This window comes from Manis javanica, chromosome 12 (assembly GCF_040802235.1).
Source record: "Manis javanica isolate MJ-LG chromosome 12, MJ_LKY, whole genome shotgun sequence".
Lineage (NCBI taxonomy): Eukaryota > Metazoa > Chordata > Mammalia > Pholidota > Manidae > Manis > Manis javanica.
The window spans coordinates 65505752-65739605 of record NC_133167.1 but is presented as its reverse complement, the minus strand read 5'-3'; the positions used below and the strand labels follow the sequence as shown (position 1 = coordinate 65739605).

Below are 233854 nucleotides of genomic sequence, written 5' to 3'. Positions count from 1 at the left end.
TAACATTTTGCCATGTGATTTCTGAAAAGAATAGGTCTTCATCTCAAAGCTGTGGTATTTCCTCAAAGAACACTGTGTTCTAAAGAAGCTGCCAGGGCAGGGAAAGTGGCAGGGCAGGGGGTAAGGGCAGCATCTGGGGGCCTGCCCTTTGGGGTCGGCGGCATGGACCCGGGCTGCCCAGATGAGGCTTTGCTCTGGCAGCCCTTGGACCTATCTCCGGTGCTGGTCAGAGTGAGAGCAGAAGCTACTTCCCAGGATAATGTGCATGATCCACAGGAGCAGCAGGCCATATGTGTGCCTGGAAAAGAAGCCCAGGACTAATTAAAATGAAGGGCCCCTGTCCTCCTCTAGCTCACCTACTCTGGCACATCCATTGAGCCAATCACATTCTAACTTCTGTTCCAAGAATTGACTTTATCCTGGATTCTGTGCCTTATGAACAGTATTGGGCAGATTGTCATCCTTACTCACACATCCTGCTATTAATAGGAAGGGATTTTTAAAGGTGGACATTGCATTCACCCATCGCTGCCTTCCATAGATACCACCCTTGCCCTCAAGCTCAATAATTCTTCATTAAAAGCATCTGATCCTCTTTTTCTATAGAATCATCCCAAACTCTACCTTTTCACAACTTTTTAAATGAAAAAAATGGTGGAGGGCCTGCTATCTTTCTATAAGAAAACTTCATTGACTAAACAAAGGAAAAGTAAATGCTCCTGTCTGGGTTTGCAAGATTATATTGTGCATCTTATTCTTTCACCGTTGAAATGTTGATACCGTTCTCCTGCTGGCCAGTCAAGAGGCAGTGCCACATGACTGTATCAGAACACCAGAGGGTAGGTGCTAGCAAATTCAAAGACAGACAGACATATAAAAGAGTTTGGCTGCAAGCACCCTGGACTGGACGCATCAGACCTGCTTTCTAGTCTCTCTACAAAACAGTGACACTGAGAGACCATTTAACATTGGTGTCCTCAGTTGAGTAATTTCTCAAATGAAGGACTTTAATGGGCTTAGAAGGGAAGCGTCATTACACTTCTGACATTCTGCAACTCTGAGGGTCTCATCCAATCAAATTGGAAGAAAAGCCAAAGCATTTTAAGTTTTACTTATATACAATGAACAAAGCTGTAAATTTTAAAGTGCACTCCATTTTGTAACTTGCTACTTTAATAAACAATTTCATATTTTGGCCTTTAAAATATTCTATGCTAATTAGAATCTGATTCTTACAGCTCCAGAAAGAGATGTGTGGAGACATGAAGTAATTTAACTGATGTTATGGGGCAAAATCATTCACATGAGAATATTCATAAACTTCCCGCTCACCTATCTTACTAAGGATATCCCATAATTAAATTGTCAGCTCCATTTCCCCTTCCACAACATCCTAAAGAGGAAATTCTTCTTTCTGGAAGAGATACTAAGTAAATATACATAATAACAGGCTGATGGAGAAGAAAGGAAAGAGGAGGGAGGCTTGCTTTGTGGCAGGGGTGGAGGTGCTTAACCATCTGTGTTGTGTGGAGAAAGTGACTAGACGTTTGAAATAGCATTGTAATAGGTTACTTGTAGACTAATTATGGTGCTTTCAAAGACATAAAGATGAAATTTACCTTTTAATTCCTTAAACTGTTGAAACATGCTTCTTGAATGCAACACAACTCTTAACACCAAATTATATGATTAAAGATTTTTGAGGACCACCATGCTAAATGAAAATTAGAGACCAATTCCAAATAACTTCTAAAATCTCACGCTCAAACAGGACCCCTTTTGTCCATGCCTTTCTTTCCTCTTTAACTCCCCTACCCACTCACCTGACAAACACTAAATGTCTCTCTGTGCTAGAGGTGCAAGGGTGAGCTCAATTATAGGTCTTTCCCTGGAGGAGATCCTCATGGGTCCTTGGCTCACCTGCCACCCTTCTGGGTGGATTCCAGAGATATTTCTGGCCTGCAGGCTTGGAAAGATTGGATTGAGACTGTATACAGCTACAAATTAGCTGGTAACATTATTCCCCATCCCTTTCAGTCTACCCTGTTTCAAATTTATCCTCTTCTTGAATCACTTTCTCTTCTTTTAAATTAAAAAATTTTTTATTTTGGTATCATTAATATACAGTCACATGAGCAACATTGTGGTTACTAGGTTCACCCCATTATCCCTACCATGTACCCCATTACAGTCATTGTCCATCAGTGTAGTAAGATGCTATAGAGTCACTACTTGTCTTCTCTGTGCTATACTGCCTTCCCCGTGACCCACACCACTCGTTATATTTGAATCACTTTCTCTTAATGTCTGGCTATATCTTTCCAACGGAATCTAGATCTTTCCCAGTCTAACACCTATTTTATCAAGTGAGAGGATGAGAAAGCATAATCAAAACATCAAGTCCCTAAATAAAAGCCTCCTTCACTTAAAGCATAATAAATCAGGGTACACGGAATGTTCCTGGAAAACCACTAGAATGAGCTGCAAGGACTTCTATCTAGTGATACCTCTTTTCCGTAGCAGTAATCTTTGGGAAAAAAAAAACTGATTAATTCCCTCTTTCAATTAATGTTTTTTCAATACCTCTAGACATAAAGATCATATTTTAAGGTCATTTAAGCACTCAGTGATACTTCAACATTGCATTATTTTCTTTATACATATGCCTCTATTTTTATTAATAAAATCCTAGCTGTGTCTATTAAGATTGTGTTAACAACAAATACTACAACTGAAAAAGAACTACTTCAATAGCTTAAATAAGTGAGAGGTGTTTTTTTCTCATGTAACAGGAAAGCTGGAGGTCAGCAGCCCAGGTTGGAGCAGCTGCTCAAGGACATCTAGGAATTGGGATCTGTCTGTCTTCCTGCTCTACCATCCATGGTGTGTGGCTTCTGTCCAGATGACCTGAGAATGGCAGTTGCACACCCAGGAAAGAAGGAAGGAGGGAAAACCCAGGCTTTATTCTGGAAGGGACTTTCTCCATACAGACTTTTGCCTATATTTCATTGACCGCAGCAGTGTCACAAGGCCTCCCCTAGATGCAATGGAGTCTGGGAAGAAAAATAATTTCCAACCTCTATAACAGAGACAGGCAAGGGAAACAGGTGTAGGTTTTGATGTCAACTGAGCTTGCCCTAGTGACTTCTCGAGTATATATCAATGAATGCAACTTACAGCTGCATTCCTCCCTTGCAGCCTGAGGGGCAAAATGCTTTCTAAATTATGAAATGCACTGTGAATGTTATCACAAAGCATATTTCAATGATTAATTCAATTTGGCACTTCCAAGAAAATTTTTTAAAGCATTGCTCCTCTTTTACTTTGATTCCATTCTTGATAAAATAGAGATATATATATATATATTCTCAACCAGTAAGTTGAGAGTATTTTTTTTCTTTTCTGTAATTATTCATAAAAACTGTAGGCACTTGTCAGCTTGGGTGAACATTTCCCTATCTCTAGATGTTCTGTTTTTCTCAAATGTTCTTCTTTGTATGTGAGAGTAGGAGCTGTAACTGAATTATAGGAAGAAGGGAATTCCCAGTTTACAAGCTGGCTATGTACCCTGATTACTCATTATGAGTCTTAGGGTACCATACAACTCACTAATGAGAACATAATGCTGGTCAGTGCTAATTAGGTGATAATCATGTTCACTGCTTTATTTATAGTCTATCCATTTCAATACATTAAACATATAATAGAAAACAGTGTGAAAGAAATTGGAATTGGGTTTCTTACTTTATAATGGTACACATACAAATGTAAATTTATCTCAAAATGTGTCTGAAAACAGCAATTAAATCTGAAAATTTTTCACCTCCACTAACATCTTTATGTGACCTGACTACAGAGAGATTTTACATGCATAGGAGATATTAATAAATCCAACCTGTAGTTGGAACTATGAAGTGGGATCCTAAACCAATCTGATGAGAATGTTCTGACATTTTCTTAGGATCAGAAACATAATTTAATACATGAATAAATATGTGGCAAACTATACTCAATTACGATCTTATTTCCTCTTTTAGGACATAGTATCAAAATATTTCAGGATCTGTATTTTTTAAATGAGAGTGTAATTGTCCAAAATTTCACCACTAAATTCAAAGTGACTTTTCGGTGAAATAATTTCTTAAGAGCACATGTAGAGTGGCACTACAGTAAGTGCATGAAAAAGAATTTGTAGACAAAAGAATCTAGAGGCCAACTCTCTTTTTTCTCAAATAGTAGCCTTTCTAGTTTGTGGGCATCTGCTCTCCTACAATTTTGAGATAGACCAAATGACTGAGGGTCTCTTCTCAAAATAAGTTGAAAAATGTGCTGCTCAAAGTATTCATAAGAATTGGTCATAGAAAAAAATAATAAACAGTTCTTCTAAATTAATTGGAACAAAACTGGTTTTGAGAATCCCACCCCAGTGAGATTACATAAAATGGCAGTTTTTAAAGTTACATTGTGTTGCACTAAACAATTTTAGGTCTTTCCCTTTTGATTGTCAACTCAAACAGATGAATCAAATAAAAGAATGATGTAAGGAATTTAACCACTGTGATAAGGGCCAATATGATTCTATTTGCAACTTCTGACATCAACATGTTTGAGTCTCCCTAGACCTCTAGTTAGTCCAGACTGGCTGGCATCATGCTCTTTCACCTGAATGAGATTTGCAAAGTTTCAAAGAACATGCTCCAAGGGAGAAGCTGGCTGGGCTTATGTTTTTATGAGACTCAAATCATGGGGGGACAAATGAGGCTCAGACCAGGAAATCCACAAGCCTGGGTGCTCTAATCCTGTCTGTCCCATAAAGTAGCCACTAGTCACATGTTGCTGCTGAGAACTTGACACATGGCTAGTCTGAACTGAGCTGTGCTGTATGTAAGTATAAATGCACATTGGGTTTTGAATATTTAATATGATAAAGTAAGGTAAAATATCTTAATAATTTAATATTTTATTACATGTGATGATAGTATTTTGGATATATTAGGTTAAATGTATTTTAACATTAATTCACCTGTTTCTTTTTCTTTCCTTTAATGTAATTAGAAAATTTTAAATTACATATATGATTTGCATTAGTGACTCATATTTTGATTGGAAAGCACTGCTCTAACCTAATGGGTTAGTCATCTTGGAGCTGACAAATTATAGACTACTCATGTGAATTTAAAATTATTATTAAACAAAGATGTATTGGGCTATCACTGCAAACCAAGTACTGGGTAATGTACTGGGGATATTAAGATGAATTGGACATAGACCCTTGCCCTCAAGGGTCATAGGCATTTAGCATGTGCAGGGAGCTCTGGTCACATTAAGGATGAATGACTGGAAAAGTCATAATTTTGCCTTTTCTTATTTATGGATTTTGAGATTGTTTCTAAGTTACTGTGAACAATGCAAGAAAAAAACAACAGTGCCCCATTTTGTGATTAAAAACTTGGAATAACCTATGAGGAATGGGGTTCCCAGTGAATCTATTTCTGGACTCTTTTCTGCTCTAATGATGTTTCAGTATTTACTTATTTTTCTTTTTCACCAGAGTTAATAGCTAATAACCTGCTTTCTTCCTCTCTGCCCCCTCCCTTTCCTCTATCTCTGTGTGTGTGTATGTTTTGCATGCCCATCAATAATTCACACCCGGGCCCCACTGGTGGGTGTGCAGCTAGTTCAGCAGCGTTGCTCCTTTCCTGGGGACGTGTCCCTGGAACCTCACGTCCTTGTTTCGGTGGGGGCTGGTGGCTCGCAATGGTGGCAGCGCCTGTGGGCCTGGGACTTCCCTTTCTGATTATCCTGAAGATTCCCATCACCTCATTCTTGAGTTAGATCACTAGTTTTCTGGGCTCCATGGCTGCCTTTTTCTTTGTTTACTCTTATTTTAGAGAAACCCTCCTTGTGTAACTTCCTGAGAAAAGATGTAGAAGAGTAAAATTTTGAGAATTTATATGACCAAGAATTTCTTTAGACTTCTCTCATTCTTAAACTAGTTTGCTGGATATAGAATTCCAGGATGGAAATAATTTTCCTGCAGAACTTTGAAGGCAAATCTTTATGTCTCCTCACTTTTAGATGTCAGGAGGTCTTATGTCATTATGATGCTTTATTATATGTAACACGTTCCCCTCTCTCCTGGAAAATTTGGTATCTTTTCCTTTTCTCCAATTTTCTAAAATTGCATAATAGTGTGCCCAGGTAAGATCTTTACTTATTTATTATATTTGACACTTGGTGAATGCTTTCAGGTTGGAAATTTATATCCTTCAATTATAGGAAATATTTTTGGACTATTTAATAATTTCTCCCCTTCAATTTTCTCTAAACTCTCTTTCTGAAGCTGCAAGTAGCTAATCATTATACCTCCTGGATTGTTCCTCTAATTCTTTTCTCTTTTTTTCTACTTTTCATCTCTTTTTTGTCCTATCTTCAGGGAAATGTGCCCAGCTTTGTCTTCCAATCCTCCTATTTTTTTCTTCTGTAAACTTTTATCAACTGGGATGATAGGGGTATTTGATCACAGCAGGATTCAGTCCTGAAAAGATCGGAAATCACAGCAACACTTGAGGAAGTGTCAGATCAAGCAAGTCTCTTGGTTATATGGCAAACATTAATAGTGTAAGATTGTAGAGACCAAATCTTTGTTAGAGACACAGGATATGGGATTAAAATGGGGATGCTGGCGTTCCCTGGTGTGGTGAACCCGAGACCTTATTTCTGTGTTTTTGAAGTCGTGATCCTTTCCCTTGTCACTGCCCCTCAAAATGCAATCATTTTTCCAAATAATTTCAAGCCCTCTCCAGACATTTTCCCTCTCATCAGTAATTTTTAAGTAGGTTATTTGAAAAATAACTCTTATTCATTAATTTTTCCCACCCCACACACTCCATTCTAAGAAACTGGCAGACTCCCAGCACAGAGCTTATGTTCTTTCTCTTTGAAATGCAAACTTAAACAAGTGGATGTTTGTCTTCCTTCTCCACTATTACAGAATGAGCACGTGCTTACTGCAAAGTTTATTGCTTCTCACAGGCATCTTTATTCTGCAACTTACTTGTCACAGCCACTTGTCACAGTTCTTAATGAGAATGCTATTCTCTGCCCTGACAGAGCAACCATCAATTCTTCTGACCCAACTAGTCAACCTGCTAAACCATTTTCATGATTATTTACAAGGAAACACTAGACCAGAGACCTAAATAATATACCCCAATATACAAGAGCTCAGATTTAATTTGTAGGCAGTATTTCATTTGTTGGCCATGAGAAGAGAAATGTGTATGTTGAGTAGGCTTGGGAAGGAGATGGCATAGGGAGAAGACATCTTGATGAGAAGACAACTTGATGGGAACTGTCAATCCTGCTACTGAACGTTCCATTTCTGTTGTCAAGACCTCTTTTTGGTAGGGTTTTGTTTTTGTTCTATTTTTTCACAGGGGAAAGTGTGAGTGCAGTCCTTCACTACCACAAATTATTCAGTTGAGTTTCCTACCTTTGGGGAAATCGCAAGAGTCAGCATCCGGAAAGCAGGTGGATGAGCCTCGCCCCGGGAAAACCACCTCGTGATCATGGCATCTCCCCTGCCAGGTAAGTATAAGTAGGGTGTGGATTTTTACTTTTTTTTTGTATGTTCATTTTTACAAACTCTTCTTTTTATTTAAATAGATGAGAATACCTTCTCATGTCATTGGATAAATTGGTTAGCATTCTTTGAATATTTTCCTGATATTTGCATTGGCTCTGTTACCTCTACTATCCTTTTTCTGGACATTCTGTTGTCATTTTGCTTTTTGTGCAAAAATATTTCTTCACAGTCTGGTGACTGTTAGCAGTCTATTCCTGTGTATGAGGAAGCACTGAAAAGCCAGTGGCAGCTCCAAGTGAATGGGTACATGTTGCTGGCAGGTGGGCTTCACAGTAGGGTCGTCTGGCTGGGGATCTTTGGAGGGTTGCCAGTATTAGGCTAATAAGTCTCTTTACTTGGATTGGCCAGTTTCTCCAGAGAATAATCCTTTAATTTCCTATGGAGGAGGAAAGGCTGAACATTTTTCTGTTCATATTATGGCTTTACATTTAATCCTTCTGTGTCCTGTGCCTCAGCTGTCCTTTCAACTTTGATTTGTATCCCTAAATACAAACCTTGGTGTGAGTTTCCCCAGAGAAGGCATATGTAATCATCTGCAGGATCTGAGGCAGGGGGCCAGCCTGCAGGTGGAGGCACTTCTGTTTCTATATAAGCTCTCAGCATGTTTTTCATCTTCAGCTCCAGCTAGTCTCCCCATTTCTCACTGGAGGACCCAGTGTCTTTACATTCTGAGCCTTTTTGGGGGTCTGTGATAGAAAACATATTGTTCCTAGGCTTCCCCCACTAACATACTACATTTTTGTCTTCCCTCCTCCTCTAAATCCATTATCAATTGTCCATTTGCTTTTTAGCTTCCAAAATTATGTTGTTGTCATCATTCTTATAGTTTATGCCTTCTATACTTCATTTAATGTCATTTAATGATGCCTTAAGGCAACAAGGAAAAACATCAGTGTTTTCCTGCCATATTTAACTGGCTTTTTTGTATAACATCATATAAAGCTACAATGTCAAGGCCCTGTACTCCTCATTACTCCCTTCCACATTGGCTGCTCTCTTTTGCTTCTGCAAATACCATGCATGAAATAAAAATCGTTCATTTGACCTTATTGTAGCTTCATATGATATTATACAAAAAAGCCACCCTAGCCATCCAGTAAATGGTGACTTCACCACCCACATGTTATACTCTGTTCCTATATATCAATGCCCCTAACTAAAAAGCAAGCTCTGGCTAATACTTGCCCCTTTCTGCCTCTATTACCCAGAGAACACCCCATTAGCCATCCTTTCCCTATCCTTAGCCTCAGATATGAATGAATCTGGTTTCACATGCAAGAAAATTTTAATCAAGAAACACAGTTGATCTTCAGTCTTTCTGTTCTTTTCACATACGACCTTGGTATAGCTAAATAAACATTTGTTGAGTACTTATTAAACACCAGTCTTTGTGTACACCAAGGGCTCAAAAAAATGCAAAGTACAGTCCTCTGCCGTTGAGGAATTCAAAGTCTCTTTACTCCATGACTCCTTGCTAACTCCCACGTAGTAACTGGGACTGACTCCTGAGTGGAGAGAGCACTGGGTGATGGCTAAACAGATGCTTGACATTGGATTTTCACTCACACTGAACCTAGTTTCTTTCATTTTCTATATAAATTACCATTGAAGATCATTAGAAATTAGCTTCGATCCCAATGTATAACACTGTAAAAGTAAAATGTCATTATTTCTCATTAAAAGAAGAAAAAAAACCCCATGACACTCCTGTAATTGGTAGATAATCTATGCATAAAGTTCTTGAATCAGGTCAACTGATGGGGGCTCCCGTAGTGACTAGTTTGTAGTAGGCTCCTTTCTGGGCCATCAGGCCTTCATGGGTGCCCTTTTCAATAACTACCCCCTGTGACATGACAGCAATGATGTCCGCTTTCTGAATGGTGGACAAACAATGGGCAATGACAATGCATGTCCGACCCTCTCTGGCTTTGTCCAGGGCCACCTGCACCGTCTGCAAAGAGAAGATGGAAAAGACACATGCTTGTTCCCTGGCCACCATAGTAAGAGTTGTGTTTGATATCACTATACCTAGGGGTTAAACCCAAAGGATTGACATGAGAGATGACTGAATGAGCATTTGCTGGACACAATGTAGCAATGATTTAAATTGCAATCCATAGGCTGAGAATTTCGGTGAAACAAGAATGAACCAAACTATGAGGTCATTATGTAATTTTACAATAGTTGATGGCACAGTTTGTAAAAATGAAACCAAATAAACCATGTAAGGTAGTAGTTAAATGGTCATTCCTGATACTGTTCTTCATTGAGGACATTTTAGATCCTTCCAAAAGAGAATCCTCATTTTTAAGGAGTTAATTATAAATGGTATATTTCATAATTGAGTTCTGCTCCATTGCATTTTCTTTCCTTTCATTCATTTCCAACTGCATATCAGATGCCACCTCTATGTGTCATATGCTCTTACCTGCTCTGCCACATAAGTTCATGACTATAAGACATGGAATGCTTAACAGATGACCTGGATTATTTTATTTTACTTAAGAAAGTTAATTATTTGCTCTTAAAAAATAATCAACTAGCCTGAAGAATCTCGAAAACAATTCTTATTTTAAAGTCAACATATTTTTTTATTTGAAGCAATCTCATGTTTAATCACTTTCTCTAGATGATTATCTTTTGAGTCCACAAAATATTGGCGATTGCTACTGTTAATGAATTAGAAAATTGAAAGTACTACCATTTTATAAGGACAAATGTTACAGAAAAAGACTCATTTATAATGATCTAAGGCTTTAGAAAATTGATACATACCTTCTCACTTTCTGTGTCTAAGGCAGAAGTAGCTTCATCTAGTAGCAGGATTTTAGGATCTCTTATGATGGCCCGAGCGATAGCAATGCGTTGTTTCTCCCCTCGGGAGAGCTGAGACCCCTGGGACCCCACATTAGTGTTATATTTCTGCAAGAAGTAGGCAAGTTTAAGAACCAGGAATAGCCATTGCTCCCATGCTGTATGGAGGCCACATCAATGACCCCTTTGTGGGTTTAAACTATTTGTTGTTTTTTTAAATTGGGAATAATTAATTAGCCTTTCTATAAAATGATGTCAAATCCAGTTAGGAATTTTTTTTAAATATGGAGTTTGTGACCTTTTGTGATGGGAAACAGGGACCTTATATCCCTTTCTCTGCATTTCTTTTAAGTTTATTTTTTTATCTTGTTCTCCTTGTGCATGAGATCCTCCCTGATTCAAGGTCCCCTGATTTCCAAACCTCTGTTTGGATGATCTTTTCAAGACAGAATGATTCTAGAAACACAAGGGCTTTTTGAGAGATCTTCTGGTCTATCCCCTTAGTAAGCAGGCATCATTCTGGAATACAAGCTGAGGTATGAATCTCCATACTGCTGCTTCCTATCTCTGTGTTCATGAACAAATTATTTAAATTTTCGGCGCTGCAAACTCATCTGAAAAATGGAGATATTAATAACTAGTTCACATACTTGCTGTTTTAGGTGTAATTATCAAGGAAAATGCCTAACAAGATGCCTGGCAGAGAGGCGGAGCCAACATGGCGGCGTGAGTAGGAGGACAGTGGAATCTCCTCCCCAAAACATATATATTTTTGAAAATACAACAAATACAACTAATCCTAAAAGAGAGACCAGAAGACACAGGACAACAGCCAGACTACATCCACTCATGCGAGAGACCAGTGCTTGGTGAGAGGGGTAAGATACAAGCCCCGGCCCAGTGGGACCTGAGCACACCTCCCCCCAGCTCCTGGTGGGAGGAAGAGGGATCCCAGGACTGCTAAGCACCCAGCCCCAGCCACCCACACAAGAGCGCAGACACAGTGCATGCGTGGAGGGCTGGAAACTAGGGAAACAGGGCAACAAGACCTCTGAGCGGGTTCCGAAGCTGATGCCCCTGTGAAAAAGAAAACTGAGTGCTTTTTGAAAGTCTTAAAGGGACAGGGACATTAACAGCTGGACAGAAACAACAAAGGTCACAGTCCAGTGGCTGGAAATTACAGGGAAAACCGGGCACACTAATCCCCTGGGCAACAGCTCTGAGAACCCTCAAGGAGGTAAAAAGCTAAACAACCCCCGTCCCCCCATCCATTACCCTCCCGGCGCTGTGAAAGCAGAGAAACAGCCTAAGGCAGGCCACGCCCCCTCAGAAAGGGAGTTTTGTCCATATCAGCGGGTAAGACACAAAGAACCAGTCTACACGCAATTACCCAACACAAGCCACTAGGGGTCGCAGTTGTCCCAGTAAAGAAAGGCCAGTAGCAAGTGAAAAGTTTGGCTCTCCCAGCTGACAGTCAATAGCACCTGTCAACATGAAAAGGCAAAAAAATATGATCCAGACAAGACTAACCCAGACAGCTTCAGCATCTGCTACATCTTTCCCTGAGAAGGAAACTGGGGAGATAGATTTAACCAGTCTTCCTGAAAAAAATTCAAAACAAAAGTCATAACCATCCTGATGGACTTGCACAGAAATATGCAAGAACTAAGGAAGGAGAATACAGAAATAAAACATGCTCTGGAAGGACTTCAAAACAGAATGGACGAGATGCAAGAGACCATTAATGGACTAGAAAACAGAGCACAGGAACACAGAGAAGCTAATGAGAGAGAGACAAAAGGATCTCCAGGAATGAAAGAATTCTAAGAGAGCTGAGTCACCAATTGTAAAGGAACAATATATGCATTAAAGGGGTACCAGAAGAAGAAGAGAGAGAAAAAGGGATAGAAAGTGTCTTTGAAGAAATAATTGCTGAAAATTTCCCCAAACTAGGGGAAGAAATGGCCTCTCAGACCACAGAGGTACACAGAACTCCCATGACAAGGGATCCAAGGAGGGCAACACCAAGACACATAATAATTAATATGGCAAACATCAAAGACAAGGACAAAGTATTAAAGGCAGCCAGAGAGAAAAAAAGGTTACCTACAAAGAAAAACCCATCAGGCTATCATAAGACTTCTCAACAGAAACCCTACAGGCCAGAAGAGAATGGCATGATATACTTAATGCAATGAAACAGAAGGGCCTTGAACCAAGACTACTGTATCCAGCACGATTATCATTTAAATATGAAGGAGGGATTAAACAATTCCCAGACAAGCAAAAGTTGAGGGAATTTGCCTCCCACAAACTACCTCTACAGGGTATCCTACAGGGACTGCTCTAGATGGGAGCAGTCCTAAAAAGAGCATAGAACAGAACACCCAACACATTAAGAAGGGAGGAGGAGGAATAAGAAGGGAGAGAAATAAAGAATCATCAGACCGCGTTTATAATAGCACAATAAGCGAGTTAAGTTAGACAGTAAGATAGTAAAGAAGCTAACCCTGAACCTTTGGTAACCACAAACTTAAAGCCTGCAATGGCAATAAGTTCATACCTCTCAATAATCACCCTAAATGTAAATGGACTGAATGCACCAATCAAAAGACACAGAGTAATTGAATGGATAAAAAAGCAAGATCCATCCATATGCTGCTTACAAGAGACTCGCCTCAAACCCACAGACATGCACAGACTTAAGGTCAAGGGATGGAAAAAGATATTTCATGCAAACAACAGAGAGAAGAAAGCAGGTGTTGCAATTCTGGTATCAGACAAAACAGACTTCAAAATAAAGAAAGTAAAAAAAGACAAAGAAGGATATTACATAATAATAATATTAATAAAGGGCTCAGTCCAACAAGAGGATATAACCATTAAAAATATATATGCACCCAATACAGGATCAACAACATACCTGAAACAAATACTAACAGAACAAAGGAGGAAATAGAATGCAATGCATTCTTTCTAGGAGACTTCAGCACACCACTCACTCCAAAGGACAGATCCACCAGAAAGAAAATAAGTAAGGACACAGAGGCACTGAACAGCACACTAGAACAGATGGACCTAATAGACATCTACAGAACTCTACATCAAAAAGCAACAGGATACACATTCTACTCAAGTGCACATGGAACATTCTCCAGAATAGACCACATACTAGGCCACAAAAGAGCCTCAGTAAATTCCATAAGATTGAAATACTACCAACCAACTTTTAAGACCACAAAGGCATAAAACTAGAAATAAACTGTACAAAGAAAGCAAAAAGGCTCACAAACACATGGAGGCTTAACAACACGCTCCTAAATAATCAGTGGATCAATGATCAAATCAAAATGGAGATCCAGCAATATATGGAAACAAACGACAACAACAACACTAAGCCACAACTACTGTGGGACACAGCAAAAGCAGTCTTAAGAGGAAAGTATATAGCAATCCAGGCATATTTAAAGAAGGAAGAACAATCTGAAATAAATGGTCCAATGTCACAATTATCAAAATTGGAAAAAGAATAACAAATGAGGCCTAAGGTCAGCAGATGGAAGGACATAATAAAGATCAGAGAAGAAATAAATAAAATTGAGAAGAATAAAACAATAGCAAAAATCAATGAAACCAAGAGCTGGTTTTTTGAGAACATAAACAAAATAGATAAGCCTCTAGCCAGACTTATTAAGAGGAAAAGAGAGTCAACACAAATCAACAGTATCAGAAATGAGAAAGGAAAAATCACGATGGACCCTACAGAAATACAAAGAATTATTAGTGAGTACTATGAAAAACTATATGCTAACAAGCTTGGAAACCTAGGAAAAATGGACAACTTCCTAGAAAAATACAACCTTCCAAGACTGACCCAGAAAGACACAGAAAATCTAAACAGACCAATTACCAGCAACGAAATTGAAGCAGTAATAAAAAAACTACCAAAGAACAAAACCTCCGGGCCAGATGGACTCACCTCAGAATTTTATCAGACATACAGGGAAGACATAATACGCATTCTCCTTAAAGTTTTCCAAAAAATAGAAGAGGAGGGGATACTCCCAAACTCATTCTATGAAGCTAACATCACCCTAATACCAAAACCAGGCAAAGACCACACCAAAAAAGAAAACTACAGACCAATATCCCTGATGAACATAGATGCAAAAATACTCAACAAAATATTAGCAAATCGAATTCAAAAATACATCAAAAGGATCGCACACCATGACCAAGTGGGATTCATCCCAAGGATGCAAGGATGGTACAACATTCAAAAGTCCATCAACATCATCCACCACATCAACAAAAAGAAAGACAAAAACCACATGATCATCTCCATAGAGGCTGAAAAAGCATTTGCAAAGTTCAACATACATTCATGATAAAAACTCTAAGCAAAATGGGAATAGAGGGCAAGTACCTCAACATAATAAAGGCCATATATGATAAACCCACAGCCAACATTATATTGAACGGTGAGAAGCTGAAAGTTTTTCCTCTGAGATCAGGAACTAGACAGGGATGCCCACTCTCCCCACTGTTATTTAACATAGTACTGGAGGTCCTAGCGATGGCAATTAGACAAAACAAAGAAATACAAGGAATCCAGATTGGTAAAGAAGAAGTTAAACTGTCACTATTTGCAGATGACATGATACTATACATAAAAAAACCCTAAAGACTCCACCCCAAAACTACTAGAACTCATATCAGAATACAGCAAAGTTGCAGGATACAAAATCAACACACAGAAATCTGTGGCTTTCCTATACACTAACAATGAGCCAACAGAAAGAGAAATCAGGAAAACAACTCTATTCATAATTGCATCAAAAAAAATAAAATACCTAGGAATAAACTTAACCAAAGAAGTGAAAGACTTATACTCTGAAAACTACAAGTCACTCTTAAGAGAAATTAAAGGGGACACTAACAAATGGAAACTCATCCCATGCTCGTGGCTAGGAAGAATTAATATCGTCAAAATGGCCATCCTGCCCAAAGCAATATACAGATTTAATGCAATCCCTATGAAACTACCAGGAACATTCTTCAATGAACTGGAACAAATAATTCAAAAATTCATATGGAAACACCAAAGACCCCGAATAGCCAAAGCAATCCTGAAAAAGAAGAATAAAGTAGGGGGGATCTCGCTCCCCAACTTCAACTTCTACTATAAAGCCATAGTAATCAAGACAATTTGGTACTGGCACAAGAACAGAGCCACAGACCAATGGAACAGATTAGAGACTCCAGAAATTAACACAAACATATATGGTCAATTAATATTTGATAAAGGAGCCATGGACATACAATGGCGAAATGGCAGTCTCTTCAAAAGATGGTGTTGGCAAAACTGGACAGCTACATGTAGGAGAATGAAACTGGACCATTGCCTAACCCCATATACAAAAGTAAACTCAAAATGGATCAAAGACCTGAATGTAAGTCATGAAACCATTAAACTCTTGGAAAAAAACAAAGGCAAAAACCTCTTAGACATAAACATGAGTGACCTCTTCTTGAACATATCTCACCGGGCAAGGAAAATAACAGCAAAAATGAACAAGTGGGATTATATTAAGCTGAAAAGTTTCTGTACAGCAAAAGACACCATCAATAGAAAAGGAACCCTACAGTATGGGAGAATATATTTGAAAATGACAGATCCAATAAAGGCTTGACGTCCAGAATATATAAAGAGCTCACATGCCTCAACAAGCAAAAAATGAATAACCCAATTAAAAAATGGGCAGAGGAACTGAACAGACAGTTCTCTAAAAAAGAAATACAGATGGCCAACAGACACATGAAAAGATGCTCCACATCGCTAATTATCAGAGAAATGCAAATTAAAACTACAATGAGGTATCACCTCACACCAGTAAGGATGGCTGCCATCCAAAAGACAAACAACAACAAATGTTGGCGAGGCTGTGGAGAAATGGGAACCCTCCTACACAGCTGGTGGGAATGCAAATTAGTTCAACCATTGTGGAAAGCAGTATGGAGGTACATCAAAATGCTCAAAACAAACTTACCATTTGACCCAGGAATTCCACTCCTAGGAATTTACCCTAAGGACGCAGCAATCAAGTTTGAGAAAGACAGATGCACCCCTATGTTTATTGCAGCACTATTTACAATAGCCAAGAATTGGAAGCAACCTAAATGTCCATCGATAGATGAATGGGTCAAGAAGATGTGGTACATATACACAATGGAATACTACTCAGCCATAAGAAAAGGGCAAATCCTACCATTTGCAGCAACATGGATGGAGCTGGAGGGTATTATACTCAGCAAAATATGCCAAGCAGAGAAAGAGAAATACCAAATGATTTCACTCATCTATGGAGTATAAGAACAAAGGAAAAACTGAAGGAACAAAGCAGCAGCAGAATCACAGAACTCAAGAATGGACTAACAGGTACCAAAGGGAAAGGGACTTGGGAGGATGGGTGGGTAGGGAGGGACGGGGGGGGAGAAGAAGGGGGGTATTAAGATTAGCATGCATGGGGGGGTGGGAGAAAGGGGATGGCTGTACAACACAGAGAAGACAAGTAGTGACTCTACAACATTTTGCTATGCTGATGGACAGTGACTCTAAAGGGGTTTATAGGGGGAACCTGGTATAGGGGAGAGCCTAGTAAACATAATATTCATCATGTAAGTGTAGATTAATGATTAAAAAAAAAGCACTTCCTGTGTGGTGACCTCCAATGAGTTCTACACAATTGTATAAAGGGCATAATAAAAGGGTAGGCAAAGGATTTGTTTGTGCTTATACAGAGGATCAAAGCCTAATTTGGCTACCCTGAAAATGAACTTAGATACGATATGTAAAAGAACTTCCAACATCAGCACTCTCTGGAAGACTTATGCCAGAAGATGATCATCAAAAACCCCACCAAAGATCCATGCGCTGCTACAGGTGTAGATGCACTCATCCTACCGGTTCCTGGACTTGCCATGGGAATGAAGAAGGAGATATCTAAGCTGGCCTGTGCATACAGTAAAACAACAAATTTGACTGGATCTACACTGTTGGAACTCAACCAAGAATTAGGAGAAGTGCAAATTGTAGTGCTCCAAAATCTTACAACTACAGACTATTTACTGTAAAAAGAACATATGGGATGTGAATAGTCCCCAGGAATGGGTTGTTTTAATTTGTCTAATTTCTCTCAGGCTGTTCAAGTTCAGTTGGACAATATCCACCATATCATAGATAAGTTTTCACAAATGCCTAAGGAGGCTGACTGGTTTTTTTGGTTTCACTGGAGATGGCTGGTAATTATAGGTATGCTTTGGTTATGTAACTGTATTCCTATTATGTTAATGTGTGTGTGCAACTTAATTAGTAGTTTAAAACCTATACATGCTGAATTTACTCTACAAGAAGATATGTCAAAGAAATAATCAATCTTGCCATGTTTCCTTCCACCTGCAACTTCTATAGCTTTTCTTCTTCCTTCCTAATTACAACCCCTAAATAGAATTCGTGCGTCATATCGAATTTACCGTGTATCACAATTCTTCCAAGTGGTAAAGATACCTCAAGACAAATGCTGGACATAGAAGCCACAGGGCATAAATATGCAAAGAAGTAAAAAACTAACCCTTTCAAACAATAAGGCTTCTCTCTCACTTACCAACTTTACATTACCCTGTATGGCCCTGGAAGATGACTGGTTAGCCAGAGACGGGTAAGATTCCTCAAGGGAGAAGCAATCTAATACAGGCACAGTAGCAGGGGGGCCATCACGTGAGAAATTGGGGATCAACAGAGGTGAGGCTTAGAACCTCGGCTCCCCCCCCCACCCCCCCGTCCTGAGAGAAATCTTCTGCATCCGTGGATGTTTTATTGCCCTTGTCTAGCTTGGATTAACATATAGTCTACAGGCACACACCTGATCATCTACATTTGCTCTCTTACAACACTAAACTATGTTTTCTACCTTTATCTTGCATCTACCTACCACTTCAGCATTTTATTAAAAATAATAATAATTGAGAGAAATGTTGTATCCACATATAAATCAAGTATAAAAATCAAATGAATAATCATATTTGAACTGACTGTTTATAGTTCATAATGCATGATCAAAACCAAAAGTTTCTGTGATGACTGCCCTTGTACTATTCACCATGTAACTTATTCACTATGTAAGAATTTGTTCTCCATGTAAGAACTTGTTCGTTGTGCTTCAGAAGATTGGAGACTGAAGAAAATTAGGCCTGGGGTGGATTAATGATTATACATTGAACATTGAGTCTACTATACAGAATTTTATTGTTTTTAGCAACCATTTGATCAATAAATAGGAGAGATGCCCCCATAAAAAACAAAAACAAAAACAAAGTACACACTTTCAATTGTAAAATAAATAAGTAACCAGGATGTAATGTATAGCATAAGGAATATAGCCAAAATATTGTAACAACTTGGTGTGGTGATAACTGGTACCTAGAATTATCATGTATATAAATGTTCAATCACTGTCTTGTACACCTGAAACTAATGTAATACTGTGTGTCAACTACCCTTCAATAAAAAATAATTATCTAAAAAAAAAAAGATGCCTGGCATGGTGATTTTTAAAAAATTAACATTTAAGGAGTATTTCGCATCACATATTGTGCTAACTATTCTAGCCAAAATATTATTTAATAGTCACAGAGGTCATTTTCTCCCTGTTTTACAGATTACAGACCTTAGGGACCAACAGGTAAGAAAATTGTGCTAAGACAAGCAAGTAAATAACAGTGGAAGGTGAAATCCTACTCCAGGTTGTGTCCAGCATCTGAGCCCTCATCCTTGACCACTACTCTGCTCTGTCTTCCACAACAGTATCTGTTTCCTCCCCCTGCCTCCCTTGCCTCCTGATAAATGCTAATGGAGCCAAGCAAGACTCACGACAACCTACTTTGTCCTTGTGGAGAAAAAGTGATCAGTGAAGGGTATTATGGGTGAGTCTGTGTGAGAGAGAGGCGACAAACCAGCTCTAAACCAGTGTTTCCCACAGCAGGTGCCCCAAAGATTTAGGGGATATATAAGTCTTCCAGCAAACACACAGCTTTGCTTTTCATTCAGGGTACAGCAAACTTAAGTTTCCACATGCTTGTGGCTACCCAGGTTAGAACCAGGCCAAGAGCTTAAGACGTAGGTATTTTTGTGAAAAGAACAGAGAAAAAAACCCCACCACAAATGCCACAAAATTTATAAACATAATCCCTTACAAAGAAAAGTAATTTCCCAGTGGTATGTAAACGAAAGTAGTAGAAAAGGTTAAAGGTAACATTTGGCTCCTAAAAGTAAGTTTCTGTGTCTTAATTTTCTTTGTGACCACCTACCAAGAGAGATTCTTTCTTTGTGGATGAAAAAAATGCAAAGTTAGTGTTACTCTAACTGCAAATTTGACTCTGAAAAATTGAGATACACCAAGGCAGGAACAACTTACCCCACCATGTGTAGTGTATGCTGCCAGGTAATAATATCATGATGACACAAATAATGACAACAGTAGCTATCTTTTGTGGCTATTATGTGTATTCTTTCATTTTAATATTAATTTTTTGCATTTTCCAGATTACTGACTCTCAGAAAAGATAAGTAATTGTCCCAAGGTTACAAAGCTAATATGGCAGAGCATGGACTCAAACCAATGTCTGCTCCAAAACCCAGGACTTTTTTCCACAATGCTAGGCTGAGGTTCAATGTAATACTGCTTTATGTACAAGTTCTATGGCATCCTTTCCATTGGATGATATAATACTTCCCCAAACTAAATAGTGTATTGATGAAGGACATTTATTTTGATTAAAAGGCTGAGACAATCCAGGGGCACTGGGAAATAAACTGCATTGGCTTAGACCTTCTACTTGAGCCACAGTCACATGTTTTGGTCATTTGCCTCCCTCCCATCCCCATCTCCCATGGAGAACAACTCAGACGGACTTGGACTCACCTCTGGGAGTGACATGACAAAGTCATGCAGCTGAGCCCGCTTTGCGGCTTCTATGACTTTTTCCTTGGGAATTTCTTTGGTGTTGTCCCCATACTTGATATTGTCCATTATGCTACAGGCAAACAACACAGGTTCCTGGGAAACAATTCCAATGTTCGAGCGGAGAAACTGAACATTTACTTTTTTGCTGTCATGCCCATCTATCATCTGCCAATAGAGGTGACAACCAGGGCAATAAGTTGCAGAGTTCCAGTCATAAGGGAAGTTCCTATTCCAGAGTCAGTGTTACACACAACATTTGCTTTGCTTTGAGACAACAATCCCAGGACTCTCGGAAATAAATTATGTTGCCTTTGACCTCGGGGGGTGTGGGGGATGTCTGTCAGGAATGGTGTCAAAGTAATGGTCACACTACGGTTTTGTTTGTTTCCCAAACTCCAACTCCATAGGTGGTCCAAACTGAGAAAGGCACTCAGGACAGTACTTAGTTTAAAAAAATGTCCCCTGCCACTTTGGTGCAGCAAGCACATCCTCTATAAGTAGGCAGAATTGCTCAATTTTGAGATTCCATGGGTTATGAAACACGTCTTTCTATATAAAGCTATTGGATAACATAAGAGTCAAATCTTTTTCCTTGATTTTGGTGATAGTAACCTCTGAATAACTGGGATAATAGAGCCAGGTAAGATATGAGTACATTTATTCATTTAGTCAATCAACAAATATATATTGAAATACTTGCCTCAAAGGCACCATGCAGGCAGTCTTTTGTCTGCTATATAAAGAAAAACATAATCTCTGTTTTCTAGAAACCCATGGTCTACTTAGGCAGTTAGCTACAAGAACTCAAATATTTACCATTTGAGCTGTTTTATTCAAAAGCCCTAGAATAGTAAAGGCACAGTTTGTTTAACATACTACTATGAAGTATTTGGCCCTATGATTTCAGAAAAAGATTATGTTAAATGGTGCAAACATATTTTATTTTCAGTAATTTCTTGGCAATAGAAAAAGCAAACTTAAAGAAAATATAAGGCATTCCTCAACAACAATTAGCCCTCAATCATCTTCCTCTACCCATTTCCATAGTACTTACAGACTGCAAACACAATTTAATGCTTAATTAAATACTGGAGCTGTTTTCTAACTGCTGAATGTGAGCTAGTGTTGGAAGTTCCTAGAAGACAAAAGACATGCTCCATGGTCTTTAGACTCTCCCACAGGGCCTAATGCAGTATTGGACATCATAGGTATCCAATTAAATGTTGAAAATGCTGAATGCTTGCATTTGGGAGCTACCTAAAGAGTAAAGAGGAATTTTTAATTGCATAGAATTTGGTATTTTTCCTACTTAAAAATGTAGAAGTGTTTTACAGTGATATAAAAAACACATTGTATCTATGAAATGCAAGGAATCATACTGATTTCTTTATGGGCATTGCTTTCTACATATGACCAGAACACTCACTGAACACACTCTGAGAAATATACTTAATATATATGTTAGTGCATGAAGGACTTGGGGCCTTGTATGTCATGGAGTCCACAGTCTACCTGGAAAATAGATATGACAGATCTGACATTTTGGGAAAATGGAACTCTTCTTTGCAGAAATCAGACCTGCAATGAGCTTTCTAGGCTCATTAATCACCAAATACTTTCAAACAAGTTAAAAATATTTATGCCTAAAATTAATAACAGAAGTAATTATAAATTACAAGTAATCAACTCTTAGTCCTTGTTTTCCCAATTTCCTGTTTTCTGCTGGTATCTGTTTGCTTGTTTCCTTGCTTTGCTTTATGCAAGGGAATCTTTAATCGCCTCTTTCAAGTTTCTCTCAGCATTACTCTTAATGTTATCTAACTTCATTGCAATGAAGACTATACTAGTCAGGGAAATCAGAAAGGCCTTTCAAAAAAATATTGGAATTAAATAATCATCAAGTTGGAACAGAATAAAACATTTTCAGACCTGTACCTCTGAATCATTTCTTAGAAAACTACTTCCTTATTATGCACTCCAACAAAATGGAAACAAAACCCAAGAGAAGAAAATATGGAAACTAGGAAATAATGGACCTAAATCCAAGAAAACATTGCCGGAAACTCACAGGATGACAACTTGTTCAGCAGGTGAAGGATGTAATTTTTCCAGGTAGTGGCAGAAATGAGGGAAAAAAGCAAGTCTCTCAGAATAGGTAGCAAGATAGAGACACTGGAGGAACATAAAGATTTTATAAAGTAAGTGAATACAAGAAAAAAAAGCCTTTCAGAAAAACAATCAAGAAAGAAAATGTAATGTTAATGTACCTCACTATTTCACCTCAGGATAAACAATACTTACATAATATAATAGAAGTTGCTAATTGATTTTCAACTTTTAGAATCAGCCTAGAGTGAAAGCATGAAAGACAATAAATGTTATAAACAGAATTTGAGCGTTTTTTATTCTTGATACTATAAAAATATAGCTATTAGGACTTGAGATGTAAAAGGAGGGAATAAGAGGTAAAAATAAAGGTAGAATTGTTAATACTCTCATCTTAAAAAGTAAGAATTCAGAGATGTTATCTAAGGTGCTGGAAAAGAAAAGAGAGGTGTGTTAGTTAAATTTACAAATGGAGAAATTTTCTGAAGTGGTGTATCTATATTGGAAGGAGATGGGCAAAAGGAAGGGGAGGGTAAGCTCAATTTCCATTTCTTGAGAGTAAGTCAACAGGAAGTCTAAATTTGTTTAATTGTGAAACAGCAGCATAAACATATGTTTAGAGACATTAAAATAATCATTGCAAGATCTAAAAACATTAGGTGGTTAAAAATAGTGGACTTTGATGCAAAACACAAGCAACAACAAATGCTGGCATGGATGCAGAGAATGGTAACCCTCCTACACTGCTGGTGGGAATGTTAACTAGTTCAACCATTGTGGAAAACAATATGGAGGTTCCTCAAAAAACTAAAAATAGAAATACCATTTGACCCAGGAATTCCACTCCTAGGAATTTACCCTAAAAAAACAGGATCACAGATTTAAAAAGACATATACATCCCTATGTTTATCACAGTACTACTTACAGTAGCCAAGATAGGGATGCAACCTAAGTGTCCATCAGTAGATGAATTGATAAAGAAGATGTGGTACATATACACAATGGAATATTATTCAGCCATAAGAAGAAAACAAATCCTACCATTTGCAACAACATGGATGGAGCTAGAGGGTATTATGCTCAGTGAAATAAGCCAGGCAGAGAAAGACAAGTACCAAATGATTTCACTCATTTGTGGAGTATAACAACAAAGCAAAAACAGAAGGAACAAAACAGCAGCAGACTCACAGAAGCCAAGAATGGACTAGTGGTTACCAAAGGGGAAGAATGGATGGAGGGTGGGTGTGGAGGGAGGGAGAATAGGATTAAGGGGCATTATGATTAACACACATAATATGGGGGGGAGGGCACAGTGCAGGAAGTATAGCACAGAGAAGACAAGTAGTGACTCTATAGCATCTTATTACAATGATGAACAGTGCCTATAATGGGGTACATGGTGGGACTTAATAATGGGGGGAATGCAGTAACCACAATGTTGCTCATGTGAAACCTTCATAAGATTGTGTATCAATGATACCTTAATTTAAAAAATAGTGGCCTTTGAGCCACTGGGGATCATAGAAAGGGTGCAATGGGGGTTGCTTTTTGTTACAAATCCTTCATATTTTATTTTGTACTCCTGTGCATATATTATTTAGAAAGAAAGACAAGAAGAAGGAAAGAAAAGAGAAAGAAAATAAGCAATAAAGTAACCCACCAAATTTTCAAATATTCTTGCCAAAGCTTTATGGCTCATGACTACCAGCCTGGGTTCCTTATATTATTTAAACTTAAGCTTCTTGAACCAGGACTGTCTCAGGTTTTTCATAGTAAATCCCCTTCCTTGCTCATTTATCATTGTATTCCTTACCACCTCCAATTTTTCCATTGGCAGTCATTAGTTGTCTGATTAGGCTGCACTTTCTGCTTCATTTACGGGTAAGTGAATGCTTCTGTTAAATACTCATCTCCAGCTTTGCAGTGTGCCTGGTTCTCTTTGCCTAACTGGCCAGCAGGCCATCTGGAGCAGGGAAGAATATGATCAGGTGAAACTATGAGGTAGAATCAGGTCAACCAGCAAAAAACAGGAACTGTTAAATATCCATAGGGGCAAGAAAGGCAAGCACCTTAGAGTGAGTCTGGTAAGATAGAATCTTGAAGACCACTTTTAGGGGTTGGAGGTATTCTGTAGAAGGCAAAATTCTCAAAAACATTTGCATTGCTTACCACCTTCCCTTGGTCAGGATCATAGAAACGTTCCAACAGCTGAATACTGGTGCTTTTGCCACATCCACTGCTTCCAACAAATGCCAGTGTTTGTCCTGGACTAACTGACACTGAGAAACCATTCAGAACTTGCATATCAGGTCGAGAAGGATATGTAAATTTACAGTCAACAAAATCAATCTGCCCCTGGAAGTTGTCCTGTGGAAGATTGGACATATTGGAATATTGAAAATGCACCTAGATGTGAGTTTTAAATCCCTGCTTAAGATACCTTCAACACCATGCTGTCAAAATGCAAAGTATAAAGACATGCAATTCTTCTCTATTTTAGCAGTGTAGAATAAAGGGAGGCTTGAGCAGTGACATGAAAGATTCCCATTTTGACCTAAGGGGATTTCCTTGTAATTCATTCTTTGACATTCTGAATGGAAGAGAATAGATAGAAGATATGATTATATCACAGAAGCCTGGAACAGTTAAACCCTTACAGCTCTGCTCCCCCAAAGACTTAAAATAGCATTATACTTGAAATGACTTAGGAAGTTACTTATGAACTTCCTACTTATGAAGGAGAAACAAGTCATTTGACCAATTTAAAATGATTTCTGAGTTTAGTTTAGCTTTACTGTAATGTAGTTTTGTTCAGCTCTCTTGCACATACTGGAATATTAAAAAATAGGCAGGGAAGGCATGGGTAAAATTGTAGTATTTCCAGAATATCTCGCCTGGCTTTGGTATATCTGCATATTAACAGGCTTCAGAGGTGGAAAGAAGTATGGCTTTAGTGCATTTGCATCTTTCCTCAGGGGTAGAGAAGTTCATCTCCATATCAATGGGTGATTACCTGGGCAACAGAGGGTTTATCTGTATCTGAGAGATTGAGAGATGACGGGGAGGGCCGGTGTTGTGGCTGCTTGAGCAGGAAAAGAAAGATGGTCTCGGACTGCAGTTTGTAAGCAATAAGCGGGTTTTAAACTTTATTTCTCCCTTTGACTGATTTTGTTTTTTAGAGATATTTTGCCCCGGGATTTCCTTTCCCTGGACTTGCAATTGGCGCAGTCAGCAGGATTCCTGTGAACCTGAAACCTGGCATAATGGGTGCGACCTTTGGGAGGGCTGTCCCTAGAAATGATGGGGAGAAGTAACGCTCGCGCCAAGGGACATGTGTCTACACTCATGTGGTCACGGAGGCGCCACCACCGCTGCTGGCCACGCCGACCCCAGCCCATGGCCCAAGCCTAAGGCTGCTACTGCTTCTGCCACTGCTGCTGCTCTTGCTGCTGGCCTGAGCCTGGCCACAACCATGGAAAGGGGCAGAGGTCCGGGTCACCTTGAAGCAACTGGCTGCTGTGTACCGCCCCTTGATGGCTACAGAGCCCATCGCCGGAACAGCCCTGACCAAGGTAATAACCTCCTATACCATTGCGGGGTGGGTGTGAGACTGGACCCAAAGGCCAAGGAGTGGCGTGGCCTTTTGAGGCCTCAAAAGACAATGTGGGCCCATCTGTGTGGCTTGCCTTTCACCTTTGCAGAAGTCAGCCGAGCCTGGAAGGAGTGCCCTGCACGTTGTGCAGATTAGCAAACCACCAAGAGGCGCCTAGAGAGTCTCTCTGCAGCCTATGGTTGGTCGTCGGTTACTGAGAGCGATTGAGGTACCCACTTTATTGGACGTGTGTTGCAAGGATGGGTGCAGCAATTAGGAGTAAAATGGATATGGCCCTGGACATTTCAACACAGGATCAGCGATGGCTGGCTCTTCTGGCACCTTGGGGAAAAGGCCTGGAAGCTGGCCTTCTGTGTATTCCTGTAATAACAGCAAATTGGCCCCCAACAATCATGGTTATTTGCTTCTACAGTCTTTGTGTCCTGGATGTGCCCCCTGGCTGCAGCTGCCGCGTGATGGCTGGAATGGATTAGCTTTGGACTTAATCTGCATGGGACTTTAAACCTAGCTGAATCCTCTGGCTTGAGAATTATGATTGTGTTGCTGTTGTCAAGAAAATAATGTTTAAAGAGAGACTTGACTTTGTCTAATTTTTGGTAAAAGTTTTGTGAGCAATCTAGCATGATTGTTAGGAATGAGTAAACAAGTATAGAAATGTATTTTTGTGCTTAGAGATTGTGCTGTAAAGTAACCTAGCTGAATCTTCTGGCTTAATAATTATGATTGTGTTGCTGTTGTCAAGAAAATAATGTTTAAAGAGGCTTGACTTTGTCTAATTTTGGTAAAAGTTTTGTGAGCAATCTAGCATGATTGTTAGGAATAAGAAAACAAGTGTAGAAACGTATTTTGTGCTTGTGAGAGATTGCACTGTGAAGTACTTTTACTTAATCTGCATAGGCTGAATCCTCTGGCTTGAGGATTTTCAAGATTTTATTGCTGTTGCTATTGCATGTTACTAGATTGATCGGAAGAGGGGGATTGAGTAAATTGTAAGGTGAGTTCTGTAGGGGTGGATTGTGGGTAAAATTGTAGTATTTCCAGAATATCTCACCTGGCTTTGGTACATCTGCAAATCAATAGGTGTTCAGAGGTGGAAAGAAGTATGGCTTTAGTGCGTTTGCATCTTTCCTCAGGGATGGAGAAGTTCATCTCTGTATCAGTGGATAATTACCTGGGCAACAGAGGACTTATCTGTACCTGAGAGGTGAGGGGGAGGGCCGGGTTGTGGATGCTTGAGCAGGAGAAGAAAGACGGCCTGGGACTGCAGTTTGTGAGCAATAAATGGGTTTTAAACTTTATTTCTCCCTTTGATGGATTTTGGTTTTTAGAGGTATTTTGCCCCAGGATTTCCTTTCCCCAGACTTACAGAAGGTTAAAAAACACCTGTGGAGACTAACAATTAGAAGAAAAGATATTTTGTTGGAATCAAATTAATTTTCTGGGAGTCCACATGAGCTAAAAATTGAACCTAGCTAGGTAAACATGAATTAACTCAAAGTTACTGGACAGGAAGAACCAGTTTTTCTACATTCTACAGCAGAACTTGTTGGTTGGGTAGGTCTCAGAAGACATCTAATTTAATTCATTCAGGAACTGGGTGTGTTTTCATATTACAGGAATTTAGCATTCTTTGGATACTGTTGCCTTACTCAAATACCAGGTTTATGAACAATTTTTAATGAATAATTTTATAGCTAATTTTTAATTTACTTCATTCCTTTATACTTACAAATCTGTCTGTCCAGTCTGAGTGCATATGAATGGACCCTGCAGGAATTTAGAAGGTACGTAATCGTGTATGACCAGCCCCAGTGGCTGTTCTGCAAACACACACTCACACACACAAGCACAACCCTCCCCTGCTGCCCTCCTCACTGCACTTCAGTACTTACCCATTTTTCTCCTGCACTACCATATACATTGATTGGCGGTTGTCGGTCCAGCAGTTGAAAAAAGCGTGCAGCTGATATTTTGGCTTTGGCATAACTTGGAGTGTAAGAGGAGGCTCTTCCAAGAGCTGTTGCACTCAGCACAACTGAAGAGATCACCCTGCAATCGACAGACACCAGGGTAGAGAGGTGTGTGGTATGGTTGGTATGATGGCCCAGAGGCTGAAGTTTGTGGGTCTAGCTCTGGTTCTGCTAAGGGAAGAACTGAGTGCCTTTGTGCAGGTCACATTAGACTTGTCTAGGAATATGGGTTGGAGAGATAAGCAGTTTACAAATTGTGTTCTATGCAAAAAGGGTGAGGGAAGAACTGAACAAAGGGGCTCAGACCTCCAATCCCTACTTCAACTATAACAGCCTGTTTTTAAAATTTTGAGAAAAAAGGCTTCTTGGAAAAAAAAAAGAAGGAGGGCTTGAAAGATCACTAGACTGGGTTGAATTTTTATGGGTTAACATTCTCTGAACCTATGATATGTGCGTAAAAGATAATGACTGGTGATATAAGCATTAATTCTGTACCAAGCATGCTTGTAATTCATGCTGCAGACAGCATGAGAAGATACAATTGCCTGCATCCTTCTATTTGTCCCAGCTTCTATATCCAACATGTGCATAATTAATGAGCAATGAGTGAATGAATGAATGAATGATAAACATGGTGAGAGATGGCTCTGTTGCTCTATAGACTATGACGTGAGGGACACCCTCCCGAACTGTCCATTTACACCACCATGACCCAGAGGGTCTGCTTCAAAGGTGGTGGGAGACCTGTCTTTGTGTGTTTCATTGCTCAGCTTATAAGCAGGAATTGTTTTAGGCCAGACTTGCAAACCCAAACACCTCCTGGAACCCAGTGAAGGCAGGGATGAGCAAGGGGGACACCATTTTGGAATGAGCCTCCATCTCAGGATGTGTGCCCAACTGAAAAATGTAATCTTAGCATAGCAACTGGTCAAGCACAAGTTTTAGGTTAACCTGACCTAATGTTCTTTTTTTCTTAGATCCTCTATTCTAGGACATCAAAAAAAATCTTTTGATTAACAAACTATGAGTTTATAAACTGATGTCTGTTAAACATCATAGTGCCTTACCAGGAGACAGTGGCATGAAACCATCAACAAAGACCAATCATTGTCATACCTCCAAACCCCTGGGCCCTCAAAGAGTGCCTTTATAAATGCCACAGCATCCCCTTTCCAGTGGGCCTGATTTCTCTTTCTGTAGGTCCCTCTTATACAAGGTATCTGTAATCAACTCTGCTTGCTTGCTTTTGAATTCAGTGTTCTTCTTCCTCACTTTGAAATTCAAGAATATGGTCTTTGGGGGTCCAGTAATACCAAGCTTAAAGCAAGGAAACCTCCTGGAATAAAATGGAAAATAGTGGAAGGTGATCTTTCCATGTTTAAAAAGAAGCCCGAAGTTGGGAGTTTTCTAGAATCTTGACAGACAATTCTTCAAAAATCTTGCATAAACTAAACAAGTCAATAGTTTGTGATTTCTGGTTTGTATTAGTAACATTAAACATGCAAATTTAGAGCAAATAAATTTCTGACTGGGGTGGGTGTAGTAGGGCAGGAGAAAAAATTTCTTTATTTCTAAAGGGAAGAGATAAGGAAAGAAGAGAGGACTCATGACTTGAGAACAAATACAGAACAGGTTTCTCTTGGGGCCATTTTTCCTAAGGCCTTTCAAGGTTTCTCAGACTGGCTTTCCCTCAGCCGTCTAACGTCCACCACCTCCCACCAAACCTGTATACATGTGGACCCAGTCCCTTGGTCCCCTGACACCCTTAAGCTCTCACCTCCGAAAATGTGACAGATTAAACTCAAAGCTGGTCTTATTAGAAGAGCAGGCTCTAGCTATGAGAAAGGAACATGACTCCCTTGTGCTAGCCTTTGCTTTACATAGGAGGGATCAGCTGGGAACATTTCCTCTTGGCAAAAGTAGAGTTTAAATAAGGTAGTTGTCTGAACCATCTTATGCAAGGCCTGAGATTGCAGACTGTGCAAATAGTTAATTCATCCTGTTACTCTGTATGCAGCCCTCGACAGTGTGACTTTTTACTCCTCTGAGATATCATGATTTGTGGTAAGAAGCATATATTTGGTCTTTGGTCCCCATTCCTGGCATAGAGCTCTTAACCCTTGAAATTTCCTAAATATTTAATGCAATCAAGGTGTCTTTTGTTATGTTAATTAAGTGACTTTCGGAAAGCTCTTAGGTCTCCTAAGGATGGGGGCCTCCCTGGCAGCCACAGGATTAGAGGAGTGGAACTTTCAGGCCTGTTCCCCCACACCTCTAGTGTAGGGCATTCTAGGGGTTTCAGGGGGTAGGATGGACAATCATGAATTACTGGGCTCTTAACCAGTGGGCTCCAATGCTGTCTCTAGGTAGATGGGGTCAGATTAAGTTGAATTGTAGGACATCCATCAGGTGTCAGAAGTGTTGTGAGTGTGAGAGTAAACGAGAAACATTTCAGACAGAATCTTATCATAAGATGGATTCCATTTCTCTGTTCTTTAAATTTGGGCTTGGTTATATCACTTTATTTGGCCAAAGAGATATTAGAAAATGTGATGTACTCACAGAGACTTGAAAAGTGCTTGCATAGTGGCACTCACTCTCTTTTGTTGTGCTTGGAACCCTAATGTGATGAAAGCAACCTGCTGGAGAGGCCACCTGGAGACAAAGCCCATTCAGAAGCCTGACAGAATCAGCCCAGTCCAGAAGAACTTCCACCCCAGCAACCCACAGCATCTTGAGAAGTAATAAGGCCCAGTTTTTTAAAACACCAAATTTGACATGGTTGTTAAGCAGCAAAAGCTATCTTACAGAACCAAGCTGTTCCTCCCTAAAATGTGCAGATCTTTTATTGAGGCAGGGCAGGGACACGGGACAGTGTGATGATTAACTTTCTTGCCTGGAATGGAAAAGGCTAAGATAGAAACAGTCTAGTAAGAACAGGAGGGACCCCATCTTAAGGCTAATATTCCATTTTAAAAACCAGTAAGTTAGGAAGTAAGATTCCTAACATATTCTATGGTAAACAGCGAACAAATGACCCTGTCCTAAGGCAGAACAAGCAGTCCTAAATGACACATCCCTACTGCTTGAGGGTCACCATTATCTTGGAGAGGAACAGGATAAACAAATTCTTTGTGTTACGTTTGTCTTACAGAACATCTAGAGGACTGACTGTGGATGGTGACATGTCTCTCACTGGAGATAGACATCATGAGACTGCAGATCAAGCCTACACTCCCATTACTCCATTCTTGAAATCTTTAAAAGACATGAATCCTAAGCTTTTAAGTCCACCTCCTCTCTGAAGCTGCCTGCACTGCCCTTTCTCCAAGTGTGTACTTTGCCTTAAATAAAGCCTTCTTGCTGCTCAGCTTACTGCATTTTGTTTCTGCACTCATCCAAGCTTCTTGGGAAGTTAATAAGAAACCACTATTCCCAGTGTAAGTGTCTTTGTTACTTTGCAATTTCATTCAGCCTTCTAGATTTAAGTACTAGTCTTCACTCTGTTCTTCTTCAGACAAGTAGGGAAGGGTTACTGAGATCTCTGATCTGGGCTTGCAGGTTCCCATCACCTGGGAGACCTGGACAGAACTGGAGCTGTACAAACTTGCTCTTTAGTGGTCTGCCTGAAAATCTCCTTTCTTTGCTTTGGAAAGTTCTCACAACATAATCTCACTCCATCCAGTACTCTATGGCTTTCCCATCCTGGGTGGTAGGGGCTTAGTTCCCATGCTGTGCAAATTCAAGCAGATGCTGGATGCCAGGCAATGCTGACTTCAGGTGTTGGCAAGGGGTCTGCCCCATGTTGAGCAGCTGTTCAATGAACTTTGCTTTCCTCCCTCTGGTCTTTGCTCTCTGCAGCCTGCATGGCTGCTGCCATTCTTTTCTCTCTCGCTTTAATGAGTTCCTTCCTCACCTACACTTGTCCGACTTCTTCATGAATTTTTTCTCAGTCAGAATCAAGAACTCTCTCCCAGGCTAAGGTCTCACCAAGCATGCAGGGAGATCTCTCCAGTTTGGATTACCTGACAACATTATGACCTTGGCCAGATGATCCTCACCTGAACACATAGCTGAAGTGGAGTCCCTCACTGGGGATCAAGTGACCTCCATATCTGTAGGAAGCAGAATTAGCAACGAACACTATGCATTGGGAAAAACCAAAGCAGAATCCATAAACATTCGCTTTTTGAATGGCTGTCTTGAATGGCTTCTCCAGTTCAGTCTCAAATGCTTCAATAAATTGCCTCTCCTTTCCAATTCCAGCAAGAGTGCGGATATTACTGAGCGCTTCATTTGTGATCTGAAGAATGAAAAAGAGTCTTTAAGAAAAAAGAGCAGAAATAACTACTCTCGTGACATTTCAGCTGCTTCATGGATTAAATGGGGTGAAAATGGCAGAATGTGGTGCAGAGATGGAGGCATCATCTGAGAACACAAAGAACTTGCTGGAGATCAACTCAGCTGGACTATGAGTCAGTTAAACTCAAGCTCTGCTTCATACTAACATGTTTTTGGTTTTTTTTTTTGCCTCCACTTGTTGCAGAAGAAAGAAGGGGAAGAAATGTACATGTGATTATCACTGAACTCTTGAGTTTCTTTGTTAATTCATTTGAAATGTCTAAACTACTATCTCTAGATGTCCTCTGAGACAAGAGATATTTAATAATATCAAGTTAAAAGATTAGATTCCATTTTCTTAAAAAATTAATCTGACCAAATATTGTATAAGATAAATTAAAACTAAGTATAAAGTTTATCTTTTAGTCTATACTATGAACATGTATTTGTTTTAATCCATACTCTAAGGTAAATAATCACTGAATTTGGAATTAGTCCTATCCTGAAATAGGCACAAAGGGGGCCTTTCTACCATTGGCCCCCAAAATTCTTTTGGCTTCTGCCTCCTTGGGCAATGCGTACACTCCCTTTCTTATAGGAGACAAAACCTAGATTATAGTAAATTTGTTAAAAGAATAGGGTGTGTATATGTATGCATTCATTATTTCTTATAATAATGCACCATCTGATCAATGTCTATGTCACCATTTCTTGATAACCAGGTATTAATCAGAACACACTTTTCAAAGTATATAGCCAGAATCATATATTTCAGATCTAATCTGTCTCTTATGGCTCACATATTTGGGAGGGTATTTGCTACAAGTCCAGCAGACACTGAAGTGTGAAAATTAAAAGTATGTGCCATTAAAAGGATGACAGCTCTTCTCTGTGAGGCACGACCTGGGGAAATCACTGGCTGAAAACCAGACAGAGAGTAAACAGAACTACCCACTCTTGCAAATGAGAATACACCAAATTGGGATGAGGAAAAAACAACCACTGGAGAGAAAGTGGAACGTACAGCCCCCGTGCTTGCCCAAACTCACGTTAGAGCTTCGCGCCAGCTCTTGGGCAGAGGCACATGTGAAAAAGGCGAGTGGGAGGTCTCCTTCCTGACCACCAATGCATTAAGCTAACAGCTTCCCTAAGCTCCTGGTGCTACTCATTCCTTAACAGTCTGTCTAACAGCCACCCCGCTGCAAGCAGTCTGGAAATCAGGGTTATAGGATCACCTGTCCCGCCATCTCCAGAGCCTGCCTGTCCTGAGTGGCGAAGCCTGTCAGCATTTTGGTCTGTGCGACTCCTGATAAAGCCAAGAAGGGGAAGAAGCACACGATGACGAGGCTTAGCTTCCAGCTAAAGAAGAAGGCGATGATCATGGCCACACTGATGTTAGTGAAGGAATTAACCATCATCCCAATTTGAGAGCCAGCTGCCTGCAAACCAAAAGTGATCAATCAAAAGCAGTCAACTGATCCCAGACACACTGACTCTTTTATTAAATATCATTATGTGAAAGAGCTATTTTATACCAAGAAGATAGTTTTTTTAAGTTATGATGATGAATATACAGAATGTAACATTTGCTATTTTAGTCATTTGTAAGTGTACAATTCAGTGGCATTCAATGTATTCACAATGTTGTGTAAGCATCATCACCATCTATACCCAAAACCATTACCACCATTTATTATCAACAAAGCCTCTGTATCAGTTAAATAATAACCCCTCTTCCAGAGAGCCTCTATTCTGCTGTCTCTATAAATTTGCCTGTTTTAGGGACCTCATACAAATGGGATCATACAATACTCTTCTGTGTGTAGCTTATTTCATTAAGCATGTTCTCAAGGTCATGTTGTAGTGTGTATCAAAATTTCATTCCTTTTAAAGCTGAATAACATCCCATTGCGTGTGTGTACCACATTTCGATCATCCACTCATTTGTTGGACACTGGGATTGTTTTCCACTTCTGACAATATGCTGCTGTGAACATGGGTGCACAAATATCTGTTTGTGTCCCTGCTTTCAGTTCTTTTGGACATATATACTTAAGAGAGGAATTACCAGGTCACATGCTAGTTCTGTATTTCAAAATTCTCTTAAATCATGAGCTCCCCGACACATCTGAAGGCTGGATTAAGAAAAGTCCATTTTATTCACAGCTTCTTGGGAGCTCATCTGCTGAACAGGTCTCATTTCCTGGGTGTCAGAACCAGAGCAGTCAGCGAGAGGAGGGCTCAGCCCTAAGCATGGGCTGTATGCATCATGTTCATATGCATCTGGCTTGCTTGAAAACACCCAGGCTTTGGGCATTGGGACATTGGGTAGTTTTTCTGATTATACAGTGAAGATTGATGCTTGCTCTCTAATTGTATTTTTGAAATTCATACAAGATTGTTAATAGGACACCACCTTGATTCTGTTTGAAGTTAGACTACACATTGGTACAAAGCCATGTGCTGACTTAATACATAGCTGTTCAGTCAACCCAAAATGGACAAAATGGATTCAGTCCCAGTATAGGTGGAGATTGGACCACTGTGGTAATTACCATGTATACTAATCAAAAGTATTTGATGCAATATCATTTAGTTGCAGCTATGCAGATGTGACCAAACACTGGTGCCTTCTGTATAGGAAGCACTTGGGTGGATACAATTACAGGACTTTTTGTCAAAATTGTAGAGTGTTTAGCATTATTTAAGAGAGAATTTGAAAAAACCAAAGGTAAACTATTAGATAAACCATAGGTAATAAGGAAGTGCTATTCAACAATGATCTGCATCTTCACTCTGGATTGAATACTCAAATGGAATATAAGCTCTGTGGTCCAAAGAATTCCCATGTGTTGGTACTAACTCCCTGGAAGACAAGAGTAAAAAGCTAAATTAAAAATATCCCATTTTCACACCTATATTCATAGCAGCATTATCCACAATAGCTGAAAGGTGTAAGCAACCCAAGAGTCCATTGATGGATGAATGGATAAACAAAATATGGTCTGTACATACAGTTGTATATTATTCAGCCTTTAAAAAGACGTGAAATTCTAGCACATGCTACAATATGGGTGAACCATTAGGACATCGAGCCAAGTGAAATACACCAGTCACAAAAGGACAAGTATTGTATGACTCTGCTTATATGATTTTCCTAGAATAGTCAGATTTATAGAGATAGAGGAGAATGGTGGTTATCAGGATTTCAGAGAGGAAGGAATAGGAATTATTGTTTGATTAGCACAGTGTTTCTTTTTGGGATGATGAAAAAATTCTGGATATGGATAGTGGTGATCACTGAATAATGATGCAAATACACTTACTGCCACTGAATTATATACTTAAATATACTGTGTATATTTTACCAGAGTTTAAAAAAAGAAATTTCTGTTTGGCAAAGACTGTTAGGAAATTAATGATATCCCAAAGAAAACCTATACCGTTGTTTTTCAAATACTCTATAATGCCTTTTACATTTTATTCAATTGGTGTTTTTAAAATTAAAAAGAGTAACTCAGCCTAAAGCACATGAAATATACATAACAATATACTATATATTTGTTTTCACAAAAAAGATCATACTCTACATATTTCTTTGTACTTTGATTTTTTTTCACTTAATGTAACATAATCTTCCCTGCAGATCATTACATGTAATACCATTAATGATAGCTGCCTAATATTCTTTAGTATGGATATATCATATTTCACTTAACTATTTTTCTATTGGTGTGTATTCAGGTAGTTTCCAGGGAATTTCATTAATTTTTTGGTCAATATAAAAAGTATCTTCAAATGCACATTGTTACAAAATAGGAAAGAATTTGCTCATGAATTTTGGTCAAAGGACTTACATGCCTGATTACTTTCTAAGAAAATTTTGAAAGAATTCATATTGTGACCAGTATCATATGAGAGTGCCAGTTTATCCTCCTCCTCTCAAATACAGGAAGTTGTCACTCATGACAGTTTTTATTGGGTTAATAAGTGAGAAATGGTATCTCATTGTTTTATTAGTATTTCTCTAATAATTCTGAAGTTGAAAAAGTCTTCATTTGCTAATTGTGCGTTTCTTTTTTCAAGAATTGTCTGTCCATATACCTTTTTAAAAAACCTTTCTTATTCATTTTCATTCTCATTTCCTGGAGTACTACACATATTAGAATTATTAAATATATTATTAATCCTTGTTATAAATATTTTCCTAGTTTATCATTTGTTTATACAAAAGTTAAGTATATATGTAGTCTGACAAGCCTACTTTATGGTTCTTTGTCTTGCTTAAGAGAATCTCATCTACTCCATTACCACTCTATTTTACCAAATACTTTTTGAAATTGCTGCAGTGTTTGAAAGTTCAAGTAATGAAATAAAGTGACCAAATAAAATAATTGGTATAAATGTTAAAAATAAAGAGATAGAATTATATTTATTTGCATGTAACTTCATTATATACCTAGAACACCTGTGACTATATTAATCTTTTTAAATGACAATTAATAAGAAAATTTGAAAAAGTGGAGGGCTGTAAGATAAATATACAAAAACTGAAATCTTTAATCTCAATCTACAACATTCATTTGAAAATAGACTGAAGCAAAATATCCCATTCAAAATAGTGAAAAATAATACATAAGGAAAAACAAAGATAGAGGAATAAACTAATATATCTATATTGTACCTATAGATATACTTAATATACATTGTTATACAGCTATAAATCTTGCTAAAAACTAGAGTCTTATTTGAATGTCTCTTTTGAGAACTTTTAGTATCCCTATAATCACAAACCTTGTGTGTCATGTGTGTGTTCAATTAGAAACAAAATGAATTTTTAAAGAAGTCAAGATGATTTTAAAGTACATTTAGAATAATTAATGTCCAGGAATAAATAAGAGAATTTTGAAAAATATTACTGTGCAGGGATCTCCCTTACCAGATAATAAAAACTTAACATAAAGTCATAATAAACAGTAAGTCTTGGCACAGAATACATCAAATTGATCAACTAAAGACACTATAGTATCCCAAAATATATATGTATTCCCAAGTATATATGGGAAGTTGATATTCATAATGGGAGAGAGGACTTTAAATCAGTGGAAAATGGAACCTATATCAAAAAAATTCAGAATATTCTCTATCCAGCTTGAAGAAAGAAAGCCAAATTTTTACCTTATGAGAACATTAAAATAAATCTGACCTGGATTAGCAAGCTCCTCTAAAAAAAAAAACAAAAATATTAGAAAAACTCTTGGAAACCTCTTCTTTTTTGAAGGATAAATAAAATGTTTGTAAGATGATTAGATGCTACACTCTAAATTCTAGTGATAAGCAAGTGACCTTTAAAAATCCCTTGCAGATTGAAGGATGAAAAAATAGAAATGATAAAATTATGGCTTATTTATTTAACCTAAATTCAAGAGTTAGGTGAACTGGATATTAGAATACTCAGATGATGAAAGTGAAATTGCTACAAGTGTTCTTTAAGTAGTAAGGCATTGCATATTAAAATGATTATACATTTTGATCCAGTGGTTACATTTTGAGAACTAAGAAAATAATCAAAGTTGTGCCATGTTTAGTGTAAAATGATATATGTTGCTTATAAGAGATGAAAAACCTAAATAGGAAATTCTTTAAGAAATGATGATACATTGAAATGGTCTATTACATAGTCATTAAAAATCTATTGTAGAAGAATGTATAATGACCAAAATATGCTCACATCAGATTTTGTTAGGAGAAAAAATAAAGATTGCAAAACAATACATAGAGTGACACAAAGTCTGTGACAAACACATGTATACATAGAAGCCTAGATGGATCAAAAGTGAAATATTGCAGGGATTTTCCTCTGAGTCAGAGGATTCCATGTTCTTCTGAAATTTTCCCATATTGTCCATATTTTTGCTTGCACTACATAACCTGGACATACCATCCAACACTGTCAATCCAGGGAGTCTTCTTCCAAGAACCTCACGGACAAACTATAATTTTTCTTATGGCTGCAGGCTCTAGGGTTCACCTGCCTGTTTCCCAGGGAGTAGAAACTCATGTGATTGAGATGCCCCACAGCCTCATTTTCCACCATTTTCAAACTGGCCAACAGCAGCATCTTCTGGGCAGTACCCAGAATCTGTTATGGCATGAGCTAAAATCTGTCAGGGTTTTGGATTTCCTCTGAGTCTAGCAACTGAGAACTTTCCTGAGACTCATTTCTAATATCACATTTAGGTGCAAGGGCTCAGATTCCACAAAACTTAACAGTGCCCCTGTGGAAATCTCCCCACACAAGAGACCAGAGCACAGTTAGTCTTAGGAAAAGAGAAGGTATCCTGAGCTGTCTCTGTAAGATACCAGTCAGGACACTGAGGAAAAGAAAGAAATGCTTGCTACCTAGAGCATTCAAATTGCCATCTTTCTGACCAAGGAAGACAAAGCAGTGGTTTCTGAACCCCAGAAACTTCAGGCTTCTTCAGGGGACTTATATGTGTGTATAAGGTGAGGGTCCACCTTTGTAAAACCAGGGGTTTAGAGTAAACTGACGAGTCAAATTTGCCTCCTACTGCATTTAAATCAATTTTTATGAGCATTTTTTAAAAAAGAAACAAAGAGAGATTTCTCAAGATGGTGTCATGAGTAGGGCGGTCGAAATCTTCACCCAAAACCATATATACTTTGAAAATACAGCAAACACAACCATTCCTAGAAGAGAGACCAGAAGATACAGTACAACAGCCAGGCTACATCTACAAATGTGAGAACTCAGCATCTCATGAAGAGGGTAATATACAAAGCTGTGACTCAGTAGGACTCAAGCACTCCTGCCACCCAGTTCACCAGTGGGAGGAAAAGAATCAGAATGGGGAGGGAATGGAAGCACAGTACTGCTAAATAACCATCCCTAGTAATTTGCACTGGGAATACAGACACACATCGCATGGGGTACTGTATATTATAGGAATGGTAAAGCAAAATCTGAGAGTAAAACTGCAAACAGGTTCCCACAGCCAGCTCCTCTGGGACAAAGGAAAAATGGGAGCTTAAAAAGTCTTAAAGGGGGGGGAGGGAGCCAAGATGGCGGCATGAGTAGAGCAGCAGAAATCTCCTCCCAAAACCACATTTATCTATGAAAATATAACAAAGACAACTCTTCCTATAATAGAGACCAGAGGACACAGGACAACATCCAGACCACATCCACACCTGCAAGAACCCAGCGCCTCGTGAAGGGGGTAAGATACAAACCCCAGCCCGGCGGGTCTGGAGCGCTACCAGCAGGTTGAGAGGAGTCAGCAAGGAGGGCTAGGGAGCCCAGGACTGCTGAACACCCAGCCCAAGGATTCCAGACCAGAGCACAGACACAGTGCATGCGTGGGGTCCTGGACACTAGGGAAACAGGGCGGCAGGACTGGTGAGCGGGTGCCTGAGTCCGACGCCTGAGAACAAACGGGAGTGGCTTTTTTTTTTTTTTTTTGGCAAGTGCTTTTTGGAAGCCTTAAAGGGACGGGGACCCCAATACTAAGGAAACAGGGCAGTAAGACTGGTGAGCGGGTGCCTGAGACCGGTGCCTGAGGACAAAGAAAATCGTGCGTTTTCCCCTTTTTTTTTTTGGTGAGTGTTTTTTGGAAGCCTTAAAGGGAAATGGACCCCAATACTAGGGAAACAGGGCAGCAAGATCGGTGAGCGGGTGCCTGAGACCAGTGCCTGAGGACAAAGAAAATTGCATGTTTTCCCTTTTTTTTTTTTCTTTCATTGTTGCTGTTGTTGTTTTGGTTTGGAGAGTGCTTTTTGGAAGTCTTAAAGGGGCAGGACAGGACACTTAGCCCAGAGGCAGGGAATCTGGGGATCTCTGGGCACTCTAACCCCCTGGGCAGCAGGGAGCACAGAGGCCCCTTATGGAGATAAATAGCCTCCCGGCCACTCCCCCTCCAACAGGGCTCCACCATATTGGAGGAGCAGCCCGAGCAAGGCCACACCCACAGCAATAGTGGAGATAAACTCCATGGGCACCGGGCAGGAAGCAGAAGCCCTGTCTGTGCACAGTTGCCAAACACAAGCCACTAGAGGTTGCTATTCTCCCAGGAGAGGAAGGCCACAAACCAACAAGAAGGAAAGCTCTTCCAGCTGTCACTCGTACCAGGTCTGGAAACTATCTCTATCACCATGAAAAGACAAAACTACAGGCAGACAAAGATCACAGAGACAACACCTGAGAAGGAGACTGACCTAACCAGTCGTCCTGAAAAAGAATTCAAAATAAAAATTATGAACATGCTGACGGAGATGCAGAGAAAACTGCAAGAGCAGTGGGATGAGATGCAGAGAAAAATGCAAGAGCAATGGGATGAAGTCTGGAGGGAGATCACAGATGTCAGGAAGGAGATCACAGAAGTGAAACAAACCCTGGAAGGATTTGTAAACAAAATGGATAAGATGCAAGAGGCCATTGAAGGAACAGAAAACAGAGAACAGGAATGTATAGAAGCTGGCATAGAGAGAGAGAAAAGGATCTCCAGGAATGAAACAACACTAAGAGAACTATGTGACCAATCCAAAAGGAATAATATTTGTATTATAGGGGTACCAGAAAAAGAAGAAAGAGGAAAAGGGATAGAAAGTCTCTTTGAAGAAATAATTGCTGAAAACTTCCCCAAACTGGGGGAGGAAATAATCGAACAGACCACGGAAATACACAGAACCCCCAACAGAAAGGATCCAAGGAGGATAACACCAAGACACATAATAATTTAAATGGCAAGGATCAAGGACAAGGAAAGAGTTTTAAAGGCAGCTAGAGAGAAAAAGGTCAACTATAAAGGAAAACCCATCAGGCTAACATCAGACTCCTCGAAAGAAACCCTACAGGCCAGAAGAGAATGACATGATATATTTAATGCAATGAAACAGAAGGGCCTTGAACCAAGGATACTGTATCCAGCACGACTATCATTTAAATATGATGGTGGGATTAAACAATTCCCAGATAAGCAAAAGCTGAGGGAATTTGCTTCCCACAAACCACCTCTACAGGGCATCTTACAGAGACTGCTCTAGATGGGAGCAATCCTAAAAGGAGCACAGAAGAAAACACACAACACATGAAGAATGGAGGAGGAGGAATGAGAAGGGAGAGAAGAAAAGAATCTCCAGACAGTGTATATAACAGCTCAATAAGCAAGCTAAGTTAGGCAGTAAGATACTAAAGAGGCTAACTTTGAACCTCTGGTAACCACAAATCTAAAGCCTGCAATGGCAATAAGTACATATCTCTTAATAGTCACCCTAAATGTAAATGGACTTAATGCACCAATCAAAAGACACAGAGTAATAGAATGGATAAAAAAACAAGACCCATATATATGCTGCTTACAAGAGACTCACCTCAAACCCAAAGACATGCACAGACTTAAGGTCAAGGGATGGAAAAAGATATTTCATGCAAACAACAGAGAGAAGAAAGCAGGTGTTGCAGTACTAATATGAAACAAAATAGACTTCAAAAGAAAGAAAGTAACAAGAGATAAAGAAGGACACTCCATAATGATAAAGAGCTCAGTCCAACAAGAGGATATAACCATTCTAAATATATATGCACCCAACACAGGAGCACCAGCATATGTGAAACAAATACTAACAGAACTAAAGAGGGAAATAGACTGCAATGCATTCATTTTAGGAGAATTCAACAAACCACTCACCCCAAAGGATAGATACACAGGGCAGAATATAAGAAAGGACACACAGGCACTGAACAACACACTAGAACAGATGGACCTAATAGACATCTATAGAACTCTACATCCAAAAGCAACAGGATATACATTCTTCTCAAGTGCACATGGAACATTCTCCAGAATAGACCACATACTAGCTCACAAAAAGAGCCTCAGTAAATTCCAAAATATTGAAATTCTACCAACCAATTTCTCAGACCACAAAGGTATAAAACTAGAAATAAATTCTACAAAGAAAATAAAAAGGCTCACAAATACATGGAGGCTTAATAACATGCATCTAAATAATCAATGGATCAATGAACAAATCAAAATAGAGATCAAGGAATGTATAGAAACAAATGACAACAACAACACAGAGCCCCAACTTCTGTGGGACGCAGCAAAAGCAGTCCTAAGAGGAAAGTATATAGCGATCCAGGCACACTTGAAGAAGGAAGAACAATCCCAAATGAATAGTCTAACATCACAATTATCAAGACTGGAAAAAGAAGAACAAATGAGGACTAACGTCAGCAGAAGGAGGGACATAATAAAGATCAGAGAAGAAATAAACAAAATTGAGAAGAATAAAACAATAGCAAAAATGAACAAAACCTAGAGCTGGTTCTTTGAGAAAATAAACAAAATAGATAAGCCTCTAGCCAAACTGATTAAGAGAAAAAGAGAAACAACACAAATCAACAGAATGAGAAATGAGAACAGAATAATCATGACAGACTCCACAGAAATACAAAGAATTATTAAAGACTACTATGAAAACCTATATGCCAACAAGCAGAAAACCTAGAAGAAATGGACAACTTCCTAGAAAAATACAACCTCCGAAGACTGACCAAGGAAGAAACCAAAAGTTAAACAAACAAATTACGAACAAAGAACTTGAAAAGGGTAATCAAAAAACTATCCAAGAACAAAACCCAGAGGCAGGACGGATTTACCTCAGAATTTTATCAGACACACAGAGAAGACATAATACCCATTCTCCTTAAAGTTGTCCAAAAAATAGAAGAGGAGGGAATACTCCCAAACTCATTCTATGAAGCTAAAATCACCCTAATACCAAAACCAGGCAAAGACCCCACCAAAAAAGAAAACTACAAACCAATATTCCTGATGAACTTAGATGCAAAAATACTCAACAAAATATTAGCAAACCAAATTCAAAAATACATCAAAAGGATTGTACACCATGACCAAGTGGGATTCATCCCAGGGATGAACGGATTGTACAACATCCGAAAATCCATCATCCACCACATCAACAAAAAGGACAAAACCCACACGATCATCTCCATAGATTCTGAAAAAGCATTTGACAAAATTCAACATCCGTTCATGATAAAAACTCTTAGCAAAATAGGTATAGAGGGCAAGTACCTCAACATAATAAAGGCCATATATGATAAACCCACAGCCGACATCATACTGAACAGTGAAAAACTGAATGCTTTTCCACTGAGATCGGGAACAAGACAGGGATGCCCACTCTCCCCACTGTTATTTAACATAGTACTGCAGGTCCTAGCCACGGCAATCAGACAAAACAAAGAAATACAAGGAATCCCGATTGGTAAAGTAGAAGTTAAACTGTCATTATTTGCAGATGATATGATATTGTACATAAAAAACCCTAAAGACTCCACTCCAAAACTACTAGAACTGATATTGGAATACAGCAAAGTTGCAGGATTCAAAATTAACACACAGAAATCTGTAGCTTTCCGATACACTAACAATGAACCAATAGAAAGAGAAGTCAGGAAAACAATTCCATTCACAATTGCATCAAAAAAAATAAAATCCCTAGGAATAAACTTAACCAAAGAAGTGAAAGACCTATTCCCTGAAAACTACAAGTCACTCTTAAGAGAAATTAAAGGGGACACTAACAAATGGAAACTCATCCCATGCTCATGGCTAGGAAGAATTAATATCGTCAAAATGGCCATCCTGCCCAAAGCAATATACAGATTTGATGCAATCCCTATCAAATTACCAGCAACATTCTTCAATGAACTGGAACAAATAATTTAAAAATTCATATGGAAACACCAAAGACCCCGAATAGCCAAAGCAATCCTGAAAAAGAAGAATAAAGTAGGGGGGATCTCGCTCCCCAACTTCAACCTCTACTATAAAGCCATAGTAATCAAGACAATTTGGTACTGGCACAAGAACAGAGCCACAGACCAGTGGAACAGATTAGAGACTCCAGAAATTAACCCAAACATATATGGTCAATTAATATTTGATAAAGGAGCCATGGACATACAATGGTGAAATGACAGTCTCTTCAACAGATGGTGCTGGCAAAACTGGACTGCTACATGTAGGATAATGAAACTGGACCATTGTCTAACCCCATATACAAAAGTAAACTCAAAATGAATCAAAGACCTAAGTGTAAGTCATGAAACCATTAAACTCTTGGGAAAAAAAAAGGCAAAAACCTCTTAGACATAAACATGAGTGACCTCTTCTTGAACATATCTCCCTAGGCTAGGAAAACAACAGCAAAAATGAGCAAGTGGGACTATATTAAGCTGAAAAGCTTCTGTACAGCAAAAGACACCATCAATAGAACAAAAAGAAACCCTACAGTATGGGAGAATATATTTGAAAATGACAGATCCGATAAAGGCTTGACGTCCAGAATATATAAAGAGCTTACATGCCTCAACAAACAAAAAATGAATAACCCAATTAAAAAATGGGCAGAGGCACTGAACAGACAGTTCTCTAAAAAAGAAATACAGATGGCCAACAGACACATGAAAAGATGCTCCACATCGCTAATTATCAGAGAAATGCAAATTAAAACTACAATGAGGTATCACCCCACACCAGTAAGGATGGCTGCCATCCAAAAGACAAACAACAACAAATGTTGGCGAGGGTGTGGAGAAGGGGAACCCTCTGACACTGCTGGTGGGAATGTAAGTTAGTTCAACCACTGTGGAAAGCAGTATGGAGGTTCATCAAAATGCTCAAAACAGACCTACCATTTGACCCAGGAATTCCACTCCTAGGAATTTACCCTAAGAACGCAGCAATCAAGTTTGAGAAAGACAGATGCACCCCTATGTTTATCGCAGCAGTATTTACAATAGCCACGAATTGGAAACAACCTAAGTGTCCATCAGTAGATGAATGGATAAAGATGTGGCACATATACACAATGGAATACTACTCAGCCATAAGAAGAGGGCAAATCCTACCATTTGCAGCAATATGGATGGAGCTGGAGGGTATTATGCTCAGTGAAATAAGCTAAGTGGAGAAAGACAAATACCAAATGATTTCACTCATCTGAGGAGTATAAGAACAAAGGAAAATCTGAAAGAACAAAACAGCAGCAGAATTACAGAACCCAAAAATGGACTAACAGGTACCAAAGGGAAAGGGACTGGGGAGGACGTGTGGGTAGGGAGTGATAAGGGGGGGAGGAAGAAAGGGGATATTAAGATTAGCATGCATGGGGGAGAGGGAGAAAGGGGATGGCTGTACAACACAGAGAAGACAAGTAGTGATTCTACAACATTTTGCTTTGCTGATGTACAGTGACTGTAATGTGGTTTATAGGGGGGACCTGGTATAGGAGAGAGCCTAGTAAACATAATATTCTTCATGTAAGTTGAGGATAAAGATTAAAAAAAAAAAAAGAAGGAAACAAAAGGGGGATTACTCCTTGATAGGATAAAACTAATGGTAAATCAAAGATCAACGCATGCTTTAAATATCCTTAATTTTGATCACTTAAAGGGTGTTAGATGATTGGCTATCAGGGTACACTTTTCTGATAATATTCCTTTCTCTTAAAAAAAAAACGCAGTTCCTGTGTGGTGATCTCCAATGAGTTCTGCATAATGGTATAAAGGGCATATCAAAGTGTGGGCAAAGGGTCTGTTTTTGTTTATACAGAGAATCAAAGCCTAATTTGGCAACCCAGAAAATGAACTAAGATAAGATATGAGGAAGAACTTCCAACATCAGCACTCTCTGGAAGACTCATACCAGAAGATGATCATCAAAACACCTCCACAAAGATCCAGGCGATGCTGCAGTTGTAGCTGCACCCATCCCACCATTTCCTGGACTTGCCATTGGAATGAAGAAGGAGATATCTAAGCTGGCCTTTGCATACAGTAAAACAACAAATTTGACTGGATCTATACTGTTGGAAGTCAGCCAAGAATTAGGAGAAGTGCAAGTTGTAGCGCTCCAAAATCTTACGACTATAGACTATCTACTGTTAAAAGAACATATGGGATGTGAACAGTTCCCAGGAATGGGTTGTTTTAATTTGTCTGATTTCTCTCAGACTGTTCAAGTACAGTTGGACAATATCCATCATACATAGACAAATTTTCACAAATGCTTAGGGTGCCTAACTGGTTTTCTTGGCTTCACTGGAGATGGCTGGTAACTATAGATCTGCTTTGTTTATGTAACTGTATTCCTATTATGTTAATGTGGGTGCACAATTTAGTTAGTAGTTTAAAACCTATACATGCTTAAGTTACTCTATGAGAAGATATGTCAAAGAAATAATCAATCCTCCCATGTTTTCTTCCATCTGCTACCTCTATAGCTTTTCTTCTTCCTTCCTAATTACAACCCTTAAATAGAATTCGTGCCTCATATCAAATTTACTGAGTATCATAATTCCTCCAAGTGGTAAAGATACCTCAAAACAAATGCTGGGCATAGAAGCCACAGGGCATAAATATGCAAAGAAGTAAAAAGCTAACCTTTTCAAACAATATGGCTTCTCTCTCTCACTTACCAACTTTACATCTCCCTGTATGGCCCTGGAAGATGACTGGTTAGCCAGAGATGGGTAAGATTCCTCAAGGGAGGAGCAACCTAAGATAGGCATAGTCACAGGGGGGCTATCAGGTGAGAAATTGGGGATTTACAGAGGTGAAGCTTAGAACCTCACCCCCCTGTTTTGAGAGAAATCTTCTGCATCCGTGGATGTTTTGTTACCCTTGTCTAGCTTGGATTAATACGTAGTCTACAGGCACACACCTGATCATCTACATTTGCTCTCTTACAACACTAAACTATGTTTTCTACCTTTATCTTGTATCTACCTACCACTTCAGCATTTTATTAAAAATAAAAATAATAATAATATTAAAGGGAGAAATATGGTATCCACATATAAATCAAGTAAATAAATCAAACGAATATTCATATTTGACCTGATTGTTTATAGTTCATAAGGCGTGATCAAAACCAAAAGTTTCTGTGATGACTGCCCTTGTACTGTTCACCATGTAAGAAATTTTTCACTATGTAAGAATTTGTCCACTGTGTAAGAACTTGTTCATTATGCTTCAGAAGATTGGAGACTGACGAGAATTAGGCTTGAGATGGATTAATGATTGTGCATTGAGCATTGACTCCCCTATACAGTATTTTATTGTTCTTAACAACCATTTCATCAATAAATATAAGAGATGCCCTCTCAAAAAAAAAAAGTTCTCCCCATGCCAAAGAAAAATATTCTCAAAATATTTTGGTAAAATATTTGTTTTTCCACATATAATTTTTATTAATCTCAAATTAACTTTTGCATATAATGTAAAGTAGGGATCTAAATTTGATTTCATCCTCATCGTCAAATTTTTGAGAGCCACTTGCTAAATAAACTATTGCTTTCCCACCAAAAAAAAAAAAGTCTTAAAGGGACAAGGGCTTAACAGATGGACAAAATCATCCTGGCACACTCAACCTAGCAGGCTGGGAATTTTAAGGAACTTTAGGTGCCCTAATCCCCTGTGTAGCAATGCAGCTCTGAAGTCCCTCACGGCACTAAACAGCCTGCTGTTCATTGCCCCCCACTGGTACTACAAGCAAACTGGCTGACCCGCCATTGTTGCAGACCACCTGGGAGCAGCCCCACCCACAGCAACCACACAGAGTCTTCTTCCAGCGTGCAGCTAACCAGGCCAGACCCAGAGGCTGCCCTGGCCCACAGCTGCCTAGCACAGGCAGAGGAAGCTGGGGCAAAGTCCAGAAGGCATGAAGGGGTGCTGTTCTCACAGGAGAACACATACAGCTTGTGTGTGATCCCTGCCAGTGCCCTAAGCTATTCTGAGGGACGCCCTGCCCATGGAAGCTCAGTGGATTAACCCAGAGATGTCTCCCTGTGTACAGTTAACTGGCACAGGCAATGGAGAAGGGCAAGGTGACCAAAAAGCAGGAAGGGACTTTGTTCCCCCAGCTGACACACACGCCACTCACTGGTGATCACTTCTATCGCCATGAAAAGGCAGAACCTGGTCCAGTCCAAAATCACTCAAACACCAGAGAGAGGGCTTGGGGAGATAGATATAACTAATCTTCCTGAAAAAGAACTCAAAATAAAAGTCATAACCATGCTGATGGAGATGTAGAGAAATATGCAAGAGCTAAGGGATGAAGTCTGGAGGGAGATAAAAGAAATTAAGCAATGGAAGGACTTAAGAGCAGACTGGATGAGGTGCAAGAGACTGTTAATGGAATAGACATCAATGAAGAGGAATACAGAGAAGCTGAGGCAGAGAGAGATAAAAGGATTTCTAGGAATGAGAGAATATTAAGAGAACTGTGTGACCAATCCAAGTGGAACAATATCCACATAATAGGGGTACAGAAAAAGAGGAGAGAGAAAAGGGGATAGAAAGTGTCTTTGAAGAAATAGTTGCTGAAAAATTCTCCAAGTTGGGGAAGGAAATAGTCTCTCAGACCATGGAAGCCCACAGAACTCCCTCCCAACACAAGTGATGCAAGGAGGACAACACCAAGACATATAATAATTAAAATGGCAAAGATCAAAGACAAGGACAGGGTATTAAAAGCAGCCAGTGGATAATGGTAAAGAGGGTGGCATGAGAGGAGAGACAGAGGCTTCCTCCCAAAACTATTCAATTAGAAAATATAATTGGCACAACTAATCCTGAGATCAACAGGAAAGAGGACAGCACCAAACTGCATACACCTGGAGAAAAGAGCAGACCTCATGGAACAGGGTAATGTACCAAAGCTGTGGCTCGGCGGGACCCAAGCCCTTCCCCCACCCCAGCTCACCGGCAGGAGAAAGAGAAACAGAGCAGGGAGGGAGTGGAAGGCCTGGGACTGCTGAGTGCCTATTTCTGGAGATCTGCTCTGGGAGCACAAACCTACATTTTGTGGTCCTTTCATGATACTTGTGTGACTGCTGAATTGGAGAGTTAATACAGGCAGAATTCCTGGAGAGACTGAGATTCCAGCCACTTAAAGCAGGGATATGTATCTGGCTGCTCTGGGACAAAAACTTATACCTGTGTGCTCAGCTCACTGGTTAAGGCAGTGGAGACAGGCATAGCAGCCAGGAAGCAGGACTCTTTCCTACCCCCAGGCATGAATACCACTCCCCTGTGACCCCCAACATTGCTTCAGGGGCTGAGCAGCTCCAGAGTAGAGCTTCTGGACACTAGTGGACCCCATATAAAATATGAAATGCCAAAGGAACCTGGTCCAGAGTAAAATTAAGATAACTCTGGAGAAAGATTTAAATGACATGGACCTTACGATTCTTCCTGAAAGGGAGTTCAAAATAAAAATCACCAACATGCTAATGGAGGTATGGAAAGATATCCAAGAACTCAGGAATGAATTTAGGTCAGAGATCCAATCACTGAAGAGCATGATGGAGGATATTAAAACAGGTTGCATACAGTGGAGGAGATAATAAATGAAATAAAAACTAGAGAAGAGGAATACAAAGAAGCTGAGGCACAGAGACAAAAAAGGATCTCTAAGAATGAAAGAAGATTGAGAGAACTATGTGACCAATCCAAGCAGAACAATATTAGCATTATAGGGATACCAGAAGAAGAAGAGAGGGAGAATGGGATAGAAAGTGTCTTTGAGAAGGTAGTTGCTGAAAACCTCCCCAGTCTGGGGAAGGAGATAGTCTCTCAGGCCATGGAGATACACAGATCTCCCAACACAAGGGACCCAAGGAAGACAACACCAAGACATATAGTAATAAAATTGGCAAAGATCAAGGATAAGGACAGACTATTAAAAGCAGCCAGAGAAAAAAATAAGATCACATACAAAGGAAAGCCCCCAGGCTAACATCAGACTTCTCAGCAGAAACCTTACAGGTCAGAATGGACTGGCATGATGTATTTAATGCCATGAAGCAGAAGGGCTTGGAATCAAGATATTTCATGCAACTAACAGAGAGAAAAAAGCAGGAGTTGCAATACTTGTATCAGACAAAATAGACTTCAAAACACAGAAAGTAACAGACAAAGAAGGACATTACATAATGATAAAGGGGTCAATCCAACAAGAAGATATAACCATTATAAATATCTATGCTCCCAACACAAGAGCACCCACATATGTGAAACAAATACAAACAGAATTAAAAGGGGAAATAGAATGCAATGCATTCATTCTAGGAGACTTCAACACTCCACTCACTCTGAAGGACAGATCAACCAGACAGAAGATAAGTAAGGAGACAGAGGCACTGCACAACACAATAGAACAGATGGACATAACAGACATCTACAGAACTCTACACCCAAAAGCACCAGGATACAGATTCTTCTCAAGTGCAAATGGAACATTTTCCACAACAGACCACATACTAGGCCACAAAAAGAGCTTCCATAAATTCAAAAATATTGAAATTTTACCAGCCAGTTTCACAGATCACAGAAGTCTGAAACTAGAAATAAATTACACAAGGAAAATGAAAAATCCCACAAACGCATAAGGCTTAACAACATGCTCTTAAATAACCAATGGATCAATGAACAAATAAAAACAGAGGTCAAACAATATATGGAGACAAATGACAACAATAATTCAACAATGCAAAATCTGTGGGATGCAGCCAAGACTGTGCCAAGAGGAAAGTATATTGCAATACAGGCCTACCTCAAGAAAGAACAATCCCATATAAGCAGTCTAAACTCACTATTAATGGAACTAGAAAAAGAACAAATTAGGCCCAAAGTCAGTAGAAGGAGGGACATAATAAAGATTAGAGCAGAAATAAATAAAATTGAGGAGAATAAAACAATAGAAAGAATCAATGAAAGCAAGAGCTGCTTATTTGAGAAAATAAACAAAATAGATAAACCCCTAGTCAGACTTACCAAGAAAAAAAGAGAGTCTACACACATAAACAAAATCAGAAATGAGAATGGAAAAATCACTATGGACACCACAGAAATACAAAGAATTATTAGAGAATATTATGAAAAATTATATGCTAACAAACTGGATAACCTAGAAGAAATGGACAACTTTCTAGAAAAATACAACCTTCCAAGGCTGACCAAGGAAGAAACAGAAAATCTGAACAGAAAAATTACCAGAAATCAAATTGAACTGGTAATCAAAAATCTCCCTAAGAACAAACCCCCCGGGGCAGATGGATTCACTGCTGAATTTTATCAAACATTTAGTGAAGAACTAATACCCAATTTCTTTAAAGTTTTCCAAAAAATAGAAGAGGAAGGAATACTTCCAAACTCTTTCTACACGGCCAGCATGACTCTGATACCAAAACCAGGAAAAGACACCACAAAAAAAGAACACTACAGACCAATATCCCTGATGAACATAGATGCAAAAATACTCAACAAAATACTAGCAAACTGAATTCAAAAATACATTAAGAGGATCATAAACTGTGATCAAGTGGGATTCATCACAGGGATGCAACGATGGTACAACATTCAAAAATCCATCAACATCATCCACCACATCAACAAAAAGAGGGACAAAAACCACATAATCATCTCCATAGATGCTGAAAAAGCATTTGACAAAATTCAACATCCATTCATGATAAAAACTCTCAGCAAAATGGGTATAGAGGGCAAGTACCTCAACATAATACAGGCCATATATGATAAACCCACAGCCAACATTATACTGAACAGTGAGAAGCTGAAAGCATTTCCTCTGAGATCAGGAACTAGACAGGGATGCCCACTCTCCCCACTGTTATTTAACATAGTACTGGAGGTCCTAGCCACGGCAATCAGACAAAACAAAGAAATACAAGGAATCCAGATTGGTAAAGTAGAAGTTAAACTGTCACTATTTGCAGATATGATATTGTACATAAAAAACCCTAAAGACTCCACTCCAAAACTACTAGAACTGATATCTGAATTCAGCAAAGTTGCAGGATACAAAATTAATACACAGAAATCTGTGGCATTCCTATACACTAACAATGAACTAGCAGAGAGAGAAATCAAGAAAACAATTCCATTCACAATTGAATCAAAAAGAATAAAATACCTAGGAATAAACCTAACCAAGGAAGAGAGAGACTTATATTTGAAAACTACAAGACTCTCATGAAGGAAATTAAAGAAGATGCCAATAAATGGAAACACATACAGTGCTCCTGGCTAGGAAGAATTAATATTGTCAAAATGGCCATCCTGCCTAAAGCAATCTATGGAGTCAATGCAATTCCTATCAAAATACCAACAGCATTTTTCAATGAACTAGAGAAAATCATCCTAAAATTCATATGGAACCACAAAAGACCTCGGATAGCCATAGCAATCCTGACAAGGATGAATAAATCAGGGGGAATTATGCTCCCCAACTTTAAACTCTACTACAAAGCGACAGTAATTAAGACAATTTGGGAGTGGCACGAGAACAGACCCACAGACCAGGGGAACAGACTAGAGAGCCCTAATATAAACCCAACCATATATGCTCATTTAATATATGATAATGGAGCCATGGACATACAATGGGGAAATGACAGCCTCTTCAACAGCTGATGTTGGCAAAACTGGACAGCAGCATGCAAGAGAATGAAACTGGATTATTGTTTAACCCCACACACAAAAATAAACTCAAAATGGATTAAAGACTTGAATGTAAGTCATGAAACCATAAAACTCTTAGAAGACAACATAAGCAAACATCTCCTGAATATAAGCATGAGCAACTTCTTCCTGAACCCATCTCCTCGAGAAAGGGAAACAAAAGCAAAAATGAACTCATGTGACTACATTAACTAAAAAGTTTTTGTACAGCAAAGGACATCATCAACTAAACAAAAAGGCGTCCTACAGTATAGGAGAATAAATTTGTAAATGACATATCCAACAAGGGGTTAACATCCAAAATATATAAAGAACTTAGACACCTCAACACCCAAAAATCAAATAACCCAATTAACAAATGGGCAGAGGATATGAAGAGACAGTTCTCCAAAGAAGAAATTCAGATGGCCAAGAGACACATGAAAAGATGCTCCACATTGCTAGTCATCAGAGAAATGCAAATTAAAACCACAATGAGATATCACCTCACACCAGTAAGGATGGCCAGCATTGAAAAGACTAAGAACAACAAATGTTGGTGAGGATGTGGAGAAAGGAGAACCCTCCTACACTGCTGGTGGGAACGTAAGCTAGTTCAACCATTGTGGACAGCCATATGGTGGTTCCTCAAAAAACTAAAAATAGAAATTCCTTTTGACCCCGGAATCCCACTTCTTGGGATATACCCAAAGAATACAACTTCTCAGATTCAAAAAGATATATGCACCCCTGTGTTCATCGCAGCACTTTTTACAATAGCCAAAATATGGAAGTAACCTAAGTGTCCATCTGTAGATGAATGGATAAAGAAGATGTGGTACATATATACAATGGAATACTATTCAGCCATAAGAAAGAAACAAATCCTGCCATTTGCAACAACATGGAAGGAGCTGGAGGACATTATGCTCAGTGAAATAAGGCAGGCAGAGAATGCCAAATGCCAAATGATTTCCCTCATTTGTGGAGGATAACAATGAGGCAAAACTGAAGGAACAAAATGGCAACAGACTCAGAGACTCCATGAATGAACTAGTTGTTACCAAAGGGGAGGGGTGTGGGAGGATGGGTGGGGAGGGAGGGAGAAGGGGACTGAGGGGTATTATGTTTAGTACATGTGGTGTGAGGGATCACGGGGAGAACAGTGTATCACAGAGAAGGGACATAGTGGATCTGTGGCATCTTGCTGCACTGGTGGACAGTGATTGCATTGGGGTATGGCTGGGGACTTGATAATATGGGTAAATGTAGTGACCACATTGTTTTTTCATGTGAAACCTTCAAAAGAGTATATATCAATCATACCTTAATAAAAAATTTTAAAAAAAGATAATAATAAAATGAAAAAGTAAATCATATTCTGGGGGAATATATTTGCACATGATATATATGCTAAAGGACTTGAATTAAAATTATATCAAGAACTCTTATAACTCAATTATTGAGTCAAATTACCCAACTAAAAAGAAAAAATATTGTTATACAGCTATTAAAACATAAATAATAAGTACAAAAATAATAACAACAAAAGCAGCCAGAGAGAGAAAAAAGATTACCTACAAAGGAAAACCCATCACGCTATCACAATACTTCTCAACAGAAACCTTACAGGCCAGAAGAGAATGGCATGATATATTCAATGCAATGAAACAGAAGGGCCTTGAACCAAGAATACTGTATCCAGCAAGATTATCATTTAAATTTGAAGGAGGGATTAGACAATTTGCAGATAAGCAAAAGCTGAGGGAATTTACCTCCCACAAACCACCTCTATGGGGTATTTTAAAGGGACTGCTCTAGACGAAAGGACTCCCAAGGCTAAGTAGATGTCACCAGAGAAAATAAAATCATAGCAAAGAAAGCAGACCAACCAAATACTAACTAAAGGCAAAAAATAAAATCTGCTATCCACAAAAGTATCCAAGGGAACACAAAAGAGTACAGAATAAAATACCTAATGTACAAAGGGTGGAGGAGGAAGAATAAGAAGGGAGAGAAATCAAGAATAATCAGATTGTATTTATAATAGCTAAATAAGTAGTTAAAATTAGATGGTTAGAATGTAAGAATTTATTCACTATGTAAGAATTTGTTCACCATGTAAGAACTTGTTCGTTATGCTTCAGAAGATTGGAGACTGACGAGAATTAGGCTTGAGATGGATTAATGATTGTACATTGAGCGTTGACCCCCCTATACTGAATTTTATTGTTGTTAACAACCATTTGATCAACAAATATGAGAGATGCCCTCTAAAAAAAAAAAAAAAAACTCATCAAATGTAAAAAAAAAAAAAAATCAAATGAATATTCATATTTGACCTGATTGTTTATAGTTCATAATGCGTGATCAAAACCGAAAGCTTCTGTGATGACTGCCCTTGTACTGTTCACCATGTAAGAACTTATTCACTATGTAAGAATTCGTTCACCATGTAAGAACTTGTTCATTATGCTTCAGAAGATTGGAGACTGTTGAGAACTAGGCTTGGGGTTGATTAATGATTGTACATTGAGTCCCCTATACAGAATTTTATTGTTGTTAACAACCATTTGATCAATAAATATGAGAGATACCCTCTCAAAAAAAATAAAAAATAAAAAAATAAAAAAATAAAATAAAAATTAGATGGTTAGATAGTAAAGAAGCTACCCTTGAACCTTTGGTAATCACAAATCCAAAGCCTGCAATAGCAATAAGTAATATCTATCAATAACCACCCTAAATGTAAATGGACTGAATGCACCAATCAAAGGACACACAGTAATAGAATGGATAAAAAAGCAATACCCATCTATATGCTGCTTACAAGAGACTCAGTTCAAACCCAAAGACATACACAGACTAAAAGTGAAGGGATGGAAAAATATATTTCATGCAAACAATGGGATAAAAAAGCAGGTGTTGCAGTACTTGTATCAGACAAAATAGACTTCAAAACAAAGAAAGTAACAAGCGATAAAGAAGGACATTACATAATGATAAAGGGCTCAGTCCAAAAAAGAGGATATAACCATTATAAATATCTATCCACCCGACACAGGAGCACTGACATATGTGAAACAAATACTAACAGAATTAAAGGAGGAAAGAGAATGCAATGCATTCATTTTAGGAGACTTCAACCCACCACTCACTCCAAAGGACAAATCAACCAGACAGAAAATAAGTAGGGACACAGAGGCACTGAACAACACACTAGAACAGATGGGCCTAACAGACATCTACAGAACTCTACACTCTAAAGCAGCAAGATACACATTCTTCTCAACTGCACATGGAACATATTCCAGAATAGACCACATATAGGCCACAAAAAGAGCCTCAGTAAATTCAGAAATATTGAAATTCTACCAACCAAATTCTCAGATCACAAATGTATAAAACTAGAAATAAATTCTACCAAGAAAGCAACAAGGCTGACAAACACATGGAGGATTAACAACATGCTCCTAAATAATCAATGGATCAATGACCAAAGTAAAACAGAGATCAAGCAACCTATGGAGATAAATGAAAACAACAGCACAATGCCCCAAGTTCTGTGGGACACTGCAGAGGCAGTTCTAAGAGGAAAGTATATAGCAATCCAGGCCTATTTAAAGAAGGAAGAACAATTCCAAATGAATAGTCCAAGTCAACAATTATTGAAAAAAGAAAAAGAAGAACAAATGAGGCCCAAAGTCAGCAGGAGGGAAATAACAAAAATCAGAGAAGAAATAAATAAAATTGATAAGAATAAAACAATAGAAAAATTCAATGAAACCAAGAACTGGGTCTTTAGAAAATAAACAAAATAGATAAACCCCTAGCAAGACTTATTAAGAGAATAAGAGAATTTACACACATAAACAGAATCATAAATGAGAAAGGAAAAATCACAGCAGACCCCACAGAGATAAAAAATTATTAGAGAATACTATGGAAATCCATGTGGTAGCAAGCTGGATAACCTATAAGAAATGGACAACTTTCTGGAAAAATACAACCATCCAAGACTGACCAAGGAAGAAACAAAATCTAAACAGATCAACTACCAGCAATGAAATTGAATTGGTATTCAAAAACTACCCAAGAACAAAATTTCCAGGCCAGATGGATTCACTGCTGAATTTTATCAGACATTTAGAGAAGACATAATACCCATTCTTCTTAAAATTTTCCAAAAAATAGAAGAGGAGGGAATACTTCCAAAGTCATACTATGATGCCAGCATCACTCTAATACCAAAACCAGGCAAAGACATCACAAAAAAAGAAAACCACAGACCAATATCCCTGATGAACATAGATGCAAAAATACTCAACAAAATACTAGCAAACTGAATTCAAAAATACATCAAGAAGATCATAAACCATGATCAAGTGAGATTCATCTCAGGGATGCAAAAATGGTACAACATTCGAAAGTACAAGATCATCCACCACATCAACAAAAAGAAAGACAAAAACCACATGATCATCTCCATAGATGCTGAAAAAGCATTCGACAAAATTCAATATCCATTCATGATAAAAACTCTGGGCAAGTACCTCAACATAACAAAGGCCATATGTGACAAACCCACAACCAAAATCATACTTAACAGTGAGAAGCTGAAAGCTTTTCACCTAAGATTTGGAACAAGACAAGGATGCCCACTCTCTCCACTTTTATTCAACATACTGTCAGATCTTCTAGCCACAGCAATCAGACAAAACAAAGAAATAAAAGGCATCCAGATTCATAAGGAAGAAGTCAAACAGTGACTATTTGCAGATGACATGATATTGTACATAAAAAACCCTAAAGACTCCACTTCAAAACTACTAGAACTAATATCTGAATTCAGCAAAGTTGCAGGATACAAAATTAATACACAGAAATCTGTGGCTTTCCTATGCACTAACGATGTACTAGCAGAGAGAGAAATCAAGAAAACAATTCCATTCACAATTGCATCAAAAAGAATAAAATACCTAGGAATAAACCTAACCGAAGAAGTGAAAGACGTATACCCTGAAAACTACAAGGCACTCATGAGAGAAATTAAAGAAGAAACCAATAAATGGAAACACATCCTGTGCTCACGGAATTAATATTGTCAAAATGGCATCCTGTCTAAAGCAATCTACAGATTCAGTGCAATCCCTATCAAAATACCAACAGAATTCTTTGATGAACTGGAACAAATAGTTCTAAAATTTATATGGAACCACAAAAGACCCTGAATAGCCAAAGCAATCCTGAGAAGGAAGAATAAAGCAGTGGGTTCTCACTTCCCTACTTCAAGCTCTATTACAAAGCCACAGTAATCAAGATAATTTGGTACTGGCACAAGAACAGACCCACAGTCCAGGGGAACATAATAGAGAGTCCGGATATTAACCCAAAAATATATGGTCAATTAATATACGATAACAGAGCCATGGATATACAATGGGGGAAATGACAGCCCCTTCAACAGCTGGTGTTGGCAAAACTGGACTGTTACATGTAAGAGAATGAAACTGGGTTATTGTCTAACCCTATACACAAAAGTAAACTCAAAATGGATCAAAGACCTGAATGTAAGTCATGAAACCATAAAACTTAGAAAAAAACATAGACAGAAATCTCATGGATATAAATATGAGCAACTTCTTCATGAACATATCTCCCAGGCAAGAGAAACAGAAGCAAAAATGAACAAGTGGGACTATATCAAACTAAGAACCTTCTGTACAGCAAAGGACACCATCAGTAGAACAAAAAGACATCTGACAGTATGGGAGAATATATTCATAAATGACATATCCAATAAGGGGTTGACACCCACATTCTAAAAGAGCTCACACACCTCAACAAACAGAAAGCAAATAATCCAATTTAAAAATGGGCAGAGGATATGAGCAGACAATTCTCCAAAGAAGCAATTCAGGTGGCCAACTGGCACATGAAAAGATGTTCCACATCCCTAATCATCAGATAAATGCAAATGAAAACCACAATGAGATATCACCTCACACCAGTTAGGATGGCCAACATCCAAAAGACAAACAACAACAAATGTTGGTGAGGATGTGGAGAAAGGGGAACGCTCCTACACTGCTGGTGGAAATGCAAACCAATTCAAGTATTGTGGAAAGCGGTATGAAGGTTACTCAAAAAACTCAAAATAGAAATGCCATTTGACAGAGGAATTCCACTCCTAGGAATTTACCCTAAGAATGCAGGAGCCCAGTTTGAAAAAGATATATGCACCCGTATCGCAGCACTATTTACGATAGCCAAGAAATGGAAGCAACCTAAGTGTCCATGAGTAGATGAATGGATAAAGAAGATGTGGTACATATACACAATGGAATATCATTCAGCCATAAGAAGAAAACAAATCCTACCATTTGCAACAACATGGATTGAGCTAGAGGGTATTATGCTCATTGAAATAAACCAGACAGAGAAAGAAAAGTATCACATGATTTCACTCATTTGTGGAGTATAACAATGAAGCAAAACTGAAGGAACAAAACAGCAGCATGCTCAGAGACTCCAAGAAGGGAATAGCAGTCACCAAAGTGGAGGGGTGTGGGAGGGCGGGTGGGGAGGGAGGGAGATGGGGATTGAGGGGCATTATGTTTAGTACACATGGTGTGGGGGATCACAGGGAGAACAGTGTAGCACAGTGAAGGCAAATAGTGACTCTGTGGCATTTTACTATACTGATGGACAGTGACTGCAATGGGTATGGGTGGGGACTTGATAATATGGGTAAATGTAGTAACCACATTGCTTTTTCATGTGAAACCTTCATAAGACTGTTTATCAATCACACCTTAATAAAGAAAAAAGAAACAAAGAAAAAAGAAAAACTATAGCTTGTTTGAGAGGGTCTTGAAAGAAGAAGTCTTCCCCATATGGACAGTGCTGGATGGTATGTCCAAGATCCACAGTTCAGCCAAAAATATGGACAGTATGGTAGAACTTCAGAGGAATATGGGATCATCTTACTCAGAGGAAAATCCCTACAACATTTCGCTTTTGATTCATCTAGGCTTCTATGTATACATGTATTTCCCACAGACTTTGTGTCACATTCTACGTATTGTTTTGCAGTCTTTCTTTTTTCTCTTAACACAATCTGATGTGAGCATATTTTGGTCATTATATATTCTTCTACAATATATTTTTAATGACATAATAGATCATATAATGTATCATTATTTATTTAGACTCCGTATTTAGATTCCATCAAAATGATCAAATGAAAGAATGTCTATTCCGGTTAATACAGCCCTGGCTTCCCCCGCACCACATAACTTACCCCTTGAACTTGTGAGGCATCTGTAGCAAGCCTTGTGGTCAGTGCTCCAGGGCTATTTCTGAGATCATCAAACCAGCCAATGTTTTGCCCTAGTATTGCTTGGAAACCAAATTTGCGTAACCTTTTTGTAAGGAGTTCTCCAGATTTAGCAAAAGCGTATCCCTAAAACATAATGGAGTCTTTAGTGATATTTTTACATGAATGCAGAGGAAATAGCTAAATCAGTTATAGAAACATAAAATTCCTTACCTGCAGAAACTGAGTGCAGAAGGATACACAGCCCAGTGCTACAAAGAGCAGGCATACACCATTGATTTGTGACCTTTGTTCTTCTTTATCCAGAAGTGAAAAAGTCTTTGCAAGATAGTAAGCAAGGAAGTAACTTTATTTTTATAAACAATAGCAAAAGAAAAACATTCAAATGTGTCTAAAGAAACTTCTCTTAAGCATTGGGTTAAAAACAGTTTCACTTTAAACATTTTAGTAATGAAACCAAAGTTAACCATAAATATTTGTGCTTGAATTTCCTGTGGGGAACAAAACTGGTGAATGAAACCCAATGATCAGGATTTCCAGGATTTTTGTCTTATTTGATGTAGGCAATTGTGTTGGCTTTTCATTGATACAGATGAAAAATATCATGAAATGCCTTAAATCTTTTATGTAATAAGGTCAAGAAAAAAGGGAAGGGAGTGGGGGAAGGATGGAAGAAGGAAGATGCTTGAGAATCTGAGCACGTGATCTGCAACGAAACTCAAAAAGTTAATATGACTTCTATCTTTCTCAAATAATAGATGTAATAAAGATGATTTTCCTACTAAGGCACCTTGCCTATTATTAGTTTATAAATTATATAAACAAATAATAACATCATTAAAAAAGCAACTAACTATCAAGGAATTAACTGGCATGGGCTTAGGAGAGAAAGAACTATATGAAGCTATGGTTGTTAACCTCTGAATCATGAGGTGTTGTAAACATCCACCCCACCAAACTATGGAAGTTGTGAATGGGTTTGTTTAGTCTATAGTAGGCAGTAAAATATAAGTATATTCTAAACTTACAGTAACTGACCAGGGACTAAGCTGCTGCAGTAAGAAATTGGAAATACAAGCTGCATATTCTGATGACATTGCCCTATCATGACATGGATTTCAGGCCAAACAAACCCTTCCTAACGCAGACCGACTGAGGGAACTGTGAGAGTTCATGCATTAGAGAGCTGTACAACAAATCCTCATTCATTGTTCTGAGTTAATTTGAGTAACTAGAACAATGCCAACAAGCAGTTACTCAAACAAAACCATTTATTCAATAAACATTTATTGAGTGCCTGCTATATGCCAAGTAAAGCTCCTGAAAACAATATGCTACTCAATTAACAAATCCTTTTTTATAAAGTAAAAGTAAACCAGATAAAATTATCACAAATTTCCAAGTGACAGGACAGATTTTAGATTAATGAGATTTCCTGTTTCCAGGACAAAGAGTTTTTAGGACCTTCATGGTCCTTAATACAGATGGAAGTGGGTTCAGAAGACTCCACAGTCATTCTTCTCAAGCACAGAATAACTAATATGCATACTTACAGAGTTATAAAGTCAGAGATTTAAAGATCTATTTCAATTTGCTTTAAAAAATCACTACACAAATCCCTCGAAACCCCAAACTGTGACACCACAATCCCCATTCCTCCCTAACAACACCTATTATATTCATGGACTATAGAATTGTGGTTTAGCCAGTTTAACTCTTATTTTATAGAGCCCAAAAAGCTTTTTATCCAAATTCATTTAGCTAGTGGACATGGAAGTGGCTATTTTTTCAGATTCCAGCACACTGGTTTTTTCCTGGGCAAGCCACTGGTCTTGGCTCTTGGGATCACACATTGTCTCAACGTTAAAAAAGAATATTTGGCTACTGTTAAATCCACACAACTGTCTAGTTCAAGATAGGGCATCTATCTACCCATAATCTTTTTTCACAATTTTCCTCCATGAGTTTTTTGTACATTTTTGTTGAAATGCAACCCAAAGGACCATGCTTCCACCAGTTCCTCTGCTCTTAGATTTGACGTAGTTTGAGCATACGACTGTGCCATTTTGTAATGGTAAGTTCGTTTATGAAGAAACTAAACATTCATTAAACTCTTGCTATTAACCAGATGCCAAATGTGTTACTTAACCTCCTTTAAATTTAAAAAGTATTTCCTTAAATTAAGATTCTTAAAATAACCCAGTGAGGTAGATTTTCTTGCCCCATATTACAGATGAGGAAACTATGACTCATTAAGGAGAAGCCACTTGTCCAAACATACACGTAGGACACAGAGCAGAGACCCAGCACAGATCCAGGGCCGGCCAATTCCGTGCTTTCCCTCAGTGCACTCCATTCAGATTCCTGTGCTTACAACACGTGGCACACTTTCCACGTCAAATAGACCCAGAGTGAGTGGGTCAGGTGACTTATGTATGTATTGAGGCTCTGCTAGATTAGTAGCCAGGCTCCTAATAGTGCCCAATCATTTGCTGGGTCCATGTTCCAAACTGTTGTTTCAACACACCAAATGTGAATATTGTGCCCTTTAGGTATGTCAGAATGGAAATAGCACAATCAAACACAGTCTATTATGTGACTCATGATTATATCCTATGAGATGAAAGTATCATGAATCTACTGGTGAATATATGATAATTATGCTGAGACAAACAAACAATCTCCTTTGTTTAGCATCATTCTCTTAGCAAATATAACTCTCTGAGAACATTAACCATGAGCAGACTTCGGGTTTTATTAACTAGATCCTGGTACACTGGTCCTGCAGCCATTAAGTTAAGAGCTCAATTACTCAGGCTAAGTCCTTCCTAGGATTTCAAGTTGGGATGAGAAGAATCCCAGAAAATATTCTCACTGCCAATAACTGGTGAGTGCCCTTGGAGGGCAGGGGCTATAGCTGGATCATCAAGTTTTTTTCTCACTTGGCCATTTCATAGACAACTAGAGCTCAAAGCAATCTTAGAAATCATGTTTGTCAATTCTTCATCTTACAGCTGAGGAAACAAGGCACAGAGCGGTGACCCCATAGCACATAGTACTTGGTAAATAACAAGCAGCCAGTTTCAGAAAGAAGGTCTCCTGTGCATTTCCAGAGCCTTTCCCTGCTAGAATGCCAGCTTCAGGAGGGCAGGAGGCGGCTTGGGGTCTTTGGCGTTGCTGACTCTATCCTCAACACCAGCAACAGCGTCTGGCAAGCAATACGTATCAATGAATAGCTGTTGAACGCTAAGTGGATATTTTTGTTTAATGCCTATATTCCTCATAGACTGGAAAGACCACTAGAGAAGACACATGACTGATCCTGCATTCCCAGGCTTGTAGCATGGAGTCTTGGGAGATAATCAACACATATCTGTTGAGTAAATAGAATATTTATGCTGGATTTAGGATATTGTACTTAATAGACATTAAGGAGCATAAATTAATTATTTAAAGGATTTTCATCATGAAGGGTTTCACATACTAGAAATTCAGTTTGCCCGAGTTGAAGGTCTGTTTCCAATTTTCCACGTCTCTGAAATTAACACACTCTTACCACAAGGGGGCAGAATGAAAATTCAATGGATGGCTTGGGGCCCTCCCTACAAAACTGACAATTTTGTTTGTGGGTTCTCCAGCTCTTTCCTACAGTTCATGCCTGTGCGGATATACTCCTGATCAGGACCTCTACCAGAGATGCCACGAAAGAGAGAGAAGTAGACAGGAAAACTAAACCTAGGACTCTTACTAAGCTTTAACAGTGTGGTTTGCTGGCAAATCCTTTAGGCTAGAATTCAGAAAAGCTGTTTCTAGCCCCTGCCCATCATATAATGCCTTGTGTCACCTTGAACAAATTAAAGTTCTCTAGATTCTAGGTTTGCCTCCTTTCTGACCTCACAGGATCTGTGTGTGTGTGTGTGTGTGTGTGTGTGTGTGTGTGTGTGTGTGTAAATTTCAACTAAAAAAAAATTGATAACATTTTGAAAACTAATTTTGTAATGATAAGGTTTTATTAGAACCTGTCTGGATTTGAATCCCAGCTCCACCAGTTGGAATCCTAAATTCTCTATGCCTTGGTTTGCTCCTTGGTAAAATGGGAATAATAAACGTACCTATCTCAGATAGTTACTAAGAAAGATTAGAGAACTATTATATATAAAGTGCTTAGATAGTGTCTGATTAATGTTTGTAGTTATTTTTTTTAATTGTAGCAATAAAGTCAGATGGAGAATACTGAAACCCTTAAGAAGTGAAAAATTGAAATAAGCATACCTTTCATTTATGTTTGATTTTACTTCTCTTTTCTTCCCTCTTTTCTCCCACCTCCAGATTTCAATGGTGCAATCAGCAGCAGAACAGGAGAGAATCATACAACACACACTAACACTTGCTACTATAAATCTAACTTCATACCTTAGCTGCTGAGTAAGTTCAAAATGGCCCTAAAATCCTTTTGTATTATTTAAGGAACCTGCTTAGCTTTGCCTGCTATCTTCTGCATGATGGAGACTCAAGAGGTTCTTAATACTTCAGAGATGATTACAATAAATGCATTACAGTAAAGAGTCAACCTATCAAAAATGACAGTATCCATTGATAGAAACAAAAAAGGTATGAGGAAAATAGAGCTAGTCCAGCTGTTTGCTTACCCCAAGAATCTCGCTGAATAAAAATGCATAGAGGGGTGTGATGGTCCCATTGACAGCTGCACCCACAGCCCCTACCAGCATGTAGGGCCATTCTGGAGCATTGAATTTCAGAATCCTCCTAACAGGGGCAGGTTCAATCTTTTCTTCCACAGAAATGTCCTTGTCCTTGAGGGGAGAGAGGGTTATGTTAATCATCTTGAGTGTGTGCATAGACATTTTTGCACATAGATTTTTACTATACTACAGACTCCTTGGCATTCATAGATGTAAGAGTCATGGCTTTACTGGTTATGAGTGACCTCAAAGATCTATGAGATGCAGTGATTTTTATTTTCTGAGGAATGGTTTTGGATTGCTTGAGACTATGCTGTGTCTTGGGAGGAATTAGATAGAAGGACAACTCATCTAAAGGTGAGCTTGTGCTTTTCTTTTCACAACTTCATATATGATTCTAGGGGAGTAATAGATATGATGGGTCTTTGGAAAAATAACCCCCCAATTAAAAAAATGTTTTGTGTGATAGTGATATTTACGTATTTGAAGAACTTGTGAAATTTTCAAGTATGTCCTTCATAAATAGAAAATCTCTATAGTAACTGGCTAAAGCTCTAAGGTAGGCCACTGTATCTGAAACAAGGAAAAATAAGTTTTAAAATTTATTAAGCAGTTATCATTTACATGTTATTAAAAGTTATCATTTACATGTTTTCTGTACAGTTTTTCTTAATTAGTGCCCGGAAGTAAATGGTAACCCATTTGGATTTCTAAATTCCACATTTTCTTTACAAGAAGTGAAAGTTATTTCAGTATTTCTCTGTTCTGATCTCTTTAGATACCATTCAAATGTCAGAGCTAGCAAATTTTCACCCTCTTGAGGGAAAATAGTTTCTTCAGAACTTGATCATTTTCACCGTTATTTTCCTTACTATTGATATTACTTAGTGCTTGGTCTTTAGGAACATTTATTCAATAATTTGTTAAATTTATTAACTTCATTTGAGAAAGGATTTTATGTGTCATATAGATTTGCACTGAAGCTTTTCTTTTTATATTAAAATATACCAAAAATATCTATAGTAAATGACTACAAAACTGTTAATTAGCACTCTCTTTCATTAACACATAGTAATTTACCTTTTAGGTAGTTGACTGTCATAAACAGTTAGTAGCAAGAAACTTCAAATACTTTCTTTTTGCTTGCAAAGACAAGTACCACATTACCAATTCAATTTAAATAAAAGCCTTGTGTCACATCCATCCCATTACAGCTGCGAGCCCACTAAAGTGGATCTTGGCTGGTGATGGATTTCTTACTGCCTCCATTTCAAGTTCTCTCTTGGTCCACACTTGTCATCACTACTCACTCATTCAGAAAATCTTTCTGTTCAATAGTTTCATCTCTGACAGATCACTACCTCTAAGAAACAATGTCAAAGAAGAAGGGCACAGGAAAGCATGAATGGACCAGCATGCAAAGAATAGGGTTCTTAGATGAGCCCCACAAGGTCATCTGTGGAATAGGTCACCAAGCACTTTAGCTCTCTGGGACTCAGTTACCTCATCCTCAAAATCGGATAGTTGTACTAAACCATTTTGGAGAGAGAATTCTCTGGAGGTCTATTGTGTTTCTGCACATCTTGTGAACACAGGCATAGCCTACATTTGTTCAGGCTATTTTTTCAAGGATGTTTGTACAGCCAGTAGACTTGGAGAACAGTGTCTCCATCCCAACAAAAGGGCAGATGTGTCTCCTGGCCATTATAAAAAAATCAGGCTTCTTAAGCCTGGATTCCTCTCCTGCAATATATCTCCTTCATTTGTTGGTGTCCTCTGACCCTCTCTGGTTCTACCTATGGGAACTGGGGTTTGGGTTGGGGAACCAGTGCAAAAGCTATGCTCTGGCTGCTGCTCTTCCTGTGAATAATAACATTTTTGGTCTCTGGCTCAGGGCTCTCCTGTATTCTGCCAGCATCCATGAAGTTGTGTCAGGCTAATAGCTTGTAATGGAGCAAAATATTAGACCCTTCATAGGTCTAGACAGTGGCTGGTGTCCAGATCTGGATTGCCAGACTCATGTGGATTGATCATTAGAAATACAGATTCCTGGGTCCCATCACCAGAAATTCTAATTTAGTAAGCCTAAATGTGAATCTGTGTTTTAAAAAATATTCCCCAGGTAATTCAGATTGTGAAAGTCTCAGCAGTATACTATCTCTAAGACTCCTTCTAGAGCTAAAAATTTAGGAGTCCATGATTATAGCCTTTGAAAGTGTCAGCTGTGCTGTACCATCTAGGCACATTAAACTCCAACATTTCCTGGAAGTGTTGCCCTACAGCATGGCCAACACACAGGATGCCCCCCTCCCTGCCCCCACTGCCTAACAACAGAAATTTCCCTGGTCTTCTGACACCCAAAGCACCTATAACCTGAGGATGCTTGGTATACAGATGGCTCCAGTCATGGGCAGCCCCCCAAGTGGACGGCCGAGACACTATGGATGGAGGATGGAGAGGGGAAGAGCATCCAATGGTCTGAGTTGCAGGCTGTATGGCTTATAATCACCCAGGTGCCCTCCCCTATAGTTGTCTGCACTAAGAGTGGGGCTGTCTTGGGCTTGACCCTGTGGCTACTGACATGGTACCATGCCAACTGGATGGTTGGTCACAGGCCCCTTTGGGGGAAAGAGTTGTGGCAAGACCTATGGGCCCCTGGTCAGACTAACACTGTTACCATGTATCATGTGCCTGACCATGCCTTTGGCATTCCCAGGGAATGATGAAGCAGACACATTGGCCAGGGTGCACTTGCTAGAAGGAAAGTCTGCCTCTGATGTGACTCAGTGGTTATATCAGTGTTTGTTGCATGTGGGGCAAAAGACAATGTGGGCTCTAGCCAGTTGGTGGGGTTTGCTATTGACCTTTGAGGAAGTCAGCAGAGTCTGGAAGGAGTGCCTTGTGTGCTCTAAGAGGGACTTATGCTGAGTCCTGCAGCAACATGGGACAATAGTAAAGGGGCTGAGACCCATTGTTGGGTGGCAGATTGACTATATTGGGCCTCTGCCCATATCAGAGGATATCGGTATGCCATGACTTGTGTGGACACGGCTATTGGACTGTTGGTTGTTTTTCTTGCATGCCATGCAGATCATCAGACCACCAAGAGGGGCCTAGAGTGTCTCTTTGCAGCCTATGGCTGGCCGCAGGTGATTGAGAGCGATCAAGGCACCCACTTTACTGGACATGCATTATAAGGGTGGGTGCAGCAATTCGGAATAAAGTGGAAGTTTCATGTACCATATAACCCTACTTGGGCAGGCATGATATAGAGGTACAATGGTTTGTGGGAGTCTGGCCTGAAGTAGGACACCAACAGTCTACGGGGCTGGTCAGTGTGTTTATGGATGATCCTCTGGCATTTGAGTGAGAAGCCCCAAAAAGGAGCTTTGAACCCTGTGGTCATACTAACACACACTGCTGTCTCTCCTATACAACTGTATGTACAAACCAAAGAGGAGTTATTGAAGTCAGGATATGGCCAACAGAGCCAAAGGTCATGGTAGTGTACCCAAAACACCTAGGAGGTAAGAGCATCTTGTGGGGAAGTTTTATTTTATCTTTGTGGCCAGTCCATGTACCTCCTATAGCCCTATATATTGACCCATCTGTAACTCCCACAGGGAGGGGAGTGAAAGTCGGTATACTAGGCCAGGATGAGATCCCATTCCTGCCACTGTCCTATCACAGGACCCCTCTCTTGCATGTATCCTACCTGAGGGACAAGATTTGCCTATCCTGGTATCATAAAAACATGTATCTTACCACCCTTAAGGTTATTTTCTCCTACAGACCCTGAGGCCTGGATCCTCCCCCTGGCTGCAGGTGCCCTGTGATGATTGCTCTGAACTCCCTGCCTGTTCAGCTGCCAACTGCCGGCAGAATAGGCAAGCTGTGGACTTAATCTGCATAGGACTTTGAACCTAGCTGAAGCCTCTGGTTTGAGGATTTTCAGGATTTTATTGCTGTTCTATTGTATGCTATTAGTCTGGTTACAATGCTCCAGTTTTCTCGTACAGGGGCCACTGCAGAAGATGGGGAAGAAGTAGATTGTGAGGTGAGATTTCTGGAGGGGTGAGCTGTGGGTAAAATTGCAATATTTCCAGAATCTCTTACCTGGCCTTAGTGCATCTCCACATCAATAGGTAATTAGAAGGGCTAGTGAGAGCATATCTGGACCAGAGAGGTTGTATGGGGTTCCCTTCTTTTGCAGCTGGGTTGCAAGAGACATGGGTGAGCAGAAGTGAATGACTGCTTGTAAGCAATAAATGGCTTTCTCCCACTTTATTTCTCCCTTTGACTGATTGCAGTTTCAAAGGTATTTTGCCCCAGGATTTTCCCCCCTGAGTTACACCAACTTTGTTAGATACTGAGACCTCTATATATTCATTATTAAAACATTAAGCCAAAAGAGAGCTTTAATAATCCTTCTATCATAGTCCTAAGATTATAGGTAGTGATGTCCTTTATTCCAAATTTGTCATTGGGAACCAAAGTTTATAAATACTTCCAAAATGGATTCTCATGTTGAAATTTTAAAGATAGTTTGAAATTACATCATGCATGATGGACATGCAATTAACTAAATTAAATTAATTAATTAAAATATTCTCCGATTTACTTACACTGATAAATCTTGTGGTTTGGGCTTTATTTTATTGTACAAATACAATTTTTCTCCTAGTTTTAAAATCTTCTAATGTCCTACTTGGGGTAGGGCATTGTCCTAGGTACCCAAGGTGATATAAGCACAAATAATATATAGTCAGTCACTGTAAGAAGCTCATAACTTAATAATGGGATAAGATAATATGACCTCAAATAATGCTCAATAAGAAAATTTCCATAGAAAGGTTCAAATAAAGAGTGATAGGGGACCAGAAGTGAGACATCAGGGCTGAAGGGTGATGTGCAGTGATTGAGGAGGGCTTTGAGGAGGGCTGGATGGCCACCTTGTGTGAAAGCGAGACTGTGCCCACAATGGTTCTCAATACCTGCTTCCCTAAGAAGAAAGTTTTATGTTGCTACATGTGCTCAGTCGTCTCCTCTTTCATTTTTGTGTTATTTTGAATTATATTAAAATTAATAGTGCCAATTTTAAATGCATCCTAAGAAAAATATTTTAAAACTGTATGAAGTCAATAAATGTCCACAAAACCTAATCAACCTGTTATTTCAGAAATTGTGATAACTTGTATAAGAGCTAACATTATCAAACCTTTGGTGATTAAACACTTTTGTCAAGAAGGAGCTTTAAAATTTTGAGAAAAAATGTTTTCAGGCACTTTTTAAAACTTTTAAAGAATATGTACATAATAAAATAGTCTGCAAAAAGTAGATGTAATTTGCCTTATTACAATGGTTCTTCTAAAATCTATTAATCAACCCTTATAGTCCAGTTTTAGTTACCATGTATTCTTTTTTTTTCAGGTTTTATTTATTTATTTATTTATTTATTTATTTATTTTTATTTTGGTATCATTAATGTAAAATTACATGAACAACATTATGGTTACTAGACTCCCTCCATTATCAAATCCCCACCACATACCCCATTACAGTCACTGTCCATCAGTGTAGTAAGGTGCTATAGAATCACTACTTGTCTTCTAGTTACCATGTATTCTTAAAAGTAATGTACCTGTGTTCCCTTAAAATAGTGCGAGACATTGAGAGTTTTCATCAAGTCCTAATGGGTTGTCCTGTTTAGCTAGAGTTAGTGAATTACTAGATGTACACTTTGACAACTCATACAAGAGTGCCAGGGAGAGACTTCTTCCATTCCCCCATCAACTACCTTTCCACCTTCTTCATAAGTAGACTTATGATCTACAACAGCTAATGGAGCTTCGTGTACCAGGTAGGAGAGTTGAGACTTGGATTGTTGCCGGATGGAAGCTCTGTAAATAAATGGAAAAATGAAAATGTATGTAGATTATAGGCAGGTTGGAACAGGTTTCAAGCCTCTATCATATGTGTCAAATAAACAGAAATGTGTGGTGAGTCACATGGCAACCCAGAAAGGGAGCTTCCTGGTTAGGTTTGACAGAACTAGTCTAAGGGCAGAACTAATCAGGACAGCTGCTCTGGGCTCCAAGCTAGACTCTGATTCAGAGTGTGCCCGAGGAGGGAGAAATGGGAGAGCATAGCTCTCCCACTAGTCCAACAAAAAATACCCAAGAATCAAATCCATTCTAAATCTACATGTTTCTGCTAATTGCTAACATGGCAATGACCCATTGCCTTTACCTCCCTTTGGTTGTAGGCTTAGTTTTGATCTCTCTCTCTCTCTTCCTCTCCCCAGGCTATCCCTGATGTTTGCTTTAGTGCAAGGCCACCTGGATTTCAGGTACTGCATACAAATGTGCTAGTAGGAGAGAGTTGGGCCCCTAGTGACATTTTCTCCAGCTATGTACCACCCCTAGCAATACATTTAGTTAGCAAATATCTTATTTAAATGTAATTTATCTTTATGTGTTCATTTATTCATTCATAAGAAGCTTATGGGCACTATATCATGCAGAACAATGCCAGTACTGTGGGGTTACAAAGACTGGTCAGTCACAGACTTCTCCCTCAAAGGGCTCAAAATCTTGTAGAAAAGCAACATGTACCCAGCTCTAATGTAAGGAAAAATGTGGTAAGTGCTCTAAGGCTAGGAAAAGAGTATGAAGATTTTAAGGAAAAGGAAATGCATGGCAGGTGTTACCAAGAACGGCTTCATGGAAGAGGTAGCCAAGGGAGGATTTGAATATTTGTAGGTGAAAAGGAAAAGCATTTCTGATTAAGAGTTTGCAGCATGGATACAAGAGAGACCAGGGTTGCTAATCACATATACTCAGTATAGGATAGACAGAGCAAGCAATTGCTTCAGGTTTTGTTTTTTTCCTGAGATTTCTTGGAAAGAGACTCCTACTTTCCTGTAGGTTAAACTTGAAAGTATGTAGTGCCAATAGCTGCTGGTAATTATGTTAAGACCATTAAGGAAAGAAACTTCTTGAATCATGAAGCAAACAGTGAAAAAAAGTAGAGCCATAAGGAAAGAAAGAAACACTGTATGCATCTTGGACACATCACTGAAGCTCCAGTCTTGCCTGGAGCCAAAGCATCCTTGGACTTTTATGGAAACTGATTAGACCAGGGTGAGTTAGGTTTTAAGTAATATTGCATAAAGAGAGATATTGGAAATGTGGAGACCTACATCAATTGTTTTAGTGCAATCCAGACAGAACCATTCACAAGTCTCATTCATATCCAAGTTAAATTAGACTAAAACCAGTATGAGGGGGATGCCCACCTATTATACCTGCTCATTTACCGATCTTGAGAAGGCAGTAGTGACATTAATTTAATTACTCTAATTTGTTCCCATATTTTGTTGATAGCACCACCATCCTCTTTGTCACCAGGTTCAACAAGGTACATGCATCTTAAGTCCTTCCTCTTCCTTGCTCTTGCACATTCAAACTCTTGCCAAGTCTCATTAGGATCAACCATGAAACCACTCCTCACCCCAATTTCCTGCTACCACACTGCCCTCTGGGACACCTCGATTCCCTCCCACCTGATCTGAAACTACAGCAATAGAGTTCTTTCTTTGGGTTAGATAACTAAGATCAAGACATCTTTTCCAGAAGGTGTGAAGAATAGGCATGTGTTAACAGGAGAGAGCAGAATCCATGACAGGGTTGAGGTTTAAGGTCACGGGCCTCAAAAGAAACCCACAGCATTAGAAGTCATAGCACGAGTCTGCAGAGGAGAAGGTATCAAAATACATTTGACTGCCTCCTGGTTCTGAGGCAGGAAGACCTATATTCTTGTTCCCTTGGATTTCTACTTTCATATTTCTTGAGTCTTTCCTTCTCTCCCTATTCCCCAAACCATTCCACCTGTCGTGCACAAGCAGTTCCATAAACACTAGAGTTAGAATTCTATCACATCCCTTTTCAGAAGCGTACATCTTCCACTCCCTTTTTCAGAAACCGTGTACCACTTCTCACTGCAATTAAAAACAGCTAATTTGGGGAATAAATGCTGTCTCTCTCAGCATTAGCATTTAGGAAATTAGTTATTGTTATACATTAAATTGTTCTTGAACTAAAATATATTACTAAAGAGGGACTTAGCCATCAGAAAAACCAAAGCCAAGGAAATAAGATACAAATTAACATTTCACTTGAGTATATTTAAAAAAAAATTCTGTCAGCATACACAATGAGATTTTTTTAACTGACTTTCTTATTCAAACTTACAAATTTTTCTCTGCAGGAAGTATTAGCTACTCCCTGTGTATAGACTGTACATATGGATTTCTCATCTTAGTCACTAAAATTTGTGAGAACGAATAGCCAGATCGGAACTATTTGTATTAGAAATGATTATCTGGTCCTCATAATAAACTGTAAATAAACTACTTAGATAGAGGAGGTAGAATTTGTACACCTGAAGAATTAAGAAAACACTTATTATTATCTTGGCATGACCATGAGATACACTTCCTCTTTGCAACCTTTAACCTAGTGATCAGAAGAGATGCCCAGTCATTCTCTGTGTTTAAGAAGTTTATTGGTGTCTTCAGGTTGTAATTCTAATGACCCTTATAATTTATTTTTTTTCTTCCAATCAGAAAAATATGGTTAAATGTAATGCTAGATGTATATAAAGATTGCCTAATCATCGTGGCAACATTTGTAGCTTTTATATTATAGAGTAACTTCAAGCTATTGCTTTATCATTTTTCCAAATTCAACAAATTCAATAAAACTAGCATTTCTTAAAATGTTTCTAAATAGACTTCTTCTAAAAAAGAAAAATAAATTTGTGTTTGAACTACTTGGAGTTGTTACCTAAATATTTTATTTCCCTCATTAACCAGTTTTCAATAAACAATTAGCAAATGAATGAGCAAATCCTTTAAATGAAACTTTTCTTAGAGCATAGCCTTGAATTAAATTTCCTAGAAATGGAAAGAGCAATGGTAAGGAAATATGCTGCCAGCCCATTGCCTAAAAGTCTTCTGACTTGAAAAAAAAAAAGAGTCTTGAATAAGATTTTAATGAATATAATCAAATAATCCTGGGCAGAATTATTTTTAATACACAGACTTTTAACATTAAAGGAACTACTTTATTGGAACTCTGAGACCAGGACAAAATATTAAAATTTATAGTCTTGCTAGAAGCATACTCCAAAAATATGTTTGAAAATAATTATCCATATAGTCATAGAAAAATAAATAGTTGGTGTTTAAGAAAATTATCTTTAAATGCTCCAAATACATTTCTTATTTCATCTGGTTAAGGAATTATTTGACTTTGGATGGTTTACTTTGGGAGCAGAAAGGTTTTTAATGCAGTTGCAGCTCAGTGGGTTGAAGAGTGGAGAGGCTAAAGGCATTATCCATTTGAGATAATGTTTTATACCACAGTTAGCTTTGGTTGACAAGACTAAACACAGATTTGTTTGAAAATCCCCTTTCTCAGCTTAATTAACAACATTTCAAATATAGAGCATCTCTATAATGATCCAGTAAGATGAGAAGCCAAAGTTAAAACACCTCCATAAATTGGAAACAGAAATGACAATACAGCAGGAGAGGATTCATTTGCATGTTCATATTACACAAGACCTGAGGTTATGCTTAGGGCCTTCCTAGTTGTATCTGAAATACTGCCTGAGGATCATAGCTGCAGAGAGCTCCTTAAGAATATCTGAAAACCTTAAAATCTGCCCCATGGCTTGAGCTTACCTTAAACTAGACTGGTAACTCCCTCTGCTAAAGGTCTGTCTGCTGTCCAGTAAGGCACCTTCAGTTTCACCTTTTCCTATTCAATACAACATGAATGATTCCTTAATGTATACATAAGCAGAACAATATCAAAATAAAATTATTTATGTTTGCCTAACATCATTAATATGTCTGATGATAAAATATTCTATTAACTTTATTGCAATAAATAAACTTAGCACTTGTCCCACAATTCAACAAAAAATTGCAGAATACTCAGCAGAATGGAGCCTTTATACTGTATGGAATTTATACTATGTGTTATAACCACAGAAATAGATATCCTATAGCATGAATCATAAAAAACTTACAGGAAGCCCACTAGAAGTGGCTTCTATGATTGATATGTCAAATTTTAAAAAAATCTTTTATAAGTCAGTGGAGTTCACAAATTGAGATGTGATATGGTAGAGAAAGTTTGGAGTCATGGTTAATGCAGGTTGAGATAAATCATCAAATCTGAAAGTTCAGACTGAAAAAGAGAAAATTTACTAGGGCCTAAAGAATCTATCTACACTAGTGAAAATAAGCATAACACTTTTTAGCCATCAACTAATTCACTTAACCAACAGGAATAGAGCTCCTACTATGTGCAGCACACTTCGGAAGTTTCTACTATTTGCAAAGTGTGGGGTATGAAGGGGCTGGTGATGAAAGTCCTTCCACAGAAAACCTGGGTTATATCAAGTAACTGAACCTCTGAGCTTTTGTTCTTTCCTTTGTCGTCTATATTATGCTTCCAAGGGCTTTGGGGAGAACAGATAAGGCAGTGCACATTAAAATGCATGGAAATCCATATAACATTATATATGTGAACTATTTAATATAATGTACAAGCACAATGGAAAAGGCACTTGCCTTTTATGTCCTCTTCACCAAGGGCTCGATCTCCTTGACTTTGCAAAGTCACCAGAGTGAAGTAAACTCCTTTCCTTTCTAACAGTTCTTCATGGGTGCCTCTTTCCACTGCTGTTCCATGTTCAAAACCAATAATGACATCTGCAGCTCTGACTGTGGATAGGCGGTGAGCGACTGAAATGATTGTGTGTCCATGCTGAATCTGCAAGAATGTACAGTGCACCATTAAACAAGACTGGAAAACAGAGCTGACATTGACATTTGAATCCACAAACAAGTCAGAGCCTTGGTCATTGGGAAAATCCTTAAATAAACTGTGCAGACATTAGAAAAGGCCAACACATTTTCTCACAGCCATAAATATCACCAGTTGCTGCTGTTAATCAACAGCTAAAAATAAAAAGAAAATTTAAAAATCAAATATAAGTTAGACTTAACTAGTTTATCTATTAAATTTTACATGCACAGTGTTTAGAATACTTCTATTCAACTGTGAGGGACTTTGTAGTCAGTCACTATGTCCTGAACAGTCAGACTGGATACACTGACCCATGTAATCTCTCTCTCCCCCCCCCCCAACATTCATTCCATCTCTGTCTCTCTCTCTCCCTCTCCCTCTTTCTCTCCTTCCTCAATGAGCTGCCTTTCTCCTACAGCAGCATGAGCATTTCCATGCAGACCTATAAAATGAAGTCAGACTTCCAACAAACCTCACTCAGTGCCTCTTGTACCATGGCTTCGCTCTCATTGTCCAGTGCCGAGGTGGCCATGTCCAGAAGCAGGATCTTGGGGTTTCGGACAAGGGCTCTAGCAATGGCTACTCTTTGTTTCTGGCCACCACTCATCTGGCTTCCTCCTTCTCCAACAAGAGTGTCAAATTTCTGGGAAAAAGTGACATCAGTAATGGAGAGGAAGAATTTGATGGCTCCCAACAGTGACCCATTATGAGGTATTTTCTAGCTTCCTCCTCAAGCAAGACTTTTTACAGGTCCAACTTCACTAAAAGAAAATCATCTTTTCCCCAAACAGATTACTGTCTAGTCAATATTTGTGTGGAAGATTTATTCTTTCTTTCATTCCCAGGGTCATGGGGCTGTATAAATTGTTCCTCTTTTGCTCAACTTCAGATAAAATATTCACACCAAAATAAAAGTTGTTCAGGGTCTTGAAAATCCATCTTAGAGGATTAAAGCATTTACCAAATCCTGGTTTCTTTTCTCTTACTAGACAGCATAGAAAAACACAGTGCTAAAGCTATCTTTATATTGTTAATGAAAGATCAAACTAGCTTTATAATCATTACCATCAACCAAATAGTTGAGTACCTTGCATGCCTAGCATTATATTGGAATCTCACAATGAGGTGGTTTTCCTCAGTTGCTGGAAAAGGAAATGGTGGGGTTAAGGGTTGCCCAAGTTCATAAAGTTTGCTTGTGGAGAAACTGGAATCTCTATGGAGGCTTTCTGTTTCTAAGTTTCATACTCTTTAAACCACCAGACTACATCATGTTCTCAGCTGCAATCCTATTCATGTAGTTAACTTAGAAGACCAACTAGGAAGTATTCTAGAGTGCAGACATTGGAGCTAGACCAGCTGAATGGGGACCATTTCTCTCTTGTCTTGAGCAAGTTATTTGACCAAAATCCCAGTTCTCCATCTACACATGGGGATAATAGTAGCAGCTGATTGACAAGGAGGGCTGTGAGGGTAGATGAGTTAATAGATATAAAGTCATTAGAACAGTGCATGGTAAAAGACTATATGGATTTTACCTAGTAATATTTTATCTAGTAAGTCATCTAGTAATGACTTAGCAGACCATTGGCCACAAAATCCATATAAGTATATTAATATGGAGTTGGTTTTTGTTGTCATTGTTTTCAAAATGAAGATAAATGAGGGGATAAATGAGAATATGTCAGATATAGTATTGAGGATGCTGTATTAACTGCCTAAGCACAAACAAATTAAAGAACACTGACAATAGTAAACATCAAAAGAGCATTGTACAAGTTATTGCCATATGACAAATTTATCATCTGCTTGGACAAATGTTTAATAGATGAAATAAGGAGATTATATCTATGCCAAAAGGAGCTTTTAAAAGAAAGTTCCCCAGTTGGTAGATTTTTAATGTGTAAGCAACATGTTTTCAGACAAAGGGGAATACTTGTGGTGTATTTCAAGGTGCACATGAAACTAAACAGAACATTAAGAATTTAATTATTTAGGATTCATGTGAAAGGAAATGATAGTACTGTGTGACTTTTTTTTCCTTTTATGACTTCTGGGTTTCATTCTGAAATGAAAGTCTTGGGTACCTGGGGAAGGCTCATGATGAAGCTGTAGGCATTGGCTGTCTTGGCAGCTTGAACTATATCTTCCATTGTTGCATCTTCTTTGCCATACCGAATATTCTCTGCGATGGTGGTGGAGAACAAAACGGGCTCTTGCTCCACTATCCCAATCTGAGCTCTAAGCCACTGAATATTAAGAGATCGAATGTCATGGCCATCCAAAGTCACCTAGAGAACATGAGCACAACATCACATCTCTTGGAATCCTTCAGTGTTCTGAATCATAATACTAAGATGTACTTGATCTACAGGGAATAAAATTAGAGACGGACAAGAATGTAACAGAAACAATTCCTCTTAGAATGTGGATGTTTATATAAGGATGACAGTATGTAATCGGTGTATACAATTCAGTGTAGAAACATAAATGATGGAAAGGTCACTTAATTTAACAGTTTGTCCAATAATGGAAAGGTTTTTAATTTCTCATTAAAGAGTAGACTCAGTTATTGACCATACTTTGAGTATTTTTATCTTTTGACTCATGACTTCAAAATTTTCAATGAACTTTAAAATATACAATGAAAATAAGCACTGCTCTCTATCTTGTATATATGTTTTATATTAAACTTTATTTTCTAGCCAGATTTATCAATTAGCACTTTGCTGTTCAAAACCCATTGAAACTCTAAGGGGGAATATCAAATAAAAATCACTATTAGCAAAAACATAAAAATCTTGCATCAAGAAAACATGATTTCCATATATTCAGAGTATGGTTATGCTGATATGTAGAAGAGAATATCAGGTAATGAAATATCTGTGACAAAGGAAAATTCATTATATTTGCCATGTCAGTGTAACAGTAGATGCATTACAGAGAACTCATTGCACTAAAGAAGCTATTTAAAATATTATCAAAGGAGGTGAAGCTAAGACGGCAGCGTGAGTAGAGCAGCAGAAATCTCCTCCCAAAACCATATATATATTTTAAAATACAACTATTCTGAAAAGAGAGACCAGAAGACACCGGACAACAGCCAGGCTACATCCACACCTGCGAGAACAGAGCACCTCATGAAAGGGGTAAAAAAGCCGCAGCTCAGCGGGACCTGAGCACCCCTCAACCCAGCTCCCAGTGGGAGGAGAGAAGTCAGAGCGGGGAGGGAGAGGGAGCCCAGGATTGCTAAACACCCAGCCCTAGCCATCCGCACCAGAGTGCAGACACAGTGCATGGGGTGCTGGATACTAGCGAAGCAGGACAGTAAGACCTGCGAACGGGTCCCCGCAGCCAGTGCCCCTTGGACAAAGAAAAGCAAGTGCTTTTTGAAAGTCTTAAAGGGACAGAGACCCCACAGCTGGACAGAAGCGCCCCAGCGTAATCAGCCCAGTAACTGGGAATCCTGGGGAACTCTGGGCACCCCAACCCCCTGGGCAGCAGTGCAGCTTGGAGGCCCTTCATGGTGATAAACAGCCTCCCACCCATTCCCCCTCCACAGCGATTCCACCATAGTGGCAGAGGCCACACCCACAGGAAGCACAGAGCTTAACTCCACAGTGGCCGGGCAAGAATCAGAAGCCCCATCTGCACACAGCTACCCAACACAAGCTACTAGGGGTCGCCATTCTCCCAGGAGAGGAAGGCCACAACTAGCAAGAAGGGATATTCTCCCAGTCGACACACATGCCAGCTCCACACAACTACCTCTATCACCATAAAACAGGCAGAAGAATTTGCTAAAGACCAGATTAACCCAGACAGTCTCCCCTGAAAAGGAATCTGGAGAGATACATCTAACCAATCTCCCTGAAAAAGAATTCAAAATAAAGGTCATAACCATGCTGATGGATCTTCAGAGAAATATACAAGAGCTAAGGGATGATGTCTGGAGGGAGATTACAGAAATAAAACAATATCTGGAAGGACTTAAGAGCAGACTGGATGAGGTGCAAGAGGCTGTTAATGGAATAGAAATCAGAGAACAGGAATGCAGAGAAGCTGACACACAGAGAGATGAAAGGATCTCCAGGAATGAAACAATATTAAAAGAACTGTGTGACCAATCCAAATGGAACAATATCAGCATTATAGGGGTACCAGAAGAAGAAGAGAGAGAAAAAGGGATAGAAAGTGTCTTTGAAGAAATAATTACTGAAAACTTCCCCAAACTAGGAAAGGAAATAATTGATCAGATAACAGAAGTACACAGAACCCCCAACAGAAGGGAATCAAGGAGGACAACACCAAGACACATAATAATTAAAATGGTAAAGATCAAGGACAAGGACAGAGTTTTAAAGGCAGCTAGAGAGAGCAAAAAGGTCACCTACAAAGGAAAACCCATCAGGCTATCATCTGACTTCTCAACAGAAAGCTTATAGGACAGAAGAAAATGGCATGATGTATTTAATGCAATGGAACAGAAGGGCCTTGAACCAAGAATACTGTATCCACATGATTATTATTTAAATATGAAGGAGGGATTAAGCAATTCCCAGACAAGCAAAAGCTGATTTGCATCCCACAAACCACCTCTCTACAGGGTATTTTAGAGGGACTGCTCTAGATGGGAGCACTCCTAAGACTAAACAGATGTCACCAGAGAAAATAAAATCACAGCAAAGAAAGCAGACCAACCAAATACTAACTAAAGGCAAAAAATAAAATCAGCTACCCACTAAAACCAGTTAAAGGAAACAAGAAACAGCACAGAATAAAACAACCAACATACAAAGAACAGAGGAGGAAGAATAAGAAGTGAGAGAAGAAAAGAATCTCTAGACAGTGTATATAATAGCTCAATAAGCAAGCTAAGTTAGGCAGTAAGATACTAAAGAAGCTAACCTTGAACCTTTGGTAACCACGAATCTAAAGACTGCAATGGCAGTAAGTACATATTTTTCAATAATCACCCTAAACGTAAATGGACTGAATGCACCAAACAAAAGAAACAGAGTAATAGAATAGATAAAAAAGCAAGAACCATCCATATGCTGCTTACAAGAGACTCACCTCAAACCCAAAGACATGCACAGATTAAAAGTCAAGGGATGGAAAAAGATATTTCATGCAAACAGCAAAGAGAAAAAAGCAGGTGTTGCAATACTAGTATCAGACAAAATACACTTCAAAACAAAGTAACAAGAGATAAAGAAGGACAGTACATAATGATAAAGGGCCCAGTCCAACAAGAGGATATAACCATTATAAATATAAAGGCACCCAACACAGGAGCACCAGCATACATGAAACAAATACTAACAGAATTAAAGGAGAAAGTAGAATTCAATGCATTCATTTTGGTAAACTTCAACACACCACTCAGTAAATTCAAAAAGATTCAAATTCTACCAACCAACTTCTGAGACCACAAAGGTATAAAACTAGAAATAAATTATACAAAGAAAACAAAACGGCTCACAAACACATGAACGCTTAACAACATGCTCCTAAATAATCAATGGAGCAATGAACAAACTAAAATGGATATCAAGGACTATATGGAAACAAATGACAACAACAACGCAAAGCCCAACTTCTGTGGGACGCAGCGAAAGCTGTCTTAAGAGGAAAGTATATAGCAATCCAGGCATACTTAAAGAAGGAAGAACAATCCCAAATGAATAGTCTAACATCACAATTATTGAAATTGGAAAAAGAAGAACAAATGAGGCCTAAAGTCAGCAGAAGGATGGACATAATAAAGATTAGAGAAGAAATAAATAAAATTGAGAAGAATAAAAAAATAGAAAAAAATCAATGAAACCAAGAGCTGGTTGTTTGAGAAAATAAACAAAATAGATAAGCCTCTGGCCAAACTTATTAAAAGACAAAGAGAATCAACACACATCAACAAAATCAGAAACGGGAAAGGAAAAATCACAGCAGACCCCACAGAAATACAAATAATTATTAGAGAATACAATGAAAACCTGTATGCTAACAAGCTGGAAACCTAGAAGAAATGGACAACGTCCCAGAAAAATACAACCTTCAAAGATTGACCAAGGAAGAAACACAAAATTTAAACAAACCAATTATGAGCACATAAATTGAAGCAGTAATCAAAAAACTACCCAAGAACAAAACTCCCAGACAAGATGGATTTACCTTGGAATTTTATCAGACATACAGAGAAGACATAATACCCATTGCCCTTAAAGTTTTCCAAAAAATAGAAGAGGAGGGAATACTGCCAAACTCATTCTATGAAGCCAACATCACCCTAATATCAAACCAGGCAAAGACCCCACCAAAAAAGAAAATTACAGACTAATATCCCTGATGAATGTAGATGCAAAAATACTCAAAAAAAATTAGCAAACTGAATTCAAAAATACATCAAAATGATCATACACCATGACCAAGTGGGATTCATCCTAGGGATGCAAGGATGGTACAATATTCGAAAATCCATCCACGTCTTCCACCACATAAACAAAAAGAAGGATGAAAACCACATGATCATCTCCATAGACGCTGAAAAAGCATTTGACAAAATTCAACATCCATTCATGATAAAAACTCTCAACAATATGGGTATAGAGGGCAAGTACCTCAACATAAAAAAGGCCATATATGAAAAAACCCATAGCCAACATCATACTGAACAGCGAGAAGCTGAAAGCTTTTCCTCTGAGATCAGGAACAAGACAGGGATGCCCACTATCCCCACTGTTATTCAACATAGTACTGGAGGTCCTAGCCATGGCAATTAGACAAAAACAAATACAAGGAAATCAGATTGGTAAAGAAGAAGTTAAACTGTCACTATTTGCAGATGACATGATATTGTACATAAAAAAACCCTAAAGACTCCTCCACTCTAAAACTACTAGAACTGATATCAGAAAACAGCAAAGTTGCAGGATACAAAATTAACACACAGAAATCTGTGGCTTTGTTATACACTAACAATGAGCCAATAGAAAGAGAAATCAGGAAAACAATTCCATTCACAATTGCATCAAAAAGAATAAAATACCTAGGAATAAACCTAACCAAAGAAGTGAAAGACCTATGCACTGAAAACTATAAGACACTCAAGAGAAATCAAAGACGTCACTAACAAATAGAAGCTCATCCCATGCTCCTGGCTAGGAAGAATTAATATCGTCAAAATGGCCATTCTGCCCAAAGCAATATACAGATTCGATGCAATCCCTAACTAACTACCAACAGCATTCTTCAATGAACTGGAACAAATAGTTCAAAAATTCATATGGAAACACCAAAGACCCCAAATAGCCAAAGAAATCCTGAGAAGGGAGAATAAAGTGGGAGGGGGACCTCACTCCCCATCTTCAAGCTCTACTACAAAGCCATAGTAATCAAGAAAATTTGGTACTGGCACAAGAACAGAGTCACAGACCAGTGGAAGAGAATAGAGAATCCAGACATTAACCCAAACATATATGGTCAATTAATACATGATAAAGGAGCCATGGACATACAATGGGGAAATGACAGTCTCTTCAACAGATGGTGATGGTAAAACTGGACAGCTACATGTAAGAGAAAGAAACTGGATCACTGTTTAACCCCATACACAAAAGTAAATTTGAAATGGTTCCAAGAACTGAATGTAAGTCATGAAACCATAAAACTCTTAGAAAAAAATATAGGCAAAAATCTCTTAGACATAAACATGAGTGACCTCTTCTTGAACATATCTCCCCGGCAAGGGGAACAAAAGCAAAAATGAACAAATGGGACTGTATCAAGCTGAAAAGCTTCTTTCTGTACAGCAAAGGACACCATCAATAGAACAAAAGGGTACCCTACAGTATGGGAGAATATATTCATAAATGACAGATCCGATAAAGGCTTGACATCCAAAATATATAAAGAGCTCACACACCTCAACAAACAAAAAGCAAATAATCCAATTAAAAAATGGGCAGAGGAGCTGAATAGACCGTTCTTCAAAGAAGAAATTCAGATGGCCAACAGACACATGAAAAGATGCTCCACATCGCTTTTCATCAGAGAAATTCAAATTAAAACCACAATAAGATATCACCTCACACCAGTAAGAGTGGTTTCCATCCAAAAGACAAACAATAACAAATTTTGAGAGGTTGTGGAGAAAGGGGAACCCTCCTACACTGCTGGTGGGAATATAAATAAGTTCAACCATTGTGGAAAGCAGTATGGAGGTTCCTCAAAATGCTCAAAATAGACATACCATTTGACCCAGGAATTCCACTTCTAGGAACTTACCCTAAGAATGCAGCACTCCAGTTTGAAAAAGCCAGATGCACCCCCTATGTTTATCACAGCACTACCTACAATAGTCAAGAAATGGAAGCAACCTAAGTGTCCATCAGTACACGAATGGATAAAGAAGATGTGGATCCAGAGCCAAGATTGTGACATGAGTAGGATAGTGGGAATCTCCTCCCAAAAACATATATATTTTTGAAAATACAACAAATACAACTAATCCTAAAAGAGAGACCAGAAGACACAGGTCAACAGCCAGACTACATCCACACCTGTGAGAACCCAGCACCTGGTGAAAGGGGTAAGATACAAGCTGCAGCCCGGCGGGAAGCAAACACCCCTCACCCCAGTTCCCAGCAGGAGGAGAGGAGAGGGGAGGGAGAGGGAGCCCAGGACTGCTGAACACCCAGCCCTAGCCATCCACACCAGAGCACAGACAGTGCATGCGTGGGGTTCTGGAATCTAGGGAAACAGGATAGTAAGACCTATGAGCGGGTCCCGAAGCCAGTGCCCCTGGGACAAAGAAAAGCGAGTGCTTTTTGAAAGTCTTAAAGGGACAGGGACTGCACAGCTGGATGGAAGCATCCCAGGTCACAGTCCAACAGCTGGAAATTCCAGGGAACTCCAGGTGCACTAACCCCCTGGGCAACAGCTCTGAGACCCCTCATGGAGGTAAACAGCCAAAGAGCCCCTCAGTCCATTATCCCTCCGGGGCCCCACCAGAGCAGAGCTGCAGTCTGAGGCTGGCCACACCCACAGCAAGGGAGCTTCCTCCATACTGGCCGGGCAAGATACAGAGACCCAGTCTACATGCAATTGCCCAACACAAGCCACTAGGGGTCACAGTTGTCCCAGTAAAGAAAGGCCAGGAGCCAAGTGGAAAGAGGCTTGACTCTCCCAGCTGGTAGATGCATCAATAGCATACCACTGCACCTATTAACATGAAAAGGCAAAAAAATTTGATCCAGACAAGACTAACTCACACAGCTTCGACATATTCTACATCTTCCCCCGAGAAGGAACCTGGGGAGATAGATTTAACCAGTCTTCCTGAAAAAAATTTAAAACAAAAGTCATAACCATGCTGATGGACTTGCAGAGAAATATGCAGGAACTAAGGAGGGAGAAAACAGAAATAAAACAAGTTCTGGAAGGACTTCAAAACAGAATGGACGAGATGCAAAAGACCATTAATGCACTAGAAAACAGAGAACAGGAACACAGAGAAGCTGATGCTGAGAGAGATAAAAGGATCTCCAGGAATGAATTTTAAGAAAACTATGACCAATCAAAACGGAACAATATCCGCATTATAGGAGTACCAGAAGAAGAAGAGAGAGAAAAAGGGATAGAAAGCGTCTTTGCAGAAATAATTGCTGAAAACTTTCCAAAACTAGGGGAGAAAATGGCCTCTCAGACCACAGAGGTACACAGAACTCCTATGACAAGGGATCCAAGGAGGGCAACACCAAGACACATAATAATTAAAATGGCAAACATCAAAGACAAGGAAAGTATTAAAGGCAGCCAGAGAAAAAAAAAATGGTTACCTACAAAGGAAAACCCATCAGGCTATCATCAGACTTCTCAACAGAAACCCTACAGGCCAGAAGAGAATGGCATGATATACTTAATGCAATGAAACAGAAGGGCCTTGAACCAAGAATACTGTATCCAGCATGATTATCATTTAAATATGAAGGAGGGATTAAACAATCTCCAGACAAGCAAAAGTTGAGGGAATTTGCCTCCCACAAACCACCTCTACAGGGTATCCTACAGGGACTGCTCTAGATGGGAGCAGTCCTAAAAAGAGAACAGAACACCTGGGAGGAGAAGGAATAAGAAGGGAGAGACATAAAGAATCATCAGACCGTATTTATAATAGCTCAACAAGTGAGTTAAGTTAGACAGTGAGATAGTAAAGAAGCTAACCTTGAACCTTTGGTAACCACAAACTTAAAGCCTGCAATGGCAATAAGCACATACCTTTCAATAATCACCCTAAATGTAAATGGACTGAATGTACCAATCAAAAGACACAGAGTAATAGAATGCATAAAAAAGCAAGACCCATCCATATGCTGCTTACAAGAGACTCACCTCAAACCCAAAGACATGCACAGACTAAAAGTCATGGGATGGAAAAACATATTTCATGCAAACAACACAGAGAAAAAAGCAGGTGTTGCAATACTAGTATCAGACAAAATAGACTTCAAAATAAAGAAAGTAACAAAAGATAAAGAAGGACATTACATAATGATAAAGGGCTCAGTCTAACAAGAGGATATAACCATTATAAATATATAGGCACCTAATACAGGAGCACCAACATATGTGAAACAAATACTAACAGAATTAAAGGAGGAAATAGAATGCAATGCATTCATTCTGGGAGATTTCAACACAACACTCACTCCAAAGGACAGAAGATAAATTAGGACACAGAGGCACTGAACAACACACTAGACCAGATGGACCTAATAGACATCTACAGAACTCTACATCCAAAAGTAACAGGATACACATTCTTCTCAACTGCACATGGAACATTCTCCAGAAGAGACCACATACTGGGCCACAAAAAGAGCCTCAGTAAATTCCAAAAGATTGAAATCCTACCAACCAACTTTTCAGACCATAAAAGCATAAAACTAGAAATGAATTGTACAAAGAAAGCAAAAAGACTCACAAACACATGGAGGCATAACAACACGCTCCTAAATAATCAATGGATCAATGACCAAATCAAAATGGAGATCCAGCAATATATGGAAACAAATGACAACAACAACACAAAGCCCCAACTACTGTGGGATACAGCAAAAGCAGTCTTAAGAGGAAAGTATATAGCAATCCAAACATATTTAAAGAAGGAAGAACAATCCCAAATGAATGGTACAATGTCACAATTATCAAAATTGAAAAAGAACAAATGAGGCCTAAGGTCAGCAGATGGTGGGACATAATAAAGATCAGATAAGAAATAAATAAAATTGAGAAGAATAAAACAATATAAAAAATCAATGGAACCAAGAGCTGGTTTTTCGAGAACATAAACAAAATAGATAAGCCTCTAGCCAGACTTATTAAGAGGAAAAGAGAGTCAACACAAATCAACAGAATCAGAAACGAGAAAGGAAAAATCATGACAGACCCCACAGAAATACAAAGAATTATTAGAGACTACTATGAAAACCTATATGCCAACAAGCTGGAAAACCTAGGAGAAATGGACAACTTCCTAGAAAAATACAACCTTTCAAGACTGACCCAGAAAGAAGCAGAAAATCTAAACAGATCAATTACCAGCAACGAAATTGAAGCTGTAATAAAAAAACTACCAAAGAACAAAACCCTCAGGAAAGATGGATTTACCTTGGAATTTTATCAGACATAGAGAGAAGACATAATACCCATTGCCCTTAAAGTTTTCCAAAAAATAGAAGAGGAGGGAATACTGCCAAACTCATTCTATGAAGCCAACATCACCCTAATACCAAAACCAGGCAAAGACCCCACCAAAAAAGAAAACTACAGACCAATATCCCTGATGAACGTAGATGCAAAAATACTCAACAAATATTAGCAAACCGAATTCAAAAATACATCAAAAGGATCGTACACCATAACCAAGTGGGATTAATCCTAGGGATGCAAGGATGGTACAACATTCGAAAATCCATCAACATCATCCACCACATCAACAAAAAGAAAGACAAAAACCACATGATCATCTCCATAGATGCTGAAAAAACATTCGACAAAATTCAACATCCATTCATGATAAAAACTCTCAACAAAATGGGTATAGAGGGCAAGTACCTCAACATAATAAAGGCCATACATGGTAAACCCACAGCCAACATCATACTGAACAGTGAGAAGCTGAAAGCTTTTCCTCTACGATCGGGAACAAGACAGGGATGCCCACTATCCCCACTGTTATTCAACATAGTACTGGAGGTCCTAGCCATGGCAATTAGACAAAACAAAGAAATACATGGAATCCAGATTGGTAAAGAAGAAGTTAAACTGTCACTGTTTGAAGATGACATGATATTGTACATAAAAAACCCTAAAGACTCCACTCCAAAACTACTAGAGCTAATATTGGAATTCAGCAAAGTTGCAGGATACAAAATTAACACACAGAAATCTGTGGCTTTCCTATACACTAACAACAACCCAATAGAAAGAGAAATCAGGAAGACAATTCCATTCACAATAGCATCAAAAAGAATAAAATACCTAAGAATAAACCTAACCAAGGAAGTGAAAGACCTATACCCTGAAAACTACAAGTCACTCTTAAGAGAAATCAAAGAGGTCACTAACAAAATGGAAACTCATCCCATGCTCCTGGCTAGGAAGAATTAATATCGTCAAAATGGCCATTCTGCCCAAAGCAATATACAGATTCGATGCAATCCCTAACAAACTACCAACAGCATTCTTCAATGAACTGGAACAAATAGTTCAAAAATTCATATGGAAACACCAAAGACCCCAAATAGCCAAAGCAATCCTGAGAAGGGAGAATAAAGTGGGAGGGGGACCTCACTCCCCATCTTCAAGCTCTACTACAAAGCCATAGTAATCAAGAAAATTTGGTACTGGCACAAGAACAGGGCCACAGATCAATGGAACAGAATAGAGACTCCAAACATTAACCCAAACATATATGGTCGACTAATATTTGACAAAGGGGCCATGGACATACAATGGGGAAATGACAGTCTCTTCAACAGATGGTGCTGGAAAAACTGGACAGCTACATGTAAGAGAATGAAACTGGATCACTGTCTAACCCCATACACAAAAGTAAATTCGAAATGGATCAAAGACTTGAATGTAAGTCATGAAACCATAAAACTCTTAGAAAAAAACATAGGCAAAAATCTCTTAGACATAAACATGAGTGACCTCTTCTTGAACATATCTCCCCAGACAAGGGAAACAAATGCAAAAATGAACAAATGGAACCATATCAACAAATGCAAAAATGAACAAATGGAACCATATCAAGCTGAAAAGCTTCTGTACAGCAAAGGACACCATGAATAGAACAAAAAGGTATCCAACAGTATGGTAGAATATATTCGTAAATGACAGATCTGATAAAGGGTTGACATCCAAAATATATAAAGAGCTCACACACCTCAACAAACAAAAAGCAAATAATCCAATTAAAAAATGGGCAGAGGAGCTGAATAGACCGTTCTCCAAAGAAGAAATTTAGATGGCCAACAGACACATGAAAAGATGCTCCACATCGCTTTTCATCAGAGAAATGCAAATTAAAACCACAATGAGATATCATCTCACACCAGTAAGAATGGCTTCCATCCAAAAGACAAACAACAACAAATGTTGGCGAGGTTGTGGAGAAAGGGGAACCCTCCTACACTGCTGGTGGGAATGTAAATTAGTTCAACCATTGTGGAAAGCAGTATGGAGTTTCCTCAAAATGCTCAAAATAGAAATACCATTTGACCCAGGAATTCCACTTCTAGGAATTTACCCCAAGAATGCAGCACTCCAGTGTGAAAAAGACAAATGCACCCCTATGTTTATCACTGCACTACTTACAATAGCCAAGATATGAAAGCAACCTAAATGTCCATCAGTAGATGAATGGATAAAGAAGATGTGGTACATATACACAATGGAATATTACTCAGCCATAAGAAAAAAACAGATCCTACCATTCACAGCAACATGGATGGAGCTAGAGGGTATTATGCTCAGTGAAATAAGCCAGGTGGAGAAGGACAAGTACCAAATGATTTCACTCATATGTGGAGTATAAGAACAAAAGAAAACTGAAGGAACAAAACAGCAGCAGAAGCACAGAACCCAAGAATGGACTAATAGTTACCAAAGGTAAAAGGACTGGGGAGGACGGTTGAGTAGGGAGGGATAGGGGTGGGGAAAAAAAGGGGGGCATTACGATTAGCATGTGTAGTGTGTGTGGGGCACGGGGAGGGCTCTGCAACACAGAGAAGACAAGTAGTGATTTTACAGCATCTTACTATATTGATGGACAGTGACTGTGAACAGGGATGTGGGGGGGACTTGGTGAAGGGGGGAGCCTAGTAAACATAATGTCCTTCATGTAATTGTAGATTAATGATACCAAAATAAAATTTTTTAGGAAAAGAAGATGTGGTACATATACACAATGGAATATTATTCAACCATAAGAAGAAAACAAGTCCTACCATTTGAATAACATGGATGGAGGTAGAGGGTATTATGCTCAGTGAAATAAGCCAGGTGGAGAAAGACAAGTATAAAATGATTTCCCTCATATGAGTATGAGAACAAGGAAAAACTGAAGGAACAAAACAGCAGCAGAATCCCAGAACCCAAGAATGGACTAACAGTTATCAAAGGGAAAGGGACTGGGGATGATGGGTGGGAAGGGAGGGATAAGGGCGGGGAAGAAGAAAGGGGGTATGATTAGCATGTATAATGTGGGGGGAGGCATGCAGAGGGCTGTGCAACACAGAGAAGACAAGTAGTGATACTACAGTATCTTACTACACTGACGGACAGTGACTGTAATGGGGTTTATGGGGAGGACTTGGTGAAGGGGGGAGTCTAGTAAACATAATGTTCTTCATGTAATTGTAGATTAATGATAACAAAAAATATATATCATCAAAGGAATTTAAATCAAGGCATGAAGGAAATGTTGAAGAGAATGATTAATGGAGTGTGAAAAGAACATAGACTTTGGCATCCAATAAACCTGAGTTCAAACTGGGGAAAAGTCTCAATCTCTCTGACCCTGCTTCCTTATTTGAAAAATGGTCATATTTACCTTTGGGTGTCGCTATGAAAATAAGTAATCATTTTTATAAAGTAATTGACATGTGATTTTAAAAATGACAGTTTTTATATTTATTTTCTTAGTTTCAATCTATGTTCATAGTCAAATAAACACAGGAAAAGAAGATCAAGTACTTTTGAAATTATGTAAAATTTCTTGAGGCAGTCATCAAAAGCTGTTCCCTCTTCATTCTAGCTAGGTAAGCTTTCCTATACTTAGCATTTGGAAAACATTAGAACAGTATCAATTTTGTTACAAAACAAAGAAATAAACAGAAATGTTAGTTCACTGCTAAGGCACTGATACTATTTTGAATGTATCTGCAAGTTCAGTTACATCACTGAGCTGGTGTGCTAGTTATTCATCACACATTGCCACCATGCAGGGAATTAGTCCAGTCAATTCAGTCAGAAATCATCAAGTCAGCTATGTGTGCGTCAGGATCGTCTCAGTGTATGTAGTGTTTGACCAATATACCGCCTTTTGCATGTCACCATTTGCACTCTCCCATTCACATATATTGAGAGGTTCCTGAAAGACACACACCATGCCTTCACTGGGGTCGTAGAATCGCTGAATGAGCTGCAGGGTTGTGCTTTTCCCAGCTCCACTGGGTCCTACCAAAGCTGTCATTTCCCCTGATTTAATGACCATGCTGAGGTTATTTAAAATCTGTAGAGAAGAGTAAAAAACAGTGATCAGATTGTCAGCAATTAGGCAACAAGTTAGGATGCTTTGTGAGGACACTGTGTGTTTACTTACGCCCACAAAGCAATATTCATCAATAACCAGCACATTAGAAAACAATGCCTAGGATGAGGTCTTAGCATTTAGGAAGTTATTTATTAATAAACCAATAGCTGCAACCAGCAAATAAAATGGTGTGTGCTAACACTGTTGAAGTAAATAAACCATGCCAACTTTAATAGTATGTTCCAAAATCTAATTTAAAACACCTCTGATGTACTGGGACACATCAAGGAGACTATTCCAATTTAGTTAAGGGAAGACAGTTATTAAGGTAGAAATAAAATACTAATTTACTAACCAAAGATTAACAATAAACCAATTTGCAAATTTTAACTTGTCATATATTTGTATTGTGTGCAAACATATTTGAATAACTTTACCTAACAAACGTTTGTGGTGTGTTTGCCAAGTACAAAGCACTATTAAAAGTAGAGACTGAATGCTGGTAAGTCCAGAAAAGGAAGAGCAAGAAGCTAATTTGTAACCAGCTGTTGGATATTTTCACCAACTCAGTGGTGATTTTGTGCTTATTATGTAAAGGTGATTTGGGATCCTCTGTTTGACAAAAAAAACCCTCACACGTCTTTCATTTCACACTAGAGAGTTAGGCTTGCAAATACATTTTCACTTACTGGACTACATTGGCCTGTAATCTCTCCCATGGAAGGCAGGCTTAGAGTGTGTCTTTTAACATTACAGCCCTTCACAGTGAGGTGCCCAGCAAGGCTAAACACATCCTCATGGTATGAATGAAAGACATATATGAGTCTAAGTGAGAAGATTTTGTTAAAGCAAACACTTGGTATTGGGAATAGAAAATAAAACAGAAATGAAGTAAATCTGCTTAAATTCAACCAATATTTGTTGAACAACTATTACAAGCTGGTACTGAACAGATATTATAAAGAAGGTTTGGCCATCCATTCAAAAATCTTTACTAAGTGAGTATTACCTTGTGATTTATATTTAACAAAGTACTTTTATATATAATACTTCATGTTTACATACACATGTGGTATACAACATTAATACAAAAATACTTCAGAAATATAATCAGAATATATATTTACTTATGTTCTATTATATATGTATGATATATGTGTGTATGCATGCATGTGTGTATATACTTTACAGTACATTACATTATAGGTATGTAGTGTCAGAATTAAGTTGCATGGGATTTAGTTGTGTGGAGGGTAACATATATTAAGAAAGGGCAGATCTGTTAAATATGAAGAATAAGTCTCATTTCAAAGAAAATTCATTCAGGGAGAGTAGATCTTAATTTTCCTATGGAGTAAACTGCCTTTAAAGATACTTGCTCAGCAGGAGAAGTTAATTTTATTCACCATGTGTCCTGGACAATCACCTAGTACAAGGCACACGAGCATGATATCCTATGACTACCTTTCTTCCAAGGACTGATATAGGGACCATTGTGAACCTACAGATGGGGAGTACAAAAAAGCTCCAGACCACAGCCCGCCTTTGCAGCTTCATGCCCACTCAGTGTTCTGCCTTCTGAAGTCTCTGAGCAGCTGGTTGACACAGTTGTGCTTCTTAATTGTTCTGAGTGCCTTGCAGTTTCCTCAGCTTGTGGTCACAGTGAAAGGGCTCTCATTTCAAAAGAGCACCACACAGTTACTTAATCTGAAGGTGCTGACAGACTGTTCCTACGAGAGGGACTTGGGGATTATTGTTGTCACAGAGGATGTGGTTTGCTGCCTGAGAATAACATACTAGGATACTTCTAGAGAAATGTGCTGCTGGTCCTTTTTCCTGGAAACTGAGTCATCCTTCAGAACAGGTAATTTGTGGCACTGAAAATCAACCATTAAAGAAGAAAATTCTGCTGTTCCTGGGGATAAGATTGGCACTTACCTTTGCCTCTGGTCTAGAAGGATAGTGGAAGGTCACATTATGGAATTCAATTTCACCATTAACTCGATCCAATTTGTAACCATCTTCTGACATGCAGTCAATGACAGGTCTCTGGAGTAGAATATAAAAGGGATATAACAAACAAAATATTAGCAAGCAAATTCAAAAATACATCAAAAAGATCATTCATCTGGAAAACTTAGAAGAAATGGACAACTTCCTAGAAAAATACTTTCCAAGACTGACCAAGGAGAAACAGAAAATCTAAACAGACCAATTAGCAGCAAAGAAATTGAATGGGTAATCAAAAAACTACCCAAGAACAAAACCCCTGGACTGGATGGATTCACCACTGAATTTTATCAGACATATAGAGAAGGATGCAAGGATGGTACAACATTAGAAAACCCATGAACGTCATTCACCACATCAACAAAAAGAAGGACAGAACCCACATGATCACTTCCGTAGATGCAGAAAAAGCTTTTCACAAAATTCAACATCCATTCATGATAAAAACTCTCAACAAAATGGGTATACAGGCCATGTACCTCAACATAATGAAGGCCATATATGACAAACCCACAGCCAACATCATACTGAACAGTGAGAAGCTGAAAGCTTTTCCTCTAAGATTGGGAACAAGACAGGGATGCCCACTCTCCCCACTGTTATTCAACATAGTACTGGAGGTCCTAGCCATAGCAATCAGGCAAAACAAAGAAATAAAAGGCATTCAGATTGGTCAAGAAGAAGTCAAACTGACACTATTTGCGGATGACATGATATTGTACATAAAAAAACCCTAAAGACTCCATTCCAAAACTACTATAACTAATATCTGAATTCAGCAAAGTTGCAGCATACAAAATTAATACACAGATATCTGTGGCATTCCTATACACTAATGATGAACTAACAGTAAGAGAAATCAGGAAAACAATTCTATTCACAATTGCATCAAAAAGAATAAAATACCTAGGAATAAACCAAACCAAGGACATGAAAGACCTATACACTGAAAACTATAAGACACTCTTAAGAGAAATCAAAGAGGACACTAACAAATGGAAACTCATTCCATGATCTTGGCTAGGAAGAATTAATATTGTCAAAATGGCCATCCTGCCTAAGGTAATCTACAGATTTAATACAAACCCTATCCAAATATCAACAACATTCTTCAACGAACTGGAACAAGTAGTTTTAAAATTCATAGGGAATGGAAAAATACCCCAAATTGCCAGAGTAATCCTAAGAAGGAATAATAAAGCGGGGAGAATTATGCTCCCTGGCTTTAAGCTCTGCTACAAAGCCACAGTAATCAAGACAATTTGGTACTGGCACAAGAGCAGACCCATAGACCAATGGAACATACTAGAGAGCCCAGATATAAACCCAAGCATATATGGTCAATTAATGTACCATAACAGAGCCATGGATATACAATGGGGAAATGACAGCCCCTTCAACAGCAGGTGTTGGCAAAACTGTACAGCTACAAGTAAGAGAATGAAACTGGATTATTGTCTAACCCCATATACAAAAGTAAACTCAAAATGGATCAAAGACCTAAATGTAAGTCATGAAACCATAAAACTCCTAGAAAAAATCATAGGCATAAATCTCTTGGACATAAACATGAGGAACTTCTTCATGAACATATCTCCCCTAGCAAGGGAAACAAAAGCAAAAATGAACAAGTGGGACTATATCAAACTAAAAATCTTCTGTACAGCAAAGGACACCATCAGTAGAACAAAAAGACATCCTACAGTATGGGAGAATACTTTCATAAATGACATATCTGATAAGGGGTTGACACCCAAGTTATATAAAGAGCTCACACAACTCAACAAAGAAAAAGCAAATAAGCCAATTAAAAAATGGGCAGAGGATCTGAACAGACACCTCTTCAAAGAAGAAATTCAGATGGCCAACAGGCACATGAAAAGATGCCCCACATCGCTAATCATAGAGAAATGCAAATTAAAACCACAATGAGATATCACCTCACACCAGTTAGGATGGCCACCATCCAAAAGACAAACAACAGCAAATGTTGGTGAGGATGTGGAGAAAGGGGACCCCTCCTACACTGCTGGTGTAAATGTAAATTAGTTCAACCATTGTGGAAAGCAGTTTGGAGGTTCCTCAAAAAACTCAAAATAGAAATCCATTTGACGAAGGAATTCCAGTCCTAGGAATTTACCCTAGGAATGCAGGAGCCCAGTTTCAAAAAGACAGATGCACCCCTATGTTTTTTGCAACACTATTTACAATAAGCAAGAAATGGAAGCAACCTAAGTGTCCATCAGTAGATGAATGGATCAAGAAGATGTGGTACATCTACACAAAGGAATATTATTCAGCCATAAGAACAAAACAAATCCTACCACTTGCAACAACATGGATGGAGCTAGAGGGTATTATGCTCAGTGAAATAAGCCAGGCAGAGAAACACAAGTATCAAATGATTTCCCTCATCTGTGGAATGTAGGAACAAAGCAAAAACTGAAGGAACAAAACAGCAGCAGACTCACAGAACCTAAGAATGGACTAACAGTTACCAATGGGAAAGGGCCTGGGGAGGATGGGTGGGAAGGGAGGGAGAAGGGGTAAAAGGGGTATTACAATCAGCACACATAATGTAGCAGAGGGAGTACACAGGGAAGGCAGTATAACACAGAGAAGACAAGTAGTGATTCTATAGCATCTTACTATGCTGATGGACAGTGACTGTAATGGAGTATGTGGGGGGACTTGATAATAGGGGGAGTCTAGTAACCATAATGTTGTGCATATAATTGTAAATAAATAATACCAAAAGAAAAACAAAGAAAACAAAAACAAAAATTTTAAATAAAAAAAGGGATATAACAGCAACACATATTTTAAACACTTACTGTCTATCTTGGTTTGAATTTACTCATAAGACAGAACCCTAGGAAAAACATTGCAGAGATTTGCTAATGATAAGTTGCTTCCACAGTAAATATTTATTAATAATAGCAGTAATACTACCATTTATTGAGATAGTGATATGAGATATTATATTACTATAACTTACTGTTATTAATATAGTACATATAAAATATACTAACATGTAACCAAACATAATGAAGTAATTAGTATAAGATTAAATATAATTAGTAGAAAATACATGGTCAATATATGATATATATCACTTTAATTAATTAAATTAATATCATTATTTATTGATATATTACAATGATATATTACAATATAATAATATATAATAATACAATAATATGGTATGTAGTATTGATTTATAATATATTAGCATATAATGTATTGCTATTATTATGTACTATTATATTATCAAGATACCATGGAAGCAACGTACAAAGTGCTTCAGTACGTTTTTCTCATTTATGTAATTGTTCCTGTGACCTAGCTAGACAGGGGAGAGGCCCATTTGTTCACTTGGGGAAGTAGCGTAGTCTCAAAGAGGTTAAATATCTTACCTAAGGTAACACAATTAGTCAGCCAAGTTGGGACCCAATGATACTCTACATTTGAGTATCTATTGCAGATGACGATTAAAACTAACTGAAAGCCCTCAAGTGCTGTCTACAAATACTTTCAGCTTTTAGTTGGTATGTTGGATTTCATCTCTCTTGTTGACAGCAGTGAGTCTAATCTAGAGCTTAACCATTCTAATGAACAGGCAGGAGTGAGGGCCCTCTGCTATGAGAAACTTGTGGTCAGCTTCTTCCCTCTGCTACAGAAATCATCATCATCTCTCTGTCCAGGGCTGTAGTATAATCTGTTTTTTAGTTCTTGGGTTTCTAGTAAAAATTAATGAAATAATTTTTAAATGCCTGAAGTTTTTGTAATAGTTTGAAGGGCTTCTTTGGCTCACCATTGTATTTGTGCATATAACAACCCTCAGAATGAGGTGCGCTTGGGACAGCTCAACATGTCTATGTGGTTTTCAATTATCTCTCTGTACTCCAATATATGAAACCCCAAAATATAAAACAGATTAGATGATGAGCAGTTTCCTCAGGCCGGTTATAAACCTCATTAATACTTACGATTTAGGGGACCCGCGAAGTGCCCCTAAATTTCCAGGGCTTCTGACTCTTAGCCCCAGGCATTTTTACAGAGGAAAAGGGGAAGAACAACATATGGCCATCTTCCCTGTTCTGTTCTTGGGTTTTGACTTTCTAGCTTGACCTCCAGTGCACTTCAGTAGCTTACCCAGGAAAATCCCAGCCTGGGTACCACAGGCTTTTATAAGCTCGTAGAAACTTTCTGTCTCTGTTTAGAAGATAATCCAGTATTACAAACTTGGCCTTAAAGTCTTGCATGATCTGCCTCTGCTCCTTGTTCACTCTGCTCAGTCACGCAGACCTTGTTTTAGCTCCTTGCATTCACCAAGCCCTTTTCCAGCCTTGAGGTCTCTCCTCCATGAATACCCTCCCTTCTCTCACCTCCATGCCCCACTCCTCTCCCTATCTCCCTTGAAGCCTGACTCTCTCCTTTGGTTCTCAGCTCAAACACTACCTCCTTCGAGATGATGTCACCATCACTCAGTGTAAAAACTCCTTCCCCCACCTCAATCACTATTGCATTGATTTATTTTTACTACCTTCATTGTACTTCTCACTGTCTAATATTATCTTATCTTTGAATGTGCTTACTTCTTTATTGCCTGTTTCCCAGTATGATATGAGAGCAGGGGCCTTATTTATTCTATTTCATTCTTGCACTCCCAATTTAGAATGGGGTCTGGCTCATGACAGCATTTATTAAGTACTGCTGAATTACGGGCATTGTGATAGTTTCTCATATTTTTAACACTGAGAATAATTCCTCAGATGATCATTCCTCTCCCTACTCCCAATCTGCCATGACAATAACTTTGGCTTTTACATACCCGGTCTATTGTCTCAAAAATGCTGGTGGCTGCTGCACGCCCAGTTGCAAAGGCTTCCAAACAAGATGATGCATTGCCAAGATTTAAAGCTCCTACTATAACGCTGAGGAAAATCTGAAATTAAAAGTGATAAGCATAGTTTTCATGTTTTTGTCAATTTATAAAATGTGCTCCCTATCATTTAGGCTCTCTGTGTGAACTCAGAGATTTCTTGGAAATATTCTTCCATGGGAATTTGAAGGATAAATAGCTTTTGGAAACATCTTGAATAATTTTGTTCTGTAAAGCATTTCCAATTTTTCTACTGTTACATTTTAAAATACTACATTATTTTTGACTGAATGTCATTATTCTACAAAGAAGAACATGTTTTGAAATGAGTAAGAGGTCTAAGCAAGGCAACATATAGTCACAAAGTGGGTTAGAATAGTGACATGATTATTTGATTTGTTATATAAATAACCTTATAATGATTTTCTAATTGAAGGGTTACTGAAACAATAAAGACACTATTATTGGCATGATTGTCCTGGAGATTGGTATATGCCATATAGATCTGCTACAATTGCTACTGCTATTTACTGCTACTAGTATACCAGTTATCAGGATAACTACTACCACTAACAGTAATAACAGCATAATGATAAGGTTTGTCTCTAAATGCTTTACCTGTATTATTTCATTTAATCCTTACAACAGAAGAGAAAAAAGAAGTATATGGAGGTTACCTAACTTAGCCCTGTATCACAACATGTACTAAGTAGTAGAGTAGTATTTGAATCCACTTTCTTAACTGACATTCTGGCTCCCAGCCTCATGTGCTGCTGGCTGCGTGGAGGTGGTGGCCAGGTTCCTGCACAGGGCAGGGAAGCCGCCCTTTGATTTAACAACCTAGCCATCTCATTAATTTATGGCACGTCTACCTGATCATGACCAGCTGTTCCTACCAAATAGCACTCTGTTTTTATCAGTGTTATTTATAAAGGAAGAGCCAATGAGGCAATTCCTCACATTAGTGCAGGTGGAGCACAAGCCTCTTTCTTTCTACCCTTTCAACCAAAGAATAGGTGCTAGTCTCGTGACTCACATGGAAGGTGCTTCACTGGCGGCCATCTGTTAGGCTCTGGAGTTATTTGCTGAGCTAAAGTTTGGATCTTGCATGAATGTAGTCTTTTTGAGGTCATCAAATGATCCTAGTCTGTCATGGTTTCCATGGGCCAGATTCTTCCCACTGGTTATGTCACATCAGGGTAAAATACTACAGAGTTCCTCCCCCTTCTCTTTCTTCCCTGTGGCTCAACGATGGGGCTTCTCAGAGCCTCCCAGCCTTGTCCCTCTCTCCCCAGGAACTTCTCCATTCCACACATCACGATGATATGTGCCAGCCCCCTCTTTCCTTCTTCTTGAATTCCCCACTCTATGCTTGGAGACAAACACTCTCTCTTCATCTTTCTTGCTCCTTTTCCTTAATTATGGCAGGTAGTTCTTCTCTTGGGCAGATTACTAATCTTTCAAGACCTAATGTTTTTATCTGGGACACAGGGATAATGCAAATCTCATGGGGTTGTTATGAGGATTAACTGAGATAATGTGTCTAGAGGTGATGGATTAATCTGGTGTCAGACACATAAATAATAGGGATGATGATGATGAAAGAAGTTAGATTCCACACATAGGAAGTGATAAGGTAACAGACAGAACAGTACTTGTGGTCTAATTTGGGTTAAGACCACCTTGATCAGAGGTTTTTCTATCTGAGCAAAGAAATACTTCCATGTGTCCTAGATCAGCGGTCAACAAATATTTTCTGTTAAGGACCAAATAATAAGTATTTTAGGCTTTTCAGGCCATATGGGCTCTGAAGGAATTACTCAACTCTGCTATGTAGCATAAAAGCAGCCACAGACAATAGTAACAAATGACTGTGCTCATGTTCCAATAAAACTTTATTTACAAAAAGTCAGCAGGCTAGACCGGCTTGTGGGCACTGGTCTAGTTTGGAAACGAACTCAGTAGGGGCCTAAGCTGAGTCTTGAAGTCAAACCCTTCCTCAGCTTGGCAAGCAAATGTCTCACTCAGGATTCTCAGGAGAAGAGTGAATGAGATAGGACAGAGGCAGGCACCTAATACCACCCCAGTAGATAGCACACATTAGACCATCATGTCCCACCCCAAACCACACTCTTTAACCCTGTGGACAGTAGTGTAGGAAGAAGGAGGGCAAGGAAGACCACTGGGGAACAATTCATCTGTGCTCTGTGCTGGAGAAAAGAGGACCTGTAGCACAACACATGCAGAGGTAGGAGAACAGTAGTCAGTGTGCCGGGCCCTGGAGCACAGAAACCTGAGCCCAAGCCCCACTCTATGCCACTCGGCACATACTCTTCAACCTCAGGGTTCAATCTCAGTTTTAAAATAGTAGCATAATGACATCAACTACAAAATGAAGTTGTGAGTATTACAAACAACAATTATATTAAAATACCTCACTTGGTGCTTGACACCTTGTATACACTGAATAATGTTACTCTCTATTATTTTTTATTATCAAGTCCTGAAACTTGGGGGGGCATGACAGACAGCCTCCCACACCATTCAGTTCCCTTTCATCTTTTTTCCTAATAGATCACAGAGAATAGTTTTTGTCTGTGTGCAAGTGATACTAATTAGTCACTTATGTGAACTACTTACCATTTATGCCCAATTACCATGCAGCCAATAATAATTTTGTGTATCAAAAATGTGTAAGATTAACCGAATTTCTAATTAGTTTAGTGGATTAAAAACACTCAACTCAGATGACACATATGCAGCCTTCATAGTTTCTTACTCAGAACTACAGCCATAAATGTGCCTGCATGCCCAAGAAAGAGAGGCAGGAGAGAAAGAGAGGCAGATAAAACTTTTAAAGAATGTCTCTCACCATCCCAAAGGAAAATTTCTTGAGGTGTCAGCTAAAGCTTGCAGGAAGAGGTTAGGAGTAAGAGGGGAGGTTAGTAACCAATAATTAAAAGAGACACATAGTGTGCCATCTGCACACAGTAAGTGTTCTCACTTGAATTAATTCCAGAAGGTAAGGGTAGCTCTCTCACTTGAAATATTTACAGAAGGTATCCTCCTAGTAGGAAATTTGAAGGTGTGAACTGTTAAATTAGTTAAACAGGAGGCCATTAGACTGAGGTAGCTCTAAAGCCTTAGTAGCCACCTACACAGGCAGAGCAAAATCCAAGCCTGAATCCCTCAGGGTTATGAAATCAAAACTTAAGGACAAGCAATCACAAACAGCCAATTAAGCTTTCCCAAATAAGGCAACTACATAAGGTACAACCAATCAAATAATTTCCTTGCTTTGCTTCCACCTCTTCTCCATGAAATCTTTCCCCTTGCACCTATCCATGGAACCCTTCTAACCACTTCTGGTTTGGCACTTCCTGATTAGAATTATTTTTGCTCAAATAAACTTCTAAATATTTGAATATGCTTCAGTTTATTTTTTAACAAAGCCATAAAATTGGATTCTTGCTAGAAAGAGCTACCAAAGGGTTTTTAATCCAGTGTTTCCAAATAGAATTGTGTATTTCTGGAAATCATCACATCCCTGGTCTCAATTCAAACACTCAGCATCCCTTTATTATAAAGTGCATAAGTATTGCTTGTTTCTGCAGATGGACTCCAAATCATCGATGCTTTCCTCCTTCAGACACTAAGGAATAAACAAAATGTCTTAACTACAAACTTTTCTGAGACACCAGCAGAAATATTATATCTAGGTCATCAAGATCAAAGTACCTGCACAAGGGTTCCTGCTGTATATTCTCCATCATCCAGGACAAGTTTGGAGCCATACCAGAAAGCCAGCGAGTAACACAAGAAGATGAGACACCACATGAATCCAGTAAAGAATCCCATCACTATCCCCTTTCTAATTCCCCAACGCTGGGCAAACACAAGATTTTTCTCATACCTGTGAAGAGAAAACATCTGAGTCTATTTCAGAGCAGCAGAAGTTCAATTTACAGTGTTTAAAACAGGCCACAGTCTGGTGGTTTTACTCAATGATGACAAAGTCACCCGAAATGCTGTTCAGGTAAAGAAAGGACAGTAATTTCTGCGTAATTATTTAAAGTTTGTTTCAACCTTGCAGTGGAACATGTTGAGGGGATAATGCCTAATAAAGCTTCAATGGGAGAGGATTAAAGATGGTGGTGTGAGAGGTGAGACAGAGGCTTCCTCCTAAAACCGCATATAATATGAAACTATAATTAATACAACTAAACCTGAAAGAGCAACGGGAAAGAGGACTGCATACACATGGAGAAAAGAGCAGATCTCATGGAACAGGGTAACGTATCAAAGCTGTGGTCTGGCAGGACCCAAGCCCTTTCCCCACACCAACTCACAGGCTGGAGGAAGAGAAATGGAGCAGGGAGGGAGTGGAGGCCTGAGACTACTGAATACCTAGCTCCAAAGATCTGCGCTCAGAGCACAAACCTACATTTCAAGGTGCTTTCATGATTAGGGGATTGGAAAGCTAAGACAGGCAGAATTCCTGGAGAGACTGAGATTCCAGCCACTTGTGGAAAGCAGGGATCCATATCTGGCTGCTCCAGGACAAAGGAAAGTCCGGCAGTCTGAGAGACTTCCTAACAAGGAAGCCCTTAGCAAGAGGGCTGCTAAAGTGGCAAGGATTGCACAGAACTTACTGCTCAGGAGAAAGGACAGGTAGACAAAATTGTCTGGGTGCACTCTGCCCAACAGGTTGGGAGCTTTCACGATTTCCAGGTTCCCCAGCTCCCTGACTGACTACATAGCTCCAAGGACCCCTGCTGTGATAGGCAGCCTACTGCGCTTTCTCTGACCAGCCCCACCTGGCTCGCAAAGCAGCAAACCATACCTTGGCATTAGGCCAGCCAGAGGGAAGATCTGTCTACAGCAACTACAAACGCAAAGCACAGAGGCTTATATCTGTGTGCTTGGCCCACTGGTTCAGGCAGTGGAGACAGGCATAGCAGCCGGGAAGCAGGAAACAGCTCTTTCCTTCCCTCAGTCACCATACCACTCCCCTGCAACCCCCGACATTGCTTCAGGGGCTAAGCAGCTCCAGAGAGTAGAGCTTCTGGACACTAGAGAGTGCCATATACAAATATGAAATGCCAAAGGAACCTGGTTCAGAATAAAATTAATATAACTCCAGAGAAAGATGACATGGACATCATGACTCTTCCTGAAAGGGAGTGCAAAATAAAAATCATTAACATGCTAATGAAAGTACAGAAAGACATTCAAGAACTCAGGAATGAATTCCAGTTGGAGATCCAATTGTTGAAGAGCACAATGGAGGGTAGTAAAAGCAGGTTGGATATGGTGGAGGAGACGATAAATGAAATAGAAACTAGAGAAGAGGAATACAAAGAAGCTGAGGCACAGAGGGAAAAAAGGATCTCTAAGAATGAAAGAATATTGAGAGAACTGTGTGACCAATCCAAATGGAACAATATTCTCATTATAGGGGTACCAAAAAAAGAAGAGAGAGAGAAAGGGATAGAAAGTGTCTTTGAGGAGGTAATTGCTGAAAACTTCCCAAATCTGCGGAAGGAGATAGTCTCTCTGGCCATGGAGATGCACAGATCTCCCAACACAAGGGACCCAAGGAAGACAACACCAAGACATGTAGTAATTAAAATGGCAAAGATCAAGCATAAGGACAGACTATGAAAAGCAGCCAGAGAGAGAAATAAGATCACATATAAAGGAGAGCCCATCAGGATAACATCAGACTTCTCGCCAGAAATCTTACAGTCCAGAAGGGAGTGGCATGATGTATTTAATGCAATGAAGCAGAAGGGCCTGGAACCAAGATTACTTTATCTGGCAAGATTGTCATTTAAATTTGAAGGAGAGATTAAACAATTTCCAGATAAGCAAAAGCTGAGAGAATTTACCTCCCACAAACCATCTCTACAGTTTATTTTTGAGGGACTGCTATAGATGGAAGTGTTCCTAAGGTTTAATAGCTGTAACCAGAGGAAATAAAACCACAGTAAAGAAAGTAGAACAGCTAATTACTAAGCAAATGCAAAATTAAATCAACTATCCCCAAAGTCAATCAAGGGATAGACAAAGAATACAGAATATGATACCTAATATTTAAAGACTGGAGGAGGAAGAAAAATGAGGAGAAAAAGAAAAGAACCTTTAGAATGTGTTTGTAACAGCATATTAAGTGAGTTAAGTTAGACTCTTAGATAATAAGGAAATTAACCTTGAATCTTTGGTAACCATGAATCTAAAGCCTGCAATGGCAATAAGTACATACCTATTAATAATCACCCTAAATGGAAATGGACTGAATGCACCAATCAAAAAACATAGCATCACTGAATGGATAAAAAAACAAGAACCATCTATATGCGGCCTACAAGAGACTCACTTTAAACCCAAAGACATAAACAGACTAAAAGTGAAGGGATGGAAAAAGTTATTTCAGTCAACTAATAGAGAGAAAAAAGTGGGGGTTGCAGTACTTGTATCAGACAAAATAGACTTCAAAACAAAGAAAGTCACAAAAGACAAAAAAGGACATTACATAATGATAAAGGGGTCAATCCAACAAGAAGATATAACCATTATAAATATCTATGTTCCCAACACAGGAGCATCCACATATGTGAAACAAATACTAACAGAATTAAAAGGGGAAATAGAATGCAATGAATTCATTCTAGGAGACTTCAACACTCCACTCACTCTGAAGGACAGATCAACCCAACAGAAAATAAGTAATGACACAGAAGCACTGAACAACACATTGGACCTAACAGACATCTACAAAACTCTTCACACAAAAGCAGCAGAATACAAATTCTTCTCAAGTGCACATGGAACATTTACAAGAATAGATCATATACTAGTACAGAAAAATTGCCTCAGTAAATTCAAAAAGACTGAAATCTTCCCAACCAGTTTCTGAGACCAAAAAGGTATGAAACTAGATATAAATTATGCAAAGAAAATGAAAAATCCCACAAACACATAGAGGCTTCACAAAATGCTCTTAAATAACCAATGGATCAATGACCAAAAAAAACCCAGAGATCAAGCAATATACAGAGACAAATGACAACAATAATTCAACACTGTAAAAATCTGTGGGATGCTGCCAAGGCCATGCTAAGAGGAAAGTATACTGCAATAAAGGCCTATCTCAGGAAAGAAGGACAATCCCACACAAGCTGTCTAAACTCACAATTAATGAAACTAGAAAAAGAACAACAAATAAGGCCCAAAGTCAGTAGAAGGAGAGACATACTAAAGATTAGAGCAGAAATAAATAAAATTGAGAAGAATAAAACAATAGAAAGAATCAATGAAAGCAAGAGCTGGTTCTTTGAGAAAATAAACAAAACAGATAAACCCCTAGTCAGACTTATCAAGGAAAAAAGAGAGTCTACACACATAAACAGAATCAGAAATGAGAAAGGAAAAATCACTATGGACACCAGAGAAATACAAAGAATTATTAGAGAATACTATTAAAATCTATATGCTAACAAACTGGATAACCTAGAAGAAATGGACAACTTCCTAGAAAAATACAACCTTCCAAGGCTGACCAAGGAAGAAACAGAAAATCTGAACAGACCAAGTGCCAGAAACAAAATTGAACTGGTAATCAAAAAACTACCTAAGAACAAACCCCTGGACCAGATGACTTCATGGCTTCATAGCTGAATTTTATCACACATTTACTGAAGACCTAATACCCACCCTCCTTAAGTTTTCCAAAAAATAGAAGAGGATGTAATACTTCCAAACTAATTCTATGAGCCCAGCATCACTCTAATACCAAAACCAGGCAAAGAGACCACAAAAAAAGAAAATTACAAACCAATGTCCCTGATGAACATAGATGCAAAAATACTCAACAAAATATTAGCAGACTGAATTCAAAAATACATCAAAAAGATCATCCATCATGATCAAGTAGGAATTATTCCAGGGATACAAGGATGGTACAACATTCAAAAATCCATCAACATCTTCCACCACATTAACAAAAAGAAGGACAAAAACCATGTGATCATTTCCATAGAAGCTGAAAAGGCATTTCACAAAATTCAGCACCCATTCACGATAAAAAGTCTCAACAAAATGGGTATAGAGGGTAAGTACCTCAACATAATAAAGGCCGTATATGACAAACCAAAGCCAACATTATACTTAACAGCAAGAAGCTGAGAGCTTTTCCTTTAAGATTGGGAACAAGACAAAGATGCCCACTCTCCCCACTGTTACTGAACATAATACTGGAGGACCTAGCCATAGCAATCAGATAACACAAAGAAATAAAAGGCATCTAGATTGGCAAGAAAGAAGTTAAACTGTCCCTGTTTGCAGATGACCTGATATTGTATATAATAAAACCCTAAAGAATCCACTCCAAAACTACTAGATCTAATATCTGAATTCAGCAAAGTTGCAGAATACAAAATTAATACACAGAAATCTGTGGTATTCCTATACACTAATGATGAACTAGCAGAAAAAGAAATCAGGAAAACAATTCCATTCGCAATTGCGTCCAAAAGAATAAAATACCTAGAAATAAACCTAACCAATGAAGTGAAAGACCTATACTCTGAAAACTACAAGACTCTCATGACAGAAATTAAAGAAGATACCAATAAATGCAAACACATCCCATGTTCATGGGTAGTAAGAATTAATATTGTCAAAATGGCCATCTGGCCTAAAGCAATCTATAGAGTCAATGCAATTCCTCTCAAAAAAACAAAAGCCTTCTTCAACTGTAGGATCTGAAGAATCAAAAGTTAGCATAAGTACAGCCATCTTAAAGGCTTAAATATCACCCCCTAACCTAGAAGGAGGAAAATTATTAGAATCTTGAAAAACAAGTTAGTCAGCCAGTGTTAAATGTAGTGACCTTTAATTAGCTGACCTCAAATCAGTTAATCATACACACCAAGCTTATCTTGCTAGAACCACCCTAAACATTCCGAAGGTAATCTTATCTAACCAGACCCCAGGATATGGCCCCAGCCAAAGATTTATGTGTCTATGAAAAAACACTGTATTGTGATTGTAGAAAATGTTGCCCCCTTTGAAAATGCTATAAAACCTTCTGGCTTTATGTGCCCAGGGTCCTTGTTGAGACCTGCTGCGTCGGGCTAACTTGGACCCCAGCTAGCTGGTTCCTGAATAAATTCCTCTTGCTTATTGCATCAAGAGACGCCTTTCGTGAGTGATTTGGGGCGGCGTCCTCCTCTGGGAGAATCCAACATTTGGGGGCTCGTCCAGGATCGTGCGCTCACCCCCGCTTCACTCCCGAAGTCGCTCTTGGAGGAAGAGGTAAGATTAGTGGCACCTTGAGTTGTCTGTGTTCTGTCTTCTGTTTTTCAGTGAGACCGGTCAGAATTCTGAAAGGGGTACCCACTGTCTGGCAGTCGTCCCGATCCCGTAAAGGGGTCGAGACCGCTGTCGGTAGACGTACTTGGAGCACCGCAGGCTGCAACCCTGGGGGATGCCTCGGGGAGAGTGGAGGGCCAGGGACGCCTGGTGGCCTCTCATCTGTTTTTCGGGCAAGGTGAATCTGATGAGATAGGGTTGATTTTCGGGCGCCAAGAGTATCAACCCTCCGATTCCTTTCGGTTTCTGATTGAAAATCTGAGGAAAACAAGGAGCAGCCGCCGTGTGTCTAATCTGTGTGTGTCTCTGTTTTTTGTGTCTTTCACGTGCCTAATAATTGTTATACTGACAATGAGACAGACTCAGACAACCCCCTAAGTGTGTAAATGAATATATCTTTCTACCTCCGGATGGTATTAATGAAATTGATTTAAAGACAAGCGCTTGTGAAAATTGAGTATTCTAAAACTTCCAGAAAACCTAATAAAAAAGTGTTAAGCATTAATGCTAATTTGAGTTTGCCTAAGGCGGGCATGTCTTGGTAGTTGTCGGCTGCCTGAGTTTACCTAGAGTCATTTGAGTCATGTTATCTGCTAAATCTTTTAAGAATAGAATGCTTAGAAGCTTGGCTTTGTCTAGTGTTCAGTGGGGATCTTGTGAGTAGGCTAGCATAGTTGTTGCAGGTAGGTGAGCTGGATAAGTGTGGCAAGTGAACACCTTTTTAATTGTGTGTTGCAGTGTGTATGCCTACCTGCAGCCTGAGAATCTTTGTAGTAACTTAAAGCCTTAGAGTTTTGTTAAGTTGAGAAGATGTGCTCTGTGTTTGCTGGGAGATTGTGCTGTGAAGTTCATGGTTGCAGAAATTGTAGAATGTGTTCATAAGTTTGTCAGTCTAGGGAATGTTGGTTTGACAGTTTGCAGTGTCCTGCTTCTCAGTGTTCACTGGAGGTTGAAGTTTCTAATAGTTTTGAGTTCTGGTTAGAACTGATGGAGAGGGCATTTCTCTATGCTGGAGGATGTATGTTTTAATGAGAGAAAGTGTAAAGAACGGAAATTCGTTTTGTTGAAAGTAAAAGAGAGTGATTGTTCTGAAGTGCAGCTATTTGTTTAAAGAGAGAGAACACTGAATGTAAAAAGAAAGTTGTAGAAGGCTTGTGGAAGAGTTAGTATAGTCATGCTATGTGAAATTGAAGCGAGTAAGTCTTGGTATCGAGTGCACAGCACTCGTTCCCAGTTAAACAGTTTTCTTTAACTGTTAGTCTGCTCTTAATGTTGAAAGATCAAAGCAGTTTCTCAATCTTAAAGTCTCAGTGAGTTGCAATGAAATCGTAATGTTAAAGGGACTAAAAGCTAAAGTTTGTTAACAACTGTATAACATTTATTTGCCTTTGAAATATTTTGTCATTGAAAATGATTGCATGGCCTGAGAAATTGAATTATTTATTCCATATATTTTTATAAGTGGAAAAATCTCTAACCAACAAATGATTAAAGTTGTTAGTGATTGTTTTCTTAATTTATCCTAAGCAGAATGGTAACAAAGCTTTTTTCAGCTGATTAAATGCACTTAGTTAACAAACCAAAATTTATTCTTAAAAATTAAACTGTGTAGAATCTAGACAAGATTATGTTTCTCCCAGAAAAACAGGTTTCACTGTAAAGGTTTACATGGACGAACATGTGACCACTTTTGAGAAAAGTTGTAATAGATTTTTTTAGAACCACCAGGTCTTCTTGTTTAATTTATATGCTGTGGATATGTTTGTATGTTTTAAAAAACATGGGGGACTCTCTATATTTTTTAATGCAAATGATCTTAGAGCTTTTAATAGAATTTGCATAGCAGCTTATATCTACTATTAAAGAGTAAAACATTCTTGAAGCTTTCAGGGAAGACCTGTAGACTTAAGCATGTTCTCTGCTTTTTTGTATCTGGTCTTAGACACTTATGGTGAGTTATGTTATTATTTTCACTGTTTGTAAGCTATTGATTGTATATAATCTTTAAATTATCCAAATATCCAGCATACATTTCCATGTCACCATAACCCACTATTGACGCCATGAATAAAATGGCTGGTTAGAAAGCCAAAAGTCATCATTTCTCAATCCCTAAATGAAGAGGTAAAATGCCTGATCTCTTTCATCTCAAAGCATATTTCTGGTCAGATCTGAATATCTGTGTGAAAGAAAGAGACATTTAAATTTGAGACTCTGCTTAAACTTTTAAGTTGAATTTGACTATAGCCATATTCATTCTTTGTATGTATCTCTAACAGGTCTTTTGTATGCCTGGTGATATTATACTCTGCCTTGAGTTTAGACAGTTCTTTCAGCTAAATATGAATTCTTATTGTAGCTTTTTTCCCCTCCTGAAGATGAAAGCAGAAGAATCTGCCATCTGCTACCATTCTCTCAAGAATGCTTAGTAACCTAGAATTATTTTGACTTTCTGTATATTGTCTTTAAAAATTGACAGCAGCAGTCTCCCCTGATGCCCCACCTTTTTAAGATATCTCATTTACTGTGCTGACTATATAGACAATAAATGTGTAATGATAGTTCTAAAAAAATTAAATGCAAAAAGGTGCTCTTACCTCTAGTTAACTCTGATATTTTCCAGAGGGCCCCTGGAACATGTCAGAAGAATTTTTTCTCATTAGAGAAAGTATTTGACTAATTTGGCTTATTTATCTGATATATATATATATTTATTTACCAGGAAAGCACTGTCAAAGAGAATGATGCTAAACTTTGTTACTGAATGTTTTGTATTACAGAAATATCAGAATTTCCTTATGTCAACTGTTTTACAGTAAGCTCTCATCAGATCTTTAACCATTGTCATTTGTAAGTCTTTTGTCATTTATAGTATTATCCCTAAACTGGTAAAGAACTAGATTTCAGCAGAACAGGTATTAGTTACATAAGATTACATAAACTAAAGAAAATGATTTTGTGTCTTTTTGTTTCAAATGTTGCTGATAAAGTGTTTCAACCTTGTTCTCTTAAACTGACAACAGTTTAGTAAATGACTCTCTTTATGAGCAGAATTGAAACGTCCTTCTCTCTACTTGATCCCTCCAGAGCTTAAAAATTTTCAGTGACTGTTTTTGTATTCCATGGCAGTATGTTTATTTGCACGAGTTCAATAAGAATCTGCTTTCCTTGTGAGAAGACTACTTAAGAACACTGGTTATACTACCAGGGCTTTGACTGGAATGTCATACCTGAGAGACATGTGTATAGACTCAGATGTGAACAACTTTTTAAGAACTAAGATTGACTTTATAAAGCCAACAAAACCTCTTGGAAAAACTGGCCTGGTACCTTGCTTACAGAGTTCCCAGCAGCCTTACCAGGTGAGTAAAGAAAGTCACTTCCTGGCAGGTGCAGAGACCTCGAGAAGAGAAAAATTCATCCAAATCTACAGGTACTGCAGGCAAAGCCTGATGGCAAGTCTAGCTTGGCTGTCTGGCCTCAAGAGGCCTCTAAAAGTTCAATCTGAAATTCCTTACAAAAAGTTCCGGCAAAGCATATTTAAAAGAGCCTGTGTAATCAATTGCTCTTCTTGCTGCACCTGTGCAAATAATCAAGCCAGCTGTTAATTATTTTCTTAACCTAGTTACTTCTAGTAAAAATGAGAGTAATTTTAGAGAGAAGTATTGTTTCAATAATGCAGCCTCCTTCCAGAATAAAAAATCCAACTCCAGATGTTGCTACATAATCTAATAACACAATTTGTTTTATCTTGCCTAGAAGCCACAAAACTGCAAATAGTAATAGAAATAAAACCCAGAATAGAAGCGCCAGCCTTCTGAGGCCCTCTCAACTGACCAGTGATGGAGACCTAGCTGCACCCTTTACTGTGCCCCCTTCTCAGCACGAAGCAGCCAGAGCGGTCATCGCCCCTTTTCCCTAGCAGCAGCTAGAGTCTCTATCTGTAGAAGAAAGAATGATACCATACCCATAGCCTTCCCCGGTAAAAACAGGTATTTAATCCCTCCTCCCAAAGGATAGTGGGCTTGTAACACTGGAGTGACCCCATGTGTCTCTACTTCTGCCTTCAACTCCTCCCGTGATTTCTGTATCATGGTTCAGCTGGTGCCCAGGTTGATGTATCATGATGATCTCTCATTCGTAGCTGAATTTGAACCTAGGCATAGATATAGGAGAGAGCCGGTCTCGCTGACCTTAGCTGTGTTGTTAGGGATAAGAGTCTCAGCCGGAGTGAGAATGGGGGCAGCTGCTATTGTCCAAGGGAACCAACATTATGAAAGACTAAGGACAGCTATTGATGAAGACTTAAAGACCATAGAGCAATCCATTACAAAACTTGAAGAATCTCTGACTTCCCTCTCTGAAGTAGTCTTGCAGAATAGACGAGGGCTGGATCTGCTGTTCCTAAAAGAAGGAAGACTGTGCAGCTTTAAAAGAAGAAAGCTGCTTTTATGCAGATCATTCTGGAATAGTAAGAGATTCAATGTCAAAGCTTAGGGAAAGGCTAGACCAGAGAAAGAAAGAACGGGAAGCCGGCCAAGGGCTATTTGAATCTTAGTTCACTAGATCCCCGTGGTTTACAACCCTGATATCCACTCTGGCTGGGCCCTTACTCATCCTTGTGTTGCTCCTCACTTTAGGACCCTGCATACTAAATCGGCTGATAACTTTTGTTAGAGAAAGAGTGAGTGCCGTTCATGTACTAATGTTGAGGCAACAATATCATTCACTCACCCAACAAGGAGACACAAACATTCCATGATTGGAATGTCCCTAAAGAGAAGTGGGGAAATGTAGGATCTGAAGAATCAAAAGTTAGCATAAGTACAGCCATCTTAAAGGCTTAAATACCACCCCCTAACCTAGAAGGAGGAAAATTATTAGAATCTTGAAAAACAAGTTAGTCAGCCAGTGTTAAATGTAGTGACCTTTAATTAGCTGACCTCAAATCAGTTAATCATACACACCAAGCTTATCTTGCTAGAACCACCCTAAACATGCCGAAGGTAATCTTATCTAACTAGACCCCAGGATGTGGCCCCAGCCAAAGATTTATGTGTCTATGAAAAAACACTGTATTGTGATTGTAGAAAATGTTGCCCCCTTTGAAAATGCTATAAAACCTTCTGGCTTTGTGTGCTCAGGGTCCTTGTTGAGACCTGCTGCGTCGGGCTAACTTGGACCCCGGCTAGCTGGTTCCTGAATAAATTCCTCTTGCTTATTGCATCAAGAGACGCCTTTCGTGAGTGATTTAGGGCGGCGTCCTCCTCTGGGAGAATCCAACACAACAAACTAGAGAAAATCATCCTAAAACTCATATGTAACCACAAAAGACCCCGAATAGATAAAGCAATCCTGAGAAGGAAGAATAAAGCAAGGGGAATTATGCTCCCCAACTTCAAGCTGTACTAAAAGCCACAGTGATCAAGAAAATTTGATACTGGCACAAGAACAGACCCATATATCAATGGAACAGACTAGAGAGCTCTGATATAAACCCAAGCATATATGGTCAATTAGTGTATGATAAAGGAGCCATGGACATACAATGGGAATATGACAGCCACTTCAACAGCTGGTGTTGGCAAAACTGGACAGCTACATGCAAGAGAATGAAACTGGATTATTGTTTAATCCTATACACAAAAGTAAAGTCAAAATGGATTAAAGACTTGAATATAAGTCATGAAACCATAAAACTCTTAGAAGACAACATAGGCAAACATCTCCTGAATAGAAGCATGAGCAACTTCTTCCTGAATGCATCTCCTCGAGAAAAGGAAACAAAAGCAAAAATTTATTAATGGGACTACATCAAACTAAAAAGTTTCTGTACAGCAAAGGACAACATGAACAGAACAAAAAGGTATTCTACAGTATGAGACATATCCAACATGGGATTAACATCCAAAATATATAAAGAACTTACATGCCTCAACACCCAAAAAGAAAACCCGATTAACAAATGGGCAGAGGATATGAAGAGACAGTTCTCCAAAGAAGAAATTCAGATGACCAACAGAAACATGAAAAGATGCTCCACATCACTAATCATCAGGGAAATGCAAATTAAAACAAGATTATCACCTCACACCAGTAAGGATGGCCAGCATCGAAAAGACTAAGAACAACAAATGCTGGTGAGTATGCAGAGAAAGGGGAACCCTCCTACACTGCTGGTGGGAATGTAAGCTAGTTCAACCATTGTGGAAAGCAATATGGAGGTTCCTCACAAAACTAAAAATAGAAATACCATTTGACCCGGGAATCCCAGTCCTTGGAATTTACCCAAAGAATACAACTTCTCATATTTAAAAAGGCTTATGCACCCCTATGTTTATTGTAGCACTTTTACAATAGCCAAGATATGGAAGCAACCTAAGTGTCCATCAGTAGATGAATGGATAAAGAAGAGGTGGTACATATACACAATGGAATACTATTCAGCCATAAGAAAGAAAGAAATCCTACCATTTGCAACAACATGGGTGGAGCTGGAGGACATTATGCTCAGTGAAATAAGCCAGGTGGAGAAAGACAAATGCCAAATGATTTCCCTCATTTGTGGAGTATAACAATGAAGCAAAATTGAAGGAACAAAATGGCAGCAGACTCAGAGACTCTAAGAATGAGCTAGTGGTTACCAAAGGGGAGGGGTGTGGGAGGGCGAGTGGGGAGGGAGGGAGAAGGAGATTGAGGGTTATTATGTTTAGTATATGTGGTTTGAGGGATCATGGGGAAAAGAGTGTAGCACAGAGAAGGCACACAGTGGATCTGTGGCATCTTGCTGCACTGATTGACAGTGACTGCATTGGGGTATGGGTGCGGACTTGATAATATGGGTAAATGTAGTAACCACATTATTTTTGCATGTGAAACCTTCATAAGAGTATATATCAATCACACCTTAATAAAAAATTAAATATAAATAAATAAATAAATAAATAAATAAATAAATAAATAAATAAAGCTTCAATGTAGATTACTTCCTTAGTGGGATCAGTTTTTCCCTGAGAGAAAAGGATTTTTTTTTTTTTGAGAGGGCATCTCTCATATTTATTGATCAAATGGTTGTTAACAACAATAAAATTCAGTATAGGGGGGTCAACGCTCAATGTACAATCATTAATCCATCTCAAGCCTAATTCTCGTCAGTCTCCAATCTTCTGAAGCATAACGAACAAGTTCTTACATGGTGAATGAATTCTTACATAGTGAATAAATTCTTACATGGTGAACAGTACAAGGGCATTCATCACAGAAACTTTCAGTTTTGATCATGCAATATGACCTATAAACAATCAGGTCAAATATGAATATTCGTTTGATTTTTGTACTTGATTTATATGTTGATCCCACATGAGAAAAGGATTTTTAACACAAAAGTTTGGGCATCAGGGATCTCTCAATGAGTTTATTAAGACATATGCTTTCTATTGGAAAATGGTGCAACTCTTTCCCCTCACCCCAGGTTTAAAACTAGTGTTTGTGCCAACTCATCTACATATACTCACCCATTTGCTCTGTGACGAGAATCCTATGTTGTAACATGACTGCTCAGGTTCACTGCCATGGGACATGGATAACTATGTGCAAATTCAATCCAAGCATTAAGCTTCAGTAATTCTATGACCTACTATCAATAATGGAGATTGTCTTAAAGTTCAGCATTCTGTAACTGACTTCCTACATCACAAAAAATAAACTCATTGAGAACTTCTAATATTTTGCAGTACAAAACTGAAGGTCTACCCTATTTTTTACCATATTTAAAACATTTATACTCCTTTGTTTATTAACAATAAAAAGATAGTGTTTCATGGAAATGTGCTACGGAAATTATATTTGTAAGAAATAAGGTAACTGCATAGACAAAAAGAAGCAGAAAAAAAAAAGAAAGCAAAAGAGGATAATTAGGGATGGTAAATCCTATTCTCATTTTTAATTGGTGAATTTGATAGCAGCTGAGAATGACATCAGCACAGTGGATATACAACATATTAAATAAGGGCTTAATTAAGTTGGTAGTTATTTTATTTTTTTAGCAATGGAGAAGTCTTTGGGTGGTTTTTTTTGGTATCATTAATATAAAATCACATGGGCAATATTGTGGTTACTAGATTCCCCCTATTATCAAGTCTCTACCACATACCCCATCACAGTCACTGTCTGTCAGCATAGTAAGATGCTATAGAGTCATTACTTGTCTTCTCTGTGCTATACTGCCTTCCCCGTGCTCCCCCCATATTATGTGTGCTAATTGTAATGCCCATTATTTCCCTTCTCCCTCCCTTCCCACCCACCCTCCCCAGCCCCTTTCCCTTTGGTCACTGTTAGTCTAGGGTTCTGTGAGTCTGCTACTGTTTTGTTCCTTCAGTTTTGCTTTGTTTTTATGCTCTACAGATGAGGGAAATCATGTGATACTTCTGTTTCTCCGCCTGGCTTATTTCACTGAGAATAATACCCTCTAGCTCCATCCATGTGTTGCAAATGGTACGATTTGTTTTCTTCTTATGGCTGAATAATATTCCATTGTGTACAGTACTACAGACTTGCTGAGAGCTAACCTACACCGCCTGCCTGATGGCACAGCCCAGGAGGCTAATGGATGGATACCACACAGCAGGCCTCCAAAGGGGAGGCTACTGATATCTCTTCTATTGCTTAATTTGACTATTCCCCTAGCTCAAACAGCCTCCATGAGTCAGAAAATGCCCCCAGGGGCCATTCCTAAGGAAGGGCCTCAGAATGAGCTAATGAAGGAAGCCCCTGGGAAAGGACTGCTAGGAACCGTAGAGCAATCATAAAAACTCAGCTTGTGTCAAGATAGTCCCTCTTCTAAAGAGAAAATAAAACCCTACACATTCTCCCCAGGCCAGTGGGTTATTATCCCTGAGTTCGGAAATAAAAGAAGGTTCAGGTGAATTTAGGGTACAACTCCCAGGCCAACTTGGCCCCCAGGAGAAATAAGAGATGACCATCATAAGGTATGGGTCAAGAGAGCAGATGGGAGCCTTGTTTGGAGAGGTCAAATATCTTGGTGGAGTCTCCTTAGGAGCCATTACTATAGAGATCACAGTAAGCATTGTTACAGCCAAGATCAACAGAGTGAGTGCTGCTCATTCTACTGTAAATGGTTTCAGGGAACTATAGAAAAAACATGCCCCTTCAGCGAGTCTAGGTGAGAGACCAATTTTAAGATGACCTTTCCTAGATTAAGCAATTTTTAAGACACATTTAGAAGACATTGTGGTGCCTTGTAGAAATTTAACCTGAGATTAGAATCTTAAAGTAAAAGAGCAACAGAAAAATCTTGAGGAAAAGACCATGATGACCTTCCTTAGTTGGAAAAGCAGGAGAACATTCCAAGATGTAGATTATGTCATAAAATACCTAATGACGCATGCTTTATGATGATTTTATGATGACTTTATGTAATCGATCCCTATATAATACTTGAAGTTTCTGTCAATAAGCAGCCAGCTTAGCACCACTGCTAGTGTCTGTGTCCTCACTCACTCGCCAACGCCGTTCACCTTCCGGGACCCCTGGACCCGCTGGAGCAGGACTCTGGCGCAGACTGGAATGAGGTCAGGTGTGTATACATACACACCATCAGAGTTTGAAATAAATATCTAACCTAATTAGAAGGCTTCTGAAAATCACCAACTACAACGTACTCAAAACACATAGCTAAATGTTTAGGAGTCCTTGTAGTCCTTGATCAATCTATTTACTTGGCTTAGCTACCGCTTGAACAAATGCACCCTCATGGTACCATAGACCAAGATGAATCTGACAAATGGGAAAGTTTCAGGGCAGTAGGTGGACCAACAAAATTCAGGAAAGTGGCAAACATTTCAGTTTCTCACCTTTCAACCTCTGTTTTCTCACCACCAAAAGCAGCCACTGTTCGCATAGATGAAATGACTTCATCTGCCACGGACCCTGCTTTGGCATAGGCCTTCAATTCATGGTCAGTGAACTTGGACACACTCTAAAATCCAAAAGAAGAAAATAAAATGTAAAGTCCGGGTCATTAGGTAAATTGGCCTGTCACTTGGTGATCTGTTTAGCAGAGTAAACATGTGGCATGGTTTAATACAAGACCAGCTTCTCACCATAACAGCCTTTACCAAGCAAAGCATTTGGTTCAAGTTCAGTCCAATAGTCTCAACCTTGAGGTTTGGTTGCAGACATAGCAGAATGATTCCATGAAAAGTCAGCCTCAAAAACCCTCTTATAGAAGAAGTCCCAAATAGGGCATCCTGTGAGGCCACTGTGTTTTAGTCATTATACTAATAAAGCTTTCAAATCAAACATATCACATTTCATTCCTGTTGGCCAAAGGCCACTGCACAATTTACAAATACCAGAGGCAAAGGCCAGAGACCCCAGCAGGTATCATATTGATTAGAATATAAAATGAAAGGCAGGTCTGACCATGAAAGCACATGATGCTGGGGAGGTAATTCCACAGGAGGAAGCTTCAGATAAATGCTACATCATTTTGACTGAACTGTAGGGGCTCAACTAACTAGCTTTGCTTTTTACTAAATGAAATAAAAACACATTGGTCTTAATACTAAATAAGTTAACTTTTTGTACAATTGGACTTTGATTGAGTCCTAGTTAGAACTACCATAAAAAAAATCCCTGGCACAGATTAAGAAACAAAAATGAAAAAAAGCAAATATTGTTGAAAAGTACTCAGAAACCTGAAAAAATATCTAGTTCCTGGAGTAGGAGAGTGTATGTTCCACATGTTTCCAAACATTTAACAGCAAAACTCTCATCAAACAAAACCTTAAACAGAATTCTGAGATACTCAATAAGTAAAAGTAATATTTTATTACAACATACTTATTTCACAAGTCCACTCTTTTAAAATTTGAGAATTGAAAAGGTATCATAAGGAGCATGAGGCTATTTTCATCAACATTAAAATCTGAATTGGGTGTTATGGATGACAATGAAGTACTGACCACAATCCTTTTCTTACTTCTGAAATATATTATTTTAGCACAGTAACGAAAAATTAAGTAGTTTTGTGAATGTTACCAGTTTTTATTGTATTGGCATATTAAATAATCTCAGGATACTTCAGTTGAACTGATATAGGAACTTAAAAGATGTATATTGGGAAATATCTAACAATTGCTCATATTTCTCATTGTAAGTGTATTAGTCAAACACGGGCCTCCAAACCCATATTAATGTCAAATTTTTCATATATTGCCCCCTCCACCTTTTTATGTACTGCTTTTGAATTGAGCCTGATGAAGTTGTTTATATTGTCTTTTTTAATTTAATTTTTTTTATTTTGGTGTCATTAATCTACAATTACATGAAGAACATTATGTTTACTAGGCTCCCCCCTTCACTAAGTCCCCCCCACATACCCCTTCATAGTCACTGTCCATCAGTGTAGTAAGATGCTGTAAAATCACTACTTGTCTTCTCTGTGTTGTACAGTCCTCCCCGTGGCCCCCCCCACACACACTATACATGCTAATCGTAATGCCCTCCTTCTTTTTCCCCGCCCTAATCCCTCCCTTCCCATCCATCCTCCCCAGTCCCTTTCCCTTTGGTAACTGTTAGTCCTTTCTTGGGTTCTGTGATTCTGCTGCTATTTTGTTCCTTCAGTTTTCCTTTGTTCTTATACTCCACATATGAGTGAAATTATTTGGTACTTGTCTTTCTCTGCCTGGCTTATTTCACTGAGCATAATACCCTCTAGCTCCATCCGTGTTGATGCAAATGGTAGGATTTGTTTTCTTCCTATGGCTGAGTAATATTCCATTGTGTATATGTACCACATCTTCCTTATCCATTCATCTACTAATGGACATTTAGGTTGCTTCCATATCTTGGCTATTGTAATTATATTGTTTTACACAAACATGCATGGCCCTGAATTCAGGAAGAAGCCAGTGCAGGGCTACAACATCCCAAACCAGTGACACAGTAACAAGAAGTTGAATATGAGCACTGAAATGAGAAGAGGAATCTGCTGTAAGCCTGATAGATGATTCACTTGAGCGTGAGTACAAATTTATCACAGGTTTAAAGAAAGACTAAATGTATTTGGGGAGAAAAGGTTGAATCAAATATTTGAAGAATCCCCAAAGAACCTCTGCAGAAGCTGAGGCTTCCCTGAAATACAGCTGGAAAGTGTTTGGTAGGAAAGATGATTATGAAGCCTGCATGATCTGGTGGATTGGAAAAAATAAATTTTTAATAATAATAATAATACCTCTTTAGCAATTAATTCGGTGCCAGATGCCATACTAAGTGCATAACATGAATTATGCATGAATCATCACAGTGACTTTGAAATGCACTATCTTTATTTTAAATATGAGGAAACTCTTAAGTTTTGTCAAATTAAACATCTTTCCTGAGCCAGATGGTAGAGCCAGGTAGTAACCTAGGTAAGTGGAGTGAACTCTTTGCTATTGTCAATCAATTATTTGGGAAACCTTTTAGTAATAAAACCAGTGGGCTGTAGAGAATATTTTGCTAGGAAACATTATCATGGAGATTGTTGCCTGTTGCTCAATGATCTGAGTGGTTTTTCACCTGAATTCTATTCTCATTTACATCAAATTATTTGTGTGACTGATCCCATGACCTGTTAACGGATGTGGTTTCTCTACAAGGAAAATAATCATTTCTCTATCCTTGGGAGTGTTTTTTCACTTGGATGACCCAAAATTCCTACTCCTATGCTTTTCCTTCACCTGAATACTGAGGCAATGGAGACTGTGGCTGGGATACCATACAGAATGGGTCAGATAACTTCTCTCTGAAATCATTCAGATAGAGTAGAGAACACAGTTATGATTGCAGAAATCTCTTTTATGTGTTGTTACCAATATGGGTACATTTGCTGGAATTTTTAGAGAGAAACATCTGAGCTTGGGAGACCATGAAAAGCGACAGGTGTATTGGAGAATGGATGGGGACTTGGAGTCATGCTTTCTAGAAGTTTAATCCTGTTCTGTTGCTCACTAGTTGTGCAGTCCCTTTTACCTCTCTGAGCCTCTGTTTCTTATATTTCAAGAGCATTAATACTTTATAAGATTGTTGTTAAAATTACAAATAATGCATATGAAACTCAAACAGTGCCTGGCAAAATAGTAAATGCTCAATAAATATAATTATTGTTATTAATACAATAATATTTGTTATAAATATCATTAATTCCTAATCTATTGAATGTTATTTGATACTGAGAATAATCAAACTAAATAAGTCAACATAGTGATAATGATGTTGACTTGTACATATTCAGGAGAAGGGGATCAAGCTTCACATATTTGGCTGTCTGTCACTGCAAATGTCTTTCTATGGAGACAAGTGAGAAGACAGCCTTACCAGTCCAATGACAGCTGCTCCAATCCCAATGAGAGGGCTGACAGAGATGATAACCAGAGTCAGTTTCCAACCCTGGTAAAACCCCAGCAGGAATCCACAGATGCTCGTGGTCATGCGCTGAATGAAAATGGCCATTTGGTCAGCAATGGCATCGTTGACTTTATTAATATCCCTAGAAACAAGATAGGATTTGATCACTAAACTGAATTTGGTCAATTCAGATCTCTTGCCAGTCTCTCCCTTCTCTTCTCTGAACCCCATTGCCCTTGGAAAACTTAACAGCCTCCATCTTAGAAAATTTGCTGATTTGGGAGGTCATCAAGCCTCTCCTCTCAGAGCAAAGTAAGTTTGTCCTTAACTCAGTTTTCGCAACTCATATGCATTCGAAGTTGACAAAGCTTTTTGGAAACCATCCTATTTGTTTTTTCTTTCTTATAGGTAATATTCTTGGTCTCTTTTGAAGAGCCCTTCTTTCCTTCTTTATATCTGCTAAATCTTTTCAGCCTAAAGGTTCAACTCATATACCAACTAATTCATAAAAATTTATATAATCCTCCAGAAAATTATCTTCCTTCCTGTGTTTCATAGCAATGTAATTAATCTGTATGTGTGTGTGTAATTACTGCATTCTGCTTATTAGAATAGTGCTTAAGGGCACAGACACCAGAGCTAGGCTCTGAATTTTACTGTAGGCTCTTCTTGGGCAAGTTATTTAACCTTTCTGTATAATGGAGATAATGGCAGAACCTACATCAATGTGTAATAATGAGGATTAGCTAATATTGTAAAGTATGTGAAGTACCTAGTACATAGTAAGCAATCAATATGTGCTGGCTCTGATTACTTATTTGCTTGCATCTTTTATCCCTCCTACTAGGCTGTAGGTTTCTTAAGATCAAGAGTTCTGTGATTTATCTTTATGCCTTATGCCTTGCATAAGGTAAGTGATCCATATATATTAAAAAATTTATAATTACGCAATTATTCAGTATGTATAATATAATATAAAATTAATGTAATATAATAAAATTAATATAATATAATATAATTAATATAATATAATATAATAATCGGTTGAATTAAATTCCTATTCCTGGGAAAACTCCCATAATCACTTGTCCAGATGGAGCAAGCAGGGCTTAGGACTTGATAGTAAAAAAGGACCTAAGACAGGACCCAGACATTAGACAATTACATTCTAACAAGGTTAAGTATCTGTTCAAGGGCACAGTAAGTAAGGGGCAGACTGAGTGCTAGAATCTAGTTAGCCTGCTTTTAGCTTCACTACACTAATAAACTATCTGTCTTTTGTAGAACATCAAAGTTCAGTTCGGTAGGATTCAATTGACACTACTTATTCAGGGCTCATTCAGAATTACTTGGGAAAGGTGGACTATTAATGACCCAAACTAGTATTTAGGTGTAAACTGTATTTAAATCCAGTTTTATAATTTGAATCTTTCTCAAGCTATTTTGAATTTTTTTGTTTTTGCTTTTATATGCAGAAATTACCTCAACAGACAGAGCAAGAATATTTATTCTAATTTATATTATTTTCATTAGAGATTCATAGATCATGACATCCCTCAATTTCTTCTTTTGAGGCAAAATAATGCTACTTCTTTTAACTCTATTCCTTAATACTTTATTTCTAATATTTTAATCAAAGGCTCACAAACTAAATTGTAAAAATCGGCTTTCAATTTTTAATGATCATATTTGATAAAGCATTACCTCCGAAAAAGCCATGATACCTGTAAAAGCCCAGCTTAAGAGACAAAACATATAAAAAAACTTAAAGTGTTTCCAATTGTTGATTTAGAAACAGGAGTTTTACTATCAAAAAATCACATACACATAATATGTCCTACTAGCCACTTACTCAGACAATCTATTATTCAGCTCTCCCACTGAATTGCAGTCAAACCATCCTATTTCCATTCTCATTATTCCCCTAAAGTAAAATTTCCTCATTTTCTGGATCTGACGAGCTGCAGCAATTACCCAAAAGCATATCTGGAAGTGGAGCAAGAAATTTTAGCATTACAATGGTAAACATACTTGTTAATTCCCTATATTTTCAGAAAAAAAATACTTTCAATTGAACAGCTGAGAAATGGAGGAACATTATTCATAAAGTGCCCCTTCTCAGGAACTAAGGTGTGATCTATGGCACCTGTAACTAAACATGGAAGTAAGCAGAACAACTCAGGGAAACCAGATTTAGATTTCAGAGTCCAGAATTCTACCATCCGTCTTCGGAGCCGCCACCAGATTTGGGTTTCAATACAACTCTGCCACTTAGAGTTAACCTTACTGAGCTTCATTTTTAAGTGCAAAATAAAGCATGCAGCACCAAAAATAAATTACTGCTCTTAAATTATTATTTCTGCATGCCACTTCTGAGTGAATTTCCCCCAGAAGCCTGTCAATAAGCATTTATGCATTTCCAGGCTGTTGAACAATGACTTTCAGAGAAAGTAAGGCACAAATGATGACATAAGCAGGGAATCTGCTGATAGTTTTCCCCAGGCAGGAAAAACAAGCCTGTCATTAAAATTCCCAGGGCCAGAAATGGGAAAAGATGATTCATTTCTCTTTGTAACTGATACAAACTTCCTGGAATTAGTAAATGAATGAGGAATAGTGATACCTTCTTTTTCTCTACATTAGGCAAAAGATGAAATATGTTTCTTCTTTAATAAGGGTTAAGTAACTCCAAGCCTTTCCACTGCTTAGACCTGGAATATGCCCTAGATTCAGTTTACAGAATTTGGGGTGGAATGCAGTTCAGTGAGACTTTAGCAATAAAAGAGAAAAAGAAAGTAAACCTCCCTTTTCCTCAACTCCCCAACCCGGCTTTCCCCAGGCTGCTCACCCTCCCTCTACAAACATCCACAGCTGCCTGTTTCTGAATTTAGAAGAGAGGATGGAGGGAGGAAGGGCAGGACACTGAAACTAAAAGCTATTCTCCTTCTTTCTAGACAGCTGCTTGTATCCTCCTCCCCAACTGAGAGGGAGAAATCTTTTCCCCTTCTCTCATGTCCCCTAAATAAAACTGTAGTTCCTATGGTTTCTGAATAACTCAAAAAGTTAAAGAGTACACTTTGCATTTCATTATTAGTGTCTTTGAATCCAGATGTTGCCCTGTAAGTAAAATGCAGGAGCTACTAACTTGAATGTACCCCGTGGTAAGTACTGCTACAGCAACTCCAGCATAGTAACTGGCAAACTTGATCATTTCACTCTCAATGTTCAGCAACCTTCAAAAGAGAAAGAGAGGGAAAAATGTTGAAACTTAAGTAGGATCAAGCTACCAAAGATTACATTTGTGCATACAGAGGAATTTAAAATGTTTGGATTATAGATTATATAGATTTCTGTTAAATGTGGGTAGGCACTTTATCTATATAAAATTATAATCAATCCATCCATACCCCTAAATAGACCTTATGGTACAGATCACAGCAAAGATGGCTGTCCTTGTTTTTTCTTTTTAATTCTTCTTTTAAATTGAAGTATAATTTACATACAATATCCTAGTAGTTCCAGGTGTACATCATCATGGGCAAATATTTTTATACATTACAAACGATGTCCACAGTAAGCCTACTTACCATCTGTCACTGAAGTCACTACAATGCTATTGACTATATCCCTTATACTGTACATTACAGCCCATGACTTATTCAATTTTACAAACACAGATGTTATATGTTAATTGGTTGTTTGTGTTATTAGTAAGGCTTCTGGTCAACACTAGGTATTGGTAGTTAAGTTTTAGGGGAGTCAAAATTTATGCTCACATTTTCAACTGCATGGTGTTCAGTACCCCAATCCCCACATTGTTCAAGGGCCAACTGTGCCTTTCCTTTCTTCCCACTCATCGATCTAAAAGTAGCAGTCACTAATTGCTAGATGGTGTGGATAAGGACTTGCATAGTTTAAGATTCTCTTTATATCTGAGGCAGGCCAGAAATGAATTGTTAACTCATTTCCATTTTATTCTTGGGAAGAAGTTATTATTGCTTTAGAGACTACTTGAGGATATTCCTGAAACAACAGGACAAACCTATCAGAAAACCTGACCGGAAGGAAAAGAACAGGCTGGTCTGGTTTCTTTGACTGCACATCAAACTTCATCTACGTAGTGGAAAGTTCTCATGATTATGGATCCCTAAGAAGGATTCTGCAGAGTGTGCAGACCACAGAATGAGTGCCTTGCTTTTTAAAAGCAAAATCAACATTCATCTGCCTGGATAAGTTAAGATTTCCAGCTCATTTGTTGAAGAGAGAAGAGGGAAAAGGTAAAAGATATTATACAAATTATTAAGATATGAGAATTCTTACTGTACCCTTTATGAAAAATGCATGCCTCATAATGAATCACTCAATTTACTCCTCAAGGTTTTAAGTTTACTAATGCCATAAGTTTTTGTTTAAAAATCGCTAGAAAGTCTTTATGACAAGGCACATTGCTTAACAAGGAGCTTTCCTTTCAGTGGTTCTCCTGCACTGTAGACAGAGTAGCGCTGCCACTTCACAGTGAACATCAGTGTCAGCTCCAAACTAAGCATCACAAGTTGGCAGAAATGTACCCATGTCCTGGTTTTGGAATGTTGGAGGCTCTATATTCCTAAATGCATAGGATGTTGACCTATGGACAAATGGCTTATCAGTGGACGAGGCTGCTTTGTATGTTCTGTGGTGGCATACTACCAGAATGACTAGATTTTCATTTCAGAGAACCCATGACAATATTTTTTCACCCAGGAAGCTATTTTTTGTTTGTTTGTTTGTTTGTAATTAAACTTTTTATTTTGAGATATGTGTAGATTCACATGCAATTGTGAGAAATAATACAGAAAGATTATGCATGCTTTTAATCTAGTTTTTGCATAATGGTAACATTTTGCAGAACTATAGGACAATATCACAACCAGGTTGTTGATGTTGATATAATCAAGATCAGAACAGGATTCTCATCATCACAGGATTCTTCATGTCCTTCTGTATCTGCACATACTTCCACCCAGCTCCAACTTCTCCCTTAACCCCTGGCTACCACTAATCTGTTCTCTATTGCTATAGTTTTGCAATTTGAAGAATGTTATATAAATGAGATCTGCAAATTTGAGATTTGTATTTTTTCACTAAGCATAATTCTTTCAAGTTTCTTCAGTATTTCATCTCATTTCATTGTTAAGTAGGATTCCATGGTGTAGCTGTGTAACAGTTTGTTTGACCACTCACCACTGAAGGACATGAGTAGGTTGTTTCCACAACTGTGTTGTTTCCAGTTTTTGTCTATTAATAATAAAGCTTCTAAAAACATTTGTGTACAGGTTTTTATGTGACACAGGTTTTTATTTTCTGGGGTAAATCCTCAACAGTAGAATTGCTCGGTCCTATAGTAGTTGCATGTTTATTTATTTATTTATCTTTCTAGTTTCAAAATTGTTTTCCAGATTGGTTGCATTCCACCAGCAAGGTATGTTCCTCCATATCCTCACCAGCATTTGGTTATCACTATTTTTTATTTTATCCATTCTAATAGATTTATACTGATAACTCTTTTGGATTTTAATTGGTATTCCCTAGCTACTAATGCTGCTGAATATCTTTTCACATGCTTATTTGCCACCTTTATACCTTTATGAAATGCCGTTGGTATTTTGATAGGGATTGCATTGAATCTGTCAATTGTTTTAGGTAGGATAACCATTTTGGCAGTGCTAATTTTCTTTATACCTTTAGTGAAATGTATAATTCACTTTATACCTTTAGTGAAATGTCTGTTTGTGTGTTTTTCCTATATTCTAATTGAACTTTTTTAACCATTGAGTTTTGAGTTATTTATATATTAGAACTTAGTCCATTGTTAGATTATAAATTTTGCAAGTATATTCTTCTGACTGTAGCTTTTCATTCTCTTAACAGGGTCTTCTGCAAAGCAAATGTTTTTGAATCTTGATGCAGTCAAATTTATCAGTTTTTCCACTCATGGATTGTGCTCTTGGTGTCAAGTCTAAGATTTCTTTGTCTACTGATGAAAGAAATTGAAAAAGACACAAATAAATGGAAATCTATCCCATGCTCATAGATAGGAAGAATTAACACTGCCAAAATGGTTATCCTGACTAAAACAATTAACAGATTCAATGCAATCCCTGTCAAAATACCAATGGCATTTTCCAGTGAACTAGAGCAAATAATCCTATATTGAACCTGAATAGCCAAAGCAATCTTGAGAAAGAAGAAAAGAATATTATGAGTGGTATCACACTCTTCCCTAACACCACATACAAAAGTAAACTAAAAATGGACTAAAGATCTAAATATAAGACATGAAACCAAGAAACCATTGGAATAAAACATAGGCAAAATGTCTTGAACAGAAGTATGAATAATTTTTTTCTGGATACATCTCCCCCAGGCAAGGAAAACAAAAGCAAAAATAAGCAGGTGGGACTAGGTCAAACTAAAAAGCTTCTGTGAAACAAAGGAATTCATCAATGAAACAAAAAGGCCACCTACAGTGTGGTAGAATATATTTGTAAATGAAATATCCAATAAAGGATTAACACCCAAAACATATAAAGAACTCCAAAGACTCAAGACCAAAAAATAAATAAGTAAATAAAATAACAATAACCCAACTAAAAAATGGGCAGAGGATCTGAATAGACATTTTTCCAAGGAAGATATACCAATGGCCAAAAGGCACATGAAAAAATGCTCCACATTGCTATTCATCAGGGAAACACAAATCAAAACCACAAAGAGATATCACCTCACATTGGTTAGAATGGTCACTACCCAAAAGAAATAACAAGTTGGTGAGAATGTGGAGAAAAGAGGGAATGTAAACTTATGCAACCACTGTAGAAAGCTGTGTGAAGGTTCCTCAAAAAACTAAAACCATAGTGCTATATGACCCAGTAATTCAACTTGTGGGAATCTACACAAAGAAAATGAAATCATTAATTTTAAAAGATGTATGCACCCTTTTATTTATTGCCACTTTATATACAATAGCCAAAGATGTGGAAGCAACCAAAGTGTCCATCAACAAATGAATGGATAAAGAAGAGGTGGTACATATACACAATGGAATATTATTCAGTCATAAAAAAGAAAGAAATCCTGCCATTTGTGACAACATGGAGGGACTTAGATGGTATTATGCTAAGTGAAATAAGCCAGGTGGAGAAAGACAAATACCATATGATTTCACTTATATGTGAATCTAAAAACAAAACAGCATTAGATTCAGAGAAGTGACTACCATAGGGGAGGGATTAGGGTGGTTAGTGAAAAGGTGAAGGGGATAAAGAGGTGTAAAAACTCAATCATAATATAAATTAGTCATGGGGATGAAAAAATATACAGCATAGAGAGTATAGTCATTAGGACTGTAACATCTTTTTGTGTTCACAGATAGTAGCTACCTGGGATGAGCATTTAATAATGTATATAACTGTCAAATCACTATGTTATATACTTGAAATCAACATAATATTGTATATCAGCTATCCTTACATTTAAAAAATTATCTTTTAAATAAGAGCTCTTTGTCAAGACCTAGACCTGAAAAAGGTCTCCATATTTTTCTAAAAGCTTATAGTTTATTTTTTGCATTTAAGTTCATAATCCATGTTGATCCAATTTTGTATAGGTTCATTTTTTTGCCTATGGATGTCCAGTTATTCCAACACTGTTTGATAAAAAGTTTATCTTTCCTCCATTGAATTTCTCTTTCACTTTTAACAATTAGTTAGACATATTTCAAGGATCTGTTTCTGAGTTCTCTATTCTCTTCCTCTATCAATACCATACAACCTTGATTGCTGTAGCTAAATAATAGGTTTTGAAATTAGGTAGATTGTTCCTCACGCTTTGTCATTATTTTTTCAAAGTTGTTTTAGATATTCTAGTTCTTTTGTGTTTTCATACAAATTTTAGAGTAATCTTGTCTATATCTATAAAAAATTTGGCTAAGATTTTGATAGAACTTGTATTAAATTTGTATGTCAATTTGAAAGGATTGACCTCTTCACTATATTGAATCTCAATTCACTAACATGGTTTATCTCTCCATTTATATAGGTCTTTTTTTATTTCTTTCATCAGCATTTTGCAGTTTTCAGAACATAAGTCCTATACATGTTTTGTTAGATTTCCACCTAAGTAAATTTTTTTGAACAATTGTACATTGCATTACATTTTGAATTTTGATGCCCATATGTTCATTGCTAGTACATAGAAATATTTTTAAATTGTGTATGTTTATCTGGTATTGTATGACCTTGCTGAACTTATTTATTCATTCTAGGAAGTTTTTGTAGACTCTTTAGGAATTTCCATGTTAACAATAATGTCATCTCCAAGAAAGATGGGTGTACTTTTTCTTTTAGATCTATATTCTTTTTCTTGTCTTGCATTTAAAAAAATTCTAGTTGCAGTAAAAAACATGTAACATAAAATTTATAAACAACCTAACCAATTTTGTGTATAAATCAGTAGCATTATTAGATTCTTTTAATTTTCTTTCCCTACTTACTGTAAAGGTTAGAATTTCAAGTACCATATTGAAGAATAGTGGTGAAAACATATATCTTTGCCTTGTTTCCAGTATTAGGAGGAAAGTATTCAATTTCTCACTATTAAGTATAATATTAGCTATAGGATTTTTTTTTAAGTTGAGGAAGTTCTTTTCTAGTCCTAGTTTTTTGAGAGTTTTATTAGGGGTAAGTGTTGAATTTTTCAAATGTTTTTTCTGCATCTGTGGAGATAATCATGTGGTTTTCTATATTAATCTGTTAATATGGTGGATTACATTGATTGCTTTTCAAATACTGAACCAGTTGTGTTTCTCTAGAATATATCCCCCCTTGGTCATGGTATGTAATTCTTTTTATATATCACTGAATTCTATTTGCTAATATTTTGTTAGGATTTTGTGTCTATACTCATGAGGAATTCTTTTTTGCAATATTTATTGGTTTTAGCATCATGATAATATTAGCTTTGTAAAATGACTTGGGATGTGTTCCCTACAATCTGGGAAATATTGCATACAATTGGTGTACTTCTTTAAATATTAGAATTCTCCATGTTAAACCATATGGGCCTGGAGATTTCTATTTTTGGAGTTTTAAAATTGCAAGTTAAGTTTCCTTAATAGTTAGGGCTACTCAAATTATTTATATCATATTGGGGGAGTTGTGATAGTTTGTGTTTTCAAGCAATTGGTTCATTTCTCTGTGATGTGAAATGTATCTGTGTAGACTTGCTTATAGTAGTTCCTTGCTATCCTTTTGAAATTTGCAAGGTCTGCAGTGATATATCATCTTTCATTCCAATACTGGCAATTTATGTCTTCTTTTTGTGTTCACAGATAGTAGCTATACTAGTTGGGATGAGCATTTAATAATGTATATAACTGTCAAATCACTATGCTATATACTTGAAATCAACATAATATTGTATATCAGCTATCTTTCCATTAAAAAAATTTTTTTTAAATAAGAGCTCTTTGTCAAGACCTAGACCTGAAAAAGTTCTCCTTCATGTTTTTCTAAAAGCTTATAGTTTATTTTTTGCATTTAAGTCCATAATCCATGTTGATCCAATTTTGTATAGGTTCATTTTTTTGCCTATGGATGTCCAGTTATTCCAGCACTGTTTGATTAAAAGTTTATCTTTCCTCCATTGAATTGCTCTTTGTCAGTCTTGCTAAAGGTTTGTCAATTTAATTGATCTTTTCAAAGAATCAGTTTTTGTTTCACCAATATCCTATATTGTTTTCCTATTTTTTTATCTTTATTATGTCCTCTCATTTGTTTATTGTGGACTTGTTTTGCTCTTTTTTTTTTCGAAGTTCTTGAGTAGGGACTTTAGATAATTAATTTGAGACATTTCTCTTTTGTAATGTATACATTTTGTGTTATAAATTTTCCTCTCAATACTGCTTTAGCAATTTTAGGGCATGTTAGTTGTATCTCAAGAAAGCTGTTTTAAAAAATGTATTGTCTTACAGTGTTTAACCTCAAAACAGTGCTTGAATACATAAGCTAAGTGTACATTGCTAGGAAAATAGACTGAAATCCAAGAAAAGTACAGATTTCTACACTGACGCATCCATAATGCAGGGCAAGTGAGGGTATCAGCCTTCCAATGGCTGTGGTTGTATGCCTCCCAAGAGTCCCTGATGATTCTTGCCTCTGCATTCAAACTCTTATATAGTCCCACCCCAAATTGTACCAGGGTTGGTGTGACACAGAAGAGAATTAGCCAAAAAAAGTCTTTACATACAGCACAACAAGGACTCAAATAAAACTCGTGGGTCACCTTCCTAGTGTCGTTAAGTACTGGTGGTGTCATCCTGAAGCCTGTGGTCTGCAAAGTGGTTAGGTTGGATGATATATTTAATTGAACATGACAGAAATGATGGTATGTTACTTCCATGATTAACTTGTAAGACTTTGTGGTTTCCATTTGAGTTTTTACACTTAACTAGGTAAAATAAATTAAAAATATACTGCACTGTGATATTAATACTGTTTGGACTTCTCCTTCTTTTATCTTCTTTCATTTTTTTACCTTATTGTTTGACTATTCTGGGACTTGATGTTCTGTAATCTTTTTTAGCATTTTTCACTGAAAGCCATTGGGAAGCCTTTAGCCTAAAAATTCCATTCAACGGATTACAATTGATATGTCATAACAAATATAATAAAAGGGAAAAACCAACTCCTACCATTATATACACGTGCTTATACTGAAAAAATCATTGGCTTGCCTTGTATAGTCCAAAACTAATACATTATCATAATAGGTGAAGCAATTGTACTTTTAATGATATGCTTTTTATAAGAAAGAAAGTTGGGTAATTACAGAGGCATGTTAACTACTTACAGGTTGGAAAATATCATCCCCCTTCTCCGTCCCACCCAAGTCCATTTTCACTGTGATCTTACCACATAAAAACTAAACAAACATTCAGTCAGAAGTACAAGAATCAATTTATGTCAGTGACCATAATAACTTACAGTTAAAATACTTAACTTATCAAAGGAGTCCCAGTAAAGGAAAAGACTAAGAAAAGTATGGTCTATACATTTTCAGACATCCAAATGAAATTCAAAAAAAAAGTACAAAGGTCCATTTACATGTTTGGTATCACATGAATTCAGCTAAAGTCAATGAACTTCTGAAAGCCCCCATTTGTTTTGCATAATTTGCACATTTTCAAGAATATGACCCAGTAAGAATGAATAAAGTGTGACTAATGGGTAACCACAGTGAATTCCTTTCTATAGATTATGGAGATGCAGACATTAAAGGTAGATTCATTCTTTAATTCATCTAATAAATATTCATGAGCACTTGATATCATAGATATGTCCCAAATTTTGGCCCCTCTAACAAGTATTCCAAAATTTTAAGGCATAACAGTCTAAACTTGCAGAAATTTTCCCTTAAAAAATTATCTCCATGAATATTATTAATGATTTGGGTCAATTTATACTATACATAAGTCTGAAAGTATTCTTTTCAAAGGGAGGAGTGATTAATTTTACATTTTATACTCAAACCACTCTTTAAAAAGCATTTCATTTCTGTCTTCCAATATAAATGAAAGACTTATAAGATGGCCATTGAAGACAATATTTCTTTTACACAAACCATTCTGAGTCTTACTTCCAAATTTAGAAAGGAAACAGACATTTTTAGACTCTAGGAAATTTATCTATAATAAGTAGTCTCACTAGTTTTTAAATGGTAATTCTGCGCATTGCATGTTATCCTATACTTTTCTGCAAACACTGATCAGTTTATAACTACATATTTTTTTTGAATGGTCATTGATTTAATGACAGTCTCACTAAGCTCCATGAATATAAGGACCATGACTCTTAAGATAATCACTGTATTCCTGATGCTTACACCAATTCCTTGTACATAGTTGGTATTCAAAAAATTTTGGTGAACGAGTGAATGGATGAAAGACCCTAAAAGTAGATAATATTATGGAAGAGTGTCAGTGCTTTAGAAGGGTTTGTTCAGAATCTGCAAAAAAAATTTTTAAATGAAGGTGAAAATTGTAAATTCACTTAGGAGAGTCATTACAAGTGTCTCTATAGCCAGGATATACCCTGCCCTTGATTCTTGAACCTGAATGTGTGGGTTTATTCATGCAAATGAGCTTGTTCTGGCCCTGGGGCAGCATGAGGTAGGCTACAAAGTCCATGCTCTGACAGGTGAGTCAACCTGTGTATACTATGGACTCATTATTACAAGGCTTATCACAAAAAGAATAAGGTAGCACAGTTAGCTCTGGCTAATTCTGCACATCTGCTTCTGGCCTTCTACTCACAGCACCTTCCTTAGAAACTCAATTCCTGAGACCAGTGGCTCTTATTCAGAGTCCCGTAGTGCACTAACGAGAATCCTATGACAGAGAGCTGGCTGGATATCGAGTGATTAATCAGCCACAGCCACAGAAAATAAGGAACAGAAGAGAATTAGCCAAAAAAAGTCTTTACATACAGCACAACAAGGACTCAAGTAAAATTCGTGGGTCACCTTCCTAGTGTCATTAAGTACTGGTGGTGTCATCCTAAAGCCTGTGGTCTGCAAAGTGGTTAGGTTGGATGATATATTTAATGGGCAAATTCAGATTCTGTTTTTTATTAAGATTTAAAAACCTGGTAGGATAGGAACAACTATAGGGCAGAGTAATTTGTACAAATATGTAATTTGTAGAAATATGAGTAAATTTATGTTTCTATTCACTGTTAGACACCATTCCAGCTCAGTCAATGAAGTCCCCTTTATAAGTTTTGAATTACAATTTAAGATAGAGCAAAAAAAGTAGAAAAATTAAAAATAGCAGCCTACCCACAATGTGTTGCATTTGTCACATTCTGGTTGAGGGAGCTATTAGTCCACACTATGGTGTTATTTACACAGGCTTTTTCAGGGATCTTGAGTTCTTGTAATTCAGTATCATAGTCAATAAAAACATCTGTCATAGTGCCAAAAATGAGCAGCACGCCTGGATAGGCTAGTCCATGGAGAAATGCACATAAACTTCCCACAAACATCAGCCAAATATCAGTTGGTGAAGAAAATCGAAACTTGAAAAACAAAGGATTCAGAGATCTTCTATGGGTGAAAAGTGGAGAAGCAGGAGGACTATTTAATTTTAGTTACTAGATTTTGATAAATAGTATTCAACACTAAATTTCATGGGAATCATCTTAATTGAACAGTAGAGTTCTCACATGTTGAAATAATACATCAATCTTCTAAAACATTAGACTCTTACATTGCTAGTTCATGCTATTTCTTTCCTAGTTTCTGAATTTATTCTCTTTACTTAAGAGCTGACTTTAATTCTTAGCTGTTCATCCACAACTTAAGGTGGAAACATTGACTGGCCGAGAGGGACACCATTGCTACATAGATATACTGTGTGGGATGTTCAGCAATAGCATAAACTGGTTCCCAGAACTGACACTGACAATGAGGAGTGCCTATTTGTGTCTACACTTGGCAGCACCCTGTGCAGATTCGTGGAAAATATCTATCCTATGAAATTCCTACAGACTTGCCATAAGAATAAATACATGATCCAATTACTGTGAGGATTTTCCTTGCCAAAATGATAATTATGGGCTTAGTAATGATCTACCAGGACACTTTTCTGATCTACTGGATGGGATTTGTGTGTTTAACTAGCAATATATTTCCAACTGTTATTCAGCATGTTATTACAAGGGAGTTGATGACTGAAAAAATGATTACTATAGTTAAAAACCTGCTAATATGACTAAAGATTTAACACTTCCTCTGTGATCTGAACAACTCACAGGTGCAAAACCTATATCGAAAATCAGCACAGGCTTATTACCAACTGGAAGAAGCCAACTTGACTGCTGTTGTCTTTCTTCTTATCTTGTAACCTGAGAAGAAAAACAGGGACTTACAGACCATCCTTTCTAAAACAGTAAGAATTCACCTTAGATGGTGGTTTTATGAGCCATTTTTTAGGAAGAAAGAAGTTCCCCTGGCTGAGAAATTCTTGTCAAATTCGGCATCTTAAAAACAAGCTTTTATTCTTCATATTTATTGCAGCTAAAGATTTCAGTATAGCTACATCTCATATTTAGTAGAGATTCAGAGAGGTCTTCCTGAGAGGTATTGAGAGGAAATAAAAATTGCTCTGTACTCCCAGTTATACTAACAAATGACTATTGGATCTCAGCCCTGATCCTCAACATACTTCTACTTACATTTCCTTGTGGGTAAGTTGAGGTGATTAGATTTGCTGATTTAAAGCTTTCTTCTAGCACTTAAAAAATTTACAGCTACATTAAATAGTATTGATATGATGAAAAAAACACCCATACTTCCCATCAAATAGTTTTCCTTAGTGTTTCTTATTCATTTCATTTCTCATAAAGTTATACTTAAACCATCTTTGACCTTCTCAACTCCAGGGACCTTTACTTCACCTGAGTCATCCGTCCATGGATACCCCCTGGATCTTGCTTTCACCAATGACTACTCCACGCACTGACCCTCTGGGGCCACCCATGCATCATGTGTTCTAACGTTTTTCCTGCTTCCACACCTATTAGTCATTTCAATTGAACCTGGCAATCCCTTAAACTCTCCACCTATTTACAATTATTAAACCCTATCAAGATTTTGCTTCCTTCCCCAAGCATCCCAGGTCCCTCTGTCTGCCATTTGGACCACCCTCTCACCATCATCCTCTATCCTTTCCTCTAAATCCGTCCTTAGAAACTCTGTCTTTGAATCCATTCAGCTGTTTGCCGCTCTCCTCCTTAAGCTGGGCTTCTGGGCCTGCTGCAGACCTCTCTACCATAGGAACTGATGCTTACACATGCCAGTGCCATGCCAAGCCACTGTTGCCCTAAACTTCCCTTCCAGCTTGGAGGAGAATCTGAAGTCCATGGTGAGATGTCCAGGGCCTTCCACGGCTTGACAAGATGGTTCTCTGAACTTGTCTCCTCCTGGTTCTTGCAGTGGAAGCCATCTGGCCTCTTTGCTGACCTTTGTCCATGCCAGATTTGTTTCCACTTCTGGGAATTTGTACTTGCTATCCCCTCTCACCAGAATACTCTTTCTTCAGATACCTGTATGTGCCCTCACCTCCTTCAGACCTTCCTTCAGGTCATCTTTCCAATGGTGCCTTCCACAAACAAAGTCTTTAAAAATTCACCCCCCAACATAATTTCATATCTCCATTCCATGTTTTCTTTTTTTGTCTTAGAAAGAAAGTGACAGATCATCACTAGCTACCATGCTATATTTCTTATTTATTATGGTGTTTATAACATCTCCCTCACTAAAATGGAAGCTCCTCAAAGGCAGAGATTTTTGCCTTTTTGGTTTTTTTTTTTTTTTTTTGTATCTTAGCACCTATAGTGCCTGATACCTAGAGGGGACTCAAAATTTGTGAAGTGATAAATGAATGAATGAACGAGTAGTCTCCAGCCTTAGTTTGATCCACAACACTATACTTTATCCCTCTACAAATTGTTCCCATTCTCCTCAGCAACTCTATCAAATTTTCACATAGGTTCGTCTCCTCTAAAAATCAAAGAACAGTCTCAACCATCCTGTTCATTCTCCTGCTGCATTTATCTGCCTCCACACCCATTTTCACTCCTCTCCCAACCAGTGAGAAAAGATGAATCTTCTAGGCCTAGGGGATCTTACCACTTCTAGCCCAAGATAATGTTTCCACATGCAACACCTCCCTCTGCAATGAATTACTTAACATTTCTTAAATACCTTCAACCCTCTCCCTCTTTACCACCTAATATCAGGAACTTGCCTGGCATTTCCCTTCTGTCTTCTAAATTAGACTCCATCTAATCCTACCCTCATGCCAATGTATGATTAACTGACATTTGTCTTATATGGGAATTTAAACTCTGAAACTAAAGAGAAATACCTAATAACTAAATTTTAGGTTTCTACCATTTCCCTCTTGGAAGAATTTGGGGGTTTATAGAGACCTCCCAGGTACCCATGAAATCATACTTATCCAACTTTTCCTCTACTCAGTTATGTCAGAAATTTTGTGGTGTTCCTGGATACACAGGGGGAGATTGGGACCTAATCCAGAAGAGATATTCCAAATGGTTTTTGAAATCAAATTGTAATAATGCTTTAAGGAGAAAAAGAATGGATTACCTATACCACTTTACAGGAAGTGTGATGTGAATGAAAATATTACCTCTGATTTACCCTTAATAGGAATGTTATGAAATTATTTTAGAAAATATGACACATTGTTGAAATAGTCACTTACCTTGAATTCTTATCATTGTTATCTGTCAGGTTAAAAACAATACACAAAGCAGTTAATAATAATGACAAAATTCAATACAGTTGCTAACAATTTTGTCCTGATAAAGCTTCCTATAAATTACTTTTATCTGCAGAACATTACAAAAAGATTATTTGGTTTTTCTCCTTCCTCTCATTCTTTCTACGTCACTCCATGCTATAGAAGAAGACACTCTTCCAGGTTCGGGACTGCTGGCTTAACCACATTTCTGGGCTCTTCTCCAGGATATGAAATCTTCATATTTTGTGAATATCAACTGGAGACCAACATTTCTAAAGTAACTGAAGAAAATCTGATTTTTTTGAAGTACCAAATAAAATTAATATTTGTTGTCTGATTCTTTAGTAACATCAAAATTTATTCATTTAAATTTTAGACTACAAATTAATTGGACAATAAGATGTCACTGATGCCTCCATGCCAGTAGAAGCCATGGGATTGAGCCACGTATTATTTCCCCAGCATAGGTCAGAGCACATGGAGAATAGGATGTGAAAGTTGGGGCTGAGGGTCATGGGTGCAGGGAAGCATACATGGTGAAAGGGACTCAAGGTGCTGATATCAGCCATCACCCTGGGATAGCCCATCCTGATTCCCCTGGTATTTTAATTTAATTTAGTTTGATTTGATATAAGTAAGAGTAAAGAGGCATTATAATATAGAAATTAATATCTTGGTTTTGGGACTCAAAATTATATTTGGATTATGGCTCCATTAATTATCAATTATGCAGTCTTTGCTAAGGTTTTAAAAATTTATCCAAATCTCAGTTTATTTTTCTGCAAAATATAAAATCATAGGACTTATTTTTTAAACAATAATAATTGCTATGAATCATCTGTGCTCACCACATGCTAGGTACTTGTGCTATGGGCTGCTCTCACATCTCACTCTGGTACAATCTCTCCTAGGAAACAGTGCTCACCAAATAATTACTACTATAATCAATTACTATATTTCAGCCAATGTTTAAACAAACTGACTCTACCTAGGAAAGAGATATTTGTGAGTGTGATTCTTTCACTCACCTGCTCATTGTGTGCTTTTACTTAGCACTCTCAGACATTCCTTTCATGGATTCTAGGAGAATCACCCACTTGTGTGTAGGAAATACATCCAGTGATGGTTCTACATTTGTTGTTGATTTTTCTTTGCTCCTGGAAACTTCACTAGCTTGTACCACTTTTGATCTAACCTCTCTTTGTATAAGAGATACTGAGAGAAAAAGGCCACTTACAGAATCTGTCTGACTCAAAGCCACGATTCTCCTCTCCAAATTTCTTCATGCTGCGAAGGATTACTGAGTCAGACATGATAATTGCAATCTGCAGCCAATAATCCTATAAAATAGAAGAATCATTGCAATTGTCTATATTCTTTTCTTTAATCAAAGTAGCCAAATGAAAGAAAAATTTGGTTCAAGAAATAACCCTTACTAAAAATTTCAAACAAAAGGAGATTTTTAGTTGGTTAAAAACTCCATGGAAGAGTGGGCGGAACCAGGATGGCGGCGTGAGTAGAGCAGCGGAAATCTCCTCCCAAAACCACATATATCTATGAAAATATGAGAAAGACAACTCTTCCTAAAATAGAGACCAGAGGACACAGGACAACATCCAGACCACATCTACACCTGCGAGAACCCAGCACCTCGTGAAGGGGGTAAGATACAAGCCCTGGCCCAGCGGGACCCCAGCACCCCTCCCTCCGGCCCCAGGCGGGTGGAGAGGAGTCAGCAGGGAGGGAGAGAGAGCCCAGGACCTCTGAACACCCAGCCGCAGGATTCCAGACCAGAGCACAGACACAGTGCATGTGTGGGGTCCTGGATACTAGGGAAACAGGGAGGCAGGACCGGTGAGCGGGTGCCTGAGGCTGACTGCGGAGAACAAAGAAATGGGAACAGTTTTTTTTTTTTTGGCAAGTACTTTTTGGAAGCCTTAAAGGGACAGGGACCCCAATACTAGGGAAACAGGGCAGCAACACCGGTGAGCGGGTGCCTGAGACCGGCACCTGAGGACAAAGAAAATCGCGCGTTTTTCCCTTTTTTTTTTTTTGGCGAGTGCTTTTTGGAAGCCTTAAAGGGACAGGGACCCCAATACTAGGGAAACAGGGCAGCAACACCGGTGAGTGGGTGCCTCAGACCAGCGCCTGAGGACAAAGAAAATTGCGTGTTTTCCCTTTTTTTTTTTTCTCTTTCATTGTTGCAGTTGTTGTTTTGGTTTGGAGAGCGTTTTTTGGAATTCTTAAAGGGGCAGGGCAGGACACTTAGCCCAGAGGCAAGGAATCTGGGGATCTCTGGGCACTCTAACCCCCTGAGCAGCAGGGAGAACAGAGGCCCCTTATGGAGATAAATAGCCTCCCAGCTGCTCCCCCTCCAACAGGGCTACACCATTTTGGAGGAGCAGCCCCAGCCAGGCCACGCCCACAGCAACAGCAGAGATAAACTCCAAACCAACTGGGCAGGTAGCCAAAGCCCTGTCTGTGCACAGCTGCCAAGCATAAGCCACTAGATGTCGCTATTCTCCCAGGAGAGGAAGGCCACAAACCAACAAGAAGGAAAGCTCTCCCAGCTGTCACTCGTACCAGCTCTGCAAACTATCCCTATCACTATGAAAAGGCAAAACTACAGGCAGACAAAGATCACAGAGACAACACTTGAGAAGGAGACAGACCTAACCAGTCCTCCTGAAAAAGAATTCAAAATAAAAATCATGAACATGCTGACAGAGATGCAGAAAAAAATGCAAGAGCAATGGGATGAAGTCCAGAGGGAGATCACAGATGTCAGGAAGGAGATTACAGAAGTGAAACAAACCCTGGAAGGATTTATAAGCAGAATGGACAAGATGCAAGAGGCCATTGAAGGAATAGAAAACAGAGAACAGGAACGTACAGAAGCTGACATAGAGATAAAAGGATCTCCAGGAATGAAACAACACTAAGAGAATTATGTGACCAATCCAAAAGGAATAATATTCGTATTATAGGGGTACCAGAAGAAGAAGGAGGAAAAGGGATAGAAAGTCTCTTTGAAGAAATAATTGCTGAAAACTTCCCCAAACTGGGGGAGGAAATAATCAAACAGATGACGGAAATACACAGAACCCCCAACAGAAAGGATACAAGGAGGACAACACCAAGAAACATAATAATTTAAATGGGAAGGATCAAGGACAAGGAAAGACTTTTAAAGGCAGCTAGAGAGAACTGGGTCACCTATAAAGGAAAACCCATCAGGCTAACATCAGACTTCTCAACAGAAACCCTACAGGTCAGAACAGAATGGCATGATATATTTAATGCAATGAAACAGAAGGGCCTTGAACCAAGGATACTGTATCCAGCACGACTATCATTTAAATATGATGGTGGGATTAAACAATACCCAGACAAGCAAAAGCTGAGGGAATTTGCTTCCCACAAACCACCTCTGCAGGACTACTCTAGATGGGAGTGCTCCGAAAAAGACCACAGAACAAAACACACAACATATGAAGAATGGAGGAGGAGGAATAAGAAGGGAGAGAAGAAAAGAATCTCCAGACAGTGTATATAACAGCTCAATAAGTGAGCTAAGTTAGGCAGTAAGATACTAAAGAGGCTAACCTTTGGCAACCGCGAATCTAAAGCCTGCAATGGCAGTAAGTACATATCTCTCAATAGTCACCCTAAATGTAAATGGACGTAATGCACCAATCAAAAGACACAGAGTAATAGAATGGATAAAAAAGCAAGATCCATCCATATGCTGCTTACAAGAAACTCACCTCAAGCCCAAAGACAGACACAGACTAAATGTCAAGGGATAGAAAAACATATTTCAAGCAAACAAAAGTGAAAAGAAAGCAGGGGTTGCAGTACTAATATCAGACAAAATAGACTTCAAAACAAAGAAAGTAACAAGAGATAAAGAAGGACACTACATAATGATAAAGGGCTCAGTCCAACAAGAGGATATAACCATTCTAAATATATATGCACCCAAGACAGGAGCACCAGCATTTGTGAAATAAATACTAACAGAACTAAAGAGGGAAATAGACTGCAATGCATTCATTTTAGGAGACTTCAACATGCCACTCACCCCAAAGGATAGATCCACCAGGCAGAAAATGAGTAAGGACACACAGGCACTGAACAACACACTAGAACAGATGGACCTGATAGACATCTATAGAACTCTACATCCAAAAGCAACAGGATACACATTCTTCTCAAGTGCACATGGAACACTCTCCAGAATATACCAGATACTAGCTAACAAAAAGAGCCTCAGTTAATTCCAAAATATTGAAATTCTACCAACCAATTTTTCAGAACACAAAGGTATAAAACTAAAAATAAATTCTACAAAGAAAACAAAAAAACTCACAAACACATGGAGGCTTAACAACATGCTCCTAAATAATCAATGGATCAATGAACAAATCAAAATAGAGATCAAGGAATATATAGAAACAAATGACAACAACAATACTAAGCCCCAACTTCTGTGGGATGCAGTGAAAGCAGTCCTAAGAGGAAAGTATATAGCAATCCAGGCACACTTGAAGAAGGAAGAACAATCCCAAATGAATAGTCTAACATCACAATTATCGAAACTGGAAAAAGAAGAACAAATGAGGCCAAAAGTCAGCAGAATGAGGGACATAATAAAGATCAGAGAAGAAATAAACAAAATTGAGAAGAATAAAACAATAGCAAAAATCAACGAAACCAAGAGCTGGCTCTTTGAGAAAATAAACAAAATAGATAAGCCCCTAGCCAAACTTATTAAGAGAAAAAGAGAATCAACACAAATCAACAACATCAGAAATGAGAACAGAATAATCACAACAGACTCCACAGAAATACAAAGAATTCTTAAAGACTACTATGAAAACCTATATGCCAACAAGCTGGAAAACCTAGAAGAAATGGACAACTTCCTACAAAAATACAACCTACCAAGACTGACCAAGGAAGAAACACAAAAGTTAAACAAACCAATTACAAGCAAAGAAACTGAAATGGTAATCAAAAAACTACCCAAGAACAAAACCCCGGGGCCGGACGGATTTACCTCAGAATTTTATCACACACAGAGAAGACATAATACCTATTCTCCTTAAAGTGTTCCAAAAAACAGAAGAGGAGGGAATACTCCCAAACTCATTCTATGAAGCCAACATCACCCTAATACCAAAAACAGACAAAGACCCCACCAAAAAAGAAAATTACAGACCAATATCCCTGATGAATGTAGATGCAAAAATACTCAATAAAATATTAGCAAACAGAATTCAACAGTGTATCAAAAGGATCATACACCATGACCAAGTGGGATTCATCTCAGGGATGCAAAGATGCTACAACATTCGAAAATCCATCAACATCATCCACCACATCAACAAAAAGAAAGACAAAAACCACATGATCATCTCCATAGATGCTGAAAAAGCATTTGACAAAATTCAACATCCATTCATGATAAAAACTCTCAGCAAAATGGGAATAGAGGGCAAGTACCTCAACATAATAAAGGCCATATATTACAAACCCACAGCCAACATTATACTGAACAGCGAGAAGGTGAGAGCATTTCCTCTGAGATCGGGAACCAGACAGGGATGCCCACTATCCCCACTGTTATTTAACATAGCACTGGAGGTCCTAGCCACGGTAATCAGACAAAACAAAGAAATACAAGGAATCCAGATTGGTAAAGAAGAAGTTAAACTGTCACTATTTGCAGATGATATGATACTGTACATAAAAAACCCTAAGGACTCCACTCCAAAACTACTAGAACTGATATCAGAATACAGCAAAGTTGCGGGATACAAAATTAACACACAGAAATCTGTAGCTTTCCGATACACTAACAATGAACCAAAAGAAAGAGAAATCAGGAAAACAATTCCATTCACAATTGCATCAAAAAGAATAAAATACCTAGGAATAAACCTAACCAAAGAAGTGAAAGACCTATACCCTGAAAACTACATGTCACTCTTAAGAGAAATTAAAGGGGACACTAACAAATGGAAACTCATCCCATGCTCATGGCTAGGAAGAATTAATATCGTCAAAATGGCCATCCTGCACAAAGCAATATACAGATTTGATGCAATCCCTATCAAATTACCAGCAACATTCTTCAATGAACCGGAACAAATAATTTAAGAATTCATATGGAAACACCAAAGACCCCGAATAGCCAAAGCAATCCTGAAAAAGAAGAATAAAGTAGGGGGGATCTCACTCCCCAACTTTAGGCTCTACTACAAAGCCATAGTAATCAAGACAATTTGGTACTGGCACAAGAACAGAGCCACTGACCAGTGGAACAGATTAGAGACTCCAGAAATTAACCCAAACATATATGGTCAATTAATATTTGAATAAAGGAGCCATGGACATACAATGGCAAAATGACAGTCTCTTCAACAGATGATGCTGGCAAAACTGGAGAGCTACATGTAGGAGAATGAAACTGGACCATTGTCTAACCCCATATACAAAGGTAAACTCAAAATGGATCAAAGACCTGAATGTAAGTCATGAAACCATTAAACTCTTGGAAAAAAATATAGACAAAAACCTCTTAGACATAAACATGAGTGACCTCTTCTTGAACATATCTCCCTGGGCTAGGAAAACAACAGCAAAAATGAGCAAGTGGGACTACATTAAGCTGAAAAGCTTCTGTACAGCGAAAGACACCATCAATAGAACAAAAAGGAACCCTACAGTATGGGAGAATATATTTGAAAATGACAGATTCAATAAAAGCTTGACATCCAGAATATATAAAGTGCTCATATGCCTCAACAAACAAAAAACAAATAACCCAATTAAAAAATGGGCAGAAGAACTGAACAGACAGTTCTCTAAAAAAGAAATACAGATGGCCAACATACACATGAAAAGATGCTCCACATCGCTAATTATCAGAGAAATGCAAATTAAAACTACAATGAGGTATCACCTCACATCAGTAAGCATGGCTGCCATCCAAAAGACAAACAACAACAAAAGTTGGTGAGGCTGTGGAGAAAGGGGAACCCTCCTACACTGCTGGTGGGAATGTAAATTAGTTCAACCACTGTGGAAAGCAGTATGGAGCTTCATCAAAATGCTCAAAACAGACCTACCATTTGACCCAGGAATTCCACTCCTAGGAATTTACCCTAAGAACTCAGCAATCAAGTTTGAGAAACACAGATGCACCCCTATGTTTATTGCAGCACTATTTACAATAGCCAAAAATTGGAAGCAACCTAAATGTCCATCAGTAGATGAATGGATAAAGAAGATGTGGTACATATACGCAATGGAATACTACTCAGGCTTAAGAAGAGGGATAATCCTACCATTTGCAACAACATGGATGGAGCTGGAGAGTATTATGCTCAGTGAAATAAGCCAAGCGGAGAAAGAGAAATACCAAATGATTTCACTCATCTGAGGAGTATAAGAACAAAGGAAAAACTGAAGATACAAAACAGCAGCAGAATTACAGAATCCAAAAATGGACTAACAGGTACCAAAGGGAAAGGAACTGGGGAGGATGGGTGGGCAGGGAGGGATAAAGGGGGGGAAGAAGAAAGGGGGTATTAAGATTAGCATGCATGGGGGGGAGGGAGAAAGGGGAAGGACGGTGTACAACACAGAGAGGACAAATAGTGATTCTACAACATTTTGCTATGCTGATGGACAGTGACTGTAATGTGGTTTTTAGTGGGGACCTGGTATAGGGGAGAGCATAGTAAACATAGTATTCTTCATCTAAGTGTAGATTAAAGATTTAAAAAATAAATAAATAAATAAATAAAATAAAAAAAGGAAAAAAAAGAAAGAAAGAAAAGGGGGATTACTCCTTGATAGGATAAAACTATTGGTAAATCAAAGATTAACGCATGCTTTAATTATCCTTAATTTTGATCACTTAAAGGGTGTCAGATGATCGGCTATGGAGGTACTCATTTCTGATAATATTCCTTTCTCTTAATAAAAATAAAAAAATAAAATAAAATAAAAGCAGTTCCTGTGTGCTGACCTGCAATGAGTTCTACACAGTGGTATAGAGGGCATATCAAAATGTGGGCAAAGGGTCTGTTTGTTTTTATGCAGAAGATCAAGATCAAGGCCTAGCTTGGATACCCAGAAAATGACCTAAGATACGATATGAGGAGGAGCTTCCGGCATCAGCACTCTCTGGAGGACTCGTGCTGGGGGATGATCATCAAAAAGCCTCCACAGGGATCTGGGCGATGCTGCGGTTGTGGCTGTGTCCATCCCACCGTTTCCTGGACTTGCCACTGGAATGAGGAGGGAGATGTCTAGGCTGGCCTGTGCATACAGTGAGACAACGAATTTGAGTGGATCTGTACTGTTGGAACTCAGCCAGGAGTTGGGAGGGGTGCAAGTTGTAGCCCTCCAAAATCTTACGACTATAGACTATCTACGGTTAAAAGAACATATGGGATGTGAACAGATCCCAGAAATGGGTTGCTTTAATTTGTCTGATTTCTCTCAGACTGTTCAAGTACAGTTGGACAATATCCATCATATCATAGACAAATCCTTACAAATGCCTAGGGTGCCTAACTGGTTTTCTTGGCTTCACTGGAAATGGCTGGTAATTATAGATTTGCTTAGTTTATGTCACCATATTCCTATTATGTTAATATGTGTGCGCAAGTTAGTTAATAGTTTAAAACCTATACATGCTTAAGGTACTCTACAAGAAGATATGTCAAAAAAATAATCAATCCTCCCATGTTTTCTTCCATATGCTACCTCTATAGCTTTTCTTCTTTCTTCTTAATTACAACCCTTAAATAGAATTCGTGCCTCATATCGAATTTACCGAGCATCATAATTCCTCCAGGTGGTAAAGATACCTCAAGACAAGTGCTGGGCATAGAAGCCACAGGGCATAAATCTGCAAAGAAGTAAAAAGCTAACTTTTTCAAACAATATGGCTTCTCTCTCACCAACTTTAAATCTCCCTGTATGGCCCCGGAAGATGACTGGTTAGCCAGAGACGGGTAAGATTCCTCAAGGGAGGAACAACCTAAGACAGGCACAGTCGCAGGGGGGCCATCAGGTGAGAAATTGGGGATCAACAGTGGTGAGGCTCAGAACCTCAGCCCCCCTGTTTTGAGAGAAATCTTCTGCATCCGTGGATGTTTTAATGCCCTTGTCTAGCTTGGATTAACACATAGTCTACAGGCACACACCTTTTGCTCTCTTACAACACTAAACTATGTTTTCTACCTTTATCTTGCATCTACTTACCACTTCAGCACTTTATTAAAAATAAAAATAATAATAATAATAAAGGGAGAAATGTGGGATCCACATATCAATCAAGTATAAAAATCAAATGAATATTCATATTTGACCTGATTGTTTATAATTCATAATGCGTGATCAAAACTGAAAGTTTCTGTGATGACTGCCCTTGTACTGTTCACCATGTAAGAACTTATTCACTATGTAAGAATTCGTTCACCATGTAAGAACTTGTTCGTTATGCTTCAGAAGATTGAAGACTGATGAGAATTAGGCTTGAGATGGATTAATGATTGTGCATTGAGCATTGACCCCCCTATACAGAATTTTATTGTTGTTAACAACCGTTTGATCAACAAATATGAGAGATACCCTCTCAAAAAAAAATTAAATAAATAAATAAATAAATATATAAATAAATACCCTCCATGGAAGAATCTAATTAGAAAAGATAAAGCCAACCACTGATTACAGTTTTCTCTGGTTGACGAATGGGTAGTTGCTTTTATTTGTACTTTCTGCTATCTATGCCTGCTTTTTTCCTTCCTTCCTTCTTTTCTTTTTTAATGAGTAAAAATAAAAAACACTAGAAGGGCACAACCAACACTAGAAGGGCACAACAAAATTCTTGGGTCAGTGCAGCAGATCAGTGATATCTGAATACTGATGGGCAGCCTTCAGTGCTCCTTCATAAATGCAGTCTCTCGGTCCGGTATACCATGAGTCCAGCGTGGACCAGGAGAACTGCTACCCAACTCATTTTACAAAACAAGTATGACCTTGAAATTAAAGCCAACAGGAATGTTATAATAAAAAATGGAATTATAATTACTTTCAAAAGTAGATCTAAAATCACTAAATGAGATATGTTAAGCATAACTAAACAGTTTATGAATAAAATGTAATGAGCAATGTTGCTCTCAGGAATGAATGATCATGTAATGTAAAAAATTCTTATTTTGATAGCTGCAGAAAAAGTGCTAAAAAATACAATAGTCATTTCTGATTTTTTAAATAAAATTAGAGAAATAATTGTTTTGCAACCCTAGTGAATTAATTTTGGGTAATAGCCAGCAATAGCAATGAATATTAAAACTATTAACTGATAAATATTAACTCTCTGATAGTATGAAGTGTTGTGAGGATATAGAAGAAAGAAATTAAGTCATCATATTTCCCTAGGCTCATTTTGGCTCTGACAATTTCTCGTATTTTTCTTGTTTTTGATGACCTTAACAGTTTTGAAGAGTATTGAGCAGTTATTTTATAGAATATCCCTTAAAATGGGATTTATATGTTTTTCTCATGAGTAGGCAAAGCTTGTATGTTTTGGGGAGGAAGACCACAGAGGTAAAGTACTCTTCCCATTATACCATCTCAAAGATACTACCTACATGATTTGTAATTTATAATGATATATATATATATATATATATTATATATATATATATATAATGGAATATTAGACAAAAAAGAATGAAATCTTGCCACTGTGACAGCATGGACCTAGAGGATATTATGCTAAGAGAAATAAGTCAGACAAAGAAGAAATGCCATATAATATCATTTATATATGGAATCTAAAAGGGCTGAACTGGAAGAAACAGAGTCAGTGGCAGTTACCAGAGGCTGGGTAGGGGTGAGGGATATAGAGAGATGTTAAAAGTACAAGCTTGCAGCTGGAAGATGAGTTTAAGTTCTGGAGAGCTGATACATAGCATAGTGATTATAGGCAATGATGCTGTATTGTATACTTCAAAATTGCTAAAAACTAGATCTTAAATATCCTCACAACAAAAACAAAGTAACTATGTGATGTGAGAAGTGCTAGCTAAAGCTACAGTAGCAATCATATTAACATATAAATACATCAAATCAATGGGTTGTATACCTTAACTTTGCACAGTATTATATGTCAATTATATTTCAATAAAAAATTGTTTTAAAGTCTGAGGAAGGGTGAGTTTGCTCTTTGCCTTAGCTGGGACATCTATCTTTTCCTGTCCCTGGATACCAGAACTCCTGGCTTTCAGGCCTTCAGACTCGGATTAGGAATGAAGACCATTGGATCCCCTGGCTCTCAGGCCTTTGGATTTGGCCTGAAACTACATCATGGCTTCCCCAGGCCTGCAACTTGTAGACAGCAGATCATGGGACTTCTCAGCCTCCATAGCCACAGGAGTCAACCCTTCATAATAAATCTCTTCCTATGTGTACCCTATGGCTTCTGTTTCTCTGGAGAACCCTAACTAATACACTGGCTATTCTATGAGATGGCTTATTTCTAAAAGGAAGAAAACATAACTTAGATGTGAGTGCCAAGATAGCCAACAAATAGGTGGGGCTGTTCTTTTGTTTGTTTGTTTTCTTTCTCAGCATTCTGTTCAGTGCATCACTCTGAACTTTGATGGCTATAACTCCAGGGGAAAAGCCCAGGGTAAAATACCTTTGAACTGAAATCTGTCAAAGGAACAAATAAGAGAGAAACCCATTTATTGCTTATAAACTGTCATCCACTTTTGCTCACCCATGTGTCTCATGAACTGACTACAGAAAAAGGGACCCCACTGAAACTCCCAGTCCAGATATGCCCTTTCTCGCCCTTGTAATTACCTAATAATATGTAGATGGACCACTTCTCTCCACCCCTTGGAAACACCTCTTAATATGGAGATGCACTAAGGCCAGGGGAGACTCTGGAAATACTGCAATTTTACACACAGCTCCACCGCTCCAGAAAGCTTGCCCCACAATCTACTTGCTCCCCATTTTCTGCAATGGCCCTTGTGCAAGAAAACTGGAGCACGTAACCAGACTGATAACATATAATAACAACAGCAATAAAATCATGATAATCCTCAAGCTGGAGGATTCAGCTAAGTTCAAAGTCCTATGCAGATTTAGTCCACAGCTCGCCCATTGCACAGGTGGTTAATGGCTGAACATGTAGGGAGTTTAGAGCAATCATCACATGGCAGTTCCAGCCAGGGGGCGGGTCCAGGCCTCAGGGACTGTAGAAGACAATAACCTTAATGGAGATAAGATACATGTTTTTATGACAACAGCATAGGTAAATCTTGGTCATCAGGTAGGATGCATGCAAGAGAGTGGTCCTGTGATAGAACAGTGGCAGGAATGGGATCTCATCCTGGTCTAGTATACAAGACTTTAACCCCCCTCCTTCTCTGAGTTACAGATGGGTTAATATATAGGGCTATGGGAGGTACATGCACTGGCCATAAAGATAAAACAAAACTTCTCTGTAAGATGCTCTTACCTCCTGAGTGTTTTGGATACACTACCATTATCTTTGTGGGCCACTCTGCTGTTACTCCAGGAATACACAGGAGGCTAGTTTCCAGGCTTTTTCTCCAAGGTGCCAGAAAAGTCAACCGTCACTGGTCCATGTGTCGAAATGTCCAGGTTCATGTCCATTCAACAGTCTCCAGGGTTTAACACAGTTGGGGCTGGCAGCAGGATGTTGCTCTGCTGGCCATATCCTGGCTTCAATAATTCCTCCTTGGTTTGCACGTACAGTTGTATAGGAGAAGCAGCAGTGTGTGTTAGCACATCCACAGGGCTCAAGGCTCCTCTTTGGGGCTTCTTATTCAAAACACAGTGGCACTGTCAATAAGCAAACTGACCAGCCCTATAGACTACTGGTGTCTGACTTCAGGCCAGATTTCAACAAACCATTGTACCTCTCTATCATGCCTGCTCCAGTAGAGTAATATGGTACATGAAACTTCCACTTTATTCCTAATTGCTGCACCCATCCTTGCAATGCATGTCCAGTAAAGTGGGTGCCTTTATCGCTCTCAATCACCTATAGCCGGCCATAGGCTGCAAAGAGATTCTAGGCCCTTCTTGGTGGTCTGCTGATCTGCATGACATGCAAAAAAAGCAACCATCAGTCCTGGAGCTGTGTCCACACAAGTCGTGGCATACCAATATCCTTCTGACATGGGCAGAGGCCCAGTATCGTCAATCTGCCACCTGATAACAGGTATTGGCACCTTTACTATTGTCCCATGTTGCTGAGGGTCTCAGTGTAAGTCTCTCTTAGAGCACACAAGGCACTCCTTCTGGGCTCTGCTGACTTTTACAAAGGTCAATGGCAAGCCCCACCGATGAGCTACAGCCCACATTGTCTTTTGCCCTGCGTGTAACAAACTCTGGTGTAGCCATTGGGGTATATCAGAGGCAGGCTTTCCTTCTAGCCTAGGCCAGTGTGTCTGCTTCATCATTCCCTGGGGATGCCAAAGGCAAATGGCCAGTCACATGATACACACTAATTGTCTTAGTCTGACCAGAGGCCCATAGGTCTTGCCACAACTCTTTCCCCCAAAGGGGCCTGTGATCAATCATCCAGTTGGCATGGTACCATCTTGGTAGCCACAGGATCAAGCCCCAGTAGATGACGCAGCTGTCAGTGCAGAAAACTCTAGGGGAGGGCTCCTGGGTGATCATGAGCCATACTGCCTGCAACTCAGAATCCATTGGCTGCTCTTCCCCTCTCCGTCCTCCATCCACATTGTCTCAGTCTTAGGATGAAAGCCACAGCCCTCCACTTTGGGAGCTGCTCATGACTGGAGCCATCTGTATACTAAACATCTTCAGATACAGCAGCTCTTCCCTCCTGATGAGGACTCTCAGTTACTAATGGCTCAAAAATCTTCCTGATTTCCACTGGTATACACCACTGATGCCAATAAGCACTGGAGTTTTCTACTTAAGGGGATAGTAGAGAGGGTGCTATGCTTCTTTAAGTATGTGCCCCATTTGGTCAGTGTAGGCATCTGTGCCACACCACTCTGTGGCCTTTGGGTCCAGTCTCACACCCACCCCACGATGGGATAGGTGGTTATTACCTTGGTCAGAGCTGTTCCTGTGATGGGCTCCATAGTCAGCAAGGCATGGTACACAGCAGCCAATTGCTTCTCTGTCAAGGTGTGCCAGACCTCTGCTCCTTTCCATAGTTGTGATCAGATTCCAGTAGGTTGGTGTGTCTGTTCAAGTTGCTGCCAGAGGCCTCATCCATAACCATCTTCAGTTACATGAACATCTAGCTCACAGGGCCTTGATGAGTCCATTATATTCAAGGCCTTAAAGGCCTTTAACTTAGCAGCAGTAAAAACAGTTGCACACATTTCATCTCAGTCCCACCTGATGGCCTTTCATACCAACTGGTATAAGGGCTTCAAAATTTGTGCCAAGTGCAGGAAAAACAATCTCAAGTAGCTCAAAAGGTCCCCAAACTCTTGTAATACTGCCACGGTGGTAGGAGTAGGGAAAGCCTGGATCTTGTCTATGACTATTTCTGGGATAACTTCCATTTTACCTGACCAGACAACCCCCAAAAACTGACAAACCAGTTCTCTGAACCTTGGTGCTATTCACAGCCTATCCTCTCTTCTGTAGATGTTGTTACAGTCTAGGAACTTCCTCTTCTAAATCTGCAAGAGAATCAGATATGAGCATGATATCATCAATGATATCATACAGCCACACCATTTGTGGTTTCTTCCATGTGGCCATATCCTGGTCTACAAGGCTGTGAAAATGGTGGGACTGTGGAGGTATCCTGTGGAAGGACAGTAAATGTCCACTGCTGGCTGTCCTACATGAAAGCAAACTGTTCCTGACTTTCCTGTGTTATGTCAATAGAGAAAAAAAGCATTAGCAAGGTCCACAACATAATGATACGTCCCTAGTTTATGACTGAGGGTGTCCATAAGGGCTGCTATAGAGGGAGAGCAGCACGCAAAGGGGGTTTGACTTTGTTCAATTCCCTGTATCCAGGGTCATATGCCAGGAGCCATCTGGCCCCATCCCCTCATTCTCTCCTGACATCTCTACCATCTCCCAGGCTGTATGCACCACTCTTTCCTCCCCTTCTCCCATGGCTTCCTCCAATGTGGATTGTCCAGCTGCCATTCTCCCTCAGTGCTATCATATTTTCCAGGAGCACTACCTGTCTTCTCAATAACTGTCTCTCTTTCTTAAGGGCATCCCATAGGTCATTGCCCACCTCCTCCAAGAGATGCTGAAGTGTGTCTTTCTCCTGCCAAAGTCTTTGTCTCTCCTCAATAACCCTTTGCACTATCTCAAGAAAAAGACATCTCACAATCCCAGCTGCTGCTTAGGGCTTCTAAGCAGCCTTCTACCTCACAGAGGCTAATTCCACAGCCTCCAGGGTCTCTATCCTTCCCCACTATTCAGAGGGGGGTTCCAGTATCTCCCCACCATCTCTAGGGGCAGCCTGCCCAAGGGTCGCACCTATGAAGACAGATTTTGGGCTCAGAGGTCTGCTGACTTCCGCCAGATGTAACTCTGGGGGAAAAGTCCCAGGGAAAAATACCTTTGAGACCAAAATCGGTTGAAGAGAGAAATAAAGTGCAAACCCATTTATTGCTTACAAGCTCCATCCACTTCTGCTTGTCCATGTTGCTCATGACCCGACTGCAGAAAAAGGGACCTCACCCAACCTCTCCAGTGCAGATATGGCCTAGATTCCCCTTGTAATTACCTATTGATATGGAGATAGACTACTTCTCTTCACCCCTTGGAAACACCTACTGATATGGAGATGCACTAAAAGCCAGGCGAGAGATTCTGGAAATGTTGCGGTTTTACCCACCATGGTCCACTGTTCCCTTTTGATAGACCAAGGAGCTATACTTCAAAAATGTATGCTTGCCAGTGCTTGAGGTCATTAGGGGTTACTCAGTCAGAAATCGAAGCTAGTTGCGCCTTATCTCTGGCCCCATCAGAAATGGCAGTAATGACTTTTGAAAGCCACTGCATTGAAAGGACTAATTACTTGCATGCACCCATAGAGACAGGACAATTTTATAACACTAAGTTTGGGAAAGTGCAATGAGATACCAAAGTTGCCAGAAAGAATAAACAAAAGCCTTGTTTATGGTATTTTCTAGAAATAGTGATGTTTCCAGAATTAGATGTTAGATGAATTGCCTCATATAATTATAAATGTAGAATGAAACTCTGATATATCATTAGACCATATTTTCTCCCACTGGTTAATTCCCTTTTTATTAGACAAGATCTTGAAAAACTTGTATAGCAGAAGCTGGAGAAAATCTCTGCTAATCTCTGAAACCGTGGAAACAGTGGGAATTTGGTTTTCAGTGACAGATTTATTTTACAGGTTTATGAGATTATGTCTCCTTACTTGGTACATTCTATGATTTTAGAGTGCTGTGATGTTGTATCACATTATTTCACCCCATTGATACTAGCAGGTGTAATGTCATCTCATCCAACTCTCTTAGCTCTTATCTATAGCACCTAAGCTAACAATTTGTTCTTGAGATTCCTGAAGTATGTGAAAGGTACTCAGGTATCATAGCTTGCAGGAAGCTTTAATTAAAATTTCTTAACAATTTACAATAACAAAATTTTACTGTAACCAAAACAAAATAACTCAGTTAAAAATAAGGTACCATGTTATTCCTTTCACTCTGCCTTTTTATGTAATAAATTTTTTTAATTTACAAACTAATCTCCTTGGGAAGAGATTTCAAATTTTCAAGGTCTTCCAGAAAAAAAATTGTCTTTCAATAAACTTCAGAGAATCTAGGAGTTAAAAGTAGGAAATCAAGATTTCAAGCCTCACTGACAGACTTTGGCCTCCTAATCACAGAATCCTCCAAGAATTCTTAATTGCCTACAACAATACCAGTGTCCCTCTCTGCTAAATGGCACGTGGTCAGTAACCTGCATGTACATGCTTTTCTGTTTAACTATCCAAGGTTGAAGTTTCTTTTCTTTGTTAAAATGTGTAATCTTATCAACACAGAAACCCACATTAGACAGTCTTCTGACCTCTCCTGGTAGATAATTCAAAGATTTTTCTAACTTAGAACATTAGCAACAGAATTGTGGAAGACCACTTCTGGGTAGAAGGGAGAGGAAGCATAGAGCAGCACCTAGATGTGTTGCCCAAAGGAGCCTGAGACACTGACAGACCTCAGAAAGGTAGGCAAGTGAGCAATGCCACAATCAAAACTGGAGGAGATACAGAATTCTACAAGCCATGACAGGAGCAAATCAAAGATCCTAACTTATAAAATGTCAGTACCCACCACAGGCCCTTACACCAAGGCTGCTAGAATGACTTAAGACACCCACCTGGAGTGATAGGTTGACCTTCACCAAAGGCTGGGATCTACACTAGCAACTGGCTATTGACATTCCAGAAGAACTGAAGGAAGGGAGGAAGGGAAAGAAGGAGGGACGGAGAAGAGTAAAGAAAGGAAGAGAGAAAAGAGGGAAGAGAAGAAAAGAAAAGAAAGAAAAGAAACAGGTCAGGGATGAGACTAGCTCTCCCAGGAGCTGGAACTGTTCCGGGCTGCAGGATATGACTGCAGTGGGGCATTTGGCCCCTGCCTGGGTTTGTAAGTACATTTTATTGGAATGCCACCACATCCATTTGTCTTCATTTTGCCTTTGGCTGCTTTTGTGCTGCAATGGCAGAGCTGAGTGGCTGTGACAGAGACTATATCCACCTTTCCCCACCCCAAGTGGCTAAAAAACATTTACTTTGTAGCCCTTCACAGAAAATGTTTGCCAGCCTCTCTATTTTGAGGTCAGTTTAGGACATCCTGAAGCCCAGAGAGAAATCTCCAAGAACCTGATTAACCAACCTAAAAATCATATGGAGTACCAGCCCTCCCAACCTGCCCTACCTTCATGGAGCTTATAGTGTGGCAGGGAAGATGGATGAGGCATATGAAATCACAGGCAGCATGACTGTGAGTAAAAGGGAAGCATAGGGGGATGGAGTCAAGATGGCAGCGTGAGTAGAGCAGCGGAAATCTCCTCCCAAAACCACATATATTTTTGAAAATACAGCAAATACAACTTTTCCTAAAAGAGAGACCAGAAGACACAGGACAACAGCCAGACTATATCCACACCTGCGAGAACCCAGCACCTCACAAAAGGGGTAAGATACAAGCCCTGGCCCAGCGGACCCGAGTGCCCCTCACCCAGCTCCAGGCGGGAGGAGAGGAGTCAGAGCGGGGAGGGAGAGGGAGCCCAGGACTGCTGAACACCCAGCCCCAGCCATCTGCACCACAGAGCAGACACAGTGTGTGTGTGGGGGGGGGGGTACTAGATACTAGGGAAACAGGACGACAGTAAGACCTGTGAGTGAGTCCCTGCAGCTGGCGCCACTGGGACAAAAAAAAAGTGAGTGCTTTTTGAAAGTCTTAAAGGGACAGGGACCTCACAGCTGGACAGAAGCATCCCGGGACACTTAGCCCGGCAGCTGGGAACTCTGGGCAACCTAAACCCCTGGATAGCAGGGCAGCTCAGAGGCACCTCACAGTGATAAACAGCCTCCTGGCCATTTCCCTCAGACGCAGCTCCACCATATTGGAGCAGCAGCAAGAGGCAGGTCACCCCCACAGCGACAGCGGAGATAAACTCCATAGCGGCCAGGCAAGAATCAGAAGCCCCAACTGTGCACAGTTGCCCAGCACAAGCCAATAGGTCGCTCTTCTCCCAGGAGAGGAAGGCCACAAACCAAAAAGAAGGGACGTTCTTCCAGCTGTCACTCATGCCATTATAGGGGTACCAGAAGAAGAAGACAGAGAAAAAGGGATAGAAAGTGTCTTTGAAGAAATAATTGCTGAAAACTTCCCCAAACTGGAGGAGGAAATAATTTATCAGAACCACGGAAGTACACAGAACTCCCAACAGAAAGAACCCAAGGAGGACAACACCAAGACACATAATAATTAAAATGGCAAAGATCAAGGACAAGGACAGAGTTTTAAAGGCAGCTAGAGAGAAGAAAAGGGTCACCTATAAAGGAAAACCCATCAGGCTATCATCAGACTTCTCAACAGAAACTTTACAGGCCAGAAGAGAATGCAATGAAACAAAAGGGCCTTGAACCAAGAATACTGTATCCAGCATGACTATCATTTAAATATGAAGGAGGGATTAAACAATTCCCAGACAAGCAAAAGTTGAGGGAATTTCTCTCACACAAACTACCTCTACAGGGTATTCTAGAGGGACTATTCTAGATGGGAGCACTCCTAAGACTAAACAGATGTCACCAGAGAAAATAAAATCACACCAAACAAAGCAGACCAACCAAATACTAACTAAAGACAAAAAATAAAATCAACTACCCACTAAAAGCAGTTAAAGGAAACAGGAAAGAGCACAGAATAAAACAACCAACATATAAAGAATGGAGGAGGAGGAATAAGAAGTCAGAGAAGAAAAGAATCTCCAGACTGTATATAACAGCTCAATAAGCGAGCAAAGTTAGGCAGTAAGATACTAAAGAAGCTAACCTTGAACCTTTGGTAACCATGAATCTAAAGCCTGCAATGGCAATAAGTACATATCTTTCAATAGTCACCCTAAATGTAAAATGACTGAATGCACCAATCAAAAGACACAGAGTAATAGAATGGATAAAAAAGCAAGACCCATCTATATGCTGCACAGAAGAAACTCACCTCAAACTCAAAGACATGCACAGACTAAAAGTCAAGGGATGGAAAAACATATTTCATGCAAACAACAGTGAGAAGAAAGCAGAGGTTGCAGTACTTGTATCAGACAAAATAGACTTCAAAACAAAGAAAGTAACAAGAGATAAAGAAGGACATTACATAATGTTAAAGGGCTCAGTCCAACAAGAGGATAAAACCATTATAATTATATGTGCACCCAACACAGGAGCACCAGCATATGTGAAACAAATACTAACAGAACTAAAGGGAGAAACAGAATGCAATGCATTCATTTTAGGAGACTTCAACATGCCACTCACACCAAAGGATAGATCCACTGGACAGAAAATAAGTAAGTACACGGGGGCACTGAACAACACACTAGAACAGATGGACCTAATAGACATCTATAGAACTCTACATCCAAAAGCCACAGGATACACATTCTTCTCAAGTGCACATGGAACATTCTCCAGAATAGACCACATACTAGGTCACAAAAAGAGCCTCAGTTAATTCCAAAAGATTGAAATTCTACCAACCAACTTTTCAGATCACAAAGGTATAAAACTAGAAATAAATTCTACAAAGAAAACAAAAAGGCTCACGAACACATGGAGGCTTAACAACATGCTCCTAAATAATCAATGGATCAAAGAACAAATTAAAATGGAGATCAAGGAATATATGGAAACAAATGACAACAACACAAAGCCCCAACTTCTGTAGGATGCAGCAAAGGCAGTCTTAAGAGGAAAGTATATAGCAATCCAGGCACACTTGAAAAAGGAAGAACAATCCCAAATGAATAGTCTAACATCACAATTATCGAAACTGGAAAAAGAAGAACAAATGAGGACTAAAGTCAGCAGAAGGAGGGACATAATAAAGATCAGAAAAGAAATAAACAAAAGTGAGAAGAGTAAAACAATAGAAAAAATCAATGAAACCAAGAGCTGGTTCTTTGAGAAAATAAATAAAATAGATAAGCCTCTAGCCAAACATATTAACAGAAAAAGAGAATCAACACACATCAACAGAATCAGAAACAAGAATGGAAAAATCACAACAGACTCCACAGAAACACAAAGAATTATTAGAGAGTACTATGAAAACCTGTATGCTAACAAGCTGGGAAACCTAGGAGAAATGGACAACTTCCTAGAAAAATACAGCCTTCCAAGACTGACCCAGAAAGAAACAGAAAATCTAAATAGACCAATTACCAGCAATGAAATTGAAGCGGTAATCAAAAAATTACCAAAGAACAAAATCCCCGGGCCAGATGGATTTACCTCGGAATATGATCAGATATACAGAGAAGACATACTACCCATTCTCCTTAAAATTTCCAAAAATAGAACAGGAGGGAATACCCCCAAAATCATTCTACAAAGCCAACATCACCCTAAAACCAAAACCAGGCAAAGACCCCACCAAAAAAGAAAATTACAGACCAATATCCCTGATGAACAAAGATGCAAAAATACTCAACATATTAGCAAACCAAATTCAAAAATACATCAAGAGGATCATACACCATGATCAAGTGGGATTCAAGGATGGTACAACATTTGAAAATCCATCAACATCATCCACCACATAAACAAAAAGAAGGACAAAAATCACAAGATCATCTCCATAGATGCTGAAAAAGCATTCAACAAAATTCAACATCCATTCATGATAAAAACTCTCAGCAAAATGGGTATAGAGGGCAAGTACCTCAACATAATAAAGACCATATATGATAAACCCCCAGCCAACATCATACTGAACAGCAAGATGCTGAAAGCTTGTCCTCTGAGATCGGGAACAAGACAGGGATGCCCACTCTCTCCACTGTTATTCAACATAGTACTGGAGGTCCTAGCCACAGCAATCAGACAAAACAAAGAAATACAAGGAATTCAGATGGGTAAAGAAGAAGTCAAACTGTCATTATTTGCAGATGACAGGATATTGTACATAAAAAACCCTAAAGACTCCACTCCAAAACTACTAGAACTGATATCAGAATACAGCAAAGTTGCAGGATACAAAATTAACACACAGAAATCTGTGCCTTTCCTATACACTAACAATGAACCAATAGAAAGAGAAATCAGGAAAACAATTCTATTCACAATTACCTCAAAAAGAATAAAATACCTAGGAATAAACCTAACCAAAGAAATGAAAGACCTATACTCTGAAAACTACAAGACAATCTTAAGAGAAATGGAAACCCATCCCATGCTCCTGGCTATTTAGAATTAATATCGTCAAAATGGCCATTCTGCCCAAAGCAATATACAGATTTAATGCAATCCCTATCAAATTACCAGCAACATTCTTCAATGAACTGGAACAAATATTTCAAAAATTCATATGGAAACACCAAAGACCCCGAATACCCAAAGCAATCCTGAGAAAGAAGAATAAAATGGGGGTGCTCTCACTCCCCAACTTCAAGCTCTACTACAAAGCCATAGTAATCAAGACGATTTGGTACTGGCACAGGAACAGAGCCACAGACCAGTGGAACAGATTAGAGACTTCAGACAGTAATCCAAACATATATGGTCAATTAATATTCAATAAAGGAGCCATGGACATACAATGGGGAAATAACAGTCTCTTCAATGGATGGTGCTGGCAAAACTGGACGGCTCCATGTAAGAGAATGAAAATGGACCATTGTCTAACCCCATACACAAAAGTAAATTCGAAATGGATCAAAGAGCTGAATGAAAGTCATGAAACCATAAACTCTTAGAAAAAAACATAGGCAAAATTCTCTTGAACATAAACATTAGCGACTTCTTCATGAACATATCTCTCCGGGCAAGGAAAACAAAAGCAAAAATGAGCAAGTGGGACTATATCAAGCTGAAAAGCTTCTGTACAGCAAAAGCACCATCAATAGAACAATAAGGTACCCTACAGTATGGGAGAATATATTTGTAAATGGGAGATCTGGTAAAGGCTTGACATCCAAAATATATAAAGAGCTCATGCACCTCAACAAACAAAAAGCAAATAATCAAATTAAAAAATAGGCAGAGGAACTGAATAGGCAGTTCTCCAAAAAAGAAATTCAGATGTCCAACAGACACAATGAAAGATGCTCCACATTGCTAGTTATCAGAGAAATGCAAATTAAAACCACAATGAGATATCACCTCACACCAGTAAGGATTGCCATCATCTAAAAGACAAACAGCAACAAATGTTGGCGAGGCTGTGGAGAAAGGGGAACCCTCCTACACTGCTGGTGGGAATGTAAATTAGTTCAACCATTGTGGAAAGCAGTATGGAGGTTCCTCAAAATGCTCAAAATAGACTTACCATTTGACCCAGGAATTCCACTTCTAGGAATTTACCCTAAGTATGCAGCACTCCAGTTTGAAAAGGACAGATGCACCCTTATCTTTATCGCAGCACTATTTACAATAGCTGAGAAATGGAAGCAACCTAAGTGTCCATCAGTAGATGAATGGATCAAGAAGATGTGGTACATATACACAATGGAATATTATTCAGCCATAAGAAGAAAACAAATCCTACCATTTGCAACAACATGGATGGAGCTAAAGGGTATTATGCTCAGTGAAATAAGTCAGGCAGAGAAAGACAAGTACCAAATGATTACACTCATATGTCAAATATAAGAACAAAGGAAAAGCTGAAGGAACAAAACAACAGCAGAATCACAGAACCCAAGAAGGTTCTAACAGTTACCAAAGGGAAAGAGACTGGGGAGAATGGGAGGGTAGAGAGGGATAAGGGCGGGGAAGAAGAAAGGGGGTTTTATGATTAGCATGTATAATGTGGGCAGTGGGGGAAGGGGGAGGGCTGTGCAACACAGAGAAGACAAGTAATGATTCTATAACATTTTGCTATGCTGATGGACAGTGACTGTAATGGGGTTTGTAGGGGGGACTTGGTGTAGGGGAGAGCCTAGTATACATAATATTCTTCATGTAATTGTAGATTAATGACAACAAAAATAGGGGGGTGATTACTCCCTAATAGGATAAAATTAACTGCAAATCAACAATTAATGCATGCTTTACATATCCTTAATTTTGATATTTTAAAGGCTGTTGGATGATCAGCCATGGAAGTACATTTTTCTGATAATCTTTCTTTCTCTTAAAAAAAAAAGCAGTTCCTGTGTGATGGTCTCCAATAGGTTCTTCACAATGGCATAAAGATCATATCAAAGTGTGGGCAAAGGGTTTGTTTGTGTTTACACAGAGGATCAAAGCCTAATTTGGCTACCCAGAAAACGAATTAAGATACGATATGAAGAAGAACTTCCAACATCAACATCCTCTGGAAAAGTCATTCCAGAAGATGATCATCAAAAAACTTCAACAAAGATCCTGGCGCTGTTGCAGTTGTAGCTCCATTCATCCCACCGGTTCCTGGACTTGCAATTGGAATGAAGAAGGAGATATCTAAGCTGGCCTGTGCATGCAGTAAAAGAACAAATTTGACTGGATCTATATTGTTGGAATTCAACCAACAATTAGGAGAAATGCAAGTTGCAGTGCTCCAAAATCATGCGACTATAGACTATCTACTGTTAAAAGAACACATGAGATGTGAACAGTTCCCAGGAATGTTTTGTTTTAATTTGTCTGATTTTTCTCAAACTATTCAAATTCAGTTAGACAATATCCATCATATTATTGATAAGTTTTCACAAATGCCTAGGGTACCTAACTGGTTTTCTTGGTTTCACTGGATATGGCTGGTAATTGTAGGTCTGCTTTTGTTATGTATCTGTATTCCTATTCTGTTAATGTGTGTACGCAATTTAATTAGTAGTTTGTTAAAACCTATACATGCTTATGTTACTCTACAAGAAGTTATGTCAAAGAAATAATCAATCTTCCCATGTTTTCTTCCATCTGTTACTTCTATAGCTTTTCTTCTTCCTTCCTAATTACAACCCTTTAGTAGAATTAGTGCCTCATATCGAAAATTACCGAGTATCATAATCCTTCCAAGTGGTAAAGATACCTCAAGATAAATGCTGGGCATAGAAGCCACAGGGCACAAATCTGCAAAGAAGTAAAAAGCTAACCTTTTTAAATAATATTGCTTCTCTCTCACTTACCAACTTTACATTTCCCTGTATGGCCCCAGAAGACGGCTGGTTTGCCAGAGACAGGTAAGATTCCTCAAGGGAGGAACAACCTAAGACAGGCACAGTCGCAGGGGGGCCATCAGGTGATAAATTGGGGATCAACAGAGGTGAGGCTTAGAACCTCACCCCCCCTGCTTTGAGAGAAATCTTCTGCATCCGTGGATGTTTTTTTGCCCTTGTCTAGCTTGGATTAATACTTAGTCTATAGGCACAGACCTAATCATCTACATTTGCCCTCTTACAGCACTTAATTATGATTATGTGTTCTACCTTTATCTTGCATCTACCTACCACTTCAGCATTTTATTTAAAAAATAAAATAAAAATAAGGGAGAAATGTGGGATTCATATATAAATTGAGTATAAAAATCAAATGAATAATCATGTCTGACTTGATTGTTTATAGTTCATGATGTGTGATCAAAACCGAAAGTTTCTGTGATATGACTGTCCTTGCACTGTTCACCATGTAAGAACTTGTTCATTATGCTTCAGAAGATTGGAGACTGTTGAGAATTAGGCTTAGGGTTGATTAATGATTGTGCATTGAGTCCCCTATACAGAATTTTATTGTTGTTAACAACCATTTGATCAATAAATATGAGAGATGCCCTCTCAAAAAAAAAAAAGGGAAGCATGGGCATCTCCTAGACCCTCAAGCAGAGGCCTAGCCCTTGTCTAGAAAGCTGGGAAAGGCTCCAAAACCATTGCATAGCCTGGGGCTTTGAAGATGGGGAGAAGAGAACTCCAGGCAGGGCAGAGCACATGCAAAGGCCCAAACCAAAGAGCCAGTCCATGCGTTCAGAGACTGGAGGATGTCTGGTGAGTCTGAGAGAAAGTGGTTGGGGCAACTCTGAAGGATGTAGCTGGTTGATTCGTTGGGGTCTCCTAATCCTTAACATTGAGGAATTGAGACAATATCCCAGGGGAATGGGAATTAATAAGTGCTTTTATTCAAGAAAGGAATATGGGGTTCTTAAAACCCCAGCACTCATTGATAAGTCTTGGGACTGGAAAGCCTGCAACCAGAAAGACTAGGAAATTGGGTTAGGCCAGAAACCCCAGACCCAGCGGTGGTGCACCCTCACTCACTAAGGCCAGGAGAAGAGCAGCAGGCCCTCTTGCTCCCCAGGGAGACTGGCCTGAGGCTACCAAAGGAGATGTGTCATGTAATGCACCCCAGCCCACCAGTGGTGCCCAGGCTCGTGTCATTTTAGGAGGTGGCTTCTCAACTCTATCAGTGTCTTAGGCTTTGTATTTTCTAGGGGGAAATTAATTCTGCATTCCATTTCATTTTCTTTCAAATACTATTTTTGAACCATGTTGATCTTGCCTAGCCTGAATACAGAAGGAAGAGGCTGAGTTTCTTACACATTCAGGCCAAGGTGGCCAGGAGGATCTAAGGGCCTCCACACCACCAAGGACATCAGGGGACAGCAAGGTGTACAAGACTGGGCTCAAGAGCAGAATGGCCTTCTCCCCACCACACACCACATTGTGAATGTTCATGGCTGTTTTCTTATGAAGTCCTCCCCTTCGTAAACCCCTCAAGGCCACCAGCACCACAAACTCCCCTTCCTTGAGCTGCTCAGAGAGAAAAGCAGAGCTATTCCTGCTCCTTTTGAATTTGGAAGTTACTTTCTAAGCCACAAACTCCAATAGTTTCTAAAAGCCCTTAAAATGTTTTTCACTACTGTCATTTAGGAATGTAGATAGAGCACGTTTGTTATTATCAAACCCAGCAAATGATTTATTTCTCCCAGAAATCATTAAAGGAGGAAAGAAATACTAATTTATGCTAAGAAGCAAGAAAAATAGAAAAATACTGCCTTGCAGATAAGCAGGTTGTGGAGTGATAGTGTGTGTCAACAATGTGGAAGACACTGTCCAGGGATAGGATGAAAATGAGGCCCCTTTAGCCCTGAGGCTACAGCTGATGGGGAAGGGAGACACACAGCAATCCTCCTGGGACGCATGAACACCTTTTCTCAGAGTCACTGCGGAGATGACGGACTCAAGAGCTACTCTTGAACATATTTAGTGCCCAAATTACACCCAGTTCTTTGATTCTACATGCCTAGTCTTTCACCCTCACAAAGCAACACATAACTCTAATACTAATTCCTGCAATGGAATTCGTATATTTTTCAGCAATGTGTCAGCATCTTTTAAACCACAAAGTGAGCAACTTTTTTCCAAATTACTTTTTAATCTACTTCTAGCATTCATCTGCAAATATTTGTCACCACTACTTTCAGTAGTAGGACACACAAATTTTTCAAAGGGTTTACAGTCAAGCGGGGGAGGGGCGTGCCAACAGTAACTCCCAGGCAGAGACATGGAGGCTGCAGACACATAGCTGCAGAGTGTCACAGAGCAAGCAGGAGGGCAACTAATTCTGAATTGGGGGTATGGGGAAGGTGACTGCACAAGAAAGGACCTCAAATAAACTAGAATCCAAAAATTAATTAATAATTTACAAGTTTAGTAATATTATATCCCAAAATAAAAGTGCTAGGTACAATCATTATAATTTGTCTCAAACATGTCTAGAAAGGTACCCCTCTTTCAAAACACTTAGAAACACTCCCACTTTATTCCCAGTCTTAAATGTGAACATTTGATCTGTGTGTTCAAATTATTGGCACAAGTGATTTCTACTAGAAAAACCTAAAACAGGAAGTCAAATCCTAGAAACCAACTTTTCCCCCTCTAGTCATGCATTCAAAGCTTATATTTTTTAAATATCTTAATCATTGAAAATTGGAAGAATGAAGAAATGAGCATAGTGTTGTAGAAAAGATAAAGTTGACACAGTTCTGTATTAAACCAGCCCCTGCTTTCCAAAGTAGGATTCATGCTTATCTGTGCAAACAGAATTGCGCTTTCAGAAAACCAAGTTAAACTAACATTTTTATTTATGGCAGATTATTCAGTCTATTCAGCTGTTTGTAGCAAACACCCCCATACACCACACACACACTCACACATTCTCAAAAGAGCTGACTCATAAAATAGCACGGCTCATATGAGACAGCAAGCAAAAGCCATCTGTATTTTATATAATATTGTGCAATTATTAATGCTTTCTCCAAGTTGTTATCCAAACACTGTAGTATTGTTTATTGCATGGTAAGAAGCCAGCCTTTAGTGAACCAGAAACACAATGCTTTACAAAGTGAGGCTTAGGAAATGGACTTGCAGAATGCAGTCCTCAAATGTTGTAGACAGTGTAAATCACTTACCTGTGAACAAGAACTTGAGGAAGTTTAAAGAAACAGTGGATTCCACTGGAGTCAAAGGCTTTTACAACCTTTTCCAACTTCAGTTTTCATCTTTATAAAGCATTGACCAGAATTCAAGCTTTTTCAAGAACATTATCTATTTGCTTATGGGTCAATGCCCTAAAGGCCAGCCTAAGCACAGTTCAGTGACATCTGAGGAAAGGTTGGACATGCTTAAAACAATAACTCTAAATACAGAGTGTACCTGGGACACTCTCTGAAGGTGTCACCTGGCTTTGGGAAGTGCTGATTCACCTTGGAAGCAGAGGCAACACCCAGGCAGTGGGTGCCCAGCAAGAGCACTATGATTCTGGCTATATCCAACTCTTCTTTCCATAGGGCCTTATTTTTGAAAAGCTACTTAAAAACACAACAAAGCAAAAAACAAACAAACATACAAAAAAACATTTAAACTTTCCTCCCTCAATTTGAAAGATTATTCTTAGAAAATCCTTAGGTGGCAGCTGCTCATATTCCTAAGCCAGTCTCAGAGTTTCCTGGAGACAGATAACCTAAAAGAACACCTGAAACAGTCTTCTGCTCAAAGCTCTGAGTGTTCAGATGAGCCTTGTACCCTGGCCTGAAGTCAGTAACCTCAGGTTCTACCCACCAGATGGAGCCCTGTGTAAGCAGAGATTACTGATTTTTTTAAAAGATTCAAATGAACAGAAATCCAAGTCAAATAAACATATATAGCTTCTCCAATGGCTTTGTGCTGCCCATGTCTCTCCCTCTCCCTTCTTGTTAATCCTCTTATTTTCTCAAATGCTCTTGTTTTTTATCTCTTTCCTTGCCTAAGTTAACTCTTTCCTTAGCATGTCTCACTGTAGGCTCCAGTGATGAATAATAACAGCCAATGTTGGTCAAGTCTTTGTTGGGTATCAGGCTCAGTCGAAGAGTTTTTTTCATACCGCCTTATTTGGACTTCTCATTCACTCAACTCCTGTGGAGTTAGGTACTGTCATCATCATTCCCACTTTGTAGTTGAGGAAACTGAAGCACAGACTACTATACTCTCAACTACTCTGTACTAACGTTCCTCCACCCTGTACTCTGAAATGCAGTTGACAGGCCAGTGCTTATCAGTTTACAGAAAACATGATCGAATTAATAATAACATCAAATTTCCTCAATTTATAATTTTTCTGCCATAAATTTTTTTTTAATTCAGCATCCACTACAGTTTGTCTCTATTGGAACCTCTGTATGAGATGACTTGTGATTTATGTCATTATGTTCATGTGTTAAAATCTCAATATATCAAGTCAACAAAGACAAGAAAGATTCTTAGGTGTTCCCCTATCTGCAATGGTTTGAGAAGTCCAAATAGGTTGACTTCTGAAGCAACACACCAATTCAGATCCAGGAGAAAGAATTTGACTTTAGATTTTAAAAAAAAAGCAACACAGTTATGGGGTTGTAGTTGATTGGGAGAAGATCATCAGTAAAATTTTGCCACCATTGTTGTGGTGAAATTGTTGAAAATAGCCAAAGGGTGAAAATGCCCAGGATACCTCCTTTCTTAAACCATTCTTCTGTTGGGGTAGAAGAGGAGGAGGTAAGAAGTAAGTTTTTAATAATCAAGCATAGGTTGTAATGGCTATAAATAAGGTGTGAGTACTATCTGTTACTCCTGAGCTTCATGCAATGCGATTCATTCTTAACACACCATACCTTGGCAACAGGGCCCCAGATTTACCAAATTAGTCAGTTGAGTCTTTGGACAACAATCCCACAGCCTCATAAAACCAAAATATACTTCACTGTATAAGTTTTTCAATCCAGGATGTTGGAACTAATATTCTTAGCTTGTAGAAGAAAAATTGAAGGCAGACACACTATTTTTACTGCTCTGTAGCACATGGCTATTCGGAGCTCCCTAGTTCCACTCCTACTAATTCTAATTGATTCCTCAGGACACCAGGAAACTTAGTTTGTGACACACTCCTTTGATGCAGTGAGCCATCTAGACCTGATTTACTAAGCCATTGCTTCTTACTGACACTTGTCTGGGCACACATTTGAGAACATCAAAATTTTAAATAACAATGATTAAGGGTGATTAATGAGAGACCCTGGTCATGAACATCAATCGTCAAACCGAGGTAAGATAAAATAAAGGACTTACAGCCAAGTTCAACCTGCTTCCAATGCATAGAAATGTCAAGGTGGCAGCCGTAACACTAGCGACTGTCCCAGTCCAGCCTGGGGCTTTCAGCAGACCTCATGTCAGGGTCCACACTTATCTCTTCCTTTAGACCCAGACCATCCCACAGTAGCTGATTTGCCACATCCTTACTTCCTTATTGTGTTTGGAAGAGTAGTTGCCTGCTTTCTCAGGAATTAATTTCAAGACCTCATGTAATACTCATGCCATGCACAAATGAGGAGTATTTCCCTCTAAACTGTTGTATATATCTATTTATAGTATAAATGAATGTGTTGGGGGCATGTGTGTGTGTCAAGCAGAAGCAAAACTCACCATGTATCATATTCTAAATTACAGTATTTCTTTCCAAGTCAGACCTCAAGTAATTTTATCTGGTGACCATGAGGTTACATACCAAAAAAGGAAAAGCTTACATGCTGAAGATAGCAGAGTGGAAAAAAAGAGAGAGCCTGTGTCTTGATATGATTGGGCCACTGAAACAGCCCTGAGCCAAATGCCTCCATACTTCATGTAATGTAAAATAATCATTCTTTTAGTTAAGCCACCACTGTCAGGATAGTCTTTCATAAGCAGCTACAATTATGCTGGTACTTCTTTCATTCCTAGAGAGATCCAGAAACTAAATTGCATCATTACTTTTCAAGGAGGTTAAAGGCAAACACACACAAAAACACACACACACACACACACACAATTTTATACATTGTAAGGATTTTATCATATGGAATTTAGAAAATGACACAAGCAAGAGAAGGGAAAAAGGAAGAAACGGTCCAACTAAGTGACTCTTCAGTGATTCACCCCAAATCTGCATTCCAGTAACCTCTCACGCATCTCTGAGTGACCCCCCACCTGAGTGGTTACTGACTTCCTGCTCCTCGCTCACGCGGGTCCTGACTGCCCATTCACATCCACTGCTAAAGCCTTAAGCTTTTCTCTCCTCCACACCTTTACTTCTTGCAATCTCTTCTTATTATCAGTCTTGTAAAATACCTATACCTGATTCAATTAGCCACTGAAGGTATCAAACCTTCCATTTTAGAACTAGAGTCCAATCTATCTGTAAACTCACTGAGAAGGCCCTGGTTCTGATGAATGCTGCTATGATTTACTCAAAGCATAGATTAGCCACATTTTGACACAACCTTAAGGTTGAGCTGTTCCTCCAATCCCTGCTGAAATTCCCACAACCCACTTGGAGCCTGAAAAAAATCAACAGTGCTCAAACTGATATCTGCAAACAGCTCACAGTTAAGGAAGCTGTACTGAATGGTTTGGAAGCCACTGAAGTATGGATGTGTTTTATACTGGTGAGATCATAGACAAGCATGGCATCATTGATTACAATGTTTGAGGACCAATCTCTAAAATCTGATTATATTTGGTTTATTATTTGAGTGTTGGGCCATGTGTGATCAAACTGGTATCTGAATAAAGTAAGATAATGTGCAGTTAAAAAAAATACTATACTTTCTTTATGCACAAAACACTATTTATGACTTCTGATATCTCCTCTTGAGGCAGGAGTTAGTGGGACATAGGTAGCCCTTAGAACTTGTTGCCCCCGGTAAGGGGAAGTCAGGAAGGAATTAGGGTCAAGGCTTCACTGTAAACAAGGAGCTACATCCCAGACACTTCGAGAATTCAGCATGAAAAACAAGGAGCCACATCCTGGACATCTGGAGAATTCAGCTTGAAAAACAAGGGAGTGAGGGTCTTCCTACCAACAAGCCTCTGTCAGTCCTGCGAACTTCCTTCTATTTGGCTTATAAACACTAGACTCTGCAGTTCCCACGGCATCCACTCTTGGAGCCCCTCCTTGGTCAATGGGAGTTTTTCTCTTCCCTTTTCACTTCTCTTTAAAAACTTCTCTGGTTGCTCTGTACTCTTGTCTGCTGGCTTCATTCTTCATCACCTCCAAGACACAATCCTGGGAAAAACAGCATCTCTTCTGGTAACACTACTACATCCTTAATTCTAAAACATTCACATTTGAATTTTATAATTGGGATAAAATTAACAGCAATGCTACATTCACACATCCTTCCTCATAATTTACACTGTTGCTGCTCAGTCATCACCTTTAAAATTCTAACCTCTAAACAACTTATAACTACCAGCTCTGAGAAGCCACTTCCTCTTCACACACCCACTAGATTGCTTTCTTTTTATTTCTCCTTGGCAGGGCTTGCAGCTATGAGGTTTGATGCAGATGTTGTATTTTATCTTAACGTCAGTGTCCTTTGTCTCATTTTAATTTCATTCAAAACATCATAACATTTCTGATAAATCCCTCTTATATACCCATGGCCTTTTGAACTTCTAAACAATCTAATGGGTTTAGCTTCTCTCCTTCTTCACTGGTAATTCCTGGTTCAGTTGGACCATAAAGAAGACTCCTGTCTTGCTCTTGGCTTGTTTTGGGATTCAGTACCTTCATGCTGGAGCAGTCTTTGAACAAAGCAGACCACATTATTAACACATATGAGGAGGAGGAGAAAGAAGCATAGTAAGGATTCACTCTCATTGCTGAAATGTGAGCAGGTGCCCAAGAAACACTTAATGCTTGCTATCCCTTGAAAAAAACCAGAATCGGACATTTTCTGGCCCTTATCCACTCTTTCATTTATTCATTCAACAAATACTTATTTGCCAATGACTATTAGCTTGGAATCTTGACAGACACTATGGACAAAGATGATGAACAAAAAAAACATGGTCTCAGAAAGTTTATAGTTTAAGGGAGAGCCAATAACGAACAAATAATCATAAAAATAACCATAGAAGTGATGATAAAGTCATAAGGTCAATGAAGAAAGTTCAAGACGCTGTGGTAGAACTGAGCAGAGGGATTTAATTCAGACAGAGGATTTGGAGAAGGCTGGCCTAAGGAAGGGACACTGAAGAGACTGGCCAGGAAAAGGGTGGGAGAAAGAAGACAAAAGCTAAGGGAAAATAGTTTCTACAAAAGCCTTAAAGCAGGAGAGGGCTTATAGATTGGGGTGACTAAAAGACGACCACTGTGACTGGACAAATGGGTAGAAGGCTGGTTGTTCAGGATCTGGTGAGCCACATTAATGAGTGATGACTTAGTAGATGAGTAATGTGATCTGGTTTTCATTTTTAAACATTTCTTATAATTGCAGGTTGAGTTGAGGGGGCAAACTTAGAAGCATAGAAACAAGTAGAAGGCTATTGAAGTAGTATAGGCAAAATATGATAGGGTAGCTAAACTTACAGTGCTGATATTGGAAGTGTCAAAAGTGAACACTTCAAAGAAATATGTATAGGATTATTAATTTATTAGTAAAATTAATAGGATTTAAGGGTCAGGACAAGTGGGGAGTCAAGAATGATTACAAAATTTGTAGAGTAAATGACTAGATAGAAGTGTCATTTAATAAGATGGGAAGAGCTGAGGAGAAAGACAACTGCGAGAATAAGAGCTTCGTGTTCAGTTTTGATATGTTTGTTTTGAGATATTGTGAGATATTAAATAGAAATGTAGAATAACAATTGGGTCTGAAATTCAGCAAGTAACTCCGAACTGGAGATATTGATGTTGTGTTCATTGGAGTATCTGTGGTATTTATGAGTTATGGAGAATATAAAATCCCTTAGGAGAGTTCAGAATGGAAAAAAAAAATCCTACAACTGATCCCTGAAGGACTACATCACTTAAGGTTGGGCCAAAGAAGAGGGAATCAGCAAAAGAGATTAAAAACTGACTGCTAGATACATAGATTAAAAACCCGGTAAGTGTCTACTAATTGATTATGGAAACTAAGTTTTTCAGATAGTCCATTTTTTCATCATATCAGAGAGCAAGACATTAAGCCAGAAAAAAAAAAATCCTGCCATTATTCTCCACAATCATCAAAGAACATATGCTAGGCTGTAGAAGTTAAATTAGTAGTATTTGGGTCAATCTGCTAACCAGTTGGAGGTATAAAAAAGGGATTCAAATATCATCTAAGTGGATTAATAACATTGGTAAAGATGGCAGAGTAGAGACTTCAGGGGCTTGTGCCTCCCCAGAAACACCAAATAAACAACAAGTGGACAAAAACCATACAGATCAATCTTACTAAAACTCTGAAAGATAGGAAAGGGGTTACAGGAACTAAGAGGACATTTTACCAGGAGAAAAGCCAGTAGAGCATAGTAAAAGAACTAACATTTTAACTTAGTCTTGCTCCGTCCCCTTCTCTAGTATAGTGTCAGTCTTAAAGATGATGGCAGCTTGAATTCCCACTGTGAATACATGATTCTGGAGGGACCATGTAGAAAAAACCTTTTTCCCAAGGAGTTGTTTGTTTTGACCTGTCCATGGGTTTCCTGAAGAACTAATACAAGGAGCCTGCATCTGTTTTACCTAACTTGGAACTCTCTTAGTAAAGAGTATGTTCCCCCAAAATACTGGCAGTCATAAAAACAAGCTGCTGCCACCTGGGATAAAAATTAGCAGTTAATGCAAACAGTAGACATGCAAAAAGCTTGGAAGAAAAAGATAGGGAGTGAGACTCTTAAAATTATAAAGGCTGTGAAAAGCTCCTGAGTATACCAAATAATCTATAAAGCCATTTGCATGCATGCTCAGAAAAGACTAGAGAAGACTATAAGCTTTCACTTCTATCTGATCTTTAGGCTCAGTATAAGCAGTAAGTGAGGCTAATTCAGAGTAAATGGCCTGGCTAAAAATTGAAGTGTTCCAACTCAGAGCCAATCTGCAAAGACCTGCACTTCTCTTTGTCTTGGCACCAGTCCTTTAAGGAAGTTTCTATCAAACAACTAGCTGACTCTAAGCTAAAGAAATAGACTTCAACACACGGTGTGGGGGGGATCGTGGAGAAGACAGTGTAGCACAGAGAGGACAAGTAGTGACTCTGTGGCATCTTACTACACTAATGGAAGGTGACTGCAATGGGGTATGGGGGGGACTCGATAGTATGGGCGAATGTAGTAACCACATTGTTTTTCATGTGAAACCTTCATAAGCATGTATATTAATAATACCTTAATAAGAAAAACTGTAAAAAAAAGAAATAGAGAATTCAGAGATCAATAAAGAATACATTTTTACAAAAACAGCTTAGAAAAGTAGTCACCAAACAACAACTACAATCCACAGCAAGGAGCAACAGATTCTAGAAAGAGGGTAATTTGATTCTCAGAGTTTTCAGTGGAGAAAGAATAGTCTTCTCAAGAAAGGGTGCTGGAAAAACTGGACATCCACATGTAAAAGAATGAAATTGGACCCCTACCTCACACTGAAGACAAAAATTAACTCAAAAGAGATCAAAGAACTAAATATAAGAACAAAAAACTCAGAAGAAAACATATGAGCAAATCTTCCTGACCTCAATTTCATAATGGTTTCTGAAATATAACACCCAAAGCATAAACAAAAAGGATAAAACATAGAAAAATTGAATTTAATCAAAATTAAAAACTTCTGCATCAAGGACACTAGCAAGAGAGTGAAAAGACAGCCAACAGAATGGGAGAAAATGTTTTCAAATCACGTATAGAAGGATCTAGTATCCAGAATAGATAAAGAACCCTTGTAACTCAACAACAAAAAGACAATCCAATTAAAAACTGGACAAAGACTTTGAACAGATATTTCTTCAAAGAAGACATGCAAATGGGCAATTAGCACATGAAATGATGCTCAACATCTTTACTCATTAGGAAAATGCAAATCAAAATCACAGTGAAATACCACTTCATACCCACGAGGGTGGCTAAAATTAAAAAGATAATAGCAAGTGTTGACAAGAATGTGGAGAAATTAGAACCCTCATACATTGCTGATTGGAATGTAAAATGGTGCATCCACTGGGAAAAAATGGTTCAGTGGTTCCTCAAAAGTTAAACATAGAATTACCATATGACCCAGCAATTTCATTTCTCATTATATACACAGAAGAACAAGTGTTCCAAAAAAAAATTGCATAAGGATGTTCATAGTACCTTTACTTGCAATGTGCAAAAACAAGCCAAATGTTCATCAGCAGATGAATTGTTAAACAAAATGTGGTATGTCCATCCAGTGGAACATTATTTGACTTTAAAAAGGAATGAAGTACTGACACACACTACAACATGAATGAACCTTGGAAACATTACAGTAAGTTAAAGAAGCTATACACAAAGAGCCACATATTGTATAATTCCATTTCTAGGAAATATCCAAAATGACACATCCCTAGAAAGTAGATTATTGGTTGTCAAGAACTGAGGGGAGAGGGCAGTGGTGAGTGACTGCTCAATGGGTACAGGGTTTCTGTTTGAGATGATGAAAAATGTCTGTAATTAGATGGTGGTAATGTTTGCATAACACTGTGAATGTACTGAATGTCTCTGAATTGTACACTTAAAATTTTTTAAACTGTAAATGTACTTAATGTCTCTGAATTGTACACTTAAATTTTTTTTAAACTGTGAATGTACTTAATGTCTCTGAATTGTAACACTTTAAATTTTTAAATGATAAATTTTATGTTCCAAATTTTACCATAATTTGGGAAGATATTAAAAGAAACCATCATTCAAACATCATAGAAAGTGTGTTTCTAAAGTAAATTTATATGCTTCATTTCATGTATAAATTGCAGACACTGGCAAACATCATTTCTAGACTCATATCTTCTATTGGTTCAAAGATGAATATAAACAGGAATAAAACCAAGCAAAACATGTGATGCTTATATACACAATGTTCAGTTATGAAAAAAGAGCATCAACTTTATAATTGAAGTGCTGTTATGGGTAGAATTGTGTCCCCCCAAAATTATATCTTGAGGCTACCATCTCTACTACCTCAGAATGTTACTGTTATTTGGAGTAACAAAACAACAGGGCCTTTAAAGAGGTGATTACATTAAAATGAGACTGTTAGAATAGGCCCTAATCCAATTTGACTGGCATCTTTATAACAAGAGGAACTTTAGACACACAGAAATTAACAGGGATGAGCAAGAACAGAAGAAAGGCTTTGTGAGAACAGTGAGAAGACAGCCATCTGCAAGCCACGGAGAGAGGCCTCAGAAGAAACCAAAACTGTCAGTGCCTTGATCTTGGATGCCCAGTCTCCAGAAGAGTGAGAAAATACATTTCTGTTAAATCACCCAGTCTGTAATATTTTTGTCATGGCAGCACTACCAAATTGATATAGGTACATAGATAAGAAAGTGACTTACAAAACTCACACAAAAAAAATTTAGAAAAGTGGCAATCTGAATAAAAAGGAAGGAAATGGAAATTGAAAGACAGATTAAATGAAACAGAAATAAAAGATATGAAGAGAGAAAACAATGGCATGAAAAAATAATAGAATGAGATAAAGAAGGAAATTAGGAAACTAAAAATGCATTGTCAGAATTCAAATCTTCAATGCAAACTATAAACAGCAAGCCAACACTATAGGAAATAGAATCAATAACATACAATGTACATGTGAGAATTCTTTCAGACTACAGAGGCAGAAGACAAAAATATAAAAATCATGAAAGGGAGATTATAAATGCAAGTGATAGAAAATAGAAACTTAAGTGTAAGACTTCCTAAGGAAGAAACAAAGCTAATAAAACTGAAGCAATAATTATTTAAATCAAGTAACTTCCATAGTTAAGAAATTTCTAAGTATAGATATTGAGAATTAATAAAAACAACCATACTTGGGTAGTTTTTGTCAAAAAAATCTCAATTTATAATAAAGAAGAGAGCTCTGAAAAGGGATGACTTTCCATGACTGACGATCATTTTAAAAATTGTTCATGCTGTCATACTGAAGACTTGGTAGTAATGATTAAATAAATTTTCAACTCTTTATGAAGGTAGAGCATTGTCTTTACCCAGGGAATCACAAATAATTTGCTTTCTTAATTGTCCAGCATGTAAACCATTGCTTACTGCAAAATAAATGGAGGTTTTTACTACTAAGGAAATTGAGAAGTATTTTGTACATTTAATATCTATATTAGGTGACTTGACGATTAGAAAAGACTAACAAACTGCCCACTGGCAGATCTAATCAGTCATCAAGCCCTCTCAGGTTCCTGTTCCATCTTGGAACTGCAAATTACATTACGATGACCTTGTGTAAAAATAAGTATCTGCTATGCAAACTCGTACAAGTTAGCTTTTGCTATATAACACACCATCCCAAAATGTAGTGGCTTAAAACAAACACCATTTATCTGCTGACAATTCTATGGGTTAAGAGTTTAGGTGGGCTCTGCTGGGGGGTCTCATTAAGAGTCAAGCCCCAGTAGCAGTCATCTGGCGACCAATGGTCTGATGGACTAACACCTGATTGTCTGAGATAGTCTCATTCTCATGTTTGCTGGCTTGGTGCTGGCAGATAACTGTGCCACAGGGCTCCAGCAACCTAGCCCAGACTTTATATGATGGCAGCATTATAAGAGACCAAGTTCCAATGCGCTATGTTAAGCCTATCCTTGCATACTTCTGCCAATGCCCCATTGTCCAAAACAAGTCAAATAGCCAAACCCAGACTCAATTTGGGAAGGCACTATGTGCAAGGTCATGGACATGAGGATGCTTGTCCATTACTGAAGTAATCTACCACAAACTTCAACTTATAAACATGCTTAAATGGTACACATTTTAGGAATTTATTCCAACAATCAAATGTGTACAAAGACATTCATTTGAAGATGCTGTTCATGAGAGCATTATTCATGATAATGAAAAATTAGAAGCAATCTGAATGCCCAACTATAGGAGGTAAATCAAGTAAACCCATATGATGGAATACAACTGTTGTTTAAAAACCACTGAAAAAAAAGAGTATTTATTGATATCAAAAGTGTTCAGAATAAGGTTGTGGTAAATTTTTTAGAAAGCAGCATACGATACATATGATACTGTTTTTGTTAATATATATATATAATATATATATGGAGACACAAACACATATCATAGGGAAGAAAACTGAAGGTACTCTGGAGTTTAATAGTGATTAAATATATAATGATACAGACTCTGAAGTAAGACAGATTTGGGTCTGAATGACTAGGTAAGTAAATTTGATCAATTATTTAACTTCTCTGAGTCTCAGTCTTCTCAATTCTAAATTAGTTTATGGTTTAACAACTGATACAGTTTTTGTGAGGATTAAACCAGATAATGCTTGTAGTGTAACACTTGGCAAACTAAAGCTTGTTAGCATTACTCTGATTTGCTAAATAAGGGAAAATTGTTTGCTCTGTTTTTTCAACTATTTTTCCACTGATGAAATTGAATCACTTTTATTTGAACAAAACTAACAAAAAAATAGTAAAAACATATTTCTTGGAATTTTGGGGATTTTGTTTAAACGTTATGCAAGCCTCCATACAGATGGAACAGAGCTAAAACCCAAGTTCTGCAGCTTTTGTTCAGGAAGGAAAGGTTTTCACTCAGGGAGGAGCTGGAGAAATCAGCCTTACTGCATGGAGAAGCTGCCCGGGGGGAAGAGCTCCTGAACAGGACTGGTCCTGTGTAAAGATAAAGCACAAAGTTTACCTGGGACATTTGTTTAATAAATGTTTGACATAGAATTGGAGAAAGTTAACTTGCATTAAGTCAGACCTACTTCACTGTGGGCCATTTTCTATGCCTACAGCCAACCAGCTTCAACAGGGTGTAAATGATGATGTGTCCCTTTCCAGCAGTAGGTTTCATTAACAACACTGCCATTCCTAAGATGTGATGTTTTGCATTCAAATTAGTTTATAGGCAATTTGTGTTCAAATTAATAAGTCACAATTGAAGATAAGCAACCACCAAAAAACAAGTTTACTTAGCTGTGTTCAAGCAGGACAAGAACACTATATTTAGAAAAGTAGAAAGGCTAATAGAATTTCATAAACGAACTTCAGTCAGTGTAATACTTTTGATAAACCTTACAAACTAAATTAACTCAACACAAAAAGATACTTAGATTTAAAAGCATCTACAAGCTTGTTTTCATACCAAGTTTGTGTTTCATACCATTTGTATTTCCCATAACACCTAGCAAAGTATTTTGTACAAGAAATACTTGATGCCCGATTGGTTTTGTTGATCAATATCCAAAACACTTGAATGGACATTTGGATGCTGTTGCCTTGCAAATAAGGGCGCAATTCCATAAACACAGGGAAAGCATTTGATGCATTTTATCAAATAACAATGAGATATATTTTTAAAAATCAATATTCCAAAGGAACAGAGAAAATTGGAAAGCATATTTAGAAATGAAAAAACACAACAGCAAAACTATACCTTCCATTAGGTAAGCAGTCTGTTCTTAACAAGATAGTCATCCTAGGCACACATTATAAGAACAAAAGGTAATTTCAGTATGTCCTCCTCCTCTACAAAGTTTTAATCCAGTTTTGAACTTTAATTCAGAATGTTGATTTTATGTATATATATATACATATGAAATACGTCACATATATCTCTCATGTTATATAATATCAGTTTTTCTTTTCAGTTTACTTAACTCCTTTTAAAATACACCACATTGATAAAAATTTTGATATATATGAGTGTGATTGTATCATTTTTTAAACTCTTTATGATAGAATATTTCAAACATACATAAAAGTAAATAGGTTAGTATCCTAATTCTCCAGTACCCATCACCAGCCCAACCATAAAACCATGGCTAATTCTGGCCCAGCCACACCTTCACCCACTCTTCCCACTTCTGTAGTATTTTGAAACAATTCCCAGACATCATACTACTTCATCCATTAATATTTCAGTGTTAACCTAAATGATAAGGACTCTTTTTTTGACAACCATAATACCACCCTCATATCTTAAAAATTAACAATTACTTAATATAATCAACTATCCATTGTTTAAATTCCCAATTGTTTAATAAAAATTGTCATAAGTGGATTATTGTTTTAAAGTATGCTTCTTTCAATCAGGATCCAAATACGGTCTGTATATTGCAATCAGTTGTTATATCTTTTAAGTTGCTTTTAATCAGATTTCCTCTGTGTTTTTTTGCATGTGATTTATTTTTATTGAATAAATTTAGTTTGTCCTTAGAATCTCCCATGTTGGTTTGCTGATTAGGTTCCCATGGTACAGTTTAATTTGTCTCCTCTGTTCTCTGCATTTCCTGTGAATTGGTAACTAGACGTAAAGTCTCTATTAGATTCAAGTTTTTTTGCTTTGGGTGTTTTTTTTTTTGAGAGTTGTGGGGGGCAGCAGGATTTTTCCAGCTGTCATTGTTAGATCCTATCATTTTCAGTGTAGTCTTTTAAAAGTATCTTTTTCTTTTCTTCTTGCCTGATTCTATCTTGTTTCACCTATACCACTTATCTGCAAGTGACCCATATTCACAACTAGTGCTTATCCCTCCATATTTTCTTCATGTTCATTGAAATATCTTCGTACAAGTCACACAGAGATTCTGTGTCTGCTTCACAACAATTAGATCATGGAAATCTTTCCAATCCAAGTAGTAGACTTCCAAATTATTCTGTGCTTAGACCTCCCCTAGTCCATAGAGCTACAAGAAGCCTGAGGCATGTCAACTGAGCTAGCCTTGAGTTTGGACATTCTTCTTGTGCTACAATGTCTAGAAAACATTGAAGAGGCACCACAGGGCAGCAATTGCAGGGAAATATGGGGGACATAGATATTTAGAAGAAAAAGGAGAGTCATACATGTAGTGTTTTGTCTGTGGCAGTATCTAGCCTGAACCTGGACAATTATAGTCCAATTATCAACACTGAAGATTACATTTGAATAAAATCCACAGTGCAATCTTCTGTTTTAAAAACTGGTTAGAGATTTTTCGAGGAGCCAAGATGGCAGCGTGAGGAGGACAGCGAAAATCTCCTCCCAAAAACATATATATTTTTGAAAATCAACAAATACAACTATACCTAAAAGAGATACCAGGAGATACAGGACAACAGCAAGGTTACATCTACACCTGCGAGAACCCAGCGCCTCGCGAAGGGGGTAAGGTACAAGCCACGCCCTGACAGGACCCAAGCGCCCTTCACCCCAGCACCCGGCGGGAGGAGAGGAATCAGAGCAGGGAGGGAGAGGGAGCCCAGGACTGCTAAATACCCAGCCCTAGCCATCTGCACCAGGGCGCAGACACAATGCATGGGGTGCTGGATACAAGGGCAATGGAGCAGTAAAACCTGTGAGTGGGTCCCTGCAGCTGGCGCCCCTGGGACAAAGAAAAGCAAGTGCTTTTTGAAAGTCTTAAAGAGACAGGGACCCCACAGCAGGATGGAAGCATCCCGGGACACTCAGCCCAGCAGCTAGGAATCCCGGGGAACTCTGGGTGCCCTAATCCCCTGGGCGGCAGTGCAGCTCTGAGGTCCCTCACAGAGATAAATAGCCTCCCCACTGTTCCCCCTCCAGCATGGCCCTGCCATAGCAGAGCAGCAGCCTGAGGCCAGCCACACCCACAGCAACTGCACGGAGCTTACTGCACAGAGGCCCATGCTAGAATCAGAGACCCTGTCTGCACGCAACTGCCCAGCACAAGCCACTAGTGGGTCGCCATTCTCCCAGGAGAGGAAGGCCAGGAGCAAGTGGAAAGGGACTTGGTTCTCCCAGCTGACACACAGACACACGCCAACTGCCCATGACTGCCTCTATTGCCATGAAAAGGCAGAAGAATTTGATACAGACAAGAATAACCCAGACATCCTCCCTTGAGAGGGAAACTGGGGAGATAGGTTTAACCAATTTTCCAGAAGAAGAATTCAAAATAGAAGTTATAACCATGCTGATGGACTTGCAGAGAAATATGCAAGAGCTAAGGAGGGAGAATACAGAAATAAAACATCTCTGGAAGGACTTAAAAGCAGAATAGATGAGATGCAAGAGGCCATTAATGGAATAGAAATCAGAGAACAGGAACACAGAGAAGCTGACACAGAGAGAGATAAAAAGATCTCCAGGATTGAAACAATATTAAGAGAACTGTGTGACCAGTCCAAACAGAACAATATCTGCATTATAGGGGTACCAGAAGAAGAAGAGAGAGAAAAAGGGATACCAAGTGCCTTTGAAGAATTAATTGCTCAAAACTTCCCCAAACTGGGGGAGGAAATAGTTGCTCAGACCACGGAAGCATACAGAACTCCCAACAGAAGGGACCCAAAGAGGACAACACCAAGACACATAATAATTAAAATGGCAAAGATCAAAGACAAAGACAGAGTATTAAAGGCAGCCAGAGAGAGAAAAAAGGTCACCTACAAAGGAAAACCCATCAGGCTATCATCAGACTTCGCAACAGAAACCTTACAGGCCAGAAGAGAATGGCATGATATATTTAATGCAATGAAACAGAAGGGCATTGAACCAAGAATACTGTATCCAGCATGATTATCATTTAAATATGAAGGAGGGATTAAACAATTCCCAGATAAGCAAAGGTGAGGGAATGTGCCTCCCACAAACCACCTCTACAGGGTATTTTAGAGGGACTGCTCTAAATGGAAGAACCCCTAAGGCTAAACAGATGTCACCAGAGAAAATAAAATCACAGCAAAGAAAGCGGAACAACCAAATACTAACCAAAGGCAAAAAATAAAATCAACTACCCACAAAAGCAGTCAAAGGAAACACAAAAGAGCACAAAATAAAACACCTACCATACAAAGAATGGAGGAAGAGGAATAAGAAGGGAGAGAAATAAAGATTCATCAGACTGTGTTTATAATAGCTCAATAAGTGACTTAAGTTAAACAGTAAGATAGTAAAGAAGCTAACTTTGAACCTTTGGTAACCACAAACCTAAAGCCTGCAATGGCAATAAGTACATATCTTTCAATAATCACCCTAAATATAAATGGACTGAATGCAACAATCAAAAGACACAGAGTAATAGAATGGATAAAAAAGCAAGACGCATTTATATGCTGCTTACAAGAGGCTCATCTCAAACCCAAAGACATGCACAGACTAGAAGTCAAGGGATGGAAAAAGATATTTCATGCAAACAATAAGAAGAAAAGAGCAGGTGTTACAGTACTAGTATCAGACAAAATAGACTTCAAAACAAAGAAAGTCACAGAGATAAGGAAGGACATTATATAATGATAAAGGGGTCAATCCAACAAGGGGATATAACCATTGTAAATATATGTCCAACACAGGAGCACCAACATATGTGAAACAAATACTGACAGAACTAAAGGAGGAAACAGAATGCAATGCATTAATTTTGGGAGACTTCAACATGCCATTCACTCCAAAGGATAGGTCCATCAGACAGAAAACAAGTAAGGACACAGAGGCACTGAACGACACACTAGAACAGATGGACCTAATAAACATTTTTAGACCTCTACATCCAAAAGCAACAGGGTACACATTCTTCTCAAGTGCACATGGAACATTCTCCAGAATAGACCACATACTAGGCCACAAAAAGAGCCTCAGTAAATTCAAAAAGATTTAAATTCTGCCAACCAACTTCTCAGATCACAAATGTATAAAACTAGAAATAAATTGTACAAAGAAAGCAAAAGGCTCACAAACACATGGAGGCTTAACAACATGCTCCTAAATCATCAATGGATCAATGACAAAATCAAAATAGAGATCAAGCAATATATGGAAACAAATGACAACAACAACACAAAGCCCCAACTTTGGTGGGATGCAGCTAAAGCAGTTTTAAGAGAAAAGTATATAGCAATCCAGTCATATGTAAAGAAGGAAGAACAATCCCAAATGAATAGTCTAAAGAAACAATTATCAAAATGGGAAAAAGAAGAACAAATGAGGCCTAAAGTCAGAAGAAGGAGGGACATAATAAAGATAAGAGAAGAAATAAATAAAATTGAGAAAAATAAAAAAAATAGAAAAAATCAATGAAACCAAGTGCTGGTTCTTTGAGAAAATAAACAAAATACATAAGCCCCTAGCCAGACTTATAAAAAGAAAAGGAGAATCTACATACATCAACAGAATCAGAAATGAGAATGGAAAAATCACGACAGACCCCACAGAAATACAAAGAATTATTAGAGAATACTACAAAAAACTATATGCTAACAAGTTGGAAAACCTAGAAGAAATGGACAACTTCTTAGAAAAATACAACCTTCCAAGAATGACCAAGGAAGAAACACAAAATTTAAACAAACCAATTATGAGTAAAGAAATTGAAGCGGTAATAAAAAAACTACCCAAGAGCAGAACTCCCGGGCCAGATGGATTTACCTTGGAATATGATCAGACATACAGAAAAGACATACTACCCATTCTCCTTAAAATTTTCCAAAAATAGAACAGGAGGGAATACCCCCAAAATCATTCTACAAAGCCAACATCACCCTAAAACCAAAACCAGGCAAAGACCCCACCAAAAAAGAAAATTACAGACCAATATCCCTGATGAACAAAGATGCAAAAATACTCAACATATTAGCAAACCAAATTCAAAAATACATCAAGAGGATCATACACCATGATCAAGTGGGATTCAAGGATGGTACAACATTTGAAAATCCATCAACATCATCCACCACATAAACAAAAAGAAGGACAAAAACCACAAGATCATCTCCATAGATGCTGAAAAAGCATTCGACAAAATTCAACATCCATTCATGATAAAAACTCTCAGCAAAATGGGTATAGAGGGCAAGTACCTCAACATAATAAAGGCCATATATGAAAAACCCCCAGCCAACATCATACTGAACAGCGAGAAGCTGAAAGCTTGTCCTCTGAGATCGGGAACAAGACAGGGATGCCCACTCTCTCCACTGTTATTCAACATAGTACTGGAGGTCCTAGCCACGGCAATCAGACAAAACAAAGAAATACAAAGAATTCAGATGGGTAAAGAAGAAGTCAAACTGTCATTATTTGCAGATGGCATGATATTGTACATAAAAAACCCTAAAGACCCCACTCCAAAACTACTAGAACTGATATCAGAATACAGCAAAGTTGCAGGATACAAAATGAATACACAGAAATTTGAGGTTTTCCTATACACTAACAATGAACTAATAGAAAGACAAAACAGGAAAACAATTCCATTCACAATTGCATCAAAAAGAATAAAATACCTAGGAATAAACCTAACCAAGGAAGTGAAAGACCTATACCCTGAAAACTACAAGACACTCTTAAGAGAAATTAAAGGGGACACTAACAAATGGAAACTCATCCCATGCTCCTGGTTAGGAAGAATTAATATTGTCAAAATGGCCATCCTGCCTAAAGCAATATACAGATTCAATGTAATCCCTATTAAATTACCAACAGCATTCTTTAAGAAACTGGAACAAATAGTTCTAAAATTCATATGGAAACACCAAATACACCGAATGGACAATGCAATCCTGAGAAGGAAGAATAAAGTGGGAGGGATCTCACTCCCCAACTTCAAGCTCTACTACAAAGCCACAGTAATCAAGACAATTTGACACTGGCACAAGAACAGTCCTATAGACCAGTGGAATAGAGAGTGTAGATATAAAACCAAGCATATATGGTCAATTAATATATGATAAAGGAGTCATGGATATACAATGGGGAAATGACAGCCTCTTAAACAGCTGGTGTTAGCAAAACTGGACAGCTACATGTAAAGGAAGGAAACTGGATCACTGTCTAACCCCATACACAAAAGTAAATTCAAAATGGTTCAAAGACCTGAATGTAAGCCATGAAACCATAAAACTCTTTGTAAAAACATCGGGAAAAATCTCTTGGATATAAACATGAGCGACTTCTTCATGAACATATCTCCCCAGACAAGGGAAACAAAAGCAAAAATGAACAAGTGGGACTATATCAAGCTGAAAAGCTTCTGTACAGCAAAGGACACCATCAATAGAACAAGAAGGCATCCTTCAGTATGGGAGAATATATTCATAAATGACAGATCCAATAAAGGCTTGACATCCAAAATATACAAAGAGCTCACGCACCTTAACAAACAAAAAGCAAGCAATACAATTAAAAAATGGACAGAGGAGCTGAACAGACAGTTCTCCAAAGAAGAAATTCAGATGGCCAACAGAGACATGAAAAGATGCTCCACATCACTAGTCATCAGAGAAATGCAAATTAAAACCACAATGAGATATCACCTCACACCAGTAAGGATTGTCACCATCCAAAAGACAAACAACAATGAGTGTTGGAGAGGTTGTGAAGAAAGGGGAACCCTCCTACACTGCTGGTGGGAATGTAAATTAGTTCAACCATTGTGGAAAGCAGTATGGAGGCTCCTCACAAAGCTCAAAATAGAAACACCATTTGACCCAGGAATCCCACTTCTAGGAATTAACCCTAAGAATGCAGCAGCCCAATTTGAAAAAGCCAGATGCACCCCTGTTTATTGCAGCACTGTTTACAATAGCCAAGAAATGGAAGCAACCTAAGTGTCCATCAGTAGATGAATGGATAAAGAAGATGTGGTATATATACACAATGGAATATTATTCAGCCATAAGAAGAAAACAAATCCTACCATTTGCAACAACATGGATGGAGCTAAAGGGTATTATTCTCAGTGAAATAAGCCAGGCAGAGAAAGACAAGTACCAAATGATTTCACTCATATGTCAAATATAAGAACAAAGGAAAAGCTGAAGGAACAAAAAAGCAGCAGAATCACAGAACCCAAGAATGGACTAGCAGTTACCAAAGGGAAAGGGACTTGGGAGAATGGGTGGGAAGGAAGGGAGAATGGGAGGGAAGAAGAAAGGGGGCCTTACAATTAGCACGTATAATGTGGGGGGTGGCACGGGGAAAGCTGGTCAACACAGAGAAAACAAGTAGTGATTCTACCTCATCTTACTACACTGCTGGACAGTGACTAATGGGGTATGTGGGGGGGACTTGTTGAAGGGGTGAGTCTAGTAAACATAATGTTCCTCATGTAATTGTAGATTAATGATACCAAAAAAAAGCAACTAGAGAAAAAAATAGAACGGCAATTGAGATTTTTTACATCACCTTTGATGACTAGAAGTCTAACATAGGGAGAGTTCTGAAAAAAGCTGCACGTTCATAGGTTCCCTTATTAATGAACCAAATGAAAGAAAGTTTAGCACTTAAGGTGTGAATTTGAAAGTGGATATGGTTACCGTCCAGATCAGGTGCTCCTAACAAATGATCCCATTAACCAAACACCATTTGATGAGTGGTAAGTGTTCCAACCCAGGTGCCAGTGCTAGTGAAACTGAACTCTCAAACTGGGTCCACTGGAATTGAGGGATCTGTACACATAGCAAGAATTGTAGTTCTCAATATGCAAAAGAGTCAAAATATTTTATTTTATTTTAAGTCTATATGGGAAGGTTTTTTTTTAAGTAGAGCTGCACTAGGTGAGATCATTGAATCAGCAAAACTTACTAATGTTACAGCCTTTTCTTTGCTCTACTCTTCTCTATGCCATGTCCACCCAGGGGCCTCGGGCTCTTTCCACCTCTCAGTCACAATAACTTGCTCATAGGTGGAGCCTGATACTAATCACTTATGCCTTTCTTCATGTGGATTAAATCAATGTAATGTTTCTCTAAAAGTTTTTCTATTTAAGCCTTACTTTGAGTTGGGATATCAAAGAGAAAGAAGTATATGTGGCACATTTTTGGCACCCTAAATCTCTACCTGAGTAAATGTCAGTCTCGGTTTTTTTGTTCTTTTAGAGAAAAAATATCCCTATTTAACTTACAGAGTGATAGCAGTGTCTAGACTCTACCTAGACAGATGTGTTATTCATCCACTCACCCCAGCTAAACCACTATTAAACTGCAATTTCAAAGAAGGAACTGAAGCGTTGGGAAATCTGTAATGAATAGCAATCAATCAGCATATAAGGAAATAGACTACATAATCAGTGGAGTTTGTATCTGCCTGTGTGCCTAAGAGGAAGTGCTGGGCAGGGAGTGGTGTATGATAACACCATCTTTTCCCTCTTGTCACCTGCAGCCTCAATACCTTCCATTGTAGTCCCAGGATATACCCAGTCAATTGTGATTAATCCTAAAACAGATCAGCTCTGGAAGGGAGAGGCATGCTTTTCTATTCTCAGTGATCTTAGTTTCAGAGAACCCTTCAGTAAAATATCCTTGTCATACGTTAAAACACAAATTAAGACTCATAAATAAGTCCCAAATCTCATTTCAGTAAATCATTTTCATCTTCTTGCTCACCACTGTGAAGGAGAGAAGAAGTGGTAAAAAGGATCATCAGGATGGAAGGAGTACTAAATCAGCAATGACATCTTATCAGGAAGAAAGAAAGAAAAACTAAAATAAGAGATCATGAACAATAATCATAATTCAAAAATTGAATTATTTAAACAATATACCTGGCAAAATGCTTCCATGTTACATTATTTCAGTTGCTGAATTTGGTCCAAAAGATTGTACTCACAGTTAAAGGAGTGTTACTGATTATTTTTAAGTTCCTCAAAAAGTTGCTAAATTTTATCTGCAGATTCCTTTGGAAACATGTAACCCACAGCCTCTTGACTTCCTTCATTCATTGAAGAAAAATTTAGTCATTACCCAGTGTCACAAGTGTGACTCATGGTGAGGAGGGAAGCTAAGGACTCCTCACACATGTAGGCTCTCAGCTCGACGGAAGCTGAGGCACTGCCACCTCCAGAGGACCAGTGAGGCCCGGCGGCACAACACTCCCTTCCCCAGCCCAGCGGGCAGGTCACAACGGCTTCTGCATCCCAGGTCATCTTTAACAAGGTAACAGATGGCTAAGTTTCGTTGTTTATTTCTAAATTTCTCATGTCCCTCTTCAAACTGTCTTTGATTTTCCTCCCTCTCACAGAATTAATCAAATTGTTTTCATGCTGTGGTTAACTGTTGCTATTAAAAAATGAATCATTATACGTTAGAAGGCTGTGTTGGGCACTGGGTGCATCTCACGGTAGAATGATCTCAGTGTCACTGGGACCCTACCTTGAACTTCCCCAGGTCCCTCTTTGAATGCTCTTTAGCACCCTTGAGTTGCTAAATTTACATCTACTTATTCTCTCTGCACCTACTTGACCTGTGAAAGATTCATAAGATTCATTACCTGTAAATCCTGTAAGTAGTTGGAAACTAGAGGGCTACGGGGATCCAAAAAGAGTAGGAATCTTAGCTGAGTTTCTTACTGGAACAACAGATTTGTTACTAACTAACTGCCTGCAGGTCTGGCCTTTTGTCTAACTGCTCTACCTATGTTATCAGATGTCAGTTGAGGCGGATGCACACACGCACACTAAACTGAGTGAGAAAAATGTCTCCAGGTAGGAAGGAAGCAGGGAAATTCCTCACAGCGCATACTTGATTCCTGGATCCTAGAATGACAGCACTAAACCTGTTTCAGGTATTTACCCTCCATTTTATGATGCAGTGATTGGTCTTGTACCTGAAAGAACTTGGACCTTGGGTCCAAAGTCTGTTTTCATTTTGACTCCCAACATACGCTAGGAAAGGGAAAACGGTGGTTTAGGGGCTTGGCTGCCATATAACCCCCACAGCCCTTGTTAAAACCTTCACGGTTAAAATTATGGTGTGGTGAGCTCCCTCAGTAGTACATTTTTAGTGATTGGGGAAGAAGTTTAAATAAAACACAAATTTAAATTAAAAATAAATTTAGGGTTGTATAAATAGTCCTGAAATGTCTCCTTACACTATTAGCTTAAGGTAAGATTGTACTTTATCTTAGTAGCTCTTGGCATATGTTAGATGTTCTAAGAATAGCCTTGGCTAGATGCTGCATAAAATGAAATTTAAATGTTATATCATCTTTGTATAGTATTTTTTGAGATTTGAAGAGTGTGTCCAATTTTTAGAACAAATCTCAATATTTAAATACAAGAAACAAATTATTATCTCATACATTTCAAATGAGGAAATGAGAAGATTGTCTTAAAATCTTTTCAAACCAATGTCACTTTCTTAAAAACTCAGACCTTTCCTTCTGTTCAAACATAACTGTGGCTGAAAGAAATTATGCTAAATATTTGGACACACTTTCTGTCTGTATTCTAAGTTTTCTTTGAAGCCTTGTAACTATAAGCTATAATAATATACAATATATTATCTTTTGCAGCTAGCAGTTTTTATTCTAGTGACCATAAATAAAGTAACCATGGCTTTAACATGCCAATACTGTCAGGAAGCATACTGTCAAAGTAATAAACCTAAGAGTGACTAAGAATAATTAATTAATAACTACCAGTGTTACAGTGAATTGTAACTAAAGTTTTGAATGAAAGCAAAAGAAAATCAGAGATACTTTTGTCCTTAGGACTAAAATAGCTCAATGTAAATCCATCGGTTCTTCCCTACATTATGAGCAGGCGGGCACCCCTCTGCTAGAGGACTGAGTCTGCAGAAGAAGCCGGCATTTTCCACCCTCATGGGCCCACTACACACAGTGCATGCTGGGTACCTGGAGTCACCTCCCTCCTGGAGGAAGCACAACCCCAGGGAAATGTAGCTGGTGGAGGATCTTCTTCATCCCACTGAGTGAGGGGCTTACATTCCCATGCTGATGAATGACGATGAATACCATCTCAATTATATCAGCAGCAGCAGCACCATCATTGTTAGCAATATTGTAATCAGACCTCTTAACATTTGTTGCTTAATGCAAACATATTTCTGATCCCTTGGCTCCATTAAAAAAATTTTTTGAGAGTTCTGGATACCCAACCTGGAGCATTGTTTTCACAGAAACATAATTCATTTGTCAAAGGAATTAGTGTGTCATTAAGCACAAATTGTTCATTTTTCTTAAAGAAAAGTACATCCAAAAGCTGTGCAAGGCCACCTGAGTTACAAAAAGAAAACAACACAGAATTTCTTACTTCAGTAAAGATCAAAATAAAAAGGACTTTGGTGTGAGTTAAACAGCTTTACAGAATTTAAGTGTACAAGGGACATACATGTCCAGACTGCTGTCAATAGAAAGCTTGTGGAAGAGAACCTCAGAAAGAATATTCTAAAAAGCTCTTGCTAAATGCTCTCTATTTGATGATTTTGGTAAATCACTTAGTTGTGGATTCAGCGTGGGCCACAACTGCAACAAACTGAAAGTAAATAAAGATTCTACAAATTCCTATCAAGCTGTGTGATTAACCAGTTAGTATTACTTTCTAAGATGAGGCCCTTCAGGGAGTTACGTGGAAATAAAATCAAGTCATTTGGGAGGAAATATCTAGAAATAACTGTATTTCTTATAAAAATCATAGCTCACAATGACATTAGTGCATCATTTTTAGTTCTTTTTTATTTAAATTGAGTCATTTACTTTTAAAAGGCAGAAGAAGATGCATAAGAGAAGTAAAATGAAAGTATCTTTTAAAATATTTTTTTACTAGGACAGAAACCCAGGAAGAGAAAGTTAAGAGAAGCAGAAGTGAGCAGGACAGCAGTCGAGTTGCAATATTTTCCTACAGCTGCAGACAGGTGGTTACTTCTAAGCAGTTTGCATAGCAAATGAAAGAGAAAAGTGGTTCTCCTTTCTTGGTTCCTTTTTAATCTTTGTGACATGGTAGAGAATTCGGATAGAGTATTTCATTCCTCCTGTTGACTGATAGTGTGGTAATCTCTCTCTGTGGTTTTCTCTTCTCTTTTTACACAGCTAGGAGTTCAGAGATCAAAATTTTAATTCTATCCACTCTCCGGCAAATGACTTTATTATGACACCCCCTACTTAGCTCACAGAAGTATTTAAGCAATTAAATGAGATAAACATTACTTGAATACTTTTCAAAAAATTTTGATATCTAAATTGGAAATGTGAATATTATATGATGATGATGATTCAGAGGACTCCAAGACAAACCCAGTTATCACCAGAACCCTGGGGTTAGAAGGGAAACTCCCTTCTCCTCTTCCATCTTTCCTTCCCCAATATTTATTTGCTTACTGCCAAATATCACACAAGTAGTACTGGTAGTCTAGAGAAAAGCACTCATAACCCAGACTCCCAGAGCCCAAGGGGGCTCTGGGGGCAGTGGAGCAGAGCATTAAAGCATGAGTAGTGGAATCAAAGTGTCCTGGGTATCAGTCACCAAAATGGCACTACAATTGTATCTTGAGCCCATTAACCTATGTTTCTGAATTGTTTTATCATCTATAAAATGGAGACAATTTTATTGTAAGGTTTATATAAGATAAATATTTATAGATCTTAGCAGTGGGCCTAGAACATGGGAAGTGCTCAATAAACCATAAACTATCACTCCTACCTGATTTAGTCAACTGGGAATCTCAAGTACCATGGATTTTCTACGAGCATATTCTGAATTTTAGAGAGTCAACTGGCCACCCACCTGAAAGGTACACCTTTCCCAGAGGAGTTTATAGAGGCCCAAACTTAAAAGTCTCAGCCAGAATTTAAGCCTCACAAATACTGTGAGTGTTAATTTGGCAATTTCTAAAATTCACAAGTGGCCTTATACATAAATCTGGCTTTGCTCACCACCTCCTATCCTGATGACAAAAGGTCATTTAAAAAAAAAACTCATAGCAAGTAATGCTTATAGCAACATGGCATGAGTAGTATTTACAAGTAACAAAACTTTTCTGGGGAGGGCATAGAGCACTAAACTCACCACTGTGGTGCCACCAAAGAACCAATGACTAAGTTTCTAGAAAAGAAGTTCTAGATGCTGTAAAGTTCTGGGCCCCCAAAGCAAAGAAACTCTGGAGCGGGAGTGACAAAGAAAAAACTGGGAGGGATTTGTCCCCCAGGAGGCATCTGGAGATGATTCTGGTTGTCACAACTGGGGCAGGCGGCTGCTGGCTTCCAGGGGCAGTGGTGATGCTAAATATCCTGCAATGCACAGGACAGACCCTGTAACAAGTAACTGTCTGACCTAAAAGAGCAAAAGTACCAGGGTTGAGAAACCTGTGCTGAGATAAAAGCAATGCACAGAGCGGACCTCACACAAAGTGAGAGCCTTTGATCCTGCCCAAAGGATAAGGTTCTTCCTAAGTAACAGCTTTGGACAATCTATCACAACAGGTGCTCTCCAAAGTTGAAGTTATCATCTCTATTTCACAGACAGGAAAATGAATGCTAAGAAAATATAAGTAATTCACCCAAAGGCCCTCTGATGGTAAAGAAACTGGGACTGAACCTCTCTACTGTCCTGATTCTGAGGCCTGGACTCCAACCCTGCTTTTCTGGGGTGTGTGACTGTCCTTGGCCCTTGCTTCCCACATTACTCCTAGCATTTATTTTGGCTTTAGAAAAATCTCCATGACCAGCAGAGAGGATGCATATTTAGAAGTGTACCTGTCTTGTGCACCGTGGTGTGGGGGCTGTAGATCTGCTTTTCCTTGTCCTGTCCTCAGCCTTGGTGACCCAGAGGCTCACACCACTGTGCACTAACAGGACTGTTAGAGAATGAGGTGCTGCTTGCCTGGAGTTAAAAGATCTGTACTCCAACTTGCAGTTTGTTGTGACATTAATCGGAAGACAGAGCACACTAGCAAACAACCCAAGCAACAAAGGTCGGTGTCCTGAGTGTGACCTGTGAGGCCAGGAGCTGTGTGCAGGTGACCAAGCGGGCAGAGCATGGTTGAGCCAGACCTGTTAGTGGCTGTTACTCATTTACTTCTCAGTGGTCAGTAAATCAACTAGCCATCAATAGGCTTCTGTGTACAGGTCACGTTCCCAGTGACTCTGACCAAGGGCTGCTGCTCAGAGCTAGCATCTTGGCTAAAATACTATTAAAGGTCAAAGGTATGTGCTGGTTTGTGGGCTGACTTGGTCCAATGATTTAGAGGAATGTGAACCTCAGGGATTGAAGAAGAACCTGTATTTTTGGACAATAAGGTTTGAGATAAGGACAGGCTTTGCAAAACTCCAGGTCAAGGTTGACAGTGCCTTGGGTTCAAGCTGCAGGTGGGTCACCAGAAATGACAATCAGCCCAGATGTGTACCTAAGGAGGACAGCCCATTATAATGTGAACCCACCCTTAATGACTAAGAAGCTTTCTGTGTGCTTGTCACCAGAGAAAAATGGCTAGGGATGAAAGAGGCTGAAGGCGGACGGAGAGGCTGAGGGGGAAGGAATGTGACTATTTGGTCTGAGCTTTTGTTTTTCTCTAGTGGTTGTGAAGGTGAACTGACCCATGAGCAGAGAGCAGAAAACTTGGCATCCAAAGTCACTGGATTCTGAAGTCCTGGGGTTTGTATTTTGTGCATGGAACCCAAAGCAGTCAAATGAAACCTTTTCTCAGGAAAAAAAAGTTTTATTTTTCCCTTGCCAAATATTTAAATTTTTATTTTGAAATAATTTCAAACTTTTGTAAAAGTTGAAATCATGGTACAACACAGAAGCCCCAGTATTAACCAACATTCTATCATGTTTACACTTCTTCTCTTTATATACATGTGTTTTAATGTGTTTATTTATTTATATACTTATTATTTCCTGAACTGTTTAAGAGTAAGTTGAAGTCATGGTGCTATCTTTAAATACTTCAGTGTGTGTTTCCTAGAAAGCAAGATATTTCTACATAATCACAGTAAATTATAAAAATTGAGAAATTAATATTAAAGCAATATTATTTATCAGGTCTCCAGAGTTTACTCAACTTTCACTAGTTGACCTAATACTGTTCTTTCTAGCAAAAGAAAAAAATTATTTTCTGGTCCAGAACCACATGTTCAGTTGGGTTGTCCCAGCTCTTCAGTCTCCCTTAACCTAGAACAGTCCTCAGTCTTACTTTTCCTTCATGACTTTAAAGTTTCTGCATACAGGCCATACATGGTGTAGAGATGGAAGATGTGTCCCTATGTGTCCCCATGTTTGATTAGCTTCCCCTGTGAACCAGAGCACTGCTGTGTCCTTCCCAGTGAGCCACACCAGAAGGCACACGATGTTGGCTTGCCCCATGACTAATGGTGTTTATTTTTATTACTTGGTCAAGGTGGTATCTATCAAACTTCTCTACTGTGAAACTACTATTGCTCTCTTTTTAATTAGTATGATTCTTATTGGGAGTTTTTTTGAGATTCATTGTTGTTTCACATCAGAATTTCACCCACTAGTTTAGTTTCTATAGTCATTCTTGCATGAAACAATTGCTACTCTGTCAGTTGCCAAATGCCAATGCCATGATTCCTTTTACATTTATTAGTTGGCATACTAATTCTTCTATAAAATGAGGCAGATAATGTACTTTCTCTAAGAGGTGAGAGGATCAAAGAAGACCCATATGTAAAGGTATGGAGTAGAATGCTTCACAAATGTAAGCCATTTTTTCACTGTTACTCTCCATATTTGCTCCTGGCAAAATATGGCTGTAACACAGTTTCTATGCTCTGCTCTAGGGCACATTAACCCACATGAGTATTTCCCTTCTTTGAGTAATTCCCATGGATTACAATAAAGGTACAGAATCCAATCAGAGAGTATGTTCAACATTTAGTTTTCAATAATTATTCACCAAGACCAGACCTGAGCAAAAAACTACACTAACTGAATTTATAAATGTGAAATTTTCTTAAAATATCTAAATATGAATTTTTGCAAGAGCTAGTTACACCAACACCCACCAAAAATTATAATTTTAATGTATTTATATATTTGAGAAAGACATGGACATTGATTTGCAACAAATCAGTAACTCCTACCCAGGAAAGACTTGGGGAAACTATACCAAATAACTAAACCATGATAATCTAAAAGCTTTAATGCTTTAGAAATAATCATAACTATACCACAAGAATCAACTAGTTTGCTCAAACCTTCCATCTTTTACCACTTACCTATGACTTATGTTTATCAATTGGCAATTCTTTTACCCTTTCTTTCTTTAGCTGTAGATCTCTTGGCAGGGGAAAAAATAATAAAAGCAGAACCCAAAATTTCCTTGAGAAGTGAAGAAGATATATTACACTGAGTTATTTTTTTTACCTGAAATAATCTGTTCCTTTCATTGGGTCCTATGGCTGTGAGTTGGGAGGCCGGGGTCGCCATGATACTCAGACCCGAGGCAAACAAACACCCTCCAGTTCTTGTTTACTTCCTCTTACCAGACGGCTTACTTTTTCCAGCCAGGGTAGCCACAGTAAAAGTGATAGTGTTAGCTGTCTTTGTAAATAACAAACATTGTATTATAAATGGAATATTTTTCCGAAAATAGTCTGAGATCTCTCCCTGCAACAGTTTTACACTTCCAAATTAATATTAAACTCATCTTCAGTGATACAATTTCCTGATTCACCCACAACTGTTATTTTGTAGTCAAACCCTGCAAAACAATCAGTGGAACTTTCAGCATACATTTAAATGGTCAAGACTATAAAATTAATACAGTATTCTTTCCTTAACATGTATTTTAATTCAAAAATAATCATAATATTTCTAAATTGGGGCAGAAAGTATACATGAAATAATAACATTTCCCTAAAATTAAAAAAAATTTGACATATGCTCAGGGGAAATGGAGGTGCAGTGCTCTCAGGAATCCCTCCACCTGTTTGATTTTAGGCCCTAAGCAGTTTGAGCCCTGACAGAATTAGTTTTCCAGGTCATTCTGCAGTAGTCAAAGCCTCACAGTTTGAAAGTATGAATTTGTTTTACTTTGCCTCTGAACATGGGATTATTTTGCGTCACACACAGCTGGCATCAGAGAGGATACAACCTCAACCTTCTTGGCTCTGGTTTGGGATTCTATGACCTTGGCTCCCAGCCTCTTCCTATCTTCTCGCCCTCTTGCAGTGAACTCACTGCTGGCCTCACATTTTCATACTCTCTGCATTGAGTTGTAATAGTCTCAGAGTTGGGTTGAAGTTGGGTTGAATTAAAAAAATGGAAACCAACTTGGAAATATTTTCATAGTGGCAACACCAAAGCACTCCTTTCCCCAACAGTCTGAAAATAATAAAGAATTGGATAAATCAACTAAAACTGAACATTTTCTAGTAGATTTTGTCTATTCTACTCTGGAATTTCCTGAAATAGCAAGAGATCAGATATTCCCATGAGAGCCTCTCTCTCACACAGGTGAATGCACACTTGGGACAAACATCACATTGACCCAATGCCTTTCTGCTGTGGCTCTTCTTTCTCTCTCTCTCTTTCCTATTTCCCTTCTCTATTACTTCATTAGTTTTTACATTACTTTAAAAGAGTAGTTCTTAAATGGCCATCTTAAACTATCCATTCAAATGCATTAAAATATCTCAAGTTCATCAATCTTGGGTTATAATGCTTTGACTGTTCTAATTTGAATTTTTCTTTCTAATTTTGAATACTAAGGACACCATCTTCTTTTATTGTTCAAGAAAGAAGTCTTACTGTCACATACAGGAAAAAATGTTCTTTTGGATATTAGCCATCCTAATCCTCTGTGGTTTTCTATGGAATTATAAAGGACAACTAAGGATTGCAGACATCACTGATAAGTACATTTTCATTACTGGGTGTGACACAGGATTTGGAAACTTGGCAGCCAGAACATTTGATAAAAAAGGATTTCATGTAATTGCTGCCTGTCTGACTGAATCAGGATCAGCAGCTCTAAAGGCAGGAACCTCAGGGAGGCTTCATGCCGTGCTTCTGGATGTGACTGACCCAGAGAATGTCAGGAGGACCGCCCAGTGGGTGAAAAGCCAAGTTGGGGAAAAAGGTGAGTGACATAACAGTGAGGAAAGCGGAGAGGGTATTTTGAAATAACTAAAGCTAAACAAAGTGTGTTCAGATTTTAAACGACCTTTCAAGAATGTGTCTCCTTAATACCAGCTAAGTCCTGGAGAAGACGTGAGAAGTCTTAGGATAGTGCCATGAAGAGTCCCAGTTGTAAGCTCTCCCTGTGCATGAGATGCACGGCCCAAGTTGTCCTCAGTCTCAAGTCCCGTTGGTGAATTTAAAAATAAGATGGAGCTTTTGACTTTTCCTGGTCTTCTCCTGTAATGTGCTACTATAGCCACATACACAACAAAGGAACTTCAGGGTAAAAGCTACAGAAGATCATGGAGCAAGCCTCAAATTGCCATTTAGATACCTGGGACCCACTGCTCATTACAAAATGGTTCCAGAGCTCTCACATTTTCTATGGAAAGGTGGAAAATGGCCTGAGAATATGAGTAAAGGTGTCTTTGATAATCATGGTAGAATAGTGGGCTATTGGACCTCCTGCTGCATGAAATTCTGCTCAGATGGCAGCATTCTTGAAGTAGAAGACTTTTATTGGCTTAATAAAGTTTGAAACAGTCTCATGAATAAAGATATTTGGGTCTACAAAGGAAAAAATAAATGTATATGATTTTTTTTACATTTTCACCATATAGTTGAGATTCTGACCTTCAAAATCAATGGTTTGATAAAGCTCCAGACAATTTTTAATGCTTGAATTCCAAACAAGTTTAACAATATTAAATGATTCCCATGATAAAATATGCCAAGTAAATGATTGGATTTTTTACCAAAAATAAATGTGAACTAGATTGATGTTCCTCTTTGTTATGAAAAACAATTTATAAATATTATCTTGCTTTACCATCTAGCAAGACAGGAGAAACAGACCCATTTACCCTATATCTGAGATTCAAAAGTCAAAAATCTCAGGCAGTGTCAGTATTTGACATTCAGGATCCAAAATAGAGTAACTGTGGCAATGGCTTCCAATAACAGAACTTCAACTATTTCAGCTTAGACCCCCCACCCACCCTCTGTGCTATCAATTTCCAAAACTGTGAATTCTTTCAAAGCAGGAATAAGACTAGAAGGAGAAAATGGAACCATGGTGTAAAGCAATGGCTGTATTTCCATCAAGGATGCCCATATAAGTGCTGCTTTCTACCACAATTTCATCCCTTCTCTCTGTTCTAGGTCTCTGGGGCCTGATCAACAATGCTGGTGTTCTTGGTGTGCTGGCTCCCACCGACTGGCTGACAGTAGAGGATTACAGAGAACCTATTGAAGTGAACCTGTTTGGACTCATCAGTGTGACATTAAATATGCTTCCCTTGGTTAAAAAAGCTCGAGGGAGGATTGTCAACGTCTCCAGCATCAGTGGTCGGCTTGCCTTCACTGGAGGAGGCTATGCTCCATCCAAATATGCAGTAGAAGGCTTCAATGACAGCTTAAGGTAAACCAAATAGGAAATAGCTGCTAACATTTATTGAATGTTTATTATGTACCAGACACTCTGTTGGAGCTTAAAATTATTCCCAAGTTATAGATAATACCACTGAAACTAAGAGAGATTAAGTAATTTGTCCAAGGTCATGCAGTTGGTAAGTGGTAGAACTGAGATTTGCACATAAGTCTAAATCTTTTTTACATTTTGCTTCAGTGCATGATAGTAGTGGTGATTTTGTATTCAACAGGTCAGTTTGTTAAATAGGGAATCATTTTGAGTGGCTAAATCTCCAGTACTGTCAGTTGCAGACACAACAGAACCATCTTATTTTAAACCCTCAGTAGAAAATTATCTGGCAATGTAAATGTAATTATCACAAAGTAATGAGTCAACTATGCAGCTTATTTTTATCTTGTTGCAAGTTCTGGTGACCCAAATCTCTATATATTTCAGATAATATAGCTAAACATTCTTGCCCTAACCCCAAGAACAAGAAAGACAGCTTTCCTCTGATGCTTCCAATCCCAAATGAGATTCAAGTCAGTTTATTAATCAGAGGTGAAGGTTTTGCTCCAGAAAGTACTGGCCACATCTTTTTCCTGTTTGCTATCAGAGAACTTAAGAGCTTGAAAGAAAGAACAATTAAGCAAACAACAGCCCTAACCCTGTGCCTCCAAGCATGGATTTCTTCGGGTTTTTCATTTTTGAGATTCACTGGGCTTCTTGTATCTGTAGATTTATGTCTTTTGTCAAATCTGGAGAGTTTTCAGCCATTATTTTTCAAACATTTTTTTCTTCTGAGACTCCTTAACACAATTAGACATTTTGGTTTTGTCCCACAGATCCCTAAGATTCTATTCACTTTCTCCTTTTACTTTCTGCTGTTCAGCTTGGATAATTTCTAATAATATATCTTCAAATTCACTGACTTTCCTCTATCTCTATTCTGTTATTGAGTTCAGCCAGTAAATATTTTATTTTGGTGATTGTATTTTTCAAGTGTAAGATTTTCATTTGGTTCTTTACCTTTTCTTTCTTTTCTGAAGCTTTCTAACTTTCCATTCACTTACAGATGTAAGTGAATTCACTTTATATCTTTGAGCACCTCTATAATAGCTGCACTAAAAAGTTTGATAAATCCAACATTTGTGTCACCTTGGCATCGGCATCTGTTCATTGTCATTTCCCATGTGAGCTGAGAATTTCCTAGATCTTTTCATGAATTATATGCTGAACATTTGGAATAATAGGAGGCTATGGGTCTTATTTAAATCCTGTGGAGAATATTGATATTTTTGTTTTGGTAGACATCTGACAAGGTTGTATTCAGGTCACAACTGGCAACCATCATTCTATGCTTTGAGATTCCAATACTTGCTCAGTTTTCAAAGCCTTTGCTGTGTTAGTCAAATATGTCTCACATATATACTACACAGTAGCCAGTCTGGGGTATGGAAGATGTCCTGTTCTCTAAGTCAAATCTACACATGCACATATACAGTTAATAAACAATGTTATAGAGTCGCTTTCCTTATTTCCTCTCTGGGATCCCCCCAGTACTTTCTCATTTCCTGAGACTGCCTTTCAGCCAGAAATTACCCCATTTTGCCATCTACTTCCCACATGTGTGACAAGTAAGTGGCCACATGATGAGAGGAAAAAGAGAGAAAAAAAGCAATAGGATTTGCTCCCACCCTCCTGAAACCAATAAACAATAGCTTATAAAAAGAGATTTTAACTAAAGGGTTTGTGGGATTACAATACAGCTATACTGTGCCTGAAATTAAACAATTGTGTTTATTTCTTTCTAAGTCATGGAACTGGAATTGAAAATGGTATTGTATATACACACCACAGTCCAGTTGCAGCTCCATAATTTCAATATGTAGGGTGGTTTAGCGACACCAGTCCAGTTGGGAGAAGCCTAGGGCTTTCTAAAGTTGTATTTGCCCAGTAAGCATACTGGTTTCATACTGATTTTACTTAGTTGAGTGACCTAAAGTTATTTGTCCCTAGATAGTATGTTATTATCATGAATGGGTGAGGAGATGTGTTTTCCCAAACACCCCCTTGGCACTGCAATACTTTCCAAAATTCAAAGGAGATCAGAAGATGGATAAGCAAAATACAATTAAGTTGGAAAATAACCTTTTTCATTTTAATACAAGCAACATAAATTTCAAAATCTTTCAAAGTCAAGCTATTTTGCATTTTTAGTAACATACACTTTAAACCAAACAATAGGTATGTTGCTAGAAAGAAGAACCTAAGATAAATTAAATCACATTTTAAATTCACTAGTAAAGTTCCTTAAAAATCTTATGGTCAAAACCTCTGTAAAATGAATAATTACTTCCTTATATATTCCTTGTAGAAGTATAAATTAAATTTAGGAAATGATTATTCATACAATGGTTTGTAATATATTGGTTTACTTGAAAGAAAGGGGCACCATTCCCCTAAGACCCTACTGCCCAGTAATTGAGACTTTTTGTCTTCTGAGGTGACATGATGAGAGAATTTGTTAAGCAGATTAGTTACATCAGGGATTTTCACATTGTGTCCCTCAGCATAGCCTCCTTTGTGCTGCAATCTCCTCACATTCCTAGAGTGTAGGTAAACTTGTCCATCCAGACCAGTCATTAGTACATTTCACCATCAGGTACTTTGAGTACTGAGAAGAAACCTACCTTTGACCCAAACGCTTGTCAATTTAATGAGAATATGGCTTAGGAGGAACACTGGAATGGGGATGGGTTGCACATATCCCATTCCTGTTCTACCAGTAAACCAGACCTCACTTCACCACCCTGAACCTCAGTTTCCTCATCTATAAACTAAGAGGGTAGAACAAGATGCTCCTTTCTAATGCATCCAATTCTGTGATTCCATTAAAAGATTCATAAGCAGATAGTTACCCATAGCAAACATTCTCCAAATAAACCTGTATGAAACATCTTCAATGGGTTCTTTCCACAGACGGGACATGAAAGCTTTTGGTGTGCATGTTTCATGCATTGAACCAGGATTGTTCAAAACAGGATTGTCAGATCCAGTAAAGGCCACTGAGAAAAAACTCGCCATTTGGAAGCATCTGTCACCAGATATCAAACAACAATACGGAGAAGGTTACATTGAAAAAAGTGAGTTCCTGGGTTGACCCAGGGTCCTTTTGGATTCATTGTACTGGGCAGCATAAAGGAGACTCAAACATAAATGAAAAAATAAGATTCTCATAGTAATACACCAACACTGATCTTAAATATGAATCAGGGATTCCTGTTAATTCAGTGCCATCTCTTGCTTCTTCAAGTATTTATAAACATTTACAGAACATTTACTAAGTGCCAAGTTCTATACTAAGGATCTTATGAATTATGTCACTTACTCCTCAAAAGAACTATAGGACTAGAGGCTTGGAAAGGTGAAATGTCTTCTCCAAGGCCATACGAATCCTGCTGGGCTTGCCTGGACTGGAGCCTATGGTCTTCGCTTCTACACGACCCTCCTCTTTTTGATAAACACCAACCACTCAAGGTTGTGTTCAAGGATTTCTGTATGTTCTGGAATACAAATACTCAGACTCTCACCCTTAACTAGTTTACAATCTAGTTGGCAACAAAAAGTAACCAAGACTGTGCAACAATAGGCTGTAGAGCATGTAAGAAAATTGATCCTTTACTTCTTAGACATAACCCAGGAGCCCGGATGATACTATCTTTAATTGCCCAAGGAATTCAGAACAGGATAAAAAGCACTGCTGGTTAGGAAGCCTTTAGGGGATAGGTCAGGTTTGAATAAGGCGTAAGGGACAGAAAGGAACTATTTGGGAGGGAGCTTCTGGAGCAGGAATGCATAGGGGCGTGGAGATGAGAGAAACATAAGTCATACTGAGTCAGGGATGGAGGAGTGATGATAAAGATTAGATTATGATGACTAACATATAGTGAACATTTACTATGTACTTGTCACCATTCTAAGTGCTTTACATGGACTCTCTCATTGAAAATGCCCAAATAAGCCTTATGAAGTAGACACCACCTTAATCTTCTAGAGAAGAGGCACAAAGAAGTAACTTGCCCCAGGTCACACAGCCAGGAAGTGGAAGAGGCACTGGAGTCCAGGCAGCCTGGTTTCACCACAGGGCACTGCTTTGCAATGAGAGCGAGGCCTGCAAGAGTGGGTCGAACTTCCTGTGTCAGGGCTCCACCACCACTTGAAAACGCCTAGCTCTGTAAAGTTCACTTGCTATTGCTCAAACACTTAGCTCCTGCTTTGAGCTGAGCAGGGCCTCACCAGGATGTGTGTCTTTTTAACCCTCCAAACTGTGATTCTGCCTCTTCAACTGTGGGCTTAGTAAGACAGCCGACTGTAGTGAAGTTCAAGGCCAGGAGTTTTCAAGGTGGAGCCAAGAGCCAAGTCAAATCCATCTGAGGAGGTTTTTAGAATAGCTGACACCCTCAGCCATCTCTCCTGTACACACACACACACACACACACACACACACACACACACACACACACACACGCAGACAGACAGCAACTAGAATGTCTGGTTTGACAAACCTCCCAGGGCTGATAGGTCACTATAGGCTTAGAACCATTGCCATATTGTGCTCCGTTTCTCATTTAGTTACCAACTCTAAAGGTTCTAAGTAGGTTCAGAAACAAACTCCCTCATTTAAAAGAGCTTTTTCTATTTGTTATTGACATTGATGCTTTCTAAATGCCAATAAATGTATCATCAATTTCAATCTCATAATTATTTTTGACTTGGCCTCTGGTTCAGGTGTCCTGTCTCAGAAGTAGGAAAAGTCTTTTAGTTCAATTTTGCAAACTGGTTGTTCTTGTTATTAGAGTTTTCCATGTCAGGACCTGGAGTTCAGCAAGGCTCATAGTTCCAAAGTAGACCACAAATTTAAGCTCATCTTTCTTGACTTTCCAGGGTGGAGTAGGAGCAGTTTAAGATAGCCACTAAGTCTTGCTAGGGAACCTCAGTTGGGCTCTTTGGAGAAGTTGAGAAGTTGTGGTTACTGGGACCTGAAGTTCAAAGGAAGATTTAAAATAATAGGTTGTGCCTTGAGAAGACCCAGCTCAGGTATGTTTGAAGAGCAGAGGAGGGGTGCTCCAGGCCATCACCGACCCCTCGGTGGGATGCCTGCCTCACTAGAGGTCTCTTGGCTCATCACCCAAACACTTCATCTGTCTGAGAACCGGTATGTTGAGCTTCCTGAGTCAGGGCTTGCTGCAATGATTCTCTCTTTATTCACTGAATTACAGAGGCACATGGAATATGAGGGTGTGTAAGCACATGCATAAACACACATGCACACCCACATATCCCATAAACATTGTACTGCCTTCAAACAAATTCAGAATCAAATCCTTAACTTCCCGGGCCCAAGGGTCTCACAGGCTTTATGAAGTATCATTACCTCACTGCTTTAAAGTAGGGCTTCTCAAAGTTTGGTCCCTGGACTGGTGCCATCATTATCACCCAGAAAATTGTTAGAAACACAAATTCTTGGGCCCCATTTTACCCCTATTGAGTCCAAAAATGGAATTGGGACCCAGAAATCTGGATTAATAGGCCTTCTAGGAGATTCTGCTACCCATTTAAGCTTGAGAACCAGGGGTCTAAAGAAAGTCCTGCCACATCCTTTTCTGAGGAATAGATAGAAAATTTTTAAAAATTCCCACACATGCATCCTTCCCTTTGTTCCCTAACCTCACATACTCCCTTCCTCATTCTTCCAAAGAATAACGTACTTTTGTCTCTTTTTAAAGGTCTCCACAAACTGAAAGGCATTACATCCTTTGTGAACATGGACCTGTCCCTGGTGGTGGACTGCATGGACCACGCACTCACAAGTCTGTTCCCTAAGACCCGTTATGCTGCTGGAAAAGATGCCAAGACTTTCTGGATACCTCTGTCTCACATGCCAACAGTTCTGCAAGACTTTTTATTATTGAAACAGAAAGCAGTGCTGGCTAATCCTAAAGCAGTGTGACTCGGCTGACTACAAATGCCTGCCCCCAGATGTAAGATTGTCTAGTTTCAAAGGACACATATTCTTTTTTGACCTCATTCCTTATCTAATCCAATCTGGACTCATTTAGATTAGGCTTCTGTTGAAGAATGAAGGTCCCACTTTGATGTCTCAAGGGCTCCTTCTCAAGCCTTCTATGAAAAGAAGGTCAGAGATGGCCCCTGGCCAATATTTAGGCTTTGCCTGCTTAGTATGATGCAAGGGAAATTGCAGCTTTCCCATCCAAAATGATCTCCACCACTGGCTACCTCATGCTCCAAGTCCATACCACTTAAATTCCTGAATGTTAAATATTTGACACTATCAAAATATTAAGAGATAAGTAGGATACTATCATACATGAATTAGATGTGTTATCTTGCTGAGAACAACACTGAAGGACTGGACCTCAGTTCTGTGTGGGGGCAGGAGAAGGAAGGGCAATGAGGCATTTTGTGACGGCATGAGCTAAGGGGCAGCACAAACACGGTAGGGGGGACTGCAAAAAGGAGGGAAGGAGAAGATGACTTAGGAAAAGAAACAGGTTTGTAAGTGGAGGAGGCGAGCTTCCAAGGCAAGCCTGCCTCCTCCAGAGGGAGCTGTGGGGACCAGGCAGCCGGCTCAAGGCCGCTGTGGACACTGCTGCACGCACAGCTGCCTGTGGGAAGACGGTGACAACAGAGTGACCAAGCATTCTTGGAGAAGAAAGGAGGATATTTATATTTATTCTGGTGGCTATAAATATAACAAGACCCAGAATATCTGATATGATTTAATATCAGAGATGGAATGGAATCCTGTACTAGAGATGTCCCTGAAGGCCATGAAGATACAGAACTAAATTAGAAGACTCCCTTCAGCCTGAAGTTTCAGTGAGAGCAGGTCTGCTCCTTGCTTGCACTCATGGTTCTAAATCGGGCTGGTCCTTGGCCCACAGCCCATCCAGAGAGACAGTTTAGAAAACCAAATGCTTCCCCAGTTTCCAGCACTCAGTATTATTCACAGAAGTTGGTTTATATTTATGTGAAAAAGCTGGGAGTGTCAAAATTCAACATTTGTTGTAGAATATTATAGGGTGAAAGAGCCAGAGAAATTATCTAGCACACACACACACATGCACACACACACACAGTCATTGTGAAAAAAATATTTATCTCCTGCTTGAAGCCATGTCCATTTGATGACATCAATAATTATATTCATTTTCATTCACCTTTCTGGAGACATCTGCTTATGAGGTAGTTTCCTCTTTTCAGATTTACAACATACTGACGACTTTGAAAAATGAAATTTCCAATGGTGTCCATTCACTTGGACATATTTCATCATTTTGAGGGAAGATACACTCATCCTTTAAGCATGAAAATGAAGAAAATCACAGCAAGAATCAGAAGAATTCTCAGGCAAAGTTCCCTAAACTATTGTCACTATCTACCTGTGAAGTCGTCTCTCTCTTGGCCCAGCCCCAGAGAAGTTCACCAGTAAATCTCTGATTTCTTCTGGTTTCAGTCAGCCACCTATGGGTCAGGTGACTGTCACTCAACCTGTCCTTGGAGCAGGAGTCCCTCAGTGTTGTTTGCTGGAGCTGCCCCTTCTCCCCCTTGAATTCCCATTTCCTGGCTTCATTTCACTGCTTTGAGAATGTCTGCCTTGCTGCTGCTCCCTAACCTTCCAGGCCTCCAGGGCTACCAGGACTTTGGAACCTGCAGAAACCTCCTTTGCTGAATTTCCAACCATTCTAGTCATGTTGTCGAGCCTAATGGCGTCATCCCCTTTGTGTTGCCTGGAGCCAGTTCCTTGCTCATTTCCCCAACACCTACCATTGGTGACTCCCTGTTTCATCCAACCCAAAAACACTCTTCTTGAAAGAATGCTCCCAAATATAATACAGTATCATCTCAAAATAAAACCAAGAAACTTTTAGAGCTTTTTGTTTTTATTTTTTTATTATTTTTTTACTTTTAGAGATTTTTAAACCAAATGAGAAGGTCGGGTGTTCGGGGTATATAGGCATACTCTCAAAGCACAAGACCCAGGAGGGAGGCAAGGAAGGAAGTGGGGAAGTCAGAAGGTCACTGCATCATGAGTCTGAATCTCTCCATTTTGCCATTGCTTCTTGTATTCTGTCATCTTGGAAAAAATATCATATTTTTATCTGTAATATTTTGGGGGACATGTGCTGGGCATTCTGCTAGGTACTGGCCTATTATTCCTAAGCAAGGAACAAAACGTGCAGGATCTCTGACTTCACAGAGCTTCACATAAATCCATCCAAATCAGGATGTCTTAGAGGAGCTTCTCCAGGAAAACATAGTCAAGCTAATTCGAAATGCTGTGCTCTGCCACCAGTGGAATAGAGGATCCTTCCCCACTGAGAACCTGCCAGACTTTCCCTCTGATCTGATCTAAAAATCCACCTGAGCTCTCTATCCCTCTACCTGTTAGTCCACAACATATTCAAGTCTGGAATTTCCATCTCCCTTGCTCCTACTACACTTTCCTAGTCCAGCACCAACTATTATCAGTTTTATGAGTCTCAAGTCCATCTCTAGCACTATCATCTGTTCAAGTTCCCATCATCTCTTATCTCAGCTATAGCATATTTACCCTTGTGTGCTTTCAATGTCTCCTCACTACAGTCAGACTTGTCTAAATTAAAATCCAATCATTCTGTTCTTCCCACCACGACTTTCTTAACTCCTACAGTGTGTTCCCATTGCACTTTGGCTAAGGACTAAAATGTATAACATAAACTAAATTACCCAGCACTCCTCACTCACCTCATTTTAGGTTACTATCCTCTGTATTTTACCATCCTCAGGGCCTCTCTCAGGAGAGAAGGGAGAAATAACTGCTGTTTCAGCAACGATCATATAGTCCATGTCCATTGAGCCTTTAAAATGAGCCAGGGTCCACTAAGAGTACTTCCATGCATTTCTCATGCAATCTTTATAACTTTCATACAACAGCTAATTCTGTTGCCCCATATTACAAATAAAGAACCTAATATCCAAGATTCTCTCAACTCTAACTATCTATTGATTCTTTAATTCCCCCTTGGTAAAATGTTAGTTCTAAGGAAAGAAAGGAAAGGAAAAAGAAAAATTAGCAGATTTTAAAACCCAAAATACTTTCTTATAAGTCTTTCTGGAACTCTGGAGCCATCTTAAATGAAAGACTACAGTCTGAGTGCTGAAAACATAAGGAAAGTCCCCTGGCCAGTGATTCTGCAGGTACCTTCTCCATGTTCTTGAGCCCTTGAGAGAAATGATGGGTAAGAGTATGCAGGCTCTCCTTATTTTTGTACTCTCTCTCCACCTGTTGCTGCTAACACCCATCTTAGAAATGACTTTTTCCTCATGAGCAGAAATACAAACAGATCCTGTTATACTTCACTAATTCCAATGCTCATTCTGAATGGGATAAATAAAAGCATCTGGTCAGGAAGCTCTCCTAGTTCCCAAGCCTTCTTTGGTACCCCGCCCAACACCAGCTGCTCCTTCACCTACAGAGTAGAATGCATGGAGTCTGACCTGAGTTCTGCCCCGAAAGGAACACTCTTTTTATTGTTGTTCATGAAGACACAGAGGCAGGTTTGCTAACCCAGCGGGATAATACATAAAATAGAATTCTGGTTTTAAATGCTTCTGTGACTTCTAACCATGGGTGCACAAGATGAAATGACATAGGAAAAGATGCAGGGCTCTGCGTGGTTCCAGAAAAAGCAAGCATAGGATTCAAAACCACATCATGGAAATGACTGAGGCATTTTATGCAATAGTGAGCTCAAAGTGAATCAACAGTGTGATGTGGTGGTATAATGTAACCACCCACATCCCTCCCTTCATGTCCACAAGGGAAAAAAAAAGTAAATGATGCTTTGATCTTGGTTTAAATTTTAAATTTACAACATACGGTTTAAGGCTGGTAATGGCTATGTCTACTCCCAACTGCTCAGAGCACTGGTAAAATTTGCCTTCACTGTTGGGAACCTCAGTCTCATACAGCCACAGATGTTCTGAAGAGGATGGCCAAGAGATCAAGGTTAGCTGAAGGCTTTGGGGTTATTTATTTGGAAGAGCCTGAGGAGAGATAGGGCAGCCAAGCGAAAGGGCCTCCTGGGAAACAGGCATTACACTCACTCCAGGTGGCATTAAATCCAGGTAGGGCCAGGGTCATGGGTAGAAGTTACATGGAGTTCAAGTTCAGCCCCAGTGAGTAGAAGGTTTTGCCAGGAAGAACTCCGTTGAAGGGCACACACCGCTAGTGGGTGCGCACAGGAAGGACAGTCCTCGGAGATGCTGGCGAATGGATGGATTCAAGTGATACGGGGCCAGGGTGGCTGACATGGTGGGCATTTGAAGACTCTGGCAAACCTAAGTTTCTGTGACTGAGGCAAGGGGCTTTCCTCAGGTATGGCAATAAACGGCTGAGAGTTTGCAGTCCCTAAAGCTTGAGGAAGCAAACAGCCAGGCAGCTCTCACTGCACTTCTCACAAGGTCTGATAGAGATAGAAGAGGGGTCCTCAAAAGGAAACTAATAGACTTCTGCATGAATTTAAGCTAAACTCTAGCGCATGCCCACAGGCAGTCCCACCATTAGCACAGAGAAAAGGAGGCTGACAGGATTCTTAGAACCTCCAAGGGGCTTGGAAACTGTGCATGCCTGACAAGCATAGTGCCTGTGCAGTCAGCCGAACCATGGGGCTATCTTTTTTAAATAAATTAAACTATGCAAAGCATGGACAGTGAAAACCTACTTTTCCTCCCATGAGATCTCTAGTCATAACTAGGAGCTTCTCATGTGTCCTTACTGAGATGTGTGGGTAAATAATAGGTACAGATATCCTCCTTGAAGGTGTTTTACACACTTTTCTCCATAATATTTTACATTTTAATGAACAAAAGAGTAGAACCTTTAAAACAAATATTTTTAGTTTCTTTTTTAAATCTGATGCAGCCTTAGGCAATAGGTAGGTAGGATTCCATCATTTTACTTCTTCAGTACCTGCCTTAAATCATGGTGCTATTATTTCATTTGATACATCTTAAAGCTTGTATTTCCTACACCCTGGTTTCCTCTCTAATTTAGTGCTGCAATGCCCCTTACCCTGGTAAAATAAGAGGAGGAAATTGTGTTGATTGTCAGCAGTTCATAAGAGTTTAACACTGTTTATCAACATCAGCAGTTACAAGTGGAGTCACCTGATGCACTAATAAATGATTCTGAAGGTAAGTTGCTCCTCTATGAGAAGTAAATTAAATTCATTAGGAAGCCAAATAGAAAACACTACATCCTCCTTTGGGGATACCTAATTCCTGAATAGTGTTTGGTTCACTAAGAATCCATTACATGTCATCAGCAGTGAAGAGCTTCTGTAACTTAGGTACTGACTAAAACCTTCCTTTTCGTTCTTTATTTCTTAAACCTGTTCTTTCTGTTTTTGTAGGTGAGCACCCAGAGATCCTTTTACTTGACTATTGGCTAAAAGTAGCAAATGAAGCATTAATAAAGCTGCCGTTTGACTCCAAAAGCTAACTTGGGCACTTCCAAGTGCCATGGGATAGTAGATTCACAATGATGACTTTTCCTTTGAAATGACAGAGGAGAGCTCCTATGGGTTGAATTATGTCCCCTCCAGTACATCAAGATGAAAGGGCCTTTACAAAGGTAATCAAGTTAAAGTGAAGTCACTAAGGTGGGTCTAATCCAATATGACAGGTGTCTTTATTAAAAGGGAATTCTGGATACAGAGATAAATACACACATAGAGGAGACAATGTGTAGACACAGGGGGAAGACAGCCATCTATAAGCCAAGGAGGGAAGCCACTCAGGTTGTGGTCTTGACTATGGAGCCATGTGATGGTCCTAACAGGACCTTGTTTGGGAAGAATTATGGAGTAAAAGCAATCCATAGGAGCTCATATAGTACAACTTCTTGCCCCTAAGCCTCTTTCCCAGATGAGTACCTTTTAAAAATTTGCATATATCTGTCTAGAAGTGCTTTACAGTGGTTAAGAACAGACTTGGATCAAGCTGCTGAAGTCAAAACCCAGCTCTGCCCTTAGCATTGGCTTCACCATTGGCAATTTATTAATTTCTCTAAACCTGTTTCCTCATCCGTAGGTAATGAGATAGTACCTATCTCATACAAAATTAAATTAGTGAATGCATGTCAGAGCTTAGCACAGTGCTTAATAAATGTTAACTATTGTTATTGTTTATTTCAGTTTAGGTTCATGGCAGAACTTAACCTGCAGGTCAAACCCCTCTGGGTCTCTTGTTTGAATGAACTGGCCAAAGGCAAGGACAAGAGCAATATTCTGACTTTTGTTCTTCCTCATTTTAAAAGCTAAATGTGACAAGAAGGCATCGGATCTACAGCAGAGCACGCAGAATGATGAAAGAGAGGAGAGCCAAGACCTGTGGGAAAAAACAGCCACACAGAACATCCACAAGTCGCCATTCCATCAGCGTCTGCTCTGTGGAAAGTCCTCTCTGAAGTGCTGTGACTACAGAGGGCTGGAGGCCAAAGATGGGGGGCTGGACTGACAAGGCCTTCCGTTAAATAGAAAGGTGTTGGAATTGAGTGGCAGAGTTGCAAGGTCCTTCAGATCCCTCACCCATAGTCTATTAAAAAAGAAAGGGCAGAAGCACTGAAAGGAGGTTTTGGGGAGTTTTGTCATATGTGCAACAGAGGAAGGTTCAAATAAGACATACATGGGCTTCCTCTACAGTGAGAAAGATAAGACAGTTCTGTTATGTAAAAGGAAGATTGATCCCAGATAATGACAGATAGAAACTAAGATCAGGGATCAATTTATCATCCCTGAAGAGTTCCAGAAATAGGATGATGATGATAATGATGTTAGTAAATTTTGAGCAACTGATACATGCATGACACCATTAGTTATTTTGCATACATGATTTGGTCCTCCCAACAACCTGGCAAGATGGTTCAGAAGAAGAGTAGAGCTCAGTGGGCACTCAGCTCACCCAGCATCTAGAGCAGGAATAGCAGTTAGAACTGTCAGTCTCTACTTTGGACATCTGCCTAGAGGCAGGACCCCTTTTTGCTCTGTGAATATATATTTTTAGAACATCCATGCCACAGCAATGACAAGTTTTATCTTACATCAGTAAATTAGTTTCACTTGGTCTTTCATATAGAGTTCTGAACTGTGAGAACTATCATCAAAAATAGCCATCACAATCATCTTGGTGTGAGAACACGTTCTTATACAAAATTTTGGGAATTTGGGTCTGAAACTGATCATTTTTGTGCTACCTTAAACTTGCTAAAATCATTGATTTTTCTCCCAGGTAATGACATAGCATCATTTCCCCCTTGTCCTTTTCCAACACAATGTAATGAAATAGTGGAAACACTGTGGTCTAGTTTTGACTTGAGCCATCACACTCCACACACAACTCTATGACAAGGGTTCTATAGATTTAAAAAGTGGGTGACATAATTGGGAGGTCCTGATCCTTCTTTAGGTGACCAAGCAGCCTAGGGATGACAAGAGAAACATCATTTGGGGGACCTGACTTGTGGCTCTTGGTCACAAATGCCTCCATTAAAACTCAAACTAAGAGCAAACCAAGGGAACCCTGTTTGGGACACCTGCTCAGCTCCCAGAAGCAGTGTGCTGGCTAAACGGCACACAAGAGGATGCCTGCAAGGGTAGATACGGCACACTTCTTAGAAGTTAGCATTGTATTTGGCTCTAAGTTAAGTGACAAGCATTTCTTGTGCATTGTCGGTTTTCAGAGCCAAGCAGATGGCTGGCAGAATGTCCTGTTGCAGAATTGTGTAAGATCTCCCTCGATATCTCATCCTTGAATGTTTAAAGCAGAAACCACCCTTTCATTTCAGTAGGAAGTGAAGTAAGACCACCTGTACTTCTGTAAACTGCCAAGGAAGCTTACAAACAATACATTTTGAGCCCAGAATGAGTTAATGCAGAGAGAAAGTGTGAATGAATAATAGCAGAAAGACATACCATTTATTGAAACCTTTTATGTGAATGTATGCTATAATGCATTTTCTGATAAAATCTTCTCAACAACCTTACACTAGGTGCTATTATGATACCTCATTTTACAGATGAAAAAAATACAGATTTGGGATAGGTTGAGTGTTATATGATGCCTCATTTTACAGATGAAAAAAATACAGTTTTGGGAGAGGTTGAGTGTTATATGCAAGCACACACACACACACACACACACCCCTCTGAACTGGAACTCAATCATGGTTCATCAGATATCTGTGGGGGTCTCATCCCTCCTTCCCTTTCCCACCCACACAGGGCAAGTTTTCAAAGTATTTGTTATGTTTTCTAATGTATTATCCTTTCTTTTAAGTAGTGAAGACTACAGTAAGAGAAGTTAGTCTATAAAACATCTCCACATACCCATGCTACCTAGGCTGCTGGAAATCCCTCTTTTCCCCATCCATAGCAAAAGTTAAAAGGCAGAAGGGTATTTTCTAATTAATCCAACCTCTTCTGTCTTACAACAGGTGCCCAAAATAAAGAGAAGAGAAAATTAGAAGCCAAAAATATTTGAGATTTGTCAGGAAAATTTTTGATATTACATTGGAGAGGGTCTTAGGAAAATCTGTTCATGACTTTTTAGTGAAGCCAGAAGCCCTGTATCAGGAAGATGAGAGTTGTCACTGTCTGAAGGTTCTGGCCAGTGACTACAGGGCAGCCCAGCAGTAGGTCACTTCATCTGGCCAGCAGGCAACACAAGCTTGAATGCCCACCAGCCTGTCATAATTGTCAAAGAGCAAATGGCCATGTCTCAGCTAGAAATGGTTGCATGAGTTACTTTAGGGTCAAGTTTGAGGGAAATTTACTTTTTAAAATAAATTAAAACAGCAGGGAAAATAACTCTACAAATGCTAATAATATTCTTATATACAGAAATAACACCTTCATGAAGCCAGCCCATGTAGCTGTGTGTCAAGTGATTTGGACATGGGAAGCTGTTTCTAATCTGTAGGGAGGACAGACAACAGGCAAAGGGATTTACTGAGAGGCAGCAGGCACCTCACACATCTTGCCTCACTCTCTTAATTGACCCTGCAATACACTATTCCTGTCACCCTGTTGAAGGAGCCACCATCATAAAGATTAAGGGCTTAGTCCAAAGGCACACTCTTGGTCAGTGGCTAAATTAGGAGTTAAGATCTAGTACCTTTAATTCATAAATCCAACCTCTTTCCATTGCATGGACTTGGTCTCGTGATGATACTTGTGAGGAAGGAAGCCTTGGACGCAGTTGGCCCTTTCTCCAAGTCCCCTGCAGCTTCCAGGGGACTGGACAGGCCACTTCATGAAACCGGCCCTCTCCTTACCTCCATGGACTTCTGCCCCACCACCTCTGGCCCCCAGGAACAAACGGAAATTAAACGAGATGCCCTTCTTTCAGAGGTGCTCAATTTTTGTCAGGATAAACCATGCAAGCCCAGTGCTGCAACTTGGACACTAGGGGGCGCAAGGTGCTCATAAAATCTCAGATTCCCAGGAAGGGTACTGCAGTTCTGTTTGATTTTGCTAGGAAGGAACGTGATCTGTCCTTCTACCCCTAAGAAGGATAATTTCTAGCGTATCAAAATCCACCATGTCTCAAAAAAAAAAAAAAACCCTCATTTCTGTGTTTAACAGCTTTTTCTACTGGAAAATTCTTCCTTTTAGATCATCTAAATCTGACATGCCTCTGGTTTATTACTATGAGAAGGTCCTCTCTTGTCTGATGGAAAATCCTCATTCTCCCAATCCCGCTATTGCTAGCTCCTAGAATAATCCGAATAACACAGAACATAATGATATATGTAAATTAAAGAAAGAAAAAAAAAAACACCAAGCAGTGATCAAAAATAATGCAAGGCATAAGAGAAAAATAACCCCTAACTCCGAGTGCTTCCCGTCTTTGGCACTCACAGCTCACTGTGTTTACATGTTGTAACTCCAGGGGGAATACCAGTCCAGAACAAAATACCTTTGAAACAAAAATCAATCAAAGGGAGAAAAAAAAGTGGAAGAAACCCACTTATTGCTTACAAGCAGTCGTCCACTTTGGCTGACTAGTGAGCATATCTCACGACCCATCCTCTTTGATCCAGATATGCCCTCCCTCCATATCAATAGGGTACCTATTGATATGGAGAGGGACTACTTCTCTACAACCCCTGGAAACACCTATTGATATGGAGATGAACTAAGGACAGGTGAGAGATTCTGGAAATGTTGCAATTTTACCCACACATGTCTTCATGGAGAAAGGTGCATGGCTGGGTGAAGTCCGCCACCTGGAGCTGTTGTTAATTGAACCCTGGGAAGCCCAGGGAGCCTCAGAAAGAAGGGGAGGGGCAGTGTATTCTCATTCTGTGAAGCCGGTGAAGAGGCCTCAGGTGCCCCCACTACACGCTAAGGCTTTTCAAAGCCAGGCTCTTCGCAAGAGCCTTTGAAATAACTGGGTGTTGGCAATACAGGTTTGACATGAATATGCAGATAAGAAAATTCAAGTTTGCCACTTCATGCTTTTTAAAAATTCAGCCACTAATGATGACTAACAAAAAATAAAGGAGAAAGAAATGGCCTGACTTCCAATTGGCCTTTCCTGCTGGTCTCCTTGTGGCGGCGTTAGAGGGCTTCTCAGGTGAGAGAGAAGGACGGCTGGGGCCTCAGCTCGGAATGGGACCATGAAGTGCTTAACTGCATTCTTACCTCCCTCCCCTAACAAAAGCTTTGTGGTGGATAGCCACTACTCTGTCCTGTCAATCAACAGCAGTTGCTCTCATTTTCATTGCTCCTAAGATGTATACAAAGTTAATGGCTGCCACAAAGCCCCCATCAGTGTATTCAGGGGAATCATGGGAGGCTTAACAAGTAATGTCTTTAAACTCGCCAGGCTGCTAATCAAGCGCATCATTTCCTTACAGTCGCTCCATCCTGTCACTCTGGTCCTAACAACCACTTTGGCTCCCATACTCTTTCTTTTGTGTGCCTGTTCCCCAGAGACGGACTGTAAGTCCAGTGAGGAAATCCCAGGGCAAAACACCTCTAAACACTGAAATCAGTCACAGGAAGAAATAAAGTTTAAAACCCGTTTATTACTCACAAACTGCAATCCAGGCCCTTCTCTCCCTCCTGCTCCAGCAGAAGCAAAGCTGGCACTCCCCTCACCTCTTGGGTACAGATAAGCCCTCCTTGCCCAGGTAATTACCCACTGATATGGAGATGAACTTCTCTCCACCCCTGAGGGATGATACAAATGCACTATAGCTATACTTCTCTCCACCCTTGAGCACCTGTTGATATGCAGATGCACTAAAGCCAGGCAGATATTCTGGAAATATTACAATTTTACCCACATGGGCCTGGAGGGAGACACCTCAGTGACAGGCATGTCTCTGTAACAAGATGTGACAAGTTTGGGGAATTCACTAGCTAAACATAATTACAAAAAATAAGATTCTTGCATCTTTACCCCTTGCTTTTTTGAGACATGAACTTGAGTAGTAAGGTCTCCCGTCCCTATTGCTCTGCACTGGGCAGGCACACAGCAGGTATTGACTGACTGACCCTCCTGCCCATGGGGGAGGGGGACAGATTTAAATAAAGCCTGCATCACCTGTCAAACCAAACCTAACACAAACAGCTGAATGTTGAAGAAACAGAAAAACTTGATTAGTCCTTAAAATAAATTAAAAATGATTAGTCCCATATTCAGAATTCCTGGAACCCTTTGGGAAGAATCAAAGTTTGTGGACATTTCTTTGGTATCATTGGTGAGCAGGGATTGCAGGCTTTTGCCACAGGGATAGTCATGAGATGCAGGGCAGGAGATAGGGCAAAGGCCATTTCAGCTGCAAGTGCAGAACCAGGAAGGAACCAAGGCCTTACTGCTGAATAGAATGTGACAGCCATAAGAGCATGCATGAAAGACCAACATTCCCAGGCCTCACCTCTGTAGGTTGGTACATCACTGCCAAGTCCCCAACACATACCCACCTTCCAACGACATTCTCCAGCTCTTATTCCTTCTCTTATTTTTGATAACTGCCCTTACTTTTTGTATGAAACACTTAGGAACCTGCTGCTTCTGTGGCCACCACCTCTACACAAAAACATTCTCCAATGCTTTAATACCTTTTAATATTTCTTACATTTTATCTCCTTTTTGAGATGTTGACAGGTATAAGGCGTCCTTTTTTGTGTGTGTGGGTAAAGTGAAGTCTAGGGACAAAAACCAACTTTCCCAGGGGCACAGAGAGTCAGAGCAACACTGAAGTGTCAAGATCTTCTGCCAGCCCTGTGAGCATAGTTATCTCCTGACTGAGCCACATGCCCATGTGTTTACTACCCTCAGCTTTGTCTTTTAACCTCCTCCTGCAGACTATTTAAGTCACCTGGGGGACAGTGGACACTAAGCAGTTCTTTTCTGGCAATAACCTGGGGGTGGGAGTGAGTGGAAATCACTGGTTCATATTAGGTTTAGGAATTACCTTTGAACTTGTTTTATGAAATTTTCCCCCCTAGATCTTCATTGTTGAGGATAGTTGGGACATGCTGGCATATTTTTAAAAGATAATCCAATATTTTATAATCTGTGAAAGGAACTGCAATGTTCTAGAGAAACACAATATCCAGACAGGTCGTTGGAGACTCTGCTGCAGAGGTTCACTCCTCAGGTCCCATTCCTTTTTATCCATTCCTCTGGCAACAATTCTAGCAGCTTTACTGGAGACAAGGAAGGGAAAGGAAGGCAGTTGGCTGCCCTTCAGGTGAGACTTTGTCAAGTCAGTTTACTGTAGCTGACAATGGGGAGGCAGAGAAGTAACTGGGAACAATTACACATTGTGTAACCTATTTGATCCTTCAACATTTGTACCCATCTAGCCAGCTCCTAATATTCCTCTCTCTTCCTCATTAGAGGGAAGGTGGGAGGGGACCCCAAGCTAAAATCTATTAAGGCAAATCCCCAAACTTCAAAAGTTGTGTATTCCAGAATTCTCTTTATAAAAATAGCTCTAGTTCTGATAGTAACCAAGATACATTTGTTAGGCAGGAAAATTGATATAAGCAGGGTGGAAAGAGAATAAGGCCAGGAAAGCCCACTAAAAAAAAAAGACCCAGAGTTAACGAGTTAATCAGATTAACCTCAAAAGGCCAGAAGCAACTTGGCATGGAAGGTTTCAATATTCCCCAGATAAAGGAGGGTACCTCAGCATAGCCTATGTCTTTGTTATGTTAATCATGCCAGCCCAGCTTATTTTTTTAACTTTACCTATATATTTTTTTTCCTCCTTCAGCCCTAATCAAGTAATTTGCAATCTGGTCAACTAATTTAGCATGCAGGCCCAGCCGTAAACAACACAGTAAAAGGTAGGAAGGATTCATCTTAAAAATAACATTGCATTTTAATACCCAGGAAGTTAAGATTCTTAACTTAGTCTTTAGTAAACAGACAATAGCTCAGCCCACCTTGGGGGCTGGGCAGGCAGTCTTGTTTGATATGCTCCCAGACCAGGATGCTGGTATCTCAGGGAGAAATCAGAGCAGTAAATTCCTTGTGTTAAGTTAATTTTAAATAGTCAGAGACCACTTAACAGGTCTGCACCCCCAGCCCTTAGTCACATTCCTGACAATCCTTAAAAGGCAGAACCCCCAAAGTTTCAGCTTGCTCCTCTCTCTGAGGTTGCCTGCACTTTCTAAGTGTGTAACCTTTTAATCTTAAACTTTCCCTCTCCAACCTTTCAGGGCACCTCTCACTGAGATTGCCTGCTGCACTTTTTCTCTTTAAGTAACTTTAAATAAAACTTTAAGTCTGCTTCACTACTGTGTTTCTGCCCTTCAATTCTTTGTCATGGTGGGGACAAGAAACGAGGAAAATACACAACACCCCCCTAACACATGCAGGTGGGGTGAATGCATGGGTGCCCATGGCAGCCAGGAGGCTGTGGCACCCACAGACCTGCCAGCTATCCGTGGGCCTCTCTTCCAGCACCCTGAATCCCTTCAGGTTACCAGGTCAGCCTTGGCTGCTGAAGAATGACCTAGCCATCATTCCCCTCCCAACTCTGATGGGCCCCCAGTCACTCTCCCAGGTGACAGGAGCCTGCCACTAGCTCAGTAAGCCTTAATGGGGTGACTAAAAAAAGACTTCCCTTGCTGGGTTTTGTTAGCACCCCTAGTGTTCTCACCTTTCCTGGGACTTCTCTGCAGTTTAATAAGCTTCATTCCTCAGACATGGGGCCCCAGCTGCCTCAGGAACTGGCGTGGGGAGAAGCTGGGCACCAAGACACTGCTCTCAAGGCGTCCCCTACTGCTGAGACTCGGCCGTTCTCTGGACCCGCGGTGCCTACGTGTCCTCTGCAGACAGAGCTCTGCCCCTCCTAGAACACTTTCTAGTCTGTTAAGGAGTTGAAGTGTCTTTGGCATCCAGTCAGAGCCCCCAGTTTATTCAAGAATCCCCTGCCCTGCGGCTGTCAGCTCCAGAGTCTGCCCTCTCTCCCTACAGGCCTGTGACGTCAGGATTACACAAGCAGAGCTCCCAAATGCCCCCCACCAAAAACAAGCCCTGATCTGTCTGGATTCCAGGACAGGGTACAGAATGGGTTTCATTCTGAGACCTATGCCATTCATCATGTGTTTGGAACTCAAAATGAATCTATCATAGAAGCACTGTCAAGGGTGGCTCAGGTCTCTCTCCAGCTAACAAGCTGGACCCAAATGTGGCTCCGCTGTAGAACTAACTATACTAGTCGTGGTTCTATGATTTAGCAACATAATTCAAGCAATCCAGAGGGAGAAAAATATAGAAAAAAGAAAAAGAAAGCATCTTTCTACCTCCTGGGTGCAGGCCAGGCCCTGTCCTGTGAAAGTTCCCAAAGAAACCAAGCACAGTGCTCTCTGGGGCCCCGTCATTTCCAGCCCACACCCCTGCCCCAGCGGTCACCAGCCTCTCCGCGAGCACTCCAGGACTCTGCTGTTTGAAATCCCTCAGCTCGTACCCCAGGCCTGGCCCACTCCTTAGCGGGCAGTCACCAACGTCAGAGCTGCTGCCCAATCCACAGTCCCTCCGCAGAGATCTGCATCCTGCCGAGTCACAGGAGGAAACCAGCAAAATCAACTCACGATGAAATGTGAGGGCAGCCTGCACTTTGGCCCTCCTGCGAGCGTCGCGCAGACCCCTGGTAGGTGTTCAGATGGGGAAGTAGCGGGATGCAGAGAGGCCACCTCAGCAGAGTAACAGCAGCTGTGTTGCTCCAGGTCCTGAGCCAAGTGCTTGCCTCCGTCAAGTTTTCAGCAAACACTTGAGCACTGAGAACAGTGACATGAGCACTAGGGCTGTAGCACTAAGGAAACCCGTGTCTCTGTCCCCACCGAGCTCCCATTCTCCTGCATCATCTCATCTGGTTTTCATAATAGCCTAGGGGCATGCTTACTCTCATACCCCTGTTTTCCTCAGGAAAAGAACCTGAGGTGCCTGCAGATTAAGTAGTACACTGCAAGAATATGCTGGGCAAGCAGTAAAGTTAAGACTCCAAGCTGGGATCTCTGGGATATCCGAGTCCATGTCTTCCCCACTGGGCCCAGGCATCTGGGAGCAGAGCTTCCCAGCTCCCAGCCCATTGCCACGGATGGGGGCAGAAATCTGGGCACAGTGGCCCCAGGTTGTTCCAGCTCTGGTCAGCCACTTCCCTTTCTTGTCTCCTCGACTTGCAGACTCGCCCGAGGCCCCCATCTCCCCCAAGCCAAGGGGAGGGTAGAGGGGACAGGAGGGCTAGGAGCCACAGGGCATACATGAACTGAGGGCTGTCTTTATGATCACAGCCTCCACAGATCTAATTAGAGGTTTTCCCAAGCTTCCTTGGAGCCTCAGAAACAAGTCATTGTAAAAGTGGCAAGCCATTATATAGATAATCCCATCTTGAAATGAAACACTTAAGAGTAATAGATTCACTCAAAAGAAGTTACCTGGAATCTGAAGGACTGGTGTATTTTACCCACCCCATTCCCCACATTGGAAAATACAAACTCCCTTTGCAGTCCAGCACAGGACATGCACACTTGCTAGTCAATGAGTTAAAGAAGTAAGGACATCTAGAGAGGCAGAGGTTCCCATGAGTCTGAACGTAGGCACGTTAAGGCAAGGCCAGCAGTCTCCCTCCCCAGACCTTTCTAGAATTGATTATCTGTTTCCTTCTTTAGGGTGATTCATTGTTCTTCAGAAACAAACAAAGCAAAAAAAAAAAAAATCAAAAAAAAAAAAAGAAACCCTGGGACACACTTCCTCTGCTAATATTGATCTCAAGAGTAGCACCCTTTGAGTCCACAAGATGAGCAGGCCTCTCCTGCGCGGTGCACAGCTTTGGTGCCCCCGGCCCCCTTGTAAGTTCTCTGTTCTCAGAAGACTGCCGGCTGTTTCCTTCCATGTGGACCAGCTATCCCATGTGTAGTTCTGATCAGCAAGAGGCCTCTGACCCAGAAAGAGGACGCCCACCTCACCCCTTCACCTCTGCCAGGCCCTCCCTTGCCCACTGGAGGTGCAACTCCCTTCTCTCTCTGCCCCCTTAGCCTCTTTGTCAGGCAAGGCCGAACGAACCAACTTCACACGCCTCCAAGGCTGCTTCAGCAGCTTTGCTGCAGCTAAAGCAGAAGAGAGGGGGAGGGGAAGCCAGAAGGTGAGGAAAGAGAGGCGGGGCAGGAAACCTCCTCTAGTGCTGACTTTCGGTTTGGCTGCTCCCAGGAAGTCTGGCAGTCGGTGAGCCAGGCCGTCATTGCTTTTAGGTGGATTCATCCTTTGCTAAATGCAACACAGTCCTGGCAGGGAATATCGTTCTCTTCCACTCCATTCTGGCAAATCAGGTGCACTCAGATATGCGGCAGCATCAGCTAGAAGTAGAAGAGTCAGCTGGTGCTCCTTCCAGAGCCGCTGTGCTCCAGCAGAGGGCCCCCCTCTTTACTGAGCTGACGGCGTGCTGCTCTACCCAGGGTGTGACTGTAGACTGAATGTGTCCCCACGAAATTCTTGTGTGGAAACCTATTCCCCAGTGTGATGGTATTTGCAGGTAGGGCCTTTGGGAGGTAATTAGGTCTTGAGGGTGGAGCCTCATGAATGACATCAGTGTTTTTATAAAAGAGGCCCCAGAGAGCAGAGCTCTCTTATCCCTTCTGCCATGTGAGACTCAAAAAGAAGATGGTTGTCTGTCTACACAGCAGGAAGTAGACTCACCAGACTCTGATTCTGTCAGTGTCTTTACCTTGGACTTCCTAGCCTGCAGAGCCATGAGAAATAAATTTCTGTTGTTTATAAGCCACCCGGTCTATGGCACTCTGTCACAGCAGCCTGAACAGACTAACAAGGTAGTTGGTGGCCAATGCATGACTGACATAGAGATTAAAGGCTTGGCCCCAGCCTCAGTGAAAGTCAACTCAGAAGGACAGTACCTAGCTCCAGAGCATCCGGTAGAACTGGCCAAGACATCCATGGTAACTGTGTCAGAGTTCAGCTTCTCCCTCTGCCCCAATCTGCCTTTGTCCTACCCATCCTTACAGTTGTATGCATGGCTTTCCAGAACATTCCTGAAGTCCTATAATATTAATACTTAGTTTCATAAGGGATAAATCCAAGCATCTTCCATGTATATACATATAAGAGGGGATGAAAAATTTCCTCTTCAGCTCCTTCAACCTGTACATTAACAAGTAGAAAGTGTATAGGTTTGCCATCAACTGAGATCTTTAGAGCAGTTTTCCATGGGAATCTCCCTACCATGATTATAGGTAGGCTGTGTCACCTGGCCTTGAGGGTTATCCTGCCTAGAGTCACGCAGGTATTAGTAGGTGGCACCAGAGCATGAATTGCATCAGTGTGGGAAAGACTGGGTATGTCCAGCTTCAGTGAATCTCTCTAGTTGGCTTCACAAAGGAAAACCCACTGGATTATGAAATTCTAGAAGCAGTTGGGAGTTTACAAGTCATTCTATCCAGCAATTTCCAACCTGGAATCTACAGACTTTTAAAGAGCAGAAGTGGAACTCTTTGAGTTGTTTTCAATATTTTTAAAAGCCAAATTGAAATGGCTTGCCTACCCTTTCATAGAACCAGCTAACAGTTATATTAGTGCTAATAATTAGTTCAACAAATTCATTAAGCACCTTCTGTGTGCTAGACTTTAAATACAGAGGTGAATAAGGCAGATAAGTTGCTGGCCCACAAAGAAGCTTACATCCTGGAGGGAGAGAGACAAAATTAAACAAACAGACTTTTACATAAAAGATGTTGGCTAAGACTAAGCAAGAAAAATAATCTGTGGTGTGATGCAGAAAAACAGAGGGTAGAAACAAGGTAAAATGGACAGGAAGGACCTCGCTAAAACTGATAAAAATTAAAAAGAAAACAAAGTAACTGTTGCTTGATTAATACAATTCTTTTGATAGATGATAGATTTCAAAGCATGGGTTCCATGGAATTAATAAAAGGGGGTCTTCCTTTGTGAAAGAGCTTGAAAAAATGATCTTTAATCTCCCATTTAAGAAATACAATAAACAGGCAACTTGTTGAGATCACATAGCCAATTCGGGGTCAGCATGGACTAAGATCAGGTCTCCTACCAGGGATCGGTCTCTTTCCATTATGCTGTGCTGCAGTCACAGAGATGACCCAGCAAGCAGTGTTCACAGTGGGCAGAGATGTGGCTCTAGATTGAAGTCTCCTGGGTTCAAAGCCTGGCTCTGCCACTTATTAGCTGTGTGATCTTGATCAGGCTATTTTAATTCTGTGCCTCAGTTTCCTACTCCATAAAATGGGGATGCTAATAACAGTACCTGTCTCAGGTTCCTATACCCTGTAAATGTGATACTACACGCAGTACCCTTAATGCAGAATAGCATATGCTAACTGTTCAGTAGACTCTGGTCTCAAAAGGCCAGAAACCCAGAATAGTTTCCGGAGTAGTTTTCACCAGCCTTCTTCTGCACAACAGCACTGTTAAATTAAGGGATTAAATGACACAGAAGGGGTAGAACTTCTCTACCTATAACAGGTAATGGCTCATTTCCTCTCAGTAATCCTTCTGTAACAGCATGAGGTTAACCTCTTAGCTGTATTTTAAATGTTCAACCATTCTATTTAATTTAAAGCCTTTGTAAGTCTCAGGAGCTTAAAACAAAAAAGTCAAGATACAAATTTTAATGGCATCTGATTAGTACTAGAGTGACATCATATACATTACTCCTCTGACCAATCCTGTAACCTAGGCAGGATAGATATGTGCCCATGAGGTCATTCATATTCCCCTGGAGGCTCAGAAACTGATGTATTCTTTCTCGCCTTAGCCTCTAACTTTCTTTCACGTCAAATAAGTGCCTTAGCTACCATTTGTTCAGCACCTATTAAGTGCCAGTTTTGATGTTAGGGTATCTGGATATAGTAGTGAAAGCTAGCCATTGTCTCTAAGACACTCACACAGGAGAGGAGAGATGCAAAAAAGACCATTATAATGTGCAGCAAGACTAGAACAAAGGTGAGCTGGGAAGGTTTGTCAGAGTGAGGTAGAAGGAGCAGCCCCAGAGCCAGTCCAGCACCAGGAGGTAGCTTAGGTGCCAGAACCCTCTCCTCCAAGGGCTCTTATTAAATCACATTAGCATTAACTAATGGCAAGATAGCAATGCAGGGAGGCCAATACTGATTTATTTGCCTTCAATAGAATATGTTACTGAAGTCTTCCTTCGAACAGGAAGTTCCGATTATAGTTAAGAAAGATTTTATGACTAAGAAGCTGTTGGGCAGTGTAGTTCTGGGAGGAGGTAGGGGTTCCCTGCCCTTGGCGAGGGCAAGAAGTTGCAGGAAAAGGAGTTTACCATGGTGTTGTGCCCAAAGTCGCGAATCCCAGAAGACCACCAAGGAGCCAACACCAATGCAAAAGCAAAGAGCCTTTATTCGAGCTAGCTCAAACTCAATCTCTCATCTACACCAATGCAGTGGCAAGATGCCAGACAAAAGGATCACGTTTTCCCCAGAACAAAGGTTTTATGGGTTTCCAGGGCGGTTTGGTGGGTGATGGCCATGGCCCTGGCTGATTGGCTGGGCCTGGGGGTAGTTGGGGGGTGATGAGTCGTGGCTTTGGTCAATTGGCAGGGTCTAGGGGTGGTGGGTGTACTTCTTGCTGACTGGAGGGGAGAGAGACCAAGCTCCTATAGGGTGAAATAGGATCCGGGTCCCAATTGGCTGAGGTAGGATCCGGGTCTCAACTGGCTAAAATAGAATCTGGGAGCTTGCCCTTTCATTCCCCCCTTTCTCTGGATCCTAAGGGACCCAATCATGGGTCTAATAAGGTTTTGCAGTTGTAAGGAGATAAAGGCTGATACTGTTGTCTTAGCACCATTAGCTGGACTGTATTAACTCTATTTTTTAATAAAAGTTATCAGTTTATTGAGGATACATGGTTTAAAGGTAAGCAGGAGTAACAAGATTACTAGGGGCCTGTATTGAGCAAGGAGGACTATCAGTCGGATGGCCCCCACGTGGTCTCTGACAATCTGGACCAGCCTGTTGACAATACAGGGTTCAAGGGTTAGTAAAAGGTATAGGATGGCAAGGGGTCCTTGAATATTAAAAATTAATTTCCTGCCTTGATTTCTCTCTGGGATACTGGCACCTTGGTCTCGGAGCACATCAAAAGACTGCCTGCCCAGCCTCTAAGGTGGGCTGAGGTATTGTCTATTTGCTAAAGAATCTTGCTAAAGAATCTTGCCTTTTACTATGCCATCTGCAGCTGGGTCTGCATGCTAAGTCAGTTGCTCAGCTTGCAAAATTACCTAGTCAGATCTGAAGGAGGAAAAGACAGCACATAGGCCTGGGCCTTTTAGTATGCTAAAGTGAATCTTATACACGATTACAAATGATTAGCATAATAAAACATGTGCTACTCTTCTTTATCTGGGGAACATTAACTGATCTCACTGAAGAATGATTCTAGAGCTTAATGTTCAACATAGTTTTAGTAGGTGGGGGGCGGTTTCCAGCATGTAGTTACCTTGCTCTGATTGCAAATATCCTGCCTTGCTTTCTCCAGAGGCTCTCACTTTATGCTCTCTAAGCTTATGGTCCCTGTTTCATTCTCCCCTCTACAGATGGAGACTCTAGCTGCTGCTAGGGAAAAGGGGCGATGACCAATCTGGCTGCTTCGTGCTGAGAAGGGGGCGCAGTAAAGGGTGCAGCTAGGTCTCCATCACTGGTCAGTTGAAAGCGCCATGCTTCTATTCTGGGTTTCATTTCTATTACTATTTGCAGTTTTGTGGCTTCTAGGCAAGATAAAACAAATTGTGTTATTAGGTTAAGTAGCAACATGTGGAGTTGGATTTTCTATTCAGGAAGGACAAACTTGATGAGATTAAGAATGCATGGCTGAATATGAGAACTAGAAATATGAAGACTAATTGAGAATCATAGTCAGGTATTATGGGGAAACTAGAATTCTGGATATTAGGATTTAGTATAGATAAGACAGCATTATTGAAACAGTACTTTTCTCTAAAATCACCCTTATTTTTATTAGAATTAGCCAGATTAAGAAAATAATTAACAGTTGGCTTGATTATTTGCATAAGTGCAGCAAGAAGAGCAATTGATTACATAGGCTCTTTTAAATGTGCTTTGCTGGAACTTCTTGTAAGGAATTTCAGATTGAACTTTCAAAGGCCTCTTGAGGCCAGACAGCCAAGCCAGACTTGCCATCAGGTTTTGCCTTCAGTACCTGTAGATTCGGGTGAATTCTTTTCTTCTCGAGGTCCCCGAAACATCTTGAGGTTCCTGCACCTGCCAGGAAGTGACCTTCCTTAGTCACCTGGTAAGGCTGCTAGGAACCCTGTAAGCAAGGTACCAGGCCAGTTGTTCCAAGGGGCTTTGTTGGCTTTATAAAGTCAACCTTAGTTCCTTACAACCTTAGTTCCTTAAAGCTGTCCATATCTGAGTTTATGCACGTGTCTCTCAGGTATGACATTCCAGTCAAAGCCTTGGTAGTATAACCTGTGTTTTTAATTGGTCCTCTTACAAAGAATGCAGGTTCTTATTGACCTTATGCAAATAAACATACTGCCATGAAATATAAAAATAATCACTGAAAGTTTTTAAATTCTGGAGAGATCAGGTAGAGAGAAAGATAAATGTTTCAATTCTGCTTATAAAGATAGTCATTTACTAAACTGTTGTCAGCTTAAGAGAAAAAGCTTAAAGCACTTTATCAGCAGCATCTGAAACAAAAAGTCACAAAGCCATCTTCCTTAGTTCACTTAATCTTATGTAACCAGTGCCTGTTCTGCTGAAATCTAGTTCTTTACTAGTAGTTTAGGAGTAATAAAACAGTGACTATAAATGACAAAAGACTTACAAATGACAATGGCTAAAGATCTGATGAGAGCTTACTATAAGACAGTTGACATAAGGAAATTTGGATATTTTTGTAACAAAACATTCAGTAACAAAGTTTAGCATCATTCCCTTTGTGCTTTCCAGGTAATTAAGCAGGTAAGTATATATCAGATAATAAGCCAAATTAGTCAAATACTTTCTCCAATGAGAAAAAAATTCCTCCGACATGTTCCAGGGGCCCTCTGGAAAACATCAGAGTTAACTAGAGGTAAAAGTACCTTTTTGAATTTGATTTTGGGAAGTTGTCAGAAGAAAGTTTCTTTGGCCCTTGCTTAAATAGTATTAAAGGTTGCTATGAAGCAATACTTATCCATTTAACCAGAATGACAAAATGCCTCAAAGGCAAATAAAGAAGTTTACACAGTTGTTAGCAAACTTTAGCTTTTAGTCTTTTTAATATTAAGATTTCATTTTTTTAAATATTCTGGCAACTCACTGCGACTTTAAGCATGAGAAACTGCTTTGATAAAACAATTAGAGAACCTTTTGCAATCTTTCAACATTAAGAGCAGACTAACAGTTAAAGAAAACTTTGTCTTTTTAACTGGAAACAAAATTCTAATTTTTCTGTGTATTTGATATTAAGATTCACTTGCTTTAATTTCACATAGCATGACTATATCTGTAAGAATATAGTAATTTATTCTCCATTTGCCCCATGGTCCCAAGCACATAAACCGGTGAGAATTATGCCTGGGCTTGACTGGGTTTATCCCGCCTTATCTCTAAACATCCTGACCCTCCCCCAAAGCAGGAGGCTGAGCGGATCCACCACAATAAAAGGCACCACACTGCTGCACCACACTGCTCTTTCTCTCTTTGTCTCTGTCTCTCTGTCTTCCTTTAAATAAATAAATACCTGTACTTTAGATCAAAGATACTTTCTTTTATCAAAAGACACATTCTTTAGCACGTAGAACGAATTTCCATTCCTTATACTTTCTCTTATTAAAACATACATCTTTTAGCCTAGAGAAATGTTTACTTTATTACTTTAAGTTTTAATTAGAACTTGAAACCATTAGAAACCTTAATTGTCAGTGAACACTGAGAAGTAGGCTATTGTAAACTGTTAAACTAACATTCTTTAGATTGACAAATTTATGAACACATTTTATAATTTCTGTAACCATGAGCTTCACAGCACAATCTCTCACTAAACAGAGTATATCTTCTTAACTTAGCAAAACTTTAAGGTTTTAGGTTACCACAAAGATTCTCAGGCTGTAGGTAGGTATACACACTGTAACACACAATTAAAAAGGTGTTCACTTGCCACACTCATTTAGTTCACTCATTCGTAACAACTATGCTAGATTACTTACAAGACCTTTACTGAATATTAGACAAAGCCAAGCCTTTAAGCATTTTATTCTTAAAAGATTTAGCTGATAACACGACTTGAATGACCTTAGGTAAACTTAGGCAGCTGATAACTACAAGGACATGCACACCTCAGGCAAACCCAAATTAGCATTAATGCTTAACATTTTTTATCAGATTTTCTGGAAGTTTTAGAATGCCCAATTTTCACAAGCACTTGTCTTTAAATCAATTTCATTAATACCATCCGGAGGTAGAAAGATATTTTCATTTACACACTTAGACACACAAACATACAGACTGAGACATAATGAAAAGGTTCCCTCTGGCAGCCATCCGACATTGAAAACTGGCTACTCACTAGAACAAAAAGTCTGCCACCGACCCTTCTGGACTTCCACACTGAGATTGTTAGCTCTTCCCCTGATATCTTTAACCTGTAAAAGAGTGGTTGGATTAAATGTTCCCTCTGGCAGCCAGCCAACATTAAAGGACGGCCACTCGGAGGTGCAGAAAACACAAAATTTTCCCTTCCTTAGGTCCGTGCTCAAATTGTGAGCTCTCTCCCTAACGTCTGAGAAAAATGATCTGTCATGAGAGACAAGGGGGTCGTCTGAGTCTGTTCCATTTCTTCTGTCAACAAGACTAAGACAAACACAACAAACAACAAACAGGCACCTACAGAGAAGAATCTGCCACAGCCGCGGAGGCAAAACTGAAAGTTAAGAGCCTGTCAGACTGCAGCGGCAGCCGACTTTCCTCACAGATGAGGACTTCATCCTCCAGACGGGGGCAAGGGATGTCTCCCAAGACCCCTGGTCAATGACCTGCCAGTGTGTCCGCCTAAGTCAATGCCGACCCTGATACAGATTGGAGCTCCTACAGGCTTATACAGGCTTCAGGCTTGTTCGCGAACAAAAACAGTGTGACACAGACAAACAAAGACAGACACTCACCAGCCGGCACAGGGCTCTCCGGGTCGGGGGTCCTGGGGGTCTCTGGGATCCCGGACAAGCCCCCAAATGTTGTGCCCAAAGGCACAAGTCCCAGAAGACCACCAAGGAGCCAACACCGATGCAAAAGCAAAGAGCCTTTATTCAAGCTAGCTCGAACTCAGTCTCTCATCTACACCAATGCAGTGGCAAGATGCCAGAGAAAAAGAGCACGTTTTCCCCAGAACAAAGGTTTTATGGGTTTCCAGGGTGGTTTGGGGGGTTGATGGCCATGGCCCTGGCTGATTGGCTGGGCCTGGGGGTAGTTGGTCAATTGGCAGGGTCTAGGCGTGGTGGGTGTACTTCTTGCTGACTGGAGGGGAGAGAGACAAAGCTCTGATTGGGTGAAATAGGATCCGGGTCCCAATTGGCTGAGGTAGGATCCGGGTCTCAATTGGCTAAAATAGAATCTGGGAGTTTGCCCTTTCAATGGTTATTCTCACCGCGACCACAGCTTGGTACACACAGCCGGCTCAAATGCACTCTCCAAGGCAAGCTACAGGTTCTGCTCCCCAGCATAAGCTTAATCCTCTAGGTAGTAGATCTCAGTCTCTCCTCACTACCCACCCTCCAAACTCCTTACTTCCACACTTGGGCTTAATTCTCCAGGAACACTGGGCCCCATGGCTCCGTTCTGTCTGGCAGCAGCCCACCCCCTACTCCCAGGGTCTGGGAGCAACTCTGCAGGCCAGTCCCTGGTGACTGTGGACACCTGACCAATTTTGTACCAAGAACACAGGAAGAGGAGAGAATGTGTGTTTCCTCTCTACCCCTACCCTGGGTAGATAGTCCCATGACTGAACAGTGACTGTATCTCCAGTAAACATCCCATAAATGTAAAAACATGCACTTATTATATGCACAATGGGTGCTGTTAAGTCCAGGTGGGAATTCTGGTCAGAAAGTCCTATTTTCCCCACAAGAAGTAAGGATAGAGGTGGGGAGGGCATTATTTCTGGGTGGGTTAGAGCAAATGTTTCCTTACCAACGGATGTCAGGACTCTGTATGGCATAAGGATGTGGAGCACAGACCCAGGGACCAGACTGTCTGATGAAATGAGTGAATACTTGGACAGTGCTTAGAAGAGGTCTTGGCACATAGGAAACTGTCTTGCCAGTGGGTTTCAGCCCCAGGCAAGTTTGCTATGGACTCAGAGCAAACAAAGAAATGACAGTAGAAGATTTCTTTGGGGTGAAAGGGCTTATTTCTCAGCTTGTTCTCCAGGCAGTAGGTTGAGCACTAGTGTCTCTGCCTCTGCCCAGAGCACTGGGCCAAGCTCCCTATATAGCGTAATAATAGCTTACTGCCTAAAGGTGTGGAAGCAGTAGCCTAGCAACAGGCCAGTTACATCATCAGGTGGCTTAAGTTCAATGATGACCCTGGCCACAGGAACCCCAACTTCCCCACAGAAACATTCAATAAATACCTACTATTATTGTTGCTGTTAGATAAATAGGTCGCCAAGAATCCACACAATTGAAATGGGGGAAGTAGTGGAACAATTTTGCAAGGTTACAATCCTGTGCTATGTGTTGTGCTTTATAGATTACAAAGCATCTCCCCATTTGTTATCTCTGTTTTCTGATCCATTAAATGGTACAAACAGGACTTCCCAAATAAGGCTTCTGAGAAGACTAAATGAGATACTTTACATAAAGTGCCCAGTAAATGTTAGCTGCCACTATTTGATATCATTTCCTGGTACCTAGTAGATGTTCATTCAGTATTTGTTAAGGGAATGAATCAATATTACTCTCATGAGAATCCTATGGAGTTCATTATCTCATTTTTTTTAATAATAAACTGAAGTTTAGAGAAGTTTAACAGCTTCTGTGAGGTCAGCCAGCTGGTTAGGGGAATGATCATCTCTCCAGCTCTACTTCACTTTACAAGACACCAAAGCTGACTCCTCAACCAGGACTCGGCAGCCATTTGCTTAAATTAGTAGCATGGGTGGCTTTACACTCTGAACACCACAGATGAGCCCATTCTGAAAGGTGACTCACATGGCCACCATCGCTGACCATAGCATTTCTCGTGGGGCGGGGCAGGGCTGTGTCTCCTGCCAGCTTCTCATGAGGCCTGACATAGTCAGAATACTAGAAGAAATGCTGTGTGCCAGTGATTTTTCAGAGCCACTATAGGCAGCCTTCTAGGGGCATCTCAGAAAAAAAAAAAGACAACTAACCCCAGTTACTAGATTGAGATTAAAAATTCAAGTTTAAAATTTTACATTATGAATATTTTACAATTAAAAAATAAATTCAACTCTCAAAGAATGGGAAATTATGAAACATTTATTTGACCTTTAGGTTCATCTGTTCTTTGATCCAGGCCATTGGTGGGCCTTGTATCACATCAGAAATTGGCAGGATGCTGTTGGCTTTTCACATCTGACTGCCTGGTCCTCCAGCCAGCCTTACCCTCTGATTAGGGTCCCTTCATTCACCGTAGGAAACCTGGTATGGACCCAGGGTCCCATAAAAGGCCCCTGCAGCCTGGGATCTATAAACAATGTTTGCAAGAGTTTTCTGCAAAAAGGAACCCTTCATGGCAACTTTCAGACTTGGAGTTGACAGGCAGGCTTTAAGATACTTAGAACAAAAAAGATTTTCTAAAATGTACCTAGTGGCTCACCTAGGTAGAGACAGGACCTGAAGATAAAAATTAAGATGCTGTAATAGAATCTGCCTTCTTTGAAGTTGCTATAAGAAGCTTAGAACTTACTGAAACTGTTCTGTAAGCTGCTGTGAGTTTTAAATGGTTTGAATTCCAAATGAAGGCTGAAGTAGAGACAAATTATTGAACCAAGTTCTAGCTTGAAAACTAGAAAACTTAGAGAGAACCTTGTTCAGAACATTTACTTTCCAAAGCTACTAACTGACTAGAAGGCAAGCCTCACAGGACCCTTTAGTCAGGGTTTTGCTCTCTCCAGGAAAAACACTGCTTGCCAGTGTCACTGAGGTCTGTGTCAGTCATTTATGTGAGGCTCTTGGCAAGGACCAAGGACAGGTAAGTGGGCTCTCCTGCCCACAGCCTAGGCACTACCTCCATAATATGCGTCACTATTTCCTTGTTGCAAATAAAGCCTCTATTGTCCTCTACCAAATGCACCTGATCCCTGTAACACTGAAAAATGTGCAAAGTGTGCCAGGAACAACTCTAGACTGCTTATCTCTTAAAACTGACATATTGTTCTCAAGTGCTTTATTCCAAAAAGTTGCCCAAAATTAAAAATATAAAACATCAAACAAAAACCTAGAAACAGTAAGCACTCAATGACACTCTTGGAAATGGACAGCAACCTACCTGCCTTGTGGGAAAGTCTCCTCAGTGTCAGGAGGGTTCAGGACCTTCCAAAGGCTTTCTTCCCTGGCTCCTGGCCTCCTGAGGAATCACAGCCACAAGGCAACTAAGGGGAACTAACAAACAGAACATGATGAAAAGGAAGTCCCTTGGAGTTGTGTCTGGAAACAGAATGAATTCCTGTATCAACTTGTTCTTTAATTCAGCAAAGGTGTGGGTAATAGACTGAGAAATTTGTGGAAGGCCCTACCCCTGACTTGCTGGAACAAGAAATGTGACTCTGTCTCCCACAGTAGGACCTGAATATGCACTTTAGCTTTCTTGGCCTTTATTTTCCCATATTTCATGGCTAGGGGTGCTTAGTGCTTTCCCACTCCCCTTAAGTGACAATAAAATGAGATCTAACATGTTATCATCTCCACTCCAGCCTCATTACACACAAGATATGTGCATTCTTCCAAAGGTTCAGATAAAATTTTGACCATCTCCCTAACATCCTGCATTTAAAAATATTAAAGATTAGCCTCTTCTATTTAGATTAGTACTTCTAACTCTGGCTACACATTAAAATAAGCTGAGGAAGACTTCCGGCTCAAGATGGCTGCATGAGTAGGGCGGCAGAAATCTCCTCCCAAAACCATATATATATTTTAAAATACAACAAATACAACTATACCAAAAAAAAAAGAGACCAGAGGACACAGTACAACAGCCAGGCTACATCTACATCTGTGAGAACTCAGCATCTCATGAAGGGGGTAAGATACAAGCCACAGCCTGGCAGGACCTGAGCACTCCCCCGACCCCAGCTCACTAGAGGGAGAAAAGGAATCAGAGTGGGGAGGGAGTGGAAGCACAGGACTGCTAAATAATCAGCCCTAGTGATCTGCACTGGGAGCACAAACACACATTGGATAGTGTGATGGATATTAGGGAAATGGAATGGTAGGGTCTGAGATGGAGACTGCGAGCAGTTCCCCACAGCCAGCTCCCCTGGGACAAAAGAAAAGTGGAAGCTTTTAACAAGTCTTAAAGGGACAAGGGCTCAACAACTGAACAAAATCATCCCAGCACACTCATCCCTGAAGGCTGGGAATCTTGAGAAACTTCAGGCCCCCTAACCCGCTGGAGTGTAAAGCAGCCCAAAAGCCCCTCACAGCAATAAGCAGCCTGCCACTCATTCCCCCTGGCCAGCACTACAAATAAACCGATGGACCTGCCACAGCTGTGGACCAGCCAGAAAGCAACCACACAGAGTCTCCTCCTAGTACACAGCTACCCAGGACAGGCAGAGGAATCTGAAGCAAGGTCCAGAAGGCATGAAGGGGTGCCATTCTCCCAGGAGAACACACCCAGTGTGGCTGTGACCCCCCACAGAGCTCTAGGCTAGTCTGAGGGCAGCCCCA

At 39.2% G+C, this 233854-nt stretch overlaps 2 protein-coding genes and 1 non-coding gene across 19 annotated transcripts; 1 reads left to right on the top strand and 2 right to left on the bottom strand.

The window, feature by feature from the left end:
- Positions 1 to 7436: 7436 nt before the first annotated feature.
- Positions 7437 to 7598, bottom strand: LOC118967776 (U1 spliceosomal RNA). The gene has a single exon (XR_005055005.1). It is a non-coding gene; the product is annotated as a U1 spliceosomal RNA (small nuclear RNA).
- A 1316-nt stretch (positions 7599 to 8914) lies between these two features.
- On the bottom strand, positions 8915 to 232579 carry ABCB11 (ATP binding cassette subfamily B member 11). Of its 14 annotated transcripts, none has more exons than XM_073218733.1 (28): positions 232452 to 232579; positions 139125 to 139227; positions 137849 to 137870; positions 135413 to 135464; positions 134398 to 134636; positions 124667 to 124754; positions 123374 to 123507; positions 121492 to 121663; positions 117984 to 118108; positions 102475 to 102649; positions 98686 to 98799; positions 93780 to 93890; positions 91695 to 91820; positions 78106 to 78309; positions 76494 to 76664; positions 75784 to 75985; positions 74887 to 74962; positions 70936 to 71038; positions 65085 to 65249; positions 60649 to 60753; positions 60400 to 60561; positions 33751 to 33954; positions 32236 to 32477; positions 28097 to 28253; positions 24761 to 24958; positions 20443 to 20649; positions 10424 to 10570; positions 8915 to 9599 (listed from the first exon to the last, which is right to left on the bottom strand). In XM_073218733.1, exons 2-28 carry the CDS (start codon positions 139198 to 139200, stop codon positions 9399 to 9401), a joined length of 3978 nt encoding a protein of 1325 aa, XP_073074834.1. In that variant the 5' UTR covers positions 139201 to 139227; positions 232452 to 232579; the 3' UTR covers positions 8915 to 9398. The 14 variants fall into 14 exon arrangements, with proteins under 14 accessions (XP_073074834.1, XP_073074835.1, XP_036850929.2 ...); XM_073218734.1 differs by lacking the exon at positions 232452 to 232579 and adding an exon at positions 192542 to 193341; XM_036995034.2 differs by lacking the exon at positions 232452 to 232579 and adding an exon at positions 166057 to 166169.
- Positions 187789 to 206296, top strand: DHRS9 (dehydrogenase/reductase 9). Of its 4 annotated transcripts, none has more exons than XM_017676285.3 (6): positions 187790 to 187986; positions 196521 to 196890; positions 198093 to 198351; positions 201325 to 201488; positions 204132 to 204386; positions 205630 to 206296. In XM_017676285.3, exons 2-5 carry the CDS (start codon positions 196578 to 196580, stop codon positions 204353 to 204355), a joined length of 960 nt encoding a protein of 319 aa, XP_017531774.2. In that variant the 5' UTR covers positions 187790 to 187986; positions 196521 to 196577; the 3' UTR covers positions 204356 to 204386; positions 205630 to 206296. The 4 variants fall into 4 exon arrangements, with proteins under 4 accessions (XP_073074843.1, XP_017531774.2, XP_017531755.2 ...); XM_017676266.3 differs by adding an exon at positions 193361 to 193439 and having other exon boundaries at positions 204132 to 206296; XM_073218742.1 differs by having other exon boundaries at positions 187789 to 187986; positions 196547 to 196890; positions 204132 to 206296.
- Positions 232580 to 233854: the final 1275 nt, after the last annotated feature.

Excerpts from the sequence above, each read along its gene's own strand:
- ABCB11 (XM_073218733.1), bottom strand. The coding sequence starts at position 139,200 with ATGTCTGACTCAGTAATCCTTCGCAGCATGAAGAAATTTGGAGAGGAG. Across the intron at positions 76,665-78,105 it reads TCATCATGAGCCTTCCCCAG|AAATTTGACACTCTTGTTGG; the intron begins GTACCCAAGACT and ends ACTTTTTCCCAG. Across the intron at positions 32,478-33,750 it reads CTCTGGAGATGGCGGGACAG|ATCACAAATGAAGCGCTCAG; the intron begins GTGATCCTATAA and ends TTCATTCTTCAG.
- DHRS9 (XM_073218742.1), top strand. The coding sequence starts at position 196,578 with ATGTTCTTTTGGATATTAGCCATCCTAATCCTCTGTGGTTTTCTATGG. Across the intron at positions 196,891-198,092 it reads AAGCCAAGTTGGGGAAAAAG|GTCTCTGGGGCCTGATCAAC; the intron begins GTGAGTGACATA and ends TCTCTGTTCTAG. Across the intron at positions 201,489-204,131 it reads AGAAGGTTACATTGAAAAAA|GTCTCCACAAACTGAAAGGC; the intron begins GTGAGTTCCTGG and ends CTCTTTTTAAAG.